The 277,107-nt window shown below is 53.5% G+C and overlaps 11 protein-coding genes and 1 pseudogene across 23 annotated transcripts; 8 read left to right on the top strand and 4 right to left on the bottom strand.

Annotated features, from left to right (window-relative positions):
- Window positions 1–61,455: 61,455 nt before the first annotated feature.
- Window positions 61,456–93,363, top strand: NHSL2 (NHS like 2). Of its 7 annotated transcripts, none has more exons than XM_071813367.1 (9): window positions 74,961–74,975; window positions 81,376–81,683; window positions 85,729–85,881; window positions 86,812–86,948; window positions 87,089–87,293; window positions 88,290–88,421; window positions 89,771–91,972; window positions 92,078–92,207; window positions 92,650–93,363. In XM_071813367.1, exons 2-9 carry the CDS (start codon window positions 81,635–81,637, stop codon window positions 92,960–92,962), a joined length of 3,321 nt encoding a protein of 1,106 aa, XP_071669468.1. In that variant the 5' UTR covers window positions 74,961–74,975; window positions 81,376–81,634; the 3' UTR covers window positions 92,963–93,363. The 7 variants fall into 7 exon arrangements, with proteins under 7 accessions (XP_065702460.1, XP_065702462.1, XP_071669466.1 ...); XM_071813366.1 differs by lacking the exon at window positions 74,961–74,975 and adding an exon at window positions 75,071–78,647; XM_065846388.2 differs by lacking the exons at window positions 74,961–74,975; window positions 81,376–81,683 and adding an exon at window positions 61,456–61,796.
- Window positions 93,364–95,982: 2,619 nt separating this feature from the next.
- PIN4 (peptidylprolyl cis/trans isomerase, NIMA-interacting 4) lies at window positions 95,983–98,131 on the top strand. Of its 3 annotated transcripts, none has more exons than XM_065846643.2 (4): window positions 95,983–96,139; window positions 96,400–96,470; window positions 96,576–96,695; window positions 97,956–98,131. In XM_065846643.2, exons 1-4 carry the CDS (start codon window positions 96,100–96,102, stop codon window positions 98,112–98,114), a joined length of 390 nt encoding a protein of 129 aa, XP_065702715.1. In that variant the 5' UTR covers window positions 95,983–96,099; the 3' UTR covers window positions 98,115–98,131. The 3 variants fall into 3 exon arrangements, with proteins under 3 accessions (XP_065702715.1, XP_065702716.1, XP_065702717.1); XM_065846644.2 differs by having other exon boundaries at window positions 96,009–96,139; window positions 96,384–96,470; XM_065846645.2 differs by having other exon boundaries at window positions 96,091–96,161.
- A 3,127-nt stretch (window positions 98,132–101,258) lies between these two features.
- On the bottom strand, window positions 101,259–105,448 carry ERCC6L (ERCC excision repair 6 like, spindle assembly checkpoint helicase). The gene is made up of 2 exons (XM_065846116.2): window positions 105,304–105,448; window positions 101,259–105,144 (listed from the first exon to the last, which is right to left on the bottom strand). Exons 1-2 carry the CDS (start codon window positions 105,369–105,371, stop codon window positions 101,322–101,324), a joined length of 3,891 nt encoding a protein of 1,296 aa, XP_065702188.1. The 5' UTR covers window positions 105,372–105,448; the 3' UTR covers window positions 101,259–101,321.
- Window positions 105,449–105,599: 151 nt separating this feature from the next.
- OCRL (OCRL inositol polyphosphate-5-phosphatase) lies at window positions 105,600–127,064 on the top strand. 3 transcript variants are annotated; one of them, XM_071813363.1, is made up of 24 exons: window positions 105,600–105,955; window positions 106,065–106,144; window positions 106,819–106,898; window positions 107,737–107,775; window positions 108,436–108,546; window positions 108,624–108,716; window positions 109,109–109,229; window positions 109,318–109,479; window positions 110,031–110,132; window positions 110,606–110,720; window positions 112,526–112,642; window positions 112,792–112,979; window positions 114,460–114,571; window positions 115,645–115,754; window positions 116,725–116,860; window positions 117,715–117,825; window positions 118,142–118,307; window positions 118,527–118,762; window positions 122,046–122,069; window positions 124,380–124,499; window positions 124,716–124,800; window positions 125,337–125,464; window positions 126,236–126,347; window positions 126,464–127,064. In XM_071813363.1, the coding sequence occupies exons 1-24, from the start codon at window positions 105,923–105,925 to the stop codon at window positions 126,586–126,588; spliced, it is 2,706 nt and encodes a 901-aa protein (XP_071669464.1). In that variant the 5' UTR covers window positions 105,600–105,922; the 3' UTR covers window positions 126,589–127,064. The 3 variants fall into 3 exon arrangements, with proteins under 3 accessions (XP_071669464.1, XP_065702189.1, XP_071669465.1); XM_065846117.2 differs by having other exon boundaries at window positions 105,807–105,955; window positions 108,624–108,695; XM_071813364.1 differs by lacking the exon at window positions 122,046–122,069 and having other exon boundaries at window positions 105,807–105,955.
- Window positions 127,065–131,827: 4,763 nt separating this feature from the next.
- APLN (apelin) lies at window positions 131,828–133,964 on the bottom strand. The gene is made up of 3 exons (XM_065846712.2): window positions 133,796–133,964; window positions 132,680–132,851; window positions 131,828–132,590 (listed from the first exon to the last, which is right to left on the bottom strand). Exons 1-2 carry the CDS (start codon window positions 133,926–133,928, stop codon window positions 132,685–132,687), a joined length of 300 nt encoding a protein of 99 aa, XP_065702784.1. The 5' UTR covers window positions 133,929–133,964; the 3' UTR covers window positions 131,828–132,590; window positions 132,680–132,684.
- Window positions 133,965–140,441: 6,477 nt separating this feature from the next.
- Window positions 140,442–146,439, top strand: XPNPEP2 (X-prolyl aminopeptidase 2). Its single transcript, XM_065846515.2, has 21 exons — window positions 140,442–140,564; window positions 141,430–141,503; window positions 141,624–141,734; window positions 141,823–141,886; window positions 142,087–142,191; window positions 142,328–142,414; window positions 142,522–142,668; window positions 142,781–142,882; window positions 143,078–143,159; window positions 143,548–143,743; window positions 143,937–144,026; window positions 144,132–144,241; window positions 144,324–144,401; window positions 144,468–144,539; window positions 144,680–144,740; window positions 144,890–144,959; window positions 145,079–145,183; window positions 145,394–145,453; window positions 145,621–145,697; window positions 145,795–145,893; window positions 146,114–146,439. Exons 1-21 carry the CDS (start codon window positions 140,519–140,521, stop codon window positions 146,321–146,323), a joined length of 2,046 nt encoding a protein of 681 aa, XP_065702587.1. The 5' UTR covers window positions 140,442–140,518; the 3' UTR covers window positions 146,324–146,439.
- A 104-nt stretch (window positions 146,440–146,543) lies between these two features.
- On the top strand, window positions 146,544–152,730 carry SASH3 (SAM and SH3 domain containing 3). 3 transcript variants are annotated; one of them, XM_065846286.2, is made up of 8 exons: window positions 146,544–147,235; window positions 149,613–149,708; window positions 149,981–150,130; window positions 150,202–150,346; window positions 150,432–150,583; window positions 150,739–150,945; window positions 151,257–151,407; window positions 151,523–152,730. In XM_065846286.2, exons 1-8 carry the CDS (start codon window positions 146,552–146,554, stop codon window positions 151,708–151,710), a joined length of 1,773 nt encoding a protein of 590 aa, XP_065702358.2. In that variant the 5' UTR covers window positions 146,544–146,551; the 3' UTR covers window positions 151,711–152,730. The 3 variants fall into 3 exon arrangements, with proteins under 3 accessions (XP_065702358.2, XP_065702357.2, XP_065702359.2); XM_065846285.2 differs by having other exon boundaries at window positions 150,199–150,346; window positions 151,526–152,730; XM_065846287.2 differs by having other exon boundaries at window positions 150,199–150,346.
- A 194-nt stretch (window positions 152,731–152,924) lies between these two features.
- Window positions 152,925–167,781, bottom strand: ZDHHC9 (zinc finger DHHC-type palmitoyltransferase 9). Its single transcript, XM_065846289.2, has 10 exons — window positions 167,698–167,781; window positions 167,030–167,302; window positions 159,192–159,352; window positions 158,475–158,633; window positions 157,380–157,517; window positions 157,173–157,221; window positions 156,782–156,884; window positions 156,507–156,610; window positions 155,820–155,988; window positions 152,925–155,030 (listed from the first exon to the last, which is right to left on the bottom strand). The coding sequence occupies exons 2-10, from the start codon at window positions 167,194–167,196 to the stop codon at window positions 154,929–154,931; spliced, it is 1,152 nt and encodes a 383-aa protein (XP_065702361.1). The 5' UTR covers window positions 167,197–167,302; window positions 167,698–167,781; the 3' UTR covers window positions 152,925–154,928.
- A 638-nt stretch (window positions 167,782–168,419) lies between these two features.
- Window positions 168,420–174,780, top strand: UTP14A (UTP14A small subunit processome component). The gene is made up of 14 exons (XM_065846883.2): window positions 168,420–168,689; window positions 168,969–169,039; window positions 169,831–169,895; window positions 170,072–170,214; window positions 170,374–170,529; window positions 171,363–171,482; window positions 171,566–171,660; window positions 171,908–172,031; window positions 172,115–172,192; window positions 172,647–172,995; window positions 173,159–173,565; window positions 173,638–173,825; window positions 173,898–173,997; window positions 174,386–174,780. The coding sequence occupies exons 1-14, from the start codon at window positions 168,630–168,632 to the stop codon at window positions 174,656–174,658; spliced, it is 2,229 nt and encodes a 742-aa protein (XP_065702955.1). The 5' UTR covers window positions 168,420–168,629; the 3' UTR covers window positions 174,659–174,780.
- Window positions 174,781–185,588: 10,808 nt separating this feature from the next.
- BCORL1 (BCL6 corepressor like 1) lies at window positions 185,589–214,231 on the top strand. Its single transcript, XM_065846863.2, has 14 exons — window positions 185,589–185,707; window positions 193,176–193,314; window positions 196,154–196,244; window positions 196,513–199,089; window positions 199,406–199,571; window positions 200,835–200,915; window positions 201,074–201,487; window positions 203,802–204,031; window positions 204,144–204,350; window positions 204,442–204,608; window positions 204,789–204,934; window positions 205,859–205,936; window positions 210,491–210,644; window positions 212,655–214,231. The coding sequence occupies exons 2-14, from the start codon at window positions 193,229–193,231 to the stop codon at window positions 212,929–212,931; spliced, it is 4,674 nt and encodes a 1,557-aa protein (XP_065702935.1). The 5' UTR covers window positions 185,589–185,707; window positions 193,176–193,228; the 3' UTR covers window positions 212,932–214,231.
- A 16,109-nt stretch (window positions 214,232–230,340) lies between these two features.
- Window positions 230,341–234,122, bottom strand: LOC136106447 (E3 ubiquitin-protein ligase RBBP6-like). The gene is made up of 2 exons (XM_065846779.1): window positions 233,816–234,122; window positions 230,341–230,444 (listed from the first exon to the last, which is right to left on the bottom strand). Exons 1-2 carry the CDS (start codon window positions 234,120–234,122, stop codon window positions 230,341–230,343), a joined length of 411 nt encoding a protein of 136 aa, XP_065702851.1.
- A 24,025-nt stretch (window positions 234,123–258,147) lies between these two features.
- LOC136106065 (olfactory receptor 14I1-like) lies at window positions 258,148–259,103 on the top strand (annotated as a pseudogene).
- Window positions 259,104–277,107: the final 18,004 nt, after the last annotated feature.

The raw sequence follows: 277,107 nt of genomic DNA, 5'->3' as shown, positions 1-277,107 counted from the left end.
GCCATGCAGTAGCCACATAGCTCCTTGAACTGGCTGCTATTAAATTACCTGCTGCTTGCCCGTGCTAACAGGTGAGGTGCGCTCGTGTCTGTATCCAGCTGCCAACGTACCTACACCAACAGAGCTTCTGCTTTGTCAGCGAGCCCCAGGGAAGCAGAGGCTTCAGGTCTGAAATGAAGGATTTGCTTCCCATTTACCTTCTGCTTTCGGACATCTGTATCCCACTCCATGGATGCCTTTATGCCTTTCTGCCTTGACATCACAGGTATGAGGGGTTTAACAGCTCCACCACCACCCTCTCTGGACCTGTGATGAACAATTCTTGCTGGTTTCCCAGAGAGTACCAGGGAGCGTGGGCAAGAGCACTGGGGAACCACAGGGGAAAAGGCCTTTCTCGTTTTATCTGGACTTTACAAAGCATTTCTGGTTCCCTCCCATCAGGGGTTGGAGGAGGCACACAATTTAACACCATCTCTGTTTAGCACCCCTGTGCTTTCAGCTCCCTCTGCTTGCCTGAGCAGCAAGACAGAAAGAGACAACAAAACACAAGAGTGTACCCAGATCAGCTCATTTCTTCAAATCTAGCATAGCCTGGTGCCTTAAAATATTCTTGGTCACAACAGGGAGAGTCTTAGGAAGATTCACCTTAATCCCTGATTAATTTCCACTTAAGAAAATGTCACTGTGGGTGTTTAATAAGAATTTTGTGCAGTTACTTTCAATTAAATAGTTCCAGTGTTTCCTGACTCTTCAAACAGACACTAAAGCACATTGAATCCTGCTTCCCATTCATTAACTCCAGCCTCCGCTTGGCGTCAGAGCTTGCATTTCTGCAGCCGAGATTTATCGGTGTTGCACAGTCACTCCACAGATGAGGGGGAGTTGTGGCTCCTGTCTGGGCTCTGCTGTGCCAGTTGTTTATTTGGGCTGACAACAGGCTCTGTCTCAGCCTGGAGATAATTTTAGCCACCACATCCAAGCTGGGTATGGAGGGTGTGTGGCTCCCTTTAGTCATCTATGAAGATGATACAGTCTGTGAAATTGCTCCTGTGCCATTAGCTGTTGGCCCACGGGACGTGGCTAGTTTTCCTGATTGGGGAATGAGGGATAATGTCTACTCTCTGTACACTCAAAGGACAGACTCAAGTCCTTTGTTTTCTGATTTCACTTCCAACGCTGCTAAGTCAGCTCTCAGAAAGAGATCCAAGCAGGGGCAGGCTGAATGAAAACATGGGTTGCTGGAAAGACAGCTCAAAATGTCTTGATACCATCCTCCAAGGACAGGGAGCCCAGACCAGATGGGCTAGGGACACCTGCAAAGCCTTCCCTGTTCTGGTTGTACTGGTCACGCTGTCCTCCAGCTTTAAAGACAGCTCCCCAGAAAAGGTCCCTCCAGCACCCGCTCCCAGACAAGGGTCCTCAGGACCTGCTGAGCAACCTCACAGAGGGAGAACAGATCCTGCTGGCTGAAGTGTGCTACAGGAGGCTGGACAAGGTGGGAGGTGCTGAGAGCAAGGAGGAGGGGACACACAGGGAATACCTCAGCCCCTCTGTGTCCCCCCTGCCCTGCAGTGGGTTCCCCACATGTGTTCAAACCTGCCCTGGCACTGCTGCCCCAGTCCTGGAAAACTGGTTTAATAAAAAATGGGCAGTAAATAAATAAATAGAGAATCAGAGGGGTGTAGCTTCTGCAGAACCACTGATGAAGTGATAGAACTTGTTTTCGTCCATCCTACCAGCACAGCGTGAAGAGACCTTCCATCCCTGGCTGTTTCCAAGTGGGATGCAGCACAGCCCTCCCTGCAGACAGCTCTGACCATCGCTGGTATCCAGAGCCCTCTGCCCCAGGGAGCCAGACCCAGCCTGTGGCAGAAGAGAGAGAGATTTCCCCCTGCCAGTGCTAGCCAAAGTGCCTCCTGTCGAGAAAGATGCCCATTACACTTGTCTGGGTCCCATTAACCCGAAGGAATTATTTCATCACTGTAATGGCAATCACTGACAGGGAAGAATTTTGTTACTGTGGGTCTCCCCATCCACCTTCCCAGACTCAACCAGCTTTGCTCTCTCAGTCTTCCTGCAAACATTCCGGCTCCCACCCTTTCTCCAGGGCTCATCCTGCATGATCCTGGGCACAAGCAGTGAGAGGGAGTATAGGCTTATCCAGACTGCCTTTCCCCAGCTGGACACCACAGCCACCAGCATCTTATTAATGAGGAGCTGTTGCCACACGACCACTCAGTCCATTATAAGAAAGCCTCGGTTGAAGCTTGCTGCTCCCAGATATCCGCTAATGCAGTTCTGCTGCACAGCCAGTTATTCCTCCCTTTGTGATACTGCACTGTGTTTTGGGTTTTTTTCCCTGCCTAAGTGCAGTGCTTTGCACTTATTATTGAATTTTCTATCACAAATTTTGGACTATATTTTCAGCACATAGAGATTATTCTGAACCCAAACCTGCTTCTCATATTGCAAGTCTGCAGCATATTGCCAGGCAGTGTCCTGTCCCTTCCACCAGCAGAAGAACATTTGGCCAGACCATGTTTCACTCTAAGCCACTTTCTGGGGTGAAAGTGCTGAAAGTGATTGCTGGTCCCCGGCCAAACCATTCCCTTCAGCAACTGCAGCCCTAAGTCCCAGCAAATTGCCCATCGTGCATCATCCCACATCCGTCGCTACCAAAGGTACTCATGGAGATTTGGGTGCCCCAAGAAACCGCTTCTCCGGGCTGTTGCTGATCCAGAGCCGTCCTCCCAAGGGCAGTCTGACATCTCTCTGCTCTCCAAGACTTCCACTACCAACACAGTCCCACCCCACAGCTGACCCTGCCCTGACCAGGAGGCAGAAGTAGAGACTTCCAGAAGTCCCTCCTCGCCTGGATTATCCTGTCATCCCATGAGCTGACCAACATCGAGCACAGCTCCTGGCCAGCACCTCTGAGCAGAGGCAGTCCCTCACAGACCTGTGCAGTGCTGGATTTCGGAGGGCTGGTGGGGCTGCGTGGCCACAGGAGATGAAAGCCTGCAGGAGCCGTTCCGGGCTAATAAGCAGTGAGGTGATGAGCAGGGTGAGTGGCAGCACCAGCCTGTGTTAGTGGCAGCAGAGGAAGACAAGACAGCAGCCTGATCATGATGAAACACGTTTTTATAACCACTGGTGAAAATTGATTCAGTAAGTATCTCCCCCACCTCAACTGACAGTCATTTCCCATAGCAAAGACCTCCTTCACCTCCCTGCTGCCTGGGTGCTGAATGTGCTCTCCATTAATGAATCATCAGCCTGCCAGATAAGTTTGACTGTTCTGATTTCCCAAAGATATGGATGTGACAGAACTTTGCACACTCAGCACCCTTCCTGTCCATTCCCCTGTGCTGGGTACTGAAATATACAGCTCTGCTACTGGAAGAGTTAGAAATCTTGGCTGCTGAAGAAAAACACATGAAGTTATCTCTTCTGATTGTCTTTTAGAGCTCTTTCCTCGTCTCCCCGCCAAGAGAAAGTAACTCCTGGCAGTTTGATCTATTGAACTCAACAGAGTGATGTGCTGTTCCCTAAATCAGATTTTAGTGGAGCTCTTTACAGGAGCTCTCCACACCCAGTAAATGTGTTATTCTCACATCCCAGGGGGAGAGAAAGCGTCCCAGTTCAGGTCGTGGGAACACACACAGATCAGGAAAGCAATTAGCCATAGCACAGCCCGGGACTGGCTGCGGCCAGAGGTGGAGGGAGCACATGCTAAAAACTGCCTGAATGTGCCTTTTCCAGACCTGGCCTGTGGATGTTCGGAATAAGGGAATCGAGGAGAGGGGCTGCAAAGCGCAGGGCAATGCCAGGCTGCTGTCTGACTGCGGGGCATGACAGCTGTCGGGAAGCGGTGCCTTTGGGAGGGTGGTATGTGACCAGGAAACCTCTTGGACTCCCGGCAAGCCCCTCCAGAGCCTCTCTGGTAGCTCTGCCAGAGCTTCTTGGCTGAGCTTCTCTCCCTTGGCACTTGACACACCACAGACTCCCAGCGTGGGACAAGAAGATCAAGAATCCCCGGAAAAAAAAAAAAAAGGCAGGGGGAGGAAGGCAGGAACATCGGGTGTTGGGTTTGTCTGTCTCATCTTGAATGTCTTCTTTGGGAGAAGCTTAACTGGATTTGGATGCTGGGCTTTGGACACTGCTCTTTTTCTCCTCTCTTTGATTGTTGAACTTGACATTGAGCATGGAGAGCCCTTGCTCTGAAAAATCACCACCAGAATGTAGGGCAAGGAAAGGCAAATGGTGCTTTAGGTATTTCGACCCTCCTTGATCTTGTTGCTCTGTGGCATCGGCTCCTCTCCATCAGCTTTCGCATCCTCACTCTTCTCCCTGCTTCTTGTGCCTCTCCCTCCTCCACAGCTCAGCAATGCTTTTCCCAGGAGCTGCCATGTGCTTCCTCCACTGAATCTCTCTTTAAACATTCCTTGCCCTTGTAGTTTCTGCACTAAGCCGTGCAGACCTTTGTCATGCTCCAAATGAAGGGTGAAGCATAAAAGTAAGTTGTGTGTTATTTACGCTCCTCTGAATTGTGTGTGAATAGGAGCACTGCAATTCTAGAGGCTTTTAAAATCAGTTAAAGGTTTAGATTTCTCTGTTGGTGACATTTGCAGCTTGATGTTGCTAAACACTCAAGTGCAGCTCATTTGCAGACGTTAACAAACACATCAGAGGAGTCTGAAACATTAACAGAGTGTTGCTAATCTCGTATTATTTATAATACTTGGTGTCTGGATATCGCCAAGCCAAGAGCTGTGAGCCTGCAGCTGGAGCACACATCTTCCTCAGGAAGAGCACCAGCCTCGTGTGCTGTGCACGCGCTGTGGGAAGCAGCTCTCCAGGCACGAGTGTCAGTCCTCGTGGTGAGCAGGGTGTCTTCACTCTCCTGCAGCAGCAAGGTGTTGTAATAGCAACCAGGTGGCTTTTGGGGACACAGGAATTAAAAGTAGATTGTGCAAGACCTTGTAGAAAGTGAGCGACTCAGAGAGCAGATGTCTCCTCTGTGCTTTGGTGGATGCAGGAAGGGACCCCTCCAAATCAGGGGCTTAACGCTGCCACTAAACCCGGGCAAGAGCAGGTGGAGAAGGCTCTTGTCTCTGGGACAAGCAGGTTCCCGCCGGCAGCAGCTCCAGCCACGCTGGATTTCTGGGGTGGAAATCTGCAGCTTGTGGTGCAGGTGGGGAGTTCGTAACAAGGACCTCTCAGTGTGGGTAGGGCGGCAGGCAGACAGCTGAGCCCCCAGGGGTAAGTCACACAGTCTCCTGGTATGACGAAGAGGAATTTTGCTTGTGTGCTGCAGTCCTTTGCGGGCAGACACCACATCCCTCGGCGCATGTCTTCGTGACACAGAGGAATCCATTAAACCACTACAGACCTTCGCGGATGCATGTCAAACACTTCCCCGGCATGCGCTTGCAGGTTTCTCAGCTTGCCATGGGGACAAGGGGCTGTTCAGGGCTGACTCCTGGGTGGCATCCCCACCCAGCCCACTCCTCTTGCTCAGCAGCAGTGCTGGTTTATGCCAGCCAAAACCCCAACTTTCATAAACATGGAATGTGCCAGGGATCACTGGAGTTAGACGCTGATTTCATTACAAGTGGATGTGCAAAGCAGCCTGAAACCTGTTTCTGTGCAACCCCTTCATCTCCAGGGTTGGGACCCAATTAGAGCTAAGTGTGCCATGGGCATCTGCCCACCAGCAACCAAATCATTAGAATGACTGAAGAGGCATGGAGCGATAACCACTTCTCCTAATTAATGGCCAGATTTAATTGGGGCTAGGTTTTACACAGTAATTTGAAAATGAGAGACTCCATAACTACCCCAACACAAGAGAGTCATTCTCCCATAAAAAGCTTTAAATTAAGATCTTTGAGCTACTAGTTACATGGGAAGCAATGAATTACTTGCTGTGTTTAAGACAGGCACATTATTTATTGAACTCAGAGAATTAAGTCTTTCTAGCCTATTGGAGATGAACCCGAGCAGACATGATTTAGACGCCAGGCGTTACTGGCAGCTGTGAGTGTGTCGCACAGCAAGCTGGTGCCTGTGCCCCTGCCTGGGTAATTTGCAGCTCTTTGTTGCTAGAGCGTAATACATTATTAATCAGTCATATTTTAGGAGATCCAAATTTATATTGGCTTTGATTAGACTGGTCTCTTTTTAATCTCCAAGTCTGTACAGGACTAATGGCAAATGGGAGCGTAACACTGAGGGGTGTATTCTGGAACACCATTATCTCCTCCTTTCTCAGATCTATCTGGAGGTTTGCAGGTTGCCATTAAGATTCATATCCATGATGACACTGCCATGCACCATCTCTCATACCTCCCAAGTCATCAGAAAGATCTCTTTGGAACTATTTTGAAAAGGCAAAACTGAGGTTGATAAAAGACCTTGAACTGAATACTTCGGAGGCAGAAACAGCATGTTTGGTATGCAGCACAGAAGCAGAAGAGTGAATGTTCCTGTGCAAGAAAATGAGTACGGAAGGGAAGGAGGCGCTTGGAATATGTGATCAGCCGCCACCTCTGTTGCATGGGGAGGAGGAGTGCTGGGCTGCTCCTTGTGCCAGGGAGTCACCTGGAGCTGGCATGGACGGGTCCTGCAGAACCCGCGTTTGGAGGAGAGCAGAAGACCCTCACACAGCTGAGCCGAGCGCCCTCTCCAGGGTCCGTACATCTGCTCCTTCCAAAGCAGTAACCTTGTCAGACAGCTGCTTGACACGAGTCTGCTCTTGCAGGCCTTCGGTGACCTTCTCTCTTCTCACCTTAACTTCAGCACCCTCGGGCCGTGCCCCTGATTGAACCCAGGAGCAGGGACAGCGAGAGGGAGAAAAGAGCTCTCAGAGGCAGAGAGTTTGAAGTTAGTTTAACACACCTACAGCACCCAGTGGCTGAGAATTTAAATTACATTTGGCAGAAGAAAAAAGATAATGGTGAAATAGTTGAGCACAGCATTAGGACGGTAAATAGAGCAGGACTGTACAAATGGAGGCAGCCAGGGAAATTACCGTATTACGTTATTATCTCCTTCCCCATTTAAAAACCCAATATAAGATTTTAACAGCATGCAACGCTGACTTCCTAGAAAGAAACGTGCTTCAAATAGATACAAACTGTCACAGTGTTGTTTGTAAAGAAACAAACAAACAAAGCACATTTCCACTTTTAGCGCACTATAAAACATGGGCCTTAAATCCTTCTCCTCCAACAGATTTGCTCGACCTAACAAGTGATGGAGCGACTCGAGGGCAATGGGTCGCAGGGCAGGGGAGGCACCACCAAGGCATCGCTGAGCGTGGGGAGGCACAAGCTGAGCTGTGTTGGTGCCACAGAGAGGATGGGTGCAAGTAGATGCCTATTTCCTTACACAAAGCCGCAGGCTTAGCACCTCTGGTTCCAGGTCTGTGATTGCCACAGGGAAGCTGCCTGGTACTTCGGAAGATGCCTGCAGAAAACTAAAGTCTTGAAAATTAAGCAGAAACTGTTACCTGGCCAAAACTTGATTCCCTGTTCCAGTCCCCAAAATGCAGCCTTTGTTAATGATTTTCTGCCCTGGAAGGCTCAGTCGAACAGCACAAATCAGGGCTGGCAGGTGCTCACAGCGAACAGCACAAAAATTCCGAGCCAAGCCCCAGGAGCTGAAGCTGTTCAGTAGATAACAACACAACTAAACCAGCGTTTGCCCATGAAAGATTTATCACCCTGCCTTACGCAGGAGGTCAGATCAGGTGATGATAATAGTCTGTTAAGATTAATAACTTGAAGAATTAGCCAGGAAGAAAATAACATCATAGCTAAAATTCCTCAACCCTGTCCTGTAAAACGCCTCCCTGAGGGTGGTAATTGCATGAGCCACATATTCACATCACTGTTGTGTAACCCTTTATTTTGAGTATATTCATGTTGCACAAAGGATTTCTTCAGTAAAATGTAAATATTAGCACATGTACTTTCTATCATTGTCAATTTTAGAGCACTTCAAGATTCTGTGTCAGTCTCCTCAGGCTGCTGGGAAGTGGAAAAAGCTGCATCCTGACCCCAGAAATATCTGAAGGGAAAGAAAAATAAATTAAAAAAAAACAAGTAAAAGCTTTATTAGGAAACAGATGAGAAGATGAAATAAAATTAATATACCTAAGGCATAAAGAAAAAAATTCAAATCAGAATTCTCTCTCTCTTCCTTTTTTCCTCTATACATGTGTATATAGACATATACATATTTAAAGAACTTCAAACAATTTTGCTTCCATTTCAGCTGATCTTTTAACTATTTTTTGAGTATTTTCTTTTAATGAAAAGACATTGAAACTCCTCCTCCTGAAAAGGCCAAGGCCCAATTTTTGTATCCACCATTTCAAACCATTTATCCACTCAGCAGCCTTTCGGTCAGAGGACTCACTGAAGCTGCACATACCTCTTCAGGCATCCGCATTTTTAAATTTCAAAAGGGGGTGAGCTCGATCCAGGGCTTCCCACTGGTCCTGTGGCAGGTTGGCCCAGATGCAGCCTGGAATGGGGAAGGGACATCATCTGCAGCAAAGGGATGGGGGCGATGGGCTCTGACAGGGCAGCTCCCTCTTCTGCATCCTTCCCAGACAATCAACCCTGGAGTCTCCAGCACATTTGATCTGTGGCTCGGACACACCTGTCCTGTTGCTGTGATTTAACCCCTTTGGATAGAGAAATCGGGATTTCAGTCCCAGTGTTGTAGAACCTCTACACCATGACTCCCCCCTCAAACGCTTCCAGATTTGCTGCTTTCCGTTGAGCCCCCAGTTGTGTGATGGGTCTGTGCTGCCTCTTGAATAAACCTGCTTATTGGGGAATCCAAACTGTCCCATTGTGCCTGTCCTGAACTGTTCTTTACACGTTGCTGAGATGATTCTATATTATCTCACAGATCACTAACAGAAATACCAAAGAACTTTGTAGAGAACCCTTTGAGACCCCATTGAGTATCTCAATTCCTTGTTATTCCCTGCGGATTGCCCACCGGATTTCCTGAAAACCTTCTCCTGAGACCCCCGACCTCCCCAGCACCTCCCACCTGCAACAACACAAGCAGTGTGTTCAAGTGACCCCAGCCCAAGTACCCTGTGCAGGTCCCCCCCAGGCCAAGCCTTTCAGCTCAACAAACGTGTTTTAATACAAGGCTGCTACTCAGGTGTTCATTTCATCCTTATCAAAAAAAAAGAATGAAAATATAAAAACAGCAGGGTTTATTCACTTGTAGGAGAGGCAGCGCTGGAGCTGATGCCATGTGGGGGCTTGTCTTGGGACCACCTGTCCTCTCTGCTGTGAACTCCGCATAAAGACAATGAATACAAACTGCACAGATAGAGAAAAGAAATCAAGCAGCTATTATTGGGCAATTTCATTGCGCTGGCAAGCATGACTTGGATGTATTTTAACGACTCTGGCTGTGTTTGATGACATTGCAATGGGGCATCATATTTAAACCGAAAAAAGGAGATCAGGAAGTACTGTTTCTGCCCAGAAATAATTAGGAGACATTTTTTCCATATGAGTCATAGCTGTAACTTTCTTCATTAAAATATACAGATATTCACAGAGTTCTGGGAACGTTTTGTTAAACTTTCATCTTTTATGGCAAGGGTTTGTGCTTAAGAAAAATTATATTTTTTTTAATTTATTTTTCGTTTTTCTTATTCCCAGGCCTGTGACAGGCTCAGCTGCCTTGCACAGCAGTAGCTGTGGCATAGACACATCCATGGATTTGCAAACTAGATCAGCATTTGGGCTCCCTCTTTTTCCCCTGCAAGGCTGACTGCCCTCACACTTAAATCTGATCTGAAATGGGGTGTCCTGGTTTTGTTAAAACCAGTTTCTCTTTTAGTGAATTTGCCTGTCAGCTAAAGCTTCATATCAGCTGCATTTTCCTGGAGAACCAGACACATGTTTTGGTGAACACAGCAGTGGAATGTGAGGTTATTGATAAGGATTGATGCAAATCCCATGAGAGGGGCAACGAGAAACAGGTGACCAAGAAACTGACCAACTGTGTATAACATCCCATTCACATGAATACTTCATATAAAAGTGGGAGATCACGAGGATCTCGTCCCTTTTCCTTATGGCTACATTAGGAGAGGACCTTGCGAGTTGTCCTTGGGAACTGAGGCCAGTGACAGACTGAATCCAGCTCCGGTTGGCTGCAGAGTCCAGTCCAGGACTTCAGGTGCCAGCCCTACATATGCCGGAGCAGTTGCCAGGACTTCCAAGATTGGTTTTGTATATTTTGTATTATTTTCTCTATTTTTTATTTGTAGCATCAGTAAAACATTTTTAATTTTCCCAACTCTCTCTCTCTGTCCTTCCTTCTCTCCCGATCGCCTGTGCTGAGTGGGAAGTGGGGAGAGGGAGGCGGCGAAGGGGGAAACGGGGGGAGGGGGTTAACAATACATCTGCCACGGTTTTATTGTCACTCCGCAATCAAAACCCTCAACATGGGGATAGGGCTCTGGTGCTCCCAGCCCAAATAAAAGGTTTGACTCTGGTCAGGGTGCTTGGACTTGGGCACATCTGTCTTTGGCTCCACTTGCCTGCTGGGTCCCACTAGGAGCTCCAGTGAAAGAGGGGACAGGGATGGAGTGAATGCCCCGGGGGAGCCAGCAGTGCCGCAAGGCTGCTCAAGAGTCAGCATCCCCACCACCACTCACACACAGCTGTGTTTCAATTAGATACAGCTGAGCTGTTCGTATTAAATCAACACCTGGCTGCGCAACCGGTGTCGCTTGCAGAATTTTGGGGTTTTTGATCATGGGTTGGCTTATGTGGCACCTGGCCTGCTAGTGACAAATGGGATGCACCTGTCTCAAAACGGGAAAAGGATCCTGGAGCAGGAGTTAGCAGGACTTATTGAAAGAGATTTAAACTAGATTTGAAGCGGGAGGGAACCAGGTGTGGCAGAGCACACCCAAGGGCAGCATGTGGGTGTCTGAGGGCAGTGCTAACGAGGCCCTTCGGTCCGCAGTCCCTGTGGAGGTAGGGGATGGAGAACCATGCAGTAAGAGAAACACCAGGGTTGTTGCTGTATTAGAAACCATGGAAGCACTTGAGGATGGCCACAAAGGAATTAGGGTTTCTCACCAGAAAAAGGTGGTGGAATCAATGGCTTGGCTGAAGTGCATCTATACAAATGCGCACAGCATGGGCAACAAACAGAAGGAGCCAGAAGCCACTGTGAGGCAGAAAAACTATGATTTAATTGCCATCTCAGAAACATGGTGGCATGACTCTCATAACTGGAGTGCTGCATTAGGTGGCTATAAACTCTTCAGAAGGGATAGGTGAGGAAGAAGAGGAGGTGGGGTAGCCATGTATGTTATGGAGGGTTTTGATTGTTTAGAACTTGAGGAGGGTGATGATAGGGTTGAGTGTCTATGGATGAGAATCAAGGGGAAGAGCAACAAGGCAGACAACCTGGTGGGGGTCTGTTACAGACCACCCAACCAGAGTGAAGAAGCAGATGAAATATTCTGCAGGCAGCTGGGACAAGTCTCCCAATCACCAGCCCTTGTTGTTGTGGGGGACATCAACCTACCAGATGTCTGCTGGAAGTACAACACAGCAGAGAGGAAGCAGTCTGGGAGGCTCCTGCAGTGCATGTGAGACAATTGCTGACACAGCTGATCAGTGAGCCTACCAGGGAAGGAGTCCCACTGTTTTTGGTAAATAGAGAAGGGCTTGTGGGCAATGTGGCAGTTGAAGGTCGCCTTGGGTATAGTGATCATGAAATGATTGAGTTTACTATCCTTGGACAAGTCAGAAGGGTGGTCAGAAGAACTGCTACTTTGGACTTCCAAAGGACAGACTTTGACCTATTCAGAAGGCTGGTTGGTAGAGTCCCTTGGGAGGCAGTCCTGAGGTACAAAGGGGTCCAGAAAGACTGGCCTGTCTTCAAGAATTTGATCTTAGACATGCAGACACAGGCCATCCCCGTGTGCCAAAAGATGACCCAGCAGGGAAGAAGGCCGGCCTGGCTGAAGTTCCAGCTTTGGCTGGAACTTAGGAACAAAAAGTTAATTTACAAACTTTGGAAGGAGGGACAGGCCACTCAAGAGGAGTACAAGAATTCTGTGAGGTTATGCAGGGAGAAAATCATAAGGGCCAAAGCCTAACTAGAGCTGAGCCTGGCCACCACAGTGGAAGACAACAAGAGATGGTTCTATAAATAAAATAGCAACAAGAGGAAGGCTAAGGAGAATCTCCATCCCCTGATGGATACAGAGGGAAACAGTGACAGAAGATGAGAGAAAGGCTGAGGTACTAGATGTCTTCTTCATCTCAGTCTTTAATAGTCAGACCAGTTGTGCTCCAGGTACCCAGCCCCCTGAGCCAGAAAACAGGGACGGGGAGCAGAATGAAGCCCAAATAATCCCAGTGGAAATGGCTGGTGACCTGCTATACCACTTGGACACCTACAAGTCTGTGAGGCCAGATGGGATACACCCAAGGGTGCTGAGGAAGCTGGCAGACGTGATCACTAAGCCCCTTTCCATTAACTATCAGCACTCTTGACTAACTGGGGAGGTCTCAGTTGACTGGCTTCTACAAGAAGGGCTGGAAGGACGACCTGGGGAATTACAGACCTGTCAGTCTGACCTCAGTGTCAGGGAAGGTCATGGAGCACATGATCTTGAGTAATATCACACAGCACTTACAAGAGAACCATATCATCAGGCCCAGTCAGCATGGGTTTGTGAAAGGCAGGTGCTGTTTAACCAACCTGATCTCCTTCTATGACAAGGTGACTCACCCAGTAGGTAAGGGAAAGGCTGTGGATGTTGTCTACTTAGACTTCAGTAAAGCCTTTGACACCGTATCGCACAGCATCTCCTGGAGAAGCTGCAGCTCATGGCCTGGATGGTGTATCTGCAATGGATAAAGAACTGGCTGGAGGGCCGGGCCCAAAGAGTTGTGGTGAACAGAGCCACGTCCAGTTGGTGGCCGGTCATGAGTGGTGTCCCCAGGGCTCAGTATTGGGGCCAGTTCTGTTTAATCTCTTTATCAATGATGTGGATGAGGGAATAGAGTGCACCCTCAATGAGTTTGCAGACGGCACAAAGTTGGGTGGGAGTGCTGATGTGCTGGAGGGTGGGAAGGCCATACAGAGGGATCTAGATCAGCTGCATCACTGGGCTGAGGCCAATTGTCTGAGGTTTATCACGGCCAAGTGCCCAGTCCTGCACTTGGGTCACAACAACCAACACCCAGGCAGCACTACAGGCTCGGGGAAGAGTGGCTGGAAAGTGCCTGGTGGGAAGGGATCTGAGGGTGTTGATTCACAGCCGGCTGATCATGAGCCAGCGTGTGCCCAGGTGACCAAAAAGGCCACCAGCATCCTGGCTTGTATCAGGAATAGCGTGGCCAGTAGAACTAGAGAAGTGATTGTGCCACTATGCTGGGCACTGGTGAGGCCACACATTGAATCCTGTGTTCAGTTTTGGGCCCCTCACCGTAAGAAGGACATTGAAATACTAGAGAGAGCGCAGAGGATGGTGACAAGGCTGGCGAAGGGTCTGGAGCACAAGTGTGATGAGGAGCGGTTGAGGGAGCTGGGGCTGTTCAGCCTGGAGAACAGGAGCTGAGGGGAGACCTTCTCACTCTCTACAACTATATGAAAGGGGGTTGGAGCATAGAGGGGGTTGATCTCTTCTCCCAGGTAGCAGGTGATAAGAGAAAACGGCCTCAGGTTGCACCAGGGGAGGTTTAGATTGGATATTAGGAAAAAATTCTTCCCAGAAAGGGCTATCAGGCATTGGAACAGGCTGCCCAGGGCAGTGGTGGAGTCACCATCCCTGGAGGGGTTTAAAAGGTGTTTAGACAAGTTTCTTAGGGACATGGTTTATTGCTAGAGTTAGGTTAGGTTATGGTTGAACTTGATGATACTGAGGGCCTCTTCCAACTGAAATGATTCTGATTCTATGAAATAAGGTCCTGTGCCCACCCATATTTTGGCTGGGAAGCAGAGTCCTTTTTCTCATTAACAAGAGGCACTTTAAATCCTCTGTGCACCCCATCACAATAGGCTGTATGCGTAAAAGCTCAGGTGGACTGTCCTCTGCTCGTGTTTCTGCTCATCATGGTTGACCCCACCATCGCTTTGGTCCACGAACGCCCATGAAGCCCACCAGGAAGAGACCTTTGCTGGAGCAGTGGAGCAGCACTGCAGTAACTTGCCAAAGAACAGGAGCATTCAGCCAGAGGGAGACCAGCCTGGTGGAAGAGCTGTGTTGAGTAATGGCTCCATTACTGATCTATTATTGAAAATAATGGAACAATAATACACCATGAGAAAAGCAGCTACTGTGACACTGAAAGATGTAAAGTAGCTAAAAATTATCTGATATAAATACTCAAGAGGCCCTCACAGGTAAAGCCTGAGAGGATATAAGCAGGTAAGGGCCTTTCTGTGATGTTTCACAGCAGACCACAGAATTCTTGAGAAAGCAAAAGCCGTTTCCATAGCCAAAATGCTGTGTGTGGCACGGGTGGCCCCTTCCCAGAGGGGATGTCCCTGGGTGAAAAGTGGTCCTGAGCAAAAAAAAACACCAATGGAGGTAAGTGTGCAGAAACATTCTGCCATGAAGAGACTCTGAAAGGACTCATTTATTTCAGCAGGGAGACAGACGAGAAAGGTCTGGAGAAAAGCCTACGAACGCATGCATCATCCGACCAAGAAAGAAGAAGGGGAAAAAGATGCTTGCTGCAAGAAATCCCAAAGTACTAAGAAGCAGTCACCTCCTGTTCAGCTTAAAAATGTGTGGTGGCAGTGCTGAGCAGGAGGGGATGCTCGTGCCCAAAGTCCACATGCCCAGCTTGCCGTCACCAGCAGAAACACAATGAGGCTGGGCTGAGTCATGTGTGGAAAAATGATGGGGGGGGTGGGGGTGTTCCTTTTTTATTATGCTGATGGCCACCCAGCACTGAGCTGAGTCTGCCGGGGAATCCTGCGAAAGTCCTGCTGGCACAGAATCACAGAATGTCGGGGATTGGAAGGGCCCTGGAAAGCTCATCCAGTGCAATCCCCCCATGGAGCAGGAACACCCAGCTGAGGTTCCACAGGAAGGGGTCCAGGCGGGTTTGAATGTCTGCAGAGAAGGAGACTCCACAACCTCCCTGGGCAGCCTGGGCCAGGCTCTGACACCCTCACCCCGAACAAGTTTCTTCTCGTATTTCAGTGGAACCTCCTGTGTTCCAGTTTGCACCCATTGCCCCTTGTCCTGTCACTGGTTGTCACCCAGAAGAGCCTGGCTCCATCCTCCTGACACTGCCCCTTTCCATATTGATCCCCATGAATGAGTCCCCCCTCAGTCTCCTCTCCTCCAGCTCCAGAGCCCCAGCTCCCTCAGCCTTTCCTCACACGGGAGATGCTCCACTCCCTTCAGCATCTTGGTGGCTGCGCTGGACTCTCTCCAGCAGTTCCCTGTCCTTCTGGAACTGAGGGGCCAAATATGATGGAGTGTGCAATAGGACTTCACTTGCGAAAGTGACAGATCTGCTCAAGGTGGGCTGGTGGTTTTCTTGCTGCTTTAAGCAAGGAGGTTAAGGAGAAATGGAGAGAAGAGAGGGAGCAGTGTCACCAGGAGGGTTTTCTAGCTGCTGCCTGAGCCCAGTTGAGCTCAGCCTTCCCGGGAAGTTATGCCACAGGGAAAAGCTTAACTGCTCCCAGTTAAACCAGCTCAGTCTCAGCTTCCATAAGCTCGGGCTTGGGCTGTGTCATCTTCCCAGTTTGCAGACTCAAACTAGTCTCTGATCTGGATGAGTCTTGCTGCATTAGAGGACCTTGGGACCAGGTTTTAAACAGGGTTCAAGATCTCACTTCAAAGCTGAATGCGACTTCAGAATTGGCCTTGCTCTGAGCAGGGAATTCCCTTCACTCCATGACTACTACATGCCTGGGGGAGATGGAATGAGTCTGAGGACTCCTCCCTGGAGCGTGTCCTGCTTTTGGGACAGGTTGCTTGGCTGTAGTCTTTATTCATCCGAAAGGATAAGTCTTCAAAGGTGTTTGGGTGGTTTGTCTGTTTAACAGCAACACAGCAGCATTGCTCCTTAATGAAACATACAGGTTGTGTTCAGCCCCTCAGGTTAAATGAGTGGCATTTGTCCCTTTTTCTTTTTTTTTTCCTCTTTTTTTTTTTTTTCTCAGCACCTGTTTGTAATCAAGTAAAGCAGGAGATCATGAAAGAGATTTTTGATCAGCGGGAGAAAGCCAACCCTGCCCATGTCCCTGGACAGCCAGGCCACAACCTTCTGTCAACAGAAGAGTCCTGTGAATGCTTCTCAGGGCTACATCTGGAGACACATTTACCAAACTTGGGTTAAATCCTGTATCTCTGCCTCGTGTGCCTGACACACAGCTTGTCCTATTCCTCTGCAGACACTGCAAACCCATGCAGAACTGGACTGTGACGCTGCTTCAAACGCTCTTTTTCTGTGTGGTTTCTGGCAAGAGCTCTCAGTGCCAGCCAGCACTGCAATGACAGTCACATTCTCCTTGCCGTGCCATTGTTATTCCCTCAGATTACAAAGTCTCATGAGCACCTTTCCATAGGACCTGGGTACAGTACTGCAATAGAAATGGCTGGCTCTCAGCGTGGATTCAGTCTTGGTCCTGGAAAAGGGCTGGGAGCCATACCAGCGAGCATCCCCAGCATCAGGAAGCACCAGCTGTCACTACCACATTTAGTGGGAGAGTGTTTCTCCTCATTTGCCAAAATCCACCAGGAAACAGAGTAAATCTTAATAAAGCAGGAGGGACGTGTCACTTCCCCTGTACTGCCTCTGCTGGGTTGAGGTTAATTAGATAATTACTCACATGTTGCCAGTTTGTCAGGCACAAACAACACAGCGATTGCCAACTGGGCAAGCTTTGGTTCCTGGATAACTCCATTTCAACTGTGTTGCTAGGAATGTTCCACTGACGCTCCCACAGGCGCCTCCGGTCAGTAGATGGATGGTGACGTTCCACAGGCCAGAAGCGATGCAATTTTTTCTTAATTACTTTTTGCAACACGTCAGCTTAGTTGTACAATTCAGTTAGGGCCGTTATCCATGCCTTTGCAATGGTGCTTGTTCATTATGGTGTGCAGCCACGACAGACTGTCTCACTGAGTTAGTCCAATAGGGCAAGACATAAAAATGACGTTACTAAGCCAGTTCTTGTGTTGGAATTGCCAAGCAGAGAAACTGCACAGGGAGTCTGAGAGATGGTGGCAGTGCCCAGCATGCTCCCGCTGCAGCCCAGCAGCACTGGGGAACTTAAACACTGGAGAATGCAGTTCTGTTCTTGCTCCTGCTGGTCCTTCATTCCTCCTCCGGTGAGATCCAGGGTCATTTGGCATAGCTGATTCTCTTTGCTATGTCCTTCACTACCAGTGGTGTCAAGCAGAATTAGAAATGTTAAAAATACTTACATTAGGTAACACTTACTACACAAAAATAGCTTCATTCCCAGCAGCAAGCTCAGATCCAGTGAAGACAATTAAAGACATCCCAGCCCTGGGAAATTTGTTATTGTCCATTATTAAAAAGTTCAGATGTTTACTTCGCGGGTGCACAACCACTGGCAGTGAAAGGCAGGGCTTGCACCATCCCCTGAAGGATGGAGACTGCACAGTAAGAAAAGTGTCTTCACCAAGTGAGACTGTGCCTTCTTTTTATCACTGCCAGACATACAGGCGCCCACCATAAGGCAGAAATAGAGCCTTTTCTGGTCTGAATGCTGTCAGGATGCAAAACTTCCAGCTCCTGCTGGAATCAGGTAAACCACATAGAGACTAAAGGTTTTCGGCAAAGGCATCAACCCAACTTCATTGCTTTCCCCAACTAGATGTGCACACAGCCAAGTTCACACAAGTGTCTTAATACAGAGCCAGAGGAGAAGCTGGCAAATTTCCCGGGTCCCAGGAAAAAGGTCCTGTGGCAGTAGCTACAGGGACTATCGTCTCACCTGCAAATGCAACTGATCTGACACCAAAATCAGTGAGAAAGAGGAACGGTGCAGCTGAAAGGACCTGCAGGGCTGCTCCTCAGCGAGACTGTCAGTGTTACGCCGTGCAACAGCCTCATGGAGGGGGAAGCTTGGCAAGAACTGCAAGTCAAAATATTTTATGCAAAGAGTTCATGTGAGAATCATGACGCTTCGCATTCAAACATGCAGAATCTGAGAGTATCCAAGTACAGTTGGAGACAGTGAAGTGTCTTCTCCAAAACCCCTCCCTCCGGCGCCATGACCTTGTTACAAAGGGCAGCAGGAGGAGGTCAGGACCATGTCTGCATAGTCAAGCCCCAAGGCAGAGAACACCATGGCAGCAAGACTGCTGCAGTGCTGACCCAGCCTTACACGGCACCGTCCCCGTAACCCGCCTCCAAAGTCCTCCCTATGGATTCTAATGATCCTGCAGCACCTTTGCCACATCCCAAGATCTCAGTTCACAATTTTCAAATCAGGTCATTACATTTTGCCTCTGTAAATTAACCCTCAAAGTGCTGATCTGCACTAGCTCTTCGTTCTCTGCCAGCGTAGGATTAATACACAACGTGCTGATGCTCCGCTAACCACGCCACTTCATGTGAGCTGGTCGTGTTCAGCTGTGTCTGCTTTGCACACGCTGACCCACTGGCCGCCAGACTAGACAGACAGCTGGCTCACGGGACAGACTTCCTTGCAGCTGGGGAGAGATGGACTTTCTACTCAGTTCCCAGCTCTCAGCATGTATTGCTGTCTTTTACATATATGCAGTAATATAAAAAGTCAGCATAAGGAATGCAGTGGCCATGTTCTGTACACCAAGGAAGGGCTGTCCTTGGAACCCATAGGCAGCCAGGGTCCAAAGACACACAGGAGAGTTGCTGAAGAACTTCATGACCTATTTCACTAGTGATATTTCTCCTGTCATCAGACCATCAGGCAAACTCCATGGAATGTTGCCATCTGTCTTGGGATATCTTGTTCTTTTTTTTTACTACTGCTTAGATTGCTTCCATTCCCTCCATCAAAGCTCCCTAGCACAGCCATGGCTCTTGTTGGGATTGTTGATCTCCAGAGACTGTGGTGCACAACAGAGAAATGTCATTGTGTCACTGTGAGTGTACACGCATGTGGGGGTGCAGAAGACACAGACAAAAGCTTTGCACAGAGTCCAGGAGCTGGGATTTAACCACAAACCCCAGGTTTAAGTAGCAACAGCAGAAGACTGCATGTTCACGGCCAATTGCCACATTGTCCATGTGCATTTGGCTAGTGAAAAAGCAGCATAAGCAGAGTGGTTTCAGCCATGGGAGGAGTTGTAAGTGCTGAGAAAGGTGGGTCAGAAAGGAGGGTGCTCCCGTCACCTGGGTTTGCTCTCAGCTCAAAGGAAGCTGTTGAAGCCCTTGGATTGGGCAAAGCAGCAGCTGGGTTTACCCTGCTCCACCAGCACCATGAGCTGCTGGTCCTCTGCAGCCCCCATGACATTGGCAGTAGTGTCCAGAGTGTGCTGGAGCTAAGGCGTGTTTGTCATGGCTCCAGCGCTCACCATGGTGGTGCATATTCCCTGGGGGGTTTGCTGAGAAGGAGCAGATCAGGGTTGAATGACATTTGTTTGTATTCTAATGGCCTTCATTAGAGACTAACTCCAGCTCACTTATACCAGTGCTATGGGGTGGCTTGCCTGAGAGCCTGGACAGACGGGGTAATCCACTGCCTCATTTCGGGACCTTATTTCTCTTTAGGCTGGCAGGACACTCTGTACTAAGGAAGCAGACACTACCTGACCTGAAAGCACAACCAGCCTGCAGGGCAGAATATTTGTCCTTGAACCACATCCCCTTATAAAACAAGGAGCAAATACAGGTATTAAACCTGACCTCGCAGAGCAAAATCTAAGTTGAACCTGCACGTCTAGCATCACCAGGATAAAAAAAAAAAAAACAAAGCAGCTGCAAAATGCTGTTCAGCAGTGTCTGTTAAATCCACTGTTAAAACACCTCCACTTGATATCAATACGAAGTTGTGTTGCAAGTCTTAAGTGAACCAGCATCCTGAAATAAATTCTGTGGGTCCCTAGTGGCCACCTTATTTCCAGGAACACGCCAGGTTGATAAGTACAAGCAACCTGTGCCATTCCAAGAGCCTTAGGATATCCTCCATTTCCACGGGCTCTGTGGGAGACCCAAGGGCTCCTGGAAAGGAAACTGGGACACTCCAGATCACGTCTGACAACATCAAATCTGTATGTTCTGGTACCTGGCTCTCACCCTGGACGTCTGCAGAGGACGATGGAAGGCTCATCTCTCTAAGACGCCCATCTGCGGGCACCATTGCATGGTCAAGGCAAACTCCAACATATTGAAAAATGACTGAGAGCCAGCCAGCCACAGGGAATTTTCTGTGGGAGAGCTTGCATGTTTTGTGTCTCCCACATCATGATTTAAGCTGCATGTTTTGCTAAACTTTAAATAAAATGTATTATCCTTGTAGGCATGCAAAAGCAATGCACCGCTGCACAAGCTCTCTGACTGCACACCAGCAACAGCTTTTAAAATGTTGTGTCCGAGGTGTCTATGAAGCTGTGAGTGGGGGCACAAAGTTCAAAATGAAATTGAAAGACCCTCCCTGGAGACCAAGTAACCATATGTATGATTTGTTTTGTTTTGCTTAATTCTAAGAAACGTGGATAATTATGAAGATGCACAATCCTTTGAATTGAAATGCAAGGAAAATTGTACCCGTTGCCATGCAGATACAGGCAATAGCAAACCCAGTAACAGTAAAAGTCAGTAGCTGTCAAGAAGTGCTGCTCATTTCAATGTCAATGCAGGTCTGAGGCAAAATATGGAAAACGGCATCTGGTCATTCCGGAAAGCTCGTTTTTGTTGTTTGTCAGCCAAAGAGGGACTGTCTTGGTGCCACCTGTAGACAGTCATAGTGCATGTGTCTGTGTGGGGATCTGTACGCGTCCCTGTCTCGTCTTTCTCTCCCATCCCTGCTGCTGCACCCACTTCTGCAGGTCCTGCCAGAACCACACGTCCCGGGCTCTTGGGCTTCCCGGTCCCCCAGAAAAGCTGTGGACTGGTGGTCACTCCCAAAGCACAGCCCTGGTGCTCATTGCCGTGTCCAAGGAAGCGATCACACCACCATCCTGGAGCTGTCAGCTGAGAAAATCAGGGAGAGTCGGGAAAAAACAGTGGAAAAAACAGTGATCAGTTTTAAATGCATATCGGTAGCTGTCAAGAAGTGCTGGTCACTTCAATGTCAATGCAAGTCTGAGGCAAAATATGGAAAAGAACAGAAACAAAGGTCTAGAAAGCGAAGTGAATCAGGAGCACCCTGAGCAAGGGTGACTCCGGAGTCTTGCCACCTCAAGCGCCTTCTAACCCAGGGAGTTATCTGAAATAGCAGAGGTTTTGCCTTCCTGCTGCCCTGTTTCTCCTGCAAAGGTTGTTTTCTCTTTTGCTTTGATGATCAGAAACTTCCCCATCTCCCGTGTTCCTGGCTGGCTCCAGCCATGCAAACATCTCTCCTGATGCTGCCTCCTCCGCCGTGATTTTCCAAATTACTGAGCAGTCAGAGCCCATCTTGGCGAGCCAGATTTTTCTAGGACATGGCTGTGTAGCCAAAGGCAGACACACACACAGTCTTTCCACCCACCCGTGTCAGCAGAAGCTGCCAGCAGACAGACAGACAGCGTCTCTGCGTACACAGTGCTTCACAAGCTGATGGGGCTAATAAGAGCTAGGAGAGACATCCAGCTGGCACGGCGGGCGCGACGCCTTCTCCAGGAAAAACTGTGCAAAAATAACCACGTTTTAAAATTATCTGTGTTGTTTTTAAACGAGTTTTTCCTTTCCCCAAAACCTTCCAAGTGTTTAAATCACATTGACTTAAGAAGATCAGCTCATCTCCACCAGTCTGCAAGAGACTGACTGGCTGCAGCTAATGCATCGGAGACAAGATTATTATTGATTTTCCAATGAAAAGCCTGACAGTACGGCCAGTGCCTACAACTGCCAGTGACAAATAACCTCTCATAAATTTATTGACACATCTGTTTTCAACCTTTTCTCCCTTCAGTACAAAAGGGTCCCGTGTACTCTGCAGTGAGCCCCAGCTGACCCACTCCCCGCACCGTGTTTTGACAGCACACACGCACCAGGGCATCGCGGGGTATTCATGTTTCAGTCTGGCATTAAACCAAGAAAATAAATAAAAACTTTTTTTTTTATTTTTCCAAAATGAAAATTTTACCATTTTCTTATCGATTTAAAAACATTTTATTTGGAGGGGCTCTGTTTCCTTTTAATCCAAAAAAAACCCCACACCGCATTTCAGAACATTCATTTGAAAGAAAAAATGGGATTGTTTCCTTGTAAAATCTCAAAATTGAACATTTCAGCTTTCCCCTAAACAGTTACACTTTTCAATTTACCTTGGGCATTTGAATAACTTCACTCAAACTCCTTTTTTCAAGGATTGAGTCGTTTTCTAGCAGCATGCCACCCAGCTCCTCTTACAAGCCAGAGGATCCAATCTCTGCTAAGCCTTGCTCCAACAGTTCCTGCCCTTATAAAATTACAATCATAACTAATTACAACTGCAACCAGTCCAGCCTTCCCCTTTGCTTTATTTTCTGTCTGACAGGACAAAATCCTGTTCATGCAGTGTTTTGTAATAATTTTCTCCCTGAAAATTATTTCCCCCTGACACTGAAATACTCGATTTCCAGATCCATTTTCCTCCCACCAGCTTTTCTCCTGTAATTTCTTTCTTCTCTCTCACTCGTGTGTGTGTGTTACCGTGTAATTTTTACTGCTGGAGAAAAATAAATAAAATAAAACAAAATAAAACAAAACAAAACAAAATAAAATAAAATAAATTATATACATATCTTTGACCTCCTTGCCTTTTTTCCAATATTAGGTGATTTATAAACATCGCTGGCACGAGCCCTTCCTCTCTGCACACCGCTCTCACTGCTGACCTGGGCTGCAGCCCAAACCACGCGCTGTGGGGAGGAGGCTGATGAACAAATGCGGGATTATTGAAGATGATGGGAGAGATGATCCAGGTCACTGTCCCATGACACGGGCTCCAACAGCCCCCCGGGTGGATCTGCTGAGTGCAGCCTTCATGCTGGGACCCAGCACAAGAGCCTCGCGGCTGCCCCATCCCCAGCTGCAGACTCGCTCCTCGAGATGACAGAGGGCTCTTAAGCTGCACTCAGCCAGGCACGGCTTTTAGCTCTCAGCCTTGACAACATTTATGCACATCACAAAGACAAAGCCTGGTCCCTTTATTTGTTTCATAAAGAGTTCCCATCTGCACTTGAGACTTTTACCCTTCCCATAGTAAAACTGCCCATACTGACCATGGCCAACAGCTCCTCCCTGTTCTCCATTCCATTGCACATCCACTGGTGATCAGGCAGCAAGCACACTACCCTACTACGTTTCAAGCTCCTAAGCCTAAAGCCCTTCTGTTATACAAAGCCCCCAGTTACCTTTGCACATTCTGTCTGGGTGCCCCTTCCTCCCAGGAAACCTGTGCCAAAAAAGTGCATTGGCCTTGTGGCAACACACTGGGAAGGGCAGGGCTTTGAGGAACATCTGTCCTTTCCTTCAAAAGGACCCCCAGAAAGATCAAACAGAGTTGCAAACTCAGAAGCAGGTGTTTTGAGCTGCTCCTCGGACCAGAAACCCTTTAAAAGAAGACTCAAAGCAATTCTGGAAGCAGACGAGAAAAAAAAGGGGGTTTATAGCCACTGCTACCGCTGCCCACAGTGTCCCTACAGACAAGTCTTGTAAAGCTTGGCTTCTACCAGAAAATTCAGAGCTTTCAGGGTTGCTCTAAAACTGGTCTCCCCAGGTTTGTAGGAAGCCTGTGCCTGCCCCTCCAGCCTCCTTCGCATGGTCAGCCCCATCCACACCTGCTGGGACCGACCCACCAACAGTGGACACCTACCAGCAGCTGCTTGAGTAAGTTTCACGCACTTTGCTGCTCAGGCTTCCTCTTTCTGTGCTTGCCCTGCAATGCAGAGCCAGTCTGGTTTCTCCTGTTTCCCCATAACCTTCGTTCTTTTCCTGTTCCCACAGGCAACCCCATGGGGTGGCAGCTGCATGTCAGCCCAGCTGCTCCCGCCAGCTCCCTGGTCTGATTCAGCAACGGGCAGCCTGTAGCAATACTGATACGGCAAGGAGCACCCCCACGGTCCCACAGCGGGCACAGCCCTCACTCCCCCTGCAAGCAGAGCGTTTGGGAGCCCAGCAGTCATTCCAGCTGTGCCTCAGGGCTACAGCTCCCTCCACGCTTTTAGCATCAGAAGCGGCTCGAAATACTCCCAGCCGCACTCAGGCAGTGAGGGATGGCTCCTTTTCAGTGTTCAAGGCCCACCAGCATTAGACTGACCTGAAAATCCAGACTTGTGGGGCATCATCACATCCCAGGCACAGAGAGCAAAGGGGCTGGCATGGTATATTCCAGGTGTGTACACCACCAGCGAGGCTCAGGATGTCCTCCTCCAGCTCAGGGCAGGATGGCGAAAATTCAGGGCCAGCTGCAATTCTTCCAAGCAGCAGAAATGCAGACCCACTTCCAGCAGCAGATCCACCCCAGAGGTGCTAGCGCATCTCCAGGTGCTTGTGCTGTTACAGGTTCATCTCTCCCTTGCTAGGCAAGGCTCCACCAACACAATTTCACCTGTGCCAGATAACCAGTGGGACATTTCTCTCCTTCACCAGGACTGAAATTCCTGACATTTCAGGCCTTCAGTACTGCTTTGCCCCAGACCTTCCTATAAGTAGCATTGCCAGAGATTTGTTATTCTTCCCCACCCCTCCTCCTTGTTTAAGAGGCTCTTTAGACATCATGATCACGATTTGAGTGGACAAATAATAAATCGCGGCAAGATGTCTTCAGTTATATCTCTGTTCACACATCTTCAGCTTCACCACTCCAGCCCTGAATTCCCACACAGTTCTGCAGAGCATCATTACCCACCGCTCCTGGGGTCTGCGGCTCCCATGATCACATCCGCTGTGAGACCGTGTTTCCTACCAGCACCTTGGTGATGCTCTGCTTCCCGCGGCCAGGGCAGCTGCCCTGGAGTGCCTGGTCTCTCAGATTTCAGTTCACCCTGCAGTTCAATGCAGTTTTCCATCCCCCACCAGGCACCCAGCTCCTTTGCTTCATTCTGTTTCAGCACTTCTTGCTCTGAATGAATTCTGGATCTTCTTTGTGTTTTTTTGTTTTGTTTTGTTTTCTTTCCATCGATGAAGTGTGCTGTCATGTCTCCACACAGCTGCAACCTCTGAAATAATAGTTATTTACCTTCCTGGCTTAAAATTGTTTTCACAGTCACTAACTGCAGTTTCACAGACCCTTACCAAACCCCTGTTTAAAAGCAGCAAAGGAGCAGCCAGCCCATCCACTGTCAGGCCCCAGGGGGTGGGGGCTGCTGTCTGCTAGGAGAGTCTCAGGTGGGGCCATAAACAGCAACAGCCCCTCTTCATACATCTGGCACCCCCCAACACAGCCCCTCCTCCCCCACAGGGACTGTGGACACTCAGACTGGGGAGTCACGGCTGATATGAGCCATGGAAAAAGGAAATGGAAATGATAAGTGGTAGTCTTGCATAGGTTTGCTACAGCTTGCCTGGTTATAAGGGGACAGGTTACGCCCACCTGAGGTGGGGGGTACCGTGCGGGGGTGGATGCCACCCCAGCACCACCCGATTCGGCTCTGCAGGGTCCCTGGGGACTCCCCCATGGTCTGCACTGTGCATCTCCACCCTGCGACACCGACCCAGCGGAGCTGCGTGGGATCACACGGCATTGCCATACATACCATAGTGCAGGCTTTACTGCTGACCCCCCCAGCGCGTACCGCTGGCCCAGCAGTGAGGAAAACCATCAAAAGATGCACTGGACCTGGCAACGGGGACTGGATTGTCACCCACAGGCAGAGACACATGCTGCTGTCTGTGCCACCAGCAAAGGAACATTGTCCTGGGATCCTGCTGTCCCCAGGAGGCAGGGAGGAGAGCTGCCTGCACCCAGTGCAGCTGCTGACACCCTTTGCCTTTTCCAGAACAGGAGCTACCTGCAAAATCACACCTCTCTGCCACATCCACGTTGCATTGCTGTATCTACCACAGAAAAAGCTGGATGTAGAGACAGACGGAGCAGTCCCTGCCCAGCCATGCAAGCCAGGACAGACAGTGCAGCACGGGCTTCCCTGAAGCCGACTGGCTTCTGTATGAAGGGACCCCAGTAGGCAAAGATCCCAAGCGCTGTATGATCCCTGCAGCTGTTCATGCCCTCTGGCCTAAGCACCAGTTTTCATCAGTGGGAGCTCACATGCGGTCCCATGACAAATCGTTTTTTTAGGTCAGTGATGTTAATGACAGCACTCTTATAATAAAGTCTTTTTTCTAAGCAGAGGCACTTTCCCTCTTCTCTCCATTTAATAAGGCAGTTAATGAGTAGCAGAAGCCCTTGCTGTTTCTTTTTTTCTTCACTATCATGTATAATAAATGCATTTTTGATTAAATTTTTACACATTGCTAATGCATCAAATAACAATATGACATTCCACTGGCAACACAACACAAACCCTTCCTCAGCAAAACATTCATTTCCCAAACTGTTTCTGAAGCAAGTCTCACTTGCACATTAAAAACAGACGATTGTGACAGTTTCCTGGGGGATGCTAAGACAACATCTGCTGCAAGGTTTTCAATCAACATGCCTTAATTTTCACAACTCCAGTGCAAACATATTTATGGTAAATAACCCATCTCAGATGGAGTGAAACCAGGTAACCTTTTCAATCTGTGCAAACATACATTTGTTTCTGGCAGGAACTGGGAATCTTATTCATTCTTAGCACTATATAACTAAGTAAAAGCAACAATCTGCTTAAACCAGCTCCATTCAAACTCAAGTCTCATTAAAGTACATCTCAGCCTTCACCAGGAGACGGTGTTTTAGGGAAAATGGATATTTTTCGAGAAGGACCTGCATGTTTAGTGATGCCTTCCAGGGCACTTACGACTACTTACTTTCAGGATGAGGAGCAGGACCTCTCTCTGTCAGCACCATGTCCTGCTGTGCAGCCACTGCAGTTGCTGGGCTGGATGTCCTGTGTTAAGATAATTAATTTAGCAGAAGCCAAGCCCTGTGCAAGGTGGCTGGGTTGAACTCCTGAGTGATGCAAATAACCTCCAGTCGTCACTGAAGTCTACTGCGCTCAACAGCCAATCTGGCACGCAGACGCACAAATGGTATTGTATATACTATAGATCTGGGTGCATTAGCGTTGAATCCGCACAATTAGATTCACAAATAGCGCAGGCCAGTCATGATCATTGAATCTTCACACTGCACAGATGCACGAATAGCATGATATATACTATAGGTCTGGGCGCATTCAATGAGAAATTCTCACAACTAGATCTACAAATAATGAGGTTTATTAAAGTAACAGGCACAAGTTCTTTTAGATGCTGTTGATAAATACACTGCCTGCAAAAATCACACTTCAGTTGAAATAATATGTTAGTTGCAAGAAATAAGTATTGGTACCATATAAAAATAAATTCTAAGGTGACTATATAGCGCTATTAATAAGATAATAAAATACAAGCTTGAAGTCTAAGTGTCCTGGTGAAAACTTGGCATCACCAAGTGCACAAATCTTACCCAAGAGCATCTTCCTGAGAGCGGGGAAGACTCAGCCCATCAACTCAGCCCAGAAGCCCTGTTATGCTGTTCCTTTGACTTCTCAGTGATGGTGCCTCCCTCTATTGTTAGGGTATTTTATACTATTTTCTACATTTAGGTGGAGCTTGAGTGACTCTAGTCATACATACTTTTGTTATTGATTGGTTTAGAAATCTCCACTTTATTTTTTAAGGTAAAAACCTCACAATGCATGCCTGAAGGTAGGTCGGAGGTGGGTACCCTCTGAGACGGAGGTGTGTTTTGGTCTTATAATGATATTATAATGAGCAAAGTTCATCCATCAGACAAATTTCTGGCTCATTAACTAGCATTTTGGACAGAAATGTACATTTCTCCTTTTTAATTGTCAGGAGCTATACCTTACCTTCAAGACTGGCAGCAGCCATACCACCTGGTTATTCAACCAGTGCCTTATTAACAGGACCCAGCACCCCATATCTTTTAATTGATACTACACTGAGCTTCCTCAGGCACCACCAATTAAGAATGCAAACCAGGTGTGTGGGGTGTGAAATCATACAGAGCAGATTTCTTCCCCTCTGTGCAGCTGCTTTATATGATGAAGATATGGATATAGCCTTATTTTCAGTAAGTGTTTTCTTGAAAATTAGTTTCAATAATTTGCCCTTTCAGTAATTATTGCACAGTCCTGGGCAAATCCAATAGACATCCCAGACTTGGAGACACTTCAGGGGCAAGAAGAAGTCCTGCACTACTGCCCAGGCTCCAGGTTCACCTGCTCCTGGGTGGCCTTGTTGGCCTCCTGTTCAGCACTTGGGTTCCTCTTTGCCATGACCTCCATGAGAAAAGGGGGACATGAAGGAAAGGGGAACACCAAGGAAAGGGAGACATCCCAGCAGGTTCCTGCTGCCTGCAGAGGTCAAGTGGCAGAGGAGGAAGCTCACAGGGTTGCAGGGTGCTTTTGTCTGTGTGTCCACGGCAGCCCAGCCTGATCTGGAGGGTCAAAGCCCTGCACTAACTCTCACCTGTCTCTAACTTCCCTAGAACACATCAAACAAAACACCAGCCTGAGAAATCAACCTCACCACCAGACCAGTGCTTGCAACTATTTCCAAATTCCCATCAAACAAATTGCAAGGACAGGGACAATTGCAAGAACTGGAACCAGTACTGTTCAATATATTTATCAACAACTTGGATGAGGGAATAGAGTGACTGTGAGCCAGTTTGCTGATGACACCAAGCTGGGAGGAGTGGCTGACACTGGAAGCTGTGCTGCCATCCAGAGACCTGGACAGGCTGGAGAGTTGGGCAGGGAAAAATTTAATGAAATAGAACAAGGGCAAGTGTGGAGTCTTGAATCTGGGCAGGAACAACCCCAGGTTCCAGTATGAGTTGGAGAATGACCTATTAGAGAGCAGTGTAGGTGAAAGGGACCTGGGGGTCCTGGGGACAGCAGGGTGACCAGGAGCCAGCACTGGGCCCTTGTGGCCAGGAAGCCAATGGTACCTGGGGTGGGTTAGAAGGGGGTGGTCAGTAGGTCAGAGAGGTTCTCCTGCCCCTCTGCTCTGCCCTGGGGAGACCACACCTGGAATATTGTGTCCAGTTGTGGCCCCTCAGTTCCAGAAGGACAGGGAACTGCTGCAGAGAGTCCAGCGCAGCCACCAAGATGCTGAAGGGAGTGGAGCATCTCCCGTGTGAGGAAAGGCTGAGGGAGCTGGGGCTCTGGAGCTGGAGAAGAGGAGACTGAGGGGGGACTCATTCATGGGGATCAATATGGAAAGGGGCAGTGTCAGGAGGATGGAGCCAGGCTCTTCTCGGTGACAACCAGTGACAGGACAAGGGGCAATGGGTTCAAACTGGAACACAGGAGGTTCCACTTAAATATGAGAAGAAACTTGTTCCTGGTGAGGGTGTCAGAGCCTGGCCCAGGCTGCCCAGGGAGGTTGTGGAGTCTCCTTCTCTGCAGACATTCAAACCCGCCTGGACCCCTTCCTGTGGAACCTCAGCTGGGTGTTCCTGCTCCATGGGGGGATTGCACTGGATGAGCTTTCCAGGGCCCTTCAACCCCTGACATTCTGTGACATGGGTGCTGTGGCTCTGATGAGCTCGTCAGTGCCCGAGCATGGCAATTACAAGGAAGTGAGGACAGGATCAGGTGAAGGGCATCAGGAAGAAAGGCAATCTTTTTTCAGAAGGTATCTACTGTTTCTTGAGGTGCTTAGACCACTTTCTCAGGGTTTTATCCTCTTCTGTGCAGCACAGAATTGCTCTGGTTTTGACTGGCAGATGAGCTTGCTTAGCTGTTGGCAAACAGCTTGTGACTGCAGGACTCAAATATAAAGGTTTTCCAGGAATTGCTCAGAGGCCACTGGTGGGCTGAGTGGGTCAGGCTCCTGCAGTTCCCCAAGCACTTCGGCTTTCCCCACAGACAGCTTAAGATTTGCTCCTCATCTCAGGCAACAAGTAAAACCTGCACCAGGAGGGTGCTGGCTGAGGAAGACCGACTGGCTGCAGGATGTTTTCCAGCTGCCAACAGCTTGCATGGGTCCAGCCACTCCTCTGTAACACCCAAATTGCAGCTCTTATCCTACACATTAAGCTTGCTGAGTTCAAGTCATGCTCTTGGTTCCCACCAGACCACGGCTGGGGAAGTTCACGGGTCCAGAAACATGCGAAAGCCTGAGGTCAAGCCTCCAGCATCCCCCACGCTGCACAAACAGACCAGCTCCTGTCCAGCTTTGCCTGAGCTTTGCTGACCCTGGAGGGCTCGTTTCCCTGGCAGGAAGGATCCCTTTCCCAGCTCTCCGTACCTGCAAGGTATCTCCAAGCCATAACAGTGTTTTATGGATTAAAGTCAGGGAATGGAAAGAAACAACGCCACGGAGATTACAGCAAGCACTTTCATTTGGAGCAGGGGAGGGATTTCCATCAATGAATCACTTGACCGCCTTTTGTTTAATTTAGGTTTTTATTACAGAACTTTGTAGTAGCAGTTATGATTAATCTGGATAATTCCCTCTGGCAATAAATGCTAGGGCAGTAAATTACACGTCATTAAAACTAGCCATTGCCTACCAGTGTTGTGCAGGGGAAGGTTCTGCTGCCTGCGGGGAGGGTGGGAGCTGGGACATCCCTGCAATTTGGTGGTTTGCAGCTCATTGTGCATGGTGGGAGCAGTGCTGAGCTACAGGAAGGGTGGGGTTTGGAGCAGGGGAATGTTCAGCAGTATAATAGGTCCTGACAGCCACCCTTTGCCCAGTTGTCAGTGCAGGCAGATGCCTGGGTTGGAAGCTGTTGTGCAGAATTTCTAGGAACCCTGTAAAGTAGAGCCATAGGACCCTCCCTGCCCCAGGTGGAGCCCGGTATGTATCTGGAGATGAATAAGAGCATGATGGGCCAGGTTATCTTGGTCCATCCTGCAGTGAGAAAGGGGACACACAGTGGGAAAGATGACACACAACATCTGAAAGTGAGAAGTGGTATTCCTGTGCCACAGGGTCTCTGGTTACCTGGACAAACAGCCGAGCTCCCTCAGGGAAGTTGCCCAGCTCTGTAAATGCCTTGAGTTTTGCCTTTTTTGCCCCCAAAAGTTAGCTCGGTTTACCTCAAAGGAAGGTGGGCTTGGGGGTGAGTGCTTTGCTTAGTGAATGAACAGCTAAGCTGACCCTGGTGAATGTACCACAGTCTCACACACAGAAGAGCATTGTTTCATGGACGCCAGAGCATCCACAAGCAACTCTCAAGTTTCATTAGCTGACCTGGAACATACCCATCGAACCTGCATGCGAGGACAGGCCCTTGGGAGAGGACAGCTTGGGAAAAGAGTGGGAAGGAACAATAAGCCCATAGCATGACTCTGGTATGTGTATCCAAAGGCTCCATCCCACCCAACCTGATCTCACCGTCTGGAGCCCTCCCCTGGCATTCAGCCTTTGCCAGGTTTTACCCCATTATTCCTACTGGTACCATTTTGTACAGAGTGAAACTTCTCTCCTTGTCTCACCCCTGAGGTCCTCAGAAGAAGTTTTCTGGCACCTTCTGCCCATCACTGCCTGAGCTGTGCCTTGGCAACACTGATCCAAAGTTCCTGGGCTTGGCCAGATAGGTTGGTAGTGTGGTTTAACCCAAACTAGCAATAGAACCACGATAGCCACTCACTCACCCCCTTCCTCACCCCCCAAATAAGAGAGAGAAGTGAAAGGGAAGGGACAACCTTGGATTGAGATAAACACAGTTTAATAAAATAACAAAATACTAACACACTACTAGTAAATATTTCTATAAAATAGAAATAGAAAGAGAATGTAAAATAAAAGATACTCAAGGCAATTCCTCATGAACTCCCACCACACCGAGCAGCCAGACCAAGGAAGCAGCACCTGGTCCTGAACAGCCGATGCCAGAGAGATAAAAGGAGAAAAAAAGAAAGGAGGAAAAGGCAGAAAGGCCCAGAGGCCTCTGCAAAATGGCAGGACAGCAAAAGGCCGAACTAATGAAAGTCCCAAAGAGGTCTCCAAGAGCAAAGAGAAGAGCCAGAGACACAGAGACCAGAAGATCCCAACTCTCCTTAAATATGAAGCGTGACGCTAATGGGCTGGAATACTCTTATTGGTCAGTCTGGATGTCAGTCAAGCTCTGCCCCATCTCTGCCCCTTTCCTCGATGCCTCGCACCTGTGGGCAGAGCGCTCTGAATGTCCTTGGCTCTCAGACCAGAGCGATTAAAAACATTAACTCTGTGCTGGGCTGTTATCTCTTGTTCTCAAACTAAGTCCAAATAATGACCGTGCTAGCTATGGAAAAATAAAGGTTTCTAACTGCGTGAAGAAAATTAACTCATTTTCAGGCAAACCAGTACAGTTGGGTTTCTTTAGGAGAGACAGGAGACTGCATGAGTCCCAGCCCTGGTGCCATCAAGGCGAGCAGGACATGTCCCTCACTGCTCCACCTGCATGTCTCATCACACACCATTTGGCTGCCTTTGAAGCTCAGTGCATTTGCATTCAGCCTTGAACTGAATCACAGACACATGGGAAGCTTAGCATGTGTCTGATTTAGCAGATGCTTCTTCTCCTGTTTGCCAATGGTGGTTTTCTGCCAAAAGACAGACTAATCCAAAGGCATCAGGATGGAGAGCAGCTTTTGCTCACAGCTCTTGCTGCGCAGCTCCTGTTTGTGAATCACTTTGGATTCCTGTGGGTCAGGAGTGCCCACCCAGCATCTCTGGGGCAGTTCAGTGTGACACAGAGCAACGGGGTGCCCCAAGCATGAGATTAGTGCAGGACTCAGAGCCCCATGTTCGTCCTGCTGCCAGGGATCGCAGCCAGGACACTTGTATGAGGAAGAGCTGAGCTGTCGGCAGTGTGGTGAGCATGGACGGAGGTACAAGCACAGGCCACATCCATGCAAGGTTTCACAGGGGCAGGAGAGTCTCTGGAGCAGTTGCCTTGCTCCATCGCCTCAGAAGCTTGTTCCAGGCCCCTGCAGCAGCTGGAGGAGATACAGGTTGTAAGAGATCACAAAGGGGATTGATCAGCGGTGCTGGGGACTCTGTGCCTCCTCCCTGACACAGGCAGATCACAGCAGAAGGAGAATCTGAGTCATGCTCGGCCTTTTGTCTCTGAGTTATACTTACTTCTGAAGGCTTGAAATAGCAGTTTGTGGTTTGTGCCTGTGTGAAGCGACATCACTGGGTGCGCAGGGAGCCGGCAGCGAGTGCTGCGGCAGAGCTGCGGGATGGGGAGCAACGTGCAGGTCGCGAGTGCAGGTTGAAAACTCCAACACCCTTACCCGTCTTCACGCCTCCCCAAAGCCCTGCTCTTTGCCAGGAACTTTCTCCCAGCCACTCATCTCCGGAAAGCCCAGAGGTTTCCAACACTGGAGGGGAAGCAATCTTATCCAAGTCACATTTTGAAACAGTTTTTATTTTCCCAGAGAGGCTGCAGCAGTAGTTCTGAAGGGAGAACAGTTAATGCTTGATTTAGCTCCACATGACCTAATTTGCCACCTCTTATTCAACAACGAAAAAGCAAGCAAAGAGAAATGCTTGCATATGCACTGTGAGAGCTGCTAAATTCCTGTGGGCACTACGAGGACGGATATTTCTCCAGTGGCATTTGTGCAGGAAGATAAGTTTCTTGACAGTGATGAGCTGGAGGCACGAACCAGTAGTCCCTAAGGTGGTGCAGTGTATTCCTGGTCCAAGCCTCTCTGGAGCTGGGCTCCGGTGCTCGCAGTCTTCCCGCAAGATCACAGCTAATGTGCATCTTCCCTTGGGCCGTCTTCTGTGATTGCTTTCTATGGGGACCTCAGAGGGCTCACCTGCTCTACCCACATTGTGCACAGTCCTGTGCTGACCTGATCTCACAGGGAATTGCCTTCATTTTCTAACCCGAAAGCACTGTACCTTTAAATCTAATATTTCTGTGCTATTATGTGTCCTGCACTTCCTCCAGCCCCTGGTCCCGCTGCTCCCAACACGCGTGTTCCCTCTTCCAGCACACCACCTCTCTCAGGGATGCCAGATCTCTGTCCCTGCATGCCCTGTCTCCTGCCTCCCTGCCTGTGTGACCTACATATGTGCATCCTTTTGAGGGGACGAAAGATTTGAAGGATAAAAGCAACTGTACAGCAACTGTACTATTAGAGGGACATGCCATCTTTCGGGGAATTTGATTCAATGCTTTGCTGATATTTTGGTACAAATCTTTGTACGGTGTGAAATTAGTCAGTCATTAGATGTATTTAAAACCAGCTTGCTGGTATCTCTCCTGTGGAAAGGATCCCCCAGCAGTAGCTCTTGGGAGAGCACACTTTCAGAACTGCAGCAGTGACATGAAAGTCATCACTGGCAGTTTGCGAATGGCAAAGCTCCATGGTACAGGGTTTGGATGGACAGCTGCTCCTCTGAGCCAGGTGTGCCAAACTCCTTTTCCCGGGGGCACCTCAACCTCACAGTTGCCTTCAAAAGGCCGAATGTAATTTTAGGACCTTGTGTTTGCCACTCAGTTATGTGCATTGTACTCCTTTATCGCTGACACTGTCTCATAACACAAAAGACATACTGTTTTTTCCTCCTTGAAACACCAGCATGTATTTGCTTTCTCATATACCATCACATTGCTTTCCTTCTGCATCCATCTTTCTCTTACATTTTGGGATTCAAGTTGTTCCACCAAAGATGATACAGTGTGCCACCTAAGTAAAAGACCAAGATGTCCTTTGGGACCAGGTTAAATAATAGTCAGGCCCTCCCACACAGGCTCAGCTTCTCTTCAAACCCACTTCCCCACGAACAGCACTCACTCTTTCTCCATCAATTCTCCCCCTTCATCTGTCTCAGTAACATTCTCCTTATTCCCCCATTGCCAATTCCTTGGACAGCAACATTATCCTTAGTGCCATTCCCTGGCATGAATATTCTCCTCGTTCTTCCATGGTGGAATAAGGAGAATGTTCCTTTGGGGGTGGATGTGCCTACTGATATTCTCCTTTTATCACACCCCATGAGGAGCATTCTCCTTATTCCACCATTCCCCCAGTAGAGACAGTCACTTTATTTCACAATTACAAATCCCAGCAGGCACTTTTCTTCTTACCATCTGCTCAAGCCATCCCCTCTTAAAGGGCTATTCTCAACTGGGCAGTCACATTTCATTTGATAAATTAGCCAGATACAAGAACTTTAGCAAATCTGGAGGGCCAGATTCGGCACATAGGCCACGTGCTTGACATCTGTGATCTAAACCATTTGTCACAAGCCAGTGAAATGGATTTAATCAGCCAAATGTTTCTGGAACAGTGCGGTCAGGTTTGGAAAGCAGGTGACCAAGGGGAGGTGCTGGGAGCACCAGGAGTTACCCATCAAGGCATTGTAACGGGCATTACCTTCGGTGCATGCAGATGCTGATGCACGGAGATCTGCAGAACTGCTTTTGGAGGCCTCACTGTTTTTCATCTCAGGAAGCAGAATTTAGATATGCTTGAGAGAAGGTTGCCATGAGAGAAGGTGCCATTTTAGACATCGGTGCTCTCTGTCCCTAGATCAGATCATTGACAAAAAGATGGACTGGCCATCGCATGGAGCTTTTAAAGACAAGGTATCTCCCTGCACACATGGATTAACAAGTTTCTGGGAGAGATTTGAAAGTCCTCACCTGTTGACCAGGGTGCTGGTGGTTTTCTCAGGCTCTGGGATCTGTTGTCCTGGAAGTCTTGCTGTTTGTTGTTGTTCTCTCTACTTCACAAGCCATATGGTGTCTGAGCTTGCCTGTGCCATCCCGAGCATCCTTGTAACAGTACATCAGTGCTTTAAAGCAACTCCTGGAATTTGGGAAGGGATCAAAAATAGGCTTTCTTTGATGCACTCCAAACCGATGAGGAGGTTTTGAGGAGCCAGGGCTCGGCTAAGCTGATCCTGTATTCAGTTTACACAGAAAGTCTTCTTCCTTCACAAGGGAAAGGATCCAGCCCTGCAAGAGCATGGGAACTGCAGGAGGATCTCAGAGCAGGTAAATCCAGGGTCCCCATCCAGGGTGAATTTGAGTTCTGCTGTTCCCAGGGTCTCTGCAGCCCAGGGCACTGGCCTCTGACAAATTTCAGAAGTCAAACACTCATTGTGGGGGTATTTTCTGTTTTGGGACCATTATTGCTAAATCTCAGGTGCTCAGAAAATGTTGCTGCCCACTGTGTTTTGCTTATGTTTGGAGCATCTTCATGTACCACCTGCCCTCCCGCTGAGATCATAGGAAGAGAAATGCGTATATGATGACTTGTTCCGTAGTGCCATCTTCCTGTAAGTGGAGTGAGGGCTCTCTACTGACAAACGGCACGTGATGTGACCTTGACACAAGCCACACACTTTGCAGTGCCTCTTGGTTCAGCCATTGGCCTTATCACTAGCTGTCAATATGGCTCACTCCACTAATCCCTTTTCTAGTGCATCCCTTTTCTGGTACTTTCATACATCTGCATTTCCATTTCCACTCCATAATGCTCTTAACGGCTCTGCTACAAATCTCTTCTCTACTTCCTTTACTCTTCCAAGTTTAACTTTCCTCCTAACAATTTTTATATTTTCATTTAAAGTTAGAGAAGTGCATTTCTGCAGCAAGAGATCACGCTATCGCATCTCCCTTCCGAAGGGCCTGTTTCCAACATGCTATTACTCTAACATGGAATATGCAATCTTTTTATTTAAGAAAACAAGGATAAATGTTTATTGGTAAACACTTCAGGGAAGCATGCCAATGAGCATATCCTCCTATTCCTTACAGAAATGTAAAACACGAGCATGCTGCCAGCCACAAGGATTGTAATGTTTTTCCTTTCATACATAAAAATGTCTTAGTAATTAATCATCCTCTCGCAGTAGCCAAAACTGAGGCAACTCTGCCATATGCTAATGCACGCCAGGACTTCATGAGTTGTGAAATATTTAATAACTAATCAGACATAGAGAATATTGTTCCCTGTCTGCGTAAGCAACTGTACATCACTGCCTCAAGATGAAAGTGATCCTCCACGGCTCGTCTCCTGCTTCTCTGTCCATCTGTTCGGATTGCACATCATTCGTGGCAGCGGCTCTCGCCAGTCTCACTGCCCTGACCTTGCTTGGGATACCTGGGCAATGCTTAATATAAATTAGGAACAGTTGCTGTTGCCAATAGCGGAAAAACTCAGGTGAACTGACACAAGTGACAGAAATAAGTGCTGCGAAGGCAGTGCCTGAGAATTGCTGCTACTCAAATTTTCACAGCACAGAGGAGTGGTGAGGGGATGGGATACACCTTCTAAGGGAGTTAGGGACAGGAGAGACCTTCCAACAGGTTTTAACACCACAAATGCAAACTTGTCTCCAGAATAAACCACAGATTCCTGCTGATCTCGCCAAAAGGTGTCTATCAGAGTCCCTCCCAAGGAAATTTGCCAGAGCAAGTTCAAAAAAAAAAAAGCCTTAAAATATATTTAGAAAATAAGAAGTGGTTAAAACAGTCAAAAATGTTAGTTCTGTGAGAAATCATTTCTTTAGTCAGAGTCTCAATCTGCTGAGAAGCAGTTTTTCTGAAGTCTGTTCTGATCTTTTGTTTCTTTCAAGACAGAAGAAAATTGTGCTCTTACTGCAGAGAACACAGCTTCTGCTTCCTATGAGGTGTGAGGAGGAGCTCCAGAGGTGCCTCCATGAGAGCAGGAGGTACAAAGCAACTACTTGTCACCTTTAACAGGGCTGCTCTTACTGTCCTGATGTCTCTAAGGGCATCCAAAAGCCAAACAAGCTCCAAGTCTAGTATCAGGAGAGGGTTGCCTGGTGATATCTGGAGCAGTCTTGCAAGTGTAAGGAATTTGGGATCAGTACATTGATCCAATAGGGATCAGCACATAGATCCAATAGCGTCACTTGCCCACAGCAGCCTCTGCCACCCTAAATTCTAGTCCACACCCCTGTGTTTTTCTCTCCCACACACCAGCAGTGGATGCTCAAAGTGCAACGAGGATCTGGCACAACTGCGTGCAGCACTTGCTCAAAGAACGTTCACATCCAGGAGCTTTTGAGTTTCTTACTGACCAAGATGCCTGGAGGAAAGAGAGGCAAGATGCCGTGCTCCTCGCCCGCAGTGCGCTTGGCTCTGCATCACCGTGCGTCTCCCATTGCAGCTCCCACTTGTTGCTCGCCCAGCAATGTGCCTAGAGATCACATCCCACTCTAGCAACCTGATGTAAATCATGTGGGAGCCTGTAACTGTGAATATGACATTTAATAAGCAGTGTGGATCATACATACAAGCTGAGGTTCAGATCCTGGTGGGTGTTATTTGTGAATAAATGCCTGAAAGTACTTTCTTTTTAATTACATTCATGAAGAAGACAGGTTTATCAGTCACTGGCTTTCTATTACATCTATAAAGAGCATCAAAATCAAATCACTAATACACAAAAATGGCAGGTAATCAATTTTAATATTAGCATAAATATCATCATATGACTTTATTACCAGCCTAACCTTCAGGAGGGGACATCATTAGTATTAATTCAATAACACCTTCTAAATTAGTTATTACCAGTAGGTAGGAGGTGTTTCTTAAGAGCTCAAGGCTGAACTGCAAGTCCATTAGGGCTGTCAAAACAGCTGTTAGAGGAGCAAGGGTTTGCTTGGCTGTGGTTTACGGAGCCGTTGCTGCTCTGAGATTACCCTGACTTGGCTTCCCTGCATGGGGTGGGGGGCTGGATTTCACATGGGGTGAGCGGCGCCCGGCTGTGTCTGCACCCTTCAAACTCAGCAAAGGGAGAAGCCAGGTAGGACCCGGGTTCCCTGGGAGACATCAGGCCGCAGTCCTGCCTCCAGCAAACTCCATCCGGCTGCGGCAGTGCGGCGCTGGGCTTGCGGTGCTGAGCCCTCCATGCCACCCAGGGCTCAGCCCCTCTGCTGGGCCCTGCATTGACCTGCACGTGCCAGGGCTGTGAACACTGCCCAGGAGCCTGGCACACAGTTCACCAGCTGGGCTAACAGCAGCCAGGGCCACCCCTTCATCAGCCACCATGGGATGCTGCTCCAGGAAATCACCTCCTGCTCTTTGGGCCAGAGGGATTCAGACTCCCCTGGGTAAACCGCTAAAAGCCACGGCTGGTGGGAGAACAGAGGTTTCTTTTTTATAACCTTGAGATGTGACCCACAAGCGGTGTGGTGTTTGCCCAGAGGTTTTTCAGTGCCCAAAGCTGTGGGGCCGAGCAGCCAGAGGCACGAGTCCCCAGAAGCGTCTCCTGCTCTGCGCTGGTGGCCAGACCAGGGGAGCACAAGCCACCTGCTCAGGGCTCACACAGCCTGGAGAGGGGAGGCTGACTCTGTGTGCATGTCTGAGTGCTGCTCACTGCCTGGGGAACCATCTCTTCCCTAACGGCAAAATCGACCCTATTCGGTTAATTGAGTGAGCACCACAAAAAAGAGAACGGGAATATCAAGAAGAAACCCATTGTGCACGTCAATCAGCTCTGCAGACAAGGTGTTTGGGCAAACACCAAGGGAAAGAGAAGACTCTCTACACCAGCCTGAAGTAATGGATAATTACTTCCCCTGCACTGGGGAGACACACAGACTAATGGGGAGAAGGAGAAATGGCCTTTTATTTGCTTTTTGGCTTTGTGTTAATGATGATGAGTGCTTTCTCCATGCCTCTTTTGCTGCTTGCTGAGCCACATCAGGCTCCATGCAGGGCAATGTCTGCCTCCATGTGCCTTCTGTGGAGCTGGAGATGGGACAGACAGCAGCCCTGGGCGCCCGGTCTTGGGCAGGCGAGGCTGCTCCAAGTGCAGGGGATGCATCTGGGGCAGGAGCTTCACCCGTGGGGAGCAGTGTGCTCCCACACCCCGTCCCTCAGGGCAGTGCCAAGCATGTCCAGGCAGTGGCTTACACCACCCCACCCTATTCAGCAGACAGCACCTCATCACAGCTCAAAGCAAGCTGGCAAAATCACTCTTCTGCCAGCACTACAGACTACACTGCAGTTGCTGCTAGAAACTCTGGCCTGGCTGGTATGAAGTCCTTCAGTCACATCAGCCAAACTTCAAGCCACAGCTCTAGTCCTTAAGGATGGATGGGGCAGAGTCTCTGGCCTGAGGTGCTCACCAGCCTCCCTACTAAACCACGTACCATCTAATCAAGGACATCTGGGGTAGGACACTATCTGCCCTCCTGCCCTGACCCGCAGGCTGGATGCCTGTCCAGGGCTGAGCCCAGAAACCCCTGCTGCTCTCTGAGATGCTGACCGACCACCTCTGAGGTTCACTGGTGCTCCAGTCCCATGGCTGGAACTCCACACAGCTGTCTGGGGCAAGTTTGCAGCTGGAAAACAAAGTCTGCCAAGTGTATCGTGGAAGACAGGACAAGCCATGGTAAGGAGCTTCACAGATTAACTATGGGCTGTGTGAAGAGCACGGTATCTCGTTTGTTTTAACTTGTGTCACTGTCACGTGATGTCCTCTTCCAAAGAAGTGTAGGCACCCAGGCCATGCCTCTCACTCCTCACTCCTTTCTTGTACAGAGGCGCCACCAATCATCTGCACCACCAGTCATCTCATGGACCTTCCCGCAGATGGGTGTTTTCCTGTCACCGCGGGGCTGACCACGTCCCTGGGATCCCAGGGGTGTGCAGGCTGTGAACTGGTGCTACAACATGATGATGTTTTCCGTTTTGTTCTTTATCCTCTTTGTAATGCTTCCTTTGCCCCATGTCAACTTTGGGGCACTGAGCAGAAATGTTGTGGCTATGGAGGTCTCATTCCTGAGTGGTAAAATCTGCTGATCTGTGTGCGAGGATGCAGCAGCTTTTGCAGCATGACAGACCTGCAAAGAGTTAAACCTCAGTGCTCACAACAGCTCTGACTCCAAACAAACACCCACATACCTGAGGTGGCTTGTCCCATCCCAGAGATGGTTTTGCTTCTCTCCTCCAGCCACCAAAGCAGCGGCTTTGCAGAAAGCCCTGGAGAAACAGAGATTCATCTCCCACCAGGGATCATCTGCTCCTCCTCTAGTAGCCTGGCACAGACCTGCATTTAATCTTCCTCCTCCACGGCACCATCCTGGCAGCTCTGCCTGCCCATGTCTTGTTTGGTCTCCAGGACACAGCTCGTTAGCAAACCTGTACATCAGCCTTGTCTTCCTTGATCCAGACTCCAGTCCCTTGGCAATGCCCAACCTGCACGCAGTAGAGCAAACCCAATTGCTTTTGATGCCTCTCCGTCCAGCCAGGGCTTCTACCTGATCCACGGAGTGGCAGGGAGAGTCAGTTTAAGAATTATGAGTCTACTCATGTGTGTGTGAGTCACGGGATGTGGACTCTCTGTCTTCTGCCACAGCTCCAGATGTACGTCCACACATGCTTCGTGTTTGTGTTTGCCTCCTTAATGAATGTTGTGTTCACTCAGTCCTAAGCTAATACAAACAAATGAGAGAAGATGAGCATCAATTTGTGAGTTAGAATAAAAGGCAAAGAGAATAAAACAAAAACAGTTCATAGGCAGGAAATCAGAAAAATGCACTTGTGAAACCCTGAGCTTGCATAAATCATCTTGTGACTGAATGAACTGTCATGAAGGCTGACAGAAGCTCAATCCGCAAGTAGTTATCCCATGCTCAGGTATCAATTACAATTGCTAATTTTGAAACTGAAACCAGCTCATGCTAACTGGGGACCAAGAATTAAACCGTCAAGAGCTAAACCATTAAATACATTTTCTGGTTGTTTTCACCAGGGATTTTTTGTTTGAATTGGCCAAAAATGCTGGGCCATAAAAGACACACAACTGCTGTAAAATAAAAGAAGAAATCACGAACATCAGCTTTCTTCTCATCCGGATCTGCTTGTAAAGGGAAATGGAAGACATTCCCACTCTACCTTCCACCACACCTTTGCCACCAGTGACTGAATTACATTGGTGGGCTGGTGTGGACACTGACTCCATGGCGAAAGAGCTGCTGCCTTATACTGTCCCCAGGTAACAGAGGTGAGGCAATAGGAAGAGGAAAAACATGAGATACTGTTTGGGTCTCCAGCTCGTGAGATCCTGCATGTCATGAAGAGCCATGGCCCTGGCTTGAGCTTGTAAGTTCGCATTTCCCAGGTTGGGATCCAGAGTGGGTCTCCAAGGGCTGGGGTCTGGTGCTGCAGGGAGAGCCTGCTCACAAGGAAAGCCAGGCACCAGACCCGACTCTCCCAGTGTCTTTGCCCAAGTGCCTTCTCCATCCTCTCCTTACTAATGGTCCCCCTGGGTAAAAGCGAACCTTCAGCTGGAGTCCAGGCTGGTCTCATCTGCACTTCTGGGGAGAAGGATGACTAATAGGTCAGGGAAGGGCATCAAATTGTTATTTTTAGGTGTTTTTCTGGGTTCTGACTTTAGCAAGCTGAGCTGCATCAGTATCTCGCTGCAGAGCCACTGGCTTGCCGCACTCCACACCTTCTGGCTGGGTTTCTAAGCGGGATGAAGGTGCTAAAAGGAGTGCAAGACAGACTGATGTGTTGATTTCCCAACAAAAGGAATCACGGGTCTATCCGTTCCTTGCCATTGCTTTCTTTCCTCGCTAGCCTCTGCTGCTCCGTTCCCACATGAGCATCTTCCGTCTGTTTTCAGCCAGCCGTGGAGGTGCAGGCTTTGGAGGGTCTGTCACCACTCCTGAGAAGCTACACCAAAGTGTCTGAGCGACATGGCTCATTCCTTCCCTGCAGGATCCCTCGCTGAGGAACTGAGGGCTGATGCTGGCCATGCCGTTTCTCCAGCCCCAGGCACACATCAGAGGGTCTCAGACCTCTCCTGCAGGTGTTGGTCCATAGTTGAAGGTGAAAGCATTGCACTTGCTGTCTGTCTGCTATCAGTAGGAAAAGTGCACCAGCACAGCTCCAAGATTGGGAAGCTGTCCATGCGTGCAGACATCTGGTCCAGATGGGCACCTGGCAGGCAGGGCTGGAAGCCAGTGTAGCAGTCCAGTGGTGACGGGCCAAAATAATCTGCAAGGTCAACCCGCACTTCCCTGCCACTATCCTGTGCCGGCTACGTCACCTCTCTGGAGAATCCAAAGATGCTGTGATCATTCTTTATGGTAGTATAGGTCCTATTTGTTCCCACCGAGGCTGGGCCCAGCTATGTAGGAGAAGTGGGATGGCTCCCCATCCCAAATCTGCAGCACAAGGAACCCGGACAGATGATGTGGGGTTGAAAGACAGGGGTGAGTTGCCCAGAGTCTGGGGCAGAGGTCAGTCCCAGGCCTCTCATTGCCCCTTCATAGCTCTTCCACTTCTTATGGATACATCATACCCTGCTGATCCTTCTGCAGGACATTCACTACTCTAGGCCATGGTCCTTCTTCCCCTCGCACTGCTCTCTGCTCCAAGGGGAGTCTTGGTTGCTGGTTTCTGAAGTCCTGTGAGACAGGGGCATGCCCGCATTGGGGTGGCATTGGTGGGGGTTGCAGTGGGCCACCCTGCCGTTCTTGCTGTCCTCCATGGCTGTGTATCCCCAGGCTTTGCTCCTCCTCATGGGACAGCTGTCCTGTGGGCTTACCCATATACTTGCTGAAACCACAGCCCAGAAATCATGACCTGGCTTAAAAACACCCATCCATCTTCTGCTTCCTGCATAGCCAGCACCCGATGCTCCTGGGAAGGGGTAAGGTTGTAGCAGCCACATGTGGACTAACCTGCTCCATATCGCTCTGGGCTCTGGAGCGCTGGATGCAGCACATCCAGGCTCATTCCACCGAGGTCAAAGCATGCCCTCTTCTCCACACACACCAGCTATGGTGTCTTTCTGTCATCGCTGATGGTGCCAGATAGAAACCAGAGCTTTACACCACTGTGTTGCCAGCTGGTGATCAGGTCTAGAGCCAGGCTGAGCTCCAGACAAAGGGATCTCTGGAAACTGTGATGAGGACGCTGGGAATTTGCTGAGAGGATGTGCACTGTCAAGCTCAAGTTTCCACAGGGGTGATAGCCGCATTTCTTTCTCTTCACCCCATTGAGAATGAAGATGGAGATGTCTTATTTACGATTTTATGGAGCCTCAAACACCTCGCAAGCACCACTGGAGGTGTCCTCACCTTCCCTATAGGGGCTGAGACAAGTTAGACCCACCATCAGGGGGGCTGCAAGTCATTCCAGCTGTATGTGGAGAGCTGAAGACGAGCAGGCCAGCAGCGAGGCCAGCACTGCAGTGCAGAGGGTGCTGGTGTTGGTCCCCAGCAGTCGGTGGCCATGTGGGATACCTCGCTGCCTTGGCCTGCTGAGTATTTCACAGGACCATGCTGGGCTGAGCTCATCCCTCTCAGAGCCCTCTCCTGCCATCAGTGGCCAATCTCAACAAATTCCCCATGCAAGATTGTTAACCTGGATAAGTCCATGTAATTGCAGCGTGGCAGAAACAGTAATGCCAAACTGCCCTGCAACGCTGGTAATTAAATATCTGTGCTGACCATGAAATACTGTGCTGACCCCGAGGTTCAGCTGTGCGAAAAAGTTTCTTGACAGTTTTCTACCACCACAGCACATCTTGGTCCTTTCTCTACCCAGCATCTGACAGGGTCCAAGCAGAGCCACAAGAAAAAAAACAGAAAAACTTTGCCAAGGCAATTCAGAGAAAGGGAACGTGGGACCTTGCCCATCGCTGCACCCTGACGGGTGGAAAGCAGGGAAGTGTAGGGGGCTGCAAGCACTTTGCCTCCTGGACTTGCTCCTCACCCTGCTGAGGACGTTACCTTGGCTCTGTAAAGCACCGTGGGGCCACACAGCCCTCCCACCCCCTGGACCACACTCTCCAGAGGTGAATGCTGCTCACCCAGGACACGGACACCTCCCAAAAGTCCCTATTGCATCTGTGCAAGCCCAGCCACTTCCCCTGGCAGTGCCATGAGGGGTGTGCTGGGGTTTTTCTTGGAAAAGTGTGCTATAGACACACGTCCCCACAGACAAGAGGAGTTAATGCTCCTTCCTGTGGCCACTGTCCCAGGATGTCTATAGGGTCAGGCCTTTCTGTTGCTTGCACGAAGCAGGACATCCAGTTCCAGGGAGCAGCCCCTTCTCCATGATTTCTCAAACTCTACCAAACATTTTCTGGACAACTTCACCCATGTTACATTTAAAGCCTTTTCTTTATGACCATAAGGGTGAGAGACATTATGGGAGGGCTGACGCCACTACAAAACACATGCCACCAGTAGCTGGAGCCTGCAGCGCTCACCATCCTGTCCTTTCTGTGGTGCTGCACAAACACAGCCTGAAAAAACAACTCCTTCCCCAATGAGCTGCTGATTTCAGGAAAAAAAATGAACATAAGAAGAGAGAGTGGAGTGGGAAGGTGCCAGGATGCAGTAGGGCGTACACAGTCAGAAGAGTGGGCAGAGGCGGCAAGTGTCAGGAGTTGTGCATCTGTAACGGGAAGAAGGGCTCAGAGCAGCAAGAGGTTTAAGGTGGAATTGCCTGGATGTTTTTTTATACAATGAGCTCCTCCAAAAAGAGCTTTTAAACTCAAAAGTAAGGTTTTACCTGAAGAGAAACAGGAACAAGTTGCTTTTGAAAGTATGGGAACCTCAGCAGCAGCTGTGTCAGGACAAAAATGAAAGGGCATCACAAATAAACTTGTCCTTGCCCTGCACCCTCCCAGCAGGTCCTTTCCCCGAAGTTTCCTTCCACCCCAGCTCTGTGACTTTCAGGAGTTACGGCAGCTCTTCAAAGCCCCTCCAAGGCCTGTGCTCATGCGCTCTCACCTGCTCCTTGCAGCTGTTCGCAGCTGCGCTGTGCCGTGCTGTGCTGTGCCATGCTGTGCCGTGCCGTGCCGTGCCGTGCTGTGCCGTGCCGTGCCGTGCTGTGCTGTGCTATGCCGTGCTGTGCTGTGCCGTGCTATGCCGTGCTGTGCTGTGTCGTGCTGTGCCGTGTCATGCTGTGCCGTACCATGCCATGCCATGCCATGCCGTGCTGTGCTGTGCTGTGCCGTGCTGTGCCGTGCTATGCTGTGCTGTGCTGTGCCGTGCCGTGCTGTGCTGTGCCGTGCTATGCCGTGCTGTGCTGTGCCGTGCTGTGCTGTGTCACGCCGTGCCGTGCCATGCTGTGCTATGCCATGCTGTGCTGTGCCGTGTCATGTCGTGCCATGCCATGCTGTGCCGTGCCGTGCCATGCTGTGCTGTGCCGTGTCGTGCTGTGCCGTGCCATGCTATGCTGTGCTGTACTGTGCCATGCTATGCTGTGCCATACCATGCCATGCTGTGCTGTGCTGTACCGTGTCATGCTGTGCCGTGTCATGCTGTGCCGTACCATGCCATGCCATGCCATGCCGTGCTGTGCTGTGCTGTGCCGTGCTGTGCTGTGCTGTGTTGTGCCGTACCTTGCCATGCCGTGATGTGCTGTGCTGTGCTGTGCCGTGCTATGCTGTGCTGTGCCGTACCATGCCATGCCATGCCATGCCATGCTGTGCTGTGCTGTGCCGTGCTGTGCTGTGCTGTGCCGTGCTATGCTGTGCTGTGCCGTACCATGCTATGCCATGCTGTGCTGTGCCGTACCATGCTATGCCATGCTGTGCTGTGCCGTGTCGTGCTGGCAGCGTGCACACTGTGGCAGACCCAAGCTGCCAACAAGAGACCGGTGGCCACCAGCCACTGTCCTCCTGGAGATGTCAGCTACCAGACCATGGGCATCATTGGTGACAGCAGACATGGCAGCACATCAAGAGAGTCCAGAGAAAGCAAAAGTCCTCTTGCCAGGCTGACGTGACCACTGCTCTCCCGAGAAAAGGACTGCATGATTTGAGAGAAACTCTGGCAAACACATTTTCCCTGTCTGTGCTCTCCAAAGCTGGTCTATTTGACCATCTGTCTCCCAGATCTTGTCTACAGGCAAGGTAAGTGTTTGCAGTGGACTACAAAGAGTATGTTCAGCTGAGCTGGTCATGTTTATTCTTTGCACCTGTCAGAAGCCTACTGAGGACCGGGATACCCAGCGCCTTTAGGTGCACTTGTGTTATTGAAGTCTAATTCCCTTTCCACCTGCAGTGCTATTTGTGTGTCCTAACAGCATCACCAATGAAAGATCAAACATTTCAGGACAAAATCCCCTACAGTCAGACCAAAAAGCCGCAAAACACACCGATCTTCATGACAATCAGGCAAAAGGTTTGGGTCCCTGCATCCGAAGATCAGCAACCCCGTGTCCCCAGTGGAAACCTCAGCACTTCTTACCCCCAGCATGGACATGCAGCTCCCAGGAACAGGGATCAGGATGGGCTGGGCATGCTGGGGAAGGGCAATTCCCTGCACAGAGATGAGGGGTCTGTGCCAGGAGAGGTTACCCTCTTAGCCACAACTGCAGCAGAAGCTACGGATTAGACCAAGCACAAGTGCTTGCTCCAAAGAGTCCCTGGGCCCTCCTCGGGGTTGGAAATGGGATCTCCTCCTCCCCACACTCCCCTACATTTTGTTGCTGAGCTCCTTGTGTGCACGACCCAGGCTGCCCAGCATCACCCACCTCTCGCCCCAGAGCTGCAGGATTCAGCAGCCCCAGCATCCTTCCTCCCCAGGGCCAAAGATTCCCACATGGATTTTGCTGCTAATGTACAGCCAGTGTAACAGGCACAATATAAACAGGCATCTCCACCTGTCAAGACTGTCATTTGCTTACTGGGTGCTTTGCTTGGTGAGTCTCCTTCTCCCTTCCTCAGGAGACCCCAATTAGATCCTATCACTGTCTGGCAGTGGTGAAGACCTGCGTGTGGAGGAGAGGGCTGGATGGCTGTGGCAGGACTCAGAGCTGCTGCGGGAGGACACCTCAGGGACTGGAGGTATGAAGGATGCCAGCCCTCTGGCTTCTTGCACTGACACTGTAATTGGGGTCTGCAAAGCCACCCACCAAGTGGCAGCTGAAAGCTCCATTCCCCACAGAAAGCAACTCTCCACAGCTGCCCACACACAAATCCAAAGGCTGCTGGGCCGCCCAGGCAGGACAGGCATGCTGTAATTGTCACAGTGCACTGAATAAAAAGAGCGGTCAGCCAGAGACGGGCTATAATATCTGCAGAGTGCACATGGGCTTGTAAGGGAGGAGATGCTCCAGCATTCGTACACGGCTGCCAGCATGCAGGTATCTGTGAGACAGGGCAGGGACAACCCTGAAACAACACGAGGGAGATGCCATGCCTTCAGACCTCCCTGCCAGCCATCCCAGGCTGGGTGATGGGTGTAGAGATCACGGTCCTTCTGATGCAACCTGTCCTTGGCACCCTCCTCTACTGGAGCTGAAAGCTGCACATGCTCTGGTCATGAGACACCAACAGCCTGTGCTTTCATTGCTCATTTCAAATGAAAACATGAAAAAGGCTTCTCCCCCCTGACCTGAGGTCTGCACCTGTGCTGGGGAGTTACATGAGGGCTGCTGTGCCCCCAAGAGCCTGCTGGAGAAGGACTTTCCCCATCATTGCTCCAAGCTCCTGATCCCACCAGTGATCACTGAAAGCCAGAGGCTCCCAAATCCCACCCAGGAGTAATTCAAATTTGTTTGTTGGGACAGGGCTGGATCGTGCACTTTCAGCTTCAAGAAAATCTCAGGGAATGCAGATGTGCTGCTGGGTGTGCGTAGGTGTGCTCCCAGTCCCACGGGACTCTGTGTAGGGGTGAACTGCCCTCCCCAGCTGAGCAAAACATGAATACACCACAACACCAGTTCAGCCGAATTCACTAATGCTCCTTTTACCTGGACTTGTGAGATTCACCTCAAGTCATTTTCTGAACCCGTATTTCCCAGTTACTATTGGCCAAGAAGCAATTGCCAGCAGCTGGGGAGAAATGGTCTCTGATACTGTTGTGTCTTCCCTTCCCTTAGCTGTAGCTCATCATTTGGGAGCATCTCATGCTTCAACAAAGGGCATTTTATCCTGAAATAGTCACTCTCTCCTATACTTCAAAATTAATATAAACAGCAGCAAGATGTGTTACTGATCCTGCTGAAGGAGGGCGGAGGAACTCTGGGGGCAGAGCTGCTGGATGGTGCAGGTGGACAGAGAGACCCTGTGGTTACTCTGTACGCACAACGCTGGGGGATGGACAGGGAATGGCAGTGCTGTTCCACAGGGGTTTTCAGTCTTTCCATCTTGTTCTGAAGGAGAGGAAAGCTCTCTGAAGGAGGCTGTGGAAGGGGCCGTTGGAGCTGTGTGCCCTGGAAGCTGAGGGCATGTTCTGGGACTCCTCATGTCCCTCCACCTTGGGGCAGGGGGAGCAGGAAAGTGGTCCCGGAGGACACAGAGCCATTTCCAGGAGGATTTCCCTCTCTGTGTGCAGTTTGGGAGGCCGAGCCCTGCCTTGTGAGAACATTCCTGGCTGGCAGTGGCATCCATGCAGGATTCCTCGTTGGATCCAGGTGATCTCTGCATGCAGATCTGTTGATTCTGCTCGTGGCACAGCCAGGAGTGGGAACTCCCACTCCCACCCAGAGTGGGAATGGCCTTTCTCCACTCCTAACAAATGATCAGGGAGTGTTTTCTGGTGCCTTTTGGGTCACACTGGGTGACACTGAGCAGATGGACAGGACAGGTGGCAGGACTCGGTTGGGGGGATCCTTCACTAGCCCCAGCCTGCTGTATTACCCCTCTTCAAAATTAGCATGGGTTTAAACCGAGGTCAGCCTCCCGCAAGCCACCAATATGCCAGGCTGATGGCAAGGGACATCTCCAGCCTCAGAGCCACCACCACGGAGCACCAGCTGCCTCTGCAGCCGCCCTGGTCACCGGAGGGGACCCCCAGCCAGGTCTCAGGTGCGATGAGCACCCTGGGGAAGCTCACTGCCTGCCCTCCCAGGATGAGAGGAAGCCCGAGCCAGGGGAGGGGGAGCAAGCCCAAAGCAGGGGGGCAGGATTTTGGCAGGAGGGAAGCAAGCACTGGAGCTGGAGGCAAACAGGCAGGAGCGAGAGAGCCAAGGGGAAGAGAGCCCAAAGCAAGGGAGAGCGCCTGGCGTCAGCAGCGCTGGGGTCGTTGTAGGTGATGGGAATTATTTTCCTTTCCTCTTTTGGACCAAATCCCTTCCCAAGCAGTGATGCACAGCATTTCCAGAGTGATTGCACAGTGACACCCAGAGGAGAGGCCCTGAAGGTTGTCACCATCACACCCAGCCACGGTGCCTGGACAGAGATGATGGGGATGCCCACCTAAAGAAGCTCTGCAGAGCGACAGAGGGTCAACTTCGGACGGAAAGGCTCCCCTTCTGTAGTCTGCTTTGATGCTGGACACTTCTCACATGAGGAGAATAAATAATTCATTTATGTTCTAGAAATGTGTATTTCAATATCAAAAAGTAACACTATTTATTTCCAGGAGAGGGTTACCCCCTGGGCCCTATAAATATTTATATAAAGCCAGACAAAAAATATGTTGGTAATTCAGTGTGTCTTTAAAATATATGTTGCATATAAACTAGCCCATATTTAGTTAAACATATTGCTGCATTGCACATGGCTGCTGCTCAGCCATTTGCAGTCACAACAATATGTTAGAAGTTTTGATTAGAAGGACTAAAGCCACCGAATATAAATGTCAAGTCATGCTTTGGCAGAGAGGGACTTTGCTCTGGACCCCTCACCAGCTCTTTACAGACAACTTTCTCCCCACACTAGTGTGACTCAAGCTGGGGCAGAGCTGATGGACGCAGGTCCTGCGTGTTTTGGGATGAGCCATGGGTCTGCCCCACCTGCTTGGGCTCCTCTGCTCCGTGTAGCCCGTGCTCCATAGGGTTTGCTGGGATGTTTTCCTACTTGGAGGAGATGCTGCCATCCAGGGGCAGCTCAGCACGGTGCCCACACCACCTCCGCCCCTATGGGCGCTGCTGCAAGGTGCTGGGGCACCGATGCCACAGCAAGAATCTGCCCAGAGCAGCCGTGCCGTAGCAATGGGACGATCACGACTTCATGTTCACTGTCCAAAGGCAGGGTCTCAAGGTGTGGGACTTGTTCCCTCACGTGCAGGTGCCCTCAGTTCTGTCCTCAGTGGGCTGCTGGTGCTGCCAACCCCATGCAGCTACGGGACACAGCACACACGCAGATGTCATACAATCCTCTATAACCTTGTTATATTAACTCACAGGAACCTTGTAATTATTCTTTTTCTTTCTGAGGAAAAGACGCCCTGTAACTAGAGCAGGTGGGGGTGGGCAAGGGAATGGGTCGAACCTTTGACCAGTAGGATATACCAGTACCCCACACACAAATAAATGTGAGTCTCTGGGATTCTGCCCGACCGATCTGGCAACATTTCCATGAGGACGTTTGAGGAGTCAACACCCTTTGACAGCCTCGAAGAGCCCCCCACACCCCATCCTTTGCAGAACAAAGGACTCATTAACACTATATGTTACACCTTAAACAGCTGGGTTTTGCAACTTTGGACAGGAAAAGATAGGTGGCTGTGAAAGCAGCCAGGTCTTTGAAAAACGAAGGCCTACATTTTTGAGATAAAGACAATTACGATCAAGGTCTCAGTCCTCATTCCTGGTTAATTGAGACGACCAAGGTGGGTCACCTAGCAGACAATCAACTGCTAGGAGAAATCACAAACCACCAGCTACCCCCTACAGACAGACAACTCACTTTTCGTCAGCACTGTGACCATTCCTCTAATTTTTCAACCACCAACTCAATTCTGGAACAACCTTCTTAGTTAGCATGAAGCGCGAGCAGAGGGAGGAGACAAGCCACCCTCTCCCATCTTGCACGCATATGGACTGGGTTATAAAACTTCCTCACCTGGCATGTTTTTGGATCTGTTTTTTCTTTGTGTGTGTGCTGTGCAGCATTAACGAAGTTTTGTACCCACCACTAGCTGGAACAATGGAGTGGTGAGATCTTACCTTTCTTCTGATATCTTGACCTATCTGTCTCCTTTTCCTCTCTTTCTCATTTTATTCTGGGCACATAAGAGTGATATCTTGTGGGTTTTGTTAAAGTCTTGCTAAATTTTGTGACAGAGTTACCAACTTTTGCAAAGCCTATATTCGCTGTAATTCCACTGGGTGGTTTCTAGTGAGTTCATTATTTAATTGAACCTTTCGGGTGATTGTTGTCACTTTGAGTTACCATGCAGAGTTAACCATTGCCCTCACCCCACCAGTGTGGGACGGGACAACCCTTCAGGCCACCCGGTCCAGGAGCTTTATTGTCGAGGCTTACCCCACTTCAGACCTTGATTCAGAACCTTGCTTAGCAACACAGCGCTGCAGCTGCACATGTAACAGGGAACATCTCCAGCTGGTGGAACACGGAGGAGCTGAGCCAAGTCCCACCACTTTCACCTCCCATCCTGAAGGTGCCAGGCACACATGGAGTCACCAGAAATGGTGAGACTGCTGCAGCAGGTGCTTGTCAAATAATCTGTTCTCCTCCTTCTCTACTCTGGCCTGGGGAGACCACACCTGGAATATTGTGTCCAGTTGTGGCCCCTCAGTTCCAGAAGGACAGGGAACTGCTGGAGAGAGTCCAGCGCAGCCACCAAGATGCTGAAGGGAGTGGAGCATCTCCCGTGTGAGGAAAGGCTGAGGGAGCTGGGGCTCTGGAGCTGGAGAAGAGGAGACTGAGGGGGGACTCATTCCTGGGGATCAATATGGAAAGGGGCAGTGTCAGGAGGATGGAGCCAGGCTCTTCTCGGTGACAAACAGTGACAGGACAAGGGGCAATGGGTACAAACTGGAACACAGGAGGTTCCACATGAATCTGAGAAGAAACTTGTTCGGGGTGAGGATGACAGAGCCTGGCCCAGGTTGCCCAGGGAGGCTGTGGAGTCTCCTTCTGTGCAGACATTCAAACCCTCCTGGACACCTTCCTGTGGAACCTCAGCTGGGTGTTCCTGCTCCATGGGGGATTGCACTGGATGAGCTTTCCAGGGCCCTTCCAACCCCTGACACTCTGGGGTTCTGTGATTCCCAGCTGTGTCCTTCTCATGAGCTTTAAACAGTACCCAGTCTAAAAGCTAAAGCCTCCCAGGGCACTGGTTATCATTTGATCTGTGAATCTAATTATTTTTCCGACTACCCCTGTGCTGGCCCTTGTTTTGGTTCTCAGGTAGCAAGTGCCACACCAGGGCTCAGCAGGGACATTGTTTTCACATGCCGAGTGACATGCACAGGACACCGATGTGCTCTCCCCCATCTCCGGTATGGACCTACTCTGGTTCTCCCAGCGCCCATGGGTGCACTTCCCACCATGCCACTGTCAAGCCACCACCCACCACAGGCTTTTAAACTGGTAGAAATCTTCAAAATACCTATTGGCACAGAAAAAAATCTCATTTCATTTGCAAGAGTAAATTATCTTAAGGATGAAATAGAGAACAAACACAAAAGTCACTGTGCAGAATGACGTGCACTGCCGGAATGCTTGGAGCCCTCTGCTTCAGCAAAAGAAAAGGACAAGTAATTCCAAGTACGCAGCAACATACATCCACAAAGACTCTGCCCAGGTGACCCACATATCAGGACTCATTCAAAAATCACAGGTATTCACACAGTGTCAAAGTATCATTTCCATAGAGACACAAATACCTACAGTGTATGTATTAGAAGAACCGTGTTCCTTTGCTCTGTAGATTGAATTTTGCCTGCGGATTTTGTCACATAATTATTATTTTGCGCTAGTTTATTTAAGCGTTTACTCATCACTGCCAGCACACCAAATAATGAGTTCTGTGTAACCGAAGATTAAATAGCAACATGCTGCAAAATACAGGGGAGGAAATATAGTTGAGCTTTGCAAAGTTTTTAATTAACAATCCGATCCTGAATAGTGGGAGGTTTCCCAGGCACAGGTGAGTGTTGCACAGGATGATTTTCATTCTTATGGGCAACCTTATGCCTCCTTGTTAAGATAGGTGAGAGGAGTTCCTTGTATCCCTGTTGGAGCCACATGACCATCCCGTTTCTGTTGGGAGCAAGACCAGATGGGTGCCACAGTGACTGTCTGTACAACAGGGACAAAACAGCCCAGTGCTGGGAGCCTGTGCTGTTAAAAGCCCTTGGAAAGAGGGCAATTGCTTCCTCTGCCTCACGAGTGTGGTCATAGCACAGAGGAAAATTTAAAGCGTTGCCCTTGCCTGGCACCCGGGGCGCAGCCCATTGTTCTGCTGTCCCTTGCACAGAGGCTGGTGGCACCAGCGGTGCAGAGCCCCCTCCCACCAAGACCCCAGGGTGATGCACCGAATCACAGAATCCCAGAGGGTCAGGGGTTGAAGGGCCCTGTAAAGCTCATCCAGTGCAATCCCCCCATGGAGCAGGAACACCCAGCTGAGGTTCCACAGGAAGGTGTCCAGGCGGGTTTGAATGTCTGCACAGAAGGAGACTCCACAACCTCCCTGGGCAGCCTGGGCCAGGCTCTGACACCCTCACCAGGAACAGGTTTCTTCTCCTCTTTCAGTGGAACCTCCTGTGTTCCAGTTTGCACCCATTGCCCCTTGTCCTGTCACTGGTTGTCACCCAGAAGAGCCTGGCTCCATCCTCCTGGCACTGCCCCTTTCCATATTGATCCCCATGAATGAGTCCGCCCTCAGTCTCCTCTTCTCCAGCTCCAGAGCCCCAGCTCCCTCAGCCTTTCCTCACACGGGAGATGCTCCACTCCCTTCAGCATCTTGGTGGCTGCGCTGGACTCTCTCCAGCAGTTCCCTGTCCTTCTGGAACTGAGGGGCCCAGAACTCCCCAGGGCCCAGCCATGGCCAGCCCTGCAGGAACCTGTCCCACAGCACTGGGGCACTTTCCACATGAATGAAACCCCTGTGAGACCCCACTACAGCCTCCCCCCTGCACCCCTGCTTTGTGATGTCTGCATCAGCCAAGGTTCATGGGGTGGCTCAGGGAGCTGCCTGCAAACCACACACCAGCACATGCTGGTCTCAGTGTCAAAGGAAATCTTGAGAGAGTACCACAAGATGCATTCAGAACAATCTACAAAATCCACATTACTTCTTTGCTTAAGTGCAATGTACCCTTCCAAGCAGGGAGGACACGATGCCAAGAGTGTGCACACACGCTCACATGGGGCGTCTGCAGGGTTTGGCTGTCAGGAGTAGAGGAACATTACCAGCCTCTAGCTCAGGAAAACCAATTAGGTGCACAATGGTGACCCAGCAAGGTGTAATGCAATTAAAAAGGGGGAGACTTTAATTGCTGATCTGCTTTCCAAAAAAAAGCAAGCCTGTAATGCAGCCCCTGCTCTGCCTGGCAGCAAATCATGTACCTGGACCTAAAATGTCACTAGGGGTTGGAGGAATGTACGTGGACCTAGAATGTCACTAGGGGTTACAGGCCCGTAACCTTTGTATTTGTTCCTGGAAAATGTTTTTAAATTATGATTAAAAATAAGCTAACTGAGCACAGATAGGATGACATGGATTGTGTGAGGGAAAATGTGTCAGTCTCTCCCAAACATCCCCAATACTGCTTCTCCTTCCAACGGGAGGTATGGCTTGTTGGGGCCAGCCAGAGGTCTGAGCAAGGTGCAGTACATGAGACGGGCGAGAGGACAGGAGATCACTGCTATGGAAAATCAAAATCCAAACCAAAACTGCTCGAACGGAAAACTAAGGAGACTTAATCTTCAATTTTTTGTGAACACTACCACCACGGATCTCATAGCTGCATATGTTAATGTTTTCCGCAGTGATCTGAAAAGGAGAAAGAACTGGAAAGCAGAGCCCAGTTTGTACATGACACCAAGGGAAGTGAACTGGATCCAGAAAAACCCAAAGCACCTCAGAGAAACCCAAGCCAGGGAGCTGGGTGATGAGTTTGTAGCTGAATATCCCCTTCAACAAACAAATAATGCAGCACACAACTCTCGGTGAGTGCAAAGCCCAGCTACAACGTGTCTGGCAGGCCCTACCAGAATAGAGGTGAGCTAATTTTAAAAGAAAAAGAGCTACTATAACGATTAGGACCATGTGTGAGCTACGAACAGGGGGTGTTGTGTCAAATTTTGGTAGTGCATGACACCAGGGAGAAGACCTGGTTGTAGGAGACACTCTTGGAGCATCTGGTCTGCCAATTAATTTTTAGAGGGAGGATGGAAACAGGGAGGAGGCAGTACCTGTGCTCCGTTCGGCTGGGTGGGGATATTCCGTACTACTCAGATGAAGTTCTGGACACCTTGCATGTAAGTAAAGGGGATTGTATGGAAGAACAGTGTGACCCCAGGTGCTGTTCACTGTCCTGCCTTCGGCATCCTGGGCTGTGACGTGTGCCCAACCAGACCCACGGCTCCTGCAGCCCCTGCGCCCGTGCTGGGAGCTGCACAATAAAATTTCATGGGATGGTTGGAGAGTCCTGGGAGGAGGCACAGAGCAAGCAGGGAGGCTGCAGAAACGGCTGGGTTTTGGAGCAGGGAAAGGGACTCCTGTAGGGTTCTGTACTGTGCCAGGTGGGGCCCAGCACCACCTCCTCCCTGGGGAAGGTGGTTGGAATGGTTTTGCATCTCCCTGCAAAACCATTCTCACCTCCACCTGATTTTTTTCTCACCAGCTGCCACACCAAGGGCTGCTCAGAGCATCTACGGTGCAAACCTTGGCAGAGAGCACCCTCCAGTGGGCACTGGGAGGCCAGTGGGATCCCCACAGCTGCTGCTGGCAGCTCACTGGGCTCAGGAAGGACCCAGGAATCGGAGCAGCACGGCAGGACCCTGGGGCGGGCTCCGGAGAGCAGCTGGGGCAGAGCAGCTCCGTCCCAGAGCCTGCACCCATCACGTCTTGTTCCATTTAGATGTCGCCCACAGGAACCACAAGCTTGAGTCACCTTCACGACTGTGGGCTCTGGATGATCATTGCCCTCGGGATTGAGGTCTTGGTGCAGTAAGAAGCAGTTCTGCAAAAAATGCAAGTTTGGCTGTTGGACACTGAATGCCGCAGGCATCGGTCCCAGCTGGTGCATCTAGGGTGGATAATTTGGTAAAGAGGTGACACTCCTTACTCATATCACCAGATGTTAAGAGAGAAGACAGGAGGCAAAGGCATCTACTCCCTTGCCCTTGCAGCTTGTGCACCTGGCAGCCAGACTCACGGGCTCCCGGCGGGGTTTGCAGGACCAGGCACCCCAAGCTGCCTCGCTGGTCACCTCTCAGAGAATGCAGCAAAACCCCAGGCTGGGTGGTTGCACAACAGCTTGCAGGAGTCCCCAGCAAGTGAGAGAGCAGAGGAAATCCCAACCATACAAGGCATCTGGCAGCCCTCATTGCCAAACATGTGTCCCCCCTTCCAGCTCAGCGTTACATCAGCTGTGGGGTGAGGGCGGCTGGGTGAGGCGGCTCCTCTGCCGCGCCTGGGGCTCTGCGCTCCTCGACATGCCTCCTGTTCCATCCCCGCTGCTCCTCTCGGCTGGAAGCAAAGTGGAAGCCAAGCCAGCAGCTGTCCAAGCCAGTGCGCTTTGGCAACTATTTCACAGCCTAAAAGCTGCTGCCTGTTGCTTGCTGCAGTGGGAAGCCCTGGGACAAGCAGGAGAGAAGGAGAAAGGTCAAGTTCCCTTGCTAACCCCCTCCAGAATCCTGGCAGCCCTTGGCCGCTCACCAGCCAGTGAGGCTGATCCAAAGCCCTGCCACCCAGAAAAGCCCCACCTCGAGTCATCACCTCCTGGGCACGGCACGTCCGCTTCCCCCGGGGAGACGCTCCACGGCGGGGCGGAGCAGGGCTGGGGCAGGAGCAGCATCCCCAGCAGCATCTGGTTGCAATCAGTGTTTGCAGAACTGGCTGAGCTCCTTCCCGGCCAGCAGCCAAGTGAACTGTTTCCCACAGGATCCCGAGCCCGTCACTCCGTGCGCTGGGGTTTCACACGCCATTACAGCGAGCTGCATCCCTGGAGCAGCGCCCGGATCCCAGCTCTGCCCATGCTAAGGCGTCTGGCCACGGCAGAGGATTGAGACTCTGCACCTGAAAGGAAATAACCCAGCGGAGGCACGGGGCCATGCTGCTTCTGCACCGCTTCCCCTTGGCATTTCTGCCCTGGGGGTTGTCCGGCAGCTCCAGAGCTCTTGCAGGGCCATGGCTGCTCATTTCCAGCTCTCCTGCCCTGGCCAGCCCTGCTGTTAATGTAATGATCATCATAATAATGTGGTGACTTCATTATTCAGCTTACTTCACATTTAAAGGCTCATTTTAGTTTTCTCCTGTTAAATATTTGACAGAAGACTTAAGGAGAACACTCTTCATTTAGAAAAAAGCCAGTTTAAGTTGCTGAGCAACCCAATGTTGTGATTTTGTTAAGGCTCTTGCACCATGTGATGGTTTTATGAATTCCATGGCTCCTGGAGTCAGGTGACTACCTGAGGATCTCCACTTGCACTCGATGGCAAGGTGTTCAGACCTCTCCAGCTGCAGAGAAAGGCTTGAAAATGAGGCCAAAGGCACATAGAAAGCAAAAGAAAAAGCCCTTGCCACTTATCAGGCTTTATATCCTGCTCGCTAAGCCGCCTTGAGACCTGGGAAGAAGTCAAAGGAAACACTGCACACCTCAACGCTGCCACCATAACAAACCTGCATCACAAGGCAGAGCAAGAGGAAACTATCTCAAAACCAGAAGAAAATTGGATAAATTCATGTTTCAGCAGGGTTCCCTGCCTTCACCCCCCACTGCCAACAGGATCGCCTTCAGGTGTTAGGAAGGACAGTTTAAACCTGGCTCTTGATTTTTGCTCTAGAAGGAAATCTTGAAATGAGCAGATCCCCGTTGGAAAAGCCATAAAAATAGACACATTGTCCGTGTGTGTTCTTTCTCATTCGGAGAGATCAGTGTTGGGAAGGACAGGCGGGCTGGGACAGGAGGTGAGTGGAGCAGAGCGCTGGACCCATGACCCCAATAGGCTCCAGATGCTCTCCTTAGCCGGATGATGATTCATGATGAGGGCTTGACCAGGCCAAGGTAATCAGGCTGTCTTCACTCTCTTCACCCCCTGGTGGGACATGACCCAGGCCTCAGTTTCCTCATTTGCAGCACAGAGACCTTCATGGTGCCTCAACAAAGCCACTGCGTGGTTTCACAGGCAGTACACAAAAGCTGGCTGCTCCTGTGGAGGGCGTATGGGGAGACATGCACCTGTCTGGGGCAGATCCCTGCTGGCACCTTGTGAGCTGTAGGAATGCACTGGGGAGTTTGGCTGTGGGGAAATCCAGGCAGCAGCTACAACGTGAAGTGCCGGAGCATCGTGTGCTGGGGAAAGAACCAAATCCAGCAGTGCCCCTCAGCTCATACCTGCTGCCTGAGCTTCACCTGGCAGGTGCCAGCCACCGTGGTCTCATCTGCCCAGGGAAGACACAACATGGGGGAGCACCAAGAGTGCCCTGCAGAAGACACTGTTGAGCTGTGGTCACAGAGGAGAGCTAAGGGGAACCTATTGATGCTGAAAAAGGGAAGGGAAGGGGAAGGGGAAGGGGAAGGGGAAGGGAAGGGAAGGGAAGGGAAGGGAAGGGAAGGGAAGGGAAGGGAAGGGAAGGGAAGGGAAGGGAAGGGAAGGGAAGGGAAGGGAAGGGAAGGGAAGGGAAGGGAAGGGAAGGGAAGGGAAGGGAAGGGAAGGGAAGGGAAGGGAAGGGAAGGGGGTGATTTATTCTTCACATGGTGGTAGCAGCCCCATGGAGCTGGGTTTGGATGCAGAAACATTTACTCAAGCCCAAACAGAGCACGAATAGCTCAGGAGACAAGAAAGGTTCACCATGCAGGGAGAAATGACAGCCAGCTCTGGAATTTCCCAGTAGGAATTGCGTTCCCACTCCTCCCTAGGCAACTGGGGCTACTGAGGATGGGGTACTGGGCTAACCGAATTGGGAGTGCACCGACCACAGTCATCCTTCTTTGGACTTTTGGTGCTGCACACTGCCCAGGACATGTGCCAGCACAGGGGTAGATGTAGGTGAGGAACTAGTAAATGCATTTTCAGATTAAACCTGGCCTTCCTAGAGGGTTTTCTGAGCCACAGCAGCGTTTCCCCACCCCTCCTACCCTGGTACTCTGTGCCAGGCCTGTGTCCCCTCCAGTCCCCTCCCATACAGTCACAAGAATATACCGCCAATGCACATTTTTTTCTCACTGAAGAGGAAAAAATACTGGCATGAAGAACAGATCAAATTAGAACATGTTAAATTTAGCCTGGTTACGGAAGGGCAAAAGGTTCCTCGAGTGCTGGCAGGGTCCTGCCCTCACTGCTGCTCTTGCCCAGGATGCCGAGTTCCTGTGCTCAGCTGGGGCTCTGCTGCAAGCAGCCTGGCCAAAGGACTGGAAAACCCAACTCATTGTCCTGTGCCTGGTGCCCTGAGCCTTGCTGGGCTTGTCACCTGGACCGGACACAGCCAGGGGCACACAGAATTCGGTCACTCATCAGCATGGCCCCAGGGTGACGTACAGTCCCACCAGGGCTGCAAAATGAAGCTTCAAAGTCCAGGTACCTGAAGGAAGAAGCTTCAGAGGCTGCAGTAAGTCTCATTCCAGGTGTCCACCCTCCGCCGAGGGGAGATGGCAGCCCCACACCTCTGCTGGGTGGCTTTGCTTTGCCCAATCTCAAGCCCTGCCCAAGTCTTGCCCAAACTGGGCTGTGCAGAGTGCTGGGGAGCTTCCCATGCACAGGGCCTGCAGGGACTTGGGACACCAGCAGTCAATACACCTCTGCAGCTTCCCAGTGCCACCCCAAGGGGATGGCAGGTTGCAGACGGTGTCGAACAGGGCAATTTTTGTTACTGTGCCAGCACAAATATTTGCTGTAATGTGCTCCCCTCTGGGGAGAGGGGAAACGGGCAGAGGAGAGTAACTGCTGGGGGGCCTAGAACATCCATGGGTGAGGAATGCCAGAAAAATGCAAGATTAATGTGCTCTCCCTGCTGTGTCTATTGGGCTTCTGAGCTCTGCCTGGAGAACTACAACTCCAGAGCCCCACACCAAAATCCCATAGAAGCTTCTGTGGAAGGCCCGACCCCTTCCAGCCCCGGCGTGGGGAAAACAGGCACGGGGAGGATGCCTGTGCCCTACCAAAGGGGCACCGAAGGGTGGCCGTGGCCCCCAGTGCCAGCGCTGGACTTTGCCCGGAGACAGCCCGGGGAGGACCCGCGGGTCCCCGCAGCGCTCCGAGCCGGGACTGGTCTCGCCATCCCGGCTGCCGCGATGCGCCCCCGGCCCCGCCGCCGGCCCGAGCATCCCCGAGCCGGGCCGCCCCTCCCTCCCCTTCCTCCTCCTCCTCCTCCTCCCACCGGCCGGCCCCGAGCCCCGGCGCCGCTGCCGGCCCAGAGCCCTCGCAGCTGCGGGGCTGGCCGGGGGATGAGTTGAGCCGAGCCGAGCCATGCCGTTCTACAAGCGGAGCGTGGTGGCGCGGGGGGGGCGGCCGGCCGTGCCGCTGGCCGAGCTGCGGGACGTCTGCAGCCTGGCGGCTCTCACTCTGCTCCGGCAGCTCGCCGATCTCTGCGGCCACTCGCTCGCCCTCCTGGGAGACATCGAGGGTCACGTCCTGGAGCTGGGTCGTCGCACCGGGCGGCTGCACCGTCGAGCCGCCCGCCTGCAGGCGCTGCTGCGGGGCCGCCCGCTCCGCGGGGCACACGCCGCCCCAGGTAAGGCGACCCCCGTCCGGCCCGGCCGTCCCCCCCGCTCCCGGGAGGTCCAGGAATGCGCGGCCGGGGAGTGCCACTCCTCAGGGCTGCACCCCACTCCCACAGGGATCCCGTTTCCCCTCCCCAATACAGGGGGGTGTCCGCCGCTCTTCCTCCGACGTGGTCCTTTCCGAGTGTTCGCGTCTCTTCTCCGGGGTGTCTCCTGCTGTCCAGGTCCCCTCAGGTCCTCCTCCGTGCGGGGAGGTCTGGCGGAGCCGGGCCGGCGCGGCTGAGGAGCGGCGATGCCACCGCAAAGCCCCCTTGGCCACGGTGGCGGCGGCAGCTGCTGCGGGGTGAGGCTGGGACAGCCCGGCAGCCTCTCCCGCTGCCTGGCCTTCATTTTCCCGCACGCAGTGGGCACTTTCCAGGCTGCCAGCCAAGCACACGTTTCACACTGTGTCCCCGATTACCAGCGGCTGTTTCATTCCAGGCTCTCTGGGAAAGCGAGGACACTGCGAGAGCTACTCCTCACCTCTGCGCTGCTGTCCTTGCCTTGGATGCTTCACTCCCCTCCCGGGGCAGGGGACCGAGGTGGCCATTCCCTCGCTGTGCTTTCAGCCAGCGTGTAGCCGCAGGTCAGCGTGGAGCAGCTTTCGCTCGGGGTTTTGTGTGGCTGGGGAAAATGACAAGTTGTAGCCTGGGCGTCCTGTCTGCTCATCCCTCTCCTGGCAGGGAGCGGGTTTGTTTTGTCCTGGACTGCTTTCATTACCCATCCCAAGTGTTTCAGCTTGGCACAGGCTTCTGTGCTGGGTCAGAAGTGGGCAGGCTGTTTCGGATGAGCTTAAAATAAGCTTGTTTGGGAGTTGTTTATAAAAGTTTATTTTAAAAGTCTTTGCAGGGCGGGGAAGGGGGAGTGGTGTTCAAGCACGTTTTCCCCAGAAGTGCTGCGTGTTTCTCAGGCCCTCTGTAAAACATGTGCCTCTTGTGCTTTCTGTAAACCCTTTTGCAAGTGCTGTTTTGCTGCTCCATCTGTGTGGAGACATGGAAAACGACTGCCAGATCCTCGCAGTGTGCTTCCCGGATGCAGGGAACAAACAGAGCGCTCAGCCTCAGCCTGAGAGATGTGCTGCGCTTGCAAATGCTGGTGGAGTAAATCAGTTATCGGGGTAAGCAGAGGCTCCTGCTGTCCCATGCATCAGCTGGTAGAGAAATGAGGGAACAAGGAGGTACCACAGTCGTCCAGAGCTGACTCGTGCACACCACTAGCACAGCGCCGAACCCTGCAGTGTTGTCACGGTATGTGCTGGGCCGGTGTCTCCTGGAGGAGGAGCTGGCCATGGCGGTGACCAGATGGTCCCTCGCCACCTGCGTCTGGCCAGCAGGTTGAGAATGCCCTTGGCGGCCACAGGACAGCGTGGGGGACGGCAGGGACAGCTGCAGCGTGGTGAGGGTGGGGGCAGCCGCTGCTGCAAGCAGGTTGGGTTTGTAGCCCCCCGCCTGTGTTTTCAGCTGTGCATCAGTGCCGTGTACCTGGGGTTGCTCGTGGAGCAACACAACTCATTGCAAGTGATGTGCATAGCGCAGTGGGCGAACAGTCCTCCCGTGCTGCAGCTCCTCATCAGAGCCCTGTAAATATGCATGTACGCAGTTGTGCAGGGATGGCTCTCTGAGCTGGCTGGCTAGCTGGGTGTTGGAGATGTATGGTGATAAAAATGCTTTGATTTTTAATGTGGGAATAGCTGGGTGGGTGTGAAGCGTGCAGAGCTGTGCCCGCTGCACCTCCCCTTCACCCCTGTTCTGGCAGCGCTGAGTCTTGCGGGGGGTTTGCATTTCTCCCCACACCCCAAGGGAAGCACAACCCACCCACCCTCCTGCCTGCTCCTCACCCATCCACCACCATTGTTCCTGCAGCCGGCGGGACGCGGGTGCCTCCAGCTTTACTCAACTCTTTACTTGGGGAAGAACAAAATTCCAATTTCTGTTTCAGTTGCTGTTTGTTTTTCTAAGAGCCTCAGCATCAGCCTGTCAGGAGGGAATGGTTCATATCTCTGGAGGATGGGAGCTCCTTGCAAACCCCCAGCACCCCATCACTGTGGGGTGAGCAGAGACAGCTCAAGGCTGCATGAGAGTACTTTGTACGGAGCTGCAGCACCATGCAGAGTCCCTTGAGTGAGGAGCAAATGCTTAACAACATCCCACTCGTAGTTTGTTGTTCTTTTTCTCTTCCTTTCCTCTTCTTTATGAGGATCCAATGGCAAAAATCACATTTCTCCTCTTGAACTGGAATAAAACCCCAGTGTCTTGTCACTGAGAGATGCAGGGGAAAATCCCAGGTCTAAACACTCTGGTGCAGCCTTCACACAACCAGTGGGGTCTGGATGACATGTCACAGCCAGTCTGACAACCTCTGAAGGATGGTGATGGATCAGGCCCTGGGAGCGAGCAGGTGCTCTCCTGGAAGGGAGGGCTGGAGCCCACACCAGCCCCAGAGCAGCTGCAGCACCTGCCTGCTGCAATCTGCACTGAGCTGGGTTAGTCCTGGTCTCTGGCTCCTCGCTGACACTGTATGGTGGGGATCAGATTGTTCTTGGGGCTTTTGCAGCAAGTGGGAGCACTCCAGGTGGTGTCAGACCCCAGCCTGGGGGGAGACAGGATGTGGGGTCGACCACCCAGTCCTGAACAGCCAAGCTCACTCCAGCTCAGGGTGGCACATGGTGGTTTGCCCTTCCCAAGGATGGTCCTCACAGCTCCCAGGTTGGGTCAAGCGCCTTTGTCTGGCTTTGGTTCCTCCCAGGCAGGTTAAAGGGATCTGAAAGCCATGAGTCTCCTCACCAGGAAGGGAAGCCCTGTGGCTGGGGAGCTCAAGGTCCTTGCTGTGCAACAGGACATGTCTGTCCATCTGTCCAGAGGCTGTGAGCTGGTGGGAGCTGCCATGTCTTCTTCATCAAGAGGGGAAGATGCTGGTGTAGCAGCGTTGCTGTCAGATGAAGGATTCACACCGCAAAGGGCCAGGGGAGTACTTAATCTGACAAGGCAGTGTGGTTGTTTCCAGTGTGAGACAGCAGGCAAGGGCTGCCAGATCCCTCTGCTCTTACTCATCGCCAGTTGCAAGAGTGGGGAGGGTGCACGCCTGTCCCCAGGGAGCTGGGTGCATCCTGCTCACCAGGACCCCTCAGCACCTGGAGGTGAGGGTGCCAGGGCTGGGCACGGGGGTCCTGCTGCAGCTGGGGGCAGAGCAGGGACCAGGCTTCTCGTCCCACTCCGTTTAGCACCGCCGTGTCCCCGAGGAGTGACACTGAACCCGAATCTCCTCCCGGCACTTGGCACTGAAGGCTGGGGCTGCTTTGCAGCCCAGGAAAGCCCCCGGCACTCTGGCAGCTCTTGTGTTGATCCTCAGTTGGGACGCAGCTCCAGGGGCACCAGCTGGGTGACATGAGTCCTCAGCCAGGGCTCCTGGCTCAGCTCTCTCCCCTTGGGATCCAGTGGCTCTAGAAATAAATCTCAGCAAAGAAGAGGATGGGGGCCTGGCGCCGAGAGCTATTTAAACTGTTGTCCCTGAAGAGCTGTGGGGACGGTTCTCTGGAAGAAACCCTGGGCTGGGCTGGCAGGAGGAGCTGTTTACTGCTCTTGCCGAAATATGCAGCGTTCGCTGTCCTCTGACCTCCCAGCCTGTCTTGAAACAAGCCATCAAGATAGGCAGAGCATCAGCCAGACCAGGGACTGCTGTCCCCCGCACCCCTGGCTCTCTCCTCGCTGGATGGGTGAGGGCTGGCACAGACATTTTGTCCTGGATCCCATCACTGGTATGAAAAACAAACAAACAAACAAGCAAATAAACAAAAACCAGAACCAAAACCAAAAAACAACACCCTCGCTGACTTGTTCGAGTGTCCAGCCAGGCTGGAGTGGCTGAGCTGTCCCTCAGCCCCAGGCAGAGTCACTGCCAGGTCCAGGGGCTGCAACTGCCTCTCACAGCTCTGACCAAAGCCCCAAGGATGCACCCGTGTGAACCTTCCAGAGACCCACAGCTCCATTTTGGGAATTAGATAGCTGAGCCTCCCTCCTTCTGGCCCCGCAGCCACCGTGGGCCAGCTGCTTTCCGTGGGGTCGATGCCCTTCAAGTCGGAGAGAAAATGCCAGGGTGCAGGGCTCTGGCTGTGCAGAGCCATGGGGAAAGAGACACCCCAAACTGAGGGGAGGAGAAGGTCTGGTTTGGAGTGAGATGTGGTTTTAATCCCCGCAGGCTGGGGGGAGCAGAGCTCTCCTCCCCGGCAGCCCCGACCCACTGCAGCCAGCACCGCCACTGGCAAGGGACGTTCGTTGTGGGACAGCTCTGCCTCTCCTTGGCCACCAGGACAGGCAGTGGCGAGCATGGGGTCAAGGCTGGTTGCCCCCATAGCAATGCTGAAGCAGTTTGCAGAGGTCCCCACGCTGGGAGCCCCGCACTGGTCAGCCTGGCCACAAGCTGCCACAGCCTCCTCTGCCGAGCCGAGCAGCTCCCAAAAACCTCCCAGACCTCCAACATATTTTCTCTGCCTGCTTTTTTTCTAAACCAGTGGTGATTTCAGCGTTGGAGGGGAGAGCGCAGCTCCCCCAAAGGCTGCCTCGGCGCGGGCGGGAGGCGGGAAGCTGACCAAGGCCGGGATGGACGGCTTGGGCTGCCAGAGGAGGGGAGCGGGGAGCCGCACCCTCCCTCTTAACAGGAACCGTCTGTGGGAGCGGCTCGGCCAACAGGCAGACAAATGAATAACGCACGTCTCCCACCCGGAGCAGCTCTGGCTGATGGCTGTCCTCAGCCAGGGGCTGATAGCCGCTCTCCAAAAACGCCTGCTGCCGGCAGCGCGGGACTTAGGAGGAGACACCAGCGCTGCCTTTCCACAGCTTCCCTGCGCCGAAGTTACTGCAAGGAAAGAGCCACCTCGCTGGGCTTTGTGACCCTCCGTGATTGCAAACACCCCCCAGCACAACCTGCCCATGGGTGTGTGGTTGCTGCAGTGCCTCATCCTGCTCGGGGGACATTGTGGGAGCTGACGTTGAGGGTGGCATCTCCAGTTATTGTCACAGCCCCTCTCCCTCCCTGCTGGAGTGTTGGAATTCCTGCTTAGATGGACCCAAATCCTGCTTCTGACTGGAAGTATTTTCACGCTTTTGAAAGGATTTACATGAGAGGGGATCTTGCTTCTGGTCTTTCCTCAGGAGCTGGGCTGTGGCCCTCAGGGGCATCAGGTCGCTTGGGTGCAATAGGTCCTCGGGACCCCCATCACCCAGCAAGAAGAGCAGGGCCCACAAGGGAAGGTGGCCTCCACTGTCCCCTCACAGGCTTGCGCATCCCTGGTGATCCAGTTTCCCCCAGCCTGGGCCAGCCCTGCAGGGTGGGCTTAGAAGAGAGACTCCTTTAGTACCAGTATTTCTGCAGTAGAGCGGTTCCTCCAGGAAGCCCTTACGACAGAGGTGTCAAACTCATTCTCACCGGAGGACACAGCAGCCTCGTGGTTGCCTTCAAAGGGCTGAATGTCATTTTAGGACATTGATGAGTTTGTCAAATGAGTTTGACACCCCTGCCTCATGACACCTCATTGGCTGCAAATATGGCAGTGGTTACGGTGCACAGGAACACGGATCAGCTTCAGCTATGTGCCTCCAAAGAAGCTTGCATCGTCTTGAAGCAGTTTGAAGGACGCATTTATCTCCATGTGGAAGCAAGTGTTGGAACTCGCTTTGGCAACCCATTCTCCAGCTGCAAAGATCTCCTTGGCGCTCAGAGAAGGGAGACGTGTGAGCACGCAGGCAGGACCACTCCCTGTGGCCAGTGTGCAGGTTGTCCAGACAGGGAGGAGTGTCAGGGGGTCGTTTTGCTGGCTGGGTATCTGATAGTGCCTGAAAGAACATCCTGACTCACAGAAGGGCCTTGTGCTCTCTCCTCCAGCCAGTTGCCAGCTCCCAGCATGGTCCATGCTTCCCAGGCACCTGGTGCCCAGCACTGTGCCCGCTGGCCATGCCCAGCACGCTGCGGTGGCTGGCGCGGCGCCGGGCAGCGGGTTGGCTGCTGTGCATGCAGGGGCTGTTTGCTGGCAGCACAAAGCCCGGTTTGAGTGAGAGCTGGCACGGTCCTGAACGGGCCGACTATGCTGGTGGGAAGAATCAGCTCTTCTGCTCACCCGTGCCAGTGGGCTCCGCCACCCTCCTCCAGCACTTGTGCCTGGCAGCAAGGACAGCTGCCCGCTGCGGGCACTGAGATGCTGCTGACGGGGAAGCAGGCTGGTGCTTCAGGCGGCAGCAACGGGATATGCACGGCTCTGGGTGAGTACCTATCGGCACACCAGGGTGACCAACCCCCTTCCACCAGAGCCCTGAGTCAGCTTGTCGTGGCTCCAGGAACCTTAGTGGAGCTGCCCGGCAGTGGGGGGAGACTTAAGGTGGTGAGCAGTACGGAGATGGGGAGCAGATCATTAGGCCTTTGAGTTAATCTATTGATGGCAGATCAAAAAAGCCAGGGGAACAAGCTAATTCCCACAGTTAACCAGGCAATGGCTGTTAGCAGCAATTTCCTTCCCTTCCCAGCATCCCAAGTCACCAGGGGCATCTCTACTGAGCAGCACGGCCCCAGCATGAGCTTGGATCCTGCCTTGGTGTCCCCATGGCCAGGCAGGATGATGGGGACAGCTGTCTGCACAGCCAGGGCACCCCACATCGCTGGCACAGGGCAGACACCATCCTCACATGTGTGCTTACCTGTCCACACATGTCTGAGTGTGCACACACAGGCCTGGTGCAGAGGCCAGGGGCTCGTGGGCATGCAATGGGTGTTTGGGTCTGCGCTGCCCACACTCCAGACCAACTGCTCTCAGAGGAGCCTCAGCCAGTCCATGACTGTCATGGTCTCTGAAATCCCAAAGGAAAAGGGTTCCTGTAGCTCCCAGCGGGCAGTGACAAAAGTCATCAGACCCCTGACTGCCTGGGCACTGAGGGGAAGAGGCGATGCTGGAGAAATGCTCATGAGTTGTCTTAAAGTGCTTGCTCTGTACACAGTGAAGCTGGGGGGTCTGCTGCTGCAGGGTCAGCCCTGAGACAAACACCATGCTTTTGCAGGATCCCTTCTGCCATCCCTCTCAGCTTGCTTGCTGTGTCCACGGCTGCCGCAATCAGCAGGTCTGCCCAGTCCCCTTCCCCTGCCTACGGCGCTGGGCACTGGGGCTCTTTCCCAGGTCCCCCAGCAGACCCTGGCATCCCCAACCAGGTGGTGATTGCCCATCACCATCCCGGGGGCTCTCATGAGGCTGCATCCTGCCGAGCAGAGGAAGCAGATCTCTCTTCGCAGACCCAGCTTGTGGATGCACCCTTGCCCGCTGCATGGGGAAGCTCGCCAGCTCCTGCTGGCCCCCCGGGACGTTCCACCTCCCCAGGGCTGCGCCAGCCGCCAGCAGCCTCCTGGGTGGTCCCGGCCGTCAGGCAGCGTGTGGGCTGCATGTGTGGGACCGGCTCCCTTCCTGCCCGTGTTGGGAGCCTGGCCAAGGAGGACCTGCATGGCTCCCTGAAGGCCATGGGGTGCAGCCAGCCCCAGGGGGGGCTGTGGGGCCAGCTTTGGGCTTCTTCAGGCTGCTCCCCAGCGAGCCCTGGGATCGCTGACTTTGGCAAAGGGCTGCTGAGGGGCTGAGGTGCTTCAGCTCATCCCATTGCAACCAGCACAAGGAGAGAAACCTGTGGCTGTGGGTAGGTCAGGTTTGGGCAGTGGCTGCATGGGGCAGAAGGCCCCGTGACGGGTGGTACCTGAGTGAACAGAGCAGAGGGAGCATCTCTGAGCTCCTCCGAAGCAGCGGGGATGTTGCTAATGGGAAGGGGTGTGATAGTATGTGTTCATCTAAGGAGTTGCTTGGCAGGGTTAGAGATGATGTCTGGCTGCAGTAAAGCGTGTGTGGCTGTGGGAAGGAGCTGTGTTTGCTCCTTAGAATCCTCCAGACTTGCCTGTACTGTCTGGTCTGGAGGTGACGGATCTATCTCGTATCACCCACGTGTCCCATGCGCGGGTGGTTTTTGGGTGCACCTCAGCTCGTGCTCTGTACAGCATTGCTGGCACACCATGTTCACCGGCTCCCGAGCAGTTTGTCTGTGCATGTGACACATACCGGCTGTGCCAGGCTTGCCACCTGGCATCCTCACCCTCCGCCGTCTCACAAGCAGCTAGGCAGCATCTTGGACACAGCAAATCTGCTCACGCACCACATCACAGGCATGCACGGCCTTTCCAAATGTGCCCAAATGTGCCTGAGTGGTCGGGCCATACACCCAGGAGTTGCTTGCCAGCGCTGGCAGACAGGCAAAAGCTGCCAGATCATTTCCTGAAGTGGCAGGAAAAGGCTCACGGGGATTTTCTGCTGCAGCAAGCGGAATGGGCAGCAGGAGCATGAAGCGAGGCTAATGCATGCCTGAATTGGCAGCGGGTGCCTTGGGACAAGAACTGCCAGAGGTCTCTGCCAACACCAGTGCCCTCCCTGCCGCAGCCCATGCCGGCTCTGCGTGGCCACGCAGCCCCATGGCTTGCAAACTCTATTTTTCTGATTGTGGGTGCCTACATTGTGTGCAAGGGAATAGCTTGTTTCACGCTTAAGTGGGAAGCCCAAGGGCTCCTGGTGCAGGGAGATCGGCTGGAAGAAGTCAGGCAAAAGCCTGGAGGGATTTGCCCCAGTGAAAGCTGCCTGCTGGCTCCAGGTTTCTTGCTCACCTGCAGGACAGGTGTAGTAAGAGGTGAGGGCAGGGCGGCAGGGTGACTGCCCCACACATCGCCCTGCTCCCCCAGGAGTTCTCCAGCCTTGGGCCAGCACCGTGGTTAAGGGAAGCCTCTGGGCAGGCAGCAAGCGTCAGATTGGAGGGACGTGTCAAGCTGCATGTGGTGCCTGTCAGCCTGTGCCACCATGCTTTGGTGAGGGTTTCCCAAAGCCTTTTTCCAAGCCTCCCCAGGAGCCACCTGAGCCCAGTGGTCTTGCTGCAGGTGCAGTGAACACCTTGGGGCTGTCCCCTTCCCACAGACAGGCAAGGGGGCAGCCGTAGCACTCCGGGCTGGAGTCCAGAGCAAAGCCCTTCACCCAGCCGCCTGATTCCTGTTAATTATGGGAGACAGGAGGCTTGTGCTGCCCACGGCAGCATGGGTGGTGGGGTGACATCTCCTTTCCAGGGGTCCCGCGGATCACAGTCCTCATTGTGGCTCCCGGGACGTGCCAGAGGGATGCCAGCTGGCAGCTGTGCCGTGCAGGACAGGCTGGTGGGATGCTCTGGCCCTGCTCTGTCTCCATGACTCCAGCATCTGCAGCAGGGACGTGTAGCTATATCTTTAAGAAAGGCCTGAGCTGGGGTGGAAGAAGTGTTTCTGTCCAGCAAAGGTGGATCGAGTTAGCGTCAGCAAGCGAGCAGCAGAGTTGGGGTTGTGGTCATTCCCCCACTCCCCACTGGGGCAGCCACCAGCTCACCCCATGAGCGGCCACGGGGGACTGGAGCAGCTGGTGGGGCACAGGGCAGCCTTCATCCCCCGTTGCCTCGGTCCCTGCTAGGGAGAGGAAGCGGAGGAGGCAGAACTGGGTATATAGAACTTTTATCCTCCTCCCTGCCCACTGGACTGACTGCCTCACACTGGGGAGGGCGTTAGCAGCACTGCAGGACAAGGGCAGAGAGCGTGGTGGGTGCACAGCACAGGATGGGTGGCGGTCTCTGAAGGCGGGTGCTGGCAGCAGCAGCCCAAGGGCTTGCCTGCACAGCCAGGGCTGCCCGCTCAGCTCCTTCTGGCTCTCACCTGCATGGGCAGAGAGATGGGGATGGTAGGATGGGGTTGGCTGGGCACCAGGTTGCACCGATAGTGACAGCAGACAGAGCCCTGTGGGTGGATACAGTGTCCTCAGCTCCCTCGGAAGCACCCGTGTCCAGCCCTAGTGCTGGATGTGTCCCTCCTCTTCCTCCCCAGCGGCTCAGGCTGGGACAAGGGGCATCCCCAGGGACCCTGTCAGGAGGAAGGTGCCCAGGATGCCCCCGCGCTGCTGCCTGCCTCCTGCCGCTGCAGGCAGAGGTGCTGGGGGATCTGGTGGCTGTGCGGGAGCAGATGCCAGTGCCAGACCTTGCACCGCATGTCTCCCGTGAGGGGCTCGTAAATGTTGTAAACTAGTGATGGCATCATGGCACCTGGCGGCACTGGCTCTCTCGTGCAGCAATTTTGGGCTGTGTTCAGTTTTCCCGAGCCAGAGTAAGCTCTGAGTGACTGGGGGTGTGGGTGCAGGTTGTTGGGGTGATCAGGGCTGGGGTTCCTGTGTCCCCTGTGCCTGACCTCAGTGTGGGCAGCAGAGGCCTTGCAGCTTGCTGTGTACTGGTGGCATGGTGACCGTCAGAGGACCCAGGTGCAGAGCCCACCATGTGTTTTCCCTCCTCTGAGCAGTTGGGGCAGCCCAGAGCAGTGGTCCAGAGCCTGGAGAAGAGCCTGCCTGTGTCATGGCCATAAGCCAGCTGGGCACCATGATGTCAAACCCTGGGGCTCAGGTGCAGGGGACTGGCGTGCTGCTGCAGCTCTTTGCAGCACTTGCAGGATGTGCCTTCCCCCATGTGCCCACCCCATGCTTAGTGACAGGCTCCAGCAGCCGCTGGGGACATGGCTGCTTGGCAGGAGCCAGGCTGAGGGTTCCTCCAGCCATGGGCGAACCAGGACAACAGAGGACACTGCCGGCAATATCCCCTCCCAGGGAGAACAGGTTAGTCCTGGGTGCAGCTCCTGGGACACAGCACGGAAATATGTTGTTGCTCTGGAAGAATCCCAGGAATGCAGAACCCAGAGGGGACACGAGGTGGCACGGCAGTTTCAGCCCAGCCTTTCGGTCGCTGCAGGCAGGTTCCCTGCCAGGACCAGGCAGGCCTCGCAAAGCAGCTCAGCAAAGGCGGGAGGTCACCTTCAGTGGGGCGAGCGGAGGGGCGGCCGTGCACAGGGTCAGCATCCTGGGCTCCGCCTTTCAGCTTGGCTGAGACCCTGACGATGACTGTGCCACATCCACACCCACTCTGCCGGGCCATGGCATCTCCTCAGGGTCCGACACAGCCCTCGGAACCGCGCGTAGTGCTGCTGGCTCCCCACACTGCCTGTGCGGGGCTGCACAGCCCTGGCCCTGCTCCCCCAGCCTTGGCCCGTCCCCGAGCCGTTGTTCTCTAATGACCTCATCTACTTCGCTGGTTATTACTTTTTAACATGGTCTCTTGGCCAGAAAATAATCAGCTTGTCCACTTAGTGTTTACGGCTTTTTCAAAGAGGCTGCTTTCTCTGCCAGGAGAGGGACTACTTGGAAAATAGAGAGCTGAGCCGCTCCCCACGCTCAGAGCCGCTGACACAGCTGGCGCACACCCGCGTGCACTCAGCCACTGGCACCCTCCTGCCTTCACAGGCCCCGTCACGGTGCGCCCTGTGCTGCAGGCGGGAAGGACCGACTGTCCAGGAGCTGCTTTGCAGTGCGCACGGGGCTCGCTTGGGCCGCAAGAAGCACACAGTTGGGAAAGTACAGGTGAGCTGCACACACCCACAGGGCTCGGAAGAGGACAGGGCATCTAGGGCTTCACCACAAGAGGTGACGAGTAGCTTAGAGTGATGAGTAGCTTGCTCAGGTCCCCGGGACAGGGCGTGGAAAGACAGCTGTGCAGTGGAATTGTGAACCCCACAGAGGTGCTGCTGCATTCTGGCTCGACACCACGTGCCTTGGCTTGGCTGGGGGCTTGAGGGAGTGGGAGAAAATAGTTTCCTGATGGCTTTTCTGCAAGTCACCCCAGGCTCACCTTGGTCCTTCATCTTCCTAGAGAGCACACGGAGGCCAGGCTGAGGTGAGAATACAGCTGTGCTGTCCACAGCTCCTGCCGCAGCCCCATCACGGGCTGTCCCTGTGAGCTGAGGCACTGCCGCAGCCCTGCCCCGGCGCGGGGGCACAGGGAGGGTGCCACCGCAGGGCCCCCACGCTGCTGCAGCTGTCACACCCACCTGCTCCCACATCAGTCACACAAACCGCTCCTTGTGCCAAGGACTGATCCAATTTGTGGCTGTTTCCATAACAACCTCCCAGCGCTTTCTGGTCCTTTCTGTCACTACACAGATGCTGGTTTTCGGCGTGTAAGGGATGCTCTGGCCTGGGATGGAGCAGCTGGGCTGAGACACCACTGAGTATCTCTGGCTTTTGGGTGCAAAGGGCCACTCGCTTGCTGGAGCAGCTGGGGCACACTGAGCAAGTTTCCCCCCGCTTGGGAGTACTTTTTTCGCCATCACAGCGATATGGTGATGTTTGGGCTGGGGAAAGAAGGAGCCCAAGGGCAATAGTTGATCCAGGGTGATCTCTCGGCATAGCTCAGCTTTGTGTGGATATGGCACTGCCCAGGGTGCCAGCAATGGGGCCACTGGAGGTGCTGCCAGCCAGAAACACTCCCGTTTCTCCTAACAGAGACCCCATCACACACAGGCCTGGCTCTTGCTGTGTGCCATGGCTCTCACACAGGCTTTCCCAATGGGGCATGAGCCCCAAGAGATTATCCCACACCCTTCTGTGCACGGGTGTGTGGCCCAAGCTGTGCACAGTGCGCTGGTGCACGGCTCAGGGTGCTCTCGGATCTGCTATTCTCCCTGCCCTCTTGTCTCCATTCACGCCCTGCTCAGCCTCCCACCCTGCAGGGCCAGCCCCGCGCCCCCGCGCATCACCCCGCGCCCCATTACCCCGGGGAGGCTCATGCTCTTACGCCCCAGCGCGAGTGCCCCCGCAGCGCCAGGACCCCTCAGCCCCCACATCCCCCGGGGCTGCCCAGCCCCGCACCCCCCGCCCAGCCCCGCTGCCCCCGTCCGCCCCCCGCAGCAGCCGCCATTGGGCGCCCGCTCGGCGGCCCCGGCGCGGCGGCGGGCGGGCTCCGAGGGGGCGGGCGGGCCGGCGGCTGATGCGGCGGGGAGGGGGGTGCCCGGTGCGGTGCGGTGCGATGCGATGCGGCCCGGCTGGGCCCGGCCCGGCCCGGCCCGGCGGCTCCTCCCCGCTCGGCGCGGCGGGGCGGCGCGGCGGGCCCGGCGGCGGGGGAGGCTGGAGCCGGCGGGGAGCGGCCCGGGGGCGGTGGCGCTCTGACCACCTGGGCCGGGCGGGCCGCGGCGGAGGATGGGCAACGCGCAGCGGAAGGCGCCGCGCAGCCAGCGGCGGGGCAGGATGCGCTCAGCAACAGGTACAGGGGACGGGACGGGGCGGGACCGGACCCGCTCCCCGCGCTGCTCCCGCCGCCCCCGGCCCCGCGGGCCGGGATGAAGCCGGCTGCAGCAGCAGGGGAGGGGGAGGCTCGGCCTCTGCCGCGGCCCCCCGGGGCTGACTGGCCCCTTTGGGTCGCTTGGAGGACACGGAGAGAGGTCACCTCCAGCTGAGGCTTGGCCTCGCTGGCAGGGGCAGTGAGGGATGGGGCTTTTGCTGGGGCCCACCACGGCCCTCTGGTATGTGTAACAGGTGCTGACCCATACCCCAAGCTGTAGGGAGCCAGCCCCAGGCAGTGGGGAGCCAGCTCCAACCGTGGAGAGCCATCCCCAGGCAGCGGGGAGCTCCCCCTGCACAGCCCGGAGCTAGCCTCGGGCAGCAGGGAGCCAGCTCCGACCACCAGGAGCCTTCCTCGTGCAGCAGGGAGCTAAACCCGGGTGATGGGGAGCCAGCTCCAACCATAGGGAGCCATTGCCAGGCAACGGGAACCATCCCCTGGCAGCGGGGAGGCCTTGCACTCGCTGGCCCTCGAGCTGGGTGCTGCCCAGGCAGGCAGCCCATGCCTGCATGAGCCCCCCACACTCCCAGTTCTCTTCTGCCACCAATCACAAAGGCAGTGGGTGGCTCTAAGGGACCCCATACCACAAATTATCTAAGGAAGGCAGAAAGCCCTGCGAATCTGCAGGGAGCATCTGCGGGAAGCAAGGCGACCAGAGGGCTCGCTCTGCACTGGGAATGGGCAGCTGAGCGCAGGTGCCCTCTGAAAAAGCTGGGTTGAACAAGCAGGACTTGTCCAGTCACTCCTTTGTCCCCATCTGGCTGGCCCAGGCAGTTCAGCAACCCTTTCCAGACACCTGGGACTCCAGCTCCCTGACCCAGCCCAGCTCCTGGAAATACCAGAATACCAGGGACACTGGGGTCTGCCACAGCTCCTGGCTCAGGGCTGCCTGAGGGCTTTCCTTGTATGTCCTGGGCTCTGCTGGCCCTGGCTTCTGCACTCACTGCCCTTTGCCTGGCCACTGACTCCAGAGCCGGGACGTGGCAGTGCAGGCAGCAGCAGGGACCTGGCGGCCCTGAGAGACACCTCAGAAAAATTGCATGGAAGCTGCAAGAAAATGGGGGGCGATTGTCACAGCCCCAGTGACTGTCACAGCTTAATAATTAGTGGGCAGAGGGGGTGGAAGTACAGCCTGTATCTGTCTAATTTTGCAGCCGCAGTTGTAATGATTCTTGCAAAGGACTGAAACAGAGCGAAAGAGCTTTGGGTTGCATGAGGAATCAGGAGGGACCCTGACCTGGCAGGTCCTGAGGGATGAAGGATGCTGTGCCAGTCAGTACCCAGCACATCGCCCTCAGCTCCTGTCTTGCAAGGCTCAGGCAGTGGGCAGCGGCTGGACCGCGGGTCTCAGAGCGCGCCCCGGGATGCTGGCCTGCTCCCTGCCTGCTTTCCCACCCTTGCAACTGCCTAGTGCAGTTCGGAGTGGGACGGGAGCTAATTGCACTTCTGCATCATTAAAGGGATTCTTGCGAGCTAGAAGTCACCTTCGCAGCGCTGTCAGGAAAGGCCCAAGGGGGGGTTGTGAGGCCAGCCTTTGTACCAAAGCTCATTCAACTCTGCGCTCGAGCGCAGGGCACTTCTCCCTGCCAGTCTGGAGATCTCCAGATCTTCCTCCTGGTGCCTGGGGAGACAGTGGAGCTGCACCTGGCTGCTGGGAGCAGGGGGGAGTGGGACTTGGCACTGGATGGCTTGAAACTCATCTCAGGTGTGAAGCTGGGGTAAATACTTGGATGCTCGCAGGCCGTTTAGGCTTGGGAATGCTGGGACCTCAATGGCTTGGGCATTCCTGAGCAGCTACACACAGGCTTCCTTGCCGAGAGGTGGTGCTGGGTCCAGGCTGGAGCTTATCTGCTGAGGGGAGGGAGCTGAAACTTGATAAGAAGCAGCCCTGCGGTGGGTCTGGGTCGCTGGCAGGGGGGTTGCTCGCTAGCTGGGAGAGAATGGCAGGGACATGCAGTACCCGGAGGTACCTTGGCTCATCTTGGGCAGGGTCGTTGTTTTGCCCCCTCACAGGTCAACACATGGAGAGGTGTTCCTGATCATTAAAATCCGTCCTTCCTCATGTTCCAATGGGCTGGGTAAGGCTGCATAAATCTGCGGCCTGCAAACCTCAGCTCTGCCTGCTTGACTGATGTGCATCTTTGATGCTCCTCTAATGCTGGTGGGCCCTTGCATCCCTCTACACCCCTTCCTCACACATCAGGAGAACTGAGCAGGCTGTTCGTGCCCAGGATGCTTGCTTGCAAACACGGCAGTGTTTGGAGTGGCGCGCTGGAGAAGGCAGCATGTTCACGGGCTGCTGGAACTGATGTGATGGGTTAGCAGGTGTCTGCAGACAGTGGTCTGGTGGAGCTGGGAGGCAACTCTCTGATTATTGCATCTGTCCTTGGCTGGCATGATAACCACAGAACAGGGTCCCAGAAGAAGCCATGGCTGTTGAGGCAGGACTCCTTGTCCCCCCATCAGTTGGAGCCATGTGCAAGTGCTGCCTGGGTTGCTGGGGGGAAAATGAACTCTGTTGGTATCCACCATCCTTTACTCATCCCATCACTTGGGTCTGCGGCGTCGCTGGGTGGCTGGCACGGGGGTGGATGGGACCAGCCCCTGGCAAGGCATGTGCTCCTCACACTGGCCCAGCGGCCCCAAAGCCACTTCTTGAAGTGAGCTGGGGCTCAGGGCTGCATTCCCATCTCTGCTGCTGTCCTGGCTCCCAGGGGCCTCTGTCCTCTGGGAAAGGCAGGCTCAGCGCTGCCCCTGGGGCGCTGGGAAACTGGTCCCCATGGAGCCTTTGCTCACAGCTTTTGGAAGAAGGCAAAGTGAAAGGAAGCTCTGGGGGTTCTTGCAGCTTCCAAGGTGAAGTCAGGTGAATTCAGGAAGGCCCCTATCTTTTTTAGCTAGTAAGCGTTGGGAGGCTGGGGGAAGAGTGGTTTGAGCCAGCCAGGAGGCAGTGACAGGCTCCGGGGTGCTGATTTCCAGGTGAGGATGCCAACAGCTGCCCCAGCTGGGTCATGCAGGAACAGCTGTGCTCTGCTGGAGAGGGTCCAGCATGTGTTGGTGTCCCCCCAGGTCACCTGTGGCTCTCAGATGGTGCCAGTTGCGGCTCTGGCCATGACTGGGTGATGCTTCAGTTCCGTAACTCTGCTCAGCTGGGGGGAGCACAGCTTGTCCTTACCATGGCCCCCAGGACCCTATCCGGGCACTGCAGCAGGGATGTGCAGAGAGAGAGACAAGCCCCTCCACCCTGACCCGCCACCTTTGCAGGGCCCGCGTGAACCGTGGGTGCGCAGAGGACGGGCTGTGCAGAACCGCGGCCCCTCCGCCGTCCCTCCCCGGGCCCGTGGCAGGGAAGGAAGAGGGGCTGGGGCCGGACAATGGGCTGTGGCGCTGACTCGAACAGCCAGTTCCTGGTCGCTTCCTCTCCCCCCTAGGCTGGAGCTGGCCGTGGGCAGGAAGGCGGAGGGAGCTCGTTTTTCTTCGCTTCTCTCAGCCTGTTTTTGAAGCGAGGGCTCCCGAGCGGCAGGAGCGAGCACCCTGCTGCCGGTGCCCCAGCCATGGCCAAGGCGGAGTGGCTCCTGGCGCCCTGGCACCGCGGAGGTAAGGCAGGCGGTGTGGGCAGGGGCAGGCGGCGGGGCAGCCTCCTCCAAGAGGAGCGGGCAGCGAGGGTGGTAGAGCTTGCAGGTACCCTCGCTCAGCAGGGCAGGACTCCGGGTTGTTGTGAGCTGTTGGGCATGGGGATGTGGAAGGTCTCATCTCCAGAGGCCTCGCAATGGCTGCGGGGTCGGTGCTGCCTGGCTGTGCAGGTCTTGTCCCACCTTTCCCAGCCTGGCCTCATGTGCAGCGTCTCCCTTTTTAAATCCTTGCTGCTGTTCCCCAGCCCGCTGGAGTGTCTTTGCTCTCTGACAAAGCAAGAGCAGCACAGAGACACCCTGCTTGTGCATCCCACCGACCACTCCTCAGGCTGGGGCTGACCTGTGCTGGGGCAGATCCTGCCCGGCCCCACAGCACGGTACCCTCCTGGCAGCTCTCTTGCTGGTGGTGGCAGCAGTGGGGACTGTGGGACCGTGGGTCAACACAAGTGTCACAGTCAGCCAGGCCCACGCTCCTCTCACTGCCCTCACTGTCACTCCTGTCGTGGCTGATTTCGCGTCTCAGGCCCCTTTGTCCCGAGCCCTGGCCGCATTCCCCTCTCAGTCGACTTCCTTCCATTGTCCCAGCCCCGCAGACTGTAAAACCAGCCGGGCACAGGGGAAATGGTGCTTTCCTGAAGCACCCCTGCCTGGTGAGGGGTGCAGGCTCTGCAGCACAGGCAGCCCGCACGCCTGGGCGAGCTGTGAGCACGGCCTCGGGCATCCGTGTGCCACTGAACCTTCCTGCCCAGGCCGGGGACATCACCAGGGGACAGCAAGCGGGCAGGTGTCAGCTGCCCTGTGCCTCGGGGAACCCCTGGCTGCAGCGTGCGGCAGAGCGGTGCCGGGGTGACAAGGGCTGGCAGGGGCTGGTGCTGGCGGGTTGCTGTGCCGGGTTTCCTGAGGCTCTCGGGAAAGTCTTGTACCTGTCTGTTCAGCTGGGAAGTACCTGAGAGTGAGGGTTGCAATATGAGGAGGAAGCCAGGCTGCCGGGAAGACATGGCGAGAAGGGCCCTGAGGGGGTCTGATCCTGCTGCCCATGGCTGATGGCTTGCTGCAGGGAGCTGGGTCTGGCCAGGCTCCGGGATGGCAAAGACAGGGTGACAACAGCATCCATGGCCAAGCCCAGAGCAGCCCCCACCGGTACCGAGGCTGCCGCTCCATCCTCGGGAGTGGAGGCTCTTGGCCCCTTGGCAGGGAGCGGTGTGAGTTCATCTGAACCGGGCGTGCTACCGGGCCAAGACCTGCTGCGAGCATGGCCACGGGCAGTTCCTGTGCCCACAGCATGGGCGGATGGCATGCTCGGGCTCCTCCTGTGCCAGGCCTGCCAGCCAAGTCGTCCCTGCAGCACATGCACCTCCCTGCCCACCAAAATTCCTTGACAGGGTCCAAGCTCACGTTGCTGGAGCCAAATGTAGCCGGGGGGGCTTTTCACCAGTGCCCCCCCCCCAGGCCACCCAGCCTCTGCGCCTGCCAGGCTCAAGGGCAGTTGCCAATCCAGCGGTGCCACAGCTCGTGGAGTCTTCTTACCCTGGTGCCGCTGGGGCAGGACACTCCACCACAGGAGGCTCCCCCGGGCTGTCTGTATGGGGTCACAGCTGACACTGTCTGTAGGAAGCACACATGTCCCCTCCACTCCCGCCCTACACAAGGCATGAGGCAAAGGTGATGGATCACTTGAGATCTGTCTGGGGAAAGGAGCTTTTCTCTCTTTTACTGGATCTCATCACAGGGCTGGGCAGTCAGGGTGCCTTAGCACACTGTTAACTCTGAGCCCTACTGATGGACAGGGATGTTAGTGACCGTTCTGCTGGTGGTGGTTTTAATAGAAACCTCTCACATGATCCAGCCTTCTCCCCCTAAGCTGAGTGACCCTCACAGCTGCCAAACCCACCACTCCTGCCAGCAACATCTGCAGTGCCGTTATCTCCTGTACAAAAATCGTCTGATTGCATGTTGAACAGGGAGAGTGAGAAGAGCCTGCGACAGATGCGGTGCAGCAGGGCGGTGGTGTTCTCCAGTGCCGCATGGTCTTGCTGGGCATCTGCGCAGCAGCACACAGGTGTGCTACACAGGGCAATATTGGGGCCCTGGCCTGGGCACCCCCTAAAAAGCTTCCAGCCCCTTCGGCTTCAACCACCAGCAGGTCAAATGTCTGTAAGGATGGCCCTGCCTCTCCGGCGGCTTGGAGATGTGCCCACAAGATATGTGATGGAGAGACAGTGACCTGGGGAGGGTCCAGATTTGAACAGGGCACAGTACATCAGCTGTCAGGACAAGGGCTCATCTTGGGCACACTCCATCTTGTGCATGGTGGGTGCTTGTGACAAGAGGGACAGGTCTGCGTCCCGGCAGGGCGGCTGGACCGGCAGGTCCGTGTTCAGCGGGGGGTGAGCTTGGGACAGGAGGCGCTTTCTGCAGCCACTGCCAGCTCCCGCTGTTTGCTCTTTTCTCTTCCTCTCTGCTCGTTGTAGAGCAGCATGCGCTTTGGCTCCGTAACACAGGGAATGTTGTCAAGCCGCACGCGCTGGGAGCGAGCAGTCGTGGTGCTGGTGGTGGGCTGGGGCACTTGCTCGAAGCCGGTGGCATATGTTACCAGCACTGCGGCCCATCGGCTCCTGCGGGGTGGGGTTTGGATGGCTCTTGGGATCAGTCTCAGGCTGCAAGTTCACAGTTCTCATCCTCCGGCGTGCTAGGACTGGCGGCAGCGGCTGACTTGCCGCTGTGCCGATACCCGTTGCCATGGCTGCTCTGCTAATGGTGCATCGCCTGCTGCTGCCGTTACATCACTCCTGTGGTACCTCTGCATCGGCAGCGAGGGGCCGAGCTGCACCGTATGCATTGCCGGTGCTTCCCGTGAGCTTGGAGTGAGCTTGAGAAGGAAAAGTTTGGTGGCGAGCTCAAGCAAGAGGCATCATCTCATGGGAGCTTCAGCCTGAACTGAAAGAACTCCTGATGGCTCTGTCGAATATCTCCCTGTGGATTCAGGACGCCTGGGCAGTAGGTAAATAGGGATCCTGGCGTGGAGTGGGGGGACTCAGGGAGATGCTCGCAGAGGGCACGTATGCTGTGCCCTGTGGCTGGGGGTCCTGCAGTGATGCTCTTCTTCCAGGAGGGAGCCCAGCTCCCCTTGGAGCAAACTCCCCTTGGCTGCATCCCTGGTTCTTACACACCCACAGTGGCCATGGCATCCCAGCTCTGACCACTTGTTAGTGCTCAGTGAGACTCTGCAAGCTGTTACAGAGGTAGCAGCACCCGCCGAGGCTGGTGGTGCCGGCTGCAGCCCTGCCCCAGGCAGCCCGGCGGGGACTGTCTGAGCAGGGTGCTGCCGTGGCCCTGCCTGTTCGCGCTGACTCTGCTTCCAGCCCCCAGGCAAGGGGCAGAGCTTGCTGCTGCCAGTCTGCAGCTCTGAGAGGGGACAGGTGCCCTGAGGGACATGGGGACATGCAGGGAGCAGCGTCTGGCAGCCCCGGCCTCTGTCATCAACACCTCTGCCCATGCCTGCTGCCTGCTCCCTTCCGCAGGCCTCAGGGCAGGAGTGGGGACTGACACCAGCGGGGAGCTGGGCCAGCTCTGTGTGGGGCGAGCCCCCCTGCCACCCGTGTCTTAGTTTGTCCCCAGCAGCGATGCTGGCTGGGCTTGGATCAAGTGCTGGAGCTGTGTGGGACGGAGCCGGCCCTCCGGCTCTGCTCTCCCAGGACGCCCTTCACCTCCAGGCATTTGCTATGGGGTGAGGGCCCCTCAAAGGCATTTTGTATTTTGAGCCTGTCACCGATAAGCTTGGCAGGAGGGTCACTGCCAAGGGCAGCAGGCTCTGCTCCGGCTGCACCGTTCCTGCCAGCCACCTCGTCCTCCTGCCGGCTGCTGCAGCTCGGCTGGGGTATCCCAAGTCCCATGGACATGGGTGGCAGCTGCAGCTTGCACAGCCGTCCCAAACCTGCTCCTGCACCACGCTGCTTCCGAATACTGCCCGGTCCTTGGGAGTGCTGGCAGCAGCACCAGTTGATCAGCACCCACCACAGGCCGGGCTGCTGGCTCCTCGTGTCACATCGCAGAGCCGCTGCGTGATGCTGGGGCTGTGCCCAAAAACACCTCTGAGCATCTGCTCCCAAGATCAAAAGTCAAAATGTCGGGGTGTTATGCTCGCTTTTGCACACAGGATTGTGCAAGATCAGTGCAGGCCAGGGGGACATGGGTTTGTGGTGCCTGCACCACTGGACGGATGCTTGGCTCATCTGCTCTTGCTCACTCAGCTGCTGCTGCTGCTGCTGGGAAAATGAAACCAGCCCCACCAGCACCTCGGTGATGCCTGCACCACTGCCTGCATCAGCTCAGGACAGCGCCAGCCTGCTTGTGTTCCCAAATGAGTGTGTGTCTGCAAAGGGTGGAAAGCCCTGTAGGGCAGGGACCCCCCTCATAGCCCCACACTGCCCTTTCCTCTTCGCCCTGTGCCGGCTCTGTTCCCTGCTGCAGCTCGCAGGGCAGGGCGCTGCCCCCCGCAGGCTTCCGCTTCGCCCCAGGGCGGCCCCCGCTTTCCTTGCTGCGGTTTGCCCACATGGGTGGGGCCCACGGGTGGGTGCCCGGGTGGGTGCTGGGGTGTCCCGGAGCGGGTCGAGGTTGCGGAGGTGAGATCCCGTAGCGCGGCTCCGGGAGGGCAGGGGGGCTGCCCCCCAGCAGGATGCTGGCGCTGGGCAGCGTGGGGAGGTGGGGGGGCTGTGCTTTGGGGGTGCCGTTGAGTCTCATTGGGGATGCTATGGGGCCTGTGAGGGGTGGTGGGGGTGGCTGCTGGGAATGCGTGAGCAGAAGGCAAGGAGCATCAGCACCCGCTGGGCCGAAGGCTGTGTTTGTGCAAGCTGGGTGCAGTGAGACAGGGTGGGGGGCACTCAGAAATGGAGGGGACAGCAGCAGAGCTCCCACCTCACCAAAGAGAGCAGGTGGAGGGGCTGGGCTCTGCAGAGGTGAACGTGTGGTCCCTGCCTGCAGCCCGTGCCCCCAGCTCCCTTCATGCAGCCCTGTAGGTCAGTTTTTTGGGGAGATGCCCTGAGCCTGCCCTGTCCCCAGCTGTGCTCCTGACTCCCATCTCCAGGGGACAACTGGGTACAAAGGGTGAGCCAGAGGCCAGGGCATGTGGCTCCTTCTGCCAGGACCCCTGGCCCCTCTGGGCATCGCCACTTGGCAGGCACCAAATTAAGAGACAAGAGGAGGAGAAGCCACATCCCTATGTGAGAAAAGTGGGGTCCGTCCCCCCACAGCAGGGAAAGCTTCATCCCTGGCTGCATGGCACTGCCCTCCGAGGCAGGCTCTGCAGCCGGGCAAACCTCGGCGTGGTTTATACACACACATGCACAGCCCCCCAGCACCTCTTGGTTGATATGGAAACGAGTCAAATTATTTAAAGGAGAAAGGAAAAAAAAAAAAACAACTAGTGTTAAGGCACGTCGTTATGGTAACACAAATTATAAAAGTAACTAGGCTAGAGACGTGGCACCTTGTTTTTGGGTGCTGGGCGTTGTGCAGGCTGCGCTGCTCCATCAGCTGAGCGGGGGGAAGGGGCGGCAGGATGGCACCAGGGCAGCCCAGGCGGTGCGCAGGGTGCAGTGCGGGGAGCGGGGCATGGCCGAGCAAACGCTGCAGGACAGGGGAGACACAGTTTGTGCAGGAGGTGCTGGGGAGCCCAGCCCCATTTGGGGCTGTTACCCTTCACCCAGGCCGGCGGGACTGCTGTCACCGCCTCAGCTCGGGGCTGGCACAGAGGAGGGCGCTGGTCTGGCAGCCGTGACGGTGGCACGTTCGCTGAGGGTGGGCACCCTGTCGCCCTGTGCACTGCGGCTAACAGAGGGGAAGCGTTTGTCACGCTGGTAGGAGGAACGCCTTGACTGATGGGGATGGGGACAGGCGTGCAAGCAGAGCACACCTGTGCCCCAGCACCCTGGCACCCCACGCCTGCTGTTCTTCCCTGCAAAATGTGAGTCCAACTTGGGAGGTGCCAGGCGGATGAAGTGGTGCCAGCTGCTGAGCAGGGCTGGCCCAGCCAAGGAATGTCAGACCCCAGAGGTGACACCCAGCCCAGTGGGTGACACCAGGCACAGGACCTTGTGCAGCACCTGGTGCTGACAGTGACTGTTCCTCTGCCCACACCATGGGCAGCTGGAGAAGGATTAGTCCTAAATCCCCAGGGATGAGACCCTGATCATCCACGACACCATGTTCAAAGCTCACAAACCTGTACTTAATGCCTTTGCTGGCTGGGTCGGGGCTTGGATGCACCTGGCAGGCAGCGTGCTGGCAGCTGCGCTCCCTCCACCCCGGCACAAAACCGCGCTGTGTAGGAAACCCACACCTGCTCAGGGCCGGCGCAGCTCTGGAGCGGAGGGGCCAGGGCTGCAGGGGCTCCTGTGGCAAAGCCAGTTTGCTGGAGCACCGCTCAGCTCCCAGCACAGCCAGCTCTCCGGTGAGCTCAGATCCTTCTCTCAGGGACTTTTTCACCTGTATGGGTGTTTTGGAGGGTCTGGGCAACCGCTGTGGAGAGGTTTCCTTCCCAGGAGACCTCTGCATGGTGTCCACTGCAGGGCAGGGCATGCTAACCTTGCCAAGCAGGCTGAAACCTGTGTGATGAAAGGCACCATGCCCCCTTCGCTCCCTCCTTTTCGGTTGCAACTTCTGCTCTTCTGCAGCCAAGAGGTTGCTCCACCAGAGTGTACAGCATTTCCTGCACCCAGGAGCAGCTGAGCAGTCACCCAGGGCAACGGGGCTTGCTTCCTTCCCCAGTTTCACCCTGCTCCCTTCCTGCCTTGTTTTGGCAGCCCATGGGACCGTGTCCAGCCCCGGAGCAGCAGTGGCGGGTGTGATGGGGTCTGGTCCTGCCCCGCAGCAGCCTGCAATGGTGGCTTGGCTGCAGTGGGACACAGCCACATCCCGGTCCCTGCATCTGTGCAGAGACCTAGGGCAGGACAAGCGCGCTGTGCCGGTGCGGCATGAGCCAGCAGCCATGGCAGTGCTCGCGGGGAAGCCACCCGCCTCCTTCTCACTCTGCTCCCTCTCGCCTGCAGCCACCTCTAACCTGGACCTTGAGAGCAAGAAAGCTGCCCACACCAAGCTGTCATGGCAGCAGCCAGTGAATGTCTTCCTGGCAGCCGGGCGCCCGCCAGGCATGGAGCAGCTGCACCAGGAGGCTCAGCTCAACCTCCAGAGCTTGCTGCAAGGTAGTGGGGCAAGAGGGGCCAGCAGGCGGGTGAGGGTGGCAGGGAGGGGTGCTGCCCCGGGTACACGACCGCCATGCAAACAGCAAGGCCGTCTCCCACAAGCACGTCTTAGCTGCTACTGAGACCTCGCCAAGCTGAAGCAATTGGGTCCCTGGGGAGTCCCAACCTCCAGCAGCCCCTCTCTGATCTCTGCTCCCAGGTTACTGCTTCAAGCAGCAAAGCACCTGTGGCCAGTTGTTGGGGCCAAGACCAGTTGTTGAGGCCACTGGGGCACCCGCCAGCCCCACCGTGGCACAGTTCTGGCCACGAGGCTCTTAGACACCCAGCCACCAATCTGTCTAGCTGGATAAGCATGGCCATTGATTTCATTCCCTTCCAGTTTCTTAACAAAGCCATCATGCGGCTTCTGCTTGGACGCTTTGCATTGGGAGCAGAGATCAGAGAGGGGCTGCTGGAGGCTGGGAGCCCCCAGGGACCCAGCTCCTACAGTCTGGCGAGGTCCGAGGAGTGGCTGAGACACGTGCACCCAGCCTTGCCCCAGCTTGTAATCTCAGTGTCAGCCCGAGCAGACCTGGTTTCCGCCAGGCTGTAGGGACCGGCATTGATTAGGTCAACAATTACAGGGTAGAGAGACACTGAGTTCCCTCCTGGCTGTCCCCAGTGGCGCTCTGTGTCCCCAGAGAAGCCCCCGGGAGGAGTGGGGTGGGCTGTCGGAGCCCCAGTGCTGCTTTGGTTCCCTGCCAGCCCTGGCATTGCTCCTTGGCATTGCTCTCTTCCCTGCCTCCTGAGATGCCCACATTGAGCAGGGACGGCAAGCCAGCCCCAGGGGCAGATGGCTGGGGACACACATGCCTTCGTGTTCCTTCTGACCTGGGAGCAAAGCTTTCGCCCCCAGATGGAGCAGGGTCCCAGGCACCGTTTCTCTTACAGAGGAGTATGAGGAGCAGTACGCCGAGAGCAGGGTCACTGGGCAGACCTTCCGCGCCACTGGTCACCTGCCCCCTGACACCCCCCCTGAGCCATCGCCCCGGCCCCTGCCTGCCAAGCGCCTCGAGTTCGTGCTTATGGTGAGTGCTGGAGTGGCGGGGCAGGGTGGTGTGGCCCCTGCATCACCTGGAGGAGAGAGGTTGGGGCAGCAGGGCCAAGGGGGAGCTATTTGCATCCCACCCTTGTCCCTTTGGTGGGTCACATGCCGTTACCTCCACAGCCCCCGAGCCAGCGAGCAACCGAAGAGGAGACTGTTGGCACAACTGCACTTGGCGCTCGGGCACCCAGTGCCTCCCTGAGCCTCCCCACCAGTCCAGACAAGCAGCCACCCTGGACCAGGGCCTTCCACCTGCCCACCGTGGAGGAGAAGCAGTGGAACCAGTCCTGCTCCATCCAAACCAACATTGTCCCCATCAATGTCTCAGGTAGGGCAGCACCCCACGGCGTGATGCAGGGAAAGGCATGGGAGGCAGCCCCAGCACCAAGCCGGCACTGGGAGGAGGATGCAGGGTGCAGGCAAGGATACGCCCCAGCGTCTGACTGCCAGGGGGTGCAGGGTGGTGGGATGGGGGCCTGGGGCTGTGAGCCTGTGTCCCCATGGGCCCAGCGGGCAGCAGGGACAGAGCAGTGGTCAGCAGGGCCATACTGCCATCTGTCATTCCCAGCCATCTCTCCTGCCATCCGCAACTTTGTGTGTCCTATCACCGGCCACACCACCGTCCTGTCTCTTGTTTCTGCCACGTTGCCCAGCCAGCCGGTTCTGTTGTCACCTTGGCTCTCGCTGTGCTCCATGCAGCCAGCCTGTCTCACTCGTCTGTCCATCTGTTGGTCCGTCCATCCATCCATCCTTGTGGGGCTGCAGCTCCCAGCAGCATGGTCCTGCCCAGCCTTTGCAGACACGAGTGCCATGTTCTACCCCCAGATCAGAGCCTGGGACTGGTGGCTGAGCAAGGTGCACCTTCTGAAGGCCCAAGATGTCTTTCTGCCCTTTCCCTCCATGATGGAGGGATGTGCCAGGACCACACACTAGTCCGTCTCCCTGCCCTGCTGTTCCTCATATCCATGTCCCCAGTGTGGCTCAGCACCACTGGCCCCATTAACGACAAAGCCCAGAGGTGCAGGGTCCAGCCTCACCAGCGCAGGCCGGAACCTGCCACGCAGAGCGGGGCTGGTCTCCACAGCTTTCTGTGCATCCCACCTCCATCTGCAGCACCTCCATCTTCCTGCCGGCCAGCAGTGCCCCCTGTGTCTCCATCTCCCCGTGGCTCACCCCCTATGGCTCACCACCTCCTGCCATCCACACTCCTGCCTGCAGTTGCCGTCCCAGGCCAGGGGACGTGCGGTGATGGAGGGGGGACAAGCCCCCACCGCAGCAGATCCTCCCAGCACCACCACCTACAGCATGTTTGTTTTGGCTACAGGGCAGCACTTTGCTAGGCACGCGAGTGCTCGTCACTCCCTGTTTAACACAGAGACTGCGATGAACCCCAAGTCCACCCTGCGGCGTAGACGGACCATTATCGGATTCCCTAACCTGTCTCTGCGAGACCAAGGTGACAGCAAGAACCGCGCAGCCACTTTTGTGCCCTGGAAGTGCCTGGGCAGGGCTGGCACCCACTGGAGCTGCCCTAATGGTGGGCAAAGCCACCCCGGGGGGTGGCAGCCATCCTGGGCACAGATGGGCTCCCCAGGATGCCTTGGCTTTGGGGAGGTAAAGGCAACCACACTGGCTCCCTCCTGGAGCAGCAAGGTGCTGGGCATGCTGGTGACACTGTGCTGGCCCTGGGGCTGGCATGGCAGAGGGGACAGCCACTCACCCGAAGTCGGTGTCCTGCACTCCTATGGGCTGGAAAGGCCACTGAAATTTCTCCTAGTGACCAGAGTCACCCAGCAGCTCCTGCGCGTGGCCGCGCTCCCCGGCTGTGGGCAGAGCCTGCACAGGGGTGCCGGGGCTGCGGGGTGTGCACCTGCCTGGGGCTTTGCTGGGGCTGAGGGTCCTCGTGAGGCTGCGGTACCTGCAGCACTCCTGGCATGGCCACGGACCAGGGTTGGACTCCATGGGAACAGCAGCCATCCTGGCTCGGAGGCCTTGTCATGCGGCCCCTGTGCAATGGGTAGAGTAGGGGTCTTAAACTCTTCCATCAGGGGCCACATCAGCCTCGCGCTTGCTGCTGATGTGGCGCCCAGTGAAAATGAGTTTGACACCCCTGGTGTAGAGAAAGCAGAGACGGGCTCTTCTCAGAGGCAGGTAGGGACAGCAGGAGGAGAACCCACAGCACCAGCTACACTTCGATGGCAGTCAAACCTCCAAAAGGTTGTCATGGCTCCTTCCCCAGAGACAGTCAGACCTCATTCTGCTTTGGCCTTGAGCATTCTGGTCTGCTGGGTGTGCTCTGAGCAGAGTCCCCAGGCTCTTCCCCATCCAAGCTGTTCTGAGATGAGGTGGCACTGTAAGCCGTCATGTTGCTGGCCCAGGTGGCCATGCCTTGTTCTGCTCTTCCTGGTCCCCATCCGTGTCCCCACCATGAGGCAGCATTGAGGCAGCACTCTGGTCGCTGTGGGGCCAATGTCCCCATGGGTCTGCCATGGGTGCCTAGTTGTCCATGGCATGTCCCAACTAACAGATCCCAGGCTGGAGGGTTAACGCAGGCCAGGGACTGTCCCCAGCTGGCTTATGGCCATGCCAACACAGGCGTAGGAGAGCACTTGGAAAGAGGATTTGACCTGCCCCCTCCAGCCCACCCAGGTATGCTTCATGTCTGGGCAGAGATGCAGCCCAGAGATCAGCTATGGAGTGGGACGGGTCTTGGCCCCACAGTACGTGGTGCAGGACCATGGCACCAACCCACGGGCAGACACCGAAGTGGGACGATGCTTACCCAGGCTGTCTCTCTCCTCGCAGGCAGCACCAACGGCCCTGCGTTCACCACACACACGGCCATTGCCGAATCCCTCTCCTGCAGCTTCGTGCCTGAGGCCGCGAGCGGAGGGAAGACACCCCAGGAGATCAGCCCCCGCCAGCCCCTCTCTGCCCCACTGAGGAAGACCTTCAGCGACCTTGGGGCCCGCTGCTGCCAGCCACCTGCTGCCATGGACAGCGCGGCCAGCCCCTGCGCCGGTGCCTGCAACGGGCCGCAGGGCACCCCCTTCCCCCCGCCCTGGAGTGCCATGGGCTATGTGAGCCCCCCCAGCCTGGCTGCTGGCCAGGGCAAGGGGCCTGCCTGCGCCTCGCCAGGCGGTTCCATCCCATCGCCCAGCCCGGGCTCGCCCACCGCCTCCTTCTTCATCGCCACAGAGGAGCATGTGGGCACCAACGGGCCCGGCTCCTTCTCCAGCATGGTGCCTGAGTCCCCCCTCACCTCTGGAGGTGGCCAGAGGTGCGAGGGCCAAGAAGCCAGAGTGAACTTTTTGCCAGGAAACCGAGAGGAGCTGGAGCCGATGGTGGAGCCGTCACGGCTGGAGGTGGAGCGGGCAGGGTGCCGGTTCCGCGAGCGGTCACTGTCGGTGCCCACCGACTCGGGCTCCCTCTGCTCCGTGGACATTGCGTACGCTGAGACCCGGCGGGGCAGCGCCAACTACGCCCTGGGCTACCCCAGCGCCAGCTCCGAGGGCAGCACCAGCACCGACAACGTCTCCCTGGGGCTGGAGCAGGAGGGCCAGCGGCGGCGGCGCTCCAAGAGCATCTCCCTCAAGAAGGCAAAGAAGAAGCCCTCGCCACCCACACGGAGCGTCTCTCTGATTAAAGAGGGTCTGGATGCCGCCACGGAGCCCGGCTTGGCGCTGCCCAAGGATCAGCGACCCAAGAGCCTGTGCATCCCACCAGAGCCCCAGGGCCACAGGCTGGTGCACGCTGACCCGCAGGGAAGGGTGGGGAGGGAGTCTGACAGCTTGGCCACCCCCCATCAGTGGCATCTTGCAGACTGGAAGGCAGGTGATCCCTACCAGTCCCTCTCCAGCTCGAGCACCGCCACTGGGACCACGGCCATCGAGTGCACCAAGGCAAGGGGCAGCTCTGAGTCCCTTGCATCCCCCTCCACCTCCAGGGCCACGACGCCCTCCCAGCTCTCTGCCGAGGCAGACATCAAGACCTCCTCCCCAGGCAGGCCCACAGGGCTGATGTCCCCATCCAGCGGGTACTCCAGCCAGTCGGAGACCCCAACCCCCACCATCCCCACCTCTGCGATCCTTGGGCACTCCCCACACCAGGTGCGGGTGAGGCCGCTGGTCCCTGAGAGGAAGTCCTCGCTGCCCCCCACATCCCCCATGGAGAGGAGCCCCAAGTCCAGGCTGTCCTTCGACCTGCCGCTCACGCCACCTGCACACCTTGACCTCTCGGGGCTGAAGATCTCTCTGAAGGGGAAGACAAAGGTCAGCCGGCACCACTCTGACTCCACCTTCGGCACCAAGCTGGCCCAGAAGACCAGCCCCATTGCGCCCATCATGCCAGTGGTCACACAGTCCGACCTGCGCTCCGTCCGCCTCCGCTCCATCAGCCGCTCAGAGCCAGAGGACAATGCCGACAGCCCAGAGCATGCCGAGGAGCCAGCACGCGGTCCCTGCCTGGGGCCAGAGAGGAAGGTGAAGCCACCCGTGGCAGAGAAACCACCGCTGGCCAAGCGGCCCCCGAGCATCCTGCCCAAACCCCCAACTTTGCGGGAGGAGGGTCCTCTGTCCCCCACGTCCCCGCCAGGCACCACCGCCAAGGAGAAGGGGCTGCTGCAGGACAGCTTTGTGGTGCTGCGGAACGGGGAGCTGAGGAGGGGTCTGGGGGAGCCCCCCTCACCCCTGACCCTGGTGGCACCCCGGCGGCTCTCACAGGGCAGCCTGGAGGATGAACTGAGGCCAGAGCGGAGTGGTGCCAGTGAGCGGGAGCGGAGGAAGGCTAAGGTGCCACCACCAGTGCCCAAAAAACCCAGCGTGCTCTACCTGCCACTTGCCCCAGCACCAGTGCAGCTGGGAGCCAGCATGGGGGATCAGGCACCCACCCCCAGCCCCATCATCACACTGGACACTGACCCCACCTGCTGCAACCCTAATGCCGAGGGCCCGCCGTCCCCGGAGCCTCAGGGCACCACAGAAGCCGGTGACCCCACCTCAGAGCAAGGTGAGAGTCTCCCCACTCCTATGGCGAGTTTCACCCCAGGGACAGGGGGGTCGCCCCATGCCTGCACAGGGCAGCTCATGACTGCCTTCTCTTCCCTGCCCACAGGCAGCTTGGCAGAGGCTGGCATGGAGAAGAGCTTCGCCAGCGACAAGACAGCTGACTCTATTGCGGAGGAGGACGATGACGTGTTCATGACGTCCCGCACCACAGAGGATCTCTTCACTGTGATCCACAGGTAGGGCCAGTGCGTGGCACTGGGTGAGCACAACCCCCTGTGCCTTCTGCATCCTGACACAGTCACGGGGCTGGGCTCAGTGTCTTCCCCACCACGACACCTTGAATTTTCCACACCGGAGCCAATGCTCACACTTGGGGACAACCAGGCTGTTGCTGCCCCAAGCGCTTCTGAGTTGAACACCCTGAGCCTGCAGCCAGGCTGGGTCAGCAGCCTGCGGGGGCTGGGGTCCACTGCTCTGTTAGCTTTTGGGCAGGTCGGACGTGGCTGCCAGGAGAGCATTGGCCAGTAGCCTGCCTGCATGGGTTGTCTTCTTGCCCCAGTGGAGCAGGCACAGCACAGCTGGGCAGCCATCATGCCCCTTGCACAGGATTTTGCCCCATCCGCAGCAGAGGCAGCTCCTGCCCAGGTTGATCCTGCTGCTTGTCTCTTTGGTGCCTAGGTCGAAGAGGAAGGTTTTGGGGCGGAAAGAGCCTGGTGACACCTTTGGCAGCCGGCCTAACTCTCACTCACCTGTAAAGACTTTGGTCTCCCCAACCGGCGAGTCCCCAGCAGCAACGGGCAGCACTGGGAAGTCTTCCAGCAGGAATGAAGACTTTAAAGCCCTGCTCCAGAAGAAGAGCAGCAAAACCAGCCCTGGTACCCGGCCATCTGCCACTGAACTGCTCAAGACCACAAACCCCCTGGCTCGGAGGGTCATGATGGAGTTTGCCCCTGAGCTGGATGGTGCAAACAGCCCCAAAAGCAAGCCGTAACCTTGCATGGTCCCTTCTGGCCATGAAGGGCTGGAAATGGCTGCAGAAGGAGTTATACTGTGGAAGGGGTGTCCTGGCTGCCTGGGTGAGTCCGTGTGTTCTGCGAGGGGTTTTCTTCTGCTTTTGTTTCTTCCTTGGAGAGCCGCCAGCAGAGAGGCAGCACCTGGAGCCCAAGCCCCCGTGTCTCTGACAGAGCTGGACCGTTTCCAAGAGGGGAGATCAGTGACACCACAGCTGGGATTGTACCCAGCTGAGCTGGCTCCCGGAACCGAAGGCACCTGCTTTGGAAGCAGAGCAGGACTGACCACAGCCCCTGGCACCGCTCAGCACCCGCAGCAAAGCTAGCTTGAAACTGTTTGGTCACTTCGGCATGTGGTACTTTAAATGGCTTTTCTAATGCACAGTGGTGATGATGTTTTATTCTCTTTCGTTTGACATTGTACCTTGAGTTTCCCAGGCAAAGATCCCGGGTTTGAGTTTGGCTGGATACACAGAGATGTACTTTGGGAAGACATAAGGGGGCCAGCTGGAATTGAGGTTGCTTTGGAAGAGCCACAAACAGTTCCCCCTCATCGTCTCAAGCATCGTCCCTGCCCCATGGGGAACAGGCACCCCGGCATTCACACCCAGCATGGTGACCTCAAGTCAAAACCCAGCCCCTCGAAAGCCCCCAAAATGCTGCATTTCAGAGCTCCTCAGCTCTTGATCCAAAAGCAAACCCCAGGGTCTCCTCCATCAGCAGCCGTGGCAGCCTCGCCCTGCCGGCAGCACCACATGCGCAGGTCCGCCGGCCTCCCCGCATGAGCAGCTCCTGCACCGTCAGCTTTGGGTGATGTGGGGTGTGGGTGCCCTGGCGCTGCAGGAAGGGCTGTGACAGGCCAGTGCTGCTCAGGAGAGCCCTTCCCCAGCTCTGCATGGATCGCACCAAACCACCTGCGGCAGCATCGCCTGGTGACATCGGCCGCGTCAGCCGCTGGAGGTCCCAGGCTGCCGCTGAACTGTTGGCCAAACCCAGCCAGATGCTGAGGGGCAGGGAGGGCTCAGGAGAGCAAAGCTGGGAGGCAATGCCAGCCCCAATGTGGCTGTGTGCCCGTAGCAAGAGAAAAAGGGCCAGGCTGTGGCTGATGAAGAAACGGTGTTTAGGAAAATTTCCGCTTTATTTCATGATGTGTTTCTGCAAGCTCTGGTGTGCCCCAGCCCTTCTCTGTGTGTGGGAGAGCGATGCAGCTGGTTTTGGGCAGCAGTGGGGAAAGGAAGGCAGCACAGCAGCACTGCAGCTGCCCCTCCGAAGGGCCAGGACTGGTCTGGGGGGATCTCTGCCCCCCCGGGAGCTCTGCACACAGCCTGGACCCCCAGGAGCAGAGCCATTCGTGAACACCATCCACACACCTGTGCTGGATTTGACCCCACATGAGGCTCTGCTCTCCTGTGGATGGCTCCCCCTCCCCTGGTTACTTGCACATGGTTCCCTCTCCCGGGGTCACAGATTTAAGCCTGTAATGAAGATCCAGGCTGAGAAACTCAGGAAAAAAAAAGCTCTAACGATGTCCACGCTTCACCTCCATCGCACGGCACCCAGTCCTCCCGCTGCTCCTGGGGCTGGCAGCAGGGCATGGGGCCCTGGGGACAGGAGACGGAAGCTCTGGGGACAGGTACATTTTGCACATGACTACTCAGGAAACGGTCGGTGGTGGTGGCCAAGGGATGGCAGCCGGCAAAGTGAGCTGGGGACAAGCGTGGGGGCGAAAACACCCTGCAAAAACCTGTCACCGCAGAGAGCAAAAGTGGTCATCTGCTACCAGACAGGGATGGTCTGGGAGGCCCGGGGTGAATCTTGGCAACTGAACTGGGGGTCAGGCCACAGGATGGATCCTGGTTTCCCTGGCTGCGGGAACAAGCCCTTCCCAGCAGAGCCGGCCAGCGCTGGGCCCAGGGCTCGTCCTGGGCTGCTCGCTCCTCCTCCCTGCGGCCGGGGCTGCGGAACTGCTCCTGCGGCTGCTTCGCTATGGGAAAAGCAGCTCACGGCCCCTGGGAGCCCAGCCAGTGGTGACACCATTCGGTCCCAGGCTGGGCACTGGGCCACTGTGGTACAGACTCGTGAATGTTGTATTTTTGATTTCGCTAGCGTGATAAACTGCTCCCTGCTGACGGCCACCTCTGCCTCCTGGTTCTTTTGGCTGCCAAGGGACTGGAGCGCTGGGGAAGTGTCTGGAATATTGTGTAATATTGTGTCCAGTTGTGGCTCCTCAGTTCCAGAAGGACAGGGAACTGCTGGAGAGAGTCCAGCGCAGCCACCAAGATGCTGAAGGGAGTGGAGCATCTCCCGTGTGAGGAAAGGCTGAGGGAGCTGGGGCTCTGGAGCTGGAGAAGAGGAGACTGAGGGGGGACTCATTCATGGGGATCAATATGGAAAGGGGCAGTGTCAGGAGGATGGAGCCAGGCTCTTCTGGGTGACAACCAGTGACAGGACAAGGGGCAATGGGTGCAAACTGGAACACAGGAGGTTCCGCTTAAATATGAGAAGAAACTTGTTCCTGGTGAGGGTGTCAGAGCCTGGCCCAGGCTGCCCAGGGAGGTTGTGGAGTCTCCTTCTCTGCAGACATTCAAACCCGCCTGGACCCCTTCCTGTGGAACCTCAGCTGGGTGTTCCTGCTCCATGGGGGGATTGCACTGGATGAGCTTTCCAGGCCCTTCAACCCCTGACACTCTGGGATTCTGTGATTCCGTGGCTGTTGGGGGGGAGGACGGGGCCGCCTGGAGCCCCCCGCCTGGCTGGAGGGAACACCGGAGGTAACACCTGCGAGCGCAGGGGCCACGCAGACCCATCCGCCAGGCCGTCTCCCGCGTCTCCCCAGTAGCTCCGGGTGAGCGCAGGGACACCGGAGCGGTCAGAACAGCCCGGGCTGGGCGCTGGGGATGGCGCGCAGGGGCAGGGACGGAGGAGGGGCCCCAGCGACAGGGGGGTGGGCCCCGGCTCCGCTGGGCGCGGCCGCTCCCGGGCCGGGCGCGGGGTTCTGAGCCAGGGGCGGGTGTGGGAACTCGGCCGAGCGCTGGGCGGAGGTGCCGGGGCAGGCGCAACCCCAGCCCGGCGCGCCGCGGGCAGCCCGGGGACCTCGGCGTGGCGTGACGGCAGCAAGATGGCTCCTAAAGGGAAAGGCGGCGGCAAGGCCGGCAAGAGTGAGCTGCGGGGCCGGCGGGGGTGAGGGACAGGAGCGGCGGGGATGAGCGGCGGGGGTGAGGGACAGGACCGGCGGGGGTGAGCGACAGGACCGGCGGGGGTGAGCGGTCGGGCTGGCGGGGGTGAGGGACAGGACCGGCGGGTGTGAGCGGCGGGGCCGGCGGCACCGGGGTGCGGGGGCCGGGGCGGCCTGGCCGGGCGCGTGTGAGGGCCCGGGGGCGCTGAGGGTCGGGCCGGTTTCAGGGCGCTGCGTTCACAGGCGGTGAGAGCGGCAGCGGCAGCAGCGAGGGCAAAGCGCAAGGGCCGAAGGGAGGCGGCAGCGCCGTGAAGGTGAGACCCGGGGCGGCCGGGGGCTCCCCGCTCCTCTTCCGGCTCACGGGCAGCGGGCAGCCGGCTTGGCCCATTGCCACGGCCCTGCTTTGCTCCCCCTCCCAGGTTCGGCACATCTTGTGCGAAAAGCACGGCAAAGCCATGGAGGCCATGGAGAAGCTGAAGTCAGGGCTGCGCTTCAGCGAAGTTGCCTCGCAGTACAGCGAGGACAAAGCCCGGCAAGGGGTAGGTGCTGTGTTTGCTGCGCTGACCCACACGCTCAGGGGAGTGTGGCCAGATAGGAGCCTTTAGGGGAACCTGGGCTTGTGCTGGCCTGCACTGTGTGTCTGAAGGAGCCTGCTGTTGGGAAGTCCTTCTTGGGTGCCTTCAAAAAGCTTGTTTCAGTACTTGGAAGCACAGCACACCCAGCATTCGCAGTGCGTAGGCAAACACTGCTAGGCGAAGGCATGAGTACATGTCATTAGCTCAGCCATAAATACTTAATTGCAGCAGAGCTGAGGCACACAAATGCCATAGCAGCAGACCAGCAGTCACAGAGGGCAGAGCCCAAGCCTGCTGTGCCTTTAGCCAGCCAGCACTTGCTGAGGGGCAGCCTTACATGAGGAGCTTTTCTTTGGGCTGCCCCCCTTCCCCATGGTGCACACTGACAGATGCTGCCAGGACAGGTTTCCTCTCCCACAGCCACATCTCCCACCCTCTCTGCTGTTGAGGTTGCTGTTGCAGTTTGACTCTCCAAAGCTTAACCCTGGGCAGGAACAACCCCAGGTTGCAGTATAAGTTGGGGAATGACCTATTAGAGAGCAGTGTAGGGGAAAGGGACCTGGGGGTCCTGGGGACAGCAGGGTGACCATGAGCCAGCACTGGGCCCTTGTGGCCAGGAAGGCCAATGGTACCTGGGGTGGGTTAGAAGGGGGTGGTCAGTAGGTCAGAGAGGTTCTCCTGCCCCTCTGCTCTGCCCTGGGGAGACCACACCTGGAATATTGTGTCCAGTTGTGGCCTCTCAGTTCCAGAAGGACAGGGAACTGCTGGAGAGAGTCCAGCGCAGCCACCAAGATGCTGAAGGGAGTGGAGCATCTCCCGTGTGAGGAAAGGCTGAGGGAGCTGGGGCTCTGGAGCTGGAGAAGAGGAGACTGAGCGGGGACTCATTCCTGGGGATCAATATGGAAAGGGGGAGTGTCAGGAGGATGGAGCCAGGCTCTTCTGGGTGACAACAAGTGACAGGACAAGGGGCAATGGGTGCAAACTGGAACACAAGAGGTTCCACTTAAATATGAGAAGAAACTTGTTCGGGGTGAAGGTGTCAGAGCCTGGCCCAGGCTGCCCAGGGAGGTTGTGGAGTCTCCTTCTCTGCAGACATTCAAACCCGCCTGGACACCTTCCTGTGGAACCTCAGCTGGGTGTTCCTGCTCCATGGGGGGATTGCACTGGATGAGCTTTCCAGGTCCCTTCCAGTCTCTGACATTCTATGATGGTTCTTTCTCCCAGGGAGACTTGGGCTGGATGACCAGAGGCTCCATGGTGGGACCTTTCCAAGAAGCAGCATTCGCCTTGCCCGTGAGCAGCATGGACAAGCCTGTGTACACAGACCCTCCTGTCAAAACAAAGTTCGGGTACCACATTATCATGGTGGAAGGCAGAAAATAAAAAATGTATGACCATAACCTTGTTGACTGCTTGGATCCCAAGAATATCCTAGATATCTTGACCTTGGAGCAAGGTGGTCATAACGAGCAGCATGCTTGGAGGCAGCTGGCCATCCCTGCTGTTGTGGCAGGACATAGATTACAGCTGGCAGAGAAGAGGGCCCTGCCTAGAGATGTAAAGTGTTCCCTGGAGAAGGTGTAATATGGGCATTTCACAACTGTGTAAATATGCCTGTCGGGCAAGTCCCTCACTGTTGCAGACCATGATCTGTCCCCCTGAATAAGGTGCTCAGGCTTTTATCTGCAAATGTAAAATGTAAATGATCCAAGAAGGGAATGAAGGGTTTTCCTAGGGCTGTGTTCTTTCTCCCCATCGTTGCCCATGAGGTTGTAGAGAGCTCCTCTGCCACAGTTTCTGTACCAGAGCCTGAACTCAGAGGATGGTCCCTGTGGTGGAGGGTGTGTGACACTACAGGCAGAGCTCATTGTCCAGGCCAGCAGCTTGTTCCTCCTGTTACCCAGAAGAAGTGGGGTCAGGCCAGGGCTGGAGACACCATGGCTGAGCACTGATGGCAAAGAAGCCCTGAATACAAAGCTCCCCATACCTAAAGCTACATCTTACCCACTCAAAGTTGGGGAAAGAAATCACGTAACTTAGGCATGAATGGGAGAAAAGCCACTAAACACTTGTTGCTCCCTGTGTTCCCCAAGTGCGAGGTGTGCAGTACCTGTCTCAAGTCTTGCAGGCTACACTTCATCCTTCTGGTAAAGCTACCCAAAGGACAGAATGATTGATGCAAATGAGACAGCAGATTGCATCTCCTCCCTGTGGGATCTTAGCAATACACATCCCAGTGCAGCAATCCCTTTTCTGCTGGAAGCCAGCTCTCCCACTAGATACATTTCTAGCACCAGAGACTGGCTGGCTGTGTATGCAGGTGAGCATCATGCAGTGTCAGAGGGCTCAGAGGTAGGGAGAAAATATCAAAGAGAACAAAAGACTTCTTCCCAGATCACATATAAAGAAGAGACAAGACCAAAATCGGGGCAGATCTTTCTCCTCCTTCCCTTTTTGGGGTATTCATTTTATTAAGAGAATCCAAAGCTCAGAGGCTGATGAGTGACTGCACAGCTCTAGTTTCTTAATATTTTATGAAAGACAGACTGGCCTTTCTACAGTACAAGCCCAGATGGGTCTTGATTTAAGGGATGCTCTATTAATAAACTACTTGTTTCCAGGCTACCAGAGCTTTGTTCTACCTATTAGCAAAAGCACATAGACACATCTCCCGTACCAACAAGAACATTATTTGCATTTGTCATGTCTCCTAGTACAAAGGATTCTAATTCAACAGATGAGTTTCTTCTCCAAAAACTGCAAAATTCAGCAAGGTGTGAAAGTATCCCTTGCTATCACACTGTAATATAAAAGGCAAACTTGCTAGGCACTGAGCATGCCCATGGCCTGAGGAAGCATCAAAATTCACTGCTGTATTGTCAAGGAACAAAGCCAGTCAGAGTGATGAGCACACCCCGGCCAAGTTGATCTCCGTGTGTGGCAGAGGGGCAAGTCACAGAATGCGAGCGGTTGGAAGGGCCCTGGAAAGCTCATCCAGTGCAATCCCCCCATGGAGCAGGAACACCCAGCTGAGGTTCCACAGGAAGGTGTCCAGGCGGGTTTGAATGTCTGCAGAGAAGGAGACTCCACAACCTCCCTGGGCAGCCTGGGCCAGGCTCTGCCACCTTCACCGGGAAGGAGTTTCTCCTCAGATTTGCTCTACAGTAACCGCTGTCTGGCAGGGATTTCAGCAGAAGGACGTTTCAGGTGGTGTGCTGCTCTCCAGTGCTCTGAGGCTTTATAGCAGCAGCTCATTTTTTTCTTTTCCCCCACCCCCTGCTTCCTTCCCACAGTTTAACCCCAGCTAGCAATCACAACTACAACAGCCACTCACTCACTTCCCCCTCCACATCCCCAAACAGAGAATCAAAAGGGAGAAACTAATGGATTAAGAAAAACATGGTTCAATTAAAAAAAAAATATACCATTACTACTAATATAAATAAAATAGAAAATAGAATATAAAAGGTACTCTGTGCAATTCCTCACAGCCTACATCCATGCCAAGCAGCTGGTCCCAGGAAGAGAGAGAACATCCTGCTCCCAAACAGCTGATCCCAGAGAGAGGAGAGAGAAAAGAGCAGAAAGGCCCAGAGGCCTCTGCAAAACGGTAGAACAGCAAAAAGTTGCTCTGAAAGAATCTCCCAGACGAACCTCCACTGAAACAGAGGAGGACCGGAGCACGTCTCCATCTCCCCAGCTGGAAAACCCAACTCTCCTGAAATATGAAGCATGTTGGTAATGGCATGAAATATTCTCATTGGTCTGTCTTGATGTCGGTTAAGGTCTGTCCCTTCCCCGCTGCCCTGCATCTGCGGCCAGAGCTCAGGAAGACCTTGGGTCCCAGACAACAGCTAAGATAATGTTAAGCTCTTATATTTTCTTTGTTCCAACTCAAAAAACACTGGAAAGTATCCTGGGGTGTTACCTTCTCATTCTCAAACTGAAATCCAAACAATGACCATGCTAGCTATAAAAAAAGTTTCTAATTGCACAAAGAAAATTAACTCACTTTCAGTCAAACCAGCACACTCTTCCAGAGCAAATACAGTTTCAGACCAACTTAAAACCATGTTGCAGCAGTTCTGTTCTCTCCTTTACACTCTCCAGCTCACCTAAGGGGCAGGCGATGTTCAGGCAGACATATCAGCTTATTTCAAGTCAAAAGGGGAAGAACTAGAGTAGCTTGAGTTTAAACCGTGTAAAGTTGCTGTGGAACCGCACCCTCAGAATCCTCTTAGGAGGCAGGCACTGACGGAATCTGAAGGACTAAAAGATGAAGTTGGGCCTGCAACCTTGGAGAAGGACTTTTTTTATTATTAAATAATCAGACAGGAGCATGAACAGTTTTCAGCTTTGTGAACCGAATCCACAGTGAAGTCCATTCCCCAGCACCCAACACCTGACAACTAGGTTCTTAAACCATTTCCTCACACAGGAGGAGATGCTAAATTTGTTCAATCACCATGAAAAAAAATGTACATTGCAGACATCAGTTTAAAAAAAAAAAAAAAAAAATCACAGTGCTGTGGTTCAGACAAGCATTTAAGGAGAAAGAGTGATACTGTACTTAATAAAAGTATACATATTTCATTTCTGGGCTAGCTGTTTATACAAGTTTAAAGTCATAAGCATAACTTCAGTATCTCCACTCTTTATGTCAAGAGCTTGCAGGAAACAGTTCAATGCCTCCTGTAGTTTTCCATCATCCTTAAGTTTCTTCCCACTGTCTACCAAGGTATTGTAATCACCTACGTCAGGAGGGGAACTCTGACCAACCTCTTTTTCTGAGACGCTTTCCTGGGTGAAGGAGTCTATCTGCTCACCTGACTGAAGCTCAGCATCACCAGTGGATGCCTCCTGAGATGACTCTGTCTCATGTGCTTCCGACTCCTCGGAGCACAAACTGTCTAGATGGAAGGGTTCTTCATCTGTATCGAGTGTTTGTCCAGTAGGTTCTTCTTCAGGCTCAGCAGATTCCCCACTACATTCTTCAGCTTCTTCCACAAGGTCATCTTGCTCCTCCTCACTGTCACCATCATCATCTTCATCAGCGGTTCCCATGATTTCTCCAATATCCTCAACTTCATCTACTACCTTGTTGATTAGAGATCGCCTAGAAGCATTAGACCTTTTACCACTATTAATTAGTCTGGGAGAAAAGATGGCTTTTCCTACGCTTCTGTCACATTTAGGAGTGGATGCACTAACCCCTTCCGGAAACTGATGCAGAGGGCTGTTCAAGAGAGAGGGTCTTTTTTCAGACTGGTTTTCCTCCAAGATCATAATGGAAGCATCTTCATCCTCACTGTCTGAAACAATTCTTCTCAAGCATTTCTTTCTACCAATAGAAAAAACACCACTGCCTTCCTCTGATGCTTCACTTCCTTGCAGGGAGTTATTTGGCTCTTCTCCAGCTGTGTGACAGGGTTTTCCACAGTTACTGTTCTCACTTACCCAAGTTTTCACTGGAGATTCACAAAAACTTTCTGCTTTCAGCTGGAGGCCCTGCTTTTCTGGGTGTTCCAGTGAACTTTCCTTATTTGAGGCATCTTGCCATCCGTCTTCAGACTCTTCCAAGACCAAATTGAAGTCGACTTGATCCTGGAGAGAAGGCACAGACATATCCTCCAAGCTGGCTTCTGGTGCACAAGACTTCAGGAAGTCAGCATGGATTTCTGGTGTAGTGTTTGATACACTTGGCACTGCAGCAGCCAAAGCCAGCTCAGGAATGTCATTCCTGTCTGTCCCCAAGGCAGCATATGGGTCAAGTATCTGATGTGGCATTTCTGCATCTCTTAATCTTTTGTGATTGTCAGCCATACCAGACTCATTAGAGGAATGCTGATGATGCCCAGATAGGCCATTCCCTGCCTCAGTCAAGCTATCTGCATGTACATTGGAACACTGTTTCTTTTCAAGACTCTCACTCTCTTTACCAAGTGGGTGAAGTTCAGGTGATGATGGTATAATGCTTGATTCAAGATTTTGCTCAGATTCTTGTATATTGGATTTTTTCATGGTCTTGCTGGTATTAAGCAGCTCTGTATCCATACTGGACACATCTTGTGCCAGTTTGTCTTCATCCAAGTCATCAATAGTCAGACTTGTCATTTTGGAGCTGACATTAAGAACCTCCTTGTTCTTTGTAAGATCAATAACTTTGTCATTTTCATATTCATCAGCTACAGGTGGTGAAACAAAGTGATTTATGTTGTTCAACCCTGGAGACAACTTCTTTGGCTGGGAAACCAATCCTGGCGGTCTTTGCCACATCTCTTCACAAGCTCTTCTGGCTCCTTCCATCCTCTGGTCTCTAAGCTGAGACTCTAACTGAACTAGCTCGTGAGCCTTCTGTACCCTCCGTTGAATGTACTGATGGGCTTCTTCACTCTCAACCTGCTCCTCGTGAGCTATTTCCCTTGTATACATCAAGTCATGATCAGAAATGCCAAACATTTCCAGAGAGTGCAAATAAGCAATGTGTTCATCCAGCTGCAGGTCGGTCTTCCTTTGGGTGGCATGCAAAGACTGCAGCTGGATCTGAGTTGCAGATGTTCGAGTATCTTCTAATGTGAAAAGCTCCCTTAGTTCCTGTTTGGAGAAATATCTAAACGGGTTCTTTTTGTCACCAGTAGTCTGTCTTATTAATGAATCCTTAAATACTTGCCGCCTATATATTTTTTCTTCCACTGTACCACAGGTAATCAGTCTGTAAATTACTACGTTCTCTTTTTGCCCAATCCTATAAGCTCTGTCTACAGCCTGAGCATCTGTAGCTGGATTCCAGCTGGGATCAAAGATCACCACTCGGCTGGCGGCTGTTAAGGTTATACCAACACCACCAACTTGTGTAGTGAGCAGGAAGACAGAGTAGTCCTTGTTACTCTGAAAGGCGTTGATACGCTTCTCCCGTTCTGTTAGGTGGGTTACCGTTCCATCGATACGCATGATCTTGAATTGTCTGCAAGACAAGACGTGCTCTATGATATCCAGCATCTTCTTCGACTGCGAGAAGACCAGCGTTCGGTGTTCCTCCTCTCGCAGTCTTTCTAGGAGTCCTATAAGGAACAGCATTTTCCCAGACTCTTGAATCAGAGTCTCATCAGAAAGATGATCTATTTTGTTAGCACAGGGAAGCGTACCAGCTTCACTCCCGTGATCCTGCTCAGAGCTCTCCTGTTCTTCCAAGCCCAGCTGGATACATGCTCTTGCAGACAGAAGCCTGGGATGGTCACACAGCTTCTTCAAGACAGTCAGCTCAGCCAGAGGTGATCGGGTTGTCATCAGCACTTCTTTTACATGATCCAGAGAGAGAAAGTTCCTGTAGATTTCTTCCTGCACTGGTGCCAAGTACACCCACACAACAAAGTCATTTTTCCTGGTGAGAGATGGCATAACAGGAGTGACATTCTCAGTTGGATCCTTAGGAAAAGGAGCATCTGGTTTGTCAGCACAATAGTTTTTGATATCTTCTTTGGTTCTCCTGAGGAAATACGGCTTTATAATTGTCATTAGATTCTCAGACATCTTTAGCCCCAGTGCTTTCTCACCTAGAGTTGCATCCTTCTGCCTTGCCCTAGTAATAGGATTCTCATATTCCATTTTAAAAGTTTTGGCTGTTCCCAAGAGAGAGCCTTGGCATGCAAAGTCAAATAAGGACCACATTTCCTGCAGGTTGTTCTGTACTGGGGTGCCTGTGAGGAGGAGACGATGCTTTGCAGGAATTGCATACACACACTTGGTTGTTTTGTTAGACGGGCACTTGATTTTATGTGCTTCATCGAGAATTACATAGTCCCAGACAAACTCCTGCTCGTTGCTGCTGGCAAGCTGCTTCCAGTTGTTAATGAGCATCTGGTAGCTCGTGATGACGATGCCATTCTTCCTCTGGACCCTCTCCAGGTTCCTGGTGCGCTCTGTCTTGCTGGTGCCGTGGAACTCCTTGACACGGAGGCCGGGGGCCCAGCGAGAAAACTCTGCCAGCCAGCTGCTGACCAGGGTGGTGGGCACAATGAGCAGGACGTGACGGATGAGCTCAGCATCAAACATACCTGAGAGGAAGGCGATGACCTGGATGGTCTTGCCCAGGCCCATGTCATCTGCCAGAATGCCGCCAGGCCTGCCCTCCCGATGCAGGCGGTACAAGAAGGCAATCCCTTCCCGCTGGTGCTGGAAGAGCTTCTCATGCATCTCCCCATAGATCAGCAGGCCGCTGCCGCACACGTCCACGAAGCCTTCCTCCTCCTCCTCCTCCTCCTCCTGCTGTTCGGCCGCCGCCAGCGCCTCCTCCACCCGCTGCATGCGGCTCTGCAGCTTCTCCGAGGGGCAGATGGCAGCCGCCAGCCGGAACAGCCGCAGCGCCTCCTCCAGCTGCCCGTCGCCCACCGCCGCCTTGGCACCGCTCACCAGCCTGCAAGAGCCACCGTGAGCACCGACCGCGCCGGGACCGCCCACGCCCGGCCCAGCCCGCACCGCACCCCGGGGGTTCCACCACCCCGAGCCGCCCTCGGGCCCAGTGATGCCCCCAGCCCGTCGCACTCAGCTCTCCACGCGCATCCCTGCCGCTCACCTCCGGTACTGCTGCTGCTCCTCGTCCGCCGCCGCCGCCGCCGCCGCCATCAGGCCCGGGGCCGCCATAGCGCCCGCGCTCCAGCTGCCGGCCCGTGCTTCAAACGCCCGCCCTTCCCGTCCTGCCCCGCGCTGCCTCACGGCGACTGCAAATGAGCGGGGCTCGCAGCCAATCAACGCCAGAAGGGGCGGGGGGCAGCGCGGGGCAGCGCAGCGCAGCGCGGGGCGGGGCGGGGCTGGGCTGCTGGCGGCCGTGAGGCTGTGCCCGCCGTGCCCGCCGTCCCCGCGCCCCTTCCCGAGAGCCGTGGTGACACAAGGGACCAGCACCGGAGACTCCCCAGGCACGTGGCGGAAGGCGAGGTGCGGGGCACCCCGGGCCGCTGCACCCCGCGGGGAGCCTGGCTGCGTTCCCAGGCCCTCCCGCCCGGGCGAGGACCCCACAGTGCAGCCCCGAGTCCCCAGAGCCCGGGAAGCCCCGCCCCTTTTCCCTCCCGGCCACGCCTCCTCTGTTCCAGACGCGAGTGGGGCAGTCCGCCTGCCGGTAGGGGGCAGTGTGGCGGGCGCCGCTCTGTGCCGCGCCGGTGACCAGCGCGGAGTCCCGGGGAGACCGAGGCGCCGCCATGGAGCCGCCCGCTGCGGCCTGGGGCCTGCTCGTATCCGCCGGGACCTGCCGGGGGCCGGGGAGGGCTGGGGGGAGCCGGGCAGGCGGGGGGCTGGTGGGGAGAAGCGCATTCGGCGGCGGTTTCCTTAGCTGCGGCGCAGAGCGTTGCCGGCACGGAGGTGCGGGCTGGGCGGCGGGAGAGGTGCGTGCTTAGTCTGGGCCGGCGGAGCGGCCGCTACGGGTGAGTGCCGGGCCGCGGCGGGACCGGGGCCGCTGACGGCCGCGCGGCGCGGGGGAGCCGGGCAGCTCGGCTTTGGGCCGCCCGTGTCCGTAGCGGGACGCGGGAGCCCCGGCCCGGCTCCTGTTGTGTGTCCGGCGGAGGCGCCGCCGCCCAGACCGGTCTGGCCGCTTGTGCCGGTGCTGCCCCTGCGGGGTTTCGGCAGGTGCGGGCGCCTCGTTCCGGAACGGCTCGTTTCTCTTTCCCCGCCGAGCCCCCGGGCCGCCCAGCCCGTCCCGAGCGGGACACGGCGGAGCCGGGAGCGGGGCCCGAGGCGGAGCGGAGCCGGTGCCCGCGGCTTCCCCGCGTTCCTCCCCCGCGGACGGGGCTGAGGAACCTGCTCTGAGCTCACGTTCCTCCTCTGCTCCCTGCTGCTCTGCGTCACTCTCTGAACCTGCCGGTAGCGGTGCAAGTTGAACGGCGCTTACTTTGTCACCACACACTCGTGTGTTTGCACCATGACCTGTATGGCTGTGAACTTTTTTTTCCCTTTCTTGTCTCCCATCCCAGCAGTACAGCAATAGAAATCACACGTTGCATTTCTCTGTAAATACAACTCTTCTGACTATACTGACGTTTGTCTGTATATGAGGAGGGAGTTGTTTCTGTGTTTTTACAAGCCTTTTCTCTGTCTCCAGGGTAGTTATTCATTCACAGGAGAAAGAAAACTCTGATCCGGATTATATTCCCATCAACAGCCGCTTTAAATGTGTACAAGGTACTGATTCTCCTGGAGTGGGCTGTCTTGTGGCAGCAGGAATCCACTGCTGTTTATCAGCAAAACAAAATTTAGTGGTGTTTATTGAGCTGTCTCCTGAGCACCCATATAGATTGAATGCTTCTCCGTGAAACTAAAACTCACCATTTGTGGAATCCTTTTTCCCCCTCATCCCTCTTTCCATGTCAACATACAGTAATGAGGAATGTGGCTGATTCAGATGAGTGGTGGGCTTAGCATCATACAGAGCCAGCATGTTTGGCAATGGCTGACATTTGATGTCTGTGTGTCTGTCTTCTCCATAATGACAAGTGTTGGGAGCTTTAATCTGATTCCCGCCTGTTTAGATCAAAACTGTAAAGTCTGGCAAGAGCCACCCTTGGAATAGGAAGGAGCTTTAGGTCTTATCTTGGAAGCACTTCAATAGCAGTGTATGTGTCTGGGCCAAATGCTTCTTCAGAAATAAAAGCACATTTTCCTGAATTAACTTGTACCCTTCTAGATAGTTCAGTGTGCTTCTGCCCATCATTTTTGCTGTGTAGACAAGCTCCGAAGTTTGTTGTAGGTCTTTCCCGAAGGAGCTACACTGATGTCAAACAAACCATCCAGGTGTGTGATAATTCTGAATGTTAGGAATTTCCTGTGATACTTTGATTGTGGGAAATGACTGTCCAGATATGACCATTCTTTCTGCTGGAGCCTTTATTAATAGTGGAGATGTAAATTAAAGCTGTTTGTTCCCGTGGTTTTCTGGCTAGTAGTGGGCATGCTTTTTTGAGTACTTAGTCACTGCAACATTCAGTCTAAATCTCTTCATCCCTTTTTTCTCTTTTTCCAGAGGCAGAAGAAACTCTACTGATTGATATAGCTACAAACAGTAAGTTTTATAACTGCAGTCACGTGGCTAAACCTCCTTTCAGGAAACAGGCTGCCTGTACGGCACTGATGCATAATTATTTTGCCTACGACTTCATAATCTTCCTCCATACTTTGTGTTTGTCTTTTGATCAAGCAGGGGCTGTATTTCCTCTAATGTTGTCTGGCTCTTTTAGGCAGTCAGTTGTCATGACAGACATGGTCTTAAATGACCAGACTGAAGTACTGGCAATTGGTCAAACTTCTGAAATCTTTCCTCCAGGCCCTGAGTTGCACTCTGGGCCATTCTCATTCCCCTTCCATTTCTTTGGCCTGTACTTGAGCCTAGATTACTGTCTGCTTTTTTCAGTCTTGACAATGCTCTGTCTAGTCACAGATTCTCTCAATAATTTTTTCTTACTACTTTTAGAGCTCTTCTTTTTGAGATGGCAGCAGGGAGAATTACTCCTAAAACCAGGAAAACGTGTCTGGTGGTGCCGCAAGGGAGGCGGGAGGGAATCTCAGAAGCACAGGGAAACTAGTTTAGGTGCAGATTTCTGTCGGAAGCAATAGGTGGACGTTGGCTGTCATTGATGTGCGCAAAGGATACCGAGAACTCCCAGGGCATGATGTCTGTGAACCAGCCTTGACTGACTCTGTGAGTCTGTGTTTGTGCCTGAAGCAGGCTGTAAGGTCCGGATACAAGGTGACAAGACAGCAGAGCGGCTCTTTGAAATCCCCGATGAGGAGCGTTGCTTGGGGTTCCTTTCAGAAGTGCAGAGCATACAGGAGGGTAAGCAGAGCTATAGTTGTGTTTGTGAAATCCTCTGACTGCTAGCAGTTGCTGACAGGGCTGATTTTTTTTTCCAGCCCAGCTGAAAGCTTCTCTTCCTGAACCAAAGGACTCAGACACCTGGCATCAGGTGGAGAAGAACCTACCAGGTCTGTCGCAGGACTCTTTGGGTATTGAACTGACTGCCACATTTGTACGCTCTGTGTCTGTGCAGTGACAGGGAGCTGTGCCGGACCCTGCACTCAGCAGTCTGGCCTCTGCCCTGCTTCCTCACTTCACACTACCCTACACAAAATAAAACATCTCGGTCCTTGGATTTTGTTGCCCTGGACAATTCATTCCTCCTTGAGTGCTGTCTTCTGCCTAGTGCCTTGGTTTGTGTCTGTTAACCTCCCTCCTGCCTTGACTTGTGGTTAGCACCCCTTTCTCTCATTCCCTGAGTCATCAGAGTTGATATATTGCTTTTTCGCTTTTTGTGGAGTTACATTTTTTCCTTCTTGATCTGAGCTGTTTTTAGTTGTCTCTCAGGCCATCATACTTGTTTTTTTTTTTTTCATTATAGGGGCTCTGGAGTTTGAGGATGACTTCAACGCTCTAAGCTTAGAAGAGAAAAGAAACATGCAAAACCACCAAACGGGATCGCGCCGGGAACCCCCACCTCCTCCTGTGCCTCAAAATAGGCAGTAAGTAAAGTAGTGAATCTGTTCCCCTTTTACATTTTCTTCCTAGACAGCAGAACCAGTTTTAATTCTGCTCTTGCTTCCTTTCTAGATTTCACCGGGAGAGAGAGGGTACATCAAGGGACCAGCCAAAAGTGACCAACACTATGCGCAAAATGTTTTTGCCCAGCACCCAGTCGGGACAAAGAGAAGGCCTCATCAGACACGTGCTTGCCAAGAGAGAGAAGGCGTACGTCAACCTTCACAACTTCAGGTCAGAGCTGTGACTGAGGAACGGAAAGTGCATAGGGACAAAGCTCTTGACTCTTCTGTGAACTCAAACCTGGCCCGGGTTTGAAAGCTGACAACTGCTAGTGTGTGGCCAGCTTGGGTGGCAAACGAGGACCAGTGCAGACTGAAGGTCAATAAGGGCCTGCAGGGCAGTTTTTCCTTTGCATCAATTTCCCTTGTGTGTGTCAGATCTCTTAACCCTCAAGACAGAAGCAGTTGGGCAGAAAGAGGGTAAAGGCAGCTATCCCACCACACTGAGCATTGCCCCACATGACATGATATTAAAAGAGCCATATGTTCCCTGGCCCTGGTGAAATGTCTGCAATTTTGTAGTATTCTGCGAAATCCCTGAGGTAAGTGCACCTGAAAACGAGCCAAGCCTAGAAGAGTTTCCAGTTACCCCATAGCTGTCCTGACCAACACCTCGCATGTTGTCTGCTGCCAACCTGAATGCTGCTGTGCGTGCACTGGAGAGACTGCGCTAAAGCCGTTGTTACTGTGTTTTCTAACAGTTCAACTGCTTTTGCGTTGTAGATTTTTCGTGGGGACGTGGAATGTGAACGGGCAGTCTCCAGACAGCAGCTTGGAGCCCTGGCTGGTGTGCGATGCGGAGCCTCCAGACTTCTATTGCATCGGGTGAGGAGCAGTGACCTCATGTTACTTGTGGTACTGGGTTTTTTGTTGCTCTTGCTTGGGTATTGATGGGCTGCATTTATTTTAAGTTCCTGCCATGTTCTCAGGCGTTCCACAAAGCTGAGCTATGTCTCAGAAGAGCTCTTTGAAGGAAAAGAGCCATTTGGATGAGACAGAGTTTTGGGTTAAATGAGGCTGGCATGGCATAACAAAATGGATGTTCTTTGAGGCATCCATGGAGCTCTCTGGTTGTCCTCAGCCTACAGTAATATTTTTCAGAGGGGCGGTTGCTGGAGTGTGTTGCAGTAGGGTCTCAGAGGCACTGTGGTGAAATTCTGGCGCTTTATTTAGCAAGTGAGAATAAGGAGCTTCTCTTCCAAGAAGAGCTGTTGCCAGAGATTTCACATTGGACCTTTCTGTGGAAAGAGGATGGTCTGTAGGAGACACGGGATGTGCTAAATTGGCTTGGTTTTCAGGTTCCAGGAGCTGGACCTCAGCACTGAGGCTTTTTTCTACTTTGATTCTGCAAAGGAACAAGAATGGCTGGCTGCTGTGGAGAAGGCCCTGCACCCTCAGGCCAAGTATAAGAAAGTAAGTTGTGTTCGGTGTTGTGGGGCATAGAGCTGACGTGACTGGAAGGAAAACAGGAACAGGCTTCCCCTTTCCTCACCTGTTCCAAAGACTGGAGAAACCAAGGATGTATACTTGGCGTGTGTGGACCTGCATGTGTGTCAGGTGTGCCAGATTACCTCTGGAGAGTCTAGTTCTGCCTCGCAGGTATAAGGGGAGGTTGTAGTTTTAAGTAGAAATTCATGAAGATGAGGAACAAAATAACTTTATAAAATACAAGGTAGGTATCAGGGAAGTAGTACGCCCTATAGAATCACAGCAGTGGGTTCAAATTCTTTACCTGTGTTATCCTCTCACCTTTGTACTGTAGAAGCAAGGTGTGTCTCGAGCTGGTAAATGGAATTAATAGCTTTTCCTTGAAGGAGTGGGATAATTTATGAGGTGAAACCTTCCAGAGGCTGCTGCTTTGGGACAGAATTGCTTCAGTTGTGGCAGCAGGGCTTTATTCTGTTGGGTTTGAGCAAGCCGTTGTTTTTTATCTCAGCCGTAGCAAACCTTTCTGCTATAGGTACCAGGCCTAAATACATTAGCTAGTTTCTTCCTTAGCCCACGTGTTCACTGTCACGCCCCTGTTCTGCTTGCTTGGAGTTGAGTTTGGTGGAATGTGTTACAGGTGATCACAGCAGGAAAACAGCACCTTGCTGAACTGGAATACGTCGCGGAGGGAGCCAGGGCTCCCTGAACTGCGGAGGGGCTCTTGTTCCCTCCCTTTACTTTGAGTTTTAGGCGAGTTTCTCTCACCCTCATGAAAGGGTGAACACAGGATATGGCTGCAGAGAGGGGAAGTGACTGAAACCGTAGATAAGACTTGCGGTTGTGTGCAAATTCCCCTCCTGCAGAGTGAACTGAGCACTTGGGCTTTTCCAGTTGAATTTTCTGGTTTCAGCTTGTTCTTTCTTTTCTTCACTACACAGACTTAATCTGAACACACCTAAATGTTTTTATACTTCTAAAGTGAGCATGTAGACTGTGCTGAAGAAGATGAGACCTTGTCGCTGGCTTTCCAAGTGACAGTCCCACGGTTTGGTTTGGAGGTGCAGGGCGGTCATGGCCCGGGAAGTGCGCTGGCTTAGCACGTGCACAAGAACCAGTGGCGGAGCTGAGACCCCGCTGGGACGGTGCGTGGCAGCGCTGTGTTTGCACCTGGGCCTCGAGCTCTGCAGCAGAGAACATCTTCCTTCCAGAAGGAGACTCTGCATTAGAGAATGAGTGTTTTCTCAAAAACAAACAGTTTGCATGGCTCAGGGATGGCTGCCCTTTGACAGCCCATGTGTCAGGCACACTTGCCTCAGGAAATAAGAGCTTTTCTGTCCATTCCCCTCTGGCGTGTCGCTGGCTCCACTGTAGCTCTGAGTAAGCAAAGGTGAGCACGGACTCTGGGCTGGACCCGCAGCGACAGCAGCAGTCTCTGATGTGCCTAACTACAACACTTGCTGTCTTCTTCTGGTGCTATTGCTGATTAGAGCAAAAGACTGTTCATGAACTATTAAGTTTCTGTTGCCTTGCAAGACAACCCTGTTTGTAGGGAAGCACCAGAGTGGGGAATGTGGTGAGCTCAGCACAGCTGATGGCTTTTGGAGAGTGACAGATTATCCTCCAGAGCTTTGCTATGGGACATGAGGTCCTTTGGGTGACTGTTGCATGCAGGAATTGAGCACAGAACACAATCAGGAACAGGGAAAACCAGAACATGAGGTGTAGCACGCAAATCAGAACTGCCTTTCCACTGACTTTCTGGGAAATCAAGATCCCTTTTATTTTTGCAGGTGCAAATGGTCCGTCTAGTTGGGATGATGTTGCTCGTATTTGCTAAGAAGGATCATTTGAGCAATATCAGAGAGATTATGACAGAGTCCGTGGGCACAGGAATCATGGGAAAGATGGTGAGTCACCGAGGCCAATTTGTTGCTTCCGTGTATCTGTGCAAGAAGCAGCACCGTCTGGTTTGGTTCACCAGTCCGTGCCATCCCGTCTCCTCCACGGTGCCTGTCCTGCCACCTCCTCTAATGACCGCTGTCCCCGCTCTCCCCAGGGCAACAAGGGCGGTGTGGCCGTGAGGTTTGTGTTCCACAACACAACCTTCTGCGTTGTCAATTCGCACCTCGCTGCTCATGTGGAGGACTTTGAGCGGCGAAATCAGGATTATAAGGACATCTGTGCTCGGATGAGTTTTGTCACCCCTGATGACAGTCTACCTCAGCTCAACATCATGAAACATGAGTAAGTTTGTTTTGCTGGTTTCCCTTTTGAAGTGGTGTTTAATAAACCAAATCAAGTGAGAATCACAGAAACAGGAGATTTCATGCAGATAAATTTTCTGGCTTAATAATATAACTGAAAATGCCAAGGTCCCTGGTGCATTGGAGCTTCTGCAGTCAAACTACACGGTCACATTCTTACTGCGGTGACTTGTGAAACTTGTCACTAAGGTCCCTTTCCTCGCATGTTGGGTGTGATAGTTCCATTTCAGCGGGCACCGTTCCTGTGTCAATGGTTGAGTGTTACAGGGCTTGAAGAAACTGAGAGGTTTTTGTGATGGCAAATGGGAGCTTGATTAGGGGAAGAAACGAAACAGCAGCATGAGCAGAGGCTGTGCTGTTCAGGCACCAAGTGCTGACAGTTGCTCTTTCAGTTTATTTTTAAGGCAATACTTTTAAAAAAGTTATTATTTTTAATGAGGTGACGGTGCTGAATAATCCAAATCAAATTCAAACATCTGTACAGCAAAGCACGTAAATTAAATTTTCTTAAACTTGATACAAATACTTCTGTAGTTAAAATTTAAACCGTTTAAAAACTGAAAATAAAAAGTAGAGTGGATTAGTAGAGAAAAATCTTCAGATAGTAGGTTATCTTTGATAATCCACTAATGGGAGCTTCGAGGTCTGACTATAAACAGGAAGAGCTTCAATACTAGAGAGGGGTTTAGATTTTAATCTTTAAAAAAAACCTTTACAGAATAAAGAGTGAACGCAACTGTTTCTTCAGCAGCTGGTAATGAGAAGGCTGCAGGTCTGTTTGAAAGCCCAGAGAGAAGCAGAGCAAGAGTAGGTGCTGATGGGTGCTGAGGTGAACAGGTATGGCTGATGGGTGAGATAGAACAAGAACATTCTGGAGGTCATAAAGTCAACAGGAACCTAATTCTGCCTTTGCCAGTTATGCATCACTCAGTCTTTGCTGGGTAGGTGATGCAGTCATGGCCTGATCTGGTTGAAACAAAGTCAGTGGAAAAAGAACTGGTGAAACCATTGTACGGCACGAGGCACGTGGTACGTGTTCGTCAGCCTGCCTGCGTGACAAGCAGGCTCTGCTTAACGAGCTGTCATTGCCCTCTGCTGTACACAAGGAGAGCATGGATGGATTTTGTGTCACTTGGGAGCTTATAAACCTTGGGGAGAAATACTTCATGAGAGAGTTGGTGGTGGTGTTGGGATTTTTTCAGACTGAGGCAAACGTGCCTATTTCCCATTAAACTAAGTCTTCAATCCCATGGGAATTCCAAAAGAGATGGACCTTGTACTGTAGGTTCTGCTGCCACTAGAAGTTCCTGCTGTCAGACTTTGTCTTTCACATCTGCTTTTGTCTTCCATGTGCCTTAACCTTAATCACCAGCAATCAACCATCTATTCTCCTATGCCCCTTCTTCGCTGTGTGGCCTGTGATTCGAACTACTGATCTTCTTTTCCATGTTTGTTTTCAGTGTTGTCATCTGGCTAGGGGACTTGAACTACAGGCTTTGTCTCCCTGATGCCAATGAAGTGAAAAGTCTTATCAGTAAGAATGAGCTTCAGAAATTGCTGACATATGACCAGGTCAGTGAACTCTGCTTACATTTGCTCCATAATTGTGAGGGTTGTCATGGTTTGAGATGTGCCTGTGCTGGGGAGGAGCTGTCAGACACTCTGCAATAAGTGTGTATGCACACAGATGCTGGACCCCAGACAGAGCCCAACAAAAACAGACTCTACACTATACTGGGATTAGCTGGGTGACTTGGGCAATTACCATAGAATGTCTACATCTCATTGGAAGAGTTCTCTCTTGCATACAAAGTGCAAGCTAGAACGCAGGAATTTGTAGCAGCAACGAAAGCTGCTGTGATCAGTGTTCTGGAAGAGGTATTGATTTGGAGAGCAGTGCTTGAAGCCAAGGCTCGGCCAGTTTGACTTAAATTCTCTGCTGCGAGTCTCCCCTGCTCAGCATTTCTTCGCAGCACATGGAAAACCGAGACAGCACCAGATGTGTCTCGAAGGTGAAGGATTGTACCTGTGAAACATGAACAGAAGCAGTGTAATATAATCTCTGACCCACAGTTTAGCAGTAAATCTGGTTGGATCTGTTCTGTACCTCATTCCTGCTGTACTGTGGAGCTTCATGCACGAAACTGTAGCTTAGAGGTTTGTGAGGAACACAACTAGGAAATTTTTTAGAAGGGGAAATGAGGAAAGGGAGGCAGTGTCAGGTTGTCAGCCAAGCGCACTCCTGGAGGCTTTTCTTAAAGTGATTGGCAGTGAAATATTAATGGTGGCGATACTTCAGTCTAAAAACTAATGAAGGCATTTAGCACAAGTGGAGCAATTAATATTTCGTCTAACTATTGTTTTATGCTGATCTGTAAGTAGCACTGTGACAATTCGTATTGTCTGTTTTAGAAAACATTCCGCTGATGTGCTGTGTTAAAGGTATAAGGTCTTAGAGACGGATTTGGGGATATCAGGTGAATCCTATGGCCGGAGGTTGCAATTGCTCGGCCTGCAGGTCTGCTCTCTGACACTCTGCTCTGCGTGTGGGTGTTTGGGGTGGTTTGTTGGTTTTTTGGGTTTTGTTGTTGGTTTGGTTTGCTTGTTGGTTTTTGTTTTCTTAAAGTGTACTTCTTCTGCTTTAGCTGAATATCCAACGCGTTCATAAGAAAGCATTTGCAGATTTCACCGAGGGAGAGATTAAATTCATCCCCACATATAAATATGACTCTAAAACAGATCGCTGGGACTCCAGGTAAATCAGCTGCCAATGCACATGTTTATCTATGATGCAAAAAGTATTTTCTCACAAAACTTGATTTCCTGCTTCCTAGAGCTGGAAATAGCTCTCAGTGTTATGGTGATGGCTGGAGTCCACAGACAAGTGTGTTCTCCTTCATTTCCCCTACTTTCTGAAATAAGCAGACCCTGTGTACGTTGAGCAGGCACATGCCTTAAACCTCGGTCACTGCTGATTCCAATAGATAAAGGCGGGTAAAGCTGAGCACACGGGGTGGCCCTGCGCTGGGGGGAATGAGGTTTCTGCTCCCAGGGACAGACAAATGGTATAAAAGGAACCAAAGAGATGAGGAGCCGCTGTCTCTGAGTCACCCTGTCTCCTGACTTGCACACCTGCTGTGAGAGCAGCAGCTCCTGCTTGCCACTCTCTGCTTGGTACTCCCACAGACATTTGTGTGTCTGCTGCAGGAGCTTGCCCTGAACAGAGGCACTCCGGAGCTCCAAACCATATAGCGATCGGATTTTATTCTGCCTGTGTTTGTGAATCAGCACAGTAGTTAATCTGGAGAAGGATAACCCAGGATTCAGACTGCTTAACATGGTAGTAATAGTGGAGTAGACTTTCCGTAGTGGAAGCAATAGTGATTGATCGAATTGTAGTGGGCAGAAGGATCTGGCAGCAAAGAAACGGGTGCAGCTTGGGTCACAGTACACATGGCTTCAGGATGTGAAACTGTCTGGTTTTGAGGTTATTTTGTTTCCTGATGCTGGAAAGGAGGGGAATTTTAGCTACTGCACAGGGAAAGGGGAAGGCAGCTGAAACAGCAACATAGTATTCAAGTCGAGGGAAGTGACAGGAGTTCATCCCATCACTGCTGACACAGCCATAGCCAGGGGTAGAGGGAGCTGCCTGGCTCGGAAGAGAAGCAACTTGGATGGTTTATTAGGGTGGTCGGATTTCCCCGGTAACTTGTCTTTCTTTGTAGTGGAAAGTGTCGTGTGCCAGCGTGGTGCGATCGAATCCTTTGGAGAGGAGGGAACATAAATCAGCTCCGGTATTGCAGCCATATGGAGCTGAAGACTAGTGACCACAAGCCAGTCAGCGCGCTTTTCCGCATCGGGGTAACTTTTTTTGTTGTATGCTAGGCTAGGATCACAATATTGTCATGCATTTCTTTGGGAGGTAGTTATATGGTCAAGGCGCCTTTGCTAATGGACCGAGTGGGGTGTGCTGCTGTGCAGCAGCTGTGACAGCCCCTGCTCGGCAAGCAGCTCGGCAGCTCCGGTTGTCACGTACAGTGCAGCTCATCTGTGGAGCACTGGGACAGTGTTACGCCACGGTAATCCCTGGAGGTTACCCAAGCAGGTGTGGTTACGTAGTGAATAGGAAGGCATTCCCATCGACTGCTTTAATGATGCTGCTTAGCTTCTAGGGTATAATCCACAATATTTAATAAGAGCCACTGGTGAGCCACTGTTTTCTCTCCTTCACAAGGAGACACAGCAGAAACCTGTAGAGTTGTGCTCACTGTTCCGGTGTTGGCTCTGGTGTGTTAAGAGAGTGTATCACTGGTTCATATCTGAATTCCTTTCGTGGTTGATGGCTGGCAGCAGATTGGCTTGCCTTGCTTACTAAATAGAGAGAGTCCATGTCCATTTTTGCTGCCTCCTGCTCCCAAGATAGCTCAAGTCTCCCTAAAGGAGATCCTTTGTCCTCTTCCTCTGGAGAATCATGAGTAATGCTGTGGAATATCAATGCTGTCCCACCAACGTCACCCCCAGTGATCTCCCGGGAGACCTTAGTAACATCTGTAGTGGTAAAATATGTGCAAAGTTGCATATGCAGCTTGTTAACCTTTCAGCTGCATATAGCAAGTGTTTAGAGAAGTATTTCACTTATGCAGTTTACTCATGACCAAAAGAGTTCCAGTGAAACTGGTCAGAAGCTTTGCTGAGTGTTTTTTGATCTTCCACAGGTGAAGGTTGTAGATGAGCAGAAGTATCGGAAATTGTTTGAAGACATCGTTCGTATGATGGACAGGATGGAGAATGACTTCCTTCCTTCACTGGAGCTGAGCAGGAGAGAAGTGAGGATGAAACCTGAATCACTGTCCACTTTGCAAACAGCCTTAAAGTGCTAGATTTACTTTTAAAGACTTTGATTCAGTGAACTGGATTGATTCAGTAAACTAGATTACAGGAAATTGAACTTCATCCATTATCTTATGATCAGGAATTGGATTAGGAGGGACATCTTGCCTTGGCTTCTTGGCAGGTCTTCAGTTAGGAGTTCTGCATTGTGTGGGCACTTCACAGTCAGCAGTTGCCACTGCAGTCTGGGTGACTGGCTGTGTGTCCCATTGCGGCCACTGACACCGTTTGTGTTTTCTCTTTGCTCTGCAGTTTGAGTTTGAGAATGTGAAGTTCCGTCAGCTGCAGAAGCAGAAGTTCCAGATCACCAATAATGGGCAGGTCACCTGTCACTTCTCCTTCATCCCAAAGCTCAATGATACCCACTACTGTAAGCCCTGGCTTCGGGCTGAGCCTTGTGAAGGTTACTTGGAACCAGGTGAGTTTTACCACAGTTTCACCAGCGTGTACTGTTGTAAACTGCTGTTCCATCTCCATTCAGCCCTTCCTGTCTTTCCTGTGTCTCACCTTTCTTGCCATCTTCCTTGTCTGTTTGTCTTCTCAGTTTCGTGGCCTTTGTCCTTGCCACTGTATGTTTGTCCTTGTCATCCCCTTTGGAGAATGTCTGCTTGTTCTTGAGAGCTCCTGTCTGTTGCAGATGAGAGCACAGACATCTCCCTGGATGTGTATGTCAGTAAGGACTCAGTAACCCTTCTGAACTCTGGCGAGGATAAAATTGAGGACATTCTGGTCCTTCACTTGGACCGAGGGAAGGACTATTTCCTTACCATCAGTGGGACCTACCAGCCCAGCTGCTTTGGCACCTCCCTGGAGGCCTTATGCCGAATGAGACGACCAATCCGAGAAGTTCCAGTCACCAAACTCATTGACCTGGTGAGTAGCAGTGTTCTGGAGCAGCTCTCTTAACAGGGAGAGAGCACATTCCCTTCTGTTCACTCCTAGAAGCAGGGGTGATGCCTTCAGCTTGGGTCAGCTGTGCTGATTCACGTTTTCCAGTTTGAGATGTGCTTTTATTAGTTCCCTCCACCACAACCAATGTTTTATGGCAGCCTGTACTTCATCCCCTATTTCTGAATAGGTTCTAAATATTGTTGGGTGGGATGAATAAGTTATCCTGGCACCTTGGGGTATGTGTCACCGTCACGTTGGTGCTGGCAGGCTCAGCCATTGAAATGCTCTCCTCTGAGCTGCTGAGGCTGCTTCTGCAGTGACGAGAGCTCCAGGATCCTCTTCTTTCTGGATGCGCGTGGCACTCACACTGCTCAGGAGAAGGGACAAGCACAAGCAGGAGGACCGAAGGAGGACTTTGCTGTTAGGTGTACTGATGAGTGCCGCTTAGCAAAAGGCCAGTCTTGCAGCCTCTCTTGGCCAGTTCCTCTCGCACCAACTGAAATGAGGAAGCTCTTCTGTGCTGCAGAGATAACTGTTCCTCTCCCCAGGGCTTCACCGGCCCCAAGCATCAATATTCATCCTTCTGAGGTCACTTGTGTGTGCATGATGGGGTGCAGTTCTGCCCTAGTCACCTTCTGTCTTTTTGGTATCTTATAGCTGTTTCCGAGATTAAGCCAGATTTTGGGTATGTTAATCCTTGTTTTCAGCCTGCGTTCGTTCCTCTCTTCTGGCAGCCTTTCCCAGCCTTACTTCAGTGAGGTTTAGCAGTTCTTGAGTTTTGCTGTATTTACCCATTCCTGTTTAGCCAGGAAAGCCGTTTCTTTTTTTGTTCGCCTGAAAGGTCAGCCCAATCTTTTAGTCTCTGACACACAATACCTCTCCTCTCTTCTCATGTCTTGCAGTCTCATCCTTGCATGCATTGTTTTGTTCCAGTGAGCTGCTGCTTTTTCACATCTGTAGGTTTGACAGCCTCCCCTCCCATCTGCTTACACTTCTTTCACTTCCCTTTAGCAGTTACACCATGCCTCTTGCTGCCTCTTCCAGTTCTCACCTTTTTGTTGTAGACAGCTGCTTTTTTCATAGACCAAACATACAGGAAGTCTGGTTTTATCCCAGAATTTTGGTTTTCTACTCACAAGGTTAGGCTATGCGGAATCCGGGTGGCAAGATATGTTTGCCTCCTCAATTCAAACAGCTAATCCAGGCCTCAGGTTCCTCATAACTTCTCAGGATTCAACTGATAGTCAGTCTTGTTCCAGAAATGTGTTGGTGTGGAGCGTTTCATCAGTTTTAGTGGCTTTTCTACCTGCTTTTTCTTGCTCAGTGCTCGGCGGTGACTTCTTGCTTGGGCCTTCACTCTTAGCTTCTGCCCTCACAGACACACACTATTACTTTTCTAAGTCATTATTGTTATTCAGTGAAATAACTTATTCAGTGAGACACATAGAAGTACAAGAAGCAGAACAGTTGTAGAAGAGCACCCTGTCCCAGCACCTGCAGCAAGGAAAGAGTCTCTTGTGTCAGCGAGGCCAGGGGGACTGCAGTGCGTCAATCAGAACATGATAAGCGAAATCAAGGAATGTGACGTGTAATGGCCCAAAGCAAAACTTGGACAATTAGATTACAAAGCTACTGTCATGGTAGAGCTTTTTTAAGTCTTTTGGTTTTGATCATACCTTTGAGTTGATAAATTCTTGAAAACGGGACAAGCTGAGCGCTTTCTGTGCAGGCCAGTGATGCACGTGCTGACCAGTAGCAGCCCAGTATCATTTTGTCCCAGTTATGTGTATTTAGCTGAGGTTTAGACTGTGTGCGCGAGGGCAGCGTGTTTGTGTATGAAGAACCATTTTCCCTCCCGCACTTATGCAGTGTTAGGGCTTGTCATTCACTGCATCAAGCGTCTTTCTCAGCCTGGCTAGACTGTATCTGTTGTCTTCAGCAGAGGGAGATCTAGAGAGTGCAGGTCGGTGAGGGCCTGAGAGGCAGTGTGATGTGAACTGTAGGTGGAAGCTTGTTTGAAAATCATTCTCCTGGTTCTGGAAGAAGCTGCTGACACTCGAGCATCTTGCCTTTGGGATTTCAGTATTCGTGTCTTATCCTTTTTTTTTTTTCTCTTGGGATCCTACAGTGGGCTTTAAAAAGCCTATTGAAGAATCTTTGTCAGGAGCAGGTTAGTCTCTCAGAGCTAATTGTGCTGAACACTACTTGAAGAGAGGTGAAGGGCAGGGCAAGCAGTAGGTGGTTGCGAGACTGTTGGGATGACTCACCCAGGCTATCTGGTGTCCCAAACCTGTGACTGCATCCTTCCCTCTGTGCCTTGGAAGAACCTGTGCCAGCTCGTGTTTGGAGCAAGCTGTTCTCTGCAAGAGGCCAGTCTGCTGTGGTTGTGTTGAAGCTCAGTGAGCCCCCAGAGGAAGCGGGCACTGCAGAAATTGCAGGGGAGCTCGAGGTGCTGCTCCCTCCCAGGCATGTCCTGTCCTGTGGTGTGGTGGCTGCTCTGATGTTTCCAGCTCAGCCCTTGAATGCTTTTTGTTTGCTCCCAGCCTGAAAGGTCAATCTGCCAAAACTCAGCTTGGGCAACCTGCTTCCTCCTGCAGCCTCCGCTGAGCAGTGCCCTGCGCTGCCAGCCTGCACTGCGCTGGTAAACAGGTGCGATGCTTTAGGATCGCCTGAGGGATCTGACATGCAGGCTGGAGGAGGTTTGGCGTGCTTCCCCTTGCAGCCTGTTAATGCTATTAGGGTGAGAACAAGGAGCAGCCTGAGATTCTGAGCACAAACACTCGTTTCCCTGACTATACACAAAGCTGCTTAGGGGGCCTGTTAGCTCTACAGCTGCCACACACTCAGAAATACAGATTTGACCTAGTGAGTGTTGTCTCTGACCTGGTCACAAGGGAAGATGGCTGGAATAATGAAGAGGTATTTATTTCTGTCCAGGAAGATTCAAGAAGGGGACGGTCTTCCTGGTGGACACCCCTGATCTGCCCGTGGCCTGTTTGCTCGATAGTGAACAGTGCTGCTGCAAGGCCCCATTGAGGAGTTTGTAGAAATCCTGACAAGGTTGTACATCATGTGAGCAGGATTTTTGCTAATTGGCAGGCAAATCTCTCACCTCGGGTTTAGCTTTGGCCATGTCAGCAAAATGTGTGAAGGACCTGGCATTCAGTAGGTTCTTGTAATGCAAATTAGGTTTCTGCTTAATCTGAGAGTGTGTTCTCTCTCTTAACAATACTTTTTCCTCTTCTTTCTTTCCCGCTGCTTTCAGGGAGAAGACAACTTCTTAGAAAAGGTAACACAAGCAATTGCTGGGGGAGTCTGCTTCTCAATGGCTTGTTTGCAAAGAATGAGAGTTTTCCCCTTGTTTTCTGCTGAAGAGGGAAGGGGAGGTGGGAGCAGAGGGAGCACTTGTTCCAGCAAAGCCTCTTAGCACAGCTGTGGGCTAGATGAGAACATGTCACAGAGTGACCCCATAACCAAGATGGGGCCAGCCCAACTAGCTGCTTAAAGCTCACCAAATTTGCATTGGGGGGAAAAAAACCTACTCTTATGATCCTGGCAGGAATTATAGATACTTTCAGAGAAGATTGGCAACCTTTGACATGGCTGAATTAGCTGTAACCGAGCACATAGGGTGGGGTTCACCACATCACCCTCTTCAGACATGTGGGGAGAGGGCTGAGTTAGAAAGCTGAACTCTTTGCTCTTTCCATCTTGGTGTGTCCTTATGGAGGCCAAGAGAGGGCCTCGCAGCGGAGACACGTGTTTCTGTGCTTCCTTGAGCAGCAGAGCGTGGGTTGCCGGCTCTGCCAGTGCTACTTCGCTTGGCACTGATGCTCTGCACTGGAGGCCAGGCGAGTCAAATCGATCACGCAAAGAGCAAGTGGGAGATGCTGGTGTGTGTGTGCCAGCGTTGTTCCTGCTCTCCCTGCACCGACTTGGGCGTTTGGTTGCTTGTTGAGCTGCCTCTGTGCAGCTTCCTGGGCTGGGTGACCTGTTCCTCTCTGGTCAGTGCAGTGACAGGGTAAAAGAGGACAGGGAATGCATGGCCCCTTGCCAGGAGGGACTGACCCAAGTGTTGCACCAGGTGAAGCTCCCTGACTCCTTCCTAGCAGCGGGAAAGTGAGGAGTTCCGTGTCTGCCTCCTCCTTTGGCCGAGCATCTTCCCTCCCCCGGGGAGGAGGGACCGCACCGTCCCTTCCCTTCCCCGCAATGGCAGGAGAGGGCGCTCGGTACCCGACCAGCCGAGGCCCAGCGCTGCCACCTCCTCCTTTCTCCTCCTTTTCCTCCTCTTTCTCCGCCCTGAGGAGCCCCAGCCGGGGTCTCCCGCCTTGGGGGTCTCCACAGCTCTCCAAGTTGTGCCTGGCAGAGGCGAGTGCTGCTCTGGCACTTGGCCCCAGTGCTGCGGTGCCCTGGCATGGGGATTTTCTCTTGAAGAGTCCTCAGCTCTCAGAGGGTCCACAGCTCTTGCCTTTTCCCTCTCACAGGAAGATTTTGATGCACTTGTCTAACATGCTGCTTCTGAACCTTTCCTGTGCGCTTGGATGAGCGAGGCAGACGTGTGGCCATGACCCAGCGTCTGCTGGCTGAGGGATATGGAGTGGTGTGCGGGGCAAAGCTGTTCTGTGCTGCGCCACTATTGCTTGTGCCAACCTGGGGGTGCACTGGGGGAAGCCAAACCCAGCCCCAGCTGTGACTGTGCTGCAGAGGGACAGTGATCACAGTTGTCATGTAAGCTGACAGCTGAAATTAAACGCTTTGCGTTTGGCTTGTGGCATTCCTCCCTGCTGGTGTCCTTGGGTTGTGTTCCTGCTTGTGCTGTCCCCTCTGGGTGCTTCTGCTGAATGTGCTTCAGGAGATCTGGGCATGGCTGCCTCCTTGGGAGCACGCAGGAACATGGGCAATTGTAAAGTGAGAGTAAAATCCAGCAAAAAAACAATCAGTCCCATTGAAGATTGGTGTGATGGAGATTTCTGAGCAGTTGAGCTCGTCAGCTGCTTTGCATGAGTAAATGGGAAAAGGAACAATGGTGTCACGGTGGTCTGTGTTCAGCAGAGACCTCTCCTTTGGAAAATGAGGAAAGAAGCTGTAGAAAATGGGACTGGTTTAGAGCCCAAAGGGCAGCTGTGGTTGGAGCATAGAGTCAGGAAAGGCCTGTCCTTGACTGTGCATCCAGAGGAGATCGGCTGCATGAGCGGGCACGATGGCTGGATTGAACCCAAAACGTGGAAGCCAATGCGGCAGAAAGGCTCGTGAGGCCCCAGCGCTCCCGAGCGTCGGCCGCAGGGTGTGAGCTGGGAGTTGTGGCTTGGACAGCCCATCCTGGCCGGCGAGAGACCCCTCCTGTGGAGCTGCTGTGGCTGTGGAGCTGCTGTGGCTGTGGAGCTCCTCTGGGCAGTGGCTCAGACTGTTGGCTGCAGTTTCATGGTGGAGCAGGCAGGTTGTTCTGTGGGGCAGCGGGAGGGAGTGGAGCTGGGACCTGTGGAGCAGATGAGGGCCAGATGAGTCCTGGGTCCTTCTTATCCTGCCCAGGCTTTCTTTACCAAGACCCTTGCAGAGGGACTGGGATTTCCCTGAAACCTCGTGTTCTCTTTGCCACCAGGAGAAATCCATTCTGCAGATGGGCTCCCTGGACAGTGAGGATGCGAGTGAGATGCCACTGCAGGTGCCAAAGGAGATCTGGCTCTTGGTGGACCACTTGTTCAAGCATGCCTGCCACCAGGTGAGGGAGGAGACCTCTGCTGTGCTGGCAAGTTCTGGAGAGCTTGTTGACCTGGTTCATCATAAGCAGTTGGAGATCAGCTCCAGTTTGGTATCTATAGGGTAGGGCTTTTCCCCTGTGCTGGAGGCACTGTCTGGGGGTACCAGCTTTCACCCCGCTGTCACTATGGCTTTGTAAGGAAGGTGACTTTGTCCATACCTGTGCTGGTTTTGGCAGGAGGACCTGTTCCAGACTCCGGGAATGCAAGAAGAGTTGGAGCAAATCATTGACTGCCTGGACACCAGTATCCCCGAGACAATCCGTATCCTTGCTGTGCCTGACTTTGCCAGGAGCCCACTGGATCCCAGCTCTGTTGAGGGGGCTCGCTCTCAGGAGAGCTTGTCCGTGAGCTTTAGCTGGCAGGGTTCCTCCTGGGGGGTTGGCTCCCCTCTGTCCCCTCAGAAAGAACCTTTCTTGAAGCTGAACATGTGCTGGCCAAAACAGCCATGGGGCCAGAGCTCTGGAAGCTTCTGCGAGGCTGTGCCAAGTGCAATGATGAAGGTGGACACTGGGGAGCATGATCTGGAGAAGGGGCTGATGAAGGAGAGGACTTCTGTGGGGCTAGAGGGTTGGCAAATGCAGCGCCGGGTAGATGGAATGACATTTTCCATGGATGGGGGACAAGGGATGTGCAGGAGGGCTTTGGTGTCAGGGAGCGGTCGAGCAGGCAGAGAACTTGCCAGACCTGCAAGGAGGAAGGAGAGACCGAGCAGCTGGGGAGGAGGGAGGCAGGGGGCAGAGCGGGGAGGGAGGTGGTGCCTCTGCTCAGGATGTGCCCCTTGATTCCCACCGGTCCAGCGGGCAGTAACCACTCTGTGGCTGAAGCGCTCCTCATCTTCCTGGAGGCTCTGCCAGAGCCGGTGATCTGCTATGAGCTGTATCAGCGGTGCCTCGACTGGTCACACAACAGCCGGCTGTGCCGCCAGGTGCTTGCAGCAGGCTCGGGGCTGCTGCTAGCTCTGCCTTGGTCCTGTGGTTCCCTTCCTGGGACCTGGCAAGGGGCCTTGGGAGCAGGCACCTGAAGGTTCTTTGCAGTGGGCAGGATGACTTGGGTGCTCTGGTAGTGCTTTGCTGCCCCAAGGTTGACACTACAGTGTCTCCCAGCAAGTCCTGGTGGCTTCCAAAGAGACCTCAAATGTGTCCTGTGGCACCCTGAGCACATGGGGTGTGGAATAGCAACCCTGGGGAGCGGAAGAGCCTCCACTGGTCTTGAGGGCTTAACCAGCTGCTCATAGCTGCAGTTCCTGTATATCCCTTAAGGACTGTGACCAAGTGGCTCTTAAAAATAGCTGGTGGGGCAGCAAGCAAGGCCAGGCATGTCCTCAGGTAGAGGAAAGAAGGTCTTGGGCACATTGTCAATACTGGCATCAGGAAACCTCTCATCTTCATGCTGCTGCTGTGCAGTCAGGGAGGCAGGAGCTGGGATCCAAGTGGGAAGCAGCCCCAGGGCCGTGATAGTTTTTGCCAGGTGCCACGGTTATCATAGAGGTAGCGTTACCAGGAGCCCAGGCCCATGAGTGCCATCAGCACTGGGCTACAGCTGGTGGCTTGTTGCTTTCTGGGCCTGTGGCTCACACCAGTTGTCAAGCAGCAGCCTCAAGGCAACAGAAGGGGGAAGGCTGAGTGCCTGGAGTGCCACAGCGTGGCCCGGCTGCCGCAGTGTGAGCTGGGAGAGCTTCCTGTCTCTTCCTTTGCAGGTGATTTTTCAGCTGCCTCGTTGCCATCGCAGCGTATTTCGGTACCTAATGTCCTTCCTTCGAGAGCTGCTCAAATACTCAGAAGACAACAATGTCAGTGTCGCCATGATCGGTAAGCCTCTTGTTTTTCTGCTCTGATCCTGCTGTCCTCCCTGAAACATAACCACATCCCAGCGCCTTTCAAGGTCTCCATTCCTGACCAATAACTAGTTTTGCCTGCCTTTGTAGCTGCCTTGTTCTCCAGCCTCCTCCTGCGCCCTCCACCCAACCTGATGGCAAAGCAGACTCAGCAGGACCGCCAGCGTGCCATCAACTTCCTCTACAGCTTCCTGCTTGCTGGGGATGAGGAGTGACTTGTGCCCGTGTGCCAAAGCTGAGGCCTCTGCCACCAGTGCTGCGCTGAGGCTGGGCCTCTGACAGTTCCAGAAGGGTAAAAGGCTCTGAGCTACCCCAAGTGCTGTGTTTACAGTTGGAAGGGACATGTTCCCCTCTCCTTCCCACCGCTGTACCCTACGCTGCAGAGGACATGCACACTCATTGCACTGCCATCCACAACAGGAGCCTCCTGCTTTCTCCTTGGGAGGTGGGTGGATCTGTTGATACTCAAGCACTGTGCCACCAGCCCCATGGCAGTGTCACCAGCTCCCCAAGTCACGCTTCTTTCTCCTTTTTCACCCCCTTCTCCCTGGAGCCATTGCAGGGAAGGGTGGAGACTGCCAATGCTCCAGGAGGGCCATGACACGGGTGGCTGATCCTCAGCCTGTGCCCTGTGTCCCTGTGTGCTGGTGTGTGCTGACTGTACCAGTGAGAGCCCCGCGCTGTGTCACCCTCTGCAGGCCCAGCCCACCCCAGTGCCCCATCACTGTGCTATGAAAGCTGGACTGTGGCTGTCCCGGGAGGGTGATCTGGATGTTTGACCTCTTCCTTTCAGTGGGGCGTTATCCTCTCTCCTCCTTCCTGGGGTGTAGGGCTCAGACACACAGATCTCTCTGCCCTCCCAGCTTTCTACCACTGTCACGTGGGCCTTGCTCTCCTCTCTCCCTTCCCCTCTGCCCCACCAGCTTCCTCCTGGGCCATAGGGCATGGGGTGACATAGAGGGCCCTGGGGCAGGCGGGGCAGTGAGCTGCACTTGGCTTTTCCAGGGCTGCCCCTGTGCTTGACACAGACCGGGATGCAGCTCCTGTCCCTCCCTGCCCTGCCTGCAGAGCAGCAGGCGTAGGACCGGGGCTGGATGACTGGGGTGGTGGTGGGTACTGTGCTTCCCCTCCTCGAGGTGCTACCAGAGGCTATGGGCTGGGGGGAGAAGATGGGAGTGGTAAATGAGCTGGAATCCACCTTTAAGGCCCAGAGGAGGGGCTGAGGAGCATGTGGGGGTGTTGTGCTACAGGGAGCTGGAGTGCTAAGGTCACACCAGCTGGGGAGGGGACACCCTGGGGGTGGCGACTGATGAGTGCAAGAGGGAGGCTTGTCCCTCTCAAACACTAAGCAGAGTCCTGCCGGATTGGGCCGAGGGCTGCGTGGCCTCGGCTGAGAGAGGCAGCTGCCAGAGACAGAGTGGGGGGGTCCTGCAGTCCTGGGGCCCCCACCTGTGCCTGTGCTCAGCCCACGGGTGTCTGTTGCTCCATGGTCCCTGTGCACTGGCTGAGCTGCTGGGTTCTCCCATGCCTTGTGGCTCTTTTATTTTCTTTTCTTTAAAATTTTTAAATTACATAATTTATTGGGAAACTGTTCATTTCAAATAAACCTCCGTTGTGCAAGGTTTAGTGGGGCTGCTCTGGGTGCTCACACCAAGCCTGCCATCCCTCACATAGCTCTGTGCTGCGCAGCCTGGGGGTGGCTGCTGCCAGGCTGCAGCATCCCGTGACGCAAAGCTGCAGCTTGGCTCCCCGTCCTCCCTACCCCGAGCTCCGTCTGGGGACCTGGAGCCTTCCAAAGGTAGCCGAGCTCTTCCTCGGGTTCTGCCATTACCACCACCCCAGCCACATGCCGGGCAGAGCTGGGGGACAGCAGGAGTTTCCTGCTGCTTTCCAGTTCCTGCTGGTTTAGCTCCTGCTCCTGGGCAGCAGCTTGCAGGCTCCCGATGCATGGACACCGTGCAGCCCCGTGCCAGTTGCCCATTTGGCAGAGTAGCCCAGCACACCCACTGTGGGCCTGGGCCAGTGGGTGCAGCAGGGTCCTGGTGCCAGCCTGTAGGACAGGCCTGAGCAGCACCGCCCGTGGACACTGGGTCCCTCTGGCTCTGCAACTGGAGCAGCAGTGCAGAAAGCCAGCGTGTCCTGCTGCAGGAAACGGCCGCCGGTGTCATCACCATCTGCTTCCTGCCAGCTCCTTAAGAGCTTTCAGCCGTGTCACGGAGGCGATCCGTGCAAGGTGCCGGCATTGTTCCCGTGGCCACTGCATTCCTACTGTTACCGGCGGAAATGCCAGAGCGAGTGTGAAGCCCTGTGGCTCACCGGGGATGGGGCTGAAGGCCGGGCCTGCCCATCCTCCAGGCTTGGCCATGGGCACGCGGGTCCTTGGGGACCTCAGAGGCTGTCAGCGCACTGCTCTGTGCCCTGTGTGGAGGCAGGGGTTCACTCCTGTCAGCCCACCGTGGATGTTGGGGACTGACAGGTGCTGGCAGTGGGACTGGTGCAGCTGGGAGCATCCCAGCCGCATGTGCCTGCCATGAGCGCTGGGGCTCAGCCTGTGACTTTGGCACAGCCGTTGTCCCATGTCCACCCTGGGTGTCCAGGGCCAGCCCCAGCCAGGGCAATGAGCCCTGCCCATCCCCATGGATGCATCCAGAGATCCCCAAGGACTAGAGGGCTCCAGTCATTGCTCAGCCCATTCCCATCCCTCCTCCCAGTGCACCCAGCATCCTTGCTTCCCGACTCAGCAAGCTGGGACGCATCAGAGCACCCCGTCCTCAAGATGCAGGGACCTGCACCCAGGGACAGCAGCCAGGCAGCTGCCTGTACACATTTGCTATCTGCCCCTGGCTCTGGGGACCTTGCAGCCCTCTGGCTTCAAGCCCCGCTCAGCGCTTGCAGCAGCCACTGCAGCCCTGGCACCTGCTCTGCCACTGCTCCCTGCTGCGATGCAGGGGCTCAGGCACCACAGGCAGCGCAGGAGGGAGCTGCCATGGCACATGGTGCACAGGGAACACAGCAGAGCCCAGCAGCCTCCCACCTGCCTGCGGGCAGCCAGCCAGGCCAGGAAAAGCCAGAGATTCCTCAGGTCTCCTGGCCCAGGAGCCTTTTCCTCCGGCACCCGCTGGCCACAGCCCAACTGGGGGGTCCTCCCTGGCCTCCTCCTTCCAGGCTGGTGTGGGAGGGCTGGGGTCAGGGCTCAGCTGTGCATCCCCTGGCTGCAACCCAAACGCCTGTGCTCAGGGCTGGGCGATGCTCAGCAGGGCATTGCTGCCTGGCCTGGCACGGGCTGCAGCAGCCTGCTCTGGGGGGCTGCAGGGCAGCACCGGCTGCCTGTCCTGCCGGCACGTGGGAAGTCGCGGGCAGGGTGCTGGCTGCCTGCAGCTGGTGGGGGGCCAAGCCATTGGTGCTGAGGGACAATTTGAGGTGCAGTGGGAGAGCCCTCCCGGTTCAAACCCAGTAGCAATGGCACTGTAGGGTGGCAATGGAGGAAAGGTACCCCACCACCACCATCCTGAGGCAACCAGAGCAGGAGTTGGAGTCAGATAGAGAGGCTGTGCCCAGGGCACCGCATCCTCTCCCCATTGCAGCGCTGGTGGCTGCTGGGGCTGGAAACAGCAGAGCAAAGGCCAGGACGGGACTGGACAGGGAGCCGGCAGCCCTCGCCCACCTACCCCATTCTGCCACAGGGGCAGAGGCAGCGGCTCCCCAGGGCACGGGGGCGACCGGCCGCCATGTCCGGCGTGGATGGGCGGCGTGGCGGGAGCACGCTGGCGTGTGGCCGGGGAGCACATCCCTCCCGGGTCCCAGAGGATGAGCTAATGGAGGCCAGCTGGGCCCAGCCCTGCTTCCCACCCCCCCCACCGGCTCTGCTCCCAGCCCCGCAGCTGCAGCCTTTCCGCCCAGCTCCTCAGTGGCCCCGTTAACCCTTTCCCCGCTGGTGCTGCCAGCCCTGCCCGTCCGTGCCCCCAGGTCTGCCATGCTCCCCTGCCTGCCGTCCCGCACGGTGCTGGGGCTGAGCTGCCCTCCACCTGAGGAGTCACTTGTGGGTGGCCTCCTGCAAACAATATGGGGCTTGGGGGCCCTGCATGGGCACTGCCTCACTCAGGGGTCCTGGCTGGGGAGATCCTGCCCCAGGGGGGTCCCATCCCTTCGCAGGGCTCAGCCCCCACCCACCTGCAAGGTCTTACAGGGAGTCCCTATCTGCTGAGCCCTGACCCACTGCATCCTGCATGGCTCCTGCTTGCACAGAGCCTCATGGGGATGGGGACACCGGGGTGCAGACACCATGGGTGGGGACAGCAGGGACACCAGGGACAGGGATGCCATGGATGGAGGTGCCAGGTACCAGGCACCCATAGCTGCAGCTGTGTGTGAAGCTGTGGGACAGCTGCCCAGGGCTGCTGGGGTCAGGCTGGGGGAAGAAGGGGAACTGGCAGTCACTGGGGCTGCCTGAAGGCAGCAGTGTCAAATGGGACCAGTGAGAGAGCTGTACCCAGGTCAGGGCCACCCTCCTGCAGCACTGGGGCAGCTGCCTGCCCTTCACCTGGGGCTGCGGCATCCCAGCCAGGAGCTCAGCAGCTGGCAGGGGCAGCTCCAGGGGCTGCTGCATGGTCCTCGCTTGTCTCACCGGCCTCATCCTCCCCCTGCCAGGGCCATGCTGGGCACAAACCCTCCTCCCTGCCCTGGCACCACGCTGCCAGACACGGGTGCTGCATGCCCGGCTTCACCCAGCACCCACAGGTGCTGGTAACCAAGGCAACGGCAGCACCACAGGAGCAGGGCAGGAGCACCAGCACTTCCCTGTGGAAACTGCCCCTCAAGCTAACAAGGTGCTTGAGTCCCCAGACCCAGGCACTGTCAGTACCCAGGGGATGGAGTGCAGGATGGGCTGGGCCATGTCCCCTCCTCCAGGCATGAAGGATCCCTCCATGACCCCTCGGTGGCAGAGCCTGTCCCACCACCCTGTTCCCTGCTTTTAAAGCTGTGACTACCACTCAACCCTTCAGCATGCAGCTGATGCCCACTGTGGAGGGGAATTCCGGGGAGCAGAAAAACCAATCCCAGAAGGGGATAAAGGCAGGTGTGCCCAGAACCCTGTTTGCAGCCAAGGTCTTTGCTCCATGGGCCAAAGGTCCCCAGCCACTCACCCCATGCTGCCCTGGCTTGGACCAGCATCCCTGCACCTTCCAGCACCCCTACCTCCATCACCCAGCCCCTCTGCAAGCCTGGGGGATGCTGACCTCCTGTATTTTCCCACCCTCTTCCCCAGTTTTATGGGCCAGGCAGCCCTGCAGCTTGTTTCTCCCTTTGCTGGGCATCTTCTCTGCCAGCACCAGGCTGGGGAAGGGGCTGCCTTGGCCCCCAGCCACCACCGGGCAGTGCCAGGGGGGAGCAGAGGGCCCCTGGAAGGCCTCCCCACTTGTGAGCAACTTGTGCCCACACCTGCAAAAATAAGGGTTTACTGTCATCATAACTCTTTATTATAGAGATGTATTTAAACATAATAAATCTTTACAAACACAAGAAACATGAACAACAGCACCCAGCAGCACTCAGAGCAAGGGCCCCAACTTTGGCATGTCAGTGTTTGACACAGAAGCCCTAGTGCCCCACCATTCTCCTGCAGTCCCACGGTGCAGAGCAGGCAGAGGGGCCCAGAGCCCCATGCTGTGTCCTGAGTGGACACCCCATACCTTGGGGTTGCCCAGGAGTTGGTCTATCAGAGGGAAGGGGACCTCACGCTTGCCAAGGAGGGGAGGGCAGCTCACCCAGGGTGCAGCATTAGCACCATGGGAATAAATAGAAACTCCAGCAGGACAAACTGCGTGCTCACCCTGGCTTGTGGGCAACTGGCAGGGATAAGGCAGGAGCCCCAGAGGAGCTCACAGACCCCTGCAGAGAAGCTCCTCCACGTGACATAGTGCTTTGCACAAAGCCTATGGGTCCTGGTGAGCCGATGTCCAGGGCAGCCCCACGTTCACCAGAACAGGGGCATCGCGGCAGCACCCAGCCCCACCATGGGCAGCCTCTCCCAGCTGGCCCCAAGGGGTGGTGAGGGAGGCAGGAGGCACCCACGGCGCCAGCGCCACCAAGGACAGCGGCAGGGAGGAGGTGACACCAGCTGAGGGCTCACAGGGACCCTGCGCTCAGGGCTGGAAGATGTGCAGAGCAGGCTAGGGCAGAGAACGGCAGCCACATCCCTGGAGGACTGGTGGCAACCCTGCAACAAGAGCAAACCCAGGTATGTGTGAGACCCCTCCCAGCAGCATCGCATGTCCCTGTGTCCCCCCACACCCTGCTGCTCCTCACCTGCCTCAGAAGGGCATGGGACCTTTGTGGGAAAGCCGGGGTCGGGGCCGCCGGTATCTCCGCCAGCCACCCGGCCGGTGCCCGGCCCCGCGCCGCGCAGCCTGCGGCCTCACCAGGGTTCGGATGAGGCCGTTTTCTGCATCCTTCCCATCCAGTGCCTGGCCCAGTGGCCCTGGGGACAGCAGGAAGAGCATTAGTTAGTCCCCCCACCCTGCACATGGGATGGGGATGCTGTGGGGCCTGCCTGCACTTCCCGCTGCCTGGACCAAGGCAGGCAGAGCCAGGCAGCACCGCCCGTTTCCTGAATTGCCCCCAGCAGGAGCCATTCGCCGGCTGAGTGCTTCCTGCACCGAGGCGGCCAGGCCACCTGCGCCAAGCACGGCCACCTTGTGTGGCTGCTGCCACCGGCCTCATCGAGGGACACAGAGCAGCCTCAGGCTTTGGCTCCCAGCTCTCCTCAAAGCCACCATCCCGTGCTCCTCTCCCTGCCAGCAATGTACTATCCACCAAGACCCTCGTTCCCTCTCCCGGGCAGTGGGCTCTCCCTGCAGCCTGCCCCCCGGAGAGCCTGGCAGACATGCACTGGCAACAGCAGCAGTTGCAGAACCACCAGCCCTGCATCCGCACACAGGTGGCAGAACCCTGCTGAGCCGGGATGGGGTGCGCACCCTGGGGAGCGAGCCAAGACCCGCGGTGGCAGCATGGCAGGGCTACGGCTCCTGGTGCCAGCATCCTGGCGATGCCCCACGTTGTCACCCACCAGGTGGGCTGTGCCCCGGCAGCCGGTGGCAGTGACAGTGACAGCTCTCCAGCCCTCGGATGGCTGTTGTTCTGCTCTGCTGCCCGGACAGACAGGGGGGGTTTGTTGGCATCATGAAAAACGCTTTGTCCTCCCCAGCCCGGCGACAGCGGCTCCCGGCCAGCACGGGCAGGGGGTGCCAGTCCCCCCGAGCCCTGCTCAGCACACGGTCACCCGGCCACAGTCTGCTCCGTCCTCCCCGCTGCCAGCCCGGACATCGAGCGACGCCGGACCGGGAGGGGGGCGGGGGGCGGGGAAGGGGGTCTCCAGTACGGCGCGGAGCAGGGGTTGCCCCCGCCCGGGGTCCCGGCACTCACCGGCGGCGGCCAGGGAGAGCCAGAGCAGCAGCAGCGCCCAGAGCCAGCGCGGCGCGGCCATGCTGGGGGGTTGCGGGACGGCGGAGGCGGCGGCGGAGGCGGCGGTGGCGGCCCCGCTCCGGGGGAGCCGCATTTGTAGGCGGTGAGAGCCCAGCCCGGCCCCGCCGCCTGCCCGGTCATGTGGCCGCCGGGCCCCCGGGGGGGTGTCCGCCCCCCGCCCCGCCCCAGCGACCGCATCCCTCCCGGGACACCCCCTTCCCGCCCCCAAAGATGATCCCCCACCGGCATCCCCTTCTGGGCGGGCCCCGGCCCCAGGGCTCCGGGACCACCACTCAGCTTTGTCCCGAGATCCCCCTCCCGGCCTGGCCCAGGACCCCCTACCCCCCTGCACCCACCCCAGCCCCCAGCCCTCAGCACTGCCGTCCTTCTGGCCCAGGATCCCTGCCCAGCCTGGCTCTGGGATGCCCCACTCCCCGTCCTGTCCCTGGAACTCCTCCAGCCAGTCTGCAGGAACCCCCTCCCAGCCTGGTCCCTGGATGCTCTACCCAGCCTGGGAGACTCCCTCCCAGCCTAATCCTGGGACCCTGAGACCCCGTACCCTGTCTGAATCAGGCCCCACTTCCAGCCACCTCCCTCTGCAGGCACCCAAGGGGGCAGAAGGCTGTCCTGCCCACCGCCCCGGGCAGACCCTGCCCCTTTGTCCCCCAAGTCAGCTGGTGCCCACAGAGGGGTTCACCTGCAGCCCGCTTGGACCCTGCTGCCCCCCCAAATCATCCAACCACTGCCGGGGGGAGTGGGGGCATGAAGCCCCCTCTGCCAGACGCCACAGAAAGGGTGCCACTGCCTGTGTGGGGAGGGGGACAGACCGTCGCTGCAGGATGGGCACTGCAGCCCCCCAGCTCTGCCCCACTTGGGCCAGGGCAAGGGCTAAAGCACCTGCCCCCCCCGTGCACAGAGATGCAGACTGCGGGCACCAGTGCTGTGTAACCTGAGTGCTGGTGAGCATTGACGGAGCCCCTCATTGACCCGCGTGTGGGGGTACCGCTGCCGGCGTGGTGTCGTGGTGGATGACAACGGCAGAGCCGAAGCGTCCCACAGCCTGGGGACTGCCCTGCCTGCAGCCAGGTGCTGCCAGCGAGGCCACGGCACCCTGCAGATCTTCCCCTGCAGGCCGTGGAGCAGGATCCTGGCAGGACCTGCGGCCCCAGGGAGAGGAGCCCAGGCTGGAGCAGGTTTGCTGGCGGGAACTGTGACCCCGTGGGGTCTGTTCCTGAAGGACTGCACCCATGGAAAGGACCCACGCTGCAGCAGTTCGTGGAGGACCGTCTCCCGTGGGAGGGACCCCAGGCTGGAGCAGGGGAAGAGTGTGAGAGAAGGAGTAACAGAGACAACGTGTGACGAATGGACCCCCATTCCCCATCCCCCTGCACTGCTCGGGGTGCAGGGGTGGAGAATTCAGACATGAAGTTGAGCCCAGGAAGAAAGGAGGGATAGGGGGAAGGTATTTTAAGATTTGGTTTTGTTTTCTCATTACCCTACTTCGATTTGATTGGCAATAAATTAATTTTCCCCAAGTGAGGATGCTAAGGGTGTATGGGGAGCTGTACAGGAGGGGCTGTACTGGCTGAGAGCGGGTGTAGGAGAGACTGGACAAGGTGATTGTGTGTTGGACTGTGAGGATGGACTGGGGGCTGTAAGAGGAACTACGGGGTGTGTGGGCTGCGAGGAAGAGGCCATACTGGGTGTGAGGAGGGGCTCGCAGGGGGTGTGTGGTGCCTATGTCGCACCCTGCACGTGTCCGTAGGCACTGTGGGAGGACACCCCCTGTGCCTCTTCCAGTCCTGCTGCTTGTGCCCCCCTGCCCCATCACAGCCTGGCCAAGGGCCCTGAGCTCCCGGCCAGAGTTTTTCACCCCCACAACGGGGTAATCCTCCAGGGAGGTTCAGCTCATGAGCTCATGGTGTCCTGGAGCTGCATCCCCATCCCTGCAGGCAAGCTGCCAGGCTCTGGAGTGCAGTGGGGACCCCCACGGCCCAGCCCCCTGGGCACGCATCACCTGCTGGACTTCAGGGCAGGCAGGCGCTGCCTCCACAAGGGATTGTGGCAGCATCCCCGTGCCACTGCTCGCTTCCGCATTCCTATGGCCGCGCACACCCTCCCTCACCGACCCACGTCCTGTTTGCCAGGAACGTCACCCCGGCCTGAGTCACCCCACGGTCTCTGCAGGTGACGGAAGGCCAACAATAGCCCACAAAAGGAGGATGTCCCCCCAAAGCCTTCCTTCAGCTCGTCTTCGAGGAAACCTCCCGCGGGAGGGAAGGGCCCCACCGGACGTGTGGTGGCCGATGAGCTTCGTCCTGTTGACGCTGGCTTGCTCAGAGTGGCATGTGGCCCTGAGGGTCCCCAGGGATAGCTGGTGCCACCCCCTGTGCTGGGCAAGGAGGAGGAGGAGGGACGTGCAGCCACAGGGCTAACGGTACCGCTGTACCCACAGGGATGGGACAGGCCCGTCTCAGCCCTGTCTCTTGGATGTGGTGTGGGGGAGTTGGCATCGGGGTTGGCATTGCAGAGTTGGGTTCAGGGTTGGGAATAAGGGGTGAGGGGACAGCCTTGTCACTGTGCAGACCGCATGGGACCAGGCATGCTGCTGTGTGGTGAGGGGCAGCCAGCAGGCAGGGGACAGAGGAGCTGGGCACCGCTGTGAGTGCAGCCCCCATCCTAGCACCGGGCAGGACCCGTCAGGGAGGATGGAAGCATCTTTAGCACATTTCACTAATTAGGAGGACGGCAGCAAACTGCTGCCTGATTGTCACCACAGCAACCACATCACATATTCTTGAGAAATTTGTGTTGCCATAACAATTCCAGGCAGCTTTGGTGTCGCCCTGCATCCTTCTCCTTCCTGTCCATGTCCTGCCCCTGCTGGGGTAGGGGATCGCCCACTCCCCCCATCCACCCTGACTCCTCCAAGCAGGGGACCAGAGGGTGACACCAGACACAGGCAAACTGAGACCATTCATGACATGAGTGTATCAGGCCTCAGGAACAGAATGGTGGACAGGAGGGACCACCAGGCTTTGTTGCTGCCGGCCCCCACTGCACCAGCGCTGTGGCAGGACAGGGTGGGTGGACAGGGAACAGGGGACAAGACAGAGGGACAAGGGGACAAGACAGAGGGACAAGGGGACAAGACAGAGAGACAAGGGGCGGGGTGTGTGGAGGAGATGACAGGGGAACAGGGTTCTGTGCACCTCCACAGCGCAGTCCTGGTGCCACCTCGTGGCGAGCAAGATCCCAGTGACACAGCTGCGGTGACACAGCTGGAGTCGCCGCATGGAGCAGCCAGCCCCTGCAGTGGCACCGCTGGACAGACCCCGCGGGACAGACAGCCGCTGCTTGGAGTGCGCAGTGGCTCGGTGGCACAGCGGGGTGGCTGCGCAGGCACGCCGCCCCCAGCCCTCCAGTCCCGGGCCAGGCTGCTCCCCAGCCCCATGGCAGGAGTGGCCTGGCCCCACACCACAGCCGAGCTGGTCTCCAGCCCCACAAGGGTGTGCTGGGGCACAGCACTATGAGCCCCACATCTCTGCCTGTATCGTGCCTGTGCACAGGGGGAACGACATGCCCAGCCCGCTCCGAGCTGATCAGCAGGCTCATGCCAGCAAAAGCAGGGCTGGGGGTGGGAGGATGAGGTTGGGAGAACAGTGTGGCCCAGGGCCTGTGGTGGGCAGGTGCCCTGGGGCCAATGGAGCATTCCCATTGCTGGCCAAGAGCCTCAAAGGATGCCACAGAGGTTCTGCCACGTTAAATGGGTTGGAAACTGGCTGTCCAACAGGTCATGAGATGCCGCTGGAAAGAGCCACGAGGGAACCCATGGCTCCCATCCCTGGCCTGTCTGTAACCATCCTCGTGGCTGTACCCGTGCAGGGGAAGCAGACAGCTTGTGCGAGATGGTGCAGGGACCCACAGCCCAGTGCTGGAGAAGACCCCAGGAGACGGGTTTGACCAGGCAGGGTGTCTTGTAAGCAGGAGGGAGGGGGCAGCAGAAGGGTGGCAGGAGCCCTGCAGAGCCGCCAGAACCCAGGCTTCCTCTCCGCCAAGCCCACCGCGAGTCACAGGGATTTGCTGCCCAGGTTTCCTGAAGGACCTCTTACATTTTCAAGGTTTGTTTGTAAAACATCTGTTTATTCATTTACCATAGGACCTATCAGATCTCCTGCAACTTGCATCCACCAAGCACAAGGTCCTGCTGCAATGGCAGTGAGGTCCTTCCACCCTTCTTCCAAGGTTTGCTCTCAACGCACCTCCTGTCCCTGCCCCGCACCTCACCTGGTCACATCTCTGTTTTACCCTCCTCCAAACACGTGTTTGTGCCACACAGCTGGCTGTATCCTCCAACAGAGCCCCAGGGTCAGCTGGCAGTCACCTGGCTCCAACAGTGATGCTGTGCCCATCCTGTGGTGCAGCAGGTCCATAAGACACCCCAGCCGGTGAAAAGGAGCTGCTTAGTCTGTGATGAGCAGCTGTCCAATAGGGACTCCTCTGGGTGCCCCTGTCCTGGGTGGGGATGTGCATCCTCCCCTGAAAGTCTATGTCTGACCCATGGATGGACATCTCTACTGCCTGCCAATGACAAGCCTGTCCTTCAGCCAGACTTTCTCTTCAACAACCACAGAGTAGTCACTGAAGCAGTTAGAGGAAATACATGTGCAATAAATGAGATAGGACTTGGGGTCAATGCTTGTTATGACAAACATAATGAGGTTTTTAGCAAGGCAGAAGTCCCGGTGGTTCGGCGCTCATGGGCTCGGTGGGACAAAGGGCACATGCTACAGTGTTCTTCCTGCAGATAATGGGTCCCAGCCCTTGGAGGTGGCCGCTGGTGGCCCTGTTGCCTTTGCTGTGGGCAGGGGCTGGTACCCTGCTGGCATGGCAAAGCTTGGTCTGTTTGCCACCATCGTGCTCCCCTCTCTATGTGTGCTGCCATCAAATGTGGCTCTGATTGTGTTAGGCTGCTCAATACTAAAATGCTGCCATTGTCTCCTTTGCCAGGATTTCCAACCTGACCCACTAATGCACTCTCAGTTTATTATTCCTGCACTTCGTTAGGCGGACCATGTGCTCTCACTAGCACTGAAGTTAACCCGTGTTTACCTTCAAGGCCTTACACGTATTCCTGCTTCCCAGAAACGCCTATCTGCATGGCAAAGGTGGGGTCAGATGTCCAGCTCTGTCTCTCCAAAGCTCGGTCCCTCTTCTGTTTAACCAGACCGGCGAAAAGCCAGCATGCCAGCACCACACGCGCTGTCACCCCATCTCTCCACACTTCTTTCAGACAACGGCTGTGTCCTGCAGGGTCACCGTGCTCCCCATGACACTCCAGCTCTGCCTGCAGACAGGGACCAGGCAGAGCGGGTGGGGGTGGCAGCAGCATTCGCTTCTGCTTCTTCTGCAGTCCCTGGGGGGACTGTGGTTGGCATCGCTCAGTCCAGGGGGACACAGTGAGACTTGTGTCCTCCTCAGAGCACTTGGGTTCTTCCTGCACCACCACTTCTCATGCAGCCCAAAGTGCCTGCAGGCACGTGGGACCCACAGCCAGCCTGAAGACCAGAGGCATCAGTGAGCGTAATGCTGCCTGTGCCCTTCCTTGCTCCTCTCCCATGCCCAACACTTTGCCTTCACCCTGCCCATAGGCATCCCCAGCTAGCTCAGAGCTCACTGCTGAGGATGGTCATCTCCTTCACGCCCACTGCTGGATACTGACACATCTTCTCAACAATGGGGCGCAGAGGTGCCTGTGCCTGGCACAAAGGCACAGAGGTGGGAGTGGTAAGGGCACTGATGAGGTCCCCAGTGCTGACTGGCTTTTCCCTGAGGTAAAAAACCTGTCTGTGTGAGGTTGCCGAACCCATTACTAGAGCTGCAGTGGAAGAGCAGTCATGTAAAAAATACTAGGGGCCCAGCCATGGCCAGGGGATGCAAAACCATGTGTAATGGGCACACAGTCGTCTGCAGAAGCCAAAAATGGGACTAGGTGTTTCATCGGTGCTCTGGCTTCCCCACTGGCCCTGCCAATGGCCAGCTCCCAGCCCTGCTCATGACATTGGAGCTCTAGGGAAGAAGGACATTTTTGCCTCCCCATGACAGCTCTGCTGTTCGGCAGCTGCCATGGAGTTCCACCTGCTCCCACCAGTGGTCTCTGCCAGCTTGGGGGGTCCCGGCGGGCACTGGGGTGGGGGCCGCTACAGCCATGCCCAGGAGGATGCCCTGCACCACTCTGTGTCCTGCTGGAGGAGAGGGCTGGCTTGGGGATTCTGCTGGCCCCAGCAGCATGGCCCCCCCAGGGACCCTCAGCCCAGAGGCCTCCATGTCAGCCCTCCACAGCTCCAGGGAATGGAGGTTTTGCTGGGGACACAGAGGAGCAGAGCGTGAGCAGCCTCTTCTTCTCTGCTTTTAACCCCGAGCAGCTGAGATGTGCCAGGCTGAGCTGGCACAGCCCTGGCCCTGCTCTGGAAGGATCTTTGGACTTTGTGCTGATGTTTACTTTTATTTAGCAGCACGATTCACTTTCAATGCATAGGACTGCCCTCTGCCCCCTCTCCCCCCGACTCTCTTTGCCTTGACTCTCTTATCCATCATCCCTCCACCCCTGGGGCAAAGTCACAGGAGGAGGGACCTCTCACCCAAGGCACTGGGGAAACATCCCCTGGGCACCCCAGAGCAGCCATGCACCTCCCACAGTGGACTGCAGCCTGGGTGCTCCTGCTCCACGGTATGTCAGAGGGGCTGGGCTGGGAGGTGGGGTAGGTTTTCCAAGGGACACCATACCCTGGGAACCTCCAGGACCCAGGCTGCTCCCAGCATGGAATGTCACAGTCTGAACCACAGCTTTGGGTGAAGCAAGGGTGGGTTTGCCCACAGGGAGACTGGCTGTGCTGCTGTTCCCACCTCACTGCCCCAGGCCAGGGGAGCCCGGCTGCTGAGAGGGGCTAATCCTACCTGTCTGACCCAGGGATGAGCTCTGGGGTGGTGATGGGGAAGGAGCAGCTCCCAGGGACACAGCAACTAGGCACCCAAGGCCACACACTGCTCAGGGTGCCCCATTTTCCCATTGCCCCATGGACCCGAGCCTGGTGCCCTTGGTCCGAGATGAAGAACCAGGTCCCTGCCCACAGACTGCAGTGGTGACAGAGTAGTGCCGGTGGTGGCACCAGATGCAGAGCAGCACCAGGGAGAGGCCAGATCCTGCCAGGGCACATCCCTGGCTGCCAGCCAGGCTCTTCAGCCGCTGCAGTGGCAGGGATGCTCAAGGCTGGTTTCTGCCAACCACCTCCCTGGTTCCCAGGCACAGTAGGCACTGTTTGCACCGCGTGATGATCCCACTGCACCCCCGGAGCCTGTCCCCAGGCATGCCATGAGCGCTGGCCATGCCTGGGAGCATTTACTTCCTCCTGAGCTGGGTAATGATGTTGGGTTTCACCCACTGTTCCTGGGGTTAGAAACACTGTTTTTTGCAAAAGAGCTCCCAAACTGTTTGGCTTCATGTTTGGGGCTGGGGACAAGAGTCACAGCTGCCCCAGTTCTGGCTCTGGGCTGGAGCAGGACTCTGAGTCTTCAGGGTGTCCCCACATCCCCAGGCTGTGCTGCGGGCCAGCCACCACAGGCTGTCTCCACCAGGACTGATGTCCGGAACTGCTCTGCAGACCCACCGGTGAGCCCCGCCATGCCCAGCCCTACCTGTTTCTGAGACACCCCCCATGGGGTCACCCCCATAGCCCCACCACTGCAGCTGGTGTGCACCCCCTCAGCACGTGTCCCCTTGTGCCACCAGTACCTGCCCTCCACTGCCACCAACACCACAGCAAGGCTCGCTGCTCTGCGGGACACCATGCGAGCCCACGGTGTCCATGCCTATATCGTGCCCTCCACGGATGCCCACATGGTAAGGCAGCAGATTGCTCGCGGCCCTGGGGACGGGCTCCCCGGCCGCTGCCCGCAGCTGCATCTCACGGCTCTGCCCCCGGCTCCAGAGTGAGTACATTGCGGAGCAGGATTCCCGGCTGGGCTGGCTGACCGGCTTCACGGGCTCTGCAGGTGAGAGCATCCTCGCCACCCTGGGTTCCCTGCTGGGGGGGCCAGCACCCAGCTGCCTGCTGGTCCCCATCCTTGGGGATCCTCAGGGCAGGGCATGGTTCTGCTCAACACACGAGGTCAGGCCAGGAATCCCTGGGGGTCCCCGTTGGCTGCCTGGAGAGGGGGAAAAGGTGACATCTGACCCCCCACTCCTGTCCCAGGCACCGGTGTGGTCACACAGGACAAGGCTGCCCTCTGGACCGACAGCCGCTACTGGACCCAGGCAGAGCGGCAGCTGGACTGCAACTGGGAGTTGCAGAGGACAAGTCAGTGGGGGGCAGGTTGGGGGGTTGCTGTATCCTCCCACCCCCAGGACACCCGTGACCGCAGCCACGTCCTCATCTGGGCTCAGTGTGGTCGGGGACATGGCTCCTTGCGGTGCCACCCAGCTCTCTCCTGCAGCATCGATCGAGTCCATAGGACTGTGGATCATGGAGGCAGTTACTGTGGGGGGGAATATCAGCTTGGACCCCTTCCTCTTCTCCATCGGTAGGGCTGGCCATCACACAGGGTGACCCCTCCCAACATGAGAGCACCTCTTGGGTGTAGATTTATCAGGTGCCCCCAACTGTGAGCTGCTCCCCCCACCACCTCAGACACCTGGAACAGCTACAGCCAAGCTCTGCATGGCTCTGGCAGGACCCTGCTGCCCATCGAGACCAACCTTGTGGATCAAGCGTGGGGTGACCAGAGACCCTCTCCACCCTCCGGTGAGATCTACAGCCTCCCGGCAGCATTCACAGGTACGACCACCGTTGTCTCTGAGGCTGCTGTGCAGATGCTCACCCACGGCAGCCCCCAGCCTGGGGATCCGCGGTGGTCTCTGAGCTGAGCCAGCCTCTCACTGCCCTCCAGGGAGCAGCTGGCAGGAGAAGGTGGCTGGGATCCGGCAGCAGATGGAGCAGCACGTTCGACAGCCCACAGCTGTGCTGCTGTCAGGGCTGGAGGAGACAGCCTGTGAGTAGCCAAGGTGCTGCGGTGGGAGCCGTGGTGGGTGTCGTGGTGGGTGCCGTGGTGGGTGCCATGGTGGGTGCTGTGGTGGATGCCGCGGTGGGAGCCGTGGTGGGTGCCGTGGTGGGAGCCATGGGCTCAGAGCCCTGGGGGTAGGAGGGCAACTGGCAGACGCAGGCTCAGAGGTCTCATTCCTGGCAGGGCTCTTCAACCTCCGTGGAGATGACATCCCCTACACTCCTGTATTCTACGCCTACACCCTGCTGACCAACACCAGCATAAGGTAGGTGGCATCTCCTTGCAGGCAAAGAGCATGGATGGGGCTCTTTCCTTGCTTCCGTTTCAGCACCAGCACCCATGGGACCCTTCCCTCAGCCCGGCTGGCCCCTTCCCCAGAGCCTATCACATCCTGCAGTGCCGAGCCTCATTGCCTGTCCCCTCCAAGTCTCACATCATTCCCAGGTCCAGTCTCGGTCATTCCAGCCCACTCTGGGGTGCAGCACCCTCTCACCCAGCACAGTCTGAGGCCGACCCCCCACCCCCAGCCCAGCATCCCCTCTGAACTCCTCAGCCAGCCCCCTTCTCTAAACAACATGGTCAGGCTTGGGGGAAGCCAAGGGCAGCAAGCTGACCCCACAGCTGTACCCACCCTATCCTGCATCCTTCCCCAGCCTGTTTGTGGATAAGCTGCGGCTGACGGCTGCGGCACAGCTGTCCTTGCGGGCAGACTGCCCAGGGCCACTGTGCGTGGAGCTGCAGGACTACAGTCAGGCACTTGCCCACCTCCGCCTCTATGCCCACGGCAATGTCACCATCTGGCTGGGCACCCAGTACACCACCTACGGCCTCTACCGTGTCATCCCCCAGGTGGGCACCACTGTGTGCTGGAGATAGCATCGGCATTGCTGAGCCGGGCCGTGAGTAACCTGGGTCCTGCTGGGCTCGAGGATGGACCTGTGCCACTGAGACATGGGGGCAGAGGGGGTGCCATGGCTGTCCCTGGGGCACAAGGGGTGGGGGGGCTGTGCCTGGCCATGCCACCTCTAGCCTGCCCTTGCAGGAGAAGCTACTGGAGGACAGCTACTCCCCCGTCATGCTGGCCAAGGCTGTGAAGAATGTCAAGGAACAGGAGATGCTGCGAGCTGCTCATGTAAGGGCTGTCCCTGTCCCCACAGTCCTGAGCAGCAGTGGGGGGCAGCTGGGGGAAGCGGGGTGCTGATGCCCCCCATCCCTGTTGCTGCTGTGCCACCCCCAGGTTCGGGACGCGGTGGCTGTCATCCAGCACCTGCTGTGGCTGGAGAAGATGGTCCCTCAGGGGCAGGTGGACGAGTTTTCGGGGGCACAGCACATCGACATGCTCCGCCAGTCAGTGCTGCCGACATGGCCTCCCCTGCCCGGTGTAGGGCAGCCAGGCAGCCCCAGCATCTCCCTCTCTGCTGCCTTCCAGGGCCCAGGAGCACAGCCACGGGCCCAGCTTCCAGTCCATCTCTGCCAGCGGGCTCAACGCAGCGCTGGCCCACTACAGGTATGGCTCAGTGAGGAGCGAGCAACTGGAGGCTGGGAGCAGGGTTTGACCCCCCTCCTCTCGCAGTCCCTCCAACAGGAGCAGCCGGAAGCTGTCTGTGGATGAGATGTACCTTCTGGACAGCGGAGGGCAATATCTGTGTGTAGCTCTTAACCTGGACCGCCCAGCGCTGCACAGCCCCCCATGCCCGCACCACGCCCCTGCTGTAAGGTGGTGGCAGGGGGCTCCAAAGCCAGCACTGGGGCTTCACTGCCTCTGTTCATGTCCCCCCTTTGCAGCGATGGGACAACAGACATCACACGGACTGTGCACTGGGGCGTGCCGACCCCACTCCAGAAGGTAGCCGTCCTCCCATGCCATCCAGCGGCCCCTTGCAGTGCCCAGGTCCCCCTGTGTCACTCAGCACCAAGGTCCCAGATGGGGCTGGATGTGCCGTGGGTGGCATGCAGGCACCACCACACTCAGTCCCCCTGCGATGCCCCTCATAGGAAGCCTATACGCGTGTGCTGATGGGCAACATTGACCTGTCCCGCCTCGTCTTCCCACCCAACACAGCAGGTGGGTACTGAGACAGGCGTTTGGCAGCTCAGCCCTGCCCAGGCCCCCAGGCATGGGGAGGAGGAGGGCAGGGGCAGCCCTCACCTCACTGGCCTTTGTCCTACTTTATCATTCCCCAGGGAGAGCAGTGGAGTCCTTCGCCCGTCGGGCGCTCTGGGACGTGGGACTCAACTATGGCCACGGGACTGGCCATGGCATCGGCAACTTCCTCTCAGTCCATGAGTGTAGGTGCTGCAGCACCAGCACAAGGGACATGGGTTGAGTTGTGGAGGAAAGGACAAGGACAGGGGCCCATCTGGGACTTCTCATGGTCCAGCTGAGCCTCTTGTTGTGGGCAGATGTCCCCCTACCTGGAGGGTGCTGCGGTCCTTGTCAAGGTGTCCCCACAGTGCACACCATTTCCAGGAGCTGTAACCCACCCATGTCCCCTGCAGGGCCCGTGGGCTTCCAGTCCAACAACGTGCCGCTGACAGCTGGCATGTTCACCTCCATTGGTACGTGTGCCCACTGCTCTGGCCAGAGCCTTGGGCTCTCAGAGATGTCTCTGGGCAGTAGAGTCTGGCCAGGGGGGGAGACGTTGAGCTCTCAGCCCCTCTAGGATAGGGTGGGCTGGGGGAGCTGCTTGGGCTTGGGACTCACCGGGCACTTTCCTGGCCCCCAGAGCCTGGCTACTACCAGGACGGCGAGTTTGGGATCCGCATTGAGGATATTGCCCTTGTGGTGGAGGCTCAGACCAAGGTAGTGCAATGGGGCTGGGCTGCAGGGGTGACACAGCACCAGTGGGCTGGACCAGGCCAGGGGTGGGGGCACCCCCAACACCACCTCTCTGCGGCAGCACCAGAGCGGCGAGGAGCCCTTCCTGACCTTCGAGGTGGTATCACTGGTGCCCTATGACCGCAACCTCATTGACCTCAGCCTCCTGTCACCGGAGCAGGTACAGGGAGAGCAAAGGGGGCTGAGGGGTGGATGTAGCGGAAAACGAAGATGGTGGTACGAGGTTAGGGTGGGTAAACGGGGCCAGGACAGGGATGGATGGAGAGGAGTAACGGGGTAAATGGATGGGGAGGGCCAACAGGGTACAAGGGAGATGCGGGCAGTGATGGGGTGCAGGCAACTGGGACAGCTCCCCAGCTCCCCGTGATGCCTGGCTGCAGATCAGGTACCTGAACACCTACTATGAGACCATCCGGGCACGTGTGGGGCCGGAGCTGCAGCAGCAGCAGCTGGAGGAAGAGTACCGCTGGCTGCAGAGGAACACGGAGCCCTTCCCGTTGGGCAGTGCCACCACCACTGCCACCGCCACCATGGGCGTGCTGGCCCTCACATCCTTCCTCTCCACACTGCTCATTGGGCTGCAGGCCTGACCCTGTGCCGGCCCCACATCAGCCCCTTCCCTGCTGTAGCTGTTTCTTCTCCCTGTCGCTCACTTCCTTTTTTTTGTTTTCTATTTGCTCATTCGCGATTAAACATGAGCAACACCGGTGGGTGCCTGCGCATGGCCGCTCCCTGCCGCGGCAGTCCCGCGTGCTGCCAGCCCGCCTGCCGCCTCGCTGGCTACTGTGGCCCTGGGCGCAACACATGTGACTCTGCCCATGCTGTCCGCCCTGCCCTGGGGTGGACAAGCCAGTACTGGCAGCAAGGAGGCAGATTCAGGGCAGATTTTAATTCTTGGGACAGGAGATGGAGGAACTGAAGAAAGACGGTTCAGGTCAGCTGGCCCAACCAGGGTCATCCTGGTTGCCCTTGGGTGCCAGCAGCGGGGTGGTGATGGCAACGTCCCACTGGGCTCAATGCCCAGCCAGGAGGACCTGTGGGTGCAGGGGACATCCCAGACCCAGTGTTACACAGAGGGCTTCGTCATCATGCGCTCGCAGGGAGAATGCGTGGGCACAGGGAGTAGGGCAACCTTCATCCTTTGCATGGGGAGACGTGGTGCCCACCAGCAGCATCACCAAGTGGCACCAGCATCACAACACGGTGGCAGGGTGCAGGCAGGCACCCCCGCCCCAGGGGCCCTGGGCAGGGGAGCAGCTTTGTGGAGGGTTTCCTTCCTCCTGCCCCAGCCTGCGCACCCGCCAGCCACCCTGAGCCGCGTCGCTACGAGCATCTCTCATGTGACCGCTGGCTTCCTGTGCGCTTCCCGGCCCCAGTGCCAGTGTTTCGGTACGTGCTGTGCCAGGCGCTGCCCAAACGGCTGCACCTTTGCTACCAGCCACAGCACCATGCTGCGTCGCAAGCCCTCCAACGCCGGTGAGAAGGAGCCAGGACACAGGAAGGTGAGTGCCAGTGGTGCCCAGCTGCCCACGGTTCCATGCGTGCTCAGCACTAGCTGAGTCTGGGCTTCCCATGGGATGCCGAGCACAGACAACTTGTTGCCGGGGCTGGGGCAGATGTGGGACAGATGTGGGGCCGAGTCCCACAGGGCTTGGGGCCAGCACTGCCAGCAGTCAGTCCCTGCCTCTGCTGGTCTCCGTGACCGTGTTGGTGCGTGGTCCTGACGTTGCCCCAGGCCCTGCAGCCCGCTAGGATCAACACCCCTAGGGTCAGCATGGCTGCAAACCGGGGTGCTGGTGGGACCCATGGGATTCTGCTGGGGGGCAGTGGTTCCCCCTCCTAGAAGTGTGGGTGGCTGCTTGCCATTTCCTGCTGAGAGGGGGATGGCGGCGGTGCTGAGAACGCAGCTCCCAGCCTGCACAGCAAGGTGTTTGCGGTCGAGGCAGCGCGAGGCTGCAGCTCCGTCACGTGCCTTGGTGGCTTCCGCCAGCAGCATCGTGCCAAGTGCTGGGAGCCACCGGCAGCACCGGCTGCCAGCACTGTAGCCTCACAAAGAGCTGTTGCCACAGTTGGGCCATACGCCATCCCATGCCACCCCACCTGGAGGGCTGGAGCCACCGGTGGGGGACACAGACAGTGCCTGGTGCCATGGTCCTGCCCATGGCACGCAGACATCCCAGCAGGGCTGCAGGCCATGGTGGCTCCTCTGTGCTGGGAAGCTCCTCGGGGAAATCTGTGTGAAGCCCCCCACTCTGTGCTGGGGGTGACCCAGTGAGCCCGGCCGGGCATCCCCTGCCCTTGCCCAGCCGCAGCTGCTGCTCTCACTTCCCCCTTGCTGCTGCGCTCCCTGGGGGCCTGGCAGCCAGGCTTTCCACAGCTGCTCTTGCACCCCTGGTTCCTTCAGCTCCAGGGCAGCAGCCAATGCTGCAGCTTTCCTGGCTGTGGGGGACACGGGCAGGGAGTTGTTTCGTCTGAAGGATGCAGGGGGAGAGACCTGAGGTGTTCAAGTCACCTGGGTCTCATGGGCTCAGGGTTGCTGGGCTGTAGTGTGGCAACCCGCCGGCATCTCCTCTGTACGGATGCACCAGCTGAGCTGTTCGTGCTGAGCAAAGCCACGGTGCGGATGGAGCTGGGTCTCCCTCATCTGAACCAACCCTCTATAATAAAATAGCAAAACCAAATAATAAAGGGTGCTCAGTTGACTTGATAAAGAGAAGGAGGGGAAGGTGCAGGGCAGTGTGTGAGCAGGGCCAGGCTGCGCAGGGGCTGGAAAGCGCCACAGCCGCCAGTGTGAGCAGGATCCTGGGGCGGGCAGAGTAACTTGAGAAAGGAAATTGTGTTTGCAGTGGAGGCAGAACCAAGCACCACGGTGTGAACTGTGAGCATGCCAGCAGCCAAGAGCTGAGCTGTCCTGGGCCCGGCTCGCAAGCCAGCTCCCATGGCAGTGCTGGTGCTGGGCATCCAGGGGTGAGGGAGACACAGGACTGTGTGGCCATGGAGGCACCCTGGCTGGCACGAAGGGTGCTCCTGGCACAGGGAAACATTTCCCACATGGGGCAGGCACCTGAGGGCACAGAGAGAGGAAGGAGGGAAGGAGAGCCAGAGAGACAGGCAGGGGACACAGGGAAGCCTGGAAGAGGTGGAGGGTTGCACCAGGACCAAAATCCAAACCCCACTTTGGTGTCTTTGGCACAAAGGTGATACCGAGCTTGCTGGTGAGGTGTTATATGGGCTATGAGACCATGCTTGCATGCAAAAAACATAGGCAACTTTTGGGCTTGGAGCCAAACACGAGGGCAGCATCAGGGTCACAGCAGCACTCACACTGAAAACAGCCTTTAGCTGTCAGACACTTGCAGGGAAGGGAGGGACTGAGCCAGGGCACAGCCAGTACAGGAGCAGGACAAGCAAGGCTCCAGTGGGGTGCTGAGCAGAGGGGCTGTGTTGCAGAGCCCCTTTGTTTTCCCAGCAAGCACCCAGCTTGTGCGTCATGACAGCCGCGCGGTGCAGTCCCGGGCTGCTCCCAGCGCAGCGGTGTCAGGCTCAGCCCTGGAGCAGCCACAGTGGGTGCCAGAGCAGAGACTTCCCGTGTTGCTCACAGGCAGCTGCACCATGTGGCACAGCCACGGCCCCGGGAACTCCATGCCAAGCCGCTGCACGTGCACTGAGAGCAATGCTGGGTTTCTACATCCCAGGTCCTGTGAGGCTCACAACACATGATGGCTCCTTGAGTGTGGGCAGGGAGGGTGAAGCTGTGCCAGTCAAAAAACTCTTCAAGCACCAGTGTCACCCTGGGTCTGCTCTGGCTTGCCAAGAGGAGAGTGGGAGCTGGGCAGGAGGGCTCAGGGAGAAGCCCTCACATCTCTCTGTGTCCACCAGCTCTCCCTTCAGCGCTCCAGCAGCTTCAAGGACTTTGCCAAGTCCAAAGTCAGCTCCCCCGTGTCAAGCGAGACAGAGTTCAACCTGGAGGAGAACGTGAGTGTCCGACCCTCGTGGGGCAACAGCACCCCCTGCCACATCCTGCTCCCCCAGGACCACCTTCCCGCCAGGCACAGCCCTTTTCAGAGCCTGTTCCCCAAACTCCTGGTCCTATAATGGCCCATGTGCCACGGGGCAGCCTCAGGTGTTCCAGCGCCAGCAGTATTTGGGGTCTCACTCCCCCAGAGTCTTGTGTGACCCAGCTGAGGTTTGCCCAGGGCGGGGGGGGGAGGGGTGGGCTCTGCCTTCACTCTCCATCCCAATGGCAGATCCCTGAGGACGAGCCCAGCAGCACTGGCGCCGACAACGCTGCACGGAGCAGCGGGATGAAGCTGGGCAAGAAGTGGCGAGCTGTCATCTCCCGCACCATGAACCGCAAGATGGGCAGGATGGCTGTGAAAGCCCTCGCTGAGGGCAAGGTGAGCAGGGGCCCAGGTTGGGGGGGTTCCCCACTCTCCCTCCCTTGGTCTGACCCTGCTCCCCCCAGCAGGGAGACATGGAGGAGGAGGAGGGGTCCCTGTGCCCCTTGTCCCCAGGCAGCAGCACAGAGGAGCCGAGCCATGACAAGCTGCCCCTGTCCTACCTGGAGATGGAGGAAGACGGGCACCCATCCATCAGTCGCCAGCTGTCCAGTGGTGAGCCTGGCCCTGGCAGCACCCGGGCCCCTCGCCACACAGCCGGGCACATCCTGATCCCCCTACCCTTCCCTCCCCTCCCCAGGCAGCGACATTTCCAGCCCCAGGGGCAGCAACCGGGAGAGCCTGCGGCTGGAGGAGAGCATCCCAGCCTACACTGGCCCTTTCTGTGGTCGTGCCCGTGTCCACACAGATTTCACACCCAGCCCTTATGACAAGGACTCGCTGAAACTGCGGGTGAGCCACATTACCGCCAACCTGGGGCTGGGGAGAAGGGCAGGACCAGGGTGCGTGCCCTGGGGAGGGAGGGTGGCTGGGGACACCCCTGAGGGAGTGTTCCCCAGCCATCCCCAAGCCTACACTCACCTTCATCCCCATGTCCCTCGGCCCAGAAAGGGGACATCATCGGCATCATTGAGAAGCCACCCGTGGGCACCTGGACCGGGCTGCTCAACAACAGGGTGGGCTCCTTCAAGTTCATCTACGTGGACATCATCCCCGAGGAGTCAGCCCCTGCCCGCAAGAGCCGGGGCCCTGGCAAGAGCAAGCGGCTCAAGCCCAAGACCCTCCACGAGCTGCTGGAGCGCATCAACCTGCAGGTAGGGGACTGGAGCCTGTGGGAGGACAGTGGTACCTACACAAGCCCAGGGTGCCAGCAGAAGGACCACCCTCAGTTCCCCAGCAGCCCTTCCCTGTCCCACACCCCAACAGGTCCCTCCACCTTGTGCCTGAGCATCACCAGGGGGGCAGAGGGGAAACACGGGGATTTTCTGGATGATGCTCGGGCAAATGCCTTCCAGGGATCTGCACCGAGGCAGGAGCCATTACAGCTGGTAGCAATGGCCAGGCAGGGAGAACTCGGGGGAGCTACGCTGTGCTCAGCTCACCGCTCTGCTGCCCTCCCACCCAGGAGCACACCTCCACCCTGCTGCTGAACGGCTACCAGACCCTGGAGGACTTCAAGGAGCTGCGGGAGACCCACCTCAACGAGCTGGACATCACGGATCCCCAGCACCGCACCAAGCTGCTCACAGCTGCTGAGCTCCTCCTGGATTACGACAGTAAGAGCTGGGAGGGGTGGCGAGGGGAGACAGCCCATGCTGCCCTTGTCCTGCGCGCCAGGCAGCCCCGTCAGCAGCCTCGCTGTCTGCTACTGCCACATCCCATCTCTCCCAGCAGCAAGCGAGCCAGAGGAAGGTGACAGCTTTGAAGCCCAGCCTTCACCCTCGGAGCTCAAGGGAGACATTCCCCGGGACTCGGGCTGCTTCGAGGGATCAGAGACCCTAGACAGCAGCCGGGATGAGGCTGAGCTAGGGGGTCCGGAAGGGCAGCTGCAGGCTCTCTCCCTGGTAGAGTCCTCCTGAGCCCATGAGCAGAGCCCACAGCTGCTTCCCACTTTGACCCTGGCTGTGGGTCTGGACTGGCGGGGATGGCTGCTCACGGGGGAAAGGGGTGAGCCCCACGGCCCTGGTGCAGATGCCCTGCACTGCAAGGGTGCAGGCAGCTCAGCTCCCAGCCCCATAGGCTGCCCTGTTTGCTGCCCCCAGGACATTTTGCTCCTCGCCGCCTCGCACCACTGCCCAGACATGAGCGCTCCAGGCATGCTGGGGCACCACGCTCCCCACTGAGATGTCTCCGGCCTGGTTTTGCCCCACTTTATCCAAAGCTTTAAGAGCTGCTCCTAAAGTTCTCATCTGCTGGGCTGAATATACAGGAACCTGCAAGGACAGGGAGGTCCACAGCAGATGGGGCTGGAGTAAACCCTGTGCTGAGCAGCAGGGTGTGAGAGGCCCCACCAAGCCCAGCTGCACACCATTGGGGGACACCACCTTCCTTCCGCCAGTGTAGGCAGGGAAAGGTTCACTGGGACATTTGGGTTGTAGGGGGAGAGGCTCAGCTGAGCTGAGAGCAGCCCAGAAAGGCACTGCAAGCCCCCTCCCGCAGCTCAAGGGGAGCCCCAAAGGCTGCCCACACCTTGACACCAGGCCTGGCCTGGGGGACTACAAGAGGGAGCTGGAGCAGCTGCACTGCAGCCCCACAGGCAGATGGGCTCAGGGGGGTCAGGCTGGCACAGGCTGCACAGCCCCTTCCAGACCGCCAGGTGCCCCCAGAGCAGCCCCCAGGAAGGGGCAGGGGAGCTGCAGCCCAGCCAGGGCCCCCAGAGCCTCAGCCAGAGCTGGGGCAGCAGGAGGTAAGGGAAGACAGCCATATGGGAGCATGGGGCAATCCAACCAAACAGGTTGGTCCCCAGCTGGGAGTACCTACCCCAGCCCCCTTCAGCCCAGCTCTCACTGCTGCACACGGCCAGCCCCTGCTCTGCAGCATCAGCCTTTGGGCACCCAGTTCGCTCCTTTGTGCTCAATCCCAATAAAAGCATGCCAGTCCATTTGGCTCCAGCCTTCAGCCTGGTTCCCACCTGCAAGAAGGTGCAGGGAGGGAGCAGCAGCTGCAGGGAACTGAAAGCTTCCCCAGATGCTCCCCAGCTGCATCCATTCAGCCTACGCTGCAGCATCTGCCCAGCGGGACCCTCTTCCACCCACCCTGGGGGGACAGCAGGACGCAAATAAGACAACACAGATAAAACATGCTGGAAGTGTGAGATGTAGAGGCTGGAAAGGCAGAGGGAAGGGGAAAAAGGCAGCTGGTTTGAGGAGGCACAGACAGAGGCAGAGGCTACAGCTCAGCCATTTTGCAAACCAATTAAGTTTCCTTCATTGTTTTAAAAATAAAATTAAAATTAAAAAAAAAGAGAACCCCCAACCCTCACCCTACCCCTGACTTCCTTCACAGAGAACCTGAACAGAGCAGACAGGAACCAGAGGTGCAGTCAGCACCCATGACGATCTGAGCAGGCAGCACTCGAGACATCACCTTAGAAAACAGATCAGTAAAACAAACAAAAAAAATACACTTTTTCACAAGGAGTTTGAGATTTGGTCAGTAGCAAGTTGGGGTGCGTGGGCAAGGAGGGGGTGGTCCCACCACTGGTGGGGCGTGTGTGGGGCCAGGCCCAGCAGCCTGTGCCCTGTCCGAGGAAGCCCCTGCCCCAGAGGGACAGGCCAGGCCTGGGGGCAGGTTCGCAATGAGCCAGGTGGCTGACAGTGGGAGCCTAGAGCTCCTGCCCTGGGAAGCGCCCGCAGGGGCAGCTGCAGGGCAATTGTGAACCTGCTGCCAAAGCCCCAGGCGGCCAGGGAAGGAGAAGCAGCAACTTCGCACTGCCAGGCAGGAGCATCATGGAGAAAGAAGCAGGACATCATCCTGTACCTGCCACCCACTCACCACGGGAGGCACAAAAGCACCCAGCACTTGCGGTACAGGATGGAGAGCTGCCAGAGCACAAACCAGCCTTCCACACATCACCAGGCTCTGGGGGACCCCCCAGACGCAAGCCTGTTACCAGCCCAGCTGCCAGGCACAGGACAGGGAGCACGGGAGTGGAAGAGGAGCCCTGTCATAGCAGAGGTGTCCCTGGCCCCTCCTCCCTGCTCTGCAGACGAGGCGCAGACAGCTGACACCACACAGCCAGTCCCAGGACAGCCAGCAAAGCCCCAGCAAGATTCAGGGCTCTGAAAGCCAGCCAAGGATGGCTGAGAAATGCGCGACAAGGCAGAGCAGACAGGGTGGCATGACACAGAATCAGTGCTGGGGTTCCGCAGGGCAGCAGCCCAGCAGTGTGCCACAGCCTGGCAGGCAAGGGGAGGGAACACCTGTGCTCAGGGCAGGCAGGCGGGAGGAAATGCAGCCCCAGCACCAGCTCAAGAGCCAGAGGCACAGCCAGGCCCTCCCCTGCAGCTCCACACAGCCCTTGCACAACCGCTCTGGGGCCAGTGTGGGGTAGATGCAAGCGGCAGGAAGATGGGGCTGTCCTGCTCCTTCCTTCAAGCCCCTGGTTAGATGTGAGCCCTGGGGAAGGACAGCAAGAAGGGCCCTGGCCACAACTGCTCCCACACCAGCTAAGTCACATGAAATAAGGAACACGGTAAGGAAGCTACTTTAAAAATCGTTGCCAGCAGAACACGTTCCTGGCTGTTTTGGCCCTTTTGGCACCAAAATGTCTCCTGACAACCCCTGCCACGTCAACCAATAAAACAATGCCACAGATTAGAGGAAGGAGGGAGGAGGGGAGAGAGGATGCTACTGTCATAAATTGCTTTCCCCTTCCCACCAGGATTCCTCAGCAGTAGGGAGCAGGCTGACCCTAACATTGCTTCCAAGCTGCTTGACCACAAGTCATCTTGTCAGAGAGTCAGGGCCAGATGGAGGGACAGCCCCAGCCACCGAGCCAGGATTTAGCATCCAGGACAATCTGCAGAGCAAGAGGTCCTGCCTCGGCCTGCAGGCAAACCAGCCTCAGTGGTGGTGAATGCCCCAGTGACCAAGGCGGGCCACTCGTGTTTGTTATCCTTTGACATCATGCAAGGCCAGCACCAGCCCACACAGCCTGCACATCAAGGTGAATAATGACTAAAGCAAAATGGCCATGAGGAATCATTTGCCTGCCATCCAGCCCATCTCCTCCTCTCCTCAATCACTTCCAGCTTTGATTAGACAAAACAAGAAAGTTCTCCCTTTCAAGCAGAGGCTAGTGCTCTGCTTGCCCAGTGTCCTGGGATGGGACTGGGAGCTCCCCAGACGTTTGCTGCTTTTCTGGCACCTCAGCACTGCTCAGGGATGGCACAGGGACCTGGAGAGAGAAGAAAGCAGTGACTTGCATGAATACACCCCATACAGAGCATCTGTTTGAGCACACAGACACTTGGCCACACTGCCCTGCCTCCAGTTCCACCAGGCTGAGGTCTCAGCTGTGCTGGGGAAAAGGAGAAACCAGGGGCCATCAAACAGGCAAAGTGGCAGCTTCATGAAAATCTGGAGCACCAGACTGCTCCAGCAGAAGTGGTCTGGACTGCTGGGCAGCTCATGCCCAAGGAGGAGTTGGCCCAACCATTTCCCACTGTGTTCAAAGAAAAGTTTAAGTGGGAAGAGGACTTTGGAGGTCCCCTGTCCAACCATATCCTCAAAGCAGGGCTAATTTCAAAGACAGAAAAGGCTGCTCAGGGCCATATCAAGTGGGGCAATGGCCTTCTTCAGAGATGGAGACCCCATCCCTGCCAGGACCAATCCTTCAGCTTGTACTCAAGGCCAAAACAAGGTGGCTGCTACCTCCCACCCCTCCTCAGTTCCATAGGTACCCTCACGGCAAAACTGACATCTCCAAAACCAGTCAGTGGCTATTTGCTTTGAGGTTTACCCAGGAGTCAGAGGAGCCCAGCACCCTCCCACCCAGCTCCAAAGAGATGCTGGTTTCCAGGGCCAGAGCACAACGGGCTTGTCATCAGCAACCTCTCAGCAAAGCCCAAACTGCTGCTTTGCTCCTGCCCAGTCACACTATGAGCTTTCTTGCTGCTGGCCCAAAGCACTGGTAACTCCAAGCAGGCACAGCCCACTCAGCCCTTCCCCAGAGGGAATCACTCACAGCGCTCGGGTGAGGAAGGCTGCCATCCTTCTGCTGAGTGCTGCTCTCCTCTGCCTGCCCCCCAGGGCCCTTGCCAGTGGGGGGCTCTTGAGCCATGGGTCCCCGTGGGCATGACTCCTCCTGAGCTGTGCTCTCCTCTTGCTGCAAGATGCCCCGTCTGTCCAAGACACTGCAAGAACAGAACCACATCAGAGACCCACACCTCCTCCAAAGCCAACTTTTTTTCCTGGCAGCAAAAGTGCTGGTGGAAGACAAACTTCGGTGGAAGGGGTTCCTCTCCAAAGCAGGTTGCGCACAGCCCAGCTTACAGTGTTCGTGTTCCTCTTGTACAAAGCAAGCCCCTTGGTGAGCAGCCCAATACTGAGAGTGGGAGCCCACCAAGCCCTGGAAAGAGCCTCCGCTCCACCAGCTGCCCCAGGGAAGGGACACACTCCTCCACCGGCTTCCCAAGCACACGGTGACAGGGAGCACACTGCCAGCTTGAATCTCTGAAGGTATGCAAGGAAGGCAAAACAAGACCTTCCTCCCCAGAACATTCAGCCTTGTCGCAAGTGACCTCTGGAAGCCCTCAACACACACAGCACCAGCAGAAGAGCAACTGGGTCTTGTACCCAAGCAAGGAGCTCCCCAGGGTCCCGCTCTAGGCTCTGGGGGCAAGAATTGCAGGGCTGCCCCTCAAGAGCTCACCTGGGGGGCAGAGGCCCACAGAGCACCTCACAGCAGTTCTTCACTATGTTGCCATGGCTGTAGGGATTCTGCACACGGTTCTTCCCAGTCCAGGACCCCTTAATCTGCAATAGTCAGGGCACAAGCTCAGGTAAGTTCCACCAACACCTGCTCCCAGCCCATGAAGCCCTTGTCTTAGCCCACAAGACATGGCAGCAAGACAGACACAGCTATGACACACTGAGGAAGTGATGAGAAATGGAGACGGCTCAGAGGAACAGAAAGACTCTACTTACATCTTCGTTGGTTGTCTGATTCAGTGCCACCAGGAAGGTGTGGAACCCAGTTAACCCCACCACTGACCACAGGGTGAAGAAACAGATGAGCACCTCCAGTACAGTGAGAACAGTTAAGGACTGGTAACAGAGTGGGAACACTACCAGCCAAACTGTGTCCCTACCCCAAGGCACACTACCCTAACTTCTCTGCTTCTCCCAGACATGGTTTTCTGTTTCACCCTCCTCCCAAAACCCAGAAAACTGCTCCTTGTCTTGTAATCATTGGGAAAAAGGTCCTGAAAGACTCCCCAGAAAAGCCTGGGCATCAAGACTCCAGGTCCTCCATAATGCAGCTCACACTAATCCCCAGCTCCGGAGAAAACAATCACTCCGCACTGTGTAAGGATATGTCCCTGGTGTTTCCTTCAACGTGTTCAGAAATCCAATCTTCAGAGATTCTGGCAATACAAGAGAGATTTTTCTTTTTTTCCTCTGCAACATCACACCAAGTCCATTTCCCTTTCCCACTTCAGCACTTCTGGGTTTGCAACACCACCTGTAGCCCCCTCTCACCCTTAGCCAGCCCAGCCATCCACCTCCCTGCAGCCAGACTCACTCAGTGCTACGTAGACTATGTTGAAAGTGAAGATGTAGATGGTGAGTAGTGAGAGCGACAGGATGAAGAGGTAGAAATAGCGGTAGTTCCTCTTCCCCACACAGTTGCCAACCCAGGGACAGTGATGGTCGAAGCGCTCTAGGAAAGTGAAGATGGAGATCAGTGCTGCCCCAGCACAGTCCTGTCTGCCTGCAGACACTCCTGTGCCCTGAACTCCAAAATTTCTAAAGCTGACAAGGACTCCCTGGGCCATCAAGTCCAACCCTCTGCTAACTCAAGGCCCGATATTACAGTCCCCTTCCAGAAGAGGAGGCCAGGTAAGAAAGTGCAAAACCATTTTATTAATGAGTCATTCTGCACATTAAGGTAGTGTTTAAGAGCCTGGCCCCATTAAAGTCTTCTGTCCCAGCAACCTGAGGTGTAACAGCTTTCACCAAAGCAGCACACAGGTTAGATGAAGGCCTGGTGATTCAGAAGTTCTTGTCTAACCCATGTGCCACCTTACTTGTACTAGACAAAATAGAAGAGGGTTCAAGGAACTGCATAAACACTCAAGTGGTCTGGAACCTGCAAAGGAGGAAAGGGATCCAAAAGAATTGGATTTCTGCCTTGAGAAGGGATGCTGAACACAAGCCAATTATGATACACAAAGGGGCAAAGAGAGCTTCTATGCAGCAAGGGGAACAAAAACCAGGGGCACTCAACATAATAGCAGAACCCCCAGGGTGATGCAAGGACCTGCTTTCACACAAGACAAGGCTCTCCACTGGAACCCTCCGGTCCAGCAAGGCCAGCAGTTCCATGAAACTCTAAAATGGACTGCACGTTTACACAGACAAATTAGACTTTTGTTAGCCTAGTTATTGCCAAATAACTGGCAAAGATGAGCCATCTGGCTTCAGGTTCTGAGCAAGTCTCAAGCTCCTGGAGATGAGGCAGACTGTCCCCATCTGTTCACACAACACCATTCTGGACTCGCTCAGCAGGCACAGCAAGAGACCCAATACAGAGCAAGACAAGGTGCAGATCTTCAACCACTCTCTTCCAAAGGCTCTCACCTAGCACCCTGGTGCAGGTGTGGCCTCTTCTACTCACCCACACAGTTGTCGCAGATGCTGCAGTGAGAGGCACGGGGTGGACGAAAGATCTTACAGGTGTAGCAATACTTGAGCTTCACTATCTGGTTGTTGATCTGAAAGTTTTTAATCCGCGGGGGTGGGCGCTGACCCTGCGGCACAGTCCCGTTGGTGGCTTCTGAGAGAGAGAACCAAGCAGAGGTCAGACTTGCTGCTACAACACAACAGGCCTAGAATGACAACTCAGCTCCCTGCATTTCCTACAGGTGGGATCTGGAGCCAGTAGCTGCAGCTCGGCTTGCACGGCCCAGAGCCAGCCTGGCAGCTTGGAGGCAGGAAAAGGGATAAAGGGATGCCAGAGCTTTCATGGACATGTTGAGAGAGGCCAGTGGGGGGTGGTCACTGTACAGACCCACATTCACCCAACTTCCTCTCTACCTGAAGGATCAAGGGCCCGCACCAAGCTTCCTGCACCCCTTCCCAAAAGCAAACTGAGTTTGCCTGTACAGAGTATGTGAAAAGGTTCCCAGAAAGGGAAACAGGTACACTGCACCATCTTTTTGAGGCTCAGCCAAACAGGATTAGCCAGCAGGCAGCAAGATGCCCCATTTGGGGCAATCCTCACTTTTGGAGGGCCAGCTGGGAAGAAAGGCTCTGCAGAGCATGTAGCCTCTAGATATGCCAGAAATACAGAGGCTTTTCCAGCCATCACCAGCTCAGCTGGCTCCACACTCACCAATCTCCATCTCGATAAAGGCTGCCTCGTCAGGCAGGGCTCTTGGGATCACCCCAGGATCACTGAAGCTCGTCCGCAGGAGCGTGGCCATGGCAAACAGGAAGAGAATGGCTGCAAAGACTGGGATGGCTGGGGACAGCTGGACCGCCAGGTACCGACACCTGCAGTGAGACATCAGGAGGCGGTGAATCAGACCAGCACAAGGACCTGAAAGCCTGGAAGGGCACCAGAGGCCACAATTCTGAACACTGGTTACAGCTGGAGAAGAGAAGCTGTTCAGCACTTCTTTCTGATCCCAGCACCACAGGGAAACATCCCCGCAGCAGCTCTAACAACCAGCCACCATCAACACACCACCATGTTTCTAACCAGCCAGGCACAGCATACTTCCCAGAATTTTTGTTTCCAGCTCCCGTTTTGCTCAGTCATGGGCAATGCTAGAAATACAACCATGCAGCCAGAGGGATCCTGCCTAGGGGACATCTGCTGCAGGCAGCTGCCAAGAGATGGACTGTGCCTCTAGGAGAAGCACCCGGGGCCTGGTCCGAGAGCTGGCACGCATGGAAGCACACTGCAATGGCGGGAATCTCCGGCTTCTAGTACCACAAAAATTGCTTTCCAGGGGTTAACTGCATCCTGTGCTTCTCAGGAATGGATTCTCAACAAGACATCTGGCTTCCTTTGATCTTTCAGAGGTAAGGGACTCAAAAGTTCCAAATAAAGTAGGAAGGCTCCTGCCCCAAGACAACCCCAGCTCCAGAGAGGTAACGCAGCATAAGGTTGGGCTGCTTTACAAATACAGAAAGGTTCCGTAAGGAATTCATGCTCCTAATCCTGCTGATGGAGGCAGTGAAGAGGGAGCAAGGAGATTCGCCTCACTTCTGGGCACCCACAGCCCTGTCTCCATGGGCACTGCAGCACGGGCCGCGCAGAAGGCCCATACTTAAGTTATGGGCTAGAGATGTATTGGGCTGAAAGAAAATACATTTTCACCCCAACTCCTTCAGCAAACCCCACTTACATTGTGGTGAAGTTCCTATGGAGGTTTCCTGTGGTTTAAGGGAAATCCCACCCAAATCCTAACACTTGGGCAACATTTCACCTCCCGTTGCATGCCTTGCTTCCACGGCTCCTCCCGACACAGCAGGCCCCAGGCTGTCCGGCAAGCCCCACGGGCTGGATCCACCCCAGACTCCTGTTCTCCGAGAAAGCGTAAGGCCACAGCGGTAAAGGCATGGGATCATCCTGCCCAGGGGACTTGCCATCCTAAGCAAGGTGATTTCTACAACATCCATAGTGTTATCTAATTCTGGGTAGCCTTCCCACCCCTAGCTTCTCCAAATGCAATAAAGTTTCCAGCTCCAGCTGGTTCCTTTGCAGCACTGAGTTCTGCGAGGCCACCACTGCCGCAGGAAGGCTCACCGGGCTTTGATTTCCCATTACTTGACTCCAACAACTGTCCCCTGCGTGTGACAAGGTACAGAAAGGGCTGGGTGCTGAAGCTACAGGATGCTTGGGCCACAGCTGCAACACCAGGCATTCACAGCAATGCACAGGGACTGTCTCACACATGAACATTGTTAATTTTAGATGCTACGAACTCTGCAGTTACTTGAAGCAACACAACCCTTAAGAGTCATCCACGTGCAGGGTCCTGCCTACATTTGAAGAGCCAGGCTGAGCAGCCAGAGGGCTGAGCTTAGTGTCTTTAGGCAGCCTAAAAGAACTTTGCTTTCTCTTTGCAAGGGCAAAGTCTAGAAAGAAAGCTGCAAGTCACTCAGTGATTAAACAAACATTGTATCTCATTTTCGGAAGGAATACGGGGTTATTCTTTTAAAAGCTGGGTACGATCTGCCTCAAAGCTTGAGCCTTGTCCAGCTGACAGGACAACTTTTATAACTGTTGCTACAACATGAACATATTACAGGCTTAAAATATGGATTTGTGAACTGTGTCACAGTTGAGCCGAAACTGCGCCAGAGCTTCCAGCCTCAGATACTCACTAACACCTTATGAGTTTCTTCAGTGTCCTGTTAGCAAAGAGATTTATTACCTGCAAGCCCAGGATCAGTGCCAGGTGTACTCTCACAGGAACAGACCCAAAAGCTTTACACAGCCGCACTCAAGAACACACGGGGTCAGCGCCGTCAGCAGCCCGTGCGGTGCCCGCTCAGCCTGTGGGATGCGACACTCCCTGCTGACCATTTCCTACGCATCTGTGTAAGGAAACCTGCCCTTTGGGGTGCAGCAAGGCAGGCCTCAAGACTGATACTGCCGCATCGTAGAGTGTGGCTTGGGAGTGGGAAGAAGCCTGCAATCTCAGGAGATGAGAGGTGAGCACATGCTTGCTCCTGTGGCACTGCCATTCAGGCTGTCTCCAGCCCTTCCATCCCCCTCCCATGTGGCACAAGGCAGGTTCGGGCCCCAGCTCAGGAGAGGGGAGAAGCGATCCCAGTCACACCGCTTGGTGGGTGGGCTGGGGGACAAAGCCCCAGAGAACACCAGATGCCTGCTCTCCTCTCTGATGTGGAAAAGCTACCTTGAAACTCACACAAGGAAGGAGTAACACTAGCTCCTTCAGACACCATTCACCGAAGCACATGACAGATGTCTGTTCCACAAAGCCGCTGTCCTGTTGCCGTTGTTCCTCCAGCACGAAGCAAACACGCAGGCATTGTGCTGGATGCTCAGCCTCGTCGCTCAGCCATGCCCAGCACAGCAGGGGCTGAGCAGGGAGCAGTGCTGGTCCCCTCCGAGGTCACAGATGTGTGAGCGAGATAAACCCGCCCTGCGCCGAAACCTCCGGGGACCAGACACCGAGTGCAGCCCGTCCCTCCCCGTGTGACAGAGCCTTGCTCTGAGGAGGCATCTTTTGGGGAGCGTGTCCAGCGCATCTGCCGCGGCACAGAAAGCCAAGCGCCGCCCAGAACGGCTGAGCAACAGGTAAGGCCGCTGTGTGAGGCTTCGACTTGGTACTTGCTAGTGCTGGGGAGTCGTCAGCCTGTGCCTGGTCTACAGCACGATTACACTCAGTAATTCATTTACAGCGCTAAGTAACAGACATTTTAAAGATCTTTTGTTTGGGAAAGCCAAGAGTCAACAGAGACATACTGTTGGCATGTAAGGACATAGCTGCTCCTCCTCCACCCTCAGTGCAATATCTGTGTTCCTGAGCATTTTGTCATCTAATAACAGACACTAACAGCACTATCACAACTCACTGTCACAGGGGAGGGGACTGGGGGTGAGAACAGCTTAAACATAGACATCATCAGAATGGCAGGGGGGGACCAGCAAGAAGCAGCAGCTGGGAGGTGCCACGAGTTTATGGTGCGACGACAGTCTGATTATTTTGTGACCACTTCAGGAGGTCTGTTGTAACCAGTATGTTAAGCAAAGCTCTGGCAGAAAGGGAAAAGAAACAGCCATGGTGGAAGTGGACTTCAGCCATGGTCATCAGGCGGCGCATCTGACAGCAAGGTTCCTCCAGGGTTCAGTGCAAGCCCTGTGTATAACTCATTTACAACTCACTTGCAAATCATCTACTTCCATGAACTAACCCATAACCACAACAGGTACTTGTCCCAAATGTCAGCAAAGCAGAGTATCTTTACGAAATGATTGGCCCTCACTAGCGCCCTTCCTGTCACCTACATCTCCCAGAGCTGGGACAGTTTCCAGACGCTGATGTACCTGCACTAAGTGTGGAAACAGTTGCCCTGAACACCTGGGTAAGCCCTGCACTGCAATGCTGCACGTTCAGGGCCCTTTCCCAACCAGCACTCATGCGGAACCGGAGCCGTCTGCAGCAACTCTCCCTGTCTGCCAACGGCGACACCGAGAACACGCGCTAGAGACCCACTCAGAGCGCGGTCCCACTGCCGGCACGTGCTGCCAACCCAACCAACGCTGCAACCAACTTCAGGCAGGAGACAGAAAGGTTACGCTGGTGTTACTGCTCTTCTCCCGGATACACTCGAATCTCTGCACAGGCAAGGGCGCAGCCCGGGATCTGCGTGGGGCACGGTGGTGCTGTGGAGGACACGCACGCTGCGGGGAGAACAGGAGCCCACGTACGAGAAAAAGGGCACGTGATTCAAAAACCCAGGAGCAGCCACTTCACACATAAACATGCCTTCACAAGCAAAATGAGCTGAACTCTGGATACCAACAAGTTTACCTCTGTTGAGAGAAACTATAAATACTAAAAAGCACCGACCAGAGGCAAAAAACACCTCAGAAGCATCTCTTTATGAGTGCAAAATCTTGGATCTCTGGGTTGGGAGAAAAAAAATATTAAGTCACATGAAGGGTAAATCATAGTTTTTTCAACTCATCAGAAAACAAAGCAATTTTAATCTCTACAGAGATAAGAAAGTAGAAAAAAAGAAGCGATAAACATGCTTGGTTATTGGAAAAGCAAACAGCGGCCCCCTTCCCCACGCAGGAGCCTGGCACTGCAGGAGCTATCTTGCCTGTAACATTTACAAATGTTGAATGTTCATGCTGAAAAGCTGAAGACAAAAGAAATCCAGTTCTGTTGCACTGCTTTGCAGGGCAGCGCGGAGAACTCTCCCTTCAGGAGGGCCATTACAGACACACCAGCAAACTGCAAAGAGGAAACTCCCAGCAGCCAGAGAGAGGATGCAACATACCACCGTCCTAATTCCCAAGCGGGTTTCACTAAGTGTTTTACCTGGGCTTCTCGTGCTCAAACACTACAAGCATAGTCAGACATCTAAGCGCCCTCTCACAAAAGCTGACATACCCAATAAGTGTCTGAAATAACTCCAGGAGGATATTAAACAGCATTTTATGTGACACATTATGGTCACGGAGTAGACCCAATTAAATATAGGTCTCAGATCCTGCGGGGACCTCAGTTCTTGAGCAGCAGAAGCTGCTTTCTGCCAAGGTGGTGGTGAGGGAGGTGCCCTTGGCCAGAGGACTCTGATCACTGCAGAGCTTCCCCAGGAGCCAGCACAGCGCCAGGGCCTCTGCTCCACCTGGTAGGGAAGAGTCGCCTCTCCGGGTACGGCACTGACTGCTCCATCAGCCTTTGGGTCCTGTTCACTCCTGGCTGAAAAGACTCACCCCATTCCAGAGCACAGCTCTGCCGTCTAGGGGATAAAACCATCAAAATTCCCACACGGGGTGCTGAGGTGGCTTCAGACCCTTCAACTGGAGACACAGCAGGTGAACCGATGCCATCAGAGCTACTTGGAGGAAAGAAAAAACACCCCGGCAGCAGTCCAAGCAGAAAGGCTGTCATTTCATAGCCAGGGAGGACTCTTTCAGCGAGAAACGCAGTGGCTTATCTCATGACGTGAGATGCCAGTCACCACTGGCTCTCCAGCAACAGTGCTTGTAATCAGAGCCGAGCCAGAGCACCCTAGAGGGCGAGGATCAAACCCGCGCTGGCTCGGATGGCAGAGCGAGACATCTTCTGGCTTCAGGCATCCCCAAGCCTTGTTTAGGCAAGGTGCAACTGCGCAAGTGATTCAGCTGAATGAACAAGCGTCCACTGGCACCCCTGCAGCAAGCGTACAACAACTAAAAGGACTCCTCCACAGTCTGCTTCTCTCCAAGACCCAATCTTAACAACCTGAATCATTTCTCCGTAGCACAAACTTTAAGGAGGAAACCAGGAATTTCCATGCGAACACCCAAGAATCTGTCAAAAGCTGAAATGAATAGGTAACACAGCAAAAAGACCAAGGCCAAGACCCTTATGCAAAAGCACCCTAATGCATGCAAAAGGCATATAGGGTAAGCAGGGCTCTTCAGCAACCAAGCTGCTATTCTTCTCAGCTTGGGCGATGAAACAGAAACATCGTGGAGAGTTTCTGGCTGGGAAGGCAACATTTCACCTCATCCCAAATTCAGAAGTCCTCAAACAATTTCAAAACAAACCCATCTTTTTCAAACATTAAGGTGTTGTGCTTTCACAGAATCAAATGGATATTTTTGATTTTCTCAAACTTCTCCTCATCTCCCCAGTCGATACCAGTCAGCTGATTTAACCCAAATTCAGAGACTATTCTGCTCCCACCAAAGCCTCCCCTGGGACAATGGCCCCCACAGAGACGCTCCAGCTCTGCACAGAAGGCACAACCTGGATGTCTCAGCACGAGCGACCCCTCCTCAGGCCTCCTCAGGGGCTTCCCCAGGAATTTCCAGTCATGTATCCGCTGCACTCACAGCCAGACCAACCATCCTGCCACTGGCTCTGCCGACACGGCCAGGGACTGGAACAGCAGCTTTGGTTTGCTGTGCCATGTGCAGCGTGGCAGAGTGGGATGTGGCTTTGTTCCTCCGCTAAGGACAGGCTCCACAGGGAGCAAGAGCAATTCTCCCTTGCAATAACTGTTTCTGGAGCAGTAATAAGTATTTCTAGAGCAGTAATGCTTATTAGTTCTTCCTGCAAGGCAGGAAGCCTTGCCCCCATTTTTCAGATAAGGAAGAAACAAACAACAAAACAAAGAGTTGTGTCATTTCATACCTTTGGATCCAGACCAAGTCAGGGTTAATTTTGGACTCCCACACTTGGGAACTCCAACACTTCGCATTACGGTTGTACAGCACCTGCCTCCAAAGTTACATGACGACTGAGCAGAAAAACCAGTCCCACACCTGACTGAGAACCGATGTCAGCCACTTCATCACTGCTGCTGGGATGTGGAAAGCCTTGGCAGACTGTTCCAGAAAGCCCTTTCCAAGGCTGCCAGCTAACAACAGGAGCTAGGGTGAGCAATGCCAGGCCAGGGGAAGCTGAGACAAATTCCCTGGTCTGGGGAAGATGTCTCAGAGGCCAGCATCTGAGGGATTTTTGTATTTGGAGAAATAGCCAGGGGTTAACCAGTGAGGAGTTTCCTCTGCTTGCTTTCCTGGCTTAAGGAGCTTTTGTATTACCCAACACTGTTTAGGACCTTCACCTCCCCCAAAACAACACAAACATGCTGATGGATACAGAGTAAGGAAAGTTTCATGGCTGTTTAGCTGATCAAGGCTCATCCTTAAAGAAGGTAAAAAGGCCACCCCGCCCCCTCTCCATAATATCAGCATTTAGGCAAACACAGGTCTTTTCTTCCTTTTCGTTTGGGGTTTGTTTTGGAGCTTTTTGGAAGTCAGATCTGTTCCCCAACCCAGCTCACAGGGCAGAGCTGTGGGGAAGGGGCAGGTCCTGCTCTTTTATCAGTATCCAAGACTTTGGCTGCAAGTCTTTAGGCTGCCAAGCTGATCTAAAAGGCTGGCCAGATCCTCTCCAAACACCAGAGCTTCAGTCCATAGGAGGCTCTGCTGTAGTGCAGTACTCTGCAACACCCAGCGACCAGGCAGCTGCAGGGCAAGCTGGCTCAGTGCTAAACCTCCCTGCCTCCAAGCTCCCGGCTTTTTAAATTCTCCAGCTGGGTCCCCTCCCTAACTAGGTTGAGATGCGGGCTGCACACATACCTGGCAGGCCAGGATAAAGGCTCAGCCCTGCTGGCCTTGTCTGCAACAGCAGTGTTGTTGCACACCAGCTACCCCTGGGCAAAGAACACTCACCCCAAACCCTCACCCCTTTTGCTGTGCTCAGGACAAGGGACTGTGAGTCCCAAACAGATGGAAGCACAACTGGTAGGGGTGAGGAGCCAGCATCATGCCACAGGCAGAGCTGGGGGAAAGCTTCAGCAGGGCCCGTCCTCCCCCAAAATCTCTGGGGTCAACCTGCTGAGGGTGAAGAAGCAGCTCCTGTCCGAGAGAGTCACACCGTGCCAGGCTCCTCTGTCACCTTCTCCCTAAGCCACCGGGCAGACAAGCCCTGACCAAGTCCCATCCCTGTGCCGCGGGGAACTCACTCAAAGGCGAAGAAGAGGGCGCAGGTGCCGAGGATGAGGAAGAGCGTCAGGTAGAAGATGCCCTTCTGCCGAGCCATCATGATGCGGCCATCGCAACAGAAGGTGTTCCTGCCCGGCAGCTTCTCCCATTTCCGAACCACCTTCTTTCTCGCCACCATCACCGACATGGCGGGGCCGTCACTGGGGTGGCGGCAGCCGCCACACGTCCAGGCTCTGCTCCTCTGCCGCCCGCACCCCCGGCATCATCGGGGGCGCCGCTGGGCTCGGCTGGGGCTGCGGGGAGAGGGAGGGAGAGTGGCCTCAGCAGCGGGGCGGCGGCTCGGGGCGGTGGGGCGGCCGTCACCATGGAAAACCCCCGCGCCCCGGGAGGGGCGTCGCCATGGAAACTCACCGGGAAGAGGGGCGGGCAGGGCGCGGCCGGGGAAACCCCCAGCCCCGGGGGGAGCGCCCGGCGGGATGGGAGCGGCGGGGCGGGCCCGCAGAGGCCCCACGGGAGAAAAGGGGAGTGGGGGGAGAAACGGGATAAGGCAAGGCAAGGCAAGGCAAGGCAAGGCCCGGCCCGGCCCGCGCCGCCCCGCCCCGCCCCGCCCCGCGGCCGCGCTAAGACCCGAGCCCAGGAGAACAGGGAAAGGAAGGAGAGAAGCGGTTCGCACCCCGCCAGCACTCACCCCGCGCCGCTGCGGGCAGCGCCGGCCGGGCCGCTCGCTCCGCTCCTCCAGCGCCGCGGGCGGGGCCGCCACACCCCGCGGGCCGCGGGGGCGGGGCCAGCTCCATCATTGGTCGCTCCGCGCCCGCCGCTTTCTCATTGGGAGTCCGCGACGTCACTCCGCGAAGGGTCTCCGCCCGCCCCGGTGCGGACAGGGAGCGGCGGGGGGGGCGGGGCCGGCCCAGGGCCCGGCACGTGGCCGGGGGTGCAGCGCCGGGGCGGGGGCCAAACGGGGCGGTGGCTCCGGGGGTCGGGTCGGGACAGGCAGCGGGGCTCGGGATGAACCCCAACGGGATTGTCCCGGCGCCGCTCCAGGGGCTCCTGCCACAGACCCCGCGGTGCAGCCCCCGCCCGAGCTCCCCCGGGCGCTTCAGGTCCGGGGGGAAAACGAGGAACTTGTCCCGCGGCGGTTGCCATGGAGACCGGGAGGGCCCGAGGACTGGGCTGTTATCGCTCACTGCGGCAGTCCCGGCCACGCAGCCCGCCCTTGGCGCCCCGTGCGGGAGCGTCACTCGCAGGCAGCGGAGGACGAGGACGGGGAGGACGGAGAAGCTCTGCGGCGCGCTAGTCTTTGGGTGACACCGGTGACACCGGTGACACCCGCGCCTCTCGCGGGCACGCCTGCCGCCACTGCGGCCGGCCAAGCTCCCCGGCGACCCGGGGCGGAGCTGTGCGGGGCCGCTGGCTCAGAAAGTTCGGTCCGCGCTGCGAGCCCGTGCCGGGGCCCGGGCCCCTCTGTCCGCCAGGCCCCGCTGCCACGGCAACCGTGACGTCAGGCAGGGAGGGCGGAAGCGCAGCGGCTGGCGGCGGCAGTCTGGGCGGAAGTGGTGCGCTCTGCGGCAAGGTCGCGCTGGATTGGCGCGGCGCTTTCCGGCTCGCCCGGCGTGGGGCGCGATGGCGGAGGACTGGCTGGGGGTGGAGGCGGCCGTGAGCGGCAGCGACGGCGAGGATGAGGTGAGCTGGGCGAGGACGGGCTGAACGGGGCGAGGCCGCCCTCCCCTGGCAGCCGCTGCCGCCGCATTCGGAGCTCCGGGCGCTCCCCCGTCCCGTGCGCCCCGGGGCGGCCGCACTGCAGAGCGATCTGGCCCGGCCGGGGTCGCCGCTGGCCGGGCGGGGCGGGGCGGGGGGACACCGGGGAGCAGACGCCGCTCCCGGTAGCTCCGGCCGGGGCTGTCCCGTTTTCCTCGCCGGCTCGGGCTGGACCGGCGTCTGTAACCGTGTCCCCGTGTGCAGGGGCAGGAGGACGGCGAGAAGCGGCACCAGCAGCTCCTGCAGGCGGTCAGTGACCTCTCCGGACGGAAGCGGTGAGTGGGGGGTGTTTGAGGGGCTCCTGTGGCTCAACCCTGAGGCACGACCGAGAGAGGTTCTCCTGCCTTTCTACTCTGCCCTGTGGAGACCACACCTGGAATATTGTGTCCAGTTGTGGCCCCTCAGTTCCAGAAGGACAGGGAACTGCTGGAGAGAGTCCAGCGCAGCCACCAAGATGCTGAAGGGAGTGGAGCATCTCCCGTGTGAGGAAAGGCTGAGGGAGCTGGGGCTCTGGAGCTGGAGAAGAGGAGACTGAGGGGGGACTCATTCATGGGGATCAATATGGAAAGGGGCAGTGTCAGGAGGATGGAGCCAGGCTCTTCTCGGTGACAACCAGTGACAGGACAAGGGGCAGTGGGTACAAACTGGGACACAGGAGGTTCCATTTAAATTTGAGAAGAAACTTGTTCCTGGTGAGGGTGTCAGAGCCTGGCCCAGGCTGCCCAGGGAGGTTGTGGAGTCTCCTTCTCTGCAGACATTCAAACCCGCCTGGACACCTTCCTGTGGAACCTCAGCTGGGTGTTCCTGCTCCATGGGGGGATTGCACTGGATGAGCTTTCCGGGTCCCTTCAACCCCTGACATTCCATGATTCCTGAAGCAGTGACGCTGCGTTTCCTCCGCTCTGCCCTTGCAAGGCCACACAGGAGTGCATGGAGAGGGTCGGGTGGGAAAGCGCTTGGTTCCCTTTCCCGCTGCCACCAGCGCTTCTGCTCTAGCAGTAGATTGGAGAAGAAGCACGTGAGGGGGCCCAGGAGGAGTCTTTGCATTTATTTTCTTTTCTTGCAGGCGGAAGCTGGCAGAGCGCACAGAGGCAAGTGTGCAGGTGTCTGAGTTCAATGTCAGCTGCAAAGGTGAGATCTCTAGGGGGCTGAGCAGAGCTTCTGCTGTCTGACTGGGGCAGCACTGCCCGCCCACAGCTGGCAGCTTGGCATTCAGTGTGTCTGCCCTGAATCTTTGGGCTGAATGCAGCTGCAACTCCTTGACTTGGCAATGCTGTGCCTGTGTTGACGTGTGGGACCTTGTGCAGGTACTGGGGAGAAGCTGGTTCTGTCCGAGCTCCTGGAGCCCATCCGTCCCAAATCCACCCTGAGCAGCGTGAAGAAAGAGCTGACCAGAGTGAAGCAGAAAAAGGCAGTGGAGCTTCCCCTCAGCAAAGAGGAGGCAAAGCGGGTGAGTGGGCCTGTGCAGGCAGCAGAGAGTTCTGGCCTTAGGAGGCAGGAGGGTTTAGTTGCTGTGTGCTCCTCTGCTCCCTTCTGATGTGGGCTGGATTTTGTTCTTTACGTCAGCCTTTCGCTACTAATCCTTTTCCCTTCTCACCCCTGCCTGCAGGTCGTGAGGGAAGCTGCCTATGTCCGGACCTCTAAAGACGTGGGCAAATGGCAGCAGGTAGTTTTGCAGAACCGACGGGCAGAGCAGCTGGTGTTCCCTCTGAAGCAGGAGATCGCTACAGTCGTCCCCCTGGAACAAGTGGTTTCAGCATGGAAGGTGGGTGCTGCCACATGTCACACAGCTCCCAGAGGTTGTCTGGGACAGCTCAATATCTTCTGGCTGCATTGGGAGGACTGAGAAAGGTATGAGGAAGGCCCTGCCTCTAGCCGAGGCTCTGGACACACTGAGCTTAGCAATACTAAAAGGGAAGTTTTCTGCATTCCTCACACATAGCAGATGTGTAAATGCTCTTGGGGAAAGGCCGACTAAAGCATGAGCAGAGGGTTTGGAGCCTGCTCTGTCCCTTCTTCTCTTTTTAGCTGTTCAGCCCTGGACCTGTGGGCTGACTCTGCTGTTTCCCTGTCCCGGACTGAGTCCTTGGCAGCCTTTGGCCACTTGTGCTGAGGCAGAGGGGGTTTTGATTTGCCAAAGTCTGCATATCTGTAAATCTTTGTTATGAAAGAAGGATGCTTTTGGTTTTGAATGTGAGTTCTCATGGGAGGTGTGCCGCTGGCTGCCATTCCTGCGAGGTCTCCGAGCTACCAAGCGCACACGGTCACCTGCACAAAGGTCCCTTTCCGTTTCAGTGGGACGTGGTGTCATGTGGCCTGGTACTTCTGCTGTTTGCTTCTTGCCCGATGCTGCCCGGTCAGCACTGCTTGTTGCCTGCAAGCCTGTTTCCTTCCCCTGGGAGAAATTGTGGTGCTGTGGCTGGCAGGGTGCCTGGGCAGCCCTACAGGGCTGTGCACTGACCCCCAGGAGGAGGGGGACACGCTCATCTGGGGACCTGCTAGGGGCATCAGTAAGGATGGTGATGTCTGTGGGAGCATTGGCTCTTGCAGTTCTTCTTTTCTCATCGTGATCTTGCTGTGTCTGTTCTGTCCCAACAGGCCCGAACTCCCCTGGAGCAGGAGATCTTTGGACTGCTCCACAAGACACAGCAGCCTGTCACAGACCCACTCCTGACGCCAGACGAGACAGCCTCACTGCAGGCAATGAGCTTGGAGGAGGTGGGTGCTTCCCTCCCTGGGCCGTGCTCTGGCTCTGGAGGCCTCTTCCTCAGTGTTTGCCCTCACTCTGTGCTCCCTGGCAGGCCCGGCAGCGGCGGGCAGAGCTGCAGAAGGCTCGGGTCGTGCAGTCCTACTATGAAGCCAAGGCTCGGCGAGAGAAGAAGATCAAGAGCAAGAAGTAAGGCTCTGCCACTGCTGGCCTCGGAGCGAGGGGTGAGGGCTCGGTCCTGGCTTTGGTGCTGGAGCCCGCCCTGTCCAGTGTGTGGGTATGGCCAAAGATGGAGGAGGGTGGAGCGGGCCCTTCCTTCCTGGGATCTACAATGCATTTGGACAGGCTGCCACCTGCCCAAAACAGCACTGTGTTCCCAAAGGCCTCCCCAGCATCCTGAAGTCTCATTCCCTGGCCCTCTGCCCTTGTGCTGCAGGTACCATCGCGTGCTGAAGAAAAGCAAGAGACGCAAGGCCTTAAAGGAGTTTGAACTGCTGCATAAGTCGGACCCTGAGGCTGCCTTGGCAAGGCTGGAGGAGCTGGAGCAGCTCAGGATGCAGGTGCTGCTTCTCCCAGACACCTTGGGAAGTCCCGGCTCATGGGAGTGCTTTTTCTGATGCTTCTCTCTTCCTCTTGCCTCCAGGAGCGGATGAGTCTTAAGCACCAGAACAAGGGAAAATGGGCCCGCTCCAAGGCCATTATGGCTAAGTATGACCTGGAGGTGAGAACACAGAATGGCAGAAGGATTTGGGTTGGGAGGGCCCTTTGAAGACCATCTAGTCCAACTCCCCTGCCTTGGGCAGGGACATCTTTCACTAGATGAAGTTTCCCCAAGCCCTGTCCAAACTGACCTTGAACACTTCCAGGAATGGGGCATCCACAGCTTCTCTGGGCAGGCTGTTCCAGTGTCTCACCACCCTCATTGTGCAACATTTCTTGCTGTGTTCAACCTAAACCTACCCTCATTCAGTTTAAAACTCTTGCCCCTTATCCTGTCACTATAGGCCTTGGTAAAAATTCTCTATCTGTCTTTCTTAGAAACAGCTTTTATATATTGAAATACCACAATAAGGTCTCTAATACAGGTTGGGGAAGGGGGATACAGCTGAGGTGGGACAATGAGAGTGAGTGTGTTATTTCTGACCTGTGTTAGAAACATCTCAATCCTCTTCCAGGCCCGCAAGGCCATGCAGGAGCAGCTGGCCAAGAGCAAAGAGTTGATGCAGAAGGTGCAGGTGAAGCTGCCTGAGGATGAGCCAGGTGATGTGCCTGAGGAGGACCTCACGTCAGTGACCATCCCTGCGGATGCCAGGGGAGCAAATCCCTGGATGCTGGGCAAACCCAGTGGCCCAGTCAAGGAGCCTGAGGTGCAGGAGGGTCTTGGAGACAATGCAGTGCCTGATGCTGCGGAGAGCAAGGAGGAGATGGAGGAGGAGGAGATGTCGGAGGAGGAAGCTCTGCTACAAGACTTTGCGCAGAAACGGAATGTGCGTCAACAGCGGGCAGGGAGCCCCAAGGGACCAGGTGAGGAGCTTGCAGCCCCAGGCAGCGCGGGTCTGGTGTGCTGCAGGTTGGGCAGAGGAAAGGGAGTTGTGGGCCTGATTCCTGCCCAGTGTCACACAGCCGTCTTGCTCTCTCCCTCCCTGCTCGTGGGTGGCTGTTTCTCACCTGTTGCCTCAATGCATAGGTGCTGATGAGACGGAGACAGTTTCTGAATTGCCAGGGGACAGCCCCATCCACCCGATCTGTGCTGAGGAGGAGCAGGCAAGCGTGGGGCTCAAGCAGCCTCCCCAGGCCCAGGAGGACATCCTGCTGTCAGAGCAGCTGCGCCGGGTGCAGTCGATGGAGGATGTTGACGCTTTGGCCTCCGAGGAGCATGTGGAAGAGCAGGAGAAGCCAATGGCTGCGGGAATGGAGAAGCCAATGGCCACAAGAGTGAAGAAGCAAGTACAGCAGCAGGAGAAAGGCAGAACTGGGAACGAGTGTGCCAAGAAACCACCAGCCAAGAAGAAGATCATCAGCCTGCAGGCTGTGCTGGCTGGGAAGCCTCAGGAGGTTCAGTGCTCCAGCCTGCCCATGGTCGTAGAGGAGGAGGTGAGCAGGACAGGCTTCCCACTCGGTCCCAGGGTGCTGCTCACTGCAGAGGACTGACTCTTTTCTCTACAGGAGGGTGGCATTGACCAAAGAGGTGTCATCACAGAGGCTTTTGCTGGGGATGATGTCGTGGGTGACTTTCGCCGGGAGAAGCGCAAGGCAGAGCAGGCCACGAAGCCGCAGCCGGTGAACTTGGTGCTGCCAGGCTGGGGCGAGTGGGGAGGCACAGGACTGAAGCCCAGCACCAAGAAAATAAAACGGTAGGTCTAGAAGAGCTGCAGCAACGTGCCTCAGCCCGGCACCAGGCTCTGACATCTTGGCTTGCCTGGCAGGTTCCTGCTCAAGCCACCTCCGGCACCTCCCAGGAAGGACCAGCACTTGCCCCATGTCATCATGAGCGAGAAGCGCAACATCCACGCAGCAGCACATCAGGTAGGTGATACTCGGCCTCTGTGAGCAGCGGCAGCAAGTGCTCCAGCACCCAGGCTGCCCCAGAGCCTTCCTGTGACCAGTTCCCAAAACATCCTGAATCCCTGCCTGTCATCCTGGCCAGCCACATCGTTTCTAGCTTTGACAGCCCGGAGGCCAGCAGGGTGATGGAGGGAGGAGGAGTTTTCTGGACTGCTCCCTAAAGGGCTGCTGCTGCAGTGCCAGCCCTCCTGGGGTCTGCTAAAGGAGGGGATGGAGCAAGGCAGTTGGTGGAGCAGGGACTGGAAGTGGAGTGTGAGTGGGTCCTGGACAAGTGGGAGTCAGCAGTAGTTTGGGATGAAAGCAGCCCTGGATTGCTGGGGAGTTACCCAACTGCACTGCTTCGCTGCAGGTCAGTGAGCTGCCCTTCCCCTTTGAGAGGCACCAGCAGTTTGAGCAGAGCATCCAGACACCCCTGGGCCCCACGTGGAACACACAGCGTGCCTTCCAGAAGCTGACTGCACCCCGCGTCATTACCCGAGCAGGCCACATAATCCAGCCCATCTCTGCCGAGGATGTCCCCACCACGGCCACCACAGCTGGCAATGGAGCTAAGCCAGCACTAGAAATTGTGCCCGAGGGGCAAGAGCAGCCGTTGCGCCACCCACGTGGGAGAGCGCGATAGCTCTGTGCCCCTGTGGCTCTGATGCTCGGACTGGAGCCAGCAGAGGAACTGGGGGAGACTCTGGCTTCTGTCCAGTACCTTCTACTGCTTCCCCCGCAATAAAACTTCTGGGCTGCCTTGTCTGTGCCGTCTGCATGGCTGCCCTGGGTATGGCACAGCTGGTGCCCTCCTGCCTGTTCTCAGCCCCACGGGGGCTGTGGGGCTTGGCCTGGTGTAATGTGAACAAGCTGGTCAGGTCTGGGAGGGAGGGGTGAGAGCTGTGCAGCAGCCACCAGTGCTCTGGCAGGGCTGGGTTTCACCTGCCCTGTGATTTTGGTCTTTCATACCTCCATTTTTTAATAGAGTAACATATATATTTTTAAATCGTGGCTAAAGGGGCTTTCTCACGCTACTGGCAGTGGGGCACTGCTCCTCAGGTCCACTTGCAGTTCCAGGATAGTTTCTGCTCAGCTCTAATAAACCCGATTAGTTTGAAAATGGGTCTGTGCGGTGCTGCACATGCTGGGAGCTGGTGCTGCCCCCGGTGCAGCCACCCTGCCCTGTTCCTGCCCACCTCTGCCTCTTCTGCTCTTGCGCCCAGCCTCCCTGCCCACCCATCCCTCCGAGGTGACAGCCTGGTGCTCGGTGTGCCCAGCACTGGTGGAAGGCTGGAGGCTTATGGTGACATGGCAGGGGGTGGGAAGTCCGTAGGCCTCTCTTCCCCCATGTGCTGTGCTCAGCCCAGCCTGAGGAACACTGCCCAGCCCGAGCGAAGGAGCTGGAGCTGCTGCTGTTGCCAGGAAATGCGTCTCTCACCAGAGACACCTCCTCCGCTGTTGGCACCGCAGCCGGCCCCAGGGAGCAGCCAGAGCCGACATGGTTGCCCTTCTCCCCCGGAGCTGGGGTGTACCAGGGCAGGGGGGGTTGCCCTGCGGGGCTGGGGCACAGGCACCCACAGCACTGAGGGGCAGTGCCCTGCAATTCCCTGATCCCCACCCCAAAACCACACAGGGCGCCAGCTCTGACACTCTTCCCGGGGCGGGGGGGAAGGTAGGGGTTGCTGTGGGCGCCAGCTCTGCCTGCACCGTGACCTTGTCAGGGACCTGGTCTGAGTGTCGCTGGCCCTGCACAGCACCCTGACAGCGCTTGTCTGCAGACAGGTTCGTGGTTGCATTGCATGAATTTAGCCCGGGCTGACAAAAAAAAAAGGAAGCTGAGAGCATTTCTGTGCCATGATGCTGGAGAGCCCCTTGCTGGGCTGGTACCCCAGCTCTGCGACCAGCTTCCCTCTGCCCTGCCTTCCCCACAGCCACGGAAACCTTCGCCCCTGGATCCCGGGGCTGTCACAGGGCATAGGGTGGATTTCTTGTTTGTTTTAGTAAAAGTGCCCTGCAGCTGGGGGAGGGCAGTGCCCCGGTTGGGGTGTGTGCAGTCCCTCTGCCTGCCCCTCCATCTGTTCACAGTCAGCCCAGGCTCCCCTGCAGCTCCAGTTTTTGGGGCCAGCCAGATCCCTGTGGGACCACTGTGCCTGTCCCTCTTCGTAGGGGCCCTTCCTCATCTGCTCCGACCCAGGGCTCTGTCTGCCTCCTGCCCAGTCCCAGATGGTGCCGGCTGGGCATGATGGGATGCACCAGTACCTGGGCCACCTCCCCCAGCTCCCAGCCCTGGGTTGCTCAGAATACCTGGGCTGGAAAGGGTCTTGAGAGGCCTGAAGGTCCAGTACTAGTCAGATCAGAGCTGGCTTCAGGCCTGGACCAAGGTTTTCAGAGCGGTGTCCCACTGTTTGACTCTGCAAGGACAGGGGGCCCCATGCACCTCTCTGTCCTCTGTCCCCACATTTGACTCACGGCAAAGGGCCGTCTGCTGCTGGACGCTGTGCCCACTGCTGTGTGTGGTGTCCCCTGCAGCCCCGAGGAGGGGCCGTGCAGCCCGCTGGGGGCTGGTCCTGGCCCAGGCTGGGCTGCGACCTCCTCAGGTTCCCCAGAGCGGGAGCGAGTGTCCTGCCGGGGCTGGGGCGATGGGGCACCAGCACAGGGCCTGCCCGGGTGCTGACCCTGCAAAGGATGGAGGCCACTGGGTCTGAAACCAGCTCAGGCCTTGGTGAAACAGGCAGGTTTGTAGCTGAGACCACCTGAAGCAGTAAGCAGAACCCACTGACATGCAGCCAAGTCCAGAGGCTGCCTCACAATGAATTTGGCTGGTGGGTCCTGCAGCGTGAGTGTGGCTGATGCTCAGCCATTGTTGAGAGGGGTCAGCTTCAAGCCAGAAAGCTGGATGTGCCTCATCTTGCAAGGAAGGGCAGCATTGGGTTGGACTGGGCTAGAACTCGGGCTTCCAGTATCTGAGATCCTTCAAAAATAAACCCAGAAAGCATCAGCATGAGCTGTTGGGGGTGAGTTGGAGGAAGGCTGAGATGCAGCAGAGCCACTGGTGCTGCTGTGCTGGCCCCTCCAGGCTGCCGGTCCAGCTTGCCCACTCCGGCACAGGCTCCTCCAGAGCTGCTGTGCTCCTGCATCAAGGGCAATGGTTGTCCCTCTGACTTCCCTGCAGAAATAAATTTGCTGGGCCGAAGAATATCAGTGCTTGGGGGTTTGTTTTGAATGAAAAAGTAGTTGCAGGTCTGCAAACTGGTGCAGGAAAGCAGGGCGCTGGGTACGTCTGCTGGCAGCTCCCGGGGCAGCAGGGAGAAGTGGGGAGAGGATCTGTGGCTTGGGGAGCTCCTTGCAGGGGATTTTTGCTTGCAGGCGGGGCAGAAATGGGCCAGGGAGCCCCACAGGACCCTGGCATGGAGCAGACGCTCCCCGTGGGGACCTCCCCATTCTGATCCTTGCCCTTCCCGTGCCCTGCTCTAGCCTGGCTCCCATCCCGGTGTGGCGGCAGCGCTGGTCTCCGGCTGCCACATGGGGTGTGAGTCAGTGGGTACCGGGAGCTCTGGTGCCGGGAGAAAACCCCGCTCCTTGCTGGCTGCCTCCTCAGCAACGGCAGTGTCACGGAGGCACCCCCAGGCTAGTTCAAGGGACAACATGGTCCAAAACAACTTTCATTAAACCAGTGAGAAACAGGGTTTTAGCGCTCCAAAAGTGACTAAAATACAGGTTCGGATATCAGTTGAGGAAAATTATTAAGGGGCAGCAACTAATACAGCAGGTGGTCCACAGAGTGCATGCACATGGCTTCACCCAAAACAATGCCGGAACCGTCCCTGAGTCCCGGAGGAGCACACACTTGCCTGAACATGGTGCGGGATTATTTTTAAAGGGATGCACGTGCTCGTAGTGAGTACGGAAAGTGTACACCCGCGATTCCGCGAGGGTATATTTATAATACACTCGCAATACTGTGAGAGTTAATTTATTTACACATGCAAATGTGCATGGAATATTACACGTGCTTATGTGGAAGCGCGGGAGAAAAATACACTCACAGTTGTGCGAGGAAATAATTTATACACGTGCTCGTATTGAGCACGGAAAGTTTCACGTGCATGTGTGCATGGAAAATATAAATACACTCGCAATCCTGTGAGCAGTTTTCCTCACACCGGTGGCGGCGAGGCGAGCGGAGTCTCCATCCCAGGGAGGGGGGCTCTCAGCAGCATCTCGCTCGTGCTCTGAGAGACCCGCGACAATGGGCCCAGTCTCGACAAGAGTCCCGTTTTTTATTGGCTGATCAGACCTGACTGCGGGCATTCCAGAAGCTTCTCTGCACCCCCACACCGGCTGTGAGTGCCCCTGAAGCCTCCAAACATCCCCCACGCTGGCCGCAGGTGCCCAGTGGCTCCCTGGCGCCCTCAGCACTGCCTTCTCCTAATGGCCCTGGCCAGGGGCTCTGGGGCCAAACAAAAGGAGCTGTCTGCCTCAAACATTAGAGAGAGAGGGAGATGTGCCTGCTCCTTCCATGCTGAAGGAGGGAGGGGGAGAGAGGGGGGTTTGGATCCTGCCACAGGCAGCCCCTGGGGAGCCACGGTGTGAGAATACACACCTTCCTGCACAGCCACCCTTGAGAGAGCTGCCAGCAGCTGCAGTTTGCTCTTACTGGCCTACTTTCTGGGCTACGTCAAAGCCAGGCTTACAGAGCCGGGAGCCTCGGTGAGGGCGGCTGAGCTGCTCCGGGTGCCAGCAGGGAGCGGTGGCTAATCCTGGCCATGAATGGTGGCAGCGGCTCCCAGGCTGGGCAGCGCGGCCTGACCGGCACGCACGGGCGCTGGGCCGACGAAGAGGACGCGGCGGGGGTGGCCGGGCAGGGCCGCGCGGTGCTGCGGCGTGGCTGTGCCTCTGGCGCGGTGTGCCCAGGGCGGGGGCCGTGCCAAGGAAGCGGCACAGCCACCGCTGGTGTCTTCCCCTGAGTCCCCCCAGGGCAGGAACCCAGTCGGGGACAGCCGGTGCTTGAGCCCAAGGGCCACTCCAGCCACCAGGGAGCTGCATGTGCAGCCGGGCTCCTGCACCTGCCATCACGGGAGACCAGCGGGAGCTGCATGAAAGGAAAAGGCAGATTTTAAATCAACAAATAAAAGTTGTTTGGTTTGTTTTGCTTTGTTTTTTTTTTAATGTAAGAGCAGGCTATGAATAACCTGTAAAATATTTTGCCTGGGCTATTTCTGAGAGTGAAATCTTGACCCTCTGGATTCCCATGCCGTGGGATGTGAGTGTGAGCACTGGAGCCACCACGGGGCCCTCATGGCTGTCAGGGTGACCTGCACCCTTGATCACTGGGATGGGTGGAATTCCACGGCCCCGAACACCTCTGGCCCCCACAGCCCAGGAAATGGTCCTTCCCAGAACAGGCCTGGCTTAGCCATGGGGTGAGAGATGGGCTGAACTCCCCCAAAACCTGATGGAGGCAGGAGGCTCTGCTTGGCACAGCACGGAGTGAATGGGGTAGCAGACACAGATTCTGAGTTAGTATTTTAGGCACGGGAGTCCTTGCTGCAATTTCCCTGTCGCTTCTGCCCCTGTGCCAGCGACAGGGGTGGCATGAGCTCTATATCATGCTCTCCTGGAGCACCTTCAATCTCAGAGGTGGGTCCAGCTCTCCTCCATCACCCCACAGCCAGGAGCACCCCAAGCACCCCAACTCTCTCCCACCGTGGGCACCCCGTGCCCGGCCAGCGCATCCCCAGCCTGCACAGCCGCCACAGCCGCGTTTCCGTGGAGATGGCATCTCCTGAGTCCGCACAGCCTGAGCAGGAGGGTTTCCATGGAGATGCTGTATCCAACACGCACAACCTGAGCAAGAGATTTCTGCCGAGGTGCTGTAGCCGGGACCTTTGCACCCACAGTAGGGCTGTTCCCACAGAGACGAGTGGCCAGGGTCCACAGCTTCCAGGGCAGCATGTGGTGGTACCCAGCTGTTTCTCACCCTGAGTTCGGTGACATGTGCTGGGATGTGAGCAACTGCTGGCTTGAAACAGTCTCTGGGGCTGGAGCAGCTGCCGGCCTTGTCACCCATGTGGGTTGGGGACCTGGTCACTTGGGTCATGATGTAATGTCATTCTGGGTCTCCCGAATGTGACACATCCCTGTCTGTCCTCAACTGCCTGGAGAGGAGAGGGAGAAAGTCCCCATATGCCCCCAATGACTTTGTCCCAGTTTCTACCCTGCAACTCCCACAGCATTGTGCTGGGCACATCAGGGCCAGGGAGGGATGTCAGGGCCAGGGAGGGATGTCAGGGTCAGAGGGCAGGGTACCGTGCTGCACCCCACACCTGGAGAAACCAGGTACCTAAGCCCCAAACCACCAGCACCCCAGAGCTGGGGCATCCCTGGCCAGGTCCCAGCAGACCCACCGCATCAAAAACCTTCCAGGGGGAAAATGAGGGCCCCCAAAGAGGACGGTTTGAGAGGGGTGAGTGGATGCTGTTCGGACAGATGTCCTCATGGCAAGCGGCTGTGTGCTATGCATATCCTGGCCAATGCTACAAAAGCAGCCTTCATTTAAACACAGTTACTGCAGAGGTCACAGCCATTCGTTCTGCACACAGCGAAATCCTGATTAAAAGTGAGCTCTGGCTGCAAAGACAACGATACAAAAGTATGGAAGCACTGCTGGGACATGCTCATGCCTGCAGGACACGTGGGGCTGGTTCAGCCTGCACCTCTCTCCCCACCTCAGCCCCCTCTGTGCTCCCTACTCCACCACCTCAGCTCCCCGCCTGACCTTCCTCTGTCTGTCCACATCCTGCCCTGAGCCAAGGCCAGTCCTGAGCCTCCGCAGGGGTTTCCCTGCTCAGGAGCAACAGTAGCCGGGTCTTCCCTGCGTCGCCGAGCAGAGCATGGCAGCCCTCACCCCTGTGGCTCAGCGGTGGGGAGCTGCGACAGGATGCCAGGGGGTGACTGTGGCAGGGCATCAGTGGCTATCCCAGCCTTCAGCTCCTGGGGGCCCATAGGCCCTCATGCAGCCTGCCCATCCCTGGGGCTGCTGGCAGTGCTTTCAGCATCTCCAGGCACAGGCTGTCAAATGGAACATGTGTTATAAAGACCAGCTCTTTGTCTCTGGTTACTATTAGGAGCCCTCAGCAGCTCCCAAAGCTGGATCTCGGGGGTCGGGGCTGAAGGACGGACAATAAAGGAGCCAGGAAACTGATGTGACTGTCTTGGGGCAAGAGGCTTGGAAGGGGCTGGAGAGGAGCCAGGGCTCCCTGCACGTACCCTTGCCAGCCCTCTGGGCTCCTTGTCTCTTTTCTGGGGTTCCTCAGCCACCCCAAGCTCAGCTCACCCATTGCATCCTTCTCACTCTATCCTGCCTGCTCTTGCCCAAGCTGCCAGCTCTTCCTCAGCTCCCAGGTACAGTCCGGTTCCTTCCCGCCTTACCCCTGTGATCCCAAATTCTCACTCACTGGTGGTGTCACCCCAGTCCAGAGCTTCGCCTGGGGATGCTGTGGAGAAGGGCAGCAGAGGCAGCACAGAGCCAATGTCTCATTTCTCCAGCCAGCACAGAGGCCAGTCCCAAAAAAGCCCTTTGGAGAATGTGGGAAGGAAGACCCCAGCCCTGAGCTCCCCATGGTGTCCATGGAAGGTCCACAGTGAATCAATCCAAAGCCTCAAGCCATGAAATCCCCTTCCCAACACAGAAGCAGCACTGTTTCAGCCCCAGTGGCTGGGTTCAAAATTTCAACCTCTGAGTTCATAACAAAGAGATTCAGTTTGTCATGCAGGAGGTGGGACTCCATCACACATCCCTCCTTAGGCCCTGGTGCAAGCCCCTTTGGGGAGCTGGGGGAAGACAGGGCATGCAGTACAAAAGCATGCAGGAGCCTGGCCCCAGGAGGACTCATGGCCTTCCTACCCACTCTTCTCCGTCCCACAGGCATGAGCGGGCAGGCAGAGAAGTCAGCTGCTCCAAAAAAGTTGTCATCTTTAACTGCACCTTCAAACATGGTGCAAAAGGTGTTGGCCATTGGCGTGGGTCCGGCCTGTGGAAAGTGAGAATACAAGATCTGTAGTCAGAGCTGATGCATCTCATCAGCGTTACATCAGGTGATCTGTCTGTCCACCGTGGATGTGGCATCACAGCAAACATGAGGTATCACCCCCATCACTCCTCTGGTGGCACCAGGAGCTACGAAGCCATCCTCACTGTCACCAGCTGCCACCACAGGAGGAAAAGGCTCTGAGATGCCCCACTGAACTTGAAAGATCCATTTGCACCTCCTGGCCCACCAGCCCAGCTGGAGATGTGGAGAGCTGCTTGGGGTTAGGCAGAGAGACCCAAATGGTCCTGAGAAGGGTTTGAGATCTGCCCACCTGCAGCCTGGCAGTGAGCGGAGCATGCCATGTACCAGCGGTATTGCAGCTTGGCTGGGTGCATTAGCCAATGTGTTTCTGTTTCTGGCTTGTGAAAACAGGAGTAGTGCAGATCTTGCCCCAAAAAATCATAGGGAATGAGCAGAATAAATAATAATAATTAAAAAAAAAAAAAAGAAAAAAAGAAACAAAATGAAGCAGTAGTAACAAAAGGTGCAGCAACATTGGCTGTAGGCCAGATCAGAGCCGAGTGCTAGAGCCCTGATGGCTCCGGTGACCGCAGCCGGCAAAGGACACACAGCCCCTTAGAGAGCACTCGGGTGACATGAGACCCATGGAGCTCAGCAGGAGCCCCAGCAGCCCAGGACCCCCCCCCTCCCGCGCTGCCTGTGCCCAGGTAGGCTCCGGGGGTTGTGTCCCTGAGATGCGGGCAGCCTGGATTTTATCTGTTGAGACATTTCTGGTGGGTGTTCCCAATCATATTTTTGCAGGACATATTGATAGATAATTCATGTTGGCCTTTCTGCAAGTTGGTCCGTGACTGGTGTCCGATTAATCACGCTCCCCAATGAGGGATGCTCCTTATTCCCCAGACTTTCCTGTTTCCCTGGAACACTAACACGAGAGCCACAGAATTTTTCAGCACCACCCTTCGAAGCCCCTGGGTGCAAATTATCCCATCCTGAAGATGTCAAAGCATTAGTAGGTTCTAATTAAACCAGGAAGGAGCAGAGTGGTGTTAGAGGATATGACTGTGGGATGCAGCGTGTCCTGGCCGGGACCATACATCCCTGAGTGCAATTCCTGCAGGGATGGGTTGAGGCCACTACTCAAATCGTCTGTTTTTAATTGCACTAGGATGCAAATAAGGTAGTTCCTTATAAGCCTGGGGCTGGTCGTGCGCTTGTTGCAGGCTATGCCAGCCCAGCTTCCTAATCATCTACTCAGCCTCCAAAACACTTTTTTGAGCATTTTCTCTGTCCACAGCCGGTCTGGAGGCAACAGGTAGGAGAAGGTATGAATATAATGGAGGAAAAACTAATTCCCCTCTGCAGGAAGCTTCCTCCCTCCCAGCCTTCCTCAGCTTAGCCTTTGCTCTCCACCTTCACCTCTTGCTGCCAGTCCCTTGCATTTCACCTTTTGCAGCGCTGCCTGCAGTTACCAAACCTCCTGCCAGCCCGCACGCTCAGCACCATCCTGCCTGCGGACCCGCGCCCTGAACCGCTCCCCGAGTGTGCCTCTGTCTCCAAAGGGGCATGTGCCATCTCCTGCCTGCAGCCATCGTGGCCTTTTTGGCCAAAAAAAGAGACCTTGATCCCTTTCTAAGATGATTTTCCCTGCCTCAAGTAGAGGAAAGGTTTGTTGCTGAGTCTGAGGAGGATGCTCCCGGCAGCAGTAGGTGACAGCAGGGTGCAGGTGCCAGCTGGGGGGACAGCACAGTCGCCTGTGCCCTGTGGGATAAGCCCACTCCTTTGGAGGGCCCTGGACATGGAGCTGAGAAGAAACTTTGCTGTCTGACAAGCCAAATCCAGGGGAGAAAATGGCCACTGGAGCAGTGCGGCCGGTGCCAGACACACTCCCTCGAACGGCACAACACCGCAGGGGTTTAGAGCAGCATGGACTCCCACGGGCACGTGGAGGTGACCCAGCCAGCCCCTCCGGCACTCGCGATGGGCTCGGGGTACTGCGGTGCGGGAGCAGCACCACCCCGGTCCAAACCCAGCCTGACACTCCAGCACCCGGCAGCGCTGGGACAGGTCCGGGCTGCACGCTCCTCCCGCAGGCCCCGCATCGCGGAGCCCGGGAGCAGGATCCAGCCCTGCTCCGTCCGCGCTGTGCAGGAGCGGGGAACCCGCGCTCCCCCCGCCTCCCCGGCGGGCGGCAGCGAAAGGTCGCGGAGGCGGCGGGTCTGCCCGTGCGCAAGGGGCCGGAGAGAGAGGATGCGGCTGCGGGGTCGGGGGACGGAGCCGAGGAAAGGCCGGAGCGAGGGGCCGGGGAAGAGACAGAGCGCAGGCAGCGCTGCCCGTTTCAGGCAGCGGGACAGAGGAGAGGGCAACGGGGCGGTGCCTGCCCTGGCAGGGCCGGGCAGCCGGGGCACGGCCCAGGGCGGCGTGAGCAGGGCCGGTGACAGACAGGGGCCGGGGACAGGCAAGGGCCGGGGACCGGCAGAGGGGCCGTGCCAAGGCGCTGCGGGGCCGCCGGTCCCCGAGGCCCGTGCGGGGGCCGGGGGCGGCGCAGCCCCGGGCTCGGCTGTCAGTCGCTGGGGCGGTGCGGGGCGGGTCCCCCGAGGCGGCCGGGCCGGAGCAGGCCGGTTGCGGGGCCGGGCACTGCGGGGGGTGCGGCGACCGCGGGGCCTGCGGGCCCCAGTGCTGCGGACGAGGGCCGGTGAGAAACTTCAAACCGCCGTGCCGCGCCGCTCGGTACCACACATGGCGCGGGGGAGGCGCCTCGACCCCCGCCCGGGGCCGCCCCTGCCCGGAGCGGTGCGGGGCCCAGGGGGACACACAGCGCCATCGCTGTGCCGCCGCCGGGTTCTGTAGCCCCGCGCCCACCTCGGCCAGACAGGCAGCTCCGCGCCTGTTCCGCCGTCCCGGCCCGGCTCAGCGGGGCTGCGCCCGGGAACACCCGCTGCGGCCGCGCCCGGCGCGGGGCACCGGGGGCTGCGGGCTCCGCGCTCGCTGCCGGCGCTGCCCGTCCAGCGCTCTCGCCGCCGGGCGCCCAGCCGCTGCTCGGGCGTGGAGCGAGCGCCCGCCCCCGCCGCCTCCTCCTCCTCCATCCTCCTCCCCCGGTGCGGAGCGAGCGCCGCTCCCCGGTGCGGGCGCCCGTGCCCTGGCGCGGGGTCGGGCGTGTGTGTACGACTCCCCCCGCGCCGCACCGTGCCGTGCCGCGCCGCCCAGAGGTACCGTCCGCGGAACGCGGAGCCGTGCGGCCCCTCCCTCCCCGGGCGGGAGCGGCCTCCCCCCGCGCCCCCTCCCGCGGGCTGTGCCGGGCGCGGAGCCCCCTCCCTCCCCGCCCGCCCGTTCCCTCTCCGGACTCGGCTGGCTCCGCACAGCCCCCCCGCGCGGGCAGGGCTGGCCGCACGGCACGCCGGGAGCCGCAGTCCTCGGGGCGGCGCGGCGGCCGGTCGGCCCGCGGCTGCCGGACTACAGCTCCCGTCAGCCCCCGCGGCGGCGGCTCGCTCTCGCCCTCACACTCCGGCTGCCGCTGCCAGTGTCTCCGCCGCCGCCGCCGAACCGCCGCTCGCAGCGCCCAGTGTCCGTCCCGCCGCCTCGGGCAGGGGCCCGCCTCGGCCCGCTGCCCCCCGCCGCCCGCCCGGCTCGGGAAGCAGGTGCGTGCCCGCCCCCCTCCACCACGCCGCCCCGCGCCGGACGCTCGGCCCCCGCTGCCCGGGCACCCCGGGCCCGCGCGGCCCCGCACCCACCGCTGGAGGGGAGGCGGACGGGAGCGGGCGGTGCGAGCCCCCACCCGACCGGACGGGGGTCTCCATGGAAACGGTCCCGGGACATCCCCCGGGGGTGACGGCGGTGCGGGTGGGGGGCAGCGTCCTGCAGCGGGACAGCGGCGGGGACGCAGGCGGGGACGGAGGGCACTGACAGCGTTGGGCCGGGGGCACCGGGCGGGCAGTGGTGGGCTCCGCTCCTTGCCCCACGACGGCGCGGCGTGCCGCTGCCCTGCCTCGCGCGGCGGCACCGGCACCGGCGGCACCTGCCGCTCCCGGGGCGGCACGGGGGTCCCGGGGCGCCGCGGCGGGGCGGGGCGGCCGCCGGAGCGCAGCGCTCCCGGGGCGGCGGCTGCCGGCGGCGGGACAGTGGCGCCGGGCGCTCGCGGAGTTTGGCGGCGTGGCCCTAGCCTGTCCCGGCTGCAGCCGTGCCCGGGGCCGGCCGTGCCGGCAGCAGCTCCGGGTGCCGGTCGGCCGGGCGCCGGGCGATGGCGGAAGAGCCCTCCCCGGGGGCAGCGCGGCAGCCGCCGTCACCTCCGTGTTCGGGGCTGCCCGGTGCGGCAGCGCGGGAGCCCGGCCACGGCCACCGGGGCTGCGGGACGAGCAGCGTTAGCGGCGCCGCGCTCCGTTGGGGAGCGGCCCCGGGGGCAACTGTTGAGTCGGGGCGGGCGCCTGGGCTGCGAGAGCCGGCGCGGGACAGCGCCGCGGGGCTTGGCCCCCGGCGGGGCTGCGGGGCGCCGGGGCGAAGCCGCTGGAGCGGCCGTGGGGGCCGGTGTGTTCCGGTGGGGCCGGGGCCCTTGCCTGCCCTCGGGGCTCCCGGCCGCGGCTTGGGGCCGGGGGCCGGAGCTCGGGGAGCGGAACGTACCGCATGGAGGGGGCTGGGGCAGGGGAGCTCCCCCGGCGCTCGTAGCCCCAGGGCGGCAGGCTGGGTTCGGGCCGGGGCGGTGCCGCTCTTGCGCCGTGGTCCCCCGAGCCCAGCGCGGGTGCGCTGGGGACGGCCGGGCCCCCAGCCTGTGCCCGAAGTGATGGTCGGGCAGCGGCAGGAGCGGGCAGGAGGAGGAGGCACTTCCTGCCGCTCTCGCTGGAGAGGAAACCAAAACTCCTTGGCTGGAGTGTTGGTACTCTCGAGGTTCATTGCTGGCTCTTTGGTGAGTGGCATCAGTACCTTCATCCCAGCACGGGTGAAGCCAGCTCAGAAAAACACTGGGAAAAGGTCTTCCAGGCTAAAAAAGAGGAAGCAAGTTTCTCCTTCCACAGCATTCACTCTCCAGCACCCTCATCCTCGCTGGCTGCTGCTGGAGTTAGAGGTTTTCAGCATGAGGGAAGAGCCGGAGCATCCCGCACCCTTTGCAGCTTGTCTGCACCTTTTTTTTTGCCATCTCTGCATCAGCCTTCCCTTTCCCCACCTTGTCTTATTTATCGCTGTCACCAGCCTTTGGGTTTAGCTAGTCCTGGTGCCAGCACAGTGCTGGAGGCTGCGTGGTACCAGTCGAGGGCACTGGCTCTGTCACTTTGTTACCTGGATCTGGAGATGTTTCTGGGAGGATTTTGGAGACCAGACTCCATCATGGTTTGGCCTTCAGAAGGCAACTGCCCTGGCATCCCTGGGCTGTGGCGTGCCAGCTTGTCTTCTGAGGACAGGAGGCTGCGCTTGGGTTGCGGTATTTTGAACGATGTGCACCTTCTCAGATACAAAATTTCTTAGTGCTGTCCACCCTTAGTGGTTCTCTTTTTCAGTTCTTAACAATATGTGACAGTGGGGACAGCCTGGTTGTCCAGAGTGAGTGAGGGCTTAGTGACACCAGCCGTCCAGCAGCTGAGACTTAGTAGTTAAGGACTACCGAATGTGCAGCGAACTTTTTTTTTTTTAAACAGGGATGATTTTCTCGTTCCTTTTTTTTTTTTTTCTAAATTTCCAGTTCATCGTGCTCAGTATCTATAATTACCTGCAGTGTTACTGTGTCTTTAAATGAGCTTAAGCAAATGTGTGTAGGCAAAGCCTGGCTCAGCTCCGCAGCAGTCGGAGCTGCTGTGCAGCCAGTGTGAAACCCAAACAGCGCTCGGTGCTGCCGCACGGGCCACGGGCCGGACCCGCGCCTGGCAACAGCTCCCGTGAGCCGCAGCAGCGCCGGCCTGGCCTGCCCGTGCTGGATTTTGTTACACACTAGTTGTTCTTAGTTCTTATACAGCTCCCGACCTCTGCGTGAGCAGTAACATAACGTGAGATAAACTGTTTCATTTTTTGTCAGTTTAAATTTTTCCCTCGCTGTGTTTCATGCCTGTTGTGAGTCCTGTGAGAGGACAGTCATGATTTTTTAAATTATTTTTTTTGCAAACAGTGTGCTTACAAAGGGGTTTTCTGAAGCAGTGCTCAGAGCTGAATCCCTGCTAAGGCACCTCAGGCAACTCTCAGGATCGGCACTTACTCTGGACCTCTGCACCTCAAATGGATGCCCAACAATCACATATAAAAAACAAATATAATTTCTTGCTTGTGTTACTAGTGGCAACAAAGATTGCCAAAGTGAACTAAAGATCACGAGTGAAGGACACCATCCTTGTCAATGCAGGACATTTCTTTTCTGGCCCATCTGAGCCCCACCAAAGAGCTGCAGGGGCATGTGCCACCTTATTTCGCTGCTTTAGCTCCCGTCAAAGCAGCCGACTCGCAGGCGATGCGCTCTGAGCTGCAAGTCCTGCTTGAGTTTCCAGCAGCCTATGTAGTTTTATATTTTGTAGCCATCCAGGGAAAAAAAGGCCTGTCTTTGAGATTTCACTGCTCTCTGGGAACGAATGTTACAAAGGTGTCTGCTGCGGGTGTGTTTCCAGGGTCAAAGTGCGTTCCTGCCGGCCTTCTGCAGTGCCCCCTGCCCACAGGAGCCGCGCAGCACCTTGCAAAGGCAAGGTGCCCTGTCCTCCCCATCTCCCACTGCAGATGGATGTCTTGGGCTTTCTCTTTGTTGATCTCCTAAGGCTGCGAAGTCTCCCTTTCCTTCCTCTGTGCCACTGGCCCACTTAACACAGCAGCCAGGAGCTCCAGTGGGCAGTGTTTTACCATGTGCACCAAGGCCCTGGAGTCCAGCTGAACACATTGCTCTGTCTGCTGAGCTGAACCAAGTTCCTACCAACACGACCCATGGTGGGATATCTGGAGCTGGCCCTTGGCCTCGCGACGTTCGTGCCATGGCTGCTGCTCTTGCAGCAGGGAAAGGCAAAGCTGCTGTTCACCCCCAGGGAGCTTGTGCCATCATCTGAACCCTGGCAACGGTGCATGTTGCCGCTCGTCGGGCCTTTGCTTGATGCCGTTGCGAGGCGCTCTCTGACCTGTGCTGGGGATGATACGGCAGCCTGGAGCCCAGACAGAGGAAAGACAGCGCTGGGAGATTTTAGGAGACTGGCTGCTGGTGTTTCCGTACCTGGCATCTCTTGCCTGCCCAGGCAGGGTGCAGCTGAGGCTGGTGACCTGTTGTGTCGCTCACATGCTGGGATAGGGGAGAGGAATGGTCAGCGTCTTGCAATCCAAGTCATTTTAGTACTTGGAAATTTACAGAGCATGAAATCTTCTCAGGGGGACAGGGCAGCAGAGTCCTAAAGCGGAATGCATTTGCACTGGAAGTGGCTGGCACAGGTCGTCCCTGTAAGGAACAAGGGAAAGCACCTTCCTGTACCTTTGAGTCGGGGTTCCCCCCAGCTGCTGTGGAGGTGGATGGCTGTAGACCATGGCTCTGGTTGACCCGATCAAAGCAGCGTCGAAGTGGGTTAGACCAAGTGACAACATGGACGTGACATCTCTTAGGGCAAAACACCGACAGTACCAAACCCTCCAGTGAAAAACAAACTCTTTGCTACCTGTGGCTGGAAGTTCAGTGGCAGCTCGGAGAAGTTGCCTTTTATGTTTGTCAATGCAAGTGCTCGAGAAACGGAGCATTGAGTCAGTTCACGGAACTGATCCAGCAGAGGAATCACTGCTATTTGGAAGGGGGTATAGCTTGCAAATCTACTTTGCTCCTATACCCTTCTGCCGCCTTAACGCTGGGGTGGGAGGTGTGAGTGTGTGGGCCAGCATTGCAATGGAAAACTTAATTAGGGAGCCTCACCTCAGGCAACTCAAATGAGGATCCCTGAGAGCAAGCAGGATTTTAACAGTGGTCAGCATGGAGATTCCGTGGGCTTAATTCTCTTCAGGTTCGTGGGAGCTGGTAGGTGAAGGCAGCGGCAGCCTGTCCTGTCATCCTCAGCTCCGCCTGTGTTGAAACTGGTTGTCTTGGCACTGCTGGGATTTTAGTGCAAGGAGGATTTGTGTAGAGATAATTGTTAGAAAATATCCATTCCCAAAGAACTTAATCTCAGGAAACGTGTTTCCATAGGCTGTACCGTGGTATTTCAGAAGAGAGAGTAATTTCTTGCCTTAATCCAAAGGATCTTCCAAGTGTGGCCAAGTCATTGCTAACCTGAGCAAAAGCGTGCTTTTACTAAAAGGAAAACATCCTTTTTGTTGTTTCTGGAGCCTGGAAGAGACTGGTTTCAGAGCAGCATCCTATTCTTTTGCAAAATGATGAGAGGTTTTGTCCTAGTGACCAAGAAATCCCTTGCTTTTAATTCACCATGTTAGTTTCATTGAAAATCTCTCTGAGGGCTTGTTGTTGGAGGCGAACACATTCAACACCTTTCTTGTTTTCACTTCTTAATGGACATTTTGTTTTGAGAGTTGAAGGAGCTTTAATATCACATGATGAGCTTCTCCATGCAAAATGCTGTATCGATGTTCTTATTTTGTTCTAAACTAGTTTTCTTTGGAGTTAATTAGAATTACCTAGGCACCTATTTAGCTAATTCAAAATAAGACCATGGTTTTGTATACACTTCCTTTGGCAGACGTAGAGGATTAAGCAAATTCTGTGCCAGGCTGTCCCTTCTCACCCTCTTGGTGAGGCTGATCTAGAAGCCAGTATGGGTTAAAACTGAGCCAGCCAGGACAAAAATAAATAAATAAACCCTGGCTTTTAAACAGAGATCAATTCCTCCCTGGTCAAGTTTGCTGGGACACCACACATTTTCAGTGACATGATTGAAGGGGTGAGGGGAGAGAAAGGTTTCAACAGTTTCTTCAACAGCTGCTTCTACTCGAAGACAGGCGTGTGAAACCATGGCCTAGTTGTGTTCTCCAAAGGGTTCCTACTAGTTTAATTACATCCATTTAAAGTTGCTTCAAGCTGCACCAACATAGACGAGAGACTTGTGTCCGCTAGACTGAAAGTGTTTTTTGAGCCAGGGAGGCTGCAGTTGCTCTTTCTGCATCAAGGGGCTGCTCATCCCCACAATTCTCAATACACTTTCTGGTCTGCCTTCTTAAGGATGCCGTTCTTTTGCTGTTCACCCTGGTGTGTGCTTGAGACCGCGTCTGTTGTTTTCTCCCTGTTTTATTCCTTCTCTTAGTTGAAATTTTCATTCTTTTTCTCTTCTGTTCTTCGTTCCCTGTGAAATGCCTGTCTTTGGTGCATGTCGCACACCGTCCGTAGAGGACAGAGGCCAAGAATTCATGAAACAGTGTCTGTCTCTGTTGCTATGTCCTCCCGACTCTCTTCTCATGGCCGTCGTACCTCCTCTGTTGACCAGCTCCTACTTGAGTACTCAAAACATGCTTTTTCTCCCAGCTCCTCATGCCACCCTGGTACCACTTTTCCCTTGCCAGACCTGCTTTCGGGTTGTGCCTGGTCTGTGCTTGTTTCAGGCTTCAGCTCATCTCCCAACTCCTGTTCCATGTTGTGCAGCCATGCACCTTCTCATCCCCCGTTGCACAGAAGGTCCCTTTTGACTTCTCCCGAAACATCATCCTGCCACTGTGCTCAGGGGCAGAACCTTTCTCCTCCCCTTCTTTCATTTTAGCCTGAGATGGTGAAATCCCCGCAGATTGTTTGTTCCCCTATTTCCTTTATGTTGCGTTTCTCTCCAAGCATCGAAAGACTCCTCCCCTTCCTGCTCCAAGCCACCTCTCATCTCTTTGGGTATGACCCTGTTCTCTGTTTTAGCATCTGCCCAGCTCCCCTGTCATTATATAGTATTTTGTACATCTTACAGTGTGTCTTTTAGCAGGTTTCCCCCTCTTCTCCTGACCTCCGATTTCCATAGTCTGTAGTACGTGCAGATGGGGCTGTTGCTTCTTTTTTGCAAACAAGCTACCTTGCCCCAATTTATTCTGTGTGCCTGGCGCTTCTCTTGTGTCTGGAGGATCCTGTCCGGGCTGAGGTCAGGATACCTGGCAGCAGCTGTGTGCAGAGGAGTGATTCGATTCCATGGCTTGATCTCTTGAGCTGCTGGCTGGTAGATCCCTGCACAGCTCATTTCAGCATAAATGGATGGCACAAGCTGCTTCTCATCCTATTCAGAGCTTGTGTTGCCAGGATTTTTTTAGGGAGAAGAAAACCAACAGAGTTTTGGGATCACAGATCACTCTCAGCTTTTTCCCACTGTGACCCACTGCACCAAGAGCATTGTCGTGGCTCTGTGCCTGCTTTACCTTTGGGTATTTAGTATTTCTCTGAACCAAGAACCTCTTTGACTGCATCTCTCTGCCTTTTGCAGTCAGTCCTACTTGGTTTGACTGAGTCCACTTGTTAGCACAGTAGATCCTCTCTTCCTTCGTTGCTTCTTCCCTGATACGACTCAAGCAGCAAAGCTGCCTTAATGCTTGAACACCCAGCGCTGCATGATTGGCTGCAACATTCTCCCTCAAAAGCTCCACCCAGCCGACAGTGTGTCTTGTGTGCTCACGAATCTCTGGATTTCCTCGTGTTTTCCACCTGTACCTGCACTGAATACCAGCACCTTCCTGACAGCAGGATGGGATAGTTACGTGACAGCACATCTGACAGTACTGTTGGCAAACCTCTGCTGCCCTCCGGGCTCCCCCAACTCCCTCCTTGTTTGAGGCTTTCCCCTTTTGACCTGCCATGTGGTGGTTTATCAAAGTCCCCTGAAGCCTTGGGGATGTCAGCTTTTTAACAGGCCATCATCTTGGGTAAAGCTCAGTCTTATGGCTCCCTGCCCAGTGCTGATGGTCCCTCTGGAGGGAGAGGAAAAGGGGAGGAATCTTTCGGGGGATGCATGTGTGTGTGAAGATGTCTGGGTGAAATTCTCAGGGTAGCCAGAGGCTTTTTGGCAATAAAGTTATTTAATATGAGGATGTGTGGACTGTGGTTTCTGTCCCAAGGTGCTGCTTTTTTCTTCCAGCCCTCTTTCAGACAGACATGTAGTATCTCGGGTGTTGTACCCCATCTGCCTGGCAGCGAAGATGTGGATGGCTCTCTCTGAAGCATGGCTGAATGCGACAGTTACCAATCCTGTTTTTCTTTTGTAGGCAGAGTGGCCCCTCGAGCCCCAGTAAGTCCCAGTCGGTGACGAGCAGCTGTCATGATCTCTACAGCACCTCTCTATAGTGGGGTGCACAACTGGACCAGCACAGAGCGGATTCGTATGTGTGGCCTCAACGAGGACAGGTGAGGTGTGTGGGTGGTGTGGTAGGGGAAGGAGGAGGAGAGGAGAGCAGAGAAAGTGAGGTAGGGATCTGGAGAGGCTACAGAAAGGAGCTGGTGCTGGCTCAGCATGTTCTTAATAGGGTGTAAAATGGACTGAGGTTCAAAAGAGCCACAAGGAGGGGATGGATGTGTGGTCAAATGGTGGCATTCTGTGATGATCCCCATGTTCTGTGCTCCAGCAAGGAGGACCCACAAGCAGAGCGTGCTGGAGGTCTCTGCGGAGGAACCATTGGCTGTGTAGCTGTGTTGCCTCCACAGCGTTGGTGGATGATGAGGCCATAATTGTCTGCATGTTCTCTTGGCTTCACCACACCTGTGCTCTTAACTGCCAGGGGAAGGAAAGAGCTTGACCCACTGTGAGCCAGGCTGCTAAGAAGAGCTTTCGGTGACCCAGGAGGGTTAGTGCAGACCAAATGATTAGATGGGAGAGTTGTGACATGCCACCAAATAGGAGATTAGGGAGGATTATAGTGGCCGGGAGGCAGAATCGATCAAGATGAGTTCCCAGCCTGCCCTGTGGCTTTGCATGGCCTTTTTATTCCCACAGCTCTGGGGTCTTGTTCTCAAAACTGATCAGTCTGTGGCCTCCTTGAGGCTACTACATCTGTTTAGCACATTTACCGTAGCCAGAAAAGTTTTATGGGCTCAAAGGCGGCACAAGCCTATCGTTCTTTGCCGCGAGGGCTGAGGCTTTTGGTTGTGAGTCCTCTGAGAGCCACTCAGAAGAGCAGGGACAGGGACAAGTTCAGACTCTCACTTGGGGCAGGAACGCAGGCAGAGATCATCTTCAGCCCTCAGCAGCTGCTTGGCCCGACATGTGTCACTCTGATAAGAGCTGGGGATGGCGTTGCCCTCTGCCTCTCTTAAACCACTTGGAGCTACAGACATTGAAGTTCAGGGCATCTGAGCAAGGCAGGCACACTGGGCAGGCTGTGCCGAGCGCTCTGCCTTGGCTGCTGGCCCCGTTTTAGGGCCCCGCAGGAGGCGGCTGGTGCGGCGTGGCCGCGCTGTCTCCGTCCCCTGCGGCCGGGTGGCGTGGGCTCCTCCACGCTCCGTCCCCACGCCGCGGGCCGCGCTGTCCTGCGGAGGAGCCACGGCCGGGCCCGGGCCGGAGGCAAACAGGCCGTGCCGCCGCAGCCGGGGCTGCCCCCAGGGCCGTCCCGGCAGCTGAGAGGGCCTGGGCCCGGCGGCGCCGCGCCGAGTCCGGGCCCGCCGCCCCTGCAGGTAGCGGAGGGTGGGAGGAGGCGGGAGCGGGCCGGGAGCAGGGCCGGGGGCAGGGCCGCCCCGCTGTCCAGCTCCGGCCGCTCACCGGCGGAGCCGCCGCTGCCGGCTGCTCCTGGGCGCCCCCTGGCGGCCTTCCGGCCCCGTTCCGCTCCGCCCGCCGCTCGGCTCCGCGGGGACTGCGCTGCGGCGGCGGCTGCCTCCGGGAGCCCGCTCACACCGGCTCCGGGACCCCGCTCACACCCCGCTCACTGCCCACTCCCCAAGACCCTCTCAGCCCTGCGGGGCCGGCCCCTGCCCCAGTCGGGGACCGAGGAGCCACACACCGAGCCCTGTCGGCTGCGCTGAGGTGGCCTGGCCGCGCCACAGCCTGTGCTCCCCGCACTAACGACAGCTGTTCGGCCTCCTGTGGCCGGGCTGATTCGGGAGGCCGGGCAGGAGAGGGCCCTGCCAAACCGCTGCTGAGCGGGGGAGAGGACCGGAGCCCTGTGACGGGACCAGGCCGCCTCTGGGCCTCAGGAGGTCAGCAGGGCGGTTGTGAGCAGCCCTGCTGCTGGGGCTACGGGAGCCCAAGGAGAAAGCTTGCTCCCGTAGCTTGTGTCTGTCACTTTGTTGTGAAAGCCTGGCAGGTAGGGGAACAACTCCAAAAGAAACCGTGTCATCAGCAGAAACTAAACTTGAGCTCTTTTGTCCTGGCACCGGCAGCTTGACTAAATGACCCTTAAAGACCAGAGAATGGCCATCGGTAAATATTGCTGGGGCAGGAGTGCGCTGGGGCAGGGCACTGAGCACATGAGCTCTGTCTCCTGTCCAGTCTTTTTGTAGATCATAAGGACACTGTCTCCTCAGAGTGCCCCATTTCCATGGAGTCACAGTCCTCATACTGAATTCAGGCTTTCTACTCAGGAACTGTCTTCCAAAGAGAAAGGGTCAAATGTGCAGGCCAGCAGGACACCAGGGTGGCTGCAGACACCCGCTGCTCCCATCACAGGGCTGGGCTGGGAAGTCCTGGGGCATGGCGTGAGCATGGCTGGGAGACAGAGAAACGGCAATGAGGAGGTGGCTGTGGAAGAAGAGACAAGCAGGATGGGGCTTGGGAGAGGATGGGACGGGAAACATGTGGTGGAGCAGAACGGGAAGTGGAGAGGACCGGAGCGGGTGTGTGAAGCTGGGCTGGGAAACACTGCAGTCAGAGAGGGCTGGGCTGACCTGTGGTGAGACTGCAAGGGTCAAAATGGTTGCGGGTAAGGAAGATGCACAGAGCTGCTGGGCCATGGAGAAGGTCTTCTTGGGTCTGTAGGAGCTGTCAGGTAAACATTTATGTGTGAGAAGGTGCTATCCAGTGGGCAGAGCTCTGGGAGGGGGAAGACTGCAGCGGACAGCAGCGCTGCTCATCCCCTCAGTCTACAGTGACAGGTACTCACTGTGTAATGTCTGGTAAGGAGGAGCTGGCTACCTGGAACAGACATGATTCTTCAGGCTGCCAGCTGCTCTGCTCTTCCACATGGGGACAGGAAGGGGTAGGGTGCTGGGAGGGTATCTTGGGGTTTTGTAATGCTCTGTCTTGTCCCTTGGCTAGGAGAGCCCCCCTTTCTGATGAGGAGTCTAAAACGAGCAGCTCCCAGCACTTGGCGTCTCAAGAGTTTTGCGTCAGCAGCAGCCTTTCCAAGGTGAGTTCCTTATGTGCATGTCTGGATCCGAGAAGACCTTTCCCTGATGGAACAGGCCAAGGAAGAACATCTACCATAACGGGTCCTGTGGGCTCCTTGTTGAGAGATGTGCACCTAGGTGCAGTAAAGGCAAAGCAATACTCTAGTTGGGCAAGAGCTGCTTGCCACTTCTGCCTCTGTGTCCTGGGGGAGGCTGGAGAAGCTGCCTGCTCCTCCCATGTAGGAGCCACTTGCACAGTGCTCAGGAACACCTTCTTCCTTGTTGCAGGTGGAGCTCACAGCAGTCAGTGGTGGTGGCAGCAGTGCCCAGGGGCTGGATGCTGATGGCAAGGTGGAGGAAAAGCTTGGGCCCAAACTGGAAGAGCAGCCACTTGATCCCAACCCAAACACAGAGTGTGTGGGAAAGACTGTGAAAGACGATGTCCTGGGCCCTCTGACAGGTCAGGGGGATGGCAGAGGACAGGAGCCTGCAATCCCCAAAGCTGCCGAGCAGGAGGGCAGTGCTGCTGATGCTGCCAGGACACCTGCAGATCCTCACAGTGACAAGCAGGCTGATGCTCCTCCAACCTGCTCCGTGGCTCCAGAGAGTGAGCCTGCTGGGAAGGAGAAAACTACCCCAAGCACTGGAGCACAAGGACCAGGCGTGCTGGCAGAAGGGACATTGTCTGTGGTTGTCTCCAGCTGCAACACCTCTGCCTCCACTCCCGCTGCTTTTACTTTGAACAGAGTGTGTTTTCCCACATCTCAGGCCCCTGCTATGCAAAAGATGCCCCTGTCTTTTCAGCCTGGGGCAGTTCTGAGCCCGAGCCAGTCATTGGTGTACATCCCACCACCCAGCTGCGGGCAGGCGCTCAGCGTGGCTACACTTCCAGCCGCCTTGGGGGTCTCCTCCACACTCACCCTCCCCGTTCTGCCTTCCTACCTACACGAGCGTTGCCTGCCAGGCATTATCGCTTCCCCAGAGTTGCGCTCCTACCCTTACACCTTCTCCGTCACCAGACCCTTGGCTTCAGACGCCAAAGTGGTGTCTGTGGAGGTGAGTCAGCTCAGCTCCCCTTCGCCCTCCAGTGGAAGCGCTGCCCAGGCCGCTGCGGAGGGCGCTCCCGCATCCACTGCCGGCCCTTCCCTCTCCACCAGCCAGGCTCCGCTGGCAGCATCATGTGGGAGTGCTGCTCCCTCTTCTGGCACCGCTGCGCCTGCCAGAGCCCCGACGGCTCCCGAGCCGCACGCACTGGAGGCGGCCGCTTCTCTCTCTCCTCTCAAGTCCCCTCCACAGCTAGAGCGTGAGATGGTCTCCTCTCCAGAGTGCAGCGAGATGCCTCTCGATCTTTCCTCTAAGTCCAATCGTCAGAAACTGCCTCCACCCAGTCAACGCAAAACACCTCCCATGCCCATCCTCACACCTGTGCACACCAGCAGCAAAGCACTTCTCACCACGGTCCTGTCCAAGTCCCAGCGCACAGCCCAGACCGCAGGCAGCAGTGTCACCTCATGTCTCAGCACCAACGCCCCCTTAGTCATCTTCCCCGAGTTCCTGCGCAATGGCGAGCAGGGCTCCTGGGTGAAGAACACCACACTCATCAGCACCATCCCAGGCACCTATGTCGGTGTTGCCAACCCAGTGCCTGCCTCCCTGCTGCTCAGCAAGGACCATGGGGTGAGCTTCAGCAGAGACCCGCGCCACCTTCCCAAGCAGGAGCCTATTTCCATCATCGATCAGGGAGAGCCTCACAGCGCTGGGGTTCCTTGTGGGAAGAAAACCAACCAGGTCAGCACAGAAGGACAGCAAGATCCTGCCAGGAGACTTCTTCATGGCAGAGTTGCTCCAGGAGTTTCTTTGTGTCAGTCCAAGGACATCTCCATCTGGAATCCCAACCAGGGAAGTGTGTACACGCGGTGCGCCGTGAATAGAAAACCTTCCAATCCTCAGCTTCTGCCTCTTGGCTGGTCTCCTTATCATCAAACCCCTCTGCTTTCAATTGGTATCTCCACGGCAGGGCAGCTGCCCCCAAACCAGAGCGGCTCCTGCAAGCCAGTTGGTGCAGGAGAGCTCCCAACATTCCCGAGTGCGCAGCCCACCAAGTCCAGCACAGCCACCCAGAGCCTGCCCGAGGGGCTGCCCAGGCTCCCGCCTCAGGAACAGGAACCTGCAGCCAAGAGCAAGAGCTGCCGAGCCTTGCCCAAGCCCTATGAGGAGCCAGCCAGTCCAGCCCTGTTGGATGCAGGTCCATCTCTTCAGACCAGTGCTTTGAATGTGAAAGGGGGGAAGGGAAAGCTGGACAACCCTCAGAAGAGTCAAGAGTGTGATCAACCAGAGGCTGACTCCAGTAAGGAGAGCAGTGTACAGACTGAGGCTTCACAGGTGATCGGTAGCCTCAAGCAGTCGGATGCAAAGCCTAAAACCCAAGTATTAGCAGCGTATTTGTCACATGATCTGCCCACGGCTGGACAGCAGAGCCTGCGAATGATTTCAGATGTGCCCAGTGTTCCCACGGAGAGTCAACGCAAGGAGCTGGGCTGTGAAGGCTCCCAGGAGCTGCCAGCTGCAGAGCCTCTCCAGTCTGTGCGTCAGGTGGATCTGTGCAGGGTCAAGAAGGAGCGAGCAGAGTGTGAGATGTCATTTACTTCTGTGACTTGCCTGCAAGCTGGGACTGCTCCCCAGGCCTTTGCTGAGGTCAAGCTCAAAGGAGCAGGGCAAATCAAGCAAGAGGGCAGCGTGCGCTGCAAGTCCAAGCGGCAGCATGATGGGGACACAAGGCAGGCCCACAAGAGACTCAAGTGCCAAGCCCAGGACAGCGAGGAGTCCCCAGGCAAATCGGGGAGCCGGAGCATACATGGCCGGAAGGTGGGTGGGACAGGCTGGAACTGTTGGATGATGGCAAAGGTCAGCAGGTGAGGTTGGGGGTGAGGAGGGAGCTCTCATGGGGAGGGGGCGCAGCTGAGTGCACTGGGCTTTCAACCCATGCTCTTTGACATTACCTGGCAGTGGATTAACGTACTCGTGTCTGCAGGTTATCTAAAGCAAAAATGGATCTGGGGTGTTGAAAATGCTGGAGAGCACCAGCATGATGAGTAGAGGACAGCATTTTGTCCCTTCTCCTTCGCTACTCCAGCTCAGTCAGTCAGCAGCTCAAGCTTTGGTCTGTGTCCTGCATTCACAGTGTCGAAAACACCACGACAACCCACGTGAACTCAGCAAGCGAGAAGGCCAAGCCAACCTGGGACCGGTGAAGGATCACAACAGCCTCAGGGTAAAGCGTAAGCGCAGGAGGCCAGTGAAGATGGAGTTCCCATCTCCGGCGCACCGTGGGGACAGCCACGAGGAAGGTACTCTTGTGAATGGCAATATGTTCTTGCAGGGTCAGGCTGCAGCAGTGTCACGGAGGCACCCCCAGGCTAGTTTAAGGGACAACAGGGTCCAAAACAACTTTCATTAAACCGGTGAGAAACAGGGTTTTAGCACTCCAAAAGTGACTTAAATACAGGTTCGGATATCAGTTGAGGAAAATTATCAAGGGGCAGCAACTAATACAGCAGGCGGTCCACAGAATACATGCACATGGCTTCACCAAAACAATGCCGGAACCGTCCCTGAGTCCCAGAGGAGCACACACTTGCCTGAACATGGTGCGGGATTATTTTTAAAGGGATGCATGTGCTCGTAGTGAGTACGGAAAGTGTACACCCGCGATTCCGCGAGGGTATATTTATAATACACTCGCAATCCTGTGAGGGTTAATTTATTTACACATGCAAATGTGCACGGAATATTACACGTGCTTATGTGGAAGCATGGGAAGAAAATACACTCGCGATTGTGCGAGGAAATAATTTATACACGTGCTCGTATTGAGCACGGAAAGTTACACGTGCAAATGTGCACAGAAACTTACTCGTGCTTGTATTAAGCATGGAAAGTTACACGTGCATGTGTGCATGGAAAATATAAATACACTCGCAATCCTGTGAGCAGTTTTCCTCACACCGGTGGCGGCGAGGCGAGCGGAGTCTCCATCCCGGGGAGGGGGGCTCTCAGCAGCATCTCGCTTGTACCCTGAGAGACCCGCGACAATGGGCCCAGTCTCGACAAGAGTCCCGTTTTTTATTGGCTGATCAGACCTGACTGCGGGCATTCCAGAAGCTTCTCTGCACCCCCACCCTGGCTGTGGGTGCCCCTGAAGCCTCCAAACATCCCCCACGCTGGCCGCAGGTGCCCAGTGGCTCCCTGGCGCCCTCAGCACTGCCTTCTCCTAATGGCCCTGGCCAGGGGCTCTGGGGCCAAACAAAAGGAGCTGTCTGCCTCAAACATTAGAGAGAGAGGGAGATGTGCCTGCTTCTTCCATACTGAAGGAGGGAGGGGGAGGGAGGGGGGTTTTCATCCTACCACAGGTAGTTCCTGTCATGCTGATGCCTCTGGGCCCAAACCACTGCTCTCCTGAAGCTGAACAGCCTCTGGAGCTGGTGGCTTCCCGTAGCAGATTGGGATCCAAAACAGAGCTGCGTCGTGATGCTGGACTGCCTTTCCCAGGCCAGCAGATGTGTGTACACAGATCTGTGGCATGCTTTCTCAAGGCTCAGTTTTCCCCGCAGGTTACCCTGAGAAGAAGCCCAAGAACAACTTTCGGGATTTCATTCCGGTGGTGCTGAGCAGCCGGACACGAAGTCAGTCGGGTGAGTCAGTGCCAGGGGACTGAGGTGGGAGTCCTGCGTGGACAGTGAACATTTCCTTTTATACGTGGCCTTGTCCCTCTCTGCTGTCCTGCCTTGCAGGGTTTTTCTTCTAGATAATCTTGGCTTTTTTGTCAGCTAGAAATCCCACTTTCTTGCAGGAAGTATTGCTGGCTCTTCTGCCGGTGTCACGGGAGAGTGTGATGTGACTGGTCAGGAGATTTTACCAGTGCTGGAGGAAGATCAGGAAGAAGAGGAGGAGGAAGAGACATCCTTGAAACGTGGCAAGCTGCGAAAATCCCACCGGATGTCACACTATCACAGTCGTAGGTCCAGGGACAGGTCTCTGTCCGAGAGGAGCAGCTGTTACACAAGGAGGACCCGGGAGCTGCACTGGAGAGCGGAATCACCCAGGCAGCTATGGGAGCCCAATGAGGAGGAGGAAGATGACAGTCACATCAAAAGGAAGAAGAGGAGACGACAGAAAAGTCAGAAATACCAGACAGGAGAATATTTGACTGAGCGCGAGGAGGAGCGAGTGGGCTACCCTCACAGGAGGCGAAAATCCAAAGCAGGTACAATCTGGGAAGGGGTTTCTGGTACCAGACTGGGGACCAACATGGGGACCAACATGGGGATTTTTTGTTCTGTTGCTTTTTTTTTTTTTTTGTTGTTGTGTGGGGATTTCGGGGAGAGTTCCATGTTTTGTTTTGTTTTGTTTCTTTGTAATGTTGAAACTCCATCATTATTAATGGCTTGATGTCCACAGCATGGGCTGCTTCAATTGATCAGCTCTTCTTTCAAAAATATTTACAGTGAATTTTGCAGTAGGAAACAGCAGCTTATGTAACTAATTAGATACTGATCTTACCTTCAGATCAAGACAGAGGGTGTGGGAAAATGAGAATCAGATGAGGTACCACAGAGGAATACTTCTGGACAAGCATGGGTCCCTGAGAGTAGTGATCAACACTACAATGATGGGCTGCTTTAAAAGCTTTGCTCTAGAACACAGGACCCCTGCATATTGGCAGAAAAGGTCAGATATCCAGGAAGGAGCATCTCAAGTCCTTGCATACTGCCCTGGCTTAGTTGTGAAAGTGTCGCAATGCTGTAAAAAAGACAAGGACCGTGTTACAGACAGTCCAGCAGAAATCTCTGTCCAGTGATGACTTCCAAAACAGCAAGCAGGCTGGTGATTGACATGTGCTGCCTTCTGGACAAGTATCATTGCTAAAACTTTGCCTAATTACAGACTGAGAGTTGTGCATGAGCTTGAAAACAAATGCGGTGTTCTGTGTGGTGGGAAGTCAGAACTGCTGCCTCAGACCATGTCTCCCAGGAGCACCCTGGTGCATTCCACTTTGTTCATTTCAGGGAGTGCTCATAAGTCTTATGCTGCAGGTTTAGGGGAACAAGATTCCTTCATTCAACCAATATAACCATTTTTTGATTTTTGCAAAGTTTGGTCACATCCTTCTCCGTTTTCTCTCCAGACTGAGGAGTCCCAGCCTCTCTTGTAGGGTGGCTTCTCCACCCCTCAACTGGTTGCCTTTTTCCACTTCCACTCCATTCTTCCTGAGATGTGGAGACCAGAAAAAGCACAACAGTACTTGAGATATGCTTGCTTCGATTTTATTTGTGGTTCTATCATGATATCTTGGCCAAGCTGATTTTTCTGTGTAAGACCCATGGCTCCTGCTTTTTAGTAATAGCAAGACATAAATGGAAGTTATGTGTGGTGCTTGATGTGGAGAATGTAGAGTCTCAGCGTAACGTGGAAGCTGAAGATGCTGCTCCTGGAGATCTACAAAACCTGCCTTGGTTCTGGAGGCAGCGGAGTCCCAAACGGACCTAAAGTTTTGTTCCTGGAGTTTATCCGTGTGATCCCTTGAACTAACCCACTGGGCCGTCTCTGAACTCTTTACCTAGAAATGAAGCAAAGTCTTCGTGCCCAAACAAGGTCCCCAAAGCTGTGGAGAGAGCCAGGCTTGAAAGACTCAGACTCTGTAAAACTGTATAGAGATGCCTCTGTGCTGTGGTCTGCACAGGGCTATTCCTATGTAACCTGTTCTATTGATCATCTGTGCAGAGGAAGGTGTGTGGCATCACAGAAGTCTGGGCGGTTATTTGTTCACAGGGCTTTACTTTCTCGTTCCATACTTTGTTTTCCCATTGCTGTTGTGCCATTGCTACGGGATGTTGCCATTGTATATCAGGGAAGCACAGCGCCTCGCCTCGCACGACGCACAGGGCTCCGCAATGACCAGCCCTGTAACTCTGTATAGTGCAAGGAAGGTTGGATTTCCCTTGAGGCATCCTGGTACTTCCTATCTGCAGGAATATTAATTGAAAATTTAATGTGCTACTTAAGGAGAAGATGTGAGAGGGCAAAGCCGGGTCTGGTTTTATAAGGCAGCAAAACAATGACTGTGCACAGAGCACTTAAAAGGCATTTTCTGTCTCTCTAAGGGGTGTCCCATGTGAGTCCTGCCCAGCCACACAGGTAGGGAAGCACAGCACGTGGCAGCACGCAGTTACCGAACTACTGGGAAGCTTGTTGAGCTGGACTGTTTTGTACTGGGTTCCTTGTCAGACCTAAGGAAAAGCCTTGGTCAGCTGTGTGCAAGTCCCAGCGCTCAGTAGGCTTGGTCTTTTCAGGATGGCTGTGTGTAGTTGGGCCTCTTGTGTCCATGTTGGGTTCATCCTGATGGGGAGAGTCTGTGTATTCACTCTGCTTCTACGTACTGCAGTGCCTCTGCCGTGGTCTGGATTTCTGGATGCGCAGCCATCAAAGATGGGCAGTTTGTTTAGCTGGTGGCAGAGATCTGGGTTGCTGGCCTCTGGTGCGATACCTGCAGAAGCTCCTCATTCTCGTTTCTCCTTTAGATTTTAGGTACCGGAAGCAGAAGGAGTCCATACAGTGTAAAGGCACAGAGCTGCGGCTGAGGAGCAGGCTTTCCCCATCCCCCCGAAAGTCTCAAGGACGCCCTGACTTTCGGAATGGCTTCTTCCTGGAGCACTCAGACAGCTCTCCTGTCCGAGAAGAGCTGGAGAAACCATCAGGAAAACGCAAATGTAAAACCAAACACCTAGCAGGGATCTGTGATGAGGGGAAGGTATGGCTTGGGCTGATGAGCGGAACATGCATGGGGAGAAGAGAGAGAAGGGGCCTTCTGTTAGTAAGCCATGGCCACATGTGCCAAGGAGATGTATTCCTTTCTTTTCCAGGGGAAAGGCTGTTGGAAGCAGCCCAAAATGTGCCCCCTGAAGAAGCCCGAGGACTTATGGACACTTTGTAAGTCCCGTCAGGTCAGCTCAGAGAGTTCCCCTGAATTGCCTGTGACCCAGAACATTCCTCCTGGAGCTCGGCGACTGATTGTGAACAAAAATGCTGGGGAGACCCTTCTGCAGCGAGCAGCTCGTCTGGGCTACAAGGTGAGTTTTGGTGCCTTTTGCTGCTTTTTCCCCTGGTCTGCCTTGTCTCGGTTTATGTGTAACCAGGCCTGCAATGCTCTTGTTCCTGTAGGATGTAGTGCTGTATTGCCTGCAGAAAAAGAGCAGTGATGTGAACCATCGTGACAACGCTGGCTACACAGCTCTGCATGAGGCTTGTGCACGAGGCTGGATCGACATTCTCCACATTCTGCTTGAGCATGGTGCCAACGTGAACTGCAGTGCGCAGGATGGCACAAGGCAAGCCAGCGAGAGGGGAACATCAGGGGAAGCCCTGAGAAGTGTGCGGGCAGGGCGCAGGTTGTGTTTTTCGGGATGAGCTGTAGGTCATCACTAGATATATCTTAACCCAAACCAGAGCATTTGCTTTGTGACCTCTTCCAGTCTCTTATTTTTCTGCCAATGCTTCTGTCCTTGCAGGCCTGTCCATGATGCAGTAGCAAACGACAACCTGGAAACCATGTGGCTTCTGCTCTCCTATGGTGCTGATCCCACTCTGGCCACGTACTCTGGGCAGACAGCCATGAAGCTTGCCACCAGCGAAGTGATGAAGCGCTTCCTCTGTGGTAGGTGCCAAGCCCAGGGGTGGCAGTGCTTCCATCCTTCCTGGCTGGCAGCATACCGGACCAAATCTGGGTGCAAAGGGTTTAGAAGTTCTTGATCGGAAGGTGATGGAATAATGTTAGTTCTGTCCTGCCACACGTGTCTGTTTTTACCGCCCAATCTTTAATTACAGAATTATAAAACGTTTTCCAAACAAGATGCAAGTCACTTCTCAGTCTTTGAGGTACAGGAAAACAGCAACGCTATGGTCACACAGCTGAAGACAGTGCTGTGCACGAGGGCTAGAGACACTGTTCCAGAGTTCCTGGTTCTACTGCATACCTAAGTGAACATACGTTTACTGACAAGTAATGATGCCTTCTACTTGAAAACAGCTCTGCCCAAGTGCTGTCTGCCTGCCCTTATTAGAAAGGACCATTTTGGATCCCTTTGGCCGAGAGTGACACATGCCTGCTTTCTGTGCTGTTTGTGTAGAAGCAAGATGAGTGTTGTGACTTCTACACAACAGCAAGGAAGAGACGGCTGCAGTAGCGGTGGTTCCCAGAGGGATACAAGGCAGAAGATCGCCAGTGTTGAAAGAGATGTTGTTTTCCAGCTGTCTGTCTGTACCTCTCCAGGCAGGTGTTTGGGATGTAATTTTGAACTCAAGACAACCTTAAGACTCTTTCTTTCCAACCCACTTGGTGCTGTCAGCTGGTTTCCCCTTTCAGCTTCTATTTCATGTTCTCAGGCCTGGAATCATGTCCTCTCCTGAGTGAGGGTGTCTTTCTTGCAAGTTATTGTTCAGCTTTTGCTGTAATGCCTAACTGCAAAGTGGGAAAAAGCAGCAGAGGTGAAGTGGCTCACCCAGGATTGATGGATATGCATGCCAGGATCATGCTTTGACCAGTAAATAAGCATTAAGCCTCTCAATTTTTTGTCTTTAGATTACCTTTCGGATCTCCAGGGGCGCGCTGATGGGGATCCTCGAACAGCGTGGGACTTTTACAGCAGCTCGGTACTAGGTGAGTTCGGTCTGTGCCATTTCATTTATGGCAGCAGAGCAGAGAGAAGTAATGCTGGGTAATGACCCATCCTTCACTGAGGTCTGTCCACATCCCTCCTGACTCACATCTTGGAGATCTTGCTGTAATGTTACATGCTGGGAGTTGCTTCTGAAAAGGGACTTTTTCTTTGGGAAGCTGCATGTATGGATCCCTCCAAGTAGGCTGAACACTGTCCGCGAGACGAGATTCCAAGCGCTGCGGGTGATTCCTTTGGTTGTCAGTCCTGGAGCATGTTATTCTTGTAGCAATTCTTGCTGCTGTCTTGCTAACCAGTCATCAAGGTAAGACCGAGGAAGGCAGAGGACATACTTATTACTTCAAGATGTAGAAATCTTGAACTTCAAAGTTCCTGGAACTGTCCAACCCTGTCCTCTGCTTTGGAGGCGTTCATCAGAGGGAGGTCCTCTGGGCAATGCCAGGCATTTCCCAGTGAAGTCATAAGTTGGACCTTTTACTGTCACTTCCTAGAAGCTGTGGTTATCAGCTTAGAAGTTTTCTTGAAATGATACAGGCACAAGGTCCACAAATTGTTCACTGTGTTGCTCCAGTTCCCCCAGGGTCCATGAATGAAGATGTGCTGGATCTGGCCATGGGCCTGTGGCGAACTGCGGAGTGCCTCCCAACTACTTCTGAGGCAGTGGATCAACACTCTCAAGCCCTTCTTAAAGACTTGGGTTATTTATGCTGGCAAGCTAAAAGGCTGTTGATTTTAGTTGCTCACCTCTGTCATTTCCAACATCCTTCTAGAAATGAAAAAAATCAGGTACATATGGAAGGGTGGTCTTGGTAGAGGACTTACCCTTGGTAGAGGACTTGCCCTTGGAGGATGCTGATGCCTCTTCATTTCAGAACAGAAGAAATTCTGTACTCCTAAAAACGCTTTGTTTATAGGCTTTTGCGCCTTAGGCATGCCAAGGAAACTCTTCAAACCACAACCTTCTTCCTCTGGATTTCTGACTCTTGAAGCTATCACAATCCTTTAAGACGCCTCTTTACCACAAGAAAAATAGCTATTCTTCGACTGTAATATTTTTAACCTAAAGATATTACCCATTTTGATTTATCGCTGATTCCCACTTGGATTTCTCTGGTAAACAGGGAAGGAAAATTGTGTGTGGCTTTGTGGGTCGGAGACTTTGGCTCTCTTTGGTTGCCACAGCTGAGTTCGTGGTTACTGAGGGAGCTTTTGTGCCTGAGTTCCAGTATCTGCTTTTGTCCTGTTCATCAGTGTCTCTTGAAGATCCTGGCATGGCACTGTAGACTGCCAGTTCTCATACCCTCTAGGAGATCCAATGCTACATGGAAACAGTTTAGAAATGTGCCATCTTTTTTCTTATATACTCTAATGCTTGAAATGAAATGGGTTTATCTTGGAAAAAGAAGCCAACTGTGTTTGGTTCAAATTAATTCTTTGTTTCAGTTCTTCCATTTCCCTGTTCCTCAGCTTATCTTGAAAAATCTTATCTTGCATCACATCTTCCCACACTTCTGTCCTCTGCCTCTGCAGACAAAAAGAAAGGGATTGTTTTTTTTCAGTAGTCAAACCATCACCAACTCTTTTTGTGTTTCTTAGGAGGATGAGGTGTATTGGAATGCAGTCAGGGACGGGAGTTCACTGCTCACAGGGCCTTGCTTAGACACTTTGACTAACACATAAAAAGTCTCCACAGGACCTTCCCCTGCACCTTAGTTGAGCTTTTCAGAGTATTTCTTCATTTGAGGGTGGAAAAATGCTACCCTCTCTGTTAAACAGATCCTGCTTCTTCCAGTGAGACTTCACACTAAACCCTGGCCACTGTGGATCTGTCTCTGCTGGGTCTCTGTCACTCACATGGTGCCATCTGCCAGGTCTTGTCTTCTTTCTCTCCTCTGCTACCTGAAGTCAGTCAACAAGCCTGACAAATCCAGCACTGATCTGCCTGTGTCCTTCTCTAGAAACTTCGTTTCATCCTTGCTGCAGTGGGAAGATCCTTCCAGTGTTGGTTGGGCTGATGCTTGCATCTCAGGTGCTTCGGACTTTAACAGGTACCTCTGCACAGCATTTGAGAGAAGGTAGATTCCTCCTAGACATAAGAGTGATGATCCCTGGAGAAATGTCAGCTACATAAAATGTTCTGAAATGCCGTGGCTTTGGCGTTCCTTGTGGGTTATTTCTGTCTCTGGCTTGGTGAGTGGACACCAGAGATGCCAAACTGCAGCACCACCACAGTGCTGTCAGAAGGTCAGACACACTGCTCCTCCTTCCACCCCTCTGCATGGCGTGTTCCCTGTGCTGCCTTTGGGAGGCTGCATGACGAGCCACAGCAAGGAACTAACCGGCTGGGGGGTAATCCTTTATCCTGCCACGTCTGTTCTCAGCAGGCGCAGAAAGGGACCTTTCTTTTCATCCACACCTAGATCAGCTTACGGCAGTTGTGAAAAGGCAGTCAGACCCGTGCTGTCCCCTGTGCTTTTCCAGGCACTGCTGCAGGAGCTTGTGAGTCAGCAAGGAAGAGCAAGATGCCCAAACCTGAGACATGGGACTGGTTTCTTTGCAGTGGTGTTTACTGAATGTTTTGAAATGGGCCCTTCTGGCTCAGTTACCTTCAGCAATGACCTCCAGATCCCAAGAGCAGATACTCCCCAGGGCAGGGAAGTACCTGCTTCTGCACCAGGATAACTGAGCTGTTCCCAGGTGTCACAGGCAGCAAACCAGCTCAGGAGAAAACAGTTCTCCTCCTTCAAAGTTTCCCTTTCCATCAGATCCACCAGCTGAAGCACGAAACATGACACGTCCCTCAGGGAGGAGGAGGAATCCCAAGCCCCTACTTGATCTGTTTCTATTCTTTGAGGCAGGAATGTTGTTTAATATTTTCCTTTAGGTCTGCAAATCTCTGGGGGCCAGAAGATAATGAGGGAAGCCAGGGTGTGGGATCTCTGAGGTCTGAGTATGGTAAAGTCATCAGCATCTTGCACTTCGTGCTGCTGTAGTTCCAGATACAAAGTCCCACTCTGGGGTTTTGTTCCGTACCTGGCACTAGCATTGTTGTGCCTGATTGTCTCCTGGTTACTCTCTGGTGGTACAGGATGTTCCTGTTCTTGTCGCAGCCTTCACCCAGGCTGATGGACAGGACTGAGTGAGAAGAGTTTTGGGACAGACATTGGACCATATTGTTGCCACATTAAATGCATTGAATTGTTTTTTCATGGGTTGCTCAAGAAATTTGAGTTTTTTCAGTGATGGCACCTGAGCTTTGCCTAGCAGTGATATCGGACTGACATTCTTTTCTTTTTCCTTGGCAGGACTAAGAAATTATTTCATTTTTTTTCCTGAGACCTCGTTTAAGCCTATGTCTCCCATCATCTGCTGTTGTTTCTCTATTAAAATAACTTTTCTTGCTGGGTGCTGTGTTTATTCGTGGAGCAGTACGGTGCCTGGATCTTTCTCTTGCAGCACACCATAAGATTCTTTTGCAGCCTTTTCTCTTGTGTGTGATGTTGAACTTTTGCATGGTTGGTTTATTTGCTCACCAGCACGTTTGGTCTGACTTGTCTCTGTAGAATCTAAACTCTATTTTCTGGAAGTTTTTGAAGTTATGCTGCATTATCTCAGCAGGACAAAAACACTCTGAAAAAACAAAACTATTCATACCTCTCAATAATAAAATGCAGGCAGCAAACTATTTTTCGACAGATGCTTTTCAGATTGGTGAATAGTAAATTTAACTGTCTTTAGATGGTTTATGGATCAAGTGGGCTATTCTCCTTCTTCAATAGAAGCAAATCCTGCTGGATCTCAGATACCTCCTAGAACAGCAGCTTTATGCCAGAAATCTCTGGGGTCAGTTCTCTGAAGTCGTGCTTCTTTTGGTTTGGTTGTATTAGTCCCTAGATCTGCTGCGCAGTTTGGTGGCACAGCCTTGCAGTCCTTATTTAGACACAGTTGCTGGCACACACCTCCAGTAACCCGCTGACAGTCATAGGGAGCAGGATCTGAGTGGAGAGGCAGAGTGCAGCGCCTTCCTTTATAGGATCTGTGCAGGCAAAGCATCTCGGGCATCCACTTCCTTCCTCCTGGCGCGGGTTCTTCCAGGCTGGGCACAGCTGTGCTGGCAAAGGAGAGGCAGCTGAGCCCGTTCAGGGAGAGCCTGGGGTCAGCCTGTTGTTGACCCAAGGAAAGGCTGCCAGACGCAGTGGCTCATTTTGCAAATAAGCAGTGCCTCACCTCATGTGCCGGATCAGTGTAAACCTGGACATTGCTGCTATGACATAAGGTGTTCTTTGTACCTAACCCGGTCACTGAGGGGAGTCTCGCTGTGCGGAGAAACCAGCACTCACTTGGAGATACACTTGGAGACAAGACGCTGGAAGGAGGGAGAGCAGGAGGAGCCCCTGGGACTTGTATTTTACTGTTGCTGTGACACTGTGGGAAGGTGCATGTGAGGTTGCAGTCGTAGCTGTTCCCCAGGGAGTGATGAGCACTGGCTGGTGTGAAACTGTGAGCAATGCCAACATCTGTTTTGCTTGTTGCAGAGGGGAAAGATAGCATTGGATATGATCTTCTGCTCAACCCTCCAGAAAGTTCAGACAAGGAGGAAGAGGAGCAAGAAGCAGACAACTTCATGTTTGAGTTCTCAGACAAGCCACTGCTTCCCAGCTATAACCTCCAAGTGTCAGTCTCTCGGGGGTGAGTATGTTTTCCTGGAGCAGAGAACATTTGGGTGACATTAATGCTGGGGTTGAGGGGGAGCTCATAGAACAGAGCCCTTGAGCTCCTGAGCATAGCAGCAGTGCACTAAAGCCTCAGGCTGCCCTCCAGGTGAGGGAGAACATGAGATGTTCATACAGGGAAAATTCATGCCTGCCTGAGAAACTTTGAGAGCCCAAGCTGACTGCATGCTTGGAGGAGGCAGATGCAGAGAGTTGCACTTGTGTCCTGTAGATCTGAGAGCATTCCTCCAAGGAAGGAGATACCTCTATCCCTGTTCTGCAGGTAGAGACACAGAGGAATGGGGCTGTTGCAGCTTCCCCAGGAGAAGCAAATTGCTGCTGCTGAAGCAGTAACATGCGCCTTGTGGCACACTCCCCATCATACACCATCTCGTAATGAAGCACTGCATAGACTCCTTTTTAGAAAAAATATGAGGGTGGAAACCACACTTTGTAAGCCCTGAGTCAGAGGAGCAAGTGGAAGATGGAGAGTAAGATGGAATTTGTTTGACTAACTCTCAGAGGTCCACCTCTGAGATGGACACCTCTTGTTGCAGTCAGCAAAGACTTGTCAGCAAGGGCAGGAATGAAGGTCAAGCTGTGATGAACCACTGCGTGCAGCTGATCAGCTCTGCAGTGACTGTGGAGGAACCTGGGGGACACTCACTGAGATGGGCGCTCCCACAGCGTAGACATCCTTAGAAAAGTCCCAGCCTGGGATTCATGGGCTGATGGCTGGCACAGCACAAAGCCTGTGAAGTCCTTCAGTCCCCATTTCCTTGGTCTTTGGACTTAAGGAAAACAGGAGAGAGACTGAGGGACTATACATGAGGGAACCAAACAAGGAAAGATCCCTTTGGTTTAAGAAAGGACAGGTTTAAGAAAGGACTTTGTTTTAAAACAAAACCAAGAAGCAGCACAGGTAAAGCCAGAAAGATGGTTGGTTTTGTGCTGGCTGTCTGGTGCCCGTTGTTCTGTCCCACAGGTCAGCACAGCCCTGTCACCCTGCTCACATTGGCCATTTCAGCTCCTCAAGGTGTATCTTAGGTGGTTATTGTCCTTCAAATCAGGATTAAGAGATGCCGAGTTAAAGGCAGGGCCTTGCAGGAGTGCAGTCGCTGTCTGGAGATGTGCAGCACTCAGGGCCCCGCTGCTCACGTTCCTGCAGAGCTCGGGCTGTGTGAGGGCTGGGGTAGCCCCGCTGGGTCCCTTGGGACAGACCGTCTGTCCCCGGTGGGCAGGAGGGGTTGTCAGGGGTCTCCTTGTGCCATCCCCTGCATGGGCAGACTTTTCTGCTGTGTGAGGTGTCCCTGTGCCTGCCTGGCAGGAACCCTCCTTCTGACCCCCTCTCTCCCTCTTCTGTCCCCCCTCTCTCCTCCCTCTGATGTTGCTCCTAGCCCCATTTTTCCCCAGCCATGGTCAGCAGCAGCTTGTACTGATGGCTCTGAGTTGAGGCTTTCCCCTCCATCACAGGGAAGGCTAAATCAGGTCACAGCACTGGAGCTGTCCTCCCTTCTCCACCTCCTGTCACACCCTGGCTATTGCGTTTGTCTGGGCAGCAGGAGGAAGCAGCAGCAACAGAAGTGCTAATTTACATTTAGTGAATTTCCATGCCTGACAATTTCTGCCCATCCAGAGGGATGTGGACAGCACCCAGGAGAAATAGCCAGTGGGAAATAGATCCCCTGCTGTGGCTTATTGCTGCCAGGACACCTCTGGAAGTGTAATTTTAACACTGATGTCCCTGTCTTGCTTTGAGTGCTTTAGAGAAGATGCAACCTGCAAAGCAGTGATCAAACCCAGGCTCATCTCTGAGCCTAGGTCCTGTGTGTGTGGTCTGTCCACATGGAAAATCGTGCCTGGACCTCACTGGCAGCATTGTGTTGAGGGGCGGGCCAGCGTGCGGGCAGCTGGGAGCTGGTGAGGTGGGCAGGGTGCCTGCAGACCCCGCCACCCCTAACGTGCTGTCCTCTTGCCATCCTTGCAGGCCCTGCAACTGGTTCCTCTTCTCTGATGTGCTCAAGCGACTGAAGCTGTCCTCCCGCATATTCCAGGCACGCTTCCCACACCTGGAGATCGCCACACTGCCCAAGGCGGAGTTCCAGCGCCAGGTCTCTCTCAGCCAGGTGCTGTTGCAGGAGGAGGTGCAGGAGAGCGCTGAGCCAGGGCAGGGCAGCGCAGAGACAGTGGAGCTGGTGTGCTATGAGCCCGAGCTGCTGCAGCTGCTGGGTTCAGCAGTGGAGTACCAGGCCTGGAGCAGCTGATGGGGCAGATTGCTCCCTGCGTCACGAGGCAATAATAAGGACCAATGGGAAGCAGCCGTCTCAGCGCCAGCAGCAGGGACCTGAGGCTTTGGCCAGCCAGCCCTCCTCTCCTCAGGGTCTCCTTCAGCTGGGGAGAGAGGACCCTCGCCTCCAAGGACTTCCCAGGGTCCCTTCACGACAAGCAGCAGCACAGTTGTCAGCCCCATCCAGCTACAGCGGGCAATGAAGCCCTCTCCATGGGGCTTCGTGAGCCGGAGCTTGCGGGGCAGTGGTGGCTCCGGCTCTGCCAAAGCAAGGGGTGGTGGGTGCCACTGCCCCTCCCCACCTGACCCATGGAACTGCGCCTCTGTTTGCCCTCCCCCTCCCAGCGTCTTCCATAGTATTTATTTAATTAGTATTTAATTTGTAATGTTTCCTTTGTTTTGCTGAGTCTGTATCACTGTGATGGTGAGCTCCGGGCTAGGGGACGAGGACTTCCCCTGGTCACTCTCCACCAGTCCCCGCGGCCAGCACTCTCCTGGAACAGCCAGCCCCTGAGCTGCAGCCCCTGGTGGACACAGCCCCTGAGGGCTGGGCTCTCACACCTCTGTTGAGAGCCTGGGGTCTGTCCCTTCCCTGAGCTTTGGAGCTGGCTTCTGCTGAAGGTGCTCACCCGCCGGCTGAGAGCCAGCCCTGCTGCTTCAGCCTCTCACCGGCCTTCTTCCTCCATCTCATTCCTGCTGCTGCTCCCACTCTCTGGTGCCGTCACATGGGCAGGTGCAGCCCGCGGCCCCCAGGCATACCCCATGCTTCCTGGCAGCTCATCCCCTCCATCCCAGGGTCTCTTGCCACTGCAGCAGCCCCATCCTTGCCTTGTGCAGAGTCCACTCGGCCTGGCCCTGCTTCCTGTGCCCCTCCTGTGTCACCAGGAGCAGCTCTCTGGGAGAGAGTGGGTGCTGGGCAGTGCTGCTCCGCTCCCGGGAGATGGTCCAGTTTTCTTATCCAGGTGCTAACAGGACTGAGGACGGGACAATCTTGGGTTTTCTGGCTCTCCCCAGCAGTAGTGTTGGGTGGGACTTTTTGTTGGTTTGTTTTTATTTTGTGTTGTGTTTCTTCCCAGCCAGGGCAGGTGTTACCCCTTCCCCTTAGACTCCCAGCCGCCTGCCCCCCCTCCTGGGGGCCAGGCAGCACCTTGTTTAAGCCGAGGGTTTTTTGCCTTTGGGTGTGTATTCTGGTTGCTCTTTCTGATTTCTGTTTTATTATAAGCAGCAACAGGCTGTGGTGTCAAAAACACTGATGTACAGAAAAAACCTGCATCAGGCCCGCTGTCTCCTGCCTCTTTTTCCTTGTTCCGTGTCTGTTGCAGGCAGGTTTCCTTGCGTGATGGCCTGATCCTGGGGGTCAACGAGGGGAGGGAGCAAGGCTGGCTGCCCGGAGCTGCGTGCAGCAGTGCTGGGGCTGGGCCAGGGCAGGTGAGGGCGGTGGTGCCTCGGCAGGCAGTGATGTCTTTTTGCACCGTGGAGCAGGGGACATTGTCAAGCCCAAAAAGCTGTTGAGGAGACTCTGACGCTTCTCCCAGTGCACGGACCTGGACTAATGCTGGTGCTGGGAGCTCTGTGGCCAAGCCCAGCTCTGCCCATCACTGATGGCCCCTGGGCTGTGCCCAGCTGCAGCACCTCACCTGTCAGCGCTGGCTGTGGTGCAGCCGTTCCCTGGCTGGCCTCACCCCCACGGGCGCAGAGGGGTCTTGTGGGGCACTGCTGGCATGTTGTTGGTTTTTTGTTGTTTTTTTTTTTCTTTGAAATATTCCTTGGAAAGACACATTTTAAACTATTTCTTCCATTCCTCAGCCCAGGTGCCCTCCAAGGGCGCAGGGATGGCTCAGCGTCTGTAGGTGCCTGGGATGTACCTGAGCCCCAGAACAGCTCCTGAAGTGTCAGACTGGGTGCACACGGGCAGCCGCGGGGCTGGGGTGCGTGGGTGGTGTGAAAAACACACACAGAGACACACACCCGTTTTGGAAATCAGCTATAACTATATGGCGTCATCCTCCATCTGCTTCTCTCTTGATCCCCCCATCCCTGGTCCAGCTGAGTTACCAATCCTGATGCCAGATCAGGGGAAGGTGTGGCAGGTGCAGGCGGGCAGGGGTGCTGGTGTTGTCTGGGTAGTTCAGGGGTGTCCTTGGTTCTTTGTGGGTTCCTTTAAGCCTTCTCCTTACTGCAGGGTGAGTCCCGTCCCTCTCCTGGCACTGAGCTGGGTGGGTCAGTCGTGCTGCTTGAGCCGCGACTGCAGAACGCGGCGCGCACGGGCTGTGCCGGGAGAAAGTGCGTGCGGTTTTGTGCGGTAAATACGGTAGAGGCTCACGGGTACCCGAGCGGGGGGGGGGGGGTTCCGGAAGCGCCTCGCGCAGCGGGCGGGACTGGGGGCGCACGGGGGTGCGGCGGTGCCGTGGGGCGGTAGCAGTGCTGGGGGCACGGGAGCACAGGTGTCGGTGGCAGGGAGGGCTGTGTGTGCACACAGAGGTGGCAGCTGCGGCGATGGGAGCCTGTGAGCACACACAGGTGTGTGTGTCTGCGTTCACACGTGTTTGTGTGCACATGTGTGCACAGCCGGCCACTGCAGCAACATGTGCGAGCATGTGTCAGTGTGTGTTCTCGGGCTCTGCGGCCCAGGTTCACCCCAGCCCTTTGGGGGATCCCCACTGCACCCCCCTCTTGCAGCACCCACACTGGTGCTGGCACTGCTTCCATCTAGCCCGAGGTAGGATGAGTCCCCGAGATGGCAGCAGCCCCTTTCTGACTCATGTAAGGCCCCAAAAGGTGCTGTATCCCCATGCTGGACCCAGACTGACTGCATCTGCCTTCCCAGGGCTTGCAGGGTGGGGAACAGGAGGGAGATGCAGCTGCAGCCATGGTGCAGGTCAGACCTGCGCACACTTCTCTGTGCCAAACCAAAGGCCCTGGGGAGCAGCGAATATATTCCATGAACAAGCCCAGCCTGGAGAACCGTGGCACTGCTCACTCGGCTTTTGGACCAGCTGACCCGGAAGAAGGCAACGTGGGTGTGCGCTACCGCTCATCCTTGGGCTCTCCTGGGCACAAGCTCTTGTGCCGGAGCAGGCAGCAATCCCCTGCCCACGGCCCTGCCACAGCTGCGCCCGCTCAGCACTGGTGCCTGCGGGAAATACGGGTGGGAGATGTCGCACCCAGCCAGCTGCCAGGGCCCGGCCCAGCCTGTGCCGGTGCTGCTCCTGGTTGCAGCTCCCAGGTGATGCTGGTGGTGCCTGGGGCCAGCACTGCCCTGGGACCCTTGCAGGTGCTGGGGTCTCTGTAAGGCTGGGTCTGTGCATGCACAGAAAACAAACTCAGTCTGCAGAAAAATATGCACTGCTTTGGGTGAAGGGGATTTTCTTGCAAGTGCTGGTGAAAGATGACAGTATTTGCATGCCTGACCTGGGAGGTAAAGTGGAAAGGAGTACCCCCTGGTTGTGGCAGTAGCCACATAGGGAGTAAGTAGCAGGTCCTCACCCAGCCCTTTTATCTGCAAGCATTGCATTTTAACAGTACAATTAACTTGCTGCCATTTCAAAAAGCCAGCTTGAGGCAGATGGCCACCAAACATTTCAGAGCCAAGATCAAAGGTGGAAGCAAGTGGTGAAGCAGGGAACATGGTCAGCTTCGCAGGGACAATGAGGGGTACGTAGCCACGGTGGCTGCCAGCATGGTGCAGAGCGGGCTGCAGGATCTGGGGAGGCCACCAAAGGACACAATAAAGCTGTTCCTAAGTGTTTGCAGGGCATCACACCTGTCTGCACAAACAGGTCGCTGAAGGAGAGCCAAGGTTAAATCACAGGCACTCCATGGTAACTCCCCTGCCTGTTCTGCAGCCCAGGAGAAGGGACACAACAGCCAGCTGGTCCCTCAGCCCCACCAGCTGCTAGCTGGCTTCTCTGGCAGGGAGGTGGCAGCAAACTTGGGCACAGCAGCATCAGGGTTACCGCAAGGCTGCTGAATTTTAGGAAGGAAAGATTTGATCTTAAAAGTGAATCCCTGCAGAAAGCCATCAAGATCCAAATATTCTAGTCTTCAGAAATGATGCAAAGAGGCTTTAAGGAGAAGGGAGCAGAGGATGGGAAGGGAAGCTGGAGGGCAAGAAACAAGCCAAGGGTTTACAACAAGGTCTACAAGAGTATTGATACCAATCAGAGCCACTTCAGAAAACTGAAAATCCCAAGATTGCAATGGAAGGCTAAAGGAGGAGAAAAGACAGTGGCAAAACTGAGTAGAAAATAGCTCAAGGTGTTGGCTGGTGAGAACAGAAAGCCTGAAACACAAAGACCAGGTGCCTAAGTCAGCAGCAGACATTCAACAAGGAGAAAGACCATGGCTGAGCAACTTGGCCTTACCTGCCCCTGCCTTGGCTGCAGCAGGGTGGAGGATGCCAGCTCAGCTTTTTGCAGCGCTAGAGGCAAGGAGGTGCTGGAGCTTGGCAACGGCAAGGAAGAGGTTACCCCCAGGGTACCCACCGTCACCCCCGTCACAATGGCCTCTGGGCATGAGGAGGCCCCCCCATCAGAGAGCCCTGGCAGCCGCCGTGGAGATGCCGATCACCAGCATGGAGCAACAACCACTCTCCCCTCACAGATACCTGGGCAGGCTGCAGCTCCAGGGACCCTGGGGCTGCAGAAGACATGCCAAGGACAGCACAGCACCGCACCAACATTGCTTCCTGCACACCCTCCTCAGCTGGGCCACTCACTCAGGTGAGGACCCGCACCCTGCTACGGTTCTGAGAGCCACAAATCCTACAACTCCAGTGACACTGGTGCTGCAATAGGCATGCTAAGGGGAGCACAGCACTGCACCAGCTATGCTCCCTCCACACCACTATCATCCGGGCCACTCATTAACATGGGGTCCTGATCCAAAGAACCAGTTTGCCATTAGGTTAACATTTAGACTTTGTATTAGGCTTCCCAGAGCCACTAAGCTGGCATCTCCAGGGACACTGGGGCTGCAAAAGTCACAACAAGGGGAGCACATTATTGCAACAACTATGCTCGCTGCGCGGCTTTCTCATCTGGGCCTTGCACACATGTGGGACCTGAGCCCAAGTTGCTAGATGCGATTAGGAGTGCCGTGAGGGTTAAGGCTAAATTTGCAGTTAGGATTTGGGCTAGGTGTTCTGAGAGCCACAAAGGCTACAGCTCCAGGGACACTGGGGCTGCAAGAGGCACACCAAGGAGAGCACGGCACTGCACCAAAGGCACACCTTTCTCTGCTGGGCAACTCAGGGACACGGGGACCTGAGCCTCAGTCGCTGGGTGCGATTATGTTTAGGGTTAGTTATAGGGTTAAGGCTATGGACAGGGTACTGAGAGCCACGACGACTGCAGCTCCAGGGACACGGAGGCTGTAAAAGGCATATTCTGTGTTGCTGCCTACTTAGCAAGCCGCACTCCTGCTGCTCGCAGCCTGTGCGAGCTCGGTGTCGCCCCGCTTGTGCCGCCCGGTGACAGGTCCGCTCTGAGCGCGGCTCGGGTCCCGTTTCCGTGCGTCTGCTGCCCCCTGCTGCGTGCAGTGCGGTACTACAGCCGCAAAACAGCGCATGCGCAGCGGGTTGCTGTGACCACCGTCTGTACTGCCCCCTGGTGAGCACAACTCGGTACTGCAGCTCAGACCCGGCGCGTGCGCAGTGGCCTCTGTGAACGGCACTGAATGGCATCAGGCATAGCAGCGCTAAACTGCGCATGCGCGGCCGCATTCCCTATTTGTGCTCGCTGCTGCCACCTGGTGACTAAAGACCGGCACTGCAGCTCCATCTCCGCTGTCACGGTCGCCCCCGCGCTCCGGGCTCTCGTCCGCCCGTACCGGCACTGCGGGGCTGCCACGTGGGGCGGTGGCACCGCGCTCCTTGCTGCCTCTCGTTAACAAAAAGCTGCCACCACCTCACACCTGTAAGTTTGTGATTGTGCATACAGCCTCTGCACAAGCCAGGGGCTGCTCCTGGTCTGAGCACCTGCTCAGCCACCAGCACCTGCAGCCAGCTCGTCCTCCCTGCCAACACCCGGCTTTTTGCTCTCTCTCCACCTCTGTCCCCCATCTCCCCTTGCTCTCCTCCTCTCCAGGCAACTTTCTCACCTCCTCCAGGACCCATCAATGCCTTTGTCTGTCTCTGTGTGCTTGGCTTGGAGAAGAGGAGACTGAGGGGGGACTCATTCATGGGGATCAATATGGAAAGGGGCAGTGTCAGGAGGATGGAGCCAGGCTCTTCTGGGTGACAACCAGTGACAGGGCAAGGGGCAGTGGGTGCAAACTGGAACACAGGAGGTTCCACTGAAATATGAGAAGAAACTTGTTCGGGGTGAGGGTGTCAGAGCCTGGCCCAGGCTGCCCAGGGAGGTTGTGGAGTCTCCTTCTGTGCAGACATTCAAACCCGCCTGGACACCTTCCTGTGGAACCTCAGCTGGGTGTTCCTGCTCCATGGGGGGATTGCACTGGATGAGCTTTCCAGGGCCCTTCAACCCCTGATACTCTGGGATTCTGTCTAAATGGCTTCACACACATAAATGTGAGGGTGATCCTCATGGATAAATGTATGTTTTTGCAAGCATATGCCTTCATGTCTGCTTTTGCAGACATATGGGCATTTAGTTGGGCATGTAAGTGTATGGGTGCTGGTGTGTTTTCACACTTGTTCCTGTTTGTGGAAAGGCTTGTGCCCATGTGTAGATGCACAATCATGTGTGTGCATGTTGAAAGCTTCAGCAAAGAAGAAGTCAGAACTGAAAGTCTTGCAACATGGACACAACTTTGAAGACTCTTCAAAACCTCATGAAGAAAAATACTTACCTGTGGGTCTATAAGAAAAATGCTACCAAAGAACTTCGACAGTTAAAGAAGGAGAGTCTGTGGCTTCATGAGTTTGACCATAATGCAAACATGTTTCTAATTGCTTTATACCTGATGCACACAGCTGTATGTGACTGCACAACTGAAAGTGTATGGAGTTGTCCGCGTATATATTCAGTATATCTGCCACATAAACACAGAGACAGACAAAGGCATTGATGGGTCCTGGAGGAGGTGAGAAAGTTGCCTGGAGAGGAGGAGAGCAAGGGGAGATGGGGGACAGAGGTGGAGAGAGAGCAAAAAGCCGGGTGTTGGCAGGGAGGACGAGCTGGCTGCACGTGCTGGTGGCTGAGCAGGTGCTCAGACCAGGAGCAGCCCCTGGCCTGTGCAGAGGCTGGTGAGGTCACAGGCCCCAGAGTAGGTGACAGACATGAACAGGCCACTGGCTTGTGCTGGTCCCTGGTGGAGCAGAAATTCCCCTGCAGCCTCTGGAGCTCCACTGAGGAGCAGTGTCACCGTTTAACCCCAGCTGGCACCTGTGCCCCACAGTGCCACTTGCTCACTCCTCCCCCAGCAGGATGGGGCAGAGAATCAGAAGAGTAAAACTGAGAAAACTCACTGGCTGACAGTTTAATTGGGAAAGTAAAAGCTGCACACACAAGCAAACTGGCACCACCACCACTGGCACTGCAACCGGCATGTCTCTCCCTGTGATGCCTCCTTCTGCCGGACACCCAGGGCTGTCAGCCGGCCCAGGGGCTCCTCCTGCATCACCTGCACTGGAGCAGTGACCAGTGACCCGCCAGCACATGGTGGTGGTGACGTGGGGCTGGTTCTGCAGTGGGACAGCCGCCCTCCTCCTGTGTCTGGGGCCAGCCAGTAGCCATGGAGCCTGGACAGCACTGTGGGTGTCAAGGAGGCACCCCAAAAGGTGGACAACAAATCCCAAAGCAGACTTTATTCTAGCCAGAAAAGTATAGCCAATAAGCTAGAAACAGGATATATACATTTATTTAGCATTTCAACAACATAAAATTCAGGTTCGGATATCAGTTGAGGAGATTATTTGCAACTGAAGAATAATGAGGATCAACAACGTGCATACGTTCACTCACAAGAAACAAAACTAGAGGCCTCTCACTCATGAGTACCCAGAAGAAATAATTACTCACCTGGGTCAGGCGAGGGCTCTCACTTGCCTGGGGTAGGCAAGGAATCACTTGCCTGGGGTAGGAAAGGACTCATTCCAGGATATATCCAGTAGAGAAAAACAACCAGGAGGAGGTGAGGAGGTCTTAATCCTGGGAAGTCTCCTTAAACCACATCCCAGTCTAAGGCGAGAGCTCCGTTTCACAGATCTGTTGCTCCAAAAAGACCACTCCAAGGGGGTCTTTGGCAGGGGTCTGGTTTCTTAGCCTGATCAGATGTGGCTGTGGACAATACAACATGACCCAGAAGCTTCTCAGCTTCTCTGGGCACCTTCTTTGTTGAGGACCCTGTCAACTGACTGAGGGCCTCACCCCTCTTGCCCCCCAGCTGGTGGAGGTGAAGTCACCCTGCCCTGGGGTAGGAGAGGCTGTGACTGACAGCACCTTGGTACCATCTTAGGTGTGTACTTTGGGAGAGGCACAGCAGGACACAGAAGCTGCTAAAGAGCCATTAACTGCCCCACTGAAGGCTCTGTATCTCAGGGGGATATGCAACTGCCACACAATCCACTCGGTGACCACAGTCATGATCTGACAGGCTACTTTGGAGTGCTAGTGCAGTCATCTCTTGCCTCCAAAGTCAAAAGGGGGCACTCCGTTGGTGAGTTTTAATGCCCAGTGTGGGGAGTGAGTGAGTGGCACTGTGAATCATCACGAGTCACAGCCACAGCCAGAGCCGCCACTGCGGCCAATGCCACTACCAGAGGCGCTCTCACCGCCACTATGAGCAGAGCCGATGCCAGCGGTACAGAAGGAGCAGCTGGTGGCGGGGGACACGCTGCCGCTGCTGAACTGACCCCAGCACTGGGAGTCTGTGAAACTGGTGTCCCCCAAAGCCTTGGCCACCACCACCACCATACCAGTGCACCACCACAGCCCTGGCTCCACCAATAAAACTGGAATGATGACATGAGGGAGTGCATGTGTCTCTGGTGTCCCTGTGGCCCACCTGTGTGTCTCATGGGTGGGTGTCTGTGCTGGGGGCATGTATCTCATGGGTGGCATGTCCAGGACATGTCTCCAGGGATGGAGATGCCCCTACCTCCCTGCTCCTGTGCTGGGTCTGACTAGTCCCAGCCCTTCACCATGTTCCACACCATCTCCATGACCCAGTCTATCTCTGTGTCCCAGCAGACCTCCATGTCATAGTCCATTTCCATGTCCCAGCCAATCTCTGTGTCCCCAGCACATCTGCATGTCCCCACCCCATCTCTATGTACTAGATCATGCCTCCTGGGAACTGGTGCCCTCTGTGAGGAAAAAGTGGGTGGCCCTGTGGCATCCCCAGGGATTTTGGGCCATGAAGGCACCCAAGAGTGGCCCTGAGCAGGCGGGCAGGTGCCACCTGCCAGTGATGCCCTGACCACTCAGGACAAGTAGCCTGGACCTTCCTGTGGTCCCAGGGGAGCCTTGCAACGTGGTGCTCCAGGAGGGAGGGGCTGCAGCTTTTGTTGACTTGTGTTAACTTTTAAGAGAGGCCTTTGGAGGAGTCAGGTGGGAATCAGGAGCTCCCTGCTGCAGGTTCCCTGTACACTGACTTTTAGGTATTTTCATTTACAGACAAACTATTAAACTATACTGCTTCATCAGATGAAGTGGAAAGATCAAATTCAGAACTTCAGAATACCACTTTGTGCAGCAACAATATCTAAATTCAAAAACTACACTGCAAACAATTTTTATTGCAAGGAACAGAAAACACACAACAAGCTATACAAACAAACATACATATTACTAGTTATAGACAGACAGATGTAGACTATGGCACCATGTTCAACTGTGCAAACCTTGAACCGACATGATCTAAAAATGATCAGACATTATCTGTACAACACAAAGTCACACAGGAAATATTCTAGGACATTCAATATGAAATAAACTGTGTTGCTTGGCACAAACACCAATATTCACATCAGACCTGTGCAAATGATGGCATTAATCACTCTCTTTCTTGCTGAGTCAAATACATTGGATTTACAACCCAGACTATGTTTTACTGGAAAATACATTATGTTAATGTTTGGAAAATTAACACAAGGCTACATTGTTTAGAATTCAGTGTAGTGTGTAGGAAAAAAAAAAAAAAAAGAGAATGTGTTTTTACGTGCTGGTTTTGATGTTTCACTTGCCAGCTCCTTTTGACTTCTAGAAGGAAAAATAAAGGTGATCAGTCAAGCACTTGGACCCAACATAAAGCAGTGAAAACAGATTATAAAACCTGAACATCAGAAACTTTATGTTCTGAAGGTCTAGTGAATGCGGAAATTATTCATATAAACTGTTCTCTCTTGCTACATTCAGTGCAACTAATAAAAACCCAAGCCAAAATCACATTCCTACTTTGTTACAAATTAACAGTTACAGATCTAGAACACAACAGTGTGACAGGAAGTGCTCAGATATTTTGTCTCTGCTACATAAGTATCAGAAATATGAAGTCTGTACTCTAGTTTTTTGTTCTTAAATAATCAACCACCAAAATAGGAAGGTAACTTCAGCCAATCTGTATATCCCAAGTATTACAAATAGGTACCAGTACTTGAGTTTCTAAGAAACAACAGTGACAGTCCAGACACTTCAAAGTGCAAATTAGTCATCTGACAAAGAAATAACAAAAACCCCTTTAGAACAGTATTTCTTTGTGGAAGCTCAAGTGCTGTGCTCAGATATCTACCATGTTTAGCCATGAAAGTGCTGAGATACAAAACATGTTACATATACTGTATTGACTAAAAATAGGAGTAGAAATGTCAGTTGAAAGGAGTTCCTAGGATTGTGTGTGGTTTAGAAGCCACATAACCAAACCAAACCAAACCAAACCAAACCAAACCAAACCAAACCAAACCAAACCAAACGTCCTAATTTCCAGAATCTGCTTTAAGGTAATCTTGAAATTGCCACAATGTTTTAGGAAATATTTATTACATTTGAAAACCATTGATATAGCTAACAAATAATTCACACATCATCCAAAGCATCCCATGAGCAGAGGCAATTCAAAGTTTGCTGGGGAATTTATGTACAAACAGGAAGGTTCAGGTTTCCTGCCACTGCCAGAACACCCCCAGGCTGCGATTACAGCCATGGACCTTCTGAAGATGAGGAAGCACAAAGAAAAACTTTAGATTAACACCCAATCAGGAATGGAGGATGCAGGACAAGACAGCAGTAAGCATACATATTTAAATTAACCCCCAAAACAAGGATGCTGTGGCATTCGGGGTCACTAGGGTGTGCCTGAAAGCACTGCAGCAATTACTGCACTAATATGCCCAGAGTTCACGTGCAGAACAACATAAGTCAGAGGTTTTTGCTTGCACATGGTTCATGAGTGCCAGGATCCTGTTTGTTTGAGACACCCTGTAACTCATCAGTCTACTTTACTTATTGAGAATAAACACTAGTGTCGAGGGTTAGGATTGCGGGGTGACAATCAAACCCTGGCAGATGTATTGTTAACCTCCTCTCCCCTCCACTTCCCCCTTTTTCCCCTCCCTCTCCCCCCTTCCCACTCAGGACAGGCGATCGGGAGGGAAAGTGTGGCAGCCCGAATGGTTTCACCTCTGCGCTGCCAGTTGCTTTTCTTCCATTGCCGTAGCCACCCCCACAAGGCATTTGCTACCATCCATGAGTCAGTATAGAGATAAAGTATTGGCCACTTCTCTCGTTCAGCAATGTCCAAAGCCAGCTGGATGGCTTTCACTTCTGCAAACTGACTGGATTCACCTTGTCCTTCAGTGGCTTCTGTAACTTGTCGTGTGGGACTCCACGCAGCAGCTTTCCACCTTCGATGTTTTCCTACAAGACAACAGGATCTATCTGTGAACAGTGCATACTGCTTATCAGTCTCTGAAAGCGTATTATATGGTGGACCTTCTTCAGCACGTTTTACTTCCTCCTCATCTGGAGACATCCCAAAGTCTTTGCTTTCTGGCCAGTCTGTAATCACTTCTAATATCCCTGGATGGTTGGGACTTCCAATTCGAGCTCGTTGCGTGATCAGTGCAATCCATTTACTCCACGTAACTTCGGTTGCATGATGTGGAGAGGGAACCGTCCCTTTGAACATCCAGTTCAGCACCGGCAGTCGAGGTGCAGGAGGAGCTGTGCTTCAGTGCCGATCACTTCTGAAGCAGCTTGAACTCCTTCATATGCTGTTAGTATCTCCTTTTCAGTTGGAGTATAGTCGGCCCCAGATCCTTTGTATCCTCGACTCCAAGAACCTAGGGGTCGACCTCGGGTTTCTCCTGGTGCTTTCTGCCAGAGGCTCCAGGTAAGTCCATTATCTCCGGCTGTGGTGTAGAGCACATTTTTAACATCTAGTCCAGTTCGGACTGGTCCAAGGGCCACCGCATGAGTTATCTCACGCTTAATTTGTTCAAAGGCTTGTCGTTCAGGGCCCCACTCAAATTGGTTCTTTTTACGAGTCACTCGATAGAGAGGGCTCACAATGTGGCTGTAGTCAGGAATATGCATTCTCCAAAAACCTACAACGCCCAAGAAAGTCTGTGTCTCCTTTTTATTAGTAGGTGGAGACATTGCTGCAATTTTGTTGATCACATCCATTGGGATTTGACGACGGCCATCTTGTCATTTTATTCCTAAAAACTGGATCTCTCGTGCAGGTCCCTTGACCTTGCTTCGTTTTATGGCAAAACCAGCATCCAAAAGAATATGAATTATTCTCTCACCTTTCTCGAAGACTTCTTTCGCTGTGTCGCCCCATACGATGATGTCATCAATATATTGCAAGTGTTCTGGAGCTTCACCTTGCTCCAGCGTGGTCTGGATCAGTCCATGGCAGATGGTAGGGCTGTGTTTCCACCCCTGGGGCAAGCGATTCCATGTATACTGGATGCCCCTCCAGGTGAAAGCAAACTGCGGCCTGCACTCTGCTGCCACAGGAATAGAGAAAAATGCATTAGCAATGTCAATTGTAGCATACCACTTGGCTGCCTTTGACTCCAGTTCAAATTGCAGTTCTAGCATGTCAGGCACAGCAGCACTCAGTGGTGGTGTAACTTCATTCAGGCCACGATAGTCTACAGTTAGTCTCTACTCGCCACTAGACTTACGCACTGGCCAGATTGGGCTGTTAAAAGGTGAGCGAGTCTTACTGATCACACCCTGGCTTTCCAATTGACGGATCAACTTCTGGATAGGAATCAAAGAGTCTCGATTGGTGCGATATTGCAGGCGATGCACCGTCGTGGTAGCAATTGGCACCTGCTGATCGTCAACCATCAGCAGTCCTACAACAGAAGGGTCATCTGAAAGACCAGGCAAATCAGACAGCTATTCAATTTTCTCAGTGTCCACAGCTGCTATACCAAATGCCCACCTATACCCTTTTGGGTCCTTAAAATACCCTCTCCTGAGGTAGTCTATACCAAGGATGCACGGAGCATCTGGACCAGTCACAATGGGATGCTTTTGCCAGTTTTTTCCAGTTAGGCTCATTTCAGCCTCTACAACAGTCAGCTCCTGGGATCCCCCAGTCACTCCAACAATATTGATGGATTGCGTTCCTTTATAGTTAGAAGGAATTATTGTGCACTGGGCACCAGTGTCCACTAAAGCTTTGTACTCCTGGGGTTGTGTTGTACCAGGCCATTGTATTTGTACAGTCCAATAAACTCTGTTATCCCTTTCCTCCACCTGGTTGGAGGCAGGGCACCTCTAATTCCTGTTTTGCACAGTCTCTGGGTGTGAATTAGAGGTTCCTTCAAGAGCATCAGAATCTCTTCTGCTCCTTTTGTAAACTGGAGCAGCCACCTTCCTAGGAGTTTTTCCTTTTATCTCACGTACTCGTTCTTGAAGTTCTGAGGTAGGCCTTCCATGCCACTTATTCATGTTTTCTCCCTGCTCATGTAGGAAGAACCACAGTGAACCTCTTTTTGTGGGCTGTCTCTGCCCTCTCTCTCGAGATTGGAAATGCCTTCTCCTAACAGCTGAAACATAGGTTTGTGCAGGTCGTGAATGGTACGAGACTTCTCTGAGCTCTTTGATTTCTTGCAACAGCTTTTCAAACCGGTCATCACATTTTTCACACAGTTTCTCCACAGCGGAGACACAAGCCTGCAGAGAACCAGCAAGGCTGTCCTCAAAGTACTGGAGCTGCTCAATCACTTCATTAATTTCTTGTACACCTCTAGCCGACCAGACCATTCCTGCCAATGACTTAGCATATGCAGGTGGTGCACTTTGTACAAATCTGCGCCACATAGATTTTGTACAATTGATTCCATCTGGGTCTGTCCCCTCTTGGCTGTTTGGTCCTAGATAGATGATCTCTCGCACAGCTAATTCTCTCAGGAACTGGATACCTCTCTCCATAGTATTCCATTTCCCTAACTTGGATATACAATCTTCCTTGTAGGGAAATCTGACTTTCATAGCTGCCAGGAGCCGGGTCCAGAGAGTAGCGGCATTAGACTCTCTTGAAATTGCCCTATCAATGGTGGAATCTTTTGACAGAGATCCCAGCTGCCTGGCTTCACCACCTTCTAATTCAATTGTTTCTGCCCCATTGTCCCAGCATCGCAGCAGCCAGGTTAAAATATTCTCGCCTTCACGACGACTGAAGTCTTTTCGCAGATCTCTCAGCTCACCTGGAGAAAAGGACCGAGTGGTGGTCACTTCATCTCCACCCTGTCCTGATGATGCCTCTTGGGTTGATGTTGGCCCTGTGCCATCACCTGCTGCACGGGTGGTCTTTCTAGTGACTTTCTTACAACCAGCAACTGATGCTGATATGGGTTCACCATCATTTGATTCATTTTCAGAGTCTGAATGACTGTCACAGTGATTGCTGTGGTTACAGCAGCAACAGTGCCCAGTGTGTGAAGACGGGGGGGGCTGCCTTGTTAGCCTTTGAGGCTGGAGAAGTAACGTTATCTGCAGCGACCTTGGCAGAGGAGCAATGCGGAGGAGCTGTAGCTTCAGCCTGTGAAGCCGCAGTTGGGGGGGCAGTGGCTGCAGCAGCAGCTTTGGCTGTTTTGCCTTTTCTCGAGCGGCCAGGAGTGCTTTTTGCTAAAGCTTCCGAAGACGCACTGCAAATCTCAGGACTAAAAAGAGACGCAAACCTCCTATTGAACCTCATTTCTCTTAACAGTAACACAAACTGACACACATTCAGCAAACCAGATAACACCATCACAGTTCTATCAAAGCTCCAAGGGTAGTCAAAGTTCTCTAAAACATTTGCAAACTGTCCTAGCGAAAACACAAAAGTATTGTTAGTCAGCCTTTCTAAAGATTCGCTTGACCAATTAGCAAATATAGAGCCATTCTGCTCTTTAATCTCTCCTGGAGGTTTTTCAAGGTAAAGCAGAAGCGAGTAGAAATTCATTAGCGGCTGCAGTATAATGAAATAAACCAATGCCAAACCACACAGAATCATCATGACCGCTGTCCAGTTTCTTGTTGTTATATAATGAATACTTCGATTCAGAAAGAAACACCAACACAGATATGGGATCAGCGAGCACAATGTAGAAAATAACTGATACAACTTTTGCCATAACATCTTTAAATCAATGTAATTCACTTTGCCTTAATACCACTAAATAATATCCAAAGCAAACAGACGCGCGAGTATCACAACTTTATGAGTTGGCACCGTGCCAAGAAAATTGAAAGGTACGTCAGAGCAGTAGAAAAGCCAAAAATCTCCAAATTTACCCCTTTCTCGAGCCCCACGTTGGGCGCCAATTATCTGTCGAGGGTTAAGATTGCGGGGTGACAATCAAACCCTGGCAGATGTATTGTTAACCTCCTCTCCCCCCCACTTCCCCCTTTTTCCCCTCCCTCTCCCCCCTTCCCACTCAGGACAGGCGATCGGGAGGGAAAGAAGGACAGAGAGAAGAGAGTTGGAAAACTTAAAGATGTTTTACTAACGCTACTAATAAGAATAGAGAAAATAATACAAAATATACAAAACCAATCTTGTAAATCTCAGCAACTGCAGAGCCAGCACCCGAAGTCCTGGATTAGACTCTGCAGCCAACCGGAGCTGGATTCAGTCTCTCACTGGCCTCAGTTCACAGGGACGACCAGCAAGGTCCTCTCCTAATGTCAGCCATGAGGAAAAAGGGAAAAAAGGGCAAAAGGGACGAGATCCTCGTGATCTCCCACTTTATATGAAGTATTCACGTGAATGGAATGTTATACACTGTTGGTCAGTCTCTCGGTCATCAGTTTTCTCGTCGCCCCTCTCGCGAGATGTCCATCCGTGCTTATCAATAAGTTTGCATTCCATTGCTAGGTTTAAGCAAAACATGTGTTGGGTTCTCCAGGAAAACGCAGCTAACATGAAGGCTTTAGCTGACAGGCAAATTCACTAAAAAAGAAACTTGTTTTTAACAAAACCAGGACAACTAGAAAGACACAGCAAAACCTAGATATTGCTAGCAATATCTCGCATATCTTTAAGAAGGTTGGAACCCACAACCATTCAAACAATGCTAATATAGTTGACATGGAACTGGACTGTATGAATATAGAAACAACAGCAATAATCCCATAGTCATGACTGCATTTAGTATCTGTAATTTCAAATTATACACCCAATTCTCTGCCCTCCATAAATCTTAGGAATACAGAATCAAAACCAGGAGCACAGATATCAGCTCAGAGTAAGAACAGACTTAGAAATATAACTAGTAACATTGGGTAACGTGCCAAACTGCTTACTGACATTCATGTTTGGAAAGGATTAATTATGATGTCATCATACTTGCACAAAAGGCAATACACTTTAGGATACTGTTCTTTTCCTGTTGCCTGAAATAGACATTGTCTTCAGGAAACTAAAAGGAACCACTTGTGAATGAAACTTCTTGCCTGCATGGTTCATCAGCTTGCAACGCTTGGTCTTTCCCCTACAGCTAGTATGCAAAAAACCCAGATTTGGGGCCTAAGAATACTCACTATATCCACCTCTCTCACCGAAATGGAAAAAATAGTCAAACACTGAGAATGAGACTCTTCCAACATGGGAACAAATTCAAAGTTTACACTACAATGCGTATCTGTCTTTACTATAAAAGGAAACATGTATAATAAGGAATCTCTCCATGTAGAGAAAACTGCATCTACAATTTGGGTCTCATAACAACCAACCCCAAGAACAAACCCAGCAGAATAATCTGAAAAGTTAATGCTATAGGAGTTCAAACCCCATGTTCAGTTGGCCTAAAACTGTAAGTCTACTTTGGGACAGATACATTAAATCGTACCCTAATCCAACAAAAACTAACAGCAACTTTAGCAAGCAAGATACAATCTGAATGCCTCTGTAAATAAATATTCATTAAAAAGGTTAACCCCTGAAAACCCTCATGAAGAATAGAATGCTCTGTGGATACTCACAGAATACGTGCTCTGCTAGGAGCTTTAACTGCTCCAGCAGGGACTCTTCTAACAATTACTGATGAGTTCTTTGGAATCGGGGTGTTATCATCCAGGTATTCTAAAAACAACATAAATACAGAAAACAAAAATTAGTCAGTTCGTAAGAACATATAGTAATGTGAAATTGCATAGCAATTCAGAGAATACCTTTACAAAAGCAAAAGCAAAATTTTATATGTAGCATTACACTTTTATCATCTCAACACATCAACAGTACATTTTAAGAAATCTTCAGGTTTGATAATCAAACATAAGCAGCATTTTTTTTTTTTTTAATTTTTATTTTTAAAATAGTTTGAATGTCAACAGCAAAATGGCCCCAAATGTCACTATAGTCAGGTGATGAATGAGGTTCAGTCCTGGTCTAAAATTGTTCTTGTTTCTGTTAGGCTACAAAACCAACAGATCTTTGGAGGAAAAAAAAACACAGCAAGTCTCACCTGCACAAAGCAGATTCTAAAGGCTGACCAGCTCCCCCTGCGGCAAAGCAGGCACATAGCTAAACCATGAAAACTCTGCCCCACTGTTGTCATAGCTGTTACCTGAAAATGATTCACTTGCATTGCCAGTGCTCAAGGGGGACAGAACACAGAAGAGTGTCCACCACCTCTGAATGCTTCCTGGAGCTTATTCCAGCAACCACCACACTCTCAGCTGCCCGGTGCTTTACATTTAAATTCAAAAGAAACCAGCAGTGCTAGAATTTGGATCACAGATATTTTTGGGGGTTTTTGAGCTTGTTTTCACAAGCATGGCAGAATTGGCTCCAAATAAAGCGGTATCTCCCCTCTTCATTAATTATCTAGTTTGAATTAACCAAAGGCGCAAGAATTCCTTTGATTCACTTTCTGCAGAGCAGAGAGACTCAAATGAAATTACTTAACACAGCTTTGAAAAGCCTTTTGAAAACAGTGTGTGCCTGAAGCTCCCTGTGCTTTGCCTTGGCTTACACCACATTAGTCTTTTGATGAGGAGGAAAACCTTCTGATCTTTTGCATAAGGAACAAACAAAATAAACAACTAGCTGAGACACTTGGACTGATTAAGCCTAAAATGCAAAGACCTCTCCATGAGAATGGATTTATATTGTACTTAAACAAGTTGAATAAGATTAAATGGTCTAAAGCTCTATCGGCAGCCATTCCCTGTAATCTGCCTACAGTTTTAAATATTGAAAGCCCTTACCTTTGCAGACCAAATCAGAACAACGGTTTGGAAACCAAAGATGCTGCATATCTAGCCAAGCTCTATCAGGGTGGTTTGGCTCAGTGATCACACACAATTTATGCTCCATTTTTCAGTGTATTATTCCTACAGGCAGGAACCTATTGTAGACCAAAACATCCCTACCTGAAGACATCATTTCAACAATGAAATGAACTCTTTACTTCTATTTCCAAATGACAGAATGCTTCTTCAGAAAACTGAGAAATCATTGAGCTGAAACAATTCCTGATCTTCCCACCTAGGGAACCAAAAATCAAGCTTTCTTTGGACTCCAGAGAAGTTTCAAACTGCAGGAGAAAGGACTACTAATGACAAAACCAGAATCTTTTACAGAAATCTTATCCTGAAACAACCCCCTTGAGCTTTTCTCCAAAGGAAAATTTAACCATTACACAGCCGCCTGCCAAGAAGGGCCTGTATTAGGACTGTTGGATGGAGAAGGAGCTCAACCAGAACATGGGTCCAGGCAAACAACTGGGAGATGCTGCCAACTACAGGTCTAGGAGATCAAAGCAGCTTTTCTACATACGGAGTGTTCTTTCTGCTCCAGATGACAAACTACTGGACTGACAGTTCAGGCATAAGAGGAAAAGTAACAGTGACTCCACAAAAAGGCAGAGTTGGCTACACCTGTGCCGAACTGAGGGTTGTGGTGGCTCTGCAGAAGATTACAAGTGGCAGCACCTCTCCTAGAATGAGAACATACAGATGAGGACAGCAACCAACGCATTTCTTCATAAATTATGCAAGCCTGACGAGATGAATTTGAACATGCACAACAGCTGTATGATGCAAAAAGAAGAATAAGTCCTCTTTTAGTATTTTGTGACAATTCATTGACCTTCAGAAGAGAAACGTTGACATCTGTGCTCCAAATTGACCATCTTTACAGATTGATATATGCTTGTTTCCTCTTGATTCCTATTCCCTTATAGCACAAAACTTGATTTACTGCCAGTGATGACCAATAATTGGCTACTGGGCTTTTGTCAATCTGACCTGTGCTTAAAAGTAAGGATTTAACTAACTTAGAAAGTGTTATTATTTCTCCAAAGTCACATCCCAAAGCCCTTCATCACATGCAAATTTTTCAAGATAGAAGATTCCCAAACAGAAATATTGTACTAAGTAATATGAAACCATTATTATCTCTGAGAATCAAGGACCATTTCTTAGATTTAAAGTATTTATGACCTCTTAAGAAAATTTCTTATGTATATTTGCCATAAATGTTCGGCCCTAAATCTTCAGTAGTGCCCTGATACGGTTAACATGTAGTACCAGGGAAAAAAAAAACCAAAAACAACAAAACACAAAACCAACCAAAACAAACCAACCAACCAAATAACAAAACACACAAAACCCGAAACCACAACCAAAAAAACACAACCAACCAACAAAACCCAAACAAACAAAACAAGCAAAACCCAACCCAACCCAACCACCAAAAAAAAAATACAGTTAGAAATGAATGATAAAATGTGGCTCAAGAGCAATCAAATGATAGTGTCTTTGGTGTAGAAAAGAAGTCACATTAACAAAAATTCCAAAGTGTAATTTAGTCACGGGAAACACTCATGTGCAAGATTGCTTTAAAGGCTCTGCATAGATTATAGCTCACAGACACACACTGGATCCAAAATGTTGCCTGTGAGCAGTTTCTGCAACAGCCACAAAAACAGTTTTCCAATGCAGTGGAGTAAAATCAGCTGAAGACCAAATTAAATCACTAAACCCACTTTTCTTGCTTCAAATTAACCATCTATTCTATTTCCAGGACTTTCAGCTTTCTTGTCCACACTTCAAAGAAATCTGACACATTTGTTTTTATAAGATATCCTCCCACATTTTACCTAGAAGAACTCCAGGAAACCAAAGTTTTCTATGTCGCACATCAACCACACATTCTTCTACACATCTAAAACATGGATCTGAAGGGAGCTGTCAAAACAGCAGCTACAAAAGAGCAGCTCTGTGAGGCCCCAGCACAAGTCACAGCCACCGATCAATCACACCCCACCCCCTTAGTCGCCCATGCTGCTTGCCCTGCCGGTGCCCCTGCACATTGGCTGGATGGTCTCCTGGCTGACTTATGCTACATGGGGACAAGCCACAAAGAGCAGAGCCTGATTCCTGCAGCTGCAGCCACCACAGGTGGTCTGTGACACCGCCAGCTGGGCCGTCCCTGACACCCTCACGCACCTTTTTTGGTCTGGGTGTTGGTGATCTGCAGGCCACAGTTGGCCACCTTCAGCTTCTCATGACTCATGATTTGTTGCTTCAGGTTGCCCAGGGCAATGTTGAGGCCATGGAAAGTCACTGTATCACAGCTGACTTTGGAGGAGAACTTGTAGTGGATACAGGACACGGTTGGGGCCCTGCTCTGCACTGGTGTCACTGTGGCAGATGGTGGTGTGACCTTTGCACCCAGACAGGTCCCACAGTGGTGTGGGGACGGGTCACCCAGGGGCTGGGGCAGCAGCACAGGCTGACCTGCTGCCACTGCCATGTTCAGTGGCACCACTGACCCTGCACACCACGGTACCCGGTGCTTTATGAGGAAAAATTGTCCAGAATTAAGCTGTGCTCAAGGTTTTTCAGGAAGTCTGGGTTTTTGAGCTGCCTGGTGCTGCTGCTGTTCCTGGGGAGTGTTCAAGAAACAGGGCAGCTGCCTGTACCTACAGCGCTGGAGTGTGCTCATTGGGAGTGAGCGGTGGTTTGAGCAGCTGTTGAATGGGTTCAGGCTTTAAATGTGTTCAACCGGGTGTGCCTGGGTCCTTCTTCCTTGACAGTTGTATTTGGAGGTTAAATATAATTTTTTCTTAAAACAAAACCAAGAAGAAAAAAAGTAGTGTGAGTTTTTTCCTCTCAGCTGGGCTTTCTTTCCCCAGTCATGGCCACTCTGCAAGGTGATGCTCATCACCAGTATCAGGATGCAAGACTGAGCCCAGGGCAGGGGTTCTGCAGGCAGCACATTTCTGAAGCTCCTGGCAATGCAGTTTCTGGGGAGAGTTCAAGAAATGGCAGCAGTTGCCCATAATTGCTATTTTTGGTCTCTATCCATTGCTCTCCGGCTGGCCCCCCTGCCCCTGTTTTGTAATTTCCCCTTCTCTGTCTTTAGCCCATCACTATTTTCTTTGTTCTCTGACTCCCCATCTGTATTTTACAATTCCTCCCTATCTGTCCTACAGCCTGTTGCTATTTTTTTCTTTCTCCACATCTCTCTCCTACTCCCTGTCCTTCTCTTTTTTCTACCACTGTGTCCTGCTTCCTGGTCTTATTTCTTTCCCCTGCAGCCCATCCCCTGTCTCTGCCCATCTCCCTTGCTCAGACTTCTCCCTCCCCTCTGAGCCTCCATCCTGCTCCCCATCTCCTCCTGCTCATCCTCTGTCTCTATCCCAGATGCCATCATGATTTCTGTCCTTCCCCGTCTCTGTGTCCTCCACAACCTCTGCTTCTCAGACTCGCTGCATTGTTTCCTATCCTTCTCTGTGTCCCACTGTCTGTGCCTGCCTCTCCCTTTCTCTCTCCCTTCCCTCTCCACTTTTCCCCTCTGTCCCTCTGTCCTGCTCCCTGTCCCATTTCTGTGTCACTCTGCTCTCCTGATGCCTTTTCTGTCTGACCCTGTCCCGCTCTCTTACCTTGCCCGTGTCTGTCCATCCCTCTGTCCTCCGTCTTGCCCTTCTTCTTCTCCCCATCCCTGTATACTGCTACTTGTCACTGTTGTTCCTTCTGCCCTGGTTGTGGGGCTGTCCCTGGGCTGAGCACTGGGAGGGCTACAGGTGAGGGCTACAGGTCCTCCTTGGCTTGTCCGTGCTGAGAGACTCCTGCTCCTGTGCCTGCAACAACCCTGGTCCTGGTCCTGACCTTGGTCTTGACGCTGGTCTCTCCTCATTCACAAGTACACATTATTTTTTTTCTTAAAACTGAAGATATTTCAGGTAGAGAGAGAACCCGTTTGGAAGTTTTCACAGTTTGGGGACAAAGGCCAGTTGGGGGCTGTGGCCCTTGGGGGTGGGGGCTGTTTCTGTTCTGTGCCCTTGGTCTGGTGCTCACAGCTGGGAAGGGGCTTTCCAAAATCCTGCTGGGAGGAGCCAGATGTGGCCACCCTGAGCATGGCCTCAGCGTCTGCTGCCAACCTGCCTTCAAACCATCCTGGACATTGCCCAGGAGTCACTGCAAGTGTTGCTGTTCTCCTTCAGGCAGCATGGTGCTCACCAAGCACAACCAGAGCTGTTCCTGTGCCAGGACAAGACTTCACACAGAGCCTTGGTTGATGATGACAGTTCCCACCAGCCGTCCAGCTCTGGAAGGTCCAGGTAAGAGGCCACAGAGGGGACAGTGACTGCGTGTCTCTTCTTTTGCAGGAACAGGATTTAACAGAGGAAGGGAGACAGGACAAGAGAGTCCATGAGGTCAAAAAACACATCAGGCAGCTGGTACAGTCATGATGGCAGTAGAGGAAGAAGAGAAAGAGATGCAGTGACCTGGCTGGGACAATGCTTCTGACGTGACAACTGGCACACAAACACAGAGACAGAGAGAGGCATTGGTGGGACCTGGAGGAGGTGGGAAAGGTGTCTGGGAGGGAGGAGAGCACAGGGAGATGTGGGGCAGAGGTGGAGACGGAGCAAAAAGCCGAGTGTTGGCAGTGAGGATACTCCTGCTGTGCAGTTGCTGGTGAGGTCACTGGTGATGAGTAGGTGACAGATTTGAATGGGCCATGGGCTTGTGCTTGTCCCTGGTGGAGCAGAAATCCCCCTGCAGCCTCTGGAGCTCCACGCAAGTGGTGTCGTGACCACGACAGTCCTCTCTCCACCTCTTGTTGCACCCCATGGACGTCAGGCTCAGGTCCCACACAATCCAATACGTCCTCATCAACCACCCTTTGATGTCACACAGAGGAGTTTCCCTCAGTCCATGGGTGGCCCCTGCAAAACATCCATGAAATGTCACAACTCCCCACTGAGCTCATAGAGTCTGTGGCTTTGGGCTCCGTCTGTTCTGTGGCCACTCTGGACAGCACAGGTGTCTGTTCCATGGGATCACGGGCACCAAACCCAGCTCGGGTCGAAACCAAGAGGGTCGCCTCATGTTCAGGGCCCAAAGTGCCATTTGTAGCATCTGCCTGTCCTTTGAGTGCCCAGAGCCTCCTTCTTGGGGCCAAATCCTCATGTTTAGGGTCCCAACATGTTTTTTATCACCCATGGCCTTTGTTCAGAGCCCACAGTTTCATTTTATGTGGAGCTCGTTGCCTGGCAACAACCAACCAGAAGTCTATGGGGAGTCAGTGGAGCCAGGACAGTCAATCACACTTGAGGAGGCAGGGAAATTCTTGTGATTAATATGTAACCAGCCAATCAAGCTTTGAGGCCTGCAGGAAAGGTGGCAAGATTTGAACAAGCTGGGCAGTGTTTAGGGACAGGTAGTGCTGGCTGCACCAACAGTGCCTGGTGGGACAGTGGCACACGGATGATTGACAAATGACCTGATCAGTCATTTGATGGGAGGAGCCAGGGGGAAATCCCAGACAGCCAATCAGAGGAAACAGTGCCTCAGGGCAAGGTGGGCCCCAAATCAGGGCAGAGTGACAGCCCAGGCAGCCAGTCCCAGGCAGCATCACCTCAAGGCAGGAGACTGACAGCCCTCCCGACCAATGGTGGTGAAGAGTGATGTGAGCAGAAGGCGGCTCTGCAGGTGGTCAGGCCGAGCTCAGACATGGGGCATGTCAGGGCTACCCTGAACTCGAGTAGCTCCCGGCCCAGGTCCGGGGCCGCTTCCTTTCTGCCACCCCTCCCGTCCCCCGGCCACCCTCATGTTCTAGACCCCGTGTCTCCACGGCACCACCCGCTCACACAGTCAGTATCCCGGGCCGTGCCGCTGAAACACAGCCATGGGCCATCCAGCTTCTCGCTGCCACCGCTGACTGCGTCCGACCATTGTGGCCTCTGCTGTACCGTGGGCCACAGCTCCCGCTGTGGGGAAGAGGCCCCACCAGACCCAGCACCTGCCATCCTGACAAGGGCTGAAGAGACCCCAGCATCTAAGAAGCTTCATCTCTGTTTTGCCTCATGGATGGAGGGAAATGCCCCATGGTGCTGGTTCCAGCAATGAACGCGGGGCTGCTGGCAGTGCAGAGCCCAACCCATCTGGGCTGCTGGATCCTGGTGAGATATTGCTGCTCGACTAGAGAACCTGCCTGTGAGAGTGCACCACGTAGAAGCCCAAGTGCCCAGGAGTCGGTCCACTGAAGAACCCGATCCGAACAACCAGCTGGGGGATCGAGCTGCCGAGATTAAAGTGGCTGAGGTAGATTTGCACTGTCAAGATGAAGGTGAATTCTTTATGGCCCATTGGGCCCATGGTGCTTCAGGTCATTGAGGAAGGGATGCAACACATAGATGAGCTCAGGATTGAGGGGTGGACTCAACCATGGATGCTGTTGCACAGGTTATTCACCATTGTGCAACATGCGCTACAATCAAGTGAGCCAAGCAGTCAAAGCCTGTGTGGTACGGGAGGTGATGACTAAAGTATAAATATGGAGAGGCCTGACAATTGACTATATCACACTGCCACGAACCCGCCACGGCAAGAGCTCTGTGCTTACAATGGTGGAAGTCACCACCAGATGACTGGAAACATATGCTATGCCCCCACAGCACTGCCCGCAACACTGTCCTGGGCCTTGAAAAGCAAGTCCTGTGGTGACATGGGAGTAATTTAGGGTTCTGCTTACTGCGGAGCAATGTTTAGATTTCTTAAAGAGAAGTGCAACTTGAAGAATTTGGTAGCAGGTTCACTCTATTATTTACTGCATGGGTGAAATATGCCAAGCAAAATGCTGGTTACCTTCTCTCCAGGTGCCTGTACCCTTTCACGAAGCAAACTTTCAGACGCCTTCCCTCCCTGATAACCATTCACTCCAGAGTCTGTGTCTTGGAGCTCTGGACACAAACTCTCAGGTGAGACCTGTGTCCGTCATGGTACAAACTGTCAGGATTCTTCTCCCCGTGATAACTGTTCACTCCAGAGTCTGTATTTTAAAGCTCCAAAGGCAAACTTTCAGGAGAAGCCTGTACCCATTTGCAAAAGCAAACTTTCAGGCATACTCTCCCTTATAAGTGTTCGCTCTGGAGTCTATGTTTAAAGCTCCAGTGGCAAACTTTCAGGTGATGCCTGATAACCATATGCAGAGCAGAGTTTCAGGAGACAAAATTCTTACGAAAAAGAAATAATTAATGGAGTAGAATAGCAGGAGAGCTGGCTCAAGCTGGGTACCTGGTCAGAGGTCCCACCCAAGCATAGGAATGCATAGCAATTTATATCTTTAATAGACCATTCATACCATGATTCATTCCAACAGCAATGTTTCACTTGGGGTCCTCTTGCTTCTCATTGGATCTTCTTCTCTAATTCCGTGTGGGCCTTTGTTTCGTTCAGCTGTAGACATTGTTTATTGTCGATAACCTTGCAGGTACTGTTTTGTCTGAATAAGGCCTTTCTTCTCAGTGAAGTGCAAAATAGGCCTTATTTTGCAAGTGTTCAGTGTAGTTTGTAGTTGCTTTTGGTAAATATGAGCAGAACTTTACAGCTTAAAATTTTAGCAAAGCCAGCTTACCAAGCAACATGAAGCAAAGAGTCTATTAAAAATCATACAACCTTATGTCTCTAAATTATTAATTGTATTTAGTGTGCATCTACTTAAGCTAAATTATTAATATTAAATTTAAATTGGGCTCATCCACTGACCTGTGAGTAGTAAAACCATTGCCATACAGCTCACTTATTTAGCAGGGAGAGCTCAAAGTGAACTCATCCAGGCTGTCTTATTTATACAATAAAGTGGTTGACTCGTGGTCAAATTGCACACAGTAGGAAAAATCTGCACGAGACTCCCTGCGCCCACAAGTTACTGGTGTCCAGTTGCCATTCTGCTTCCTTGTGGGTCTCCTAGAAGGAGTTCTTGACCTGCTATGGCTTAGGCCCTTCCCTCCTCTTCGAGTGCATCCACCACACATGGCAGCCCAGAGAGAACTGAGTCAGACAACAGGACTCCTTTCCGGAACATCCTCATAGATGCCTGGCCCAAGGAGCGTGGCATTCAATGGGTCTGTCACACCCCCGGTCATGCACCAGCCTCTGGGAAAACTGAGCAAACCAATGGACTGTTAAAGACTATGCTAAGAGCAATGGGTGGTGGAACTTTTAGAAACTGGGATTCAAATTTCACCAAGGCTACCCTGAGAGCACTTGGGTGCCCAGGGCTGTGCCTCCTAAGGGGACACCCTGACCTCCCTCCCCAGGTGCAGGGTCACAGTGGGACCCTTTGTGACCTCACTTGGTGACATCCACTTCCCTTCATGTCGTCAGTGCAGCTGCAGCCCCAGCCCCCACTGTCCGACAGGATGGTGGTGGGACAGGGTGTGAGCACGGAGCTGGCAAGAGCCCCAAGCATAGCCCATGTCTGTCAGAGATTCATAGAACCATTTTGGTTGGAAGAGACACTTAAGATCATAGAGTCCAACCACAACCTAGCTCTAGCTGCCTCTGGCAGACTCCTTGCTGCCCCTGGCAGACTTGCGGCAAGGAGCTCCTGAGCGCAGCTCACTTCTTCTCCTGGCAAGGAGCACGAGTGCAGCCCACATCTTTCACCACTCCCTCTGGCAGACCTGCAGCACCTAGGCGTATTGCTGAAGCGTCCGCCTTCCCCATCCTTAGTTCTTCCCTTTGTCCACAAAATGGCAGAGAGACTCCCCAGCCACCCCAGGCTGGCCTGGCAGGAGGAGGTTGGGGCTCCGCAGGTCAGACATCCACCTCAGGACAACCAGGTGGATGTGGTTCAGCCACTGCAGATCGGTGAGTGAGGAGCCCTGATTGTCTGGGCAGGATGGGGCCAGCGACCACTTCCTTTTCAATGCCAGGAACACACTTCCTGGCATGCTGGCAATGGGGGTCCCATGGGTGGTGGGCATGATGCTACCTGAATGCCAGGACTGCTCCAGGCTGGGAGCTGGCCCCAGCACAGCCTCTGCAGGCAGAGGGGACCCAGCTCGTGCTCCAGGGTACAGTCAGTGAGAGGCAGCTAGGGTGGCAGAAGGCAGAAGGTGTCCCATGCTGTGGGATGGGGAGCTTTCCTGCCCATCTGCGAGCAAGTTCCTCACCCGCTGCTCTGCGGGCCTTCCCTGTCCTGCCTGGCTCCAGCATCACAACCCATCTGCCGGGCACCCTCCAGCCCTGACACGCACAAGAAGACTGTGCTGGGGGAGCAGGCACAGGGCTGGACGAAGGGCAGAGCTCCTTCCTCTGCTCTCTCCTGCCTGCGGACCTTCTCTGCAGCTTTCCCTGCTCCCCTCCTTTATTAGATGCTGGCTGGTTACCTGTGTACCAATTTGAAAGGAGACGCATGGACTTCATCATGGCCTTTGTCACCAGTACAGAAAAGGTAACTGTGGCCATTTCAAAGGCAGCTGTGTCGGCGTCTGCTGACAGGGGCTCTGCTGTGGGGCTGCTGGAGGCGTGCTGGCTGGGCAGAGCTGCTTCTCCTGGGTGTCCACATAGCACTGCAGCCCCATTCTGCAGTGCCGCTGGCCCTGCGTCCCCCTTCTCACACTCCCTGTTTGCTTCTGCTCCCTGACTGCCAGGAGGAGAGCCAGAAGATTCCGTTTCTTTGGAGCATCTGTGACCTGTGCTACAACAGCAGGTGCCATGGCCCTCCACAGGGCCTAGATCTCTTCTGCCAGACATACAAGCTGGCAGAGAATATCAAGGTGAGGGGATACCTGGTGGCTCTGAGGAAGGGAGCGAGGCCATGTGGCACTGGAACCCTGTGAGAACAGTGCTTGGGTAGGGCCAGGTGTTGGTGGCACTGGGTATTGGCAGCTGCCAGGTCCCATCCCGGCTGTGCTCTGCAGGTGCTGCTGGAAAAGGAGCCCAGGAGCCAACTGCACATGGCAGTGCAGTGGAACACCATACTTGCTATTGCTGAATTGAAGTACCTGCACATCCCTCTCAGGGACTCCTGCATGAGACCTCGAGGCACTGCTCCCAGCACCAGAGTGTGACTGCCTCCTCTCTCTTTGCAGTGCAGTGGAAAGGGCACTGGAGGGCAAGGAGACAAGCCTCCTCCAAGCCTGCTTCTCTGCTGTCTTCTTGCTTCCTCCAGAAGAGGAAATGCGGGGCATGGGCCCTTACCTCTGCTTAAAAGTAAGTGCTGAGTGAGCTACAGGAGCCCACAGTCCCTCTGGCTACCCCCCTGCCGCCATGTGCTACGATATAACCAGAGATCCAAGGCAGGGTAGGGTCTCAGCTCTGCTTTCACACCCTCATCCCTTCGTCCCCTGCCTGTTGGCCTGACCACATCCAGCGCCACGCGCTGCTCTGCCTGGAGCACATTATTTGCCCTGGGTTTCTCTCAGGCACGGCGAATCAGCACAGGAGTCATCCCTTGTCACTGGGAGTTCAGATCAATCCACTGGGTGTGAGAGAGACAGCAGAAAACATGGCCAAAACTTGTTGTATTCTTGCAGACCATGGAAGCCATGGACAACATGCTGCAGACATTGGTGCTCAGCTCTTCGGCCTCCAGAGTTGCGAGCTGCTGCATAATGTCTTCCAGGTCTGGCAAGTGCAAAGAGTGGGCTGCACAGGGGCTTTTCCTCACCCTGGGGGGATAGGGTGTCCACTTTGGAGAGGACAGTCCCACCCCATGCCACTGCTGGGAGGGTGCCCACCTCCCTGGGTAACCAGAGGCTGCTCACCAGGCTCTTCTGCAGGACAGTAGCCACAGAGGGTGACATCTGCCTTCCTGCCTGGTCACAGGGCTGTCCCAGGGCATTTGTCTCAAGCCTGCAAGGTGCCCGAGGGCAGGAACACCACTACAGGCTTTACGCAAGACCAGGGGAAGCCTTAATGGAGTGGGCAAGTCCAGACCAGGAGTTGAGCACTGCTGCTTCTGCTGGAGCAGCTGACTGCTCCCAGGGCTCACCAGAAGCTTCTCTCTTCCCAGATGCTCTTGACTTACACCAACTCTGAGAGAGAATGTGTGCGGGAGAGGGCTGTGGGGAGGATTGAGAGGATGAGCTCTGTGCTGTCCAGACATCCCACACTGGAGGTAAGGACCCAGGCACTGTCTGACCAGGCTGTCTCCCCATCCCTGCACCCCAGAGCAGCCTGCAGCTCTCCCCATGTGGGGCTGCTGCCCAGACAGCTGCTTTGGAAGCTGTGGCTGACACAGCCCTGCAAAGCCCTGACTGCCCGTGGAGCCAGCCCTGGACACATGGTTGAGTTCAGGGCTTTGGCACCAGGTGCCTGCCCTCAACCCTCCAACTGTTCTGCCTCCTTCACCCAGGCCTGGGACCGGTCTCAGAGAGACAGACACAGCCCTGTAACCTATAGAGACATACACATACCAGTGCTAGGACAGCTGCTGGGGCATCTTCTCCTTTTCAAATCTTCGAGGGAAGAGGCAGCTTTGGCTGCTGTTCAGCACCGCACTCTCTTCTTGGATGTCCAAAACAGTAAAAGTTGTGTTGGGCTTCATCCCTTTACACACAGACATCTCCTGATGGCTCTGCTTCTCTTCCTGACCTCCTTTGCCCCTCCCAGATGCTTCCCGTAGCGTCCCAGCTGTCATTTTGCTGCAGCAGCTGAGTGCTCTCCTGCAGTCCAGGATCTTTCCCTCTCTCCTTCCTTCTTCCTTTCAGGATCTTGAATCCTTCTATTGTGTGGTTCCCAGAGCCAAAGCTCCCACTGATTACCGTGTCCCAAAGCCATGTCTTCCCTGCCAGTGAAGACCAGATCTACCTCTGTGTCTCCCCAGCTTGTCCTTCCAGTGCTCATAGCAAGAATCTATTCCTGACGCCCTCCAGAATTCTCCTTGATTGCCTATGTCCTTGCCATCTTGAGGGGAGATCTTGGGGCAGTTTGGGAAGCTTGCTGGCAGAGCTGCTGTGTCTTACTGAGTTTTTTGTGTTTCCCCACTGTTTAGGCAGGAGGAATCAAGGAAGACAGCTCCATTTGGAAGATCCTGACAGCTCCTCTCAAGATGGGCTAAAACTCAATCTCATGGTAATCAGCTCTTGTTGGCACTCTTGTGGGTGTCATTAGCTGGGGGCTTGCCTGAACAAAGACCTCCACAATCAGTGGGGCTGATGTGGCCTCAGTGTCTTTGCTGAGAGGGTTCCTTCTGTCCCTGTGGGGGACTACAGTGGGTCTGTGGATTCCCTGATGGAGGGCATGGGAACAAAAATTAGCCTTGAAGATATTAAGGCCTACCCGTGAGAAAGATGGGAGTAAAGGAGTATCTGGAGATGTTAAGGATGTACCTGTGAGAGGGAAGGGAGTAAAAAAGTAACATTGATGATAGCAAAAATAGCCAATGAGATGTTACTGCTGTAACTTGTAACCAATAGTGAAGAGACACATGAATTGGTAAAACTGTATAAAAATGCACTTGTGGCAATAAATGGCATCTACTACTTTCATCCTGGGAGAACTTGGTCTGTGTTGTTTGTCAGTCTCAACCATGACATATGGTGACCCCAACGCGATCCTGTGTGAAGAGGATCTCGCGTGAAGAAGAGACAGCGGTGAAGCTGTGGCAGCTGAAGATGAGTTGGGGAGACAGAGCCCAGTACTGCTGATAGAGCAGCAGGAGGGAGCTGCCGAAGATCCGGATCCTTGAAAAGACACCACGCCAAGAGTTGGTGAGCTACCGGAAATGGGGGGGGGGGTGGTGGTGGAACTTATCTAAAGAAAAGGGTACTATATTATTTACACGGAAGTTGCTTCTGAAGAAGCGGGGTGTTAGCCTTCTGGAACTGACTTTATGAAGGATGTTACTGTGGGGCAAAGCACTACTGAAAGATCCAAAGAAACAACTGAACTGTTAATGACATGGCACTTGTTGCTAGAGACTTTGAGAGGATTAAAAGAGCAATGGGAACAGGCAGAGGCAGTGAAGGGGGGTGGCTTCTCTGGGCTAGATTTGAAAACAAAAAGGTGAAAAAAGAGTGCCAAAAAATGCACTGTTCCAAACCCCAAATCCCCCTGTTACTACTGATTCTCCAGCACCGTTCAAGTCCGCATTATCTGATGACTTGGATGAGGGTCTGCAGCATTTGCTTGAAAAGTTAAAAGAAAAAGGAGTATGTGTACATGTTGCCCCAAGATCAGATAAAACCATGAAAGACTCAAAGCAAAATTAGAACTATGTAATGTAACAGTTATAGATCATATAGGATGGAACAATGGGGATTTGTTGAAAGGGGTGGGTATCTCCCAGCTCTTGGAAGAAACACTAATTGGCACACCAAAATTACAGGCACGATTGGTTTCTGAAATCCTGAGGCAGTCAACAGACCTTGCATATCAAGCAATGATAAAGGTGCCTGAAACTGACAAAGCAGCCAAATCATTTATAATCAGGGTCCCAATGAGAATTACATGCAATTTATTGACCATCTTCAAGAGGCCATCAATAAGCAGGTTGAAAACCTAGAAGCTAAGGAAGCACTGGTGTTGAAATTCGCAGTAGAGAATGCTAATGTTTGCTATCAATGTAGTATCTGCGAGTTTTACAGTACATATTATGTCTTTCTGTGTGTTGCCACTCTGAAAATCAAGCAGCTTGTCAGGAATGTGAGTTAATTGTTTTACTGGTTGTTGTTAGAATTGTTTCTTTGTGGTATAACTATGCTGTAAAACCTTCAACCTTCTCCTCACTTTTCCCACTCATGCTGCAAGCAGCCCTGTGCTTCCCCCCCTCCCTCCTTCTTCTCATGGTTTTTACTTACGAGATGGGGTCAGAAATGACTGTTTTCAGTCGTATTCCTAAGAAATTGGTATTGGGAGGTGTTTTGAAACACAGGACAGCGCTTGGAAATATGAGGAAGGAAGATCTTGTGAAATGTTATGGTCAATGGTGCCTGCTGTGTAAGTTAGATGAATGGGAAAAGTGGCTGGAGGATAGAACCTTGAAGTACAATACTTTGTTGCAACTAATGTTGTTTTTAAGGTGAGAAGAGCAGGACAAAATAAATCTCTACAAGAGATCATCAGATCATTACAGACAGTCTTACAGGTTTGAACTTCAACAAGCTGAGAGAGATTTAACTGATAACACACAGGCCACAGTAAACTTGCTGAAGTCTGCAAGATGCTTTCCTCATTAACCTGTTTTCTTTGTGGGTATCTGTTTAAGCAAGTTGCAGTTTTAGTAGGTCTTTGTTGTGTGGTACGGTGAGTTCACGGACTGTTAAATAATGAGAATCCATGGACTCAAAATGTGTGTTTTGTGATAATACAGAAGATCATGAGTAATTTAGTTCTTTATTTCGTGAATGTGATGGTAAAATTTTGTGTGTAGTAGCTGTTATTTTTCTTTCTAACATGCTAGTTTTATTCCACCATCCAGACTTGTGCAACTCTGTGATAGGCTGTGTCTCATCTCAATGTGCTGGATTTGGCTCTTTTGTATGCACACCCAGTAAAGAATCCTGGTTTGGGGATAACAGTTGTAGCACCCCAGATGAGACACTGATAAAAGCCTTGCCCAGTCCAGCTTGCTAGGGCAGCAGGGGGGCGGGTGCCGATGGGGCTTCAGCCGCACTGACCTGTTTTGCCAGGGAGACCCAGTGGTTTCTCCACCCGGCTGAGCAGTAAGCGGTTCAAAGGTGCAATGCTAAAATCGAGATATTGTCTTGAATAAGTGTAACTGTGATCCACATGCATATTTGAACTTGATGTTTGGTTTTCATATCTGAGCTCAGCATTTTAGTTTGCATATCTATATATTTGGTACCAAAAGAATTTTGTTTGGGGAGATAATTACAAGATGGCAACCGGTTCCACTGCTAAAATATCACCTTGTTCCTCCTTAGGATGCATTAGAGTAACTTTTGGGGAAATATTCTGATAAAAGAAAACTTGAAATGATACTTTACTCGAATGTGGCTTAGATGTGGCATTCGGAGTTTTGGTGCTGTATTGCAATTAATGTTGTTCTGCAGAACTTTGGAAAAAATTGGGTGAAGTATGGTACTGTAAGTTAATTTGCTAATTTGAGACCAGAAAAGAATTTAAATTGTTAAACTCTGATGCGCATTGAAAACCAAACCAGACCAAACCAAACCAAACCAAACCAAACCAAACCAAACCAAACCAACCAACCAACCAACCAACCAAACAAAAAAAACCCAACAACAACAAAAAAAAACACCAAAACCCAAAACCAGAAACAAAACAAACCCTAAATGCTAGGATGGATGTGAACTTGGTATTGCATGAGGTTGTATTTAAAAGTTGCTAGAATATGAACTGATTTGGATCTCAGGAAATGGAATAAGGGATTGATGTTTAATATGCTGTTTTTTGACATCTGTAAATTGCAAAAGCTAAATGGAGCTAAGGAATGTAACTATTGCTGAGCTACTTGGAATTGCATACAAAGTGTATTATGGTTGGAATGAAATGGGAAAACAAAAAAGCAAAATATCCCAGGCCTGTGCTTGAACATAAATTTCAGGCCTATGCCAAGCTGCAAGATAAATGAAGCTCATTGTAACTGAGGAGTTTGCCAGAGCCTCCCACTTCATACCAGCAATTATGCCAGCTGCATGGCCTTGGTACAGCTGAACTGCAGCAAGAAGAGAAAGAAAAAAAAAAAAAGGAATAACGTGGTTGCCTGCTGCTAAGTGGAAAAAGGGGGGCTTTACTCCCCACGCTCTGTCTTTTTTTTCCTGAAGTGTTGTCATCCATCCTTGTTGTGGCACTGCGTTGCTTCTCGGCTTTGAATTGGGGGTTGTTGGTGTTGTTTCTTTTTGCTTCCGTCTTGTTTCTTAGGTTCTGGCACATCTGAGGAAAGAGCTCATCATTTTACCTCCTTGCTGAAGTCAGTCTTTTCACACACTGGTCAGCTTTGGGGGGTCAGAGTGCTCAGTGCTTCTTTGGGTCAGACTGGTACTGATTTGGGTGTGGAGTGGAGCCAGGCTGGTTTGATGTGGAGTTCAAACTGATTTGTTTTCATGCTGGACTGGACGTCTTGCCATCTCAGATGGGGGTGAGAGGGAGGTTTTATTTCCCCCCTACCCCCAATCAATGTTACTGCTAGAGAACTGTAATACTGCATGAAGGAGTCTGAGGGTGAAATTCAAAAGCATCACCAGTGGATCCATAGTTCTAATGAAGCTGGGAAATTAGACAAAAAGATGTTTTTAATAGACTTATTCTGTGGTAACTGGTTGTAAGAGACTTCTTAGTAAATTCACCGTGCTAGTTTTTGAGGTCATGGGAGAGAATGAAAGAAAGGCTGGTTTTGAGACCAATAGAATGCCAAATTTGGAACAAAATTTTACCATATGAATTCTCGTATTTGCCTTTCCTGGGTCAAAATGTGTGAAGTAAATTGTAAACTCAAATAATGTTTTCTGAGAATTCTGTTTAGTTGTGTGTCCTACAAGAAGCTCCTTGGATGGTGCAGATCTGCTTGCTGCAAGTGAGAAATCTCCAAAGAAATTTTGAATGCTGTATTTCCACCAGTTTTAACAGCCAATGTTTTGATAAAGCAAACACTACACTGATAGATCTGAAACAGGACTTCGATCCAGTAAGGGAAAACAATATCCAATAAATACGACAGCCAAAAATGGAATTAGAAACTTTGATGAATAAATTTATGACAACCTCACAGGCTGACTGCATTCAATTGGACTTGCAGGTTTGTCTATTTATAGCTACAACATAGAAACAACCTGTGGCTATTGTGGGACAGAATGATGAGAATGCTAACAGACTCATATACCGATTGTTACTCTGATCAAACAATGCAGGGAATGAATTTAAGTCTTAATAGGCCATGATCCTTTTGTCAGATATGTACCATTTGCGAAATCTAATTTTGATTTTTTTTATTTGTAATCTATGTTCTTGTAAACTGCACTAGCTGGTTTTCTTAACAGCACAGCTTTTGGCATGCCTAAATGTAAATTGCTGCAGAACCTTCAAGTCTTTAACATCAGGTCACGGACCATACCTGTATTTGGTCTGATCCCACATGCTCACACAATTTTTGTTGATGGTTCTGGGCAGTCTCATAAAGCTGTAGTGGTTTGGTGTGAAGATAACAATCGGCATCATTCTGTAAAAATTATTGAAGGTTCAACCCAATTAGCAGAACTTGACACAGCTTTACATTACTTAGAGCTTTTTAAGGAGGAACCTCTAAATTTGATTTGTGATTCTGAGTACATAGTCAAGGTCTAATGCACGTATCTGATTCTGAACTGTTTTTTTTTATTTTATTTTATTAAAAAAAAAAAGGAGGGGGGATGGGGGAGAAGTAGGGAAAACAACACAGAACTGATTGTCAAAAACATTGTATGTGATGAATCATATCTAAGTGGTGCAGCCCAAATTTGCCCTCTGATGAAACACTTTGCAAGTATGACCCAAAAACATGCTAAATCAGAAAGAACCTACATTAGTTATGGTCAAATCATTAGTTAATGGTCGATGGAAAAGGCCACATCAATTGATAACCTGGGGGAGAGGCTATGCTTGTGTCTTCACAGATCAAGGGCCGCAATGGCTGCCAGCACAAAATATGAAACCTGTGTTATCTTGCTGACAATGATTGCTGCAGCTGCTGCGTTTTGGATGCCTGCACAAAGAAAGACTAACATGTGGATTACTTTAGCCAACATGACTGGCCAGGACTCTATATGCCTAGCTATGGCACCTCCGGAAAACCTGTTCCACACATGCTTGGTTGGCATCCCCCTTGATGACTACAGCAGCATCACACAACTGTTTCAAAATGGTGTTTGGTGCAAAAGCATTACAACGAACTGTAATAATACCAACATGGCACTTTGGATCAATTGCCTCCCGGAAGCAGATACTGAACCACAGGAAATGGAATTGCTGGGATCGGTGCCCATGGACGCCTGTATCCAGCTCGTTTGTGAAAAGTGTCAGAACAATATGCAAGAGCATGAATGGATAAAATTGCAAAATGTTAATGCTACCCTTGTTGACTGTAGAAATGAAACTCAATGGTGTAATGCCTTGCAGAAAAATCCAAGGTGTGTCATTGATAATGTGGGAGAGCGACCCCAAAACCTACTGCATGGTGTATTCTTGATCTGTGGAGATAGAGCCTGGCCAGGAATTCCTTCTAATGTTGTTGGGGGACCATGTATTTTGGGACTATTAACTCTCTTAACACCCAGTGCATCTATGATAATAGATCACAGAAGAGCTGACCTCAAATGACCAAAGAGATGTTCCATACCATATGACATCAGGAGTGAGCGAGTGGTTGTGTAGGACTTGGGTTCAACCTTGTCTACAAGGTTAAACAATAACACCCACACATCAAGGCAGGTTCAAATATGACTGGTTGAGGAGAAGCCTCAAGGAGAAGGATTTGGGCATTACAAGGGATGCCAGAGCAGCCAGTGGTGTTAAACAGCAATATGATCATGAGCACATTGGGCTTCACTGGGAGAGGCATGGTCACCCAGACAAGGGCAGTTATTGTCCATCTTGACTCAGCAGTGGTGTGGCCACATGTGGAGTGGTGTGTCCCAGTGGAAGGCTCCCCATTCGGGAGGAACATGGAGGAGCTGTCACGTGACCAGAGAAAGTCTGCCAAGATTGGATTGAAGTCGTGTGGAGAGGCCGAGTGACCCAGGGTTTTCTAGCCTGCTGAAGAGTGGAGGCCAAGGGAACGTGCTGGTTTAACTGAAACTGAGTTAATTTTCTTCACGTAGTTAGAATGTTTTCTCCTTCACAGCTAGAACAGTCTTTTTTTTTTAGATTTACTCTGAGAATCATGAGATAATGCTGCTTCTTCCCTGGGATGGAACAAACATTTTCTTCCAGTAGCTTTCCAGTGTTTGTGATTTTGCATGAAAGGAATGTAAGAACTCACTGATGTATTGCTTGTTATCAGGAAAACCAATGACTTCTTCAGCCATCCAGCTGCAGGTGCAAATTGACAGGAGGGGCCATAGACAGGCTGATCAGTGAAATATTCCCTGTGATTAGTGTCATGCTCGGTATAAAGCTGGAACCAGCTTTTTCAGCTAGTTAGTTCTGAGCCTCTGTGCCACTGGGCAAAAGGACCAAAGAAGTCCAGGTCTCTCAGTCCCTCTACACAGGACATCTGCTGAAGGCCCCAAACTACAGATGTCCTCTGGGCCCTCTCCAGCTCCTCTCATCTGCATCACAACATGGAGTTGGAGTTGAGAATTGTGACAAATCCATGTGGGGGGGTCCATACCAGAGCTGTGTCAAGGGCGATAATAACTCCCCTTGTCTGGGCGAATATGCTTAACCTAATGCAGCCCCGTATGCATGTGGCCTAGTTCATGGTGAGCGTAAATCAATGGCTTATACGGCCTCCTGCGTAGTTCCCAGGTGCTTCTTCTCAGCGTCACTCCTCAGCACTCAGAGTCACACAGTGTCAGGTCCCAGCTGGCCCTGATGTGCAAATTTATTATTCTTCTTGAGGCCAGACTTGTCCATTTTCCTTGTAAAGTTTAAGAGGTTTCTGCTGGCCAAATCCTGGAGTTTCTCAAGGCCCCTCTCAATTCAAGCTCCATTTGCTCAGCTGTTAATGTCTGTGTGCAGGTGGTTCGCCCTGACTGTGATGTGGTCTCACAAGAGAACAGTGTGTGAAGTTGAAGGTCTCTGCAAACTCAGGCAGGAATTGCCATGAACACAGTCTCCAAAACACCAAAGAAGGGTACAAAGCAAACAAAACCAGGGTGAGCAGAGAAAGGACTAATGAAGGCTGGGCTGTTTGTATGCAAGGCTATCTTAGTGGAAAATGTATACATGTATAGACACACAGAAAATATGGATCCCTCCAGGAGCTGGTCTTAGACCCTTTGTCTGTGTGGGAGCTGGCCCCAGGATCCCCTCAGCCTCCCAGCCTCCCTTACACATAGACAAATTCACACGCAGATGTCTGTCTCGAGCATAGCAGCACAAAACCATTGAGGCTGGAAGGCAGCCAGCTTCCACTTTCTCTGTGCTTCCTCTTCATGCCCACTGTTAGTCAAAAGCTCCTTTCTCATCCATGCAAGCCTCCTGCCTCTTTTTTTTTTAACTTTCTGCATGTGGGGGTGAACCATTCTGCAGTCTGAAGAGGAGATCCTTGACCATCAAAAAGCACTCTGCACCCCTCCTCTCTGCAGGGCTGTATCCTACGGAATTCTTCCCAGCAGGTTGCCCAGCAGGCCCAGGCCTGTTCTTGACTTTATTCCCCTCTCTCAGGACCCTGCACTCCACTTTCTCATCCCTGCTTGTTGATAAGTATGAAGTCCCACAGGGCACCTTACCTCACTGGCTCTTCTTTTTTTTTCCCTTGCTGCTCCCACCAGAGAGTAGGTTTGGGAGCAGCAAGGGAACTTACTAAAACTCCAGTGTGGGCTCGAATCAAATGCACAGTGACTGGTGCATCATCTCACACTGGACGTACATCAACTGAGGGGACAGTTGCCTTTGGAGAAACCCACATCAGAACATGCAAAGCCCTGTATGGACTGTGAGGAATTGCCCACACCAGAGCAGGTACAATTCTGAAGGGTTGTGGCATCTGGATATAGCCAGACTGGAGTACAAACAGCTACAAAGTTCCTTCTCTTCCCCAGGCTAAACAGCCCTGGGTCCCTCAACCTCTCTTCATACGCAAAATTCTCTTTGTATCCCTTTGCTGGACTCTGTCCAGTTGATCCAAATCTCTCTTGTACTGGGAAGCCCAGAACTGGCCTCAGTACTCCAGGTGTGGCATGTCTGTGGTACAGAAACCCCCACTCACACACACACACATGCACATACATGCAAACACACACACTATGGATCACCGGTAACTGGCCTCAGACATGCAGCCCATCCAGGAGCTCACCTTGGATCCTTGCTCTTCATTCACCTTTCTAGGGATGGAGGCGAGGCTGACCGGCCTGTAGTTTCCTGGGTTGTCCTTCTTGCCCATTATGAAGGCTGGAGTGATGTTGGCTTTCTTCCAGTTCTCATGGACGGGCAGAGCCATCAGAGAGTTTCCTGGGGACTTGGAAAAGGCAGACGTGCAACCAGTCTTCAAAATGGGCAAGAAGGAGGACTGGGAGAATTACAGAGTGGTCAGCCTCACTGGGGAAGATGATACAAGAAGTCATCCTGCAGCCATGTCCAGCTATTGGAAGGACAAGAAAAGGATTGCAGAACACATGAAGGAGGGAAAAGAAGGGGATATTTTGTATCAGGACTCTAGAAAGGCCTTTGGCATGGGTTCCTGTCATATACTTAAAACCAGATTTTTGAGAGCGGGATTGAAGAAATGGAATATGTGGTAGATGAGAGCTGTCCGAATGATAAGGGTCAAATGTCATCAGTGGTACAAAGTCCTCCTGGAAACCACTTACTGTTGTCACTCTGAACAAAGTGCATTTTCATCTCCTTTGTGGATGATCATAGAACCATCATAGAACCATTTTTGTTGGAAGAGACCCTTAAGGTCATAGAGTCCAGCCATAACCTAACTCCAGCACTCAAGCATGTCCCTAAGAGCCTCATCTATATGTCTTTTAAACAACTCCAAGGGCAGTTACTCCACCACTGCCCTGGGCAGCCTGTTCCAATGCCTAATAACCCTTTCTGTGCAGAATTTTTTCCTAATATCCAGTCTCCCCTGACACAACTTGAGGCCATTTCCTCTCCACCTATCACTTGCTACTTGGGAGAAGACACCAACACCCTCTATGCTACAACCTCATTTCAGGCAGTTGCAGACAACAATAAGGTCTCCCCTCAGCCTCCTTTTCTCCAGGCTAAACAGCCTCAGCTCCCTCAACTGCTCCCCATCACACTTGTGCTCCAGCCCCTTGCCAGCTCTATTCCCTTCTATGAACTTCCTCCAGCACCTCAATGTCTTTCTTGTCATGAGGGGCCCAGAACTGACTCCAAGATTCCAGTTTTGGCCTCCCCAGTGCCCAGTACAGGGGGATGGTCACCACCCTGGTCCTGCTGGCCACGGTAGTGCTGATACAAACCAGGATGCTGGTGGCCTGCTTGGCCACCTGGGCACTTTACTGACTCATGTTCAGCCACTGTCAAACAACACCCCCAGGTCGTTTTCCTCCAGGCAGCTTTCCAGCCACTCTTCCACAAACCTGTAACATTCATGGGGTTCTTGTGACCCTAGTGCAGGACCTTACACTTGGTCTTGTCAAACCTCAGACAATTAGCCTCAGCGAAACGATCCAGCTGGTCCAGATCCCTCTGTATGGCCTTCCCACCCTCCAGCAGATGAACTCTCCCACCCAACTTGGTGTCATCTTCAAACTCACTAAGAGTGCACTCAATCCCCTCATCCAGATCATTGATAAAGAGATCAAACAGAACTGGCCCCAGTACTGAGCCCTCGGGACACCACTCATGACCACTGGATTTGACTCCAAACACCACCACTCCTTGGACCTGGCCCTCCAGCCAGTTCTTTATCCAATGAAGAGTACACCTGTCAAAGCCAGTTGCTTTGGGAGAACAATGTGGGAAATAGCATAAAAATCTCATAAAGCCTCAAAAGATCGTAAACAGACAACCGTTTCCTAAGACATGGTCATAAATGTCCTGTTATGGTCAGGAAAGGTCACCAAGAGCTCTGGAGACAGTGAGGAAGATTATAAAAAGCACCTTGGAGATCCTAAATGTTCAAGGTCTCTCCTGGAAAGCAAATGGCCCTGAGCAGTGACTGGCCATGTGAAGGTCTGGGAGAGAGAGCTGGGGGATGTCAGTGAGAAACAAGGGGTGACTGATGGCTGTAGCAAAACTTTAAACCATGTCTTAAACAAAAATGGAAAATAGTTGATGTCTGCAGTTGAAAGAGGAGGAGATTTGTCCTAGAAATACAGCATGAAGGAAGACAGCTCCTGTGCAAATCAGGGGTGATAAAGATGATTCCATGCCTCAGCCTGGCAGATGAGGAATGTCCACTGCTGGGGGTGGCTGTGCTCAGTCACCCACATGAGCTCACTTTGCTGACCAGCACCTTTGAATCAAACCTGTCCAGTGCCAAGGATGGGTAAGAGCGTAGTTTGCTCAAGTAACCCCAGATGGATTCCTACCAGTTGGGGTTGTTCTTGTCCGGAGCCCAAAGAGTCCTGCCTCAAACTCAAAGGCCTGGGAGCCCTTGCTGGTGGTAACTGAGGCAAAGAGGTCATAGGCCATCTCAGATTTTTCTACTCCTACTCTTACTAAATTCAGCTGTGATCTCTTTGTTTCTTCTTTAAATGTTCCTGATGGAGCAACAGCTCATCTTGGTTCCCATTGCATTCCCTTTCCATTTTCAACCGAGTTTTTAGAAGGATCATTGCTGTGCTGGGAGGATGTTGTCCTTGAAGACAAGACATATCCAGGCACAATGTGAAAATGATTGGTCTATTCCTTGGCTGTATCATCATGGATGTGATTAAAGACCCCAGTGTGATGGGCTTTGTGTTCATGCAATGCTGCAGCTGTTGGGTAAATGAGGGACAGGCCTTGCCTCTCTGAACACATCTGATGACTGATGCCTCTGACTGATGGCACCTGCCAATGGCACGCAGGCAGAAAATCCCAATCCCTGTGATGCCGTCTGGGGTGTCTGTCACACACCTGCCCTGAATGGGAATTACTTTTCTGTAAATCCTCTGCTGTTCCTGTAAACCCTGGCATCCCACGTAGCTCTGTGGGCCTCAATTCGAATACTAAATTGAGTAGATACCCTGAGTTCTGTAAGTCAGTGTGGGACTGAACATGAGGCAACCGCCAATATAGACAGTCAGGAACTAGTACAAACAGCAGAAGAAGAGAGACACGGAGCTCTCCCTATGTACTACTCGAACCGTTCACATGAACATCTCTATAGGCTGCCTTGAACATGATGAGTAGGGACAGGTTCAGTTGACTTTATTCTGAGCATCAGCTGTTGTTTCAGTTGACCAAAGGAGATTCCCAACATCGTCCAAAAGGATGGATCCACAGATATTGCCCTATCTCTAAGAACTGCTCCATTTGATTCTGCAGGTATCTGCAAGTATCTTAGACCTCCTCTGGCAAGACACATGTCACCAACATGTGCACCTGAACACCTCACTATTGGCCTCCATCTTCATTAATTAGCATGGGAGCTTAGAAAAGGAGATCACATGCAGTTGCCTATTTTGTGAACATCCAAACACCTGATGCAAGAGGAATCCCACCTCACGTGGATTTTTGACTGGGATGTGTGGGAGATTAATGCCTTTCAAGCCTCAGGACTACAAACCCAGGATGAGATGCCTCGATTGACACAGATGAATTCCTTCTCTCAACAGGAGTAAAGGAGATGGCCAAGAGAAAGGGATTCTTGGACTCAAGTCCCTAACTCATTTCCTAGTAGGAGAAATGCCACCACTGAAACTAAGTTTCTCCCCAGCTGAGGGAGGAAACATCAGTGACGACTTCAGCCTGTTTCACAGCAGGCTTTGGTGCTGTGGGGAGAAGCTGTGGGTGGAAGGAGTGACCATTGGCAAGGCCTGAAGAGTGGTTCTGCTGCGGAGACGGATTCTCAGAGATCCGCATCACCCCCACAGCAATTGCAGAGGGTCCTTCTGAGGAACAACATCAGGGCAGCAACATCTGAAAGGGAAGGAGTCTGTGCTTTCAGTTTTCCACTGTTGTTTGACTGGGTGGGCAGTGGGAGATGGAAATTTATTTCTCTGCTTTGGAGAGGACACTGAGACCCCATTTATTGATAGGACTTGTCTGAACTTCTCCTCAGCCCCTGAACTCAGAGACATCTCTGGGCAGTGCCCAGTGCCAGGAGGTGTGAGCAGGGCAGAGCTGAGTACACAGCAGGTGGGATGGGGTCTGTGACACTGACAGGCAGGAGACCCAGAGACAGAGAAGCAGCTCCTGGCAAGGACAAGCTCCAAGTAGCAGAAACATAGATAGGGATGAAGGATCTGCTCCCAGAAATGCCATGAGAGGGAGGATTCTGGAACCACCTTGCCATCCCCTGAAGTACAGACACCTACCATGGAACAAACCCCTGGTCACCTCTCCCACCTCTTCTCTTGAGTTGATCAGTCACCTTCTCAGTTGTCTCACACTTTAAAAGGAGAAATTACCAAATACCTGACTGTCTGTCTCTCTCTCTCCTGGCTCCATTTGCAGCAGCTCTGTGGAATTTCTCCCTTTTTCCTCTCTGTCTCTGATCACCTTGTTCTTTTCACTAGACCTTCTGGGGTAGGGTTTGGGTTAAGCTGCAGTCCAGAGACCTGGGGACAGACAATCAGGTGGAAAAGGTCCTGGAAGCAGAGGGGTGGGCAGGGAAGAATACAGTTCAAAATAGTAACATAATGGAAAAGAGAACTGGGAAAACTCCCTGTCATCCCCTCCCATGCAGAGCCCTTCCTCTGAGCAAGGCCCCTGACCTGGTCTCTGACGCAGTCAAGTCTGTGCCCTCATGGTCATGGGGCACAAGGCAGCAACCACCCCTTCTGCAACCAGAGTTCCGGCAGAGGAGAGGTGCCTCTCTCCAGCTAGTGCCCATTTCATTCTGTAGAGCACAGGGTGAGTATGATGCCTCACAACCTTGCTGGCTGGGAGGCTGCCTGCATGGCTGGTTACGGTGATGACTTTCTCAAGTGTTTTTGTCTCTCTTCTTGCCTCCTTTGGCAGAAGGATCATGGTGCTGTTCCTCCTCTTTCTGCCTGTCTGTGCTGCTCCTGTTCCTGCTCTTGAGCTCTGTGGGGCTGGGGGAGTTTCAGACACCAACCCTTCAAGCCTTGCCAGGAAAGGGTCTGCAAGGGAGTGAGGAGCCCCAGCCCCCTTCTAACTGATGGGGCTCCAGGAAATGTGAGCTGTGGGCTTGGGAAATGCATGGCTGTTTGGAGAGGAGATCCTGTCTGTAGGACACTTGACCATTTCCCTCCAGTGTCCTGAGAGGCTGTGCACTTGACACCAGACACTGCTGTGTCACAGCATCTTTGTGATCTGTGAGAGACACATAAAGAAGCCCCAGAGGTGCTAAGACTGTGGAAATGGTGTTGAGCAGCTGTATGTGGGCAGCTGAAAGGTGCCCTGCGTGTCTTGCCGAGACAGGGAGTGTTTTTTCCACTCTCAGGCACCCCGTGAAAGAGGGAGAAGTTTGAAGATCTGAGCTTTGAATCCGAACTCCTCTAATCTCAGCAGTGTCAGGTTTCTTTCAAGGGGAATATACGAGTGTGATCGTTCTCCAACTCAAGCATGTACATGCACAAGGCAGCTGGGAACAAGACTGACAGAGACCCCAGCACCACTCAGCCTGAACTGAGAGTGAACTCTTTCGCCACTCAGGTGTCATGATAAAAATGCTGAGGATTTCTACCTTTGAAGAAGAGTCCTCAGGTAGACAGAAATATCTAAAAGAAAAAAGACAAAAAAAGAGTTTTCTTGCTTGAAAAATGTCTCATAATGTTTCACTTTCTTTTGCTCCTTCACCAGTCCCTCATGACCAGAGGCAGCAAATGTCCAACAGCAGCCCCATCACCCAGTTCCTCCTCCTGGAATTTGCAGACACACGGGAGCTGCAGCTCTTGCGCTTCTGGCTCTTCCTGGGCATCTACCTGGCTGTCCTCCTGGGCAACGGCCTCATCATCACCACCATAGCCTGTGACCAGCACCTCCACACGCCCATGTACTTCTTCCTCCTCAACCTCTCTGTTCTTGACCTTGGATCCCTTTCCACCACTGTTCCCAAATCCATGGCTACTTCCCTATGCAACACCAGGACAATTTCCTATGCAGGATGTGCTTCCCAGGTCTTTTTCTGTTTATTCTTGATCACAGAATATTCTATTCTAACCATCATGGTCTATGACCGCTATGTTACCATTTGCAAACCCCTGCACTACGGGACCCTCCTGGGTAGCAGAGCTTGTGTCCACATGGCAGCAGCTGCCTGGGCTTGTGGGTTTCTCTATGCTCCGCTGCACATGACCAGTACATTTTCACTGCCCCTGTGCAAGGGCAATGCTGTGGACCAGTTCTTCTGTGAAATCCCCCAAATCCTCAGGCTCTCCTGCTCACACTCCTACTTCAGGGATTTTGCAGTACTTGTAGTTACTGCCTGTTTAGTATTTGGCTGGTTTGTGTTCATCGTGATGTCCTATGTGCAGGTCTTCAGGACCGTGCTGAGGATCCCCTCTGAGCAGGGACGGCACAAAGCCTTTTCCACATGCCTCCCTCACCTGGCTGTGGTCTCCCTGTTTATCAGCACTGCATATTTGCCTACCTGAAACCCCCTTTCATCTCATCCCCATTCCTGGACCTGGTGATGGCAGTTCTGTATTCGATTGTGCCTCCCACAATGAACCCCCTTATCTACAGCATGAGGAATCAGGAGCTCAAGGAGTCCATTAGGAGGGGAATTTCATGGTTGTTTGTTGGTGCTGATAAACTTTAAATGACTCTACAAAAATGACTTCCAGTGTATGCCAGTGCAGGCCTGTACTCTATTTATTGTTTTATCCTTTTTATTTTGTTAACATTACCTGTATTGTTATTTATGGTTATGATGTTCTTACATAAGCATTTGTATTCATCTCACGCTCTTGAGAAATGAACCCAGTAGAAATATTTTTTTGAACACCTAAAACTTGTATAAATGTTTTTTTTTTTTTTTTTTTTTCCTAGCATTGTTTCAGAGCTGACTCTTTCATTGTCTGTCTGTGATAAAATGACATCTTCTCCTTGCAGTTCATCTAGATTTGGCTGTTGTTCTAAAGCTGGTATCAAAAACAAGCCCAGGAATTTCACCCCAAAACCAGCCAGAGTAAAAAGCTCATTGCCACATTGGCAACTGTTACAGAGCAAGGGTTGGATTTAGGACACATACTTCGTTGTCTATTGACAGTGGAGATGGTGAGTGTTCATGTACAGTCAGACTGTACTGTCCCCAGATCATGACGGGGCAGCAGACATCCTTCAGGAAAGGAATCTAGAGAGCCTGTGAGATACGCTTGGACTGTGCATGCCTGAGGAGGGCAATGACTGGACCCCACAGAGCAAGAGATCACCCAAGGCAGAGTCAACCAAAGGGAAAGCACTAAATCCAGGTATCTGCAGGGACACAAAGGTGGAAACAGCCAACCTGACACAAACCAGCTCCAACAGGCAACAGCACCTTCACAGCCACCATACCAACAGCAGCACTTACACAGCAGCACTTACACAACCATGAGCAACACAACTGATCCCGTCCTGCTCCTCCTCTCAGGCCGATCTGATGTGAAGGTTGCATGAGTGGTCCGTACATCCTGGGCAGAACTTAACCACTGTCTCATACACCCCTGCGGCTCCTCCAGTGTGGACCTGGGCTTTGTGTTTGCCCAGACTCAGAGATATTACCCACTTGGCCTTCCAACCCTGAGTCTCTTCATATCCTGGTGTCCTCCTCTTCTTTGCTAGCCTCACTTGGAATTGATCAAGTAAGCATGTACATACCCTCACACCCAAGCACACACACAGTAATGAGCCCACTCACACAGCAAATAGCCAGAAGCAGAGTTTAAGAAATGTTGTAGTTTAGCTCAGCTCAGCACCACACAGTCGGTCACCCACTCCCCACAACAGGATAGGGGGGAAGGATTGGAAAAGTAGAAGAAAACTTGTGCATTCAGATAAAGACAGTTTAATAGGTAAAGCAAAAGCTGTGTGCACAATCAAAGGAAAATGAAGAATTCATCTGCTGCTTTGCTTTAGTTGGTGGGTGTTCAGCCATCTGCAGAAAATCAGGGCTCCATCACACATAGCAATTGCTTGGGAAAACAAACACCATCACTCTGAATGTTCTCCCCTCCCTTCTTCTCCCAGATTCTATTGCTGAGCGTGACTTTATATGGTACGGAAGATCCCTTAGATCAGCTGGGGTCAGCTGTCTTAGCTGTGCCTCGTCTCAATTTCTTGAACACTGCCAGCCTACTCTCACTTCTCAGCGTAAGAAGGAGAAAAGACCTTAATACTGTGCAAGCAATGCTCAGCAATGACCGAAACATTGGGGGGACATCAACACTGTTTCCATCACAAATTTAAAACACAACCCCATACAAGTTACTATGAAGATAATTAACTCTACCCCAAATGAAACCAGTCTAATAAGCAGGATAGACCATGGCGATCAGGCAGGCGGTTTGGCCAGACCAGCACTGGCAGCTGGTCCCTTGAATCCCCCTCTTCCCCACTCTTCCATGGGCTGCTTCTTCCACGATCCACCTTGATTCCTCCCTTTCTCTGCTCCAGTCCCCTTCCCAATTCATAACCATCATCAGTTACTTTTTCTCCAATGGGTTCAGGTTTTCTCTGTTTGTACTAAAATTTGATAGTTTGAATGACATTGCCTAGGTCCTCTGGGACTTCAGTGGCATCACTGATGGCTCCTCCAGGCACTGATGGCCTTGCAAGACTTGACTACCCATATGGTCCCCAATGCTTCCCACTGTGCAGTTTGGCCAACCTTGTTACATCTGCAGCTACCTGTGAGGCCCAACTAGGACACACAGAGCTTCCCATACTTCTGATCCCTTCTCATGCTGTTCTCTGTCACATCCCTCAGTTTCTCATGCTGTATCCCATAGTTTCCCATGACATGTACAGGTGGCTCCACCACAGGGCTGGGCCTGACCAGGGGCTTGGTCATCTATCTGCAGCCTTCCCATCTGGTGTCCTTGATGACCTCATTACCTTGATGACCTGCCTGCTCCTGGACAATGGCATTGCTGTCATGAGGTGACCTCACAAGCAATAGTCCAGCCATGTTGGCTTTGCCTCCCTCTACTCCTCTCCAATACCTGAACTGGCAACTGTGTCACATTGAGCTATGTGATGCTCTTGATGATGTCACAGTATCTGCCTGCCTGCTGCAAGTCAGTCAGGTAACAGCAGTAGAAATAGCATCACAACCCACCTCCAGCCATGTCATTTTCACCTTCTTCTGCATCTCCTTTCTCCTAAGATCTCAGCACTGGTGGGGGTGTTTTCCAGCATCCAGGTGACATCACAAGGCCTGTCTCAGCACGTGCCCAGTTGGGTTGTTTCCAAAAGTATCACTTCAAAATCTACCTCTCTCTCATGATGCCTTGCATCATCCTCTCCTGGCACCAGGAGTCACCTCACAGTCAGCCTCACAGACACCTCCCCTTTACCTGCCTCTCCTTTTTTATTCCCAATTGTTGTCATTTCTGCTGGGCAGGCAGAAATGTGCTCCCCATGGGGACTTCAGAGCCCTGGTGGGACAGCTCAGTGATGGGAGGGCAGCCAGGGATGGCAATGGCTCCTCAAGAAGGCAGGCAGGTGGATGAGGAGGTGGAGGTGAGCTCGGTGCAAAGGGGAGCCTGGCGTGCACAGAGCCTTGCCTTGAAGGAGCTTTCATGGTCACAGGTTTTTGATTACATGGCAAGTTGGACCATCCCTCTGCCTGCTGGGAGACCAGCGGATCTGGGCACAAGCATCCTGAGAGGTTCCTGCAGGGTGTGGAGACAGCATTTTGAGACAAACACTGTATGAGCTGACTAGGGCTGACATACAAGGTGGATCTGGCTGGGGATTTGAAGGTTGAGGGCAGCCATGGCTGTAATGACCATGAGCTGGTGGAGAAGTAGGACTGTTGGAGCGAAACAAGGACTCAGCACTCCAATTCAATGTGAATCACGCAAAGCCGACTTATTACAGAAACAAGCCTCCTTACATATGCAGTTATTTCCTGATCACATGTCCACGCTCCAAGCATGCATTAACTGATTGAGTATCATCTATGTTCACGAGCTGTCCACACGCCTGAGCCTCACTGTTGATAGGTCTGTTGATTTACATCATGTTGCTGCCTTGTGGTTGCTGAACTGTTTTACTTCCATAGCAGCTTTTCAGCTTTCCAAGGTGGCCTTGAAATTCCTTTGGGCCTGGCTAGTTCAATAACAAATCACCATCTAACAGAAACCCATCCACACAGGACAACTAGCAGAATGACAGTACAGTCCTGCAGAAGAGCTGATTTCACTTAGCTGAGGATCTCCTTGGGCTGTCCTGGGGAGGCAGGTGACTCAGGAGGAATACAAGGATGCTGTGAATTTATGCAGGGAGAAAATTAGAAGGGTCAAAGCCCAAATAGAGATGAGCCTGGCTACTGCTGTAAAAGGGAACAAAAAAAGTTTCTGTAAATACATCAGCAACAGAAGGATGGCTAAGAAGAATCTCCACACTGCAGTGGTTGTGGGGGGAAACACAGTGCTAAAGGATGAGGGAAAAGCTGAGGTACTGAATGCTTTTTTTTTTCCTCAGTCTTTAATAGTCTGAACAGTTGTGCTCCAGGTACCCAGTCCCCTGATCCAGAAGATACGGATGGAGAGCAGAATGAAGACCCTGTAATCCAAGGGGAAATGGCTGGTGACCTGCTACACCACTGGGACACCCACAAGTCTACGGGGCCAGATGGGATACACGCCAGGGTGCTAAGGGAGCTGGTGGAGGTGCTCACTAAGCCAGTTTCTGTTATCTATTGGCAATCCTGGCGAATTGGGGAAGCATCAGTTGATTGGAAGCTGGTGAATATGACCCCTATCTACAAAAAGGGCTGGAAGGAGGATCTAGGGTATTACAGGCCTTTCAGTCTGCCCTTGGTGCCCGGGAAAGTCATTGAGCAGATCACCCTGATGACCATCACATGACATATGCAAGACAACCAAGAGATCAGGCCCAGTCAGCGTGGGCTTATGAAAGACAGGTTCTGCTTGACCAACCTGATTCTCTTCTATGACAAGGTGACCCACTCAGTGGATGAGGTAAAGGCTGTGGATGTTGTGTACTTAGCCTTCAGTAAAGCTTTTGACACTGAATCCCACAGCATCTCCTGGAGAAGCTGCAGCTGGTGGCCTGGATGGGTGATCTCTTCATTGGATAAAGAACTGGCTGGAGGGCCAGGTCCAAGGAGTGGTGGTGTTTGGAGCCCAGTCCTGTTGGTGGACAGTCATGAGTGGTGTCCCCAGGGCTCAGTATTGGGGCCGATTCTGTTTAATCTCTTTATCAATGATCTGTATGAGGGGATTGAGTGCACCCTTAGTAAGTTTGCAGATGACACCAAGTTGGGTGGGATTGTTGATCTGCTGAAGGGTGGGAAGGCCATATAGAGGGATCTGGACCAGCTGCATCACTGAGCTGAGACCAGTTGTCTGAGGTTTAACAAGATCAAGTGCCAGGTCTTGCGCTTGGGTCACAAAAACCCCATGAATGCTACAGGCTCTTGGAAGAGCGACTGGAAAGCTGCCTGGAGGAAAAGAACCTGGGAGTGTTGTTTGACAATGACTGAACATGAGCCAGCAGTGTGCCCAGGTGGCCAAGAAGACCACCAGCATCCTGGCTGATATCAGGAATACTGTGGCCAGCAGGACTAGAGAAGTGATTGTGCCATTGTGCTGGGCACTGGTGAGGCTGCACCTTGAATAGCGTGTTCAGTTTTGGGTCCCTCCTCATAAGAAGGATATCGAGGTACTGAAGAGAGTACGGAGGAGGTGGTGAAGCTGGTGAGGGGTCTGGAGCACAAGTCTGATGAGGAGCGGCTGAGGGAGCTGGGGCTGTTTAGCCTGGAGAAAAGGAGGCTGAGGGGAGACCTTATTGTTGTCTACAACTACCTGAAAGGAGGTTGGAGCATGGAGGGTGTTGGTCTTCTCTCCCAAGTAGCAAGTGCTAGGACCGGAGGAAATGGCCTCAAATTGTGCCAGGGAAAGTTTAGATTGAATATTAGGAAAAAAATATTTGTGGAAAGGCCCGTTGGGCATTGGAACAGGCTGCCCAGGGAAGTAGTGGAGTCACCATCTCTGGAGGTGTTTAAAAGACATATAGATGAGATTCTTAGGGACATGATCAGTGCCAGAGTTGGGATAATGGTTGGACTCAGTGATCTTGAAAGTCTTTTCCAACCAAAATAATTTTATGTTTCTATGAATCCTGATTGAGCTAGTCAACAACAGACACACTCTAAAAGGCCACCCATGTTGGTCTCGCTGGCTAATCCTGATCCATAAGGTCTCAACAGGTTCACAATTTTTTTCCAAGGCAGAGCTACAGGTTTTCCCACAACAATGTTATTTACCTAGTATCTCCTCTTTTTATTTGTTTTGTGATATGCTCTTTAAGTCCTATTGTTCTATTGTTGTTAGAGACCCGTCAAACCAGGTGAGCTATCTACAGGCACACGTTAACTGTTGGCACAACGGAGCTTCACTCCAAACAGATCTCAAGAAACTCTGGGATTTGACCAACAGAAACCACAAGAAGTTTTCTGATGTTCTGGTCTTCTGAGGTTCTTCATCAGGGATCAGAACCACCTTGTTGCACTGGTTTTAGCTGAAGTGGAATTGATTTTCATCATAGCATTTCATAGTGTGCTGTGGTTTGAATTTGTGATGACTGTTGTGCTTAAACACAACAGTGTTCTAGTTATTGCTGATCAGTGCTTGCACAACATCAAGGCCTTGTCTGCTTCTCGTGCTGCTCCACAACAAGTAGGCTGGAGATGCACAAGAAGTTGGAAGAGGACACAGCTGGGACAGCTGACCCCAAGCAACCAAAGGGATATTCCATACCATATGACATCATGAGTGAGTTAGTAGTTATGTTGGACTGAGCTTTCTACCAGGTTTAGACTACAACACCTGTACATCAAGGCAAGCTCAGACATGACTGGTTGAGGAACAGTCTCAAGGAAAAGGGTTTGGGCATTACAAGGGATGCCACAGCAGCCAGTGGTGCTAAACAGGAAAATGGTCATGAGCATATTGGGCTGCACTGGGAGAGGCGTGGCCACCCAGACAAGGGCAGTTATTGTCCATCTTGACTCAACACTTGTGTGGCTACATCTGGAGTGGGTTGTCCCAGTGTGAGTCTCCCCATTCTGGGGGAATGTGGAGGAGCTGTCACGTGACCAGAGAAAGTCTGGGTCATGTGTGGAGATGCTGAGAGACCCAAACTTCTTTAGCCTGGTGAAGTGGAGGTCGAGGAAACATGCTGGTTTTACTGAAACTGAGTTATTTTGCTTCATGCATTTTGAATCTCTTTTCCTTTATGGCTAGAACAGTCTTTTGTTTAGATTTACTATGAGAATAATGAGATAATGCTGCTTCTTCCCCGGGATAGAGTTAATTTTTTCCTTTAGCAGCTTTATAGTGTTTGCCATTTGGTGTGAAAGGCATGTCAGAACTCACTGATAGCTTGGCTGTTGTCAGGGAAACCAAGGACTTCTTTGTCCATCCAGCTGCTGTTTCAAATTGGTAGGAGATGGCACAGACAGAACAGCACCTAGATTGACATTCAGTCTGACCAATGAAATATTCCGTATGATTAGTGTCATGCTTGGCATAAAGCTGGAGGCAGCTTTTATGGCTTGTTACATCCATTACTTTGGGTTTTCCAGCTAGTTTGGCTAGTTCCATTCGGAAATTTCATTCTGTCAGGAGTCCGATGTTAGTTAAGCCTTTTGCTGTTTTGCCATTTTGCAGTTGGCCCTTGGGCCTTTCTGCCTTTTGACTTTTTGCTTTCTTTCTGGGATTGGCCGTTCAGGACCGAGGTGCTTCCTTCTCCAGGACTGGCTGTTGTGCATGACCGGAGTTACATGACGGATTGCACTGAGTATATTTTCTTAATTTATCTGTCTCTATTTAGCTTACCTTGGTTGTTGTCAGTGAAACCAAGGACTTCTTTGGAGTCCAGATGCAGGTGCAAATTGGTAGGAAAGGGCACAGACAGGACAGCACCTTGATTGACAACCAGGTCAATCAATGAGCTATTCTCTACCATTAGCGTCATGCTCAATATAAAGGTAGAGATGCCTTTTCCAGCTAGTTAGTTCAGGTTTTCTGGCTGCTCTGGTTAGCTCTGTTTGGAAGTTCCATTCCATTGGGATCTCAGTGTTAGTTCAGTTTTATGACATTTTGCTGTTTTTCAGTTGGCCCTTAGGCCTTTCTGCCTTTTACATTTTTGGTTTCTCTTACTGAGATCAGCTGTTTGGGACCAGGGTGCTCCTTTCTTTTGGGCTGCCTGTTTGGCGCAACTGGAGTTACGTGGTCGATTGCACTGAGTATAATGTATTTTATTTTATGTATATTTTAGTATCAGCATATTATTATTAGTAGTGTATTATTATTATTTTTATTGTCTTATTGTTTTTTTTCTTCTAAACCCACAAGTTTCTCCCTTCCCTTTCATTTCTCTCCTTTATCCCACTTGGAGGGCTGGGGACAGGATGTGAGCAGCTATTAAGGTTTTAGTTGGTGACTGTGGTAAAACCATTACAAGAAAGAGTAGTAGTAGCTTAAGAAATCTTGAAAATTGCTTTCCAAGATGATGGTACTTTTATTTTTGGTACTTGGAAAAAGCATGAGAAAGAAAAACCATCAGAAACTGCAGCCCTGAAGGTCCAGAGTGGACCTCAAGATAAAGAAATGTCATTCTAAGTGTAGTGCAGTGGTTGTTCAGAAGGAGTCTGGATCAGCCCTTGTCTTTGTGTTTCAAGGAACAGTTCGTGAGTAGAGAGAGACAGCAGCACAGGTAGGGATATACTGGGGTGAGAACAAGGTGAGGAAACACACTGGGTGTCTGCAGCCTGCAGGGAGACAGTCACAGGCATGGGACAGTGTAGGATGGACTGTGGTGGAGATGGCCAAGGGCACTGGCAAGGTTGGATGTCCCTGAAAGACCCAAGGTCTTTGTCCCCTTGGCTATGGCTCATGTCCCTGCCATGGAGCCCTTAGTGGAGAGACATTGTCATCATGGCCATGGGTCCTCATCACCTCATTGCACCCTCCCAGGGAGGCCAGGAGGTGTCACACCATTGTCCTTCACTTGGCATCACACTCCCCACATCCCCAGGAAGAGCCCTCAGACACACATGAGGGACAGGATCTCCCTTCCTAGGGGCTTGGTCAAGGTCAAGGCTTGGCCATCCTCCTTCACCAAACAAACCAAGGGTTTTCTCAGCATCAGAACTGCCTGTGCTTTGCCTTTGCCTGATGTGATCACAACCTCCAATTATCTGCTCTAACGAGTCTCTGGGGAGGCTTTGTCAGTAATGGCCCTCAGTGGGACCCATTAAGGTACTTCGGACTTTGCTTCTTACTTGGACTTCTTGAGAAGATTCTTCAGTCTCTTCTTGTTATCTGAGGCTCATGGACTCAGCACCAAATATGCCATGGGGCTCATTAAAATACCAAATGGCCTAACAAGCCATGTCTCTTCCAATAATTTTTTTCAAGTCATCAAGACTTGTACAATTAATTGGAGAGGTCTCAGTGGGGCACTCAGTGATGAAGACTGCAAATAAGATTTCATAAAGGAGGTTTTTTTTTCTCTTTTGAGGGTATTTTTCTATCATTTTTCAGTTTATAGAAGAAGCCATAGTACCATTCTACAATGGATATTGATCCAGAGGGTCTCCTGAAGACATCTGAACAGGCAGGAGAAGCAGTCCCTTGAGGTCAGACACTGTATGGACAACCTTGCTCCTCACTTCCCCAAGCCTGCCAGTTCCCTCGTCATCCACCTGGGACTTGCATCACTTTTTCTCACATCAGACTTTTCCACTGAGCTCTGCAGATGGGTGCTGCAGATCCTCTACAGCAGCTCCCACCTACTGTCCTGTGTAAACACTACAAAATTTAATAAACAGTAAATCACTTTTCTCAGTTCTGTGTCTAAGCTGGATTTAATGAGGTCCATTGTTCACAAGGGACATCCACACAAGAACAGTTTTAGAGAAAGATAGTAAAGGATAGATATAAACACAACTAAGGTGTTGACTGAAGAGCTAGATATCTGAAAATTTCTAAGTCCCTGAAGCTCAAAGCAGAAACCAGACAGTTGAGAGGCAACTGAATGCACAAAGAGCAAGTGGAGGAGGAATCCTGAGAGCAACGAGAAGGGCTTATGTCCAGTCTGCTGAAAAGATGTCCTTTGACATGGTCTTTTTATCAGGCGAGATAGAAATGCCTGAATGACAGGGGAGATGAAATAATAAAGTAGTGGTAATACAAGTACAGGGGAAGATATTTCTTTTCCAGCCATTAGTACACTTCCTGGAAATGCCTTTTTTTGTTTTTTTTTAATATATCTAAAAAATAATAGGAAAAAAAAGTGCACCTATCCAGGCTGACATCAATTGCATGACCATAAACAGAGCTTTCCCAGAGGGCTGCTCCCAGCCTGTCAGCCCCAAGCCTGTGCCATTGTCAGGAAGAATCTTCTGAAGTGGGAGAAACTGGCACTTGTCCTTGTGGGAATTCCTCAGGTTCCTGCCAAGATGTGCTCTGCTACTCCTTGAAGCCCTTCATTGGGCCTGAGAGACTTTTGTGCCCTGTCCCTTTTCTGTTCCTTCCACTTAAGCCTGTAAAAGTATGTCTTGTGGATGCTCCTGTGTCTAAAAGTCGAAGCACTGAGGAACGACAAAACAACTAGCAAGCAGATCAGTTTGCTAAGATTAAAGTAGCTGAGGTGGATTTGAGCTGGCAATGTAAAGGTGAACGTTTCCTAGTTCAGTAGGCCCATGATGCTTCAGGTCATCAAGATGGAGATGCAACAGATAGATGGGCTCATGATCAAGGGGTGGACTTGACTAAAGACACTATTTCACAGGTTATCCATGAATGTGAAACATGTTGAAATCAAACAAACCAAGCAATTCAAGCCTGTATGGTATGGAGACCAATGGTTAAAATATCATAATGGAGAACCTTGGCAGATTGAACGTATTATACTTCCACAAACCTGTCAAGGTAAGTGCTATGTACTTAAAATGGTGGAAGCAACCACCAGATGGCTGGAAATGGTGAGGGTGACAGAATCACAGAGTCCCAGAATGTCAGGGATTGGAAGGGACCTCGAAAGCTCATCCAGTCCAATCCCCTGCTGGAGCAGGAACACCCAGATGAGGTTACACAGGAAGTTGTCCAGGCAGGTTTTGAATGTCTGCAGAGAAGGAGACTCCACAACTCCCATGGGCAGCCTGGGTCAGGCTCTGCCACCCTCACTGAGAAGAAGTTTCTTCTCAAATTTAAGTGGAACCTTTTGTGATCCAGTTTGTACCCATTACCCCTTGTCCTATCATTGGTTGTCACTGAGAAGAGCCTGGCTCCATCCTCGTGACACTCACCCTTTAGATATCTGTAAACATTAATATGGTCACCCCTCAACCTCCTCTTCTCCAAACTAAAGAGACCCAGCTCCCTTAACCTTTCCTCACACGGGAGATGCTCCACTCCCTTCAGCATCTTCGTGGCTGCGCTGGACTCTCTCCAGCAGTTCCCTCTCCTTCTGGAACACAGGGGCCACAACTGGACACAATATTCCATGTGAAGGGGTTTCGTTAGAAGGAGATATGTTGTTGAATTAGTCAGGCCCAAAGGAATCTCAAGGCCACTTCAAGAAGCTGAGAACAGAATCTGCTGTGAGAAAGAGGGGCGTTTCTTCATTAACAGGGCCTCAGCATGGCGTGAGTCGTCGGACCTATCATCGGTGGGGCTCCAGCGTGTGGACTGCCCATGATACTCATTTAGCGAATCCATGCTTGGAGCGTGGATTCGTGTTTAGAGAATAGTTGCGTATATAAGGAGACATGTTTCTGTAATAAATGGCTTTGGCGTGATTCACATTGAATCGGAGTGCTGAGTCCTTTATCGTTCCAACAAATGGTGACCCCGACGTGATACTCCGAACGGCGTCTCACTAAGGTCGGGGAAAAGCCTGGAGCGGCCCAGCCGGAGGCGTCTCAGCTGGACTGAGAGCCGGGCGGAGACGTACGGATGTTCCGCGGATAAATTTTGTTGAAGAAGGCCCCGGGAAAGGTGAGCGGCTGGGAGCAGGAGGAGGGAAGAGTGAAGTTATGGGGCAGAATATATCCTCTGAGGAAAAAGCTATAGTTAAGATCCTCCTGCATATTCTCTCTATGAGAGGACTTAAATATGAAGAAAGTAACATACGTAGACTGTTGGTTTGTTGTAGAACTAACGGCTACCCGACAGAAGCTGAGAAAGCTTTTAAAATTGAATTTTGGGACGATATAGGGCAGAAATTATGGGATAAGGTTAGCGACGGAGATGAAGAAGCTAAATCATTAGCGACTACATGGAAGCTTATAATTTCCACCTTAAAAGAATTTAAGGCTGAGCGGGCTGCGGTTACTGGAATTTTTGCAGCGTTACAGCCTGATAAGAACTCTAAAAATAACTGTGAAGCTTACCCAGTTCGTGTTTTCGATACCCTCCTTACTCCATCCCCTGTTGTGCCTTCGGCACCCCCAATGATACAACAGTCTGGGGCGGAGGGAGGAAAATTACCGAGTGGATGGCCTCCTGTACCATCACACGACCCTGGAGAGACCAAGAAGTCCAAAGAACTGGAGTCAGATAATTTGTCAAAAGGACTGGTGAAAGTTGAGAATGCTAAAGTCGTAAATAAGTGTAATATCAATTCTTTTACTGATTTGTGTCCGCCTTCACCGCTTTCTATCCTTCTAACTCCTACAAGAGAACAGAAGGAGCCGCCGGATAAGAACTGGGCAAAAGAACTGTGTGAAAGATCAGATCAGCTATTAGCGAGTGAATCCAACAGTCAGCAATATCAAGCTATGAGAGAGGTGCCTGAAACCAACAAAGCAGACAAATCATTTGCAACTGTTAATCAGGGTCCCAATGAGAATTACATGCAATTTATTGACCACCTTCAAGAGACCATCAATAAGCAGATTGAAAACTTAGAAGTTAAGGAAGCACTGGTGTTGAAATTAGCAGTAGAAAATGCTAATGTTTGCTATCAGCATGTTATTTGCGAGTTTTACAGTACATATTATGTGTTCCTGTGTACCGTCTCTCTGAAAATCAAGCAGCTTGTCAGGAATGTGAGTTAATTGTTTCACTAGTTGTTTTTAAGTGCGCCATAAAACCTTCTGCCTGCTCTTCCCACTCAGGCTGCAAGCAGCCCTGTGCTTCCCCCCCCTTCCCCCCCCCCCCCAGGTTTTTACTTGCAAGATGGGGTCAGGAATGATTGTTTTCAGTTGTGTTCCTGAAAAATCGGTATTGGGAGGTGTTTTAAAACATAGAAAAGCACTCGGACAAGAAATCATTAAATCTTTTCAGACAGTTTTACAGGCAGGGCGATTTGAACTTCAACAAGCTGAGAGAGACTTAATTGATAACACACAGGTCAGAAAACTTGTTAAAGTCTGCAAGATGCTTTCCTTATTAACCTGTTTTCTTTGTGGGTATCTGTTTAAGAATGCTGCAATTTTGATAGGTCTTTGTTACATGGTACGATAAGTTCACAGTCTGTTAAATCATGAGATTCCGTTGACTCAAAATGTGCATTTTGTGATAATACAGAAGAACATGAGTAATTTAGTTCTTTACTGCATGAATGTGATGTCTATCCCTGTTTCTCTATTAGGACGAGATGTGTTAGGACAACTAGGAGCAACTCTGGTGACAAAACAACAAAATTTCTAGAAGTGGTCATTGATGATGGGCGACCAGTACTGAAATGACAGTGGAAAAATGATGATCCAGTATGGGTAAATCAATGGCCGCTCAGTGAAGAAAAGCTCGCCCATGTCAAAGAGCTAGTACAGGAACAGCTTGAAAAAGGGCATTTAGAGCCGTCTACAAGTCCCTGGAATACTCCTGTGTTTACTGTTCAGAAAAAATCAAAGAAATGGAGGTTGTTACATGATCTTCGAAAAATTAATGATACCATGGAAGACATGGGAGCATTACAGCCGGGATTACCATCCCCTGTCATGATTCCGGAAAATTGGCAGATCTTAATAATTGACTTGAAAGATTGTTTTTTCACCATTGCTTTGCATCCTGATGACTGTAAAAGTTTTGCATTTTCCATAAATTCTGTAAATAAGGCTGAACCTGCGAAAAGGTATCAATGGGTAGTTTTGCCACAGGGAATGAAAAATTCCCCAACTATGTGTCAAATTTATGTAGCTTGGGCCTTGCAATCAATCAGAAAATCTCATCCTGAGTTAGTGATTTACCACTACATGGATGACATATTAATAGCTGGGGAAACTTTTTCTACTGATTTGTTGATAAATGAAGTATCTGGTACATTGCAGCATAGAGGATTGCAAATTGCTCCAGAAAAGGTACAAATTCAACCAGCATGGAAATATCTTGGTTGGGAAATTTCTCAGTCCACAGTGAAACCTCAGAAAATAGTATGTCGGCCTGTCATTCAATCCTTAAATGATGTGCAGAAACTAGTGGGTGATCTGAATTGGGTCCGGACCATTTGTGGGATCACTAATGAGGATTTAGCTCCAATTGTAAAACTGCTAAAAGGGGATAGTGACATTAGCTCTCCTAGAACGCTTACTGCTGAGGCGGATGCTGCTCTGAAAAAGATTATGTCCAAACTTGTAAAAGCTTTCAGCCATAGGTGGAACCCAGATTATGTAATCGGACTACTAATTGTAAACAATACTAACTATCCTTTTGCTCTCATAATGCAATGGACAACTGGTAAGGAGCTGTTAAAGATCTTAGAGTGGGTGTTTTTGCATTTTCGACTCAAACGAACCATTACAACCAGGGTTGAGGTCTTTGCTCAGCTTATAATGAAAGGCAGGCAGAGAATAGTCGAAATTTCAGGGGCTGAGCCTGCATATATCATTGTTCCCCTCGTTTCAGAATATTTACAGTGGGCTTTGCAGAACTCCTTACCTTTTCAGATTGCGTTATTAGATTCTCAAGCTTTAATTAAGACATTTTCCCCTCCACACAAGTTAATGTCAGTTTTGAATATGGGATCAATGGAGGAGGGTCCCCCTCTTCTCTCAGAATTTCCTGTTAAAGGACCCACAGTGTTCACTGACGCAGGCGGTAAAATGCAGAAAGCAGCAATTACATGGAAAACAGATGGAAAATGGCACGATGTGATACTAACTGACCTAAAAGGATCAACTCAGCATTTGGAACTCAGGGCTGTAATAGAAGTGTTTATCAGATTTGCTCATAGCCCAGTGAATATTGTTTGCGATTCTTTGTATGTGGTAGGTGTGGTAGCTCGCATTGAAAGATCATTGCTCAAAGAGGTTCAGGATGCACAACTAATGTCTTTGTTCAAGCAACTATGGTTGTTGGTCGAAGAGAGACAACACCGATACTTCATAACACATATCCGTAGTCATCTGACAATTCAAGGCGATTTAGCTGAAGGAAACCGCCGAGCTGATTTTCTTGTATCTCCTGCCTGGGTTCCACCTCCAGTAGATAGGTTTGGGCAAGCAGTATGCTCTCATAGTTTCCTCCATCAGTCTGCTCAGGTCTTACAGCGGCAATTTTCATTGTCCGAAAGTGAAGCCCGAGGTATTGTTAAAAGTTGTGCAGATTGTCAGCGCATCTCAGTAGGGCTGGGTGCAGGAGTCAATCCAAGAGGATTAGGAGCCTTGGAATTGTGGCAAATGGACGTCACACATGTCCCTGAATTTGGCAGGCTGAAGTATGTGCATATGTCTATTGATACATATTCTTTCGCCATATGGGCCACTGCTCAGACTGGTGAAACTAGTTCACATGTGCAACGACATTTACGTTCTGCTTTTGCAGCTTTGGGAGTTCCTGCGCAGGTCAAGACAGACAACGCACCTGGTTATATCGCCAAAGCTACTGCCACCATTTTTCAATTGCGGGGTGTTAAGCACATTACAGGGATACCAAATTCCCCTACTGGTCAGGCCTTGGTAGAAAGGATGAATCAAACTCTCAAGCATCAGCTTAACAAACAAAAAGGGGGAACTGACTGTACTACTCCACATGACAGACTAAGCAAAGCATTATATGTCTTGAACTTTTACGTCTTCTGGAAGGGTTCGACATTCCACCTATGATTTGTCATGGAACAAGCTTAAAAGGACATTTGACAGACCTTAGAGAAAATTAATGTCAGGTCAAAATACGCAATGGAGTTACTGGTGAATGGGAGGGTCCTTTCCAATTAATAACTTGGGGAAAGGGTTATGCTTGTGTCATTACAGACCAAGGATCAAAATGGATTCCTGCGAAATGGGTCAAGCCATGGCTGAATAAAGACAACAAAGATTCGACAGATGCAGAAGGACAGGAGGGAGATAAGTTGTGAGAATTGTCTCAAATGTAAACCATGAATTCTTATTCAGTGTTATAGATGCTCTTAGACCCAGTGGTCTAAAAGCTTATTAGTAAACAGATAAGGTACCTTCCATAGAGAATGCTAATTTGAACAGATGGTAAGAGTTCCAAAAGGGTGATATTACAATTAGATAATCTATGCATAGATAAGGTAAAAGTATAAGATATTTCTACCATGGTAACCTAATTTAGCAACTGGTAAGGTTTTAAAAGAGATATTAAGATTAAGCTATAGATCTTTTAAATAGGTTAATATAAGTTTTAAGATATTAATTCAATAATTAGCATATGAATAGGTTAATATAAGTTTTAAGATATTAAGTCAATAATTAGCATATGCTGATGGTATTAAGTACGTTACTCTATAAACTGCGCAGTTATAGATCTTTTAAGAATTTAAGAGAATATATTGTATTAAGTTGTCTGACTATTCTAAAATAGTGCGTTGGTAAGGTTGTCATAAGTAGAATTAAGGTTTTATATATGATATGAAGGTTTGAGTATAAGCAGATAGTTGTTTAATCTTATTAAGTAAGGTTTAGCTACATTATATGTAATTGTAATTATGTTGTTAATCACGTGTCCTATGTTGCAGTGTATTTCAAAGACGATTCAGCATGCTGTTTAAGGGGCCTGACTAGTTCAAGAACAAAAAGGGGGAATTGTGAAGGGGTTTCGTTAGAAGGAGATATGTTGTTGAATTAGTCAGGCCCAAAGGAATCTCAAGGCCACTTCAAGAAGCTGAGAACAGAATCTGCTGTGAGAAAGAGGGGCGTTTCTTCATTAACAGGGCCTCAGCATGGCGTGAGTCGTCGGACCTATCATCGGTGGGGCTCCAGCGTGTGGACTGCCCATGATACTCATTTAGCGAATCCATGCTTGGAGCGTGGATTCGTGATTAGAGAATAGTTGTGTATATAAGGAGACATGTTTCTGTAATAAATGGCTTTGGCGTGATTCACATTGAATCGGAGTGCTGAGTCCTTTATCGTTCCAACAATTCCAGATGTGGTCTCGCCAGGGCACAGTAGAGGGGCAGGAAAACCACTCTGACCTACTGACCACCCCCCTTCTAATCCACCCCAGTTACCATTGGCCTTCCTGGCCACAAGGGCCCAGTGCTGGCTCATGGTCATCCTGATGTCCACTAGGACCCCCAGGTCCCTTTCCCCTACACTGCTCTCTAATAGGTCATTCCCCAACTTATACTGGAACCTGGGGTTGTTCCCGCCCAGATTCAAGACTCTACACTTGCCCTTGGTATATTTAATTCAATTTTTCCCCACCCGACTCTCCATCCTGTCCAGGTCTCCGGATGGCAGCACAGCTTCCAGTGTCAGCCACTCCTCCCAGCTTGGTGTCATCAGCAAACTTGTTGACAGTCACTCTATTCCCTTGCCCAAATCATTGATGAATACATTGAATAGTACTGGTCCCAGTACCAGCCGTTGAGGCACTCCACTAGATCCAGGCTTCCAACTGGACTCTGCCCCAATTGACCACAACTCTCTGGTTTCTTCCCTTCAGCCAGTTCACAGTCCACCTCACTACCCAGTCGTCCAGACTGCACTCCCTCAGTTTAGTTGTGAGGATGCTGTGGGAGACTGAGCCTGGCCCAGGCTGCCCAGTGAGGTTGTGGAGTCTCCTTCTCTGCAGACATTCAAACCCACCTGGACACCTTCCTGTGTAACCTCATCTGGGTGTTCCTGCTCCGGCAGGGGCTTGGACTGGGTGATCTTTTGAGGTCCCTTCCAGTCCCTAACGTTCTGTGATCCTGTGATTCTGTGAAGGTGGATGAGCCATCACCACCCACCAAGTGCCTATTGTTTGGATTAATTTATGTGGAGAAAAAAATCCCCAAAAGATGTGTGGAAAATCACAGTGCTGAGCTTGGATTTCTTTTTTTCCTGTGATTTTCTGACCACATCAATCTGGGGGGCTTGCACTTCACAGTCTTTCTGATCATCAGCGTCAAGGTTCTCACAGGGAACAGCCTGATAATCACAGTGGGGGAATTAAGTCCTCACAACCCCTTGTCCTTCTTCCTCAGGAACTCATCCTGAGGACTATCAGGTGTTCACTTTTGTCACTAATGACATTTGGTCTTGGTGATTCAGTCAATTTCCTACCCAGTGCCCACTTAATTCAGCCCAGAGAGCACCAATCTGGCTATAAGGACACCACAGGACACCAAGTCTGAGCCCTTGCAAACCTCCATGTACATGACATGCCTTTCTTTCCCCTGCCCATTTGGTTTCAGCAATTCCTTTGTTGTCC

This window comes from Patagioenas fasciata, chromosome 11 (genome assembly GCF_037038585.1).
Source record: "Patagioenas fasciata isolate bPatFas1 chromosome 11, bPatFas1.hap1, whole genome shotgun sequence".
NCBI classification, from domain to species: domain Eukaryota; kingdom Metazoa; phylum Chordata; class Aves; order Columbiformes; family Columbidae; genus Patagioenas; species Patagioenas fasciata.
Note: the sequence above shows the minus strand (reverse complement) of the source record. Positions and strands in the feature narration are given on the sequence as shown.

What these genes read in the sequence shown, in the direction of transcription:
- NHSL2 (XM_071813365.1), top strand. Translation starts at nt 61,852, where the DNA reads ATGCGCGGCCGGGGAGTGCCACTCCTCAGGGCTGCACCCCACTCCCAC. An exon ending in CAGCCAGCGTGTAGCCGCAG is followed by an intron (nt 62,411 to 85,728) that starts GTCAGCGTGGAG and finishes TCTCGCCTGCAG; the next exon opens with CCACCTCTAACCTGGACCTT. An exon ending in CCTCCAGAGCTTGCTGCAAG is followed by an intron (nt 85,882 to 86,811) that starts GTAGTGGGGCAA and finishes TTTCTCTTACAG; the next exon opens with AGGAGTATGAGGAGCAGTAC.
- PIN4 (XM_065846643.2), top strand. Translation starts at nt 96,100, where the DNA reads ATGGCTCCTAAAGGGAAAGGCGGCGGCAAGGCCGGCAAGA. An exon ending in CGGCGGCAAGGCCGGCAAGA is followed by an intron (nt 96,140 to 96,399) that starts GTGAGCTGCGGG and finishes CTGCGTTCACAG; the next exon opens with GCGGTGAGAGCGGCAGCGGC. An exon ending in GAGGCGGCAGCGCCGTGAAG is followed by an intron (nt 96,471 to 96,575) that starts GTGAGACCCGGG and finishes TCCCCCTCCCAG; the next exon opens with GTTCGGCACATCTTGTGCGA.
- ERCC6L (XM_065846116.2), bottom strand. Translation starts at nt 105,371, where the DNA reads ATGGCGGCCCCGGGCCTGATGGCGGCGGCGGCGGCGGCGGCGGACGAG. An exon ending in GAGCAGCAGCAGTACCGGAG is followed by an intron (nt 105,145 to 105,303) that starts GTGAGCGGCAGG and finishes TGGCTCTTGCAG; the next exon opens with GCTGGTGAGCGGTGCCAAGG.
- OCRL (XM_071813363.1), top strand. Translation starts at nt 105,923, where the DNA reads ATGGAGCCGCCCGCTGCGGCCTGGGGCCTGCTC. An exon ending in AGTGCAGAGCATACAGGAGG is followed by an intron (nt 108,547 to 108,623) that starts GTAAGCAGAGCT and finishes TTTTTTTTCCAG; the next exon opens with CCCAGCTGAAAGCTTCTCTT. An exon ending in CTCAGGCCAAGTATAAGAAA is followed by an intron (nt 110,721 to 112,525) that starts GTAAGTTGTGTT and finishes TTATTTTTGCAG; the next exon opens with GTGCAAATGGTCCGTCTAGT.
- APLN (XM_065846712.2), bottom strand. Translation starts at nt 133,928, where the DNA reads ATGCGGCTCCCCCGGAGCGGGGCCGCCACCGCCGCCTCCGCCGCCGCC. An exon ending in GCTCTCCCTGGCCGCCGCCG is followed by an intron (nt 132,852 to 133,795) that starts GTGAGTGCCGGG and finishes TGCTGTCCCCAG; the next exon opens with GGCCACTGGGCCAGGCACTG.
- XPNPEP2 (XM_065846515.2), top strand. Translation starts at nt 140,519, where the DNA reads ATGCACCTCCCACAGTGGACTGCAGCCTGGGTGCTCCTGCTCCACG. An exon ending in AGGGCTGGAGGAGACAGCCT is followed by an intron (nt 142,883 to 143,077) that starts GTGAGTAGCCAA and finishes CATTCCTGGCAG; the next exon opens with GGCTCTTCAACCTCCGTGGA. An exon ending in CTGACCAACACCAGCATAAG is followed by an intron (nt 143,160 to 143,547) that starts GTAGGTGGCATC and finishes ATCCTTCCCCAG; the next exon opens with CCTGTTTGTGGATAAGCTGC.
- SASH3 (XM_065846287.2), top strand. Translation starts at nt 146,552, where the DNA reads ATGCTGTCCGCCCTGCCCTGGGGTGGACAAGCCAGTACTGGCAGCAAG. An exon ending in CAGTCGCCAGCTGTCCAGTG is followed by an intron (nt 150,347 to 150,431) that starts GTGAGCCTGGCC and finishes TCCCCTCCCCAG; the next exon opens with GCAGCGACATTTCCAGCCCC. An exon ending in TGGAGCGCATCAACCTGCAG is followed by an intron (nt 150,946 to 151,256) that starts GTAGGGGACTGG and finishes CCTCCCACCCAG; the next exon opens with GAGCACACCTCCACCCTGCT.
- ZDHHC9 (XM_065846289.2), bottom strand. Translation starts at nt 167,196, where the DNA reads ATGTCGGTGATGGTGGCGAGAAAGAAGGTGGTTCGGAAATGGGAGAAG. An exon ending in GCCCTCTTCTTCGCCTTTGA is followed by an intron (nt 159,353 to 167,029) that starts GTGAGTTCCCCG and finishes GTCTCACTGCAG; the next exon opens with GTGTCGGTACCTGGCGGTCC. An exon ending in ATCAGACAACCAACGAAGAT is followed by an intron (nt 156,611 to 156,781) that starts GTAAGTAGAGTC and finishes TGACTATTGCAG; the next exon opens with ATTAAGGGGTCCTGGACTGG.
- UTP14A (XM_065846883.2), top strand. Translation starts at nt 168,630, where the DNA reads ATGGCGGAGGACTGGCTGGGGGTGGAGGCGGCCGTGAGCGGCAGCGAC. An exon ending in GCAGCGACGGCGAGGATGAG is followed by an intron (nt 168,690 to 168,968) that starts GTGAGCTGGGCG and finishes CCCCGTGTGCAG; the next exon opens with GGGCAGGAGGACGGCGAGAA. An exon ending in GCAAAGAGGAGGCAAAGCGG is followed by an intron (nt 170,215 to 170,373) that starts GTGAGTGGGCCT and finishes CCCTGCCTGCAG; the next exon opens with GTCGTGAGGGAAGCTGCCTA.
- BCORL1 (XM_065846863.2), top strand. Translation starts at nt 193,229, where the DNA reads ATGATCTCTACAGCACCTCTCTATAGTGGGGTGCACAACTGGACCAGC. An exon ending in GGAGCATACATGGCCGGAAG is followed by an intron (nt 199,090 to 199,405) that starts GTGGGTGGGACA and finishes CTGCATTCACAG; the next exon opens with TGTCGAAAACACCACGACAA. An exon ending in CAGCTCGTCTGGGCTACAAG is followed by an intron (nt 204,351 to 204,441) that starts GTGAGTTTTGGT and finishes TTGTTCCTGTAG; the next exon opens with GATGTAGTGCTGTATTGCCT.
- LOC136106447 (XM_065846779.1), bottom strand. Translation starts at nt 234,122, where the DNA reads ATGGCAGTGGCAGCAGGTCAGCCTGTGCTGCTGCCCCAGCCCCTGGGT. An exon ending in CAACACCCAGACCAAAAAAG is followed by an intron (nt 230,445 to 233,815) that starts GTGCGTGAGGGT and finishes TGTTGTTTTTAG; the next exon opens with AATACCTGGATGATAACACC.